Here is a 286,326-nt window from a genome sequence, read left to right as displayed (position 1 = left end):
GCTTTAGCCAACAGCTGTGTAGAGAGCAGCTGAAACCCTGGTGATTAGATGTAACAAGATTTAAAGCAACAACAACAACAACAAAAAGAGAAAGCAAAGCAGCTCATTAGATTTGCCAATTTTCGAAGAATTTACAGTTTATGGCATTTAATGAATTATCGATCGATGACTCGATATCTGCAGATTTCAATTCTCAAGCGATTAAACCAGCAATTGGGGATAAAAAAGACATCCTGATTCACATATCGCTGATTTTTTATTTTTTTATTTTATTTTTTTTTATGCTTCCATGAGAAACGTGCAAGTATTTAACTAAAAACAACAAACATACACTGACAACATCTAGTTTGTTATTTTGTTATGTTTGAGTTTTTAAAAGTTGTTCATTCTCCTGAGAGGAAAGTGCTTTGTGTTGTTTATACAGTTACCCTTGCTAAACAATTCTAAAATAGAAAAATGAAAAAAGAAAAAATGTTAGCAGAAATGTGCATCTTGTCTATTTGAAGCAGCTTTAGAAATGCAGATGGTCTTGCCTCTACTGTAACCACACTCTGACAGTGTTTGATTGCTAGTTCTCTTTTGTGGCCTTCAAAAACGCTGAAATTGGACATTCAGCAGTGATGTACTCAACACAAGGTTAGCAATTTTATAGTAAAGCATTTCTCTCTGCTCACTAGAGAAATTTTAGATGGCACTAGTAAAACTGACAGTTCTATTACAGGTGCAGCTTTGAAATACCAAATGCTAGAGTATTTCTAAATTAAGCGACCATTTTTTTTTTTTAGGGGGAAAGAAAGATGGAGAAGGATGAGCTTTAGTTTCACAAAAGCCAATATTTCCAAAATGGATCGGTTAACCTACTACATAATATATATATATATATATATATATATATATATATATATATATATATATATATATATATATATATATATATATATATATATATATATATATATATATATATATATATATATATATATATATATATATATATATATATATATATATATATATATATATATATATATATATATATAGTCTTTTTTGTACATTTATTTGGTGAAATTTGCTGTTTTAAAAGGAGTTTATGGAAACTGAAGAACATTTTCTCTTTTTTTTGCAATACAGTTTTTGACTGTGTGTTCAGGAGTTATTCAATGGCTTGATGGGTTTTCAGTATTTTGTCCTTGCATTTGAGAACTTATTTAGTTGATGCAACTCGCAACACATTTGAAAATGAAAGAAATACACCTTATTGGTTACTGTTCCAGCAGACGTTTGTAAAATAACGGGTCGCTCAGGAGCTAGTTGATGCCACTGCGATTGGGTCCCACTGCTCCTATATGGGCAGTTGTGAAAGTTCAGCACCACTAAATATTCCAGAATTAACTACAGGTGGGTTTTATATGGTTGGGAATGTTAATATAGTTTGGTGCGGTGTACAGCTTGCCACCACTTGACTTTTGACTTCTCTAAGGTGATGAATCTTGCCTCTTTGTTTTGAACCCAATGGAGGATATACGTCAGGGTTTTCTAGTTAACAAAAAAGCAGCATTTGTGTGACTATACTACAACCTGTGTACAATTTAGACCTGTTTCATGCTCCTCACCGTGGAACAGTTTGGAGATGTAACCTTCAGGTCCAAAATGAGCAAAAACCATGGGTCCATAAACAGATGGATGAACCTAAGCATGCCCATATTTATATTAGAAGCATAAATTCATATAATCTACCGATAATTTCCTGTTTGAGAACTCTACCAAATGTTTTGTGTGAGCTACTGCAGTAGAAGCTTCACCATAAATGCCGGTAATGCAATGTATTTTCACATGCATAAGGAGAAATAAACGACGTGAAGAGTTTGCCTTCATCCTTAATCTCTATTATGCCTTTATTTTCCTTTCCACATTTGTCCCTTCCTGTGTGGGTGCAAGCACTTGTTTTTTTTCACGCTGTTTGCATACGTGTAGGTTTTCCCCTTGTTGATGAGGATGTGGGCTTGTCACTTGCTGAACGTGCACGTGTACACATACTCCACAGCTTAAACAAGGGAAACAGACGCATTTGTCAAGAATTTGCAAAAAAAAAAAAAAAAGATTAGTCATGCTGCAGGCCAGGCCACTCTTAGGTGACTCTTTGTTGTGCCGCCCAAGTGGTAACACGTTACAGCATCTTCTCCTCTGAACACCAGAGTGAAACATCAACAAGGTGTGACTCAACAGCACAGCAAAGTAAAGTCCAGCTCAGTGGCGCTGTAGCTCAGCAAGCCTTTTTCACTCCCAACTCCCTCTGGCAAGTTGCTATTTTGAGACTCCGAATGCCTTGTTCTGCCGTCTCCCTCTGGGCTTTGTGAGAAATGCTGAAGCGATCACAACACAATAGGCTTGGTTCAGAACATTTCAATACAGATCATTCAGATTGGCACCGAGGGTAAACAGGACAGTGTTTTTGATATCAAGAAAGTGACAGCTTGTCTTGCCGCTGTTCTTTTTTTTTTTTTTTTTTTTTAATGTCAAAATAAAGTCCAGGGAGAACATTTGAGATTCGCAAGTTATGTTGCTACAAATTTTCACACCATGAAGGCTACAGCTTGTTGGTTTGCATCAGCATATCTCAGAGTAAACTTTGAATTTGAAGGTGTCTCTGCCAAAAAAAAAAGTGTCAAAAATCACACTGCAAAGAACAGACTGAGGATAGTGTACAAAAAAATGGAAATGAAGGTAAATAAATTAAATTTAACACTTGAGTGATAAACTGACTGACATGTTCTCTCAGACTGATTGTGGACAGAAACTGGTAGCTTCAGGCTGAATGTGTTTTTCTTGTTTGTTGTTTTTTTTTTTTTTTTGTGGTTAATACGCAAAAATTTTCTGTGGCTGGTAGCAGATTGTGTTTACCCCTGCAGAATCTGCTCTTGCAAAATTGTTGCAAGAAAGGAAAGTAACAGTTTCACACCGTCTGTTTTGATTGAGACCAAACCGGATACCAGTTTTTCTCTCATTCACAGTCAGTGATCTCACATTTACTGAGAAATTAAAAAGTTAATAGTTGCACTCTGCCAAAGATTTCAAATTTTTATATTTTTGGTATAATGAATGCAAACTTAGGGAGAAGTAAAGTAGACAATGAGGTGGCAGGGATGTGTTTTTCCTGAGCATCGAGTCAGCTCCTTCAAAAACTGAAACACATTCATCCAGAATTTTTAAAATCAGCTGACTTTATTCAGAATGTCTTTTAGTTTTGTGAGCTTAAGACGAGAGATTCTGAAATTCTCTCAGCACCTTCTGCTGCGATGGTTTTAGAACTGGAAAATCATTCATGCGATAATTGCACCGACAGGTTCCCCTTGTTTTAAGGCAACACCTCCTAATGCCTTTTTTAGCATGTTTTCTTTATTCAGCAGATTGACTTCTTGTTGACGCTCATCATTATCGTGACCATGTCCATTGCAAACTAATAAGGAAACTATAGAACAACAAGTAATGTTTCCACCAGCAAAGTATAAAATGTACAAATAAAAATATAAAGAGGATTTTTTTTTTTTTTGAGTTTGGAAATTGGGACCCTGAGCCCACCCAAGGGGCATACGCCATACCTTCAGAATCAAACTTCACGCAATGCTATATCAGTGACCTCAAACAGCAGTGAAGACAATAGCTTCATATTTAAGATGACAACTTGAGATAGACTTGATGAATGTTCAACTTGTATAGTAATGTGCTTACAGACACAAATGACAGAGCCAAGGAAATCCAAACCTTAGATACCGGAATCACTTCTTTGAAACTTTTTTTGTGTGTGTGTAGAAAAAAAGTCACCGGTCGTTTAATGAGCCAACAGACTTTCATTTTGGTTATTTTCTCACAACCAATAGCTTGTAGCAGCTTCTTTCCAAACATATTGTTCGCTAATATTAGCATCCTAAGGGAACATTATTATTAGCTATATAGGACAAAATTTGTATAAGATATTAAAATAAATTGTTATGGATATTGAGTAGCCTGTCCCTTGTTCTACACTTTGCTTCACACAGAGCGTCTAGATCTGTGGCAACTGAGAATACATCACTTGCTGGAGGCATGAACCCTTGAAACTTAAAATTTCACCCTATTCCTCTGTTTTGCTGTGATGTAATGCCTAAAACAATCTCTAACAAAATTTAAAAAAAATAGAAAGAAAGATCAGGTGACCCACAGATGATCAAAAAATATTACATTCACATAGGGTACAACATCCTTTTCACTTTCTGGCATTTGTGATTTGGTTAGCTCTTCCTTATTACTTTAGTTTTCGCTGAGATGTTTCCCATTGTTTCCTAACTCTTCAAAGGTCTGAGCTCTGACGAGTCCTGGCACCACTTCAGTCCAGTCAGTAGAAGGGGGGCAGATACATTGTGTAGGCATTACTCACCCCCACAGAGACAGTCAGTCACAACTTAATCACTGACACCACTGACACAAGGGACACATTGCTTTACCAAGGCCCCTCAAACTTCAAAAGGGGATTTTCTCAAAGCAGCCATTCACAGCCCTTCTTTCAGCGACACGAAGGTCGATGCGGCAGCTGTGGACGGATTGATTAGAAGAAAATTTGTTTTGAGGCAACTCATATTTTCATAATTCCAGTGTCTGCCCTCTATAGTGCTCATTTCAATGGACTCTGCACTTGTCAAAAGAGAAGAAGCCTTGTAAATCTGGTGCTAAGATGGAAAGTTGAGCACAATAGCCCTTCTAATTCTGAGCCACTGAAACAGACTCTTCATAACTAAAGGGAAGAAGAAAAAAAATATCTAGAGCACGCAACAGTAGCCACGCTATTAAAATGTGGTGAGGAAATAATAGGGATGAATTACTCCTCCCTTTTCTGCGACCTAAAATTGCACAGCATACTAAATCTTCCCCCTGTGTCAGTGGCAGTCTGCTATTTGCATGAATTAAAGTGAAAATAGAGGCTCTGTTTAGTGACACTCATTCTGTGTGAGACTGGTTAGCCACAGATTGTGTCCCCGCCGACCCTCAGCAAATCTTCACATAAACCCGGGCACATCATTCTCACGTTGACATATGGTGCTGGAAGGATCATGATCTGGGTCTGGATTTCTTTAGAGGGTAGACTTAAAATTTATTAGTTGGAAAAAACAAAAAAACATGCCCTCTTTATTCAGCAAACAGACTTCTTGTTGACACTCATCATTATCGTACCCATGTTCCCAATGGAACATCGTACCATTGGAAACGATGTTCCCATTGGAAACGATGTTCCCATTGGTACGATGATCCAATTGTACCAATGATTGTAACTAAGGGCATCTGCACAACTCTTACCAAACAACATAGCAGATATAGCATCTGATTGCTCCCTCGTTAGCCTTGCTATGATTTTGCAAGAGTTTCCAAAGGCCTAATTCATCTAAAATATGGGAAGTAAGTCAAGCTAGGCAACAATAAAAATAAGTTGGAAAGCTATATAGACCCAGCAGTCCAAGTGTGAATGAAGAGCAGCTGAGGAGACCAAAGCAAGGATTTCTGTGAAATTTAATTTTGCTTTTGCAATCTGAAGATAGAAAAGTTTTCTGTCTGCTACTTTTTTTCTGTTTTCTCTCCCATGCATTAACTGAAAAGTTAATTTAAAGAAATAGTCAAATTTTAAAAAATAATGGCAACCCAACAACACTGTTAAATTTGGGCATCTCTTCAGTCGCACTTGTTTCTTTTGTCTCACTAGTGTCCCTCTCACCCCTTCTTGACATCCTGAACGCTTCATCCCCTCAATAAAACACGGTGGTGTCAGCAGCCTAATGTGTCGATGAGTTTCTTCAGCAGAGAGAGTGTGAGTTGGTCAGTCAATGAGGGGACGAATGGAGCCAAAAACAGGGGCAGTCCTAGAAGAAAACATCTTAAAATAAAACTTCACTTGCCATTCTGGTATGGTAAATCTTGCTCCTGTGCCAGTGGCAGCTTGCTATTTGCATGTATTAAAGTAAAAATAGAGGCTCTGTTTAGGGACACTCTTTCTGTGTCAGACCGGATAGTCAAAGATTGCGTCCCCCAACAACCACCACGCTCACGCCTTCCCTCAGCCTCAGTGGCCTTGTGGAAAAAGTGACGCGAGGAGCCAGTCATTTCCAATGCATGGTTACTTCTTGTTTATATGTATGTGCGAGTGAGAGTGCCGCTGTTTGCCTGTCTGTCTGGTCCGCCTGTGTGTTTATCTGTTTATGAACAGCGTCTGAGTGCCTGTGTGCACTGTCCCACTGTTTCAGCAGAAAAAAAAAAAAAAAAAGATAAGACACCTGCTTGCTGATTCGGAGTTGGCTGTCAAAAACAGGAATGAAGCTGGTGGTGGGAGGGAGAAGAAGGGAAGGAGGAAAAAAAAACACCACAGCAGCCCTGAGATATATCTATTCTAGCTCCCTGTTTCCCTCAAGCTGCTGGTAGGAGACTTCAAAATGGCTCCTCTCCCTGCCACAGAGTGGGCTCTGCCCTGTCAAAATGTCTTTGAATGGAAAACACAGACTGAAAAGTTTCCTCCCTACTCTCTTCCCCATTGTTTTTTTCCCTCTGCCTCCTTCGCTCTTACTCCGCTTCCCCTCCTTTCCTCTTCCTCTCCATCCATCCCTCAATGCTCCCAGAAAGGGCATCTCACCCTCACTTGCGAGGCTCTCAATGAATGCTGCCTTCACTGTGAGGAAAACTCTCTCTTCCTCTCGCTCTCTGACTGGAGCTCTGCCAGAGCTCTTTGTCTCAGTGAGGTATCTGCCAGTCACTCAGAAGTCCATTCTTCACTAAAACATGATGTCTACCTCTTGGGTCCTGTCTGTCGAACAATTCCAGTGTTGGTACCATTGTCAGGATCGATCTTGATCCGTGCAGAGGAACACAAAGGGAGTTACGCTAATCAATGGAGGTCGTTAAAGAAGGGGGGATTATAGTGTTTTACAGCCTCAATCAATGGTCAAAAGCTCTGGGAAATCTAAATATTTCAGCAAATAATTGTGGAAGTTATCAAGCTGACGTTATGTTTCCATAGAGGAGTAAAGCCTTGCCCCTCCCTAACTTCTTGCTGTGCAGCTGAATGAGAAGTGGCTGAATGAAAGCTCCTAAACTTAATTGAATGCACTGGCTCTGTGTTTGCAAATTAATTGATTTTAAAATATTGCCATTGCTCTGCAAAACACTGAATGGTCTTTGGCCAAAATGTATTTCTGAGTTGCTTGTCAAATTTCCAGATCACGGACGTAACCAGTACGCCACAGACCAGAACTAAAGCAGGGGAGGTAGTATTTAGTTTTTATGTTCATTAGCTGTAGGACAGACTGAAAATGGAAAAACCTGAGACGGGCAGAAGCTATTGGCTTCGACAAATCGGAGCTGAAAACGTTATTGTTTACTCAAGTTCTAGATCAAAGAGTTTTGGTAATAAACTGTTCACCTCACTCATCACTGATGAATGGTTGAACTGAGATTGAAGATGAAATATGAAACTAGTTGCTTTTTATGCATTGCTTTCAAAGCTTGAAGGTCTTTTTTTTCTTCTTATATCTTTGATCTTTTATTAAGCATTTCAGATTGCCTTGAGTATGAAGGGGCGGGTATATAAATAAACTTGACATATCTATAGTTTTTCACTACTTTCAAGAAAGACCAAAAGAAAAAATGTATTGGTAACCAAAAAACTGGACAGTCGTGGAGGAGACCACCCATCACTTTTTATAGAAAACAGTTCTGAAGTCAGAGTTGGTAAGCAACTCTGCAGGGTTGCTACTCAACCAGCTGTGATAGCAGCTTTTTATACTTGTGTATTTTATAAGATGCAAAATATCAGAAATAGGGGACAGTATTTTATGTTATCTTGTCTATTGTCTATTGTACAGTGTATCATTGTTCCCCACTGTGGGACAGTAAAGGATATTTCTATACTATTCTATGTGTGCAATGCACATAGTCAGATGAAGGAGCCTGGTTGGGAACATAAGAAATGAGAATAAATAGTTTTAGGGGGAATGCCAATTCAGCAACAATTAGTCCAGTTCATTATGACCAACATGATAAAAGCCAATTATAATGTCACAAAACAGCAGGGGATCATATGATAGCAATTGATGCAAGTCCTAAAGAATATGCAATTTGTTGGAAGAAATAAGAAACTAATACTATGATGATCAGAAAGGACTACCTGTGGAGGTTTAACTGACTCACTTTGATCTGGTCAGAGAAACACACCAAAGCAATTCAAAAAAACAAAAAAACAAAAAAAACAGTAATAAGCTCCTTTTAATTACAAAACAAAAATTTGATTATATGAATCAATTTGCATTAAACAAATACAGCATATTAAAGCAGCACAAACATAAATGTTATTTTAACAGCACTATAGCTTTATAAGATGAGTCCCCTATGTTACATTTCATTCATTTAACTTTGTCTGGTAATTTTAATTCCCCCTAATTTTTGTTGTCTGTACAATCTCCATTTTCAACCACCAGTTAAGTGGAATTGCACTCTCAAATTCACAATTATTTTCAATTTCAAAGATGGGGATACCACAAAGTAAAGGCTCACAGGAAGGGGTTGAATGAACAATACTCATTTCATGTTTGATGAGACGGCAGCTGTTTAACCGTGCTTCGTAAGGCTGAGTGAAGAGTGTTTTTATCAAAGGACAAGCACAGTGGGATTCCCACTACCAGAGCAGGTTCTGCATTTTTTGACTCTCCTGCTCAATGCTTCCGCCGTCTCCTGCTCTCAGCCACCGGACACAACTCGCGTTACAATGCCTGCCTCCATACAAATCGGATGTGAAGGATGCCACAAACATCATCTGTCAATGTTGGCCTCTCGAACGAATACATCAAGAACTCACCTCCTTGTTAGCAGTGATGGCTGTAATTGCACGATCTACCAACCCACATCGGTTTGTTTTGCTGCTCCTGGAGCAGAAGGCACGCTGTGATTTTGACTTGCGGACAGGTCACGCTATTTTTTTTTATTTTTATTTTTTTACTTCAGGTGTAATATTAGGGGCAGGCCTGTATGACGGTTTTGGGGTGTTAGTCAAATAAATCAATATTTTCCATTTCTGAGGATACAGAGTGAATTATTACCGAGATGAGCATTGTGGAGAGATTGAAGGCTTAGTGTGAGGGTTCACTGAAGACTCTCACAAGGACACTTACTTCTTTTATATCTTTGGAGTTAACTCGGCAAATACTGATCTACTTTTTTCTCACCAGTGTCAGGCCACACATCACCAGGTGTCCTTTAGGTTGTGTCTAATGGCCGCGAGATGAGAAGCAGATTTCCTGAATTTGTTTTTTGGTTTTATTGCAAATGCACATATCTCTCCATTTTTATTTACCAGTTTGCTTTCTGTGGCGAGTCGTCACAGTTAAGCTACTGAGATGATGCTAGCTCTGTAAGGCAGAACTGACATTTTTTTAATGAACACGTCTTAAAAAGAATGCCAACTGTGTAATTTTCCGGTGACCCGAAATCCTTCCTGGGAATGATGAGCTCAGCACAGGCTTGCTCTAATTAAAAAGCCACTCACAATAGAGACGAACAAATTATGGAGCCGGTTTGAAATGTCAAGATAACCAATTATCTAACAAAAATCGCCATTAGGCCAGTTCCTTTTGGCCACAGGTGATGGAGCTTCTCGAAATAATGGGCTGAGCACGGGCAGGATGGCTTTGCAGATGGTGTCACGGGAGAATTATGATACAAGCCTTAAATGTGAGATGCCACGGGGAGCAAATTTAGTCAGATAGATTTAATGTCCATCTTATGAAATGAATGATCATTATTTCCAACTGAAGGATCTGCTGCAATTGAAGTTAAATACGGTGCAGTTCATATTTGTAATGAGATTGGACTAACACAGTCACCGCCGACTCCGCTTTAATGTCTGACATGTTGATATGATAGCTAAGAGAAAATAATATATTAAAACACATTCCACAAAAAATAAAAAATAAAATGTGATCTTTGATCATCAAAGTGATTTGCTTCTTCTTTTGGAAATGTCAAGAATGTTAGTAATTGTAATACATTTAAATAATCAAGCAAAAAGAAAAAAAATCTATAATCCCGTTGACTAGCTTACAGTTGATCTGTTAATGGGATCTACTGTTACCTTTTACTCAATGGACCTGTAGTGATGACTGATGGCCAGTGACCTCAACTGCTATTGATCATCATTTTATAGTCCCACAATCTTGACTTGGCTTCAACCAGAAGTTTGGAGCATTTTTTAAGACGGTTAAAGTCTAACAAAAATTAGGTAAATCATATTTTGTTTATTAAATTGAATCCTCCATCAGTACCTCTTCCTGATTCTCCAAAGGTTGCTATGACAGTTACCAATCTCTTCTCAGAGCTGCTGCATACAACCCCTGTAGAAACAACAACAAAAAAAGAAAATCAGAATTATTCCTTTGATGAATTTTACTGTAACACCTCTGAGTCCTCAAATCCAGGCTTCAATGACCGGTGTCCTGCCATTTTTAGATGCATCTCTGACTCAGCACTCCTGAATCAAATTGCTGAATTACCTCCTCAGTAGGCAGTGAAGTTCTCCAGAGTCTTGGTAATCACCTCCTTATTTGTGTTGAGTAATGGACACACCTAAACGTTGCAGGACACCAACCCTCGAGGCCTGGCTCTAAGGGCCACTGATTTAAGGTGTTCTTCTCCACAATTCAGTATTTGAATCATTACAAATGTAAATGTTGGACTACTTGTCAATATCTGTCAATTGGATGTATATACTGCTTTTATACTTATTTTTCATTCTGTCAAAAAAGTTTTTTATCGCTTTACTAGTGAATGCACGATTATGTTTCACAGCATTTCTTGTCTAACAGTAAAATAATTTAGATTTCTTTCCCTCTCTATGGTAACATTTGTCCCACAAACCAAAGTGTGCACTCATCAATTCAAGACTGATCTGCGCACATATACCTTAGTGAACGAACAATTATTTCTGGCGCGTGCATTTAAATCTCACACACGAGCTCTCTCACTAGTATTCTGGCATGCGCTCAACTCTCACAGCTCTTGCTTCACCAGACACCTGTCAAACCTGATATGTCTACTCTCGGCATACTGTGCGCTGCTTTTGAGAGCACAGAAACAACGCTCCCCGCTCTGAGCGCTCTCAGACAGAGCTCAGAGCGGGAAGCTCAGCTCTGGCTAAACTTGAGATTGAGGCATAATCGAACAAGCCCCTGGGGGGTGTGGGCACCATGGGGAGACTGTTTACGGGGCCACACAGAAGAGTCATATCTTCCTGAAGCAGAAATTATATTTTTGTATTGAATCTATCAACATGCTTTAGTTTACCAAGAAAAGCATGTTGATAGTGTCAAGCGAATGGCGGAACAACGGGACTGTGATAGGGGGATAAACATATAAAGTCCATCTCAGTCCATCTGCAGCACGTTTCTCCTGCTCTCTCTACATAGGAGCAGTGGCGTATATTTGTCACATCGCTAATATTAACTTTTTCTGGTGGTGTGAAATGTGAAGATCCTTTTTATGTCATTAATAAATAGCGTTCCTTTTAGTGTTTCCTCGAGGCTTAAAAGTGAGAAATATTAGAATGAAACTTCTCTAGCTTACTTTGAGTGATGATTTTTTTTCTGTCGTGGCCAATTACCAGTTTTGCGTATAATTCAGAGTTATTGGTATACTGCTGTCTGCACCGACATACTGCTGTACAGTAACTACTGAGTAAAAAGTCATTTTCCAGTCCTTTGTTCAGCTGTACAGCAGTTTGCATCTAATGAGCCAGCAATACAGTGATGTGAACAACATGTGCACCATTAAATGTTACATTTTTGCTTTTATGTGGCAGAAAAGAAGTGAATGCAAATTTCAGATTTTCAAATAATGCTTTTTTTTCTTCTTTTTTTTTTCTTTTTTAAGGAAAATCGTATCCAAATCAACCTAGCAGCCAACAAAGAAATTGCCTCCCTTGTCAAATCATGAACAAACTAGTTAACCACATTTGTTAAATTTCACTAACCACACCTGATTACTGCTCGATCTCTAGAGTGAAGAAATCCCTTACATAGAACCTGTGTGACTTGAAGATATTTAAAAGTAACAAATCAGAAGTTATATTTCTTTTAAGTCATGGTTCAGATATACAGCGTTATGATGACAATCGAATGTAACATAGTTACTTAGTCACGCTATAAAATGACACTACAACCTGTTTGTCACAACTTCTGATAAGTAAGCATTACATGTTACAATTTAAAGAAATTATAAACAGAGACTGCTTCACTGGTAGTCAGAACAGGGTCATCAAAACCGTAAGAGAACAGCGAAACACAATGGAAGTTGATATTCATAAATAGAAAACTCATGAAACAGTTGCAACCTTCCCGGTAGTTGCCGGCCTACCAAAATTACTCCAATGGCACATCGAGAATTCATTAAAAAACTCCGAAAAAAATTGTACAGATATCTGCCGGCCGCAGTTAATGGAAGTGTTCAAACAAGTGCATCAATAATAAGCTTTTCATCTTAAGAAACAAAAATAGAACTTTGGAAAAAAAACCACCTTGGAATGAGGCTTTTGCATAAAAATGTGGAAGAGGTGAAGCGCTGTGAATACTTTCCTGTTGCACTGTGTACTTAAGAGCAATTTAGAAATAATAATTAGCCTAGCAGTCATGTTAAGACTGTGGAAGAAAGTCCATGCATGCATGCAAAGTGTCTGCTAACTCCATACAGAAACACCCAGAGTAAGATTCAAAACCACGGCACTAAGTGCTAATTATATCTCTGTTTAGTATCATTTGTCAAAGGTAAATGTTGTGAAAAGACTCTGAAGAAGTTTTTGGTTTGAAGTGATAGGAGTTTGTCAGTGATTCAGATTTTTAAGGAACACATTACAGACCTCTGGCAAGTATCTGTAAAGCACAACGCTATTTCTGAGACTGGAGTTAATAATAGAAGGTGATGGGAATTTGGTTTTGCCTCTGCCCTTTTCTAATGAGGCATTGGAAAGCTGATCTTTGTTTCATCAAAGTCAAGACACTAACAGCATAATCTACTGCAGGTTAAAGACTGACAGCGCAAAACCTCTCGACAGAACCCTACTAAAAAAGGCAACCCTGTATGGATTTGTATCCCTCTCTCTCTCTGTCAAACTGTCTCTCTCTCTCTTTCTCTCTCTCTCCCTCTCCCTCATAGCATAGCAGTTTCTCACTTTTTACCCACTCAAATCACTCAACTTCTCTGAGGTTACTGCATCATCCACAAGCCTCCACACTCTCTTTTATCTGTCCCCTGCTCCCTGGCCTTTGATACCCCCTCTAACATCTAGCAGTTCCCCAGGAGTGCAATCTGTTGTCCAGTGGTATTGATCAGGCACACAAGGTTTTGATTAGCACACTTGGCTGGATAACGGGAGCCTCAACTACATGATTGTACCCCACCATTGCAGAGACTTGTTCCTCGATTGGTCTGGGAGTACTTCACTTTATTGGGAGTTTGATTGGATGTATCATGGACCACCCACCCACCGAGACGATGGTGTTTTCTTAGTTTGACTGAGTTTCTTTTTTCTTGGTCGTGTCAGATGAAAATAAGACGAATGTGCAACCACGAATTGGGTATCGAGGAGTCAGTTGTGGAGCACAGCCGCATCCGCGGATCTGAACTTTCCTCCACAACAATTGCTTTTCTCTAGATCACTTCAAACTGCCTTTGCTAGAAACTTTGTAGCTAATCGAAACGACTTCTTTCCCACACAGGTGACATCCCAGAATATTCATAATAAAGACGACACATCGATTTCCTTGGTGTTATTTCACATCCTGTTTATATTGAAATTACAAACAAATATGACAAGTTCCTCCAAAAATTAGATACATTTTAAAAATTCTCACTAATATATGTAATTATATTTTTACTAATGTAAAAGCTTTAAACTGAATGGTTATGTATTATTATTATTATTATTATTATAATGCAAAGTCGGTTGTTTTTTTTTAGCTTTATATCATGTTAGTCCCTAATCAAAACACACCTGGAGTGTTACTTTAATTCTTCTATGTCTGAGGAATCCTTAAATATCCCCTGGCAGCCATTTGGGAGTGACTCTCACAAAACACCACCTATTTTCCTCTTTAGTTCCTCTTTAGATCTGCAGTCTCAGGCCGAGAATCTTCCTCACAGAGCACCTCTATCCCTCGCCTTCCCCAAGCAGCTCCTCTAGAATAGCGCCAGTGGCAACTAGCAAACACCTGGTGGAAGTGGGAATCTGTTGCGCTCATCATACAAACTACTTCTCATTCCAATGGACCTAAGAATGGTTGTAAGTTGTTGTAATGAGGTTCTGGGGGTGGAGGGTCAGAAAAGGCAGGAGCTTCTTAAAGGGACAAAAGCCAATTTCAAGACATCATTGCAAAGTTATATTTCTTTTAAGTTATGATTCATATATACAGCGTTATGACAACAATCAAATATAACATAGTTACTTGGTCACGCTATAAAATGAAAGTTTAAGTATTACATTTTACGTTTAAACTTTATAAATTAGTTAGTAATTAGTAGTTTTAATGAAGTGAACAATTTCTGTTGTTTCTACAAAAAAAACTATAATAGTTGTGAGATGTAAATAATTATTTTTCTTTGTGGTGCAGATAGCTCAGTAGGAAAGAGCACTATGCTACCTAATCTTTAATAGCAAGCACACATATCTGTGAAAAAACATCACAGTGGTTCCCATTGAACAAGAAAAAATTCAAGTCAAGCCTTTCAAGTTCAATGATGAATTTCAGTAAAGGAAATCCTCTAAACACATGAGCACGACCTGAAGGTGAAGTGGATGTTCAATCAAGAGCAACGTCCAACTTTTTTCCATTTGTGGAAGAATGGAGGAGACAAGGGCACACCAATGGGCGCTCAGGCATTCTGACATTGCGGCCAAAGAGCAAGGCCACACGTTGGCCTATTGAATCGCCAAGCAATTAGGTCTTGGCTGTCAAGGTTTAATACCTACAGTTAAGGCTACTATTGTGTGCCGGTTAATGCTATTTCAGGCTTTCACTCACTTTGGAGCTTTCATTAAATCCTAAAGAATGCTGAGGCTATTCTCACAGAAGCTTAAGTTAAAAGCACCTTTTAAAAAATATATTTCCTTAACTCTCAGAGCCGACTCCCTGCGTTTCGCCATCTGCATACTCATGCCAGGACACAATACCTTGAATAAAGCAATTTGCAAAGCAAAAGGAAAAAAAAAAAAGAAATGATTTTTAACATATGACTTCTGCTGTTTTTGACCTTTCTGAATTCCTACCAGTCAGGTGATTTAGTAGGTCACTAGTTTCTCACCGTTTTAAAGTTTAACCAGGGCCCGCATCTTTGAGAAAGCCTTCGACTTGGGTTCTCCATGTGACTTGCCGACTTTCTCCCAGAGAAGTCATAAGAGAGTTGGTGTTGTGATCCATGTTTCATTTGAAAGGTTTCCACAGACATTTTACGGTCATCTGACTCCATACTTCCCTCTTTGTGTTCCGGTCGGGATCATTGTAAACAGTTCCCCTATTGTGAGAGGGGGAAACTTATCAAACAAAAAGGCAGGGGATGAACGTGGGCACATTCCTTTAGTCGTGTTCATTAGGCGCACACTCGCTGCGATGCATGCTGGGGGGGATGTTGGCACGGTTTGGCCAACCACTCAAGCACTGAGCGCGTCAACAGATGTAGTGTAGCCTCTCCAAACAGAGGGGATCTGACATGCTCAAACTTGGCCAGGAGTCTGGGGAGCTGTTGATGGAGTTGGAGGGAAATACAAGGATAGAAAAAAAAAACAAAAAAAACGTAAGCGACCAAGAGCCTGAGAGGAAGAGTACGGCTGGAAGATAAAGAGAGACAAACAAAAGAGCGGCTGGGGTAGGAGGTTGGTAAAGAAGAGTTGTTCCCCAGAGGGATCACTCTTGGTGTCTCACTCCACTGGTCCTTCTAATGTGTGACGCTCAGGAGATTGACAGACTGTGTAAAACTCAGCCCACAGGAGAAAACAACAACACAAGTCAGACACATGAAAACGGGGCGAGTCGACTGGGCGATGCTGAAAAGAGACTGCTGCGGGGGAGCTGAATGGACAGCAGCAGTGGTTAATGTAACCTTCACACATCTCGGGAAGGTTTGCCGAGCATATTAGCTCATGCTTTAAACTCATGCCATTTCATTCTTCTGGGTCTGGCTGTGCCACTCAGCTCCTCTTCTTTTTCTCAGGGTCACAAAATGTTCCCTTTTTAGGGTCTTCAAAATAAAATAATAATAACAAAAAAACAAAAAAAAAAAAAAACTGATGGTAAGACGCAAAACACACTGCTCACAGAAGGAACTTTTTTTTTGCATTTTGAAAAAATATATATATTCCTGCTTCTTTTATAAACTGAAAGGTATAAGAAACACGCCTGTAGCGAGACTTTATTGTGCATTACATTCTCCTCTGTATTCAACACCGCACAGTTTACAATATAGCTCTGCATCCTATGTGTCATTCTCCATACCAAAATGTCTCATATACACAAAAGCCCTTTGTCACATTAAAAGGTAACACATTGACAATTAGAGCTTGAACCAGACATCTATCTCTGCCAAAATTAGTGGCAATTTTAGAAAAAAAAAAATCCTAATTACCAATACATGTACTAAATTACAAAAAGGCTGTTTGCTATCTAAAAAAACACAAATTTGTGTTTTGCAAAATCTTGCTTCAACACATGTAATTCTCTGTCTTGAAAAGGAGAGGTACATGGAAGTTTCTGTGAGGTGCTTTAACAAATCAAAGATGGCAAACTAAAAGTTTGGGTCACTTAGGATAACAAAGGAACTGAAATGTGAATGATTGGCCGTGAGCTTTCAGAATTCAATTTGCAACACTTTAGGGAGCCCAAATGAAAGTGTCACTTGTCCGGTCGTTGTAAAGGCCTCTGCTTGAAGCCATTTATTAAAAGTGAGGAGAAATGCTGGTGTTTGTGTCTTTTTTTTGTCAGTACACCACTGTATAAAACCATAAGGCTAAGGTCTTTGAATAATTGATTTAGAATCAATACCCCTGGGCTAAACAGTGAAGAAGCATGCACATAAGTATGCACCCCTACTAAAGATGTTTTGATTTATTTTTTTGTAGAAGAGAAATTAGCTTAAAATTGAATTCTTTTGTTATTGTTGTTGCACAGTCTCTCACTAATGAGTTAAAAAAAAAACAAAAAAAAACTTGCCTTTCATCAAAGTGCATTTAAACAAATATCAGAAAATAATTTCTCATTATTGGCTTTTCTTCCCTGCCATGTGCCAATAGCACCCTGATCTTTGCCTTTCCTGCGTCATTCTAATCTCCCTTCCCTGCTCTGTCTGCTTTTTCTCCCATTCAGCCAGATTTCTCTGGAAGAACAATCAGCGAAGAGAAGGAGATGTTGGGAAGGAATGGATGACATAAATTTTCTGCAGTTTTAGAATTGTACCCTGCCTGTAGTTTTAGCAATGGCAATGGACGAAGTCAACCAAACCATTTGCCACTCTTCCAGATATTGAATTAACAGCCATCTCATTTGACTCATTGCTTCTCTCTTCACAGTGGAGGATGGTTGTTTACAGAGCAGGGAATTACCTGTAAGCTTCATAACATTGGACTAGGGCATTACATACGTCACGGGCAAACATTAGTCATTGGGTAAAATTTAAAACCCCAACAAAATCCTTTGCCTCCAGGAAGCAATTGTTTCTCAATATCCATATCATATTCTATTTAATGTCATGTATCTCTATCTTTGCTTCCTTTCTTTTTCTCTGTCAGTCCTTCAAATTATTTTTGCAAACGATTCAGTGCCTCATCACCAGTTTGCAGTGGCAGTCAGCTTGTGTGTGTGTAACACGTTCATGTACGTGTGACAAATCCTTCGTCAGCGATCGCAGAGACAACAGCGCCGCCTTAGAAAGAAAACGGGCAGATCTACGTGGTGTCACTCATGCTGCCCACATGCAGAAAGTGACACACGAGAGAAATTTGACCACATGTCACGAGGAGCCTGACTGTTTTCTATTTCTCGTGACATGCACTAACCGCAGCTGCTGATGTGCCAGATGGCGAACAAAGGACGAGTTGTTTCATCACTGCTTCTTTTGCTCGAAGAGTCCAGAAAGAGCGGGCTGCGACAGAAACAGTCGAGCGTGTTGCCGCGCTGTATCAGCTGGCTTTATTTGCTGATACACGATAGCTCTGCAACATTGCTAAATGTGTGTTTGTCTGAGGAGTTAAGCCTGCCTAAACACAAGAGAGTAGGCCAATTACACAGCCTCGATTAAACGGCAAATCCCAGCTAAAACGAGACAATATTATGACCGTGGGGTATCCTAGCAACCTTCAGCTCTCGGATGCTTGTTTTGGGCACTGCGCGGATTATTATTGTTGCTGTTGTTTGTTATTATGATGGAAGTATGGACAGGGGAAAAAAGGAATAAATAGAGAGGAGAATAAGGTGTGCGTGTTGGTGTTTGTGTGTGCGAAGGGTGGGGGACACATCATCACAATATGTGCCGAGGAGACAGAGAGAAGGCCTCAGTAGATGGGAAACAGTGTGAAGGCAGAAAACAAAGACAATATTATGAAGAGGGTGAACTAACTGCGATGTGAAAAGAAACAGAGAAAAACAGTGAAGACGAGGTTCACTGTGAGTCAGAGAGAGGAAAAGTGTGAAACAGACCGAAATAAGAGAGAGGAGAAAACATTGAGGGCTCTAGAAGGAATTAGACAGCTTAGGGAGTATTATGTCAGTGTACACAGGGTTTAGTGTATAAGTCTGGATTATGGCCCTTTGCTTTGATAGAAAATGCCACCTTATTGGCGAGGGAGCTCTGTTTTGTTCTTTGGGCAGATATCAAAGAGGGCAACCTGCTGCTATTTGGAATGTACGGTCAGAAGGTGGGCACTTTATCTCTTTTTCTGAGGAATTCAGCTGGGATTTGTAACGCCAACCACTCTGTTTCCTACTGTGTCGGGCCAAACTGTATACACCAAAAAGGCTCGCAAGTACAGAGACAAATAAATACAAACACAGCTCAGTGGATTTCTTAAAGTGTATGCTGTAGCTTTGTTTAATGGATTGAAAAAAAAAATAGATTACATGATCAAAAACTGAGTTCTGAAAGGAGTGTAAATAACAAAAAAGTCAACAAGAGTAAAGTTTTGTGTTTATAAAACAAAGTCGCCTTAAATATTCAGTTAATCATTTTTCTTTCAATGCATCCATGTAATTTTTCTGTTTCTTTTTCTAATTTTACTTTGAAATGTCTCTTTAGCTAATCTCATCTCTCATTATTTATTGAGGGGGCTCAAGGTTTCTGTCAACAGGTGAGGAGTGGGTGGGGGGTGCCATCAGTCCATTACAGAGGCAACGCACGGCACACACAAAATAGTTGCTGTGCCTTGCTGAAATATCACAAACTGACATGTTGTTTTGAATAATAAATCAGTACACAGTATTACATCACCATGAAGTGAATCAAAAAAAAAAATGCTGGTTTGAAAAATACAAGTCTTAAAATTGACACATGCATTAATGTTCTCTGCTCTTAACTTTGATAGCCTTTAAAAAAATCCACTATTTCCCTTCATAGTCACTTAAATCCTGTGGCATTCGTGTTATAAATCAATATCGTACACTTTGGACATTTCTCAGAGCATTCTTCAGTACAGCATCTCAAAATGGAGTTGTGCACAACTGTAAACCCATCAAGACATCAGGGACAAATGCTAAAACGAAACCTAAAAAAATGCAGGTTTGGCATGACAAAATGTGAGGAAGTTCAATGAATGAACGCATGGATGCTTCTGCAATCATTACCATAAACCTCCTGGCATATAAAGAATATTTTTGGACTGGGGTTGTGGGAGAAACTGAGGTACCAGTGTAAAGCCTACGTAGATTTTTGATTTTTTATTTACACCGAAACAATGCAAGAAATGCATACATAAATATGTATGCACCTTTACATCTGCAAATGCACCTCTACACAAACAGTGTTTTGTCTGCATGAAAAAAAAAAGTTTCCTTTTATCAACACACGCCTACACACACCCACACACACACACATAGTAGACTTGGCACGATCCACTCCCTTCACGTTTATTGTCGGCTGCATGAAGGATTCCGAATGATTGGTTTGAAATCCCACGCAGTCCTCCTACACGGTAATGTGCTGTTTTGCACCATGAAGCTCTCATTCAGGTGCCTCGGTAAATAGGGCCATTGTGAAGAGTGCATTACCCAAAGGTTTTTCTCCCATCTCTAGTGGTTTGTGGCTAGTTTTGCTTGGGCTTCACTTTCTACCGCTCAAGTCAAAAGCAACATGGGATCAGCGCTGAGCTAAGCCTTGGTGTGCTGAAAACATTGTCTAAAAAAAAAAAAAAAAAAAAATCGCATTGAATTTGCAAAGTCCTCACTTTTCTTTGTAACTTGACTAATAGTACAAACATGAAATAAATTATGTGATCAGGACCTAATTAACAGGCAAGCTTTTGCATGTTTAGGCTAATTAACAGGCTCTCATGTATGCTCCCATGTACTTGAGTTGTGTTTTATACAAATAACCAATGATTTAAAGCAATTTTCTTCAATCAAACAATCTACTGAAATTAAATTTGGATGTGTGGCTATTAAGTAACAAGTGGCTAAAGGCCACTCATAATTAATTGGGCTTAATCATGGATAATAATAAAGTGTCATATTTTACAAGCACATATGGAGAGAATAACCATGCATGCTGTATGTCATAGTACCCTACTATATTAAATATTTATGATTACATTTGTCAAAAAATATTTAAGTAGTATGGTAAATCTGCACCACATCAATTATATTTTTTTAAACAATGAATAAGTGGCTAACACTTGAGTGCAATGAAAACAAGCCTCAACTGTGCAGTAATGAACGAAGATGTATTCCATGCACATCTGAATATTTAATTTTTAGTTAATTAATTTGTTTATTTTAACTCAAATGTTTTGAAAAAAATTCAGAATAATCTATTTAAGTCGGGTCAAGTTTATTTACAAATCTCATTTGAAAAACAACATTAGTTCTCCAAAGTGATGAAAGAATAGGACAATAATTTGACATCATAGAAAACTAATGGACACTAATTACCAAGTTTGATAACAGCTGGTGCAGCTAGCTCAGTTTAATGTGGTTTAATATTCCCATGTTCCCAGCCTCAGATAAACGACTTCCTCTTGGAAGTTTTGCATTTTCCAAGGGAGATGCAATTTACGGTCAGAAACTGCGAGACATCACCTTGTTCCCCTACCATCTAATCTCAGTTTCCCAATTCCGTATTTTTATCTCAGTTCTTTTTTTTTTGCCACTCAGAGAAGAGTGGGAGCGAGGAAGCTGTGTGAACTCCCTAAACGAAATGAAAGTTATAAGGGTGATGCTACCCCGAACAAGTCGTCCCATCATGGCATGACTCACATTTACACAACCCCTGCAGGCATAAGAGCTGTGATGTCTCCTTCCCTGTGTCTCTGTCTCTGCCTCATTCTGACTCTCTCAATGCAGAATCTTGATGTCAAATAGAGTCAGTGCCCACACCACAGGCCTGAGGGAACACAGAGACAAGTCTGCCATTCAGCATGAGACTCTTCATCTTTTCTTTGCGCTTTTTGCATTCCAAATATTACCGAGGAGCTCCCATTTTTAATAATCCTTTTGACCACTTGAGAAGAAATGATTAAAACTACATGATTCAACCAAGAGAATACAGGCTTAAATAAACATGGCAGATATGAACACATATTCTTTGCTTTGTTTTAATGTCTGTGACTCACAGCCTGGTGAATGATCAAGCATTGTTAGAGCTTGTTTGCTTATTTAATTATAACAGCCATCTGTTGTTGTGCATACCGTAATAAACATTTCACTGGTGGCATGAGTTTTAGAAATAAAAAAAACATCCATCCATCCATCCAGGCAGGGAACACCCTGGACAGGTTGCCAGTGTGAGAGTGCACACACACTCTCACACCTAGGGAGAATTTAGACAGACCAATTAACGTAGCTGTCATGTTTTTGGACTGTGGGAGGAAGCCGGAATACCTGGAGAGAACCCACGTATGCACCGGGAGAACATGCAAACTCCATGCAGAAAGACCCCGGGCCGGGAATCGAACCCAGGATCTTCTGGCTGGGTTTGATTCCTGGCAAGGCAACAGCTCTACCAACTGTGCCACTGTGCAGCCCCTTAAAAAATAAAATAAAATAAAACAATAAACGGTTTGGAGTAATAACCTCATGTTTTAAAGAAATTTATCCAACAGCAGGAGCACATTGAAGGAGATCAGGAGAATACCACAGCAAGGGTTTGTCGGGAGACAGCAATGGATGGGAGAAGAAAAAGCTGAGAAGAGGACAATTAGGAACAGGAAGTGTTGAAAGAATCGCACTGAGACCCACCAAGGATTGAGAAGTGGAGAGAGAGAGACGGTGGCTTGTGATTTATATGGTTATTATCTCTTGCACTTCTGAGTGTGAACTGGGACTGTCATGCAACATGCCCTGGCAGGTTGTGTTTTCATGAGCAGGGACAGGGACGGTCCCCAGGGGCCCAAAGTTTGGCATTAGCATTCCGTGCCGTAATAGGTCACCATTTGCCGCTTGTCACCAAAACATAGGTGGCTTCGTCCTCGCCAGAGTCCCTCCAGCTGAGTAGAGTCACGCGCTCCCCATTGTGGGCAGTGACCCCGCTCGCTCTGATGCCGTTCCCTTCCCTCCCTCCCGTGTGTTGTTCTCCTTATTTCATTTATTCTCCTTTCTTCAAGCCGAAAAGCATTAGCAAAAGCGACAGAGTACAACCCGATCCGAAATGAGTCCTTTGCTTATTTTCTTTTGCGATTAGAAAGAAAGATATTCCCCTAATGACTGGGAGCTTGAGTGGTGCCGCAGGGTCGGCGAACTTTGGCTGCTGCTGATCTAATCCCCCGCGATCCGGCAAGAGCACTTATTTCTCAATTTTTATGCAGTCACATTAGGGTTCGTGATGGAACAGCTGCCAGCGCGCACGCAGGCTAATGAGGTGGCAGCGTAAGGCTCAGAGTTCACCCCTGTGCTCTCCACCGTGGAGACCTGAGTTTGTTTGGAGCTATGCTATCAGCGCTCCATCACCCTGAGCATAGGAGTCAGATAATCTCGCAGGTCTCGGCCATTCTGCAGCAGGGAATAATAATAAGAGATTGGTGCTGAGACTTGCTTTTTTTTTTTTTCCCCCAGCTGTGAAGAATATTTTATGTAGATGTAGAATGCTGTGAAAGAAGAAGGTTTGCTCCCTTAGAAATTTCTACTTTTATGTTAGATCTTTATCATGTTTCAGATATCCGAACTAATTTCGAAATCAGACAAAGGTAGTCTGCAATCTGATTTCATGTGACAAAAAAAAAAAAATCCCCTCATAAACTTATTAATTGTGGCACTTTTGCAACATCGAGTGCGATCAAGAACTTGTAAAACCTGAAATACTTTTTTTTATGTTGCTTTGGGTGAATTTGACCCGCTTCTCTTTGCGGAATTGGTCAAATTCATCCATATTGGAAGGTTTTTGAGTATGAGTGACCTGTTGGATTTAAATCCAGATTTTTAGAAGATCACCAAATCCATTTGGTCAGTAAATAGAATCCACTGCATGTTGTGTTGCCTTATTTCAGCAGGGACAAAGAAGCTGGTCAGAGTGGATAGCAAGAAGGAAGGAGCTAAACCTGCTAAAGGCTACAAAATAACATTTGGGAGTACACACTGCAGTTTAATGCGGATTTAAAACATACCCACAAAGCTACAAAGGAATGGCTATGATCAAATTATACTTATGTGTTTGTATGTAAGATCAGACATGAACACATGTGCAAATAAGCTGGAACATCCTCATCATAATTTTTTACACTTCACAATTACGCTCTTCTTTGAAACGGCTCATCAAATCTACGGCCAAGAAATACTTGTCACAATGAGACAAGACAGAGCATGGCCTCATAAAGTAAAAACAACAAGACAACGATGGATTGCATGTCATCTAACAGATTAATCCCAATTCCTATTTAAACTTTTTTTTTTTTTTTTTTTTTTTTTTGCTTCTCTGCAAGCAAGAAAAGCAGAGGGATGGAGGAAGAGAACCATTTCATCATCCTTTTCAGCAGATTTTGAATTAAGACCACATTTCATGCCCGGAAATCCAATGAACATCAAAGATCAATGGCCGCTCAATTTTGCATGGCCGATCATTAGTGGGTGCTCCATAATAGCCCACCAGCTGCTCCGTGAAAGGCAGATTCCTCTTAAATAGCTGATTCCTTTTATTTGCTGGCATGTCACGCTCATTTTGTTCAAAATTACAGTCCCCCCCCCCACAAATATGTTGTGTTCAACAAAACGCCGAGTGCTTAAAACACGTTCTCAGTCATCTGCTTTATTTATTTTTTATTTTAATTACTTTTATTTCCACACTTAGGCTCGCCGCACTCTACAACTGAAGCACAAGTGGGTCACATGAAGAAGGGAGGGGGTGAAAATCCTGGGTCATGTCAGTCTCACGTCGGCCTCATATTACAGAGTTTTTAAGATTACTTGCTGATTGATGCACTGGCAGCTCTGTGAAGGTGAGAGGAGCTACAGCCTGGGATCTGCTGGAGCATAATGCCAGGCGACAGCCATGCTGGTGTTGGTAGCGCAAGCCAAGTGGGATTATGGGTAGTAGGCTTCAATATCTGATTTTAATTAGCAGTTTAACACAGTAATCACGCCTCATTAGGGAACTGGGGATACTGAGACTTTGCTCAAATCTTCTGGTGAGTTCCAAGAAATGGTGTTGTAGAATAGAGTGAGGAATGCAGACGTCTGAGAGGGAGATGAGTCTGTCTGTTTGGTTAAAGAGCAATAACTTAGTTTTATTTGCATATAATCTCTCGTGCACTCGCTCGCTACACCGTGTTCACTTACGAAGGGAACTTAGTAACATATGTAAGTAGCTGTCTGATCCTTTCAAATACTATTCTCAAATTTTTCAAGTCAAGACTCATGAGAACTTGAGCAGCTTAAAAGTTCTCCTCATTTGCAAAAAAGTCTGCAAGTCATAATGTTTTGTATGCTAACATAGGTATTAGTATTTTTAGGTGATTTTTTGCTGTTATCACTTCAGTTAACATTTGCTCTAGCGAACAATATTGGTTCATGAAAGACCAACCTCGGCCTAACGATAGGTATCTTAGAGTAAGAGTCCTATTTTATTTTCTGGATAATCTCAATCCTTTTTGCCCTCTTTGTTGGTCATTGTTCCCAAATTTGGACAGAACCTGAAGTGTTTGCCATTCATTACACATACAGATAAGCTTGATATGAAATTTCATTCCAAAACAATGTCTATATTGTTAAATTGACTCCATTCCCTTAGATAATACAACTGATCAACTACTTTATCTTAAAAAAAAGCTGTTTTCTTCTGAACTACTCAAAGTTTTTAAGTAGCAGCAATGAAACATCTTGCCCTGCATCTCAAGGCAGTATAAGTCAAACGATTCCCCAACATGGGCTGCCTGAGTTCTTAAGTCGATAAAGAATTATGGTTAACATGTACAGTGAATAAAATACTGTTTGACACTTAGACCACCCTACGATTGCTTTCACGTCAAACCAAGATACTGATCCAGAGACGCCACACAAACATCCTGGCACAATGAAAAAGTGATCCAAGCTGTAATCCAAACTTTTTTTACATTCACTGCTTCATACTTTCTTCATCCTGAGCTGCCTGCGGGTGTTTGTCTGTTTGTTGGGAATTTCCCTCAGCTTGGCCCTCCCATGCCACTTAAGGATTTAGGGTGAGTGTATCAAATCTGTGAATAGTCCTCTCTAGCAGAGGATAAAAAGATTAAGGCATTTTAACCCCTGGGAACCCACTGCCCTTTTACTCCCGTCATCCAGGAATTAGTCTGGCTCTTTCAATTGTGTCCATTTCCTGGTGATGATGGTGGGACGCTCAGCAGAGCGGCCAGCAGGCTTGGCACTGTGCCAAAATCCCCCCCCCAAAAAACACACACACACACAGCTGGGTGTAAGCAGGACCCCCTGTCTCTGTAATGGTATAATAGAACAGGGTTGCAAAGCTTGACTGGTCAGCTAGTAACACACCGCTGCCCTTTTTCTCTCTTCTTGCTGCTCCTTTTTTCTTCATCCTCGTTGCACTCGTTGACTGATTCCAAGCTCCCGCTGACTCCCACCCTCGCTATCGTTGTCCCTGCTGCGCCCGCAGCCGTCTCTGTATGGTGAGATGAATTCAATCCACTTTCAATCCCCTGGGTTTAGTTCAGGGGCTGCGCTCATTTTGTTGGAGGGAGCTTTGACCACCTCTCTAACTCCTCGTATTGCTCCCCACCTTCTCCTCTCATCTTTTACCGTTTTGAAAGGGTGCCATATAATATACTTTATACATCTGCGGAGGTATTGTGCAGAATAGTAAACATCCTACGCAATCCTGAGCATTTAACATCCCCTTAAATACATTTCTCTACCCGTTTGGTTAATGGTGGTGCCTTGAAAAAAATATTCATATTTTGTTCATCGAGAAACATAAATAATTTTATTTATTCTAAATAAATAATTTTTATATTTAAGTTATTTTTAGACCAGATGTCAAACTCAAAGGCCCAGGCGCCAAATTTGGCCTGCCATTGATATTTATGTGGCCCACAAGACTGTATAGATAGATAGATAGATAGATAGATAGATAGATAGATAGATAGATAGATAGATAGATAGATAGATAGATAGATAGATAGATAGATAGATAGATAGATAGATAGATAGATAGATAGATAGATAGATAGATAGATAGATAGATAGATAGATAGATAGATAGATAGATAGATAGATAGATAGATAGATAGATAGATAGATAGATAGATAGATAGATAGATAGATAGATAGATAGATAGATAGATAGATAGATAGATAGATAGATAGATAGATAGATAGATAGATAGATAGATAGATAGATAGATAGATAGATAGATAGAAGTATCCACTAAATGCACAAGAAAACTATAACATTTTAACAGTTTAACGTATAGTTTTAGTAATATATTCCCCCACAGGGGACATTCATCTTAGTGGCACCAAAATAAAAATCACAGAGGATTTGCAATAGCAGGAATCTTTAAAATAAAAAATAAAAAAAATCCATCTGCAGGGTGATGGCAGCATTATGGTGTAGTGTGGCCTTTCTGTAGCAGGAAAAAGTTTTTTGCAGTTTTTTTGTTGTTTTTTTTGTTTGTTTTTTTTTCAATATGAAAGACCATTGTAGAACATTTTAGGAAGAATTAGTACGTGTGTCAGTCTGTAGATGAGAGTTTGTGGAGACATATCCCAAAAGACTTCCGGGTGTAATTGCAGCAAAAGTTGTTTCAAAAACTGTTAAGTCAGAGATAACAACACTTTTCAGATTTTAAGTTGGAGGGAAATTTGAAACCTTTTGGTTCCATTTCTCAACAATCACAGACACAGAACACCCACATATATATATATATATATATATATATATATATATATATATATATATATATATATATATATATATATATATATATATATATATGTATTTGAAATGTGACAGAATGTAAACAAAGTTCAAGAGGTTGCAAGACACTGTAGATTTGATGCCTAAATTTATCCAAGATTCTCCCTCATGTCCCATTCAACTAATGGTTTATTCTGAGCTAAATGGGCAATAACAAATTTCTGAGGGACTGGCTTGGCAAAAGAGAAACATGAAAAGTATATTTGGAACAAATTGTAAAAGTAACAAATGTAATGCTCTAAAGAGACCATTAAGCCGGGGGATACATGGGAATTAGGGCCAAGATTATAGAGCAAATAGTGCTTCTGCATATGAACTAAAAGATCAGAGGATAAGTTCTATTGCACCAGATGTTGCTCATCTTTCACAACATGTTTGTGTCACTCTGGCTGTCTCCCTAATGCCTTCATCTGATACCCACATATCCGTTGTTCTGCCTTTTTCAAAGGGCCCTCTGGTGTCTTCCAGATATAGCCCGGCTCCATCACCATGATCATTTGGATGGTGTGATGGATATCTGTCTCCTTCTGTCTCACACAGAGATCTGAGAGGCTGAAATAAAACGAACCAGGATGTTGCATCACTGTCATTCCTCTTCCTCCTGAATGAAAATCAATTGGCATTGATTAGAGGCAACATGCATGACCATCTCCCACTCAAATAGTTCTCATTCCAAAATCTGTACCTTTCTATTTTTGAGGACGTAATGTTTTGACGTGAGTGGTGGAATAAAAATATCTATTTTCAAGTACCAGGATGACAACGCAGTTCGGTGTTGGTGGGAGGGGTAAAGAGGGGGTGAGTGGATCTTCAAATCAAAGAAGAAAAAGGCATTATTTGGTTCTCTGCTGGCCTGCAGAGTGTGTCAAAAGGTGCTGAAAATCTGGCCGTCTTTTCCGTGCCTCATTGAGCCTCCTTTTTAACACCGCTGTAATTAGTTTTTACCCAGCCCGCAGCACCCGGCTGTCTGGTTCTGTGGGCCGTGTCTCTGCAAGAATCGAACCTGTCTGGCAAACAGAAACAAACTGCCCCACACGACTCCGCTTGTTTGTACGCCTCCGCCGCCAGATTGCTTATTGAATAGCGGGGTGTGACAGCTTAAGGAGCTGCAGAGGGCAGCGAGGAGGCAAGTGGATTCCCACCAAACTCAACATTTCGGGACACCTTTAATTTTTTTCCATCATTTAGGACGCTCTGTAATCAATCTGTCTGTAGGTTTAATTAAAAAGAAAAGTTAAGGATGTAATTGAAAGAAATGCCCGCCTTACGTGTCCACCTAGAGAGCAATGTGAAAGGTAATGTGTCTTGGCAGCAGGGATGCATCACTTAAGTTAATCTGATGTTGACCTCAGAGCAACTTAAAGGAAAGGAGGCAACAGAGACTTCACCACCACACATCTTTGACACCATGGCCACAAACCTGGTTTATTACACTCATACAAACCTTGTCTATACAGTATGAGAAGATAGTTGCTTGGTAATATGTTTTTTTTCTGGGGCACCGTATTGCAATATCAAACAAGCCTACAACTATAAGGAGTTAGTATCTTGAGAAAATGTGGTTGTCTCAGCAGGTATTATGTCTAGTTTGATTTTATTCTAAGGGGTTATGTTAGGTTGATCTTTTAAAATGAAAAACGACATTACATCAAAGCATGCACCAAGCTTAATAATATCATTTCATAGCTCATTTTATCATTTTGTCTCATTACAATCATGAACTTTGATGTATTGCATTGGAATTTCATGTGACAGAGAAATCTAAATTAAGGGAACAATCATAATGTGCCACATCCTTTTCAAAATGCTTTTCAAATAAAATAAAAAGCAGGTCAATTAAGTTTATGTTCATGGCTAGATCAACCTTCCCATCAACTCTGTTAAGTACTTTGACTTCACCAATTATGGCAAGTTTTCTAGGACCTGAAGCATCAAACTGTGCTAATTTTCACCAGATGTTTCTGGATGTACACCTGACTTTGTTTCTTGCCTCGTCAAAGAATATTTGTTTGTGAGACCATCAATGGGCACTTTTGCCCATTTTTCTCCAGTATCTTTCTTATTAATACAAAAGAACTAAACCACAGTGCTGTGGATATTGCTCTGGGTTGTTTTATGATCCCCTATAACTCATCTGTTGCAAGAAATTTCATCTGCTGGCCACTCCAAGGAAGGATCACCACTACTCATTTGTTGTCATTTCAGATAGGTTGTCATACAGGTCCTGTTCAAATTAATTCTTCATTCTACAAGTCAGACAGTAATTAGCGTCTCCAAAGAAAAACGTGATTGAGCACATTTAATTCAATAATAAACAATAGAGGCAATTACTTTATTGCATAGAGCCAGGTTGTTTTGGATGCATTTTCTCCCCTTGCTAATCATTTAAACTTTTTCTTATTTTTGTTGGCAATAGTAAGATTTGTTTGATTATCTTCAACCAAGACAAAAAACAAAACAAAACAAAAAAGAGCAAAAATGGAAGAAATCCATTAGGGGAAAAACACTTTTTACAATTACATCAATATGTTTAGAAACAAATGAACTTCTTACAGAGTTTTGAAAAAGTTGATTTCATGAATACCTGACCTGTGTGACTGATCGACAACCTGTCGAAATGACAGCTAGAAGGAAATTTTTTGTCAGATCTGTTTAAAACCAGAATAGATAAAAATGATGACTGAGGTACTAATAATGGAGCCCTTGCAACCTGGTAATAAAGATGCTGTATGGACTTCACGTTACCTTGCAACTTTGGGTTGCGCCCCTCACCCACAACACTTTGTCTCACTTGCAATAAGGGGAACACTTAGGCCACGATTTCAGTCTATTGCAACTTTAAGACCTGCTACTGTAATCACCTTATTAGACTATTGGCTGCTGGCCTACATTATTTTTCCAGTGCTGCTTCAATGTACATTTGCTAAAAGCCCAAAGGCTCTTTGTGTTTGCACTGAATCAAACTAAGACACCTCACTGCGTGACATCGTGTGTGCAAGTTCAGAGTAAGCCTGATGAAGTCAGCTGCAACAATCTTCTCAGCCCTACAGTATTTTGTCCCCTCCTACTGAAATGAATGATGTAAGAAAGACTTATGCCATGCACAGTCAGCTCAATTGCTAGTAGCGCGTCACGTTCAGTCTTGGCACGCTGCCCCACTCAGCCAAACAACATCTGTGACACGTGTACGAGAGTGGGGTGGGGTTGGTGGAGGACAAAGCAATTTCAGAAGTCATTTGAGTCGAGTCAGTAATGGTCCACTGACTGTGTTTGTGCTTATTGTTAAAAAAAACAAACAAAAAAAAAAAACAGCAGCAGGAGTAAATGAGAACAGAAGAATGACAAGTAGTAGACGAAACAAACAAGAGTGTTTAGATTTTAGTGCCTTAGTGAGCAAAATGTTGGCACTTTTCTATTTTACAAACTACAGCATATGCTGTTGTGTGTCTTTGTTCTTGACCCTCAAACATGTTTTTACAACATATTAAAAATCAGGTTTAATTCATAATCGCTGCTTTCGTTTCATTTAACTTCAGGAAGCAGCATTTTCTATAACGAGAATCACGTTTGTTTAAATCTACTTATATTTTACATTGAATTTTTTGGGGGTTGGATATGTGCTATTTCACAATGGATCCTTTATTAAATTGAAATGAAGCTTGACAAGAGGGGAAATAATTGTAGGAAACAAGGACAGAGAAAAAAATTTCTAAACTGAATCAACAGTAACAAAATTTAAATGAAACTTCCGTGTTTCTAAGATATGTTTTGTGAGGAAAGATATTGAAGTAAAACTAAAAAGTAGTTACAGTTCTTGAGATTAAAATTTTAGGGTTGAATGTGTTTGTTAATCCACATTTTATTTATTTTTTACGCTTTTGTGGAAACAACACTGTTGTTAAGTGAGTACAGCTGCAGAAATGCTTGAAAAAAAAAATATAACATGGCATGACTGAATATATAAACAGATTTGTTTGAAAAAAACCATCCATTCAAGAAGTGACTGTTTGGAAATATTTTCATTCACAAAAGAAAAAAAAAAGTCATATCATGACAGGAAACTAAAAACGTTCCACCCATCTCTGGTGCTAAGGTAATGGAGTAAGAATCTTTCACCAGTTGATACCTACGAACAACCTGAATACAAAACATAACCCATATGAGGTTATTTGTTTTTGTTTTTAGACACATAATTAAAATCTTTCCAATTACTGTTTGCTTTGAACTACAGAAAACTATAGATGTCAAACAGACAAGCAAATCCTTTAGCTCGATGTATTTCCTCCTAAGTGCCCCTGGTGTCCTTGATATTCACTCCATTCATCCTTATAGAAATCACATTAATTTGTTTTGTGTGAGTTTCACAGCTTTTAGCTGAGGCTGCTTTCTTCTTACCCGTGCTCTCATCTGCAGAGCGATATGTTGTCTTTATTTACCATTGTCTAATCAAGATGGTGCACGGGTCAAACTTAATTAAACCAAGATGGCAACTGATGTAAATGCCAAACGTCTGCCAGAGATACAGTGTAAAAGCTTTTACAAGGTGGAGACCCTGCCTTTTATGGTCATAAAGCAGCTCCTTGCTGACCATTTAATTCTGGACTGGCCCAAGCTGGAACATGAACACTGTTATGAGACAGAGAAAGCAGCTGAGGCTTTGCATACAAGTAGTATAATTCATTGCTGCACTTATATATATAGGTGAAATTATTGAATTCCTACGAAATAGGTGAAATTATCTCCGGGTCCACATAGAAAACAGAGTGTTTGTGAGACGTTGATACTTATTAAATGATCTGCTGTATTCATTTTCATCTTTAAAATGTTTTCTTTTAGGACCAATTGTCCATTTGCTGTCATTTGATTGCCGTTGTGCTGAATTGTGCTAATTTCTCAAACCTTTAACAAGTAAGGAGATGTTGATGGGTCCTGCACTTTATTTTCTTCTTTGACATGATGACAAAAGAAAATATTTGACAGTTTTGAACTTCTGCAATGTAATTAAATGTAATTGTGATTAAAAAAAAAATCAACATAGTCTAATCTAAATCTCTGTGGGGGCAAAATGTAAAATTAAGGGAAGGCTCCTCACACAGTACAGGCAACAATTAATGTCATTAACATAATTTGTTTTGAATTTATCTTCCTCCTGAGTAGGTATTCAGGCTCAAGTGTCAGTCTGCCTCTTTGAATGTCACCAAAGAGACCAAGAATCTTTAGAGTTACTGAAAGAAAAAAAGAGTTACTGTAAAAAAAAGAAAACCATTTAATTACCTTCTTTATTTTCTTCTTATTTAGAAAACAATATCTTTCCTTACTAAACCAGCACTGAAAAATTTCTTGACATGGTCACTAGCTGTGACTAAGTCTTACTGCCCATTGTAATTGAAATCCGATCTCTGCAGTGTTGTTGTCCATCAGATTATATCTGTGCAATGTTAAAACATAATGTCTTCGCCTAATAGCACTTTTGCAAACACAAATATGTTTGTGTTTTGGGGTTGTTGTTTTTTTTTAAGCCCACTAACATGCAAAAATGTTCTGTAGATAACTAAAGAAGTCAAACTCACCACCTCCATCCTATTACCAGTGACTCACTATTACCTGCCTGAATATAATTTCAAAAACTTCTAGCATTGTTGCAGCGCATAACATCTCAGTATTTTATGGATCATTTATAACCCTCGAACAAGCTTTAGACGATGTGCTGTAGAGCAGCTTCATGAGCTTGTGCAGCCTTCTTGTTACAAGTGTTGCGTACATTGTCAAGATTACAGATCATCCTGTTGTCACGCATGTCTTCACCGCAAAAGTTAATGGGACCTTTAAAGGGAATATATTTTCAAAAAGCACAAGCAAACTGCAGAATATGCAAAGCAGACCGTGTTGGAAGAAAAGAAAATAGGGAGTGATGGAGAGTAAAGACGATTCTTTCTGGGGAACAAGAGACTTCTATCATTGAATAACTCATTGACGGCAACATTGGTTGTCCGGAAGAGCAACAGAGCAGCAGATGTGGAAACAAGCACTTCATTATAGGCTGGAGGGATCACAGTTCACTTCTTCTCTTAAGGTGAAACTGTCCCAAAATAATCTTGGGTGAACCTGAAGTGAAGTGAAGTGAACCTTGATTCATGTCAGTTGTCTCTGTTATCCAATGCACTTCTTAACATATTTCAGTTTTATTGTTTTTTTTTTTTTCCCACAGGACAGTTGCCTATTTACCAACAATAAACTAGCAAATAAGATGAAACTATTAATACTATAAGACTTCTAAAGGCAATTTATTAAAATTGTTTTTATTTAGAATCGTATTAGAACTGAGAGGGGGGAATACAAATAAGCACCAGACGTTTCAGGATCTAATGTGTAAATAAAACGTTGAAAACTCTGCATTATTTTAAGTCCTCTTTCTGATTATGCACCATTTTTGTTTGGTCTAATACATAAAACCTCACAATTTCCATAAGATCAAAATGATTTTCTCTTTTGCCTCTTCCTGCTCATTCATTCACTCCCACTGACTCCCAACCCACGCACACAAATACTGTACATGCGACTCAGCAGTGCGAAAGAATTATGGAAATTGTGGGTTCCCATCACGTAAAGCCCTTGCCGATCTTGACCTCCTGCAAAAACAACTTGGGTCCTGGCAGTTTTGTTCTTCTTCCAATCAACTCGTTCTGAGCAAGGATGTCCATCAGTTTCCAATACACACGCGTTCCCTGTGTTTCCAGGAACCACACAAAGCTGGTCTAGGGCTTCTGCAGAAAATTTGAAAGAAAAATGATTTCTAATTATATAAAAAAAATAATAATCAGGGATATGGGGATAAAACAAAATAAATCAAGCATCACACATTTGCTCCAAATGTCCTTTACGGACACAGGTAATGCTCATTATAAGCAGTAAAATCCATTAATTTCCAGCCTGCTCATTTCTGTAATTGAATATCATTCCTAATAGAGTGGTTTGGAAAACAAACACTTGAAAAATGCTCTAAAGGGTTTCAAGGACCAAGGCTAATTAATTAGTGGGAAAGTGTCATCTATTAAATTTTGTACTCAAAGGGAATTGCATTCATTTGTTACCAGAAATGTTTGAAACATACCAGAAAAAGACATATTTGAAGTGAAGAAAAAAACATGATGTCACCATGAAATACATTCTCTTACATCTCACCCATGTCCAACCAACACTTGTTCTTGTCAGATTCTCAATTTTCCAAGCATTGCCTTCAGATTTGGAGGAAGTTGGACATTTTAGCTGTTGTTCAGCTCAAACAGTCATTGCACTGTGTATTGCTGTACCGTCAGGTACATTACTGGCACAAGTGCTAGCACCAAGAACCACAGAGTGCTGCCATCTTGCTTAAATAATAAAGGACACCACGGAAGGAAGAAACAGTGGAAGAAGTCAGAGAGGGAAAGAAGGAAGGACACAAGCAAGAACATTAGACATTAGACCTAGACTCAAGGAAGGAAAGAGTGAAGTAGAACTCGAAGAAAGAAGGAATCAAGAAGACATAAGGAAAATAGAAGAAGGTAAGACCAGAATCAGTGACGCCAACATGCAAGGAGTCTAAGAAGTAGCACATGAAGGATACATGACAGAAGAAGAAATAAATGAAGGAAAGATAATTGGATAGGGATTAAATCTGGAAATACAACTACTTCTTTTTCCAGACCAGAATAATACTGAAATCCAGTTCCATATGTTTTTATGAAAAATATATAGGAACCCTTTATTTATTTTTGGTTATTTTCTGTTTTTATATTCACCCACTGATGTCCACATTTATTGCATTCAATCAAGTCCATTACTTTGAGCACTACGTTCACTTTGTTTAATTACGTTTTTGATTTTGGTTTAGTTATTTAACTTGCGAGCCAGCTATTGTAAATACAAATAAGCAGAATCAGTATTTTTAATCTTGCCATAATGTAAGAGTAGAAACCCCATGAACTGTGTAAATAGCTGAGAATGTTTGCTTAAAGTATAATGCTTTTTCATATTTTATCACCACATCCTCTCAGCTGCCTCCTTTAAAGCGGCTTAACGACTCTCGGGGCCATTTTCACACCTACACTTGCTGCTGTGCCTAAAATCAGTTTGGGGACTTTCAGCCAGTTAACTTACCTGAGGCCATTACAGCTATTTTTTTACTTGCCAAGTGCTTGCCACTGTTACACAGTCTCATCTGCAATTTCCCTCTCCCCTGACGCCTCCCCCGGTGGTGCTATTTGATCAAGGCTTTGTCCGTCACATTTTTATTGGTTCATACTGATGCAATGGGAATGAATGAGAGACAGGTCTGTGAAAAAGGTCAACAGTCAATGATGAAATATGAATACCTCCCTCCTCTATTTGCTAGAATGATATTACGTGATATTTGGACTGCGCTTTGAATAATTCATGGGTGACCGGTGCCAGTCAAATGGATGGTCCAGACTTAACTGTCAAAATGTTACATTACTCCAACAAAAACTGAAATCTCAAGGTGTACTGTATAGAAAACACAAAAATTTATCAAGATTGAGAAATTTGTGAAAAATGTTCTATTACATCTTGTCAGGACAAGTCATGGACTGGTAGGAGATTGTAACAGTGTGATGATTAAGTCTTAAGGTGTTACAGTTTTAAGGGAAGAGTATAAAGATGTATGATGATCCATTACTTTTAGCATTTGTCACATTCCTTGCTATGTAGCTACACTGGCTCATCTAAAATTTCCCCTGTTTGTGCAGGACCAAAATGTGAAGAAATGCCGCACATTTTGTGGAAGATTAAACTGTGTGTTGTCTGTCAAGAGTCAGCATTGGCAGATTGTAAATTTCCCCTCTTCCTTCTACATCTGAATGGGTTATGTTACATTTGCTGTATTGTCATCCTGAAAGTTAAATACCTCTTCCACAGTCTAGGATTATAAAACAGTAATTACTAATGGAACTAATCAAAATGCAGATTGGGCATCCTTCAGTTGAAGCCACTCCAAGGATTGTAAGAAGAGTGAAACTTCATGTATGTAGATAGAGAGTCTGCATACTATAGGACAGCGATCTTAAACACCACCCTTCAAGAGTTGGTCTTCTGCACATTTTAGATGCGTCTCTCCTATTCTTGCTCCACTATTACCTTATGAGCAGAGCTCTGACGAGCTTAACTGAATTATGGTGAAGCGGTTTCACAGGACAAGGGACACACCTATAAGTTGCAGGACTCTGGCCTTTGAGAACTTTGCAACCCAATCCATGCTTAGTCAAGACACCAAAGCGACAAGCCAAATTGGTTCCCCTCTGAGATCATTCTGCACACCAGTAACAAATTTGATCTGTCTGCGTCCTGCAGCCATCCTAGAGTAAATGCTCACTTTATTCTCTTTCCACTAAAGCAAATTAAACCAAGAAAGCTGTACTCAGTTCTGGCTCCCTCACATCTTGGAAATTGCTTAGGAAAATAAATTTGATCAGCGGTACATGAGTTGGTAATAAATTTGGTCTGGGATGTGACTGTGAAAGAGTGCGAGTTAGTTTGAGGAGTTTGTCACATTTGTTACTCACAAATACCTTTCCTCCCCTGTCTAGTTGCATTTTTTTTATCCTTCTCCTCTCTCCTTACTCTTGGATATGATAACCATCTGAAACACTATTTCAGACATCCTAGATGTCTTTTAACAAACGCATAAGCGGACCTATGACTGTGCTTTCCAAATAAGACAAGACCACTTTGGCTGGCTCGAGGGGTCAATCTCAGGGGGGATCTGATTGGGCCATGATTGAATTTAAGAGGTCAGATCAAACGAGCAGTTCTTCCCCTCAACAGCTACGATAACCTCTGGAGAGGAGGAGAGAGCAAAGGAGTAAGAAGCAATCTCCAAATCGAGTTTGATTGATTAAATGTAGCAGGTTTAATATGGGCAGAGAAATTTTGTGAATGTGTTGGGTTGTGCTTACCTCAGTACAAAAAAATGATGTTAAACGAAGCTGATAGTATTAATAAAGCTAGCAAGACTAACATATGAAAGTAACATTAGGAATGTCATATTTCTGAATGCATCAGGACATTTAGCTTTTAGGGACAGTGTTAGCCAAAGGCAGGACAGTACCTTAATTTCAAGACTTTAAGTTGCTCTAGAGCAGGGGTGTCAAACTCCAGTCCTCAAGGGCCGCTGTCCTGCAGTTTTTAAATGTGCCACAGGTACAAAACGCTGGAATGAAATGTCTTAATTACCTCCTTCCTGAGTAGATCAGTTCTCCAGAGCCTTGCTAATGACCTAATTATTCTTTTCAGGTGTGTTGCAGAAGAGGCACATCTAAACGTTTCAGGGCAGTGGCCTTCCAGGACTGGAGTTTGACACCTGTGCTCTAGAGCAGTGGTCTCCAACCTTTTTAGTACAGCGGACCGGGCCAAGCCTTCGTAAATTTCCTGCGGACCGAGGGGTGGGGTTCGTGCGTGCGTTGTGAACATCGAATGGGGGGGGGGGTTGGGTGCGCGCGTTGTGAGCTGGCGCATGACTCAAACCTCGGCATCCGGTGTACGATTTTCAAAATAAAAGCTCCTCCATACTCAATACATAGAACGGACATATTTAATTATTTCTTGCGCGGCCCGGTACCAATTGGTCCACGGACCGGTACCGGTCCGCGGCCCGGTGGTTGGGGACCACTGCTCTAGAGTATAAGTGACATCGGTCGGATCAGTCGAAAAATGCATCACAAAGAGGAGAAAAACATAAGTTGCATTTATTTGGAAACTGTCAAATATGAGGGGGAACTCATCTATCTTAATGACATGATCTAGAGACACTTTGTGTTCATTTGCTTTTCAACAAACTCATGGAAACTGCTGGCAGTTCCAGATACACCAAAGCTTATGCTCTAAACCAAAGTGCACAGCAGAGACGCATGCTGTATAAATCAAAGACGATAGAGAGGCATTTGTGCATGAAGACAGGACGCCGCATACAATAACATTTAGATTCATCTCCTTGGCAACTGTAAGAGTGTGGAGATGTAACTACATGTGCCCAACTGTGGAATCCTCAAACTGGGGCCATCTTTCTTCAACCATCAATTAGCTTTCTTCAGGTTTGCCGATACTAATGTTTAATTCTTGGTTCGTGTTCACCAGTATGAATTAACATCAGTCAGAAAATGTGTCGCAGGACCAGCCAAACGATAAAAAAATAATGTAATCTCTTCTTAAAACTCCTCCTAAATCCTACAGAATTTTCTTGCTTTTATTTAATGTCGATCATTAATTCATTAGCATCACTAATTTATAAGACGTTTTTCCAAGTAATTTGCTGGCTTGTTCAAAACTGTTGGATTGATGGCTGGTTTTACCATTGCCAGACAACAAGAATTTGGAATTAAATTAGTTTAGAGTAGAATTCGGACATATTCATGGTCCTCTTGGTTTAAAAATAAGAGCATCTCAAACATCACGTTTTAAGCAGTAGCTTGAGTATGGTACCATTGACTTATGCCTCTCAGAAGCCTTCCCTCCTGCATTAATGCACGTGTAACTTTAAAAGCATTTCAATCAATAAGGCCGAGTCTCCTAATGGGGCCTTCTTTCAGGAAAGGGAGCTGGAATATACTTTTTCATTACAAGGACCAGATTGCAGTGTTCACTCAGTGCACTCAGCTCAGTATTGAAATGAGAGGTGTGCATGATTACTGGAGAGAGTAAAAAGCTTCTGAGAGATGGGGGATAGTGAAGATGGATATATAATGTTTTTTTTTCCTCTTCATCTTAGCTTCCTTTTAATAGCAAAAGGAAGAAAGTTAAAGGAATTTGGTAATGCTGAATTATAGGATGCTGTACAAAATGGTTTTACTGGATATTGCAGTAAAAACAAAGTGAGCATTCAGTTCTGAAAAGCTGTCCACAGCTATATCTAGATGAAGAAATAAATCCCAGTTGAATCATTTTGTAATGCAGCACAAATAAATCTTTTTTTCTACTGCATTTGTCCTGAGTTATTCCTTGTTGTCTCTTCAAGTTACACCTTCGTAGCAAGCCAGATATTTATGAACATCTATGGACATGCTGATGGGCAAGCTAATGGTGGCTATCCAGGAATGGTGGAAGTATTGGCCGCTTACAGATTCCATCCGTTTTTGCTTCTCTGTCAAAACTAAATGTTTCAGATCACCAAGCACATTTTAACAAGCGAGCCGGAGTAAAAGCACAAAGCACTTTACAAACTCAGATATTATAAGTGAACACATACTTTTTCATTGGCTTTGCTATTCAACTTTGTAACAATGATCAGAATGAGTGTAAAATTATTCCCTCACAGTTTTTATCTTGATTTTCTACAGGGAACCTTGGAAGACACTAAACTGTTCAGTTGTTTAAAGATACAAAGCCAAGAGAAAGTACGCAAAAAACTTGACTGCTTGCTCACTTACCTTCCTTTGGCAATATTATCTGCTTTATCTTTATGTTTTGGTCTTTCTCATATGCAAGATACGAGTTTATTCGCAGGCAACAGGTTGGAGGTAAAAACTCACAACTCTTTCCCAATTATCTTGTCAGCTGACTCCAGGGCTTTCCAAGGATATATGGGGTATAGAGGACTTACAAGACATTCTGTTCCTGCTCTAAGATTTTATTCCAGGGAAACATGACCAGAAACACTCCACAGAAAGGCTTCCAGTAGACGCACTGAACAGATGGTTTAACAGCCTTAACTGACTCCTTCCAATGCGGAAGAGTAGAAGCCCTACTCTACTCCCCGTTGGTTTGTGGACCTCTTTAAAATCTCTAAGGCTCACCCAAGCACTCCAAGGAAAAAGTTTCTTTTAGTGACTCAAATCTGGCATCTCCATTTATTTTTTTGCTCACAATCCACCTCTTTACTGTTTCCACATCAGCTTTCTCTTATCTATTTAAATTACAAACTGACGTTTACTGCATTGTGTGAAAACCTGGATAAAATCTGAATGTATGCAATTAACTTGAAATCCGTGTGCATGATTGGACTAAATTAACTTTCAGTCATAAATTTTATGTGAAGTGCCTTGAGATAACTTTTGTTAGAAGTTGACTTAAATTAAGTAGTTATTACAGCCAAACTCTTCAATTTTAGTTTAATCAAGCCACAACAGGAGATGTCTCCAAGTAAATAAATAAATAAATAAATAAATAAATAAATAAATAAATAAATAAATAAATAAATAAATAAATAAATAAAGATAAGGTCTTGATGCATTTGCAAATTAATCAAGGTTTTTTTATGAGGCTTTTGGAGTAATGGAGCTTAGGCAAAAATTCAAGCTGGGAGACAACACACATCTGATCCGTATCATCTACTCACAACGCCCTTGCCGCAGCCAATCGGGACCGGTGCACCTCACCAGCCAATCATCGTTCACGGATCCCTTCAAAAGCACAAGCTACCTTGGATCGACTGTTCATCAGCCGCGCTTCGACCCTCCTCCTCCCCATTTCCACCTTCATCCCGACGGAAACCTTCCTGGCTCCCTCTGCGTTCCTTCTCAAGGCTTCACTCCACCACCAGTGTCGGACCCGGGGGAAGACTACCTTGAGCTTCGCCAGAACTGATCACGTGCCCTTGGTGGTCCTCAGCTCACAAGTCTTCTGCTGGGTTCGAGTGCCAAAGAATTTGTACCATTAAATCTTCTAACTGCTATTTTTCTCTGTGTGAGTCTATCCAGATTGAAATGGCTTTTTCCTCTCTAAGTGACATAATAGACCAATGGTACAAAACTTAAGAGACCGTGAATAAAGACCCACTTACCAACTTTAGGCAGCGCCTTCACAAGGTGTTTTACTTTTTTCTGGGGTTAAGATGGTCACTCGATACGAAAACATTTTTTATCTCAGAGACAAAACTCATCTTCTTCCTGAACCCTACGGTGGCTGGGCATTCCAATGCGGTTCTACTACTACTGTGCTGCTCATAGATAGTAGTTTGACCACAGGGACATTGCACATTCTGGCATTTAAAAGTTGTAGTGAAGGTTGAGCGAGACTTGTGTCGGTCTTATTTTTCTATGGTTTCATCCAAGGAAACCGTGTTTGTGGCGTTCCCTATAAAATACATCCGTAATCGTACCTCCAGTTAACTTAAATGTTGTGAATTATCAGTCACCAACATCTGGGTTTTTCCAAATTGTTAAGGCGTAGTATTCTTAAAGTTTAGAAATTACCATACGTCAACCACTTAAAAAGAAATTCTTTAAAACTTCTGAATTTGTCATTCTGACATTTTTACAAATAGAAATTCTGAATTAACAACAAGGACAAAAAAAACCCCAACAACTTCATTCTGATTTATTATGAGAGGGAGAAAAAAATGTTTTAGGAATTGCATCAAATGTGTTAATGCCCAACAGCAGATCAATTATAATTAGGTGTAGGCTTTTGTGTAATGTAAGCAAAGCTGTAAAATCATAAAGATTATGACTCTTAGGGCAAAGACAGAGCAGTCACATATTGATCAATATATTATACTGCACAGCCCAAGACTTAAAACTGATGCTTTCACACTATGTGTATTTAAGTGATTTCTACTTGGAGGAGAAGACTCTGAGGTAGAAATGACCACCTTTACATCCTGCTGCACCCAACTGGGCCATGCAGCTGTGCCAATGAGCTTCATGTTAGATGCAAGGCTAGGCAGTTTCTCTGATAGCACACACAATTTCACTGTGAAGGAGAGCCCATTCGCATGCAGGGATGTTTTGACCTCCAGTGCAATGCTTTGAGCAAAAGTTCTGTAACTGAGTTCAAAAACAATAAAGGCTCGACTGAAATTGAAAAGGAGACAGTAATTATTAAAGGGCGGATTTGAAGCCAGAAAAGTTGAAAAATAATGAATGTGTTCAATAGATAAATTGCCATCTGTCTAGCCATCGGTTTTCAAAGCATGTAAGGAGCTTTAATACAGTCATTTTTCAAGAAAGAGAAGCTTTTCAAAATACATCCACTGAAATTAGAAAGCATTGTCATACATTACAATATTTTCTTGACCCAAAAGAAAATCCTTTACTGGATATGTGGCCTACACTCCGTTAATTCTTTTTTTCTTTTTTTTACTTATTGGATGCTAGGATGTTCCCTCATGTGCTTCAGAATAACAATGTTGGTCAGAGGAGGAGTAGAGATTGCATCTATTATTGCAAATTACAGGCAGACTGGGTTCAGTACAAAGCCGTTTTTAAATCCCAACATGGTGTGTTGGATTACCACACTGCTGCATTCCCGACTTTTTCCCCGTTTCTGGTTGAGCCATCATACTTGTTCACTGTATGAATGGAAATTTGAGCGGGAGACATTGCTGTTGCTTCTTCTGTCATTGCATTGCGCTGTGCAACGTTTGGTCGTGTTCTTGACAGCGCTTGCATTCCCGCCCCCCCACTCCCCCTTGTTTCAATTTTTTCTCTATGACTTGATTTTCAACATGGAAGTTAGTGGGACTGTTGTGAGCTACAAGCCTGAACATATAGTTAAAATTGACAAATTGTATGAATGATTCTATTTCTTCTTTTAAATCTGGTAATATTTCTCTTTAACTTGTGAAACTGATGTTAAGAGCATTTAAATAAATAAATGTCTTGTTTGCTCTAAATCTATTGAATTTCATTTACATATTTTTATTTACTACCCGTAAAGCCAGTGTTCTGTGGTGTTGTTTATTTTCAACATTATTACTATAATTTATCACTTGAACTTCTTGATTAACTAGCTGTGTCTAGCATATTTCCATTCAATTTAGAGCCTGGTTGGACCAAAAACAAAGGGCCATGTTATTATTTTTTACTCCATAACTCATGTTCAAACAGTAATTTTAGTTTTTTGGCAAAAAAAAAACAACAACAAAAAAAACATTTAATGACAAAACCTTGGAAAGGTCTATTTATAACCTGCTGTGGCTTGATAAAAATGTGCTTTCAAGACCTTGCTTCAGGTTTGTTGTTTGTTTTCATAAATTAGGAACCTATTTATCAGTCAAGAGATCAAGACTCACTGAAATGGACATGAAATGATCCATTAAGATTTGCTCAACCAATCAGTCAGCCAGAGGCAGAATGAACCAACCTTAAAGGGAAATCAAACTTTTTTCTTTGTAATTCCAGAGCAAAATTTTTCAGATGTGTAATGAAAGCATGCTGAGAGAACAAAATTGAGAAATTGACTGTAAGAGCACTAGCAACTTAAATGGTGACAATCATCTAAAAAAATAGAATTTGAATACTGTTTACTACAGATTCAGCAAAAAGGACAAAAGAGGTCAATCAGTCAATGAGTTGATTGGTTGACTGATTGATTCCAAAGAAGAGGAACATCATCTGTCGAGCTTCAAAAGGAAGCTTTCAGAAGGTATTAATAAAATGAAGCGACTGGTTTTAAAGAATCAGCGCAACTCCTGTTTTGTGTCAATGGCTTGTGGATGTACAAAGTTACCATGTAGGAATGTTGGAAGTGACTTCTGTTCACATTTCACAGTATGCGTTTGAAAGGTAAGCTTGAATTTGAACTAATAAATGTTAGTTTTCTCATATTAAAAAAAAAATAATATTAGAAAAAAATCTCCACTTAGCATAATTAAGAGTGCGTAAGGTTTAATTTTCCCAACTTTAATCAAAACATAGTAATTAATCAAGCTGATTTGTGTCATGTTTAATAAACATGATGTTGCCTTTAGTAATGAATCACATTTACGGAAAAAAAAAATTAATTACGCGTTTCTATTGTAGTGTGCAAATTTGGAAATAATTTAATTAGACCTTGGGACTTGTTGGCAAGTCTTTCTTGGGAAAGTGTACTTGTTAGTGAGGTGCAATGAAAATGTAAGTGTTATATTTGGGTTTTTCTGAAACAAAATGGGGATTACTCAACTTAAGAATGATATATTTAAGGAAATGTACAATGTTTCTTCCTGCCTTTGATAGCATTACACTTATACCAGACCAGATGTGGTCATACTGAGAATGAATTACACACTGTTTGGTCAACAGGTACCTTCTGAAAGCAGATGCTTGTATTGGATTTTCAGAGAACTTTTCTGATGTTTACTTGTAAAAAAAATTATATAAAAATACATCTATTCTCTTTCCTACTCTCTGATTTACATGCTATTTTTTGTTGGTGTGTCATAAATTCCAAATTCAAAGTTCTAGTTGTAAAAATGTTAAAAAAAAAAAGAAAGAGAGAAAGAAAGAAAGAAAAACGTTTTTATGGAATACTGCATGAACAGTTTTGCAAGGCACAGTATATGATTTTAATTCCCTATTTAAATCAGAGCCCTGAAGGTATTTTAAATATATATATATATATATATATATATATATATATATATATATATATATATATATATATATATATATATATATATATATATATATATATATATATATATATATATATATATATATATTTCCATGAAACACCATCCATCTCATTACCATCATTGTGTGCTTCTGATGTTTCATCTTCATTCTGCTGCTCTGTGATATTTGACTCGGCTTTTGCTCTTAATGATGGCGAGCGGCTGGTGATAAAAGTCAACAGGCACACCAAAGGCACTGCAAGATACTTAACACATGTGCATTTTACAGTTTGAAACCTGGGAGCTCATTTGCACAGCCATAATACCGTCAGGCAACACGGCTGCATCTGCACACGTGTGTTTGCTGGAATATGATAATGTAATTTTCACTCTAAAAGTGATGTAGATCCTAGGACCTTATCTGAATCACGTAGCAGCGATTCGTACAATTATTGTGATGAATATGTAGTATGTGTATGTGTTATACGGCTCTTGGTGGAACCACTTTTAATGAGACTCTGACTCAGACTTAATTTTCACATGAGTCTAACAGTAGCATTTATTTCCGGTGTTTCTGACAAGTTTTCTTATGAATACCGTTTTAATGATTTCACACAATATATTCAACTGCGATTGCTGCACCAAAAATTATTACAGAAAACTCGTTCTATATTTAAACTGCTAAAGTATGCATGTGTTACTACCGTAACCAGAGTGTTGATGTTAGTCATGCGCAGACATTTATTCATTATTTATAGGTTTTGTCTGTGTATTGCATGTACATATATGTTTTCAATATTATGTTCCATAAATAGTGGTACCCAAGATAAAAAAAATAAGCATAAAGCCTAAAAATATATATAATATGTATCCCATTGTTCAAGTTTAAAGCAAGGACAAAGATTTTTCTTACCTTACTGTCAAATATACAACCATGTGGAGTTTGCTAAAAACCAAGCAGAACTCAAGCTGTGACTATGTGCTTTGGATGGGTAGGACTAATATTAAGCTTTTTAGCATGAAGCAATGCAGGTGGATTACAGAATGCATAGGTTAGAAGGCATAAAAGAGAGGGAACAAATGTGGAAAAGCAGCTTACGTACTTTGTTAATCATGGCGTCAGATCAGTCAAAAAATGGGCCTATTATTCCAACAATGACCTTGGAAACTATGACAGTGAACTCTTTAAAGTGAGGGAGTCTGCAAAAAAGGATAGGAAATGTCAGTAAGTCTTTCAGTGGAAACATAGGCAACAAAAAGTAATTATCCCATTACAATGACAATGTGTACTGTAGATGTATTTTTGGGGAGATATTTTCTTTTGTGAAGGCGAGCCAAACAAACATGACAAGGTTATGCGGCGAAACATTTCTCAGCCAGTGAGTCACAACAGAGTCAACGCTGGAGAGTCAGCAGTCCTTTATCTGTCCTACAGAGACCATATATTACAGTAACTTCCTGTGCTTTCAGAACACGGAGTCGTGTTTCATGTTTTCGACAGCAGGGAATTAATCTCTTACAAATCTTATTGCATGGACAAACATGGCAGATTAGCAAACGCAAGTCGTTTGTTTGTCACTGATGCATTTGCATGTGCGAGAGAGATGCAGAGAAATAGAGACAGATAGAGAAAGCGGGGCGGAGGGAGGCGAAAGGTTTCAACTCTGTGTGTGAGCGTGTGGAGTGCACACATCCCCTGGGCCTCGCACAGAGGGGTTCTATTATGCCTCGCAACCTCACTAGCACCCCCTACTGCAATCCCACTTCAGCTTAGAAACATGATGATTTCACAGCTCTTCAGGTCCATGTAGATTCCTACTCAGTGTTTATATATGTGTGCGTGTGTGCGTGTGTGTGTGTCTTTGCACTTAAGACTCTTGCAGAGAGAGATAGGCAGGTGGTGCAGACATGGGCTCCAAAATGCTTGTCCCGTGTAAATTGTTTTCCCTTCAAGCCCCTAAGCAGCATCTGTCTCTCTGCTTTGACCTCCTTTCTGTGACGTTCAACCAGTTTTAGCATTCACCTCCTCTTCACAAAAAAAACCAAAAAAAAACAACAATTTGATATAAAGCCAGTCATGCATACACTGCATGACTGGCTGCACATTATTAGGCACATTTTAGCCCATTGACTGAATTGGTTGAGGTCAATATTGCCCTGTAAGTCCTGTGGCTTTTGTGTTTTGGACGGTACCATCCAGATGGGGGTCCGGGGGGGAGACCGTTCCTGGAGCGCTACACATGATTAATGGAATGTAAATATTGATGGATTATTGAACTGACAGACTGGGCACTTCGAGTCACTAAAAGAGTGTGAAAGTGAGCATGTGTTTAAGAGTCATAGAGCATAGAGTGTGTAAAGGGAGAGACCTAAAAGGCTGAAGTTTTAAGAGGGATGACACTTTAACCCGGTTTTTAAATTGTTTTACAGGCAGGAAGGAGCTTCACGCTGCTACCTGGTAAAGACTGAAGACGAAATCAATTTGATTTTAACATAGTCTGAGGATGAACAATTACCCTGATGCCATGTAGTTAAAAAACACTCTTGGGTAATCATAGTAAATGATGGTGTTTGCAAGCTTTTCTTGCTTAAATTCACTTATGGGATCATATCAAGTCAAAAACAGAGTGAGTGGATAAACCTGCACTCTTTGTCTCACTCAGTGGGTCCACATTAAATCTGATCCACTGATTCATTTTAGGTAAAATGAATACAGTAATGGACTTACTGTGAAAAGAGGAAGAATTATATGTGGGATATTATACGACATCATATGCATGTGTATCTCATTTTTCCTACACTGCTGTGTAGAAGTTCATATTGACTCAGCAAGGGCATAAATGTCATATTATTGTCGGTGTTGGCACACAGAAAAACACAGCAAACATCACAGTCAGTTATCTTCAGCTCTTTTTGAATTGACTGTTTGGAAGGCTGTGAACAATTTTGTAAGCAGCACTTACATAAACTTGATTGACAGCGGTAATTCGCTCATTCTGATCTGGGTTAGGTGCTTTGTGTTTTATCAGCTTTTACTACATGCAAAAATAAAATGAAACAGGTTCAGTTTCCGATGTACGTAAAATTCCTCTTCTGACACAGATGAGAAATTGTTTGGCAGGACTAAAACAAATCGGCTCTCCAGGCTGATCCGTGGCAGATGATGCAGACTCAGCTTCGCCTGTACGCACGGTGACAGGCACAGTCTTTTTGGATATCAAGCCAGTTGTGGAAAAGCACCATTGTGGCAGGAAGGCCTCTTCAGAGCTGTGCCATTACCCAAATCCCTGCAGGATGATGGGAGATCATCATTCTCACACAAAAACTGTAGATTATTATTTTTGCAGATAGTGTCCCTCGAGTGGAAAATTAGCTTCCGCCAACTGGGCGTCGATCCGCCCCCCTCATTCACCAGCTACAATGTAGGAAATGGGGATCCCTGGCTTTTTGGGGGTAGGGGGTGTAGGAGGGAAGGCAATCAACCAGCTCAGAGACCTCTTACCGTTTCCTCTTGAGAGGTTAGGAACAGAGCCGATAAATTTGCTGCGTGGGGTGCAATTTACCAGTATTTGTGTCCAGTTCAGCTCGATGCAGAAATGATGGCATTCATTACAGGGATGATTTTTTTTTTTTCTTTTACTCAGCCTCACCCACTGGTGTTGCATGTAATTATCTGCAGAAATAGCTGTTGTTGAGAAATGGTACTATAAATATTTTTCAGGTATGGAGAAATATGTAAAGTTACAACAAAGTTTTCTCTGAAATGATGCCATGTTCATCAAGTATCCTCAATAGGTTACATCCATCCATCCATTTTCTGTTCACCATTGTCCCTAATGGGGTCAGGAGGGTTGCTGGTGTCTATCTCCAGCTGCGTTCCAGGCGAGAGGTGGGGTTCACCCTGGACAGGTCGCCAGTCTGTCGCAGGGCAACACAGAGACATACAGGACACACAACCATGCACACACACACTCACACCTAGGGAGACTTTAGAGCAGACCTGGGCATTTTAAGGCCCGCGGGCCAGATATGGCCCGTTGGGCATGCCTGTCCGGCCCGCGTCCCCCCAGTCAAAACAAAACACCGTATTTTCGTGTGCATGCGACACAGCTGTCTTTTATTTTGAAAGGGCTTGACGCACCGTTTATGAATGCACGTACGTAAATGCTAACGCACAGCAACAGGTGATGCTAGCAGCCGAATACACGATCCCCACAAAATGTCATCTCACGGTAAAAAAAGAAAAGTTGATTCCGAATTCTGCATTTTTAACAAGGCATGGACAGCGAAATATTTCTTTATTGAAGTCAAAGGCAAGTCCTTGTGTTTAGTTTGTGGTGCTCTGGTTGATGCGTAAAAGGAATATAATATCCACCGTCACTACGTGACCAAACACAGAAGAGATACAAGAACTTTTCAGAGAAAGAGCACGTCACTGAGTCGTCTGTACTCGTAGCCAAGTTGCAAGCTCAACAAACACTTTTTACAAAACGCCTGGCATCTAGAGGAGCTGCAGTCAAGGCAAGTTTTGTCATATCCCACAAGATTGCTAGGAAGAGCAAACCTTTCTCTGAGTATATTAAGCAGTGCTAATATGTCCTGAGAATAAAGACGCTTTTGAGAACATCTCCTCTCCGCCGCAAACGTAACGAGAAGGATTGAGGACATCGCGACGAACCTGGTGCTGCAACTGAAAGACAGCGTGAATGATTTTGAGTACCTATTTCCCCTGGCTTTGGATGAGAGCTGTGACATACGGGACACTGCCCAGCTGCTCATCTTCGCGCGGGATCAATGCAGAATTTAGCATCACGGAGGAGCTGGCAGGCATGCGGTCAATGAAAGGGACAACAACAGGGAGTGAGCTCTTAGTAGAGGTAAATGCGTGTCTGGAAAGCTTGGGTCTGAACTGGGACAAACTGGTGGGCGTGACAACAGATGGGTGTCCAAATCTCACAGGAAAAAAAAGTTGGTTTATTAAAGAGAATCCAGGACAAAGATACTTGAAGCTGTCTATTCCTTGTAGTATTTCAGTTTTGGTTCTTACAAGTTTTCAAGTCATTACAGTTTCATTTTGTAATTACATTTTGTAATGAGTTATTTTAATGTTACCTAAAGTGATATTAGTTTTGTGTGTGTACCTCTTTAAGTTTCTGCTGTATTTAAAGTACTTTGTGGTACTTGTTTTCCCATTCATTTGCATCTGATTGGAGGTACTTTTGTGTTAGTCCTTCAAGTTGCAGCACTGCAGGTTCGTCAGGCTTTTTCCAACACTTAAAACCATTTATTGCTCATATATGCAGTTGATCAGTTGATTAATATAACACACACCATTTCAATTGTGGAGAGATTAAAAAGTTAAAAATAAATTCACATGTGATATTTTTTTAAACTATTAATTTGATAGTATTAATTCTCACTTCAGCCAAACCACAAATTATTTTTTATTAATATTTACTGAATATTCTTCTTAACAAAAGAATATGATTTAAATATTTTATTACAACAAGAGGTATGAGAAAATGAATAATGAGTCAAGATTAAATTTGAGTCATTGCTGGATCGGCCCTCCAACATATTTCAGATTTTTCATGCGGCCCCCTGCAGAAATTAATTGCCCACCCCTGCTTTAGAGAGACCAATTAACCTGACAGTCATGTTTTCGGACTGTGGGAGGAAGCCGGAGAACCCGGAGAGAACCCACGCATGAACAGGGAGAACATGCAAACTCCATGCAGAAAGACCCCGGGCCGGGAATCGAACCCAGGACCTTCTTGCTGCAAGGCAGCAAGGACCTAGCAATACAGGACCTTCTTGCTGCAAGGCAACAGCTCTACCACTGTGCCACTGTGCAGCTCAATAGGTTACATGCAGCTTTAAATTTATTCCTTGTGGTCATGTAAATATATATGCTTAATCACTTCCTTGAACCCAGAATAGATATGCAAAACTCACCTTGAGCTCCCGCTGAGCGATCAATTTATCAGCCTGGCCATTCATTAGACAAATGATTTCGTTTGGCAACATGATGGATGGCTTGAGCAATTTGACATAGCTGTGTGAGACGAAGGAAAATGACAGGTCAAGCAATTTGAGGATACTTGAATGTCAAGAGACCATGGCTTGTGATGCTGCAGAGGGACAAAAAGAAAAACGCAACAGCCTGATCAGTGACCTCTACAGTCCAATGATGCAAATTGTCAAGGGGGTAATTCCATGAAAGTTAAGGTTCTCATTTCATTCTTTATTAATACATCAAAACATTATTTTCATTCCTTTGGTTACCTCCCCCCAGCACATCATTCTTAAAAATACGTGTTCTGACTTTGAAATAGTTTTCTGGCATTTAGAAACCACCCTCCCCCTATTCACCAGTCAAGAGGTTTTTTTTTTTATTTCACACACAAAAAATGGAAGTTTCATACATTTACATTTTTTAAAAATTATAAGGACAACTAAGCAAACAAAAATAGGTTTTTGCCTTTTTTATATAAAAAAATTCAGAAATAAAAGATGGAGATTTTGAGCATTGATGTCCAAGATTCTTAATTGAAAATAGGTCTGGATTTTGACTGGGCCATTGTAACACATTAATGGGTTAGGCGGGCCAAATGTTTAATGGGTTTTGCGATGGCAAGTGTTTAAGGTTCAAAGAAAAAAAAAAACTAACTGCAAGAAAACACACCCAAAGATTTTTGGTACAGAATGAAGTGTTCTGCCCAAACACATGGGCAGAACAAACAAAAGAGTATTTTCAACTCCTTCAGTTTCTGTCATCCATTGAGCTCAGTTATTTTATGGAATCAGGCCCGACCCAAACAGAAGTAGCAAATAAAATGCTTTGAGATCTCCAGTGAAATAATAATAATAATAAAGAAGTAAATCCTCTGAGGATTAACAAAAAAGAATAAAAATCCTTTCAGGTCCCACCGCCGTCCTGGGAACAGCCATGGCAAGTCCTGGGTAGATACCTCCAGAAGAGCCTTGGTGGCATTTAGACATCACTGGATCAACTATTTTGTTCCTGTGCTTACAAAATGATCACTGAATCACTCATATCTATAAGCTTCAAAGCCGAACTGCTCTCCCGACCGTGGGAAAATAGTTTCTTCCTTGTCGAACAATGATGCATTTACTGGGAAAAAATGTATACAATGATTTGAAAGCAAGTTGGGTTACATGCATGATGCGGTTTTTGTTCACTAATGTTCTCTAGGATACTTTGGATGACTTCACATGAGAGTTCTGTCTAGGTTGTCAGAGCAAAAGGACTGAACACAAATGCATGCCAAAATGAAACAAACAAAAACAAGATCTAAAGCAATATATCATTTCCTTTCACGTCACTATTTTTCTTTAGTTTTTTTTTTTTTAATGTATGACATAAAGAATCAATGAATACATTGCGGTTATTGTTGCTTTTAATGTGATGAAATGTGAAAAAGCCCTAAATATGATGTTTATTATTCAGTATGCTGCAGCTGCCAATTAGTCATGTGACTGAATATATCCACAGGCAATAGAATCAGAAATGTGTCACAACCGGTTCATATAATGTGGTCACATTATTTTATTTGTTCTTTTAATTCAATAAACACACTTGGAAAGCTCGTATGTGTAAAAGCATTTGATGATACATTTTAGGTTTTCTTCAGAATTTTGAACATTATGATCCATGATGTATGTTGTCAGTAGTTCAATACATAAAAACTGTTTCTTAGCACTAAAACCCTCATTGAGCTCTCTTCTGCCCCCTTAGGAAGTCTGGAATCACTGAAGTAGATGAAAAATATTTACTAAGATACATCTTAAAAAGAATGGTGGGAGCATTGTGAAGAATGCAATAATAGCAGTCATCGCAGCATTCACCAATAGTATTGCTGAATGGCTGCATTTAAAAAATAGATTGTGCAACCATTTTTATAACAGGTTTTCATCTATTTACGCTTCAGAACTTTTCTAAACCAGCACAACGGATTTCTCGAATCATAATCAATACTAAGTGAAACTGCTACATGAGGGCCTCCCGGTGAGGTTAAAAATGAAATGCTTTTAGAATACGTATGTTAATGTTAAATTGATTCCTCAACAAACCCAACTTTCCACAGGTCTTTCAGCATCATTGACTGAGCCTCTCTTGCTTAGCCACAGCTCACAGTGCCTGTAAATGTTATGTGTTAACTCAGAGCATGCATGCATGTTGTTGTCTAGCCCTGCAAGTCTCCTGAGACATGCTGTGATATCAGTATAAATATCCTTCCCCTTATCACTCCGTTTGTCCCCAGTGACTACATACAGTTTGCACAAATGTTTGAACAATGCTGCTCCTTCAGTCCATTTATTTTTTGAAGGTACGGTGCCTGAATAAATGCCTGACGTTAAACATTTTGTCACATTACAACCAAAACGTGTAATGTGAATGGTTTTCTTGCTGCACATATTTTTAAAATGAAATGTTTCTCATTTATTTATTTATTTATTTATTTTACAGCTGAGGCTCAATAAGTTCAAAACCATCAATTTTCAGGTTGACTTTAGTTTTCAACAAGATTTAGTTATTACATGAAGTGGTTGCTTACAAAAGGAGTTGGTTACACTGAGTTTCTTAAGGGATTTTACATTTCAACATTTACTATAAGACTTTTCAGACATTGCATTAAAATTAATTTTTAAACCATTTATAAGTTTTCTTCCATTAAGCAATTATGCATTACTTTGTGTGGAAATATCCCAAAAATCCCATTCAATTGTATTTAACCTGGTAGAAAAGTTTCAAGTGGTATAAAGACTCTAAAAGGCGCTATTCATGCCCAAGTTTTAATTATTCATAATACCCTGTTTATTGTTATTTCTATCAGAAAACAGCATATTTCACATTGCTTAGCTTGCAGTTGCCTTCATATCTGGTATTTTGGATCACTTTTAATAATTGACATGAGCTTATTTTTTCCATTTCAAGGTACAAAAAGACTGCTTGAATAACTGACCTCTTTGTGACCCTGCTGTTTTTGTCTATCGTACAGCACACAAATAATTGAGTTTTCAATGGCGATTGCTTTCATTGATTCTAACATACCTTCTTCTCCCAGCAGTCTTGCATTCGGCATCATCTTTACTCCCCATCACACAGTCCAGTGCTCTCTAATCATGTGACCTCCTTTCCTCTCTCCTCCCCCCTTCATTTTTGAGAGAATTGAGGGGTTATTCGAGTGGCCTGCTGGGATAAGACCAATTTAAGACATTCGCAGCGTGGGGGCTAACGTATTATTATACGTTAAACCGCTGGACGAGCCTCTCACTAATTAATTGAATCATAGCGGTAGATGGGTAGAGAGCCAGAGGCTACATTTGGAGGGAAGTGGGCCTTGTAGATGAGAGACAGGAAAATCGTGCACAACAGGAGATGAGGAGTGGGCAACAACCACATGGGGATTGTGGCTTACGGCAACAGTTCCTCCACGCATGTAATTAGACAGAGCGGGCTGGGGGTCTTGGCAGGATTTTTCATTTAATTTATTGCTGTGATGTCCTGCTATATGTGATCTATATACAGCGGAAGGAAAGGGTCGAAATAAATGATTACAGTGATTTAGAGATACAAATGCAATCAAATTCAAACGACAGGAAGACCTGAAACAGAGCACTGTATGGATATTTTTGATCCTTTTATGAGTAAAAGATAACACAGTTCATCATGTAAGCATCGGTTATAAGAGCAAACATCAGCACACCAGTATTTTGTATCACTTTGGTTGATTTTCATCAGAAATGCAGGGATTCTGTTGTGGTTGAGAGATATGATAAATCTTTAGCCTGATTATTCTACTCTTCTTACAAACTGAAGAGAAAGCACAGACATATTGAGATGGATGCTTTTCTGCTTCAGGCTCATCTGTGATGTCCTTTAATGTGTACTTGGTTAGTGGACTTGGGTGGAGCAGGAGCCAGAGAAGAGGATGTGGCTGAGAGCAGCAGCAGGGTGAACCATCGGTTCACAGTGGTGTATTCAAGCACATCAATGGAAAGTTGAGTGGAAGAAAAAACTGTTAGAAAAGGTGTATATGTTACTGGAAAGCATAGTACAGTAACATTTCCGCTGTTTGAGTGTGAGTTATAAAGTATGAACCACAGAGGTTTGAAGAGCCAGATAAATCAACGATATGGATCACAAGTGTCCTTTAACCTAGAATAATTGGGGTTTTTTTAAAGCCCTGGTAAAGACGCATAAAAAGTTCTAAAACAAATTGAGATTTTTATTTTTGAAAGAATCTTAGCAGTTTCCATAAGTGAACCTTGCATTTTTTCTTTAATTTCTCTACCACCCGCTACACATTCATAGTGTTCAGATAAACTTTAGTCCTCGTCCAGCCATGTTTATCAAAGCTGCTGTTGTTTTAAAAGGTAAACATTTCCCTAACCATACGCCAATTTAGATGAACAGCAGTTTCTTTCATCATGTACTGTAAAATAAAGATTAGCACACATCTGCCTCTTCCTATGATTTTTTATTTTAGTTTTTTCCCATTTTGAACAGTGACTAAGAGAAATGGGACTTTGTGCCATATGATATTCGTACAGGAGGTCATGGATTACTAAATAAATGACAATCTCATTTTCTAAGGTTAAGTATCTTTATTAGAATTGTTAGAGGTTTTTGTTATATATGTTTTAAAACAAAATCATTTGTAGTTTTTTTAATGATTAGATTTAAAAAGAAAAAGCAGTATACTACCATTTGCCATTTATTCAGTTTAAGCTTTTCATGCATCTCTGTTCAGGTACTATTAAATTTGGAGGAGAAACACCCAGCAGACTGTGAAGACAATTTTAGACTTCATGAAGCTTGCTATGGTGATGCTCTCAAACCTCACCGTACCAATCTGTGGTACGGCTCATGTGAAGTTCACCTGGGCGATTTAGCACCAACCTGACCCAAAATGTTTCAGATCAAGTTGCTAGTTTGCAAAAGAAATCTGCAGGCAGGTGAAGCGAGTCTGAGTGCAGGATCATAGACTCACATCTAGAACTTGTGCTGGTTTCCAAACAAGGAGAAAAAGTATTAAAGATTATTTACAACCATTTGGAGCTTAAATAGTTATAGAATATTAAAAACTGTTATTCGTCAGACTAGAATAATCCTTTGTACCTTGTAAGGCGTTAACTGCATTGCGAGTCCCATCAAGGACGCTTAAATAATTATTACATTTCATTTTACTATTCACATCATTTGTACATATTGTACTATTGTCATAAAAAAAAGATAATCAGCGGCATGTACATTTCTTTATATGTATTTAAATCTACTGTTCACTCCTCTTTCTTTGACTTCTTATAAATCCTATCAAAACCATCTACAGCAGATGTCACCTTGACATCCTTCCTAATCACCTACATGCCACACTGTAAGCAAAATGAATAAAGTTTTACTATGACTTATGTTAACTGTGTTCTGTAAATACATGAAAGAGCTGGAGACATCACACGAAAAGAAAACTTAACATTTTGCAAGCATGCACAAAGTGCCCCCCCATACTTACAGAATGACTGGTAAGGATGTGTGATGTACATGCAAGCAGATTTTTAAAAAAATATTTATTTTGATGAGTATGGCTCTTTATCCAGGGCACTATGATGTGAAGGGTAAACACAATCAATAAAAAAAGAGAGAAATAGTTTGCCACTAATGGCAAGCCATGCTACAAGTTCAGTTTTTTTTTCCCTGCAAGTAGTCTAGTCTGATTTTGAAAGATTCAATCTCAAAAAAAAAGAAGAGGTGGACCTTTAAAGTGGTATTTTAACATATCTTTACAAGGCATGAATCAGTGCATGAATCAGAGCAGAGAAACCTGATTCCAATACAGCATAGTCCTGCTTTGACAGTCTTTTTAACTAGAGCAGCTTAAAATGCCAGAATGATGGGAGTAGGTGAGTTTTAAACACAGGCGGAGCACAGAAAGAAATTGCACAAGTTTGAATTGGACGCCGGCAACAATACCCTTTCAAACAATTATCCAATTCCAAGAAGAAATGTGACTACAATGAATCTGAATGACTACTGAACTTACTAAAATCTCTATCTAAACCCAAACCTTAACATCCAGCACAAAGGATACGTCTCCGCTCTCCCTGCCTCATCCTCCTTTCTTCTCCCTAATTCCTTGCTTGCTTATCTTTCTTGTGTGACGTCTCAAGTTCAAAGCACACACGGCACATGGCCGAGGGGAAAGGGAGGGGTGTGTGGGGGACCTTATTCTGCCAAGCACGCTACAAAGGCGACCTTGAGGGGAGGTTTGATTGAGGTGTTCAAAACCCGGGTGAAAAAGAGGATTGATGGAAGCAAGCGGGCAAGATTACTTCGGATTCTGCACCACACCCAGCCTGCCAAGCACGGGATAAGGTTGCAAGTGAGGGGAATGAAGCGATGCCAGAAGTTTGCGGGGCAGTGGGAGTGATCGGGTGGGGCGGACTACGAGACGAGAAATGGGAAGTGGAGAAAAGGAGAACAAAGGTCGGGAGAAATAAGATGAGAGAAGCGGAAAGCATAATAACAGAAAATTGTTTGTTTTAAAGTGAACTGAAAAACTACAAGTGGTTTCTTTGGTTGGGTATGGCATGTAGGTGTGCATGTGTGAACATGACTCAATTTATCATCTGAGATTGGTGCAAAAACATTTCCTAAATGTATATATTTGAGACAAATAAAGGTATTTGCACCCTAAACACACCATCGCCATGGTGAGACAACCCAGAAGAGACAAACATCTGAGAGGCTTGTGCAGCCAGACCTTCACTGGAATGGTTTAAAACAAAGCATATTCATGTGTTAATATGGTCCAGTCAAAGTCCAAATCTTCCCTTAATCCAGTGATTATGGGGATTGCCCTTAAAGTCCAAGCATCCAATCTGACTAAGCTTGCGCTATTTTACAAAAAAATGATGGGAAAATTAGATGAGCAAAGCTCATAGAGACATACCCAGAAAGATTTGCATCTGCAACAACAGCAAAAACATTTTAAATATAAATGCAGGCCTCAATTTCCAATTTTCCATATTTTTTTTTAAACAATATATCTCTCTCATTCTACTTCACATTTATTCACTACTTTACGCCGGTCAGTAAAACACCAAGAAAACAAGTTTGTTGTAAAACCCTGGCAAAATGTCGTATATGAATACCTTACGTTCTCCCAGCTCTTGTGATATTCTCGTAAATTCTCCCTGACGACAAACTGGGTAAATACATTTGGTGCTCTCCAAATGCTGAAAAGGTGTTTGAGTCTGTGGAGACACGCCACTGAAAACCCTCGCGTGTTTGTTTGCTCGCTGCCTCCGTCTCTCAAGAGGCCAAAATTGCAGGTGTCTACTGATTCCTCCTACCCCGGCTGCGGAGCCATGCTAAGTGGAGCACGGCTTTATTTGATACGTACCTGCACACTTGTGTTGTTACATAAATGCCCCTTTGTGCAAATTCTCCCTTTTCATCTTCCACCGCTCCTCAGAGAAGGGGGGAGTTGGGATGTGCTTTCGGCGTTACAGTCGCGACTGCATTCATCAGTTTTTACGGGAGCTTCGCAATTATTTCTCCCTTCTTCAGTCAGAAAAGTCAACCCTGCCAGTACCGGTACCAGATGAATGACTGTTGTCTCCTCTGTCGGATTATACGCCAGGAGATGTGTCTCTCCCCTCCTTTCAATATGTTCCTCTTTGTGTTCCCGTCAGGCAAACAAAATGCTGTTATGAGGGAAGGGGGAAAGGCGGCAGTCTGGAGTGCAAAAGCTTGATGAGAGGCTTGATGATGACAAGCGTGAGGGATCTGATATGGGTGCCCCCTTCAAGGCTTTTTTGTAGCGGCTGATAAGATGAAGGAAAAGTACTTTGCGACTTTTTGCCCCCAGGTTGAGAAAGTTGACAAACCACGCAAGGAGTGAAATCATGTTGCACACGGTTCCACGGTTTATCACCCTCCAGCAAAGGTGGAGGTTCATTAAAGCAGGCCAAGTGAAAAAGCCGCATGTTCTTACTGACTGATGCATTTCATGCTGCCGAGTATAATTTGGTATGAAGAAATATCTTCTCATCTCACTGCAGCAGTCTGTCAATTCAGTTTTCCATAATGAAATACTAAGATGCGTGCTTCCAGTCACCATTTTACCGTTATCTCTCCAGACCGTTAAGTGGTCAGTCCATTCATTTTGGTTACAGTCTAGTCTGATGGCCGCACTATATCCAGCTAATTGTGTCAAATTTGTTGGAGGATGGCTTAAGCTATTGATGACTGAGGCAAAAATACAATAAGTGTCAAAAACTAGACAGATAAGAAATATGTCCTTACTTCAAGTAAAGAAATCTTTGCCCGTCTGTCTGTCTGTCTGTCTATCTGTCTGTCCGTCCCAAAGAATTTTTCTTTCCTTTTTATATATTTATGTATTAAACCCTTTAAATGAGAGCAAACCGCAGTCAAATTTCTTCTGTGCACAAACTTGGCAAATAAGACTGATTCTGATCGATTGTGGCTCACGCTGACGACTCAGAGCAGTGTTGTCCTGAAACACTCACACGACACCACGAACACAAAGCCAAGAGCAGCCTTCTTTTTCTTCTTCTGAAGACGACTTTAAGATGTTGTGCCCGGTGTATTTCATGCTACCTGTCACGCTCCAATCTTTCTGCTGTTCATTGCTCTGTTGCAAGCCACCATATCTCCTCATTCCTTTTATCTTCTGCTCGGGAGATGAATCCAAGCAACTCATCATTCCGCATGCGCTCAAATGACACTGAAACACAAACCTGACAGACACGCTGACTTGAACATAGATTCTCCTTTAACCTGTCTTCTGCCGCACGTTCATGCCTCCTCTTACCTGGAGGATGTGAAGCGGTTTCAGATCCGATTGTCACATCAGGTTATGCTGCTCAGAGGGGGGAGACAAAAAAAAAGAAAAGAAAGAAGGGAAGAAAAGCACAAAAATTGATGATTTCTCTTTCCTCCACTCGAGGCCTGTCGTGTGCAATCTTCTTTGACATTCCACCTCATCAGTTCCTCTATTTAACTATTTTATGCACAGGGGACATAAAAAGGCTGCAGACAGAGAATACGGTGGCAGGTGACTTTTCAAAAACTGAATATTAATGACAGGGGAGAGTAGGGAGGCCTTAGCACACGTACAGTCATTATTTCGTGCCCTTAGAAGCACGTAGCCATTAGTTGTCATCCAATTTTCATATTTTGCAAATATGTTTGCATCCCGCTTGCTCATCCCTCACGCTAAATTCTTCTGACACGTTGCCCACAGCCACAGACGGGGGAACGTGAGCATATGCAGACGTATGCACGCACAGACCTTGTCCACAAGGATCATGGGAGGCAGCAGTACGATGAATGGGGATTCACTGAATGAAGCCATGACTCATCCGAAGGCCGTCGCACTTTTTTTTAATCCGAGGGTCATGTTTGATTGCATCTTCAGTGTCTTGAGGTGGCTTTCAAGAGGCATGTTCAGCACAGGGTCAGCGATCAGAGAACAACTTTGTCCGTGTGATCTGACTCTTCTTCTTCTGCTGTTGCTGCAGCGGCGGCGGCAGCTGCTGGCTCTTTTTCTGACGGAAAGCAGGAGAGATCAAGAGAAGCCCAGACACAAAAACAGCATCTTCTGGTCAGAGAAATGGCACGAAGTGAAATTATTGCACCAGTAAGTCGTCAGGCGCTGGTCACTATAACAAGATGGATCTCTCTCTCAGAAGTAGCGCTCTGATTTAGGCACTTTTTTTTTTTTTGGAACTTGTACATTGTTGGAAAAAGTCTTCAGAAACTTTGTATGATGCACTTAGATTAAATACAATATATGCAGGTGTTAGAAGTATCGTTAACACCTTCTTATTTTTTTATTTATTATTTATTAAGTACAAATTGCAAAATATTTCATTGGAACTTGGGACTATTTTGCATTTGATTTTTAAGGTCTTACATTTCCTCCAAAAGAAATTTGAGAAATGTGCCATGCATTTATATTCAAATGCAAAACAATGTTTGTGTTTCCTGTTAATTCATGTAAAACCTTTTGAATTGCCTTGCTGCTGAAAATGCGCTATATAAAATAAAATAACTTTACCTTACCTTCCCTTCAGCTTCTTTTTTCTCTGATATAGCGTGATATCACCTGACAGTTTCCATGATCAGCTAGCGAATAAAGTCTGACTCTGTGCCATTGAATTTCAGTATAAATCGTCATATTTTGTAAATGACTCAGAGGTTTGTTAGAGATAAAGAGACAGCATCATAGGTTTTGCTTAAGTGTTGCAAAGTCATGTAAAAAATTGTAATTTTCAAATAAAGTTGCATATAACTCGACCCATACACTATGCATATAGTATTTTAGAATGGCCAGTCAAAGTCCAGATGCAAATCTATTTAACAGTTTGCTACAAGACTTTAAATTGATTTCCAGACACTCTCCATCAAATCTTATTGAACTTCATCCATTTGATAGATGAATTTTCCAGGTGTAACGGAGCTGTAAGAGACAAAACCTTCAGCTGTGACAGCGACATCAATGATGCATTGGTCTGCAAAGAAAGTTCTCTCTTAGTACTTAAAATGTTGCTCTTCACATACCAGATTGTTGACCCTCTCCACGCACCTTGGGAATAAGTGAAGTTGTGCCGAACAGTTTTTTGATCTCTCAAAAAAAAAAACAACAACAAAAAGAAAACTGAAAGCCATGTATAATTCTTGTTACCATATTATATCCACTTCTCAAATAAAATACATGTAAATTTCTGCTTATAAAATGTCTTAATTGTGAAAAATGGAAGTTGATACTTTTGCAAGGCAGACTGGCATTCATGAGAAGGTTTATGTGTTAGAATATGACTTTTCTGACCTCTTGCCTTTCCTTATCCTAATCCAAAATTCACTTGCATTCTAAAAACTAAAACACCCAGAACTTTGTGACAATGCTTTGTTTACGCTGTGCTTTATTATTTGTGGAATCAGGATTTGACTAATGCAGGGTGACGTAGGTCAAGGAGAGAATGATTCAAAATGGTCCACACAGTGTTTTCTTTTTTTCTTTTTCTTTTTTTCCCAGCTCATTTTGTGCAGGAGTTTGTATCCTGCTTCATTAGGATGAATGAGCAATGCACAGTTGCACTGTGGGTGAAGTGCCTCTTGTTAGTGATTGAGAACAAGGTGCTGGCGAGGCGGTGGGCGTCGACCAGAACATGGTTCCAGGCAGATGATGCAGTGTTTGTATGTGCAACAGCCAAGACAAAAGGCTGGTAGATGAGCTGTGAGGCAAATAAGAGTGGAAAGATGTGAAACATATTTTTAGCTCTTTGTATCATTACTGAAGTTGGAGGGAAAGTCTTCTCCTGCTGGCTTAAACTGAACTTTAGTATCTCGCGTGTTTTGCACACAGATCTATACAAACACACACACACGCATACGTGTATATATATATATATATATAGAGAGAGAGAGAGAGAGATTGTGAAAAACCAAAATGGCCTAAGTGGATCATAGCTCAAGACACATTTTGTTCCTATAAACATCGGCATTGTTCTTGTCCATTTTGAGAGTAATTGTTGTGCTTTCCTATTCAGAGATTTGCAAATCAGCTCAACCCGTCACCTTGAAACACAAAAAGCAATGCATTTTCTAAAGGTCAGGCTTAGACTCTTATGCCAACAGAAAGAGGGTTGATTATGTGTTTGGTGAACTATTTCTCTCTGTACTTTGAGTTACAAACGTTACCTGGACTCTCTGGCCCATTCTCCAGTCGGGGCGGTACTTGCCTCTCTCTGTCTTCATTCTTCTCACTGCTATTCGCTGCTTGTGTGTGAGCATCTGTCTCTGGTTTAGAACAACTCTACACTTCCTCAGTGCAATTCGCTTTGCTCCCTTAGCTCCTGGTCAGACAGAGACTGCTTAAGCCGTCTTTGTGGCGAATTAAAGTAAAGCACCACATTTTGTCATCAGTAACGCAAACAGTGTTGTAATCATGGAAAACAGTAACTTCATAGATTATTTGTTACTCGAAAAGGTAAGCAAAAAAGCAACGCTGTTTATTTCAGCACTGTTATTCTCATCACTGTTCATTGCCAGAGCAACTAGAAATGTTTTCAGTAGATGTTCAGCTCACTAGTGGGATTCTGTTTTCTGTCTCCTCTCGAGTATTAAAAGCAGTGGTGCGACTCAATTCAAATTTGAGTCCCACCACAAAAATTATTTGAACATTTTCAGTTCATGGACCCTTTTAGCTGCTTAATCAACAACAATGATTTGTTTTTAATCTGTTGTTTAGGTTATTCAACCATCGTATTGGTGCAAATGCTAGTGTACCTATTCGGCTTTCAAGTGTTTCAGAAACCCCTGGTCTGTGCTTGCTGCAACTTACACTGAGCAGGTATTTCAGGCTTTAGTATGGACAGGCGAGCTTCTTTTTGGACAGTGTGCGCACAATAACAGCATTTCCAGCATCCCATCGCATCAATATTTAAAGCAAAAATTTGGAGAAAAGAAATGTGACTTTTGTCATCCATTGATGTTGTTTGTGGCTGTCTCGTGGCTGCCAGATATATGGTTGTGCCAGAAATGCAGGAATACAAAGGTTCCAGCCAAAACCTTCTAAGTTAAACAACAAAAATAAACAAACAAACAAAAAAAAAAAACAATTAATTGTGATAAAAAATTTTTAACACAATTAATTAATTGACATAAAAGTTAAAGTCCCCTCCCCCATCAGAATAAAAGATGCAACAATTTGACATTGCATACATTTTCTGATGAAAGCATTAGAACTTCTGCTGCTTATATGTCGAATTAAGCAGGTATGTAAATGTCATAGTATCCCCTGTCAATACAGCTACACGCTCCCTTTGGTCCCACAGAACCAAGTTTAGCAGCTCCCCAGGCAAACATGTTCCTCTCTTTCCACTCTTCAACTTCATCTGTCACAGACACCGTAGCTGCACACACCTCCCCTCTGCTGCATGCCACCACCTGATGCACACTATACACACACACACACACACACCACCATGCACGCATATATACACAAGCAGATGTGTGCATACCTGTGCACACACCAACTGTCTAAATGGCAAACTCATTCGCATATTTGATCTGTCACACTTCTAAGCGCATGTACGCACACACACCTCTGTGAATATGTGAGTGACAAGTGTGGAAATATCAAACCAAAATGTTCGCGGCTGCCATGGAAAATGAGGAAAAATAAGGTTTCCTAAGGAAAAAGCGATTTTTTTTTTCCTCCCTTTACAGAGATAGAGAGAGACCAGCTTCAGAAAGAGGCTGGAAGAAGAATTGAATAAAACTGCTGGACAAAATATAAAATATATAGAGAGAATATGAAGTAAAATAGATGCCAGGAAGGTTTTGTTTCATGTAGTAACTGAAAAAAAACGATAGAGTTTATCCTCTTGAAGATGGCTCATACAATGGTACTTAAAGTACAGTTAAATTAGAATGTATTTGCAGATGAACAGCATATTAATATATATATATATTTTGCATATGAAATATCTATATGCATGTTAGAGTTTTTAAAATTTATTTTAAAAATAACATAAAAAATGTTCAAAATACTAACAAATCAATGATAAAATCTTTATTTGTAAAGAGCCAATGCAACACTTTAATATTGCTCCCCACCACTGGGACTTAGCACAATTTTGGGCTAAACTGTCGCTATAGGAGAGATTTGAATGAATAAATCTGCAGTTTGTCCAGTTGTATCTTGGCAACAAGCTAAGCTCACATTACCACATGTATCAGTGGCACATAATAAAGCTATATTTTGCTGATGTACAACATGAAATTGAGCCGTTAGCCTCAAAGTTCAGCATCTGAAGTCCACTTGAAGGCTGTTTTCATGTCGTAATTATGGGTTTACACCATCTGCTGTACACAAACATGACAAATCCTGCTGCTTTTAGTTTTTACTCCCCAACACATCTCTATGCCCATATTCGATGATAAGTATATCAGTGGGTGTGTTATTCTCTGTAGTGCAGGTTGGATAGTATTTCATGTAACCCGGAATCATATGAAAACCTTTTCAATCATATGGAGGTCAAGCTATTCTGCAAACAAGAGTATAAAAAAGTTTTGGTCTCAAAATATGCATATATGAATATCACAAAACACCTGCAGCTGCAAATGCAAAAAAAAAAAAGTGTTTTGAAAAAGTACTGACTCATGGTGGATGAATAGAAATGCTTGCCACTATTTCATTGATCTTTTTCAATTTATGTTCCTTTTTGTTAACACTGTGGTGTGTTGATCCATAAAAAAAAATCTCAATTAAACATATGCTTGTGTTTGTTACAAAAAGTGGAAAAGTCTAAGTGGTGTTTTATGCTTTTTGCCAATCTTGTAAACTGAGTAAGCTACTCCTGCACATAACCGACTACTCTTAACAAAAGGGATTTGCGTTAACACACAATAAAAGTGAGAAAAGCGCTGTTGTGGAACATTTCAGCCGAGCCAGGAAAGAAAAAAGAAATGCTCTTACGAGAAAGCCTTAAGAGGAAAAAAAACTTAACGTTACTAAAACTTCTGCAAAAGGCTGCAACTGAAGCATCACCACTCGAGAACAGCGAAAACACTATATGTCAAACCTTAAAGTAAATAAGCAGTGAGTCACAAAACAAGTGGTGCAACACACTTAGTGACGCAAACCTTTTCCATGTCTAATTGGTTAAGCGGTACTACATCAGTTTGTGAAATAATCATGGAATTGACAGCTGGAAACACGGCAGCACTTGTTAGGGAGGAACACTGTGGAGCCTGAGACACTCTGCAACATTCAGAGTTCTCTATCTTTTTGCTCATCAAAGTTTTTGTTTTTTTTGATAATCTTGCTGTTACTGATTGTTTACCAATTAATGCTACTACATTTATCTGCTATCGTTTGATCGGTAACATGGCTCTGATTAAAAGGTTTTCAGATAGTTTCTGCACAAGCCCACGACAGAAAAAAACAAAAAACAAACGATGAACAAAATGCCAATCAAAGCGTCTTTTGGTTTTTTCTTTACTTGCAAATTTCTTGTTAAAACGAATAGCCTGCAGCTACAGGTTAAAAATCATCAAGCAAGCTTCTAGCCTCGTTCCACCCTCCTGCTGGCTCACCTGCCAGTCAAGCGCGCCGAACGTCCCACGCCTGCACACTCTCAGATGCAAAGTGGGCATTCCTGCATCGTGAAAACACTTTTTTTGTGCTCTTTCAAATTAAATTGACATCATTAATAAAACATGTGAAAATCATTTTCATGTCACTCTGTAACTGCGGGGAAACCCGTGTACACCTCCTGTTTTCGCATGTAGACTTAAGCGGAGACATTTTGACATGCCTTTTGGGAAAGTTTGAAACTTCAGTTTCAGCGTTTGGAATTTCTCTGCAGAGTTCACCCCTGAAAAAGTAACTTTAACCACAGACAAGTATATAATATTTCCTAATCACGTCTTTTCACTGAATTTATTGTGTTGTTTTTGTCTTTGCCGAGTGCCCCAGAACTGAACATGTTAGACTCCCACATAATGGGATTAGCTAATGTGAGAAACACCTGATGATTAACAGGTTCCATTATGGATTGAAGATGTCGTCTCCGTGTCCCTGCTTGGCTCCCTGGAAAGTCCTTCACTCTCATTATTTCTGCTGCATGCTTCCAAAATAGTCAGAGCTAATTATTTGTTCATAGCTGTAGAGCAATGGGGTGTTTGAGCGAAAGCCAAACACACATATCATTCCATACTAAGAGTTTTCATTTGGAGAAAATATCCAACCTGTTTTCTTCATTAAAAAATGTACACATATAATCAATTTGTGTGCGAGAGGGTTCCAAACTCAATTCAAATTCCAGATCCCAGACTTAATAGTGATAAAAGGATGGTGAATGTTGGACACCAGTCAACCGGCACAATGGTTTTTATTTTTATGTAAGGAGACACAATGTAAGTCTCAGAATGCATTGTTGAAGGCTAGTTGACATTATTTACAATGTAGTTACAATTAAATGCACTCCCTGTGCTAAAAACAAGCAACAGCAAACTGTTTTTTTTTTGTTTTTGTTTTTTTACATTTGTAAAGAGGTTATCATGATGTTTTCATTCCCAAAGTAAAGCACACTGTCAAATTGTGGCAGCAATACTACACCTGTCATGAAATATTACATACTTCTGCATCCCGTCTCACTTCATGAGCCGTCTTCCAATCCGCTTCTTTGGAGCATTTCCAATTGCGAAAGTTCCTCCACGGCGGAGAACCTCCCGCTGCGTGGTAGATGTGTGAACGAGAAAATGCGGACACACCTAGTTCACACCTAATCCTGCAGAAATATTCGGCTGGCAATGTGTGAAGACAACTTTGATTTTATTTATTTTCGTCAGGCACAGGGGGGTTTTGTTCCTCTCGCAAAAAGTTTTCGCCGTAAGTTTGATGTATTGGAACATAAAAGTCAGCCATCAGTTCGGGCTTATGCTAAAACAGCTTTAGATTTCATACACTCTTTACATTTGCTTCTGTAAACAGACAGCTGAGACAGCCTTTCTTTGGACCATCTAATGCGTATTGTCAGGTATCACTGTCATTTTGAACTCAGATCTGTGTAATTCATCAGCGAGAAATGCAATGTTGCATCTGTTTGAAGATTCAACTTCTTTGTTCATCTGAGGTGACACCTCTGACAGTGAGCTACACATTCGGAGATAAGACTTGAAACAATTCTTTCACCGGGAACGTTAGAACTTGTTTTCGGGGGATCGGCACCCATACCTCCGATATCTCCCGGAAAGCGCGGCATCTTTCCATCAACAGCTTATGACCTTTAGAAATGCCAAAGCAAGGGTTCTTTGTTTGAAAGAGAGCAACGACAAGTGGCCCGTGCATTACACAGAACAGGGAGGCCTTATCGCTCTCAAGACAAATTTTGGAGCTAAAAGTTTAACCTCCAAGGTGCTGGGCTGTGGTTAACTCCGCTTATTTCTACAATATCAATTTCAAGTTTACAGTCTCTCATCATGGGCTTGAATACTCTACTAATTTTGGATTTTTATGATGCGTTTGGGGCATTTTCGTTCATTTAAAGTGGACTTAACCCACAACAAAAACCTTAGCAAAACATTTTTTTTATTTTTTTTTATTTGGGTGTGCACATTTGAATTGTTTCAGCTCAAATGTCGGCATACTATTTTATGGATAAATCACTGCAAGCAAGCTGAGCAAACCTCTATATATGAGCAAGGTGTTCTGGTTGGGAGACTCAGAACTTCTTTTTTCAAAAAAATGAAAGAGTTCATTTAAAATATTTTGTTTCTCTAGAAGTAATTTCAGTGTCAACGTGTGTGGCCTGTTTGAAATCTCGAGCAAAGACTGTGGCAACTCTGCCTACTTGAAGTGATTGAACTTGTATAAATTCGTTGGGTGTCTGACTTTTAACCAAATTCTCACTACTTGAAGTTGGACCCATCCTAGAAATGCATTGTTAGTCTTCTTAGAACATCCCAACACATGTTGTTTTGTTAAGACGAAGATGGAAATAATTGTTCAGAATGACATGACGCTTGTTGAGGTGAAGCGATAAAGCCTAAGAACATTGTACTAGTCATCAAGCATGGCGATTGCAGCGCCACAGAAAGCAAATGGAAATTGTTCAACCTTAACATAACCCAACTGAAACTGGATGTTCCAACAAGACAACGTTCCCAAAAACACCTCAAAACTGGTTTTTGGAAAGAATTGTGTATAGGCTGACATAAATTAAAGTGAGGTTGTGCCAAGAAATCAATTTAATATGACTTTACAATTTTGGGTTGAAAGAGGGCCCAAGTTACATGCCAGCAGCTGTGTATGGATTCAAGAAAATCCACAAGAAATGTAAGCTTGAGCGCAAATTTCTTGTTTTTGAAATTCAAGTCAATTTTTTGATCCATAATCCTTTCGTTTCATTAAAAGTTTGATTTTTGCCCATGATGGAAGTTCTTACCAGATCTGCATGAATTCAAGTATTTGATGAAGCTCGTGAAGCTTCATACGAAAATATAGAAAATCCCAATCGGTACAAGTAGGCTATTTGTGGCATTATTAAAATTCATACAGAATATTATGCTGTATTTTTCAGGGGGGTTTTTTAGCCGTAGTTCTGACTGTTAATCTTTTGCTGTTTCTTGTTTGTCGTTGCCTTTCCTTTTGTTAATCGGCTTGCCTTTTTCATCTCCTCTCACTGTCCCTCATTTTCTCCCAAAGATCCTTACTGTCTTTCTTTAGCTAGTTTCCTCCTATCTGTCACGTTCTGCTCAACTCATCCCGCCGTCACAAAGCTACCTACTTCTTCCCTTTTCTCTTGCTCCTTCTCTGCGTTTCAGTCTCCTTTGCCTCCTTTTTCTTGTTTCCTATCCAACCCACCTTTCTCTCCTTCTATCTTTCATAAACTCTTCACTGTCATCCGTGTGTGTGTGCGTGTGTGTGTGTGTGTGTGGCTCATTGCCATGCCTGGGAGCAGGTGTGAAGTCCAGAGAGAGGACTTTGGCTAGACGAAGCGCTCCCTGACAGAACAGGAACAGGATCGGTTGAGGAGAATTAACCCAGCAGGCCTCTCTTTATTCCCTCCCTTCTTTTTGACTGTCTCTCTCCCTCTCCTTCCTTTTCTCCATCTGTTAGGACGACGGTTCCAGAATGTGACTCACGCACGCACGCAGGTTGGTAGAGATTTGAGAGCAGTTCCAGTTGACAGCAAGAATATATTTCAGTGCAGGTGCAGGAGGAAAAAAGTTTGCTAAATGTTCCCTCATTTCTCTTTCTTGTTTCGGTCTTTTCTTGTCAAAGTTGGTACGTTTTAAGTTTCCAAAAAATCAAAGAGCTGTGCAACGAAAAAGTGAATCTGTTATTTGGATAAATAGTTGAGAAAAACACAAAGTACCCACAAATCTGCCTGAGCCTGGGCTGCGAAATCCAGAGCGAGTGGGTTCACTTCAGGTGTCTGTATCATAAAATATTAATTTGTCAAGCTGTCAGTGGAAACACACATATGTCTGTATTTATTTCGATGCCCTCTCAGGCTCCATTAGGGGGTCAGGTTATTGCTTTTTGATTGTATTTATTCCCTTCTGCCTTTCATTTCCGCTATCTTCACCAAGAAATATTACCAGAAAATCCACTTCTCCCTTTGCTGTTGTCAGAATTTGACTGATTAGTTTTGAAATAAATAAATAAGTCGCAGTTTATTGCTATGGTGTGATGAAATGCTTTCCTCGTACAGTATATTGAGAAGGAGAAAAAAACGCATCGTGCGTCACTCCTGATACTGTATATAACTCGCTGTTGAGGGAATTACTGAGGCTTATGTAGTTCTTCATATCGGCGTTTCACTTCATATCAGATAGCCATCACTCTTAAAACAAACTCAGTTGTCTTGAGTTTTGCAGAGATTTGTCCAAATCTTAGGCATGTATGGCCTCCTTCAGCTTGTCTCAATCGTACATTGTCTCACTGATTGCAAAAGTAAGATGCAGGTGAAAACAGCAGCATTTTTGCAGTACAACTATTTTGTATAAACATCATTATTTAAAATAAAATATATGACACACTGATTTCATGTTCGCTCAAAAAGCTTGTGTGTATTTCCAGGTCCCTTTACTCCCATAAGCCAAAATTAAATAAAATGCAACCAACCACCCTGTAAACATTGCCTCATCTGTGTTCAATTTGATCTTTGCTTAAATCCAGCTGTTCTTTGAAGGTATAAGAGGTTTTGTGGAGAACATTATTGAAGAAGCAGCATCATAAAGAGCAAAGAATGCAGCAGAGATATGCGGGGAGAATGTCGTGGAGAAGCGTAAAGCAGGGTTAGCTTAGAAAACTGTTATCCCATCCATCATTCGACATTACAAAGAGCGTGGCACAACTGCAAACCCACCAAGACATGGCTGAGTTGGAGCAATAATGAGGACAAATGAATAGTCCCACACTTCACAAAGTGTCAAGAGGAAAGTAATTAGTGAAAAAAAAAAAAACTATCGCTGCACATTTCCCTGAACACACCGTTCCCACCCTGACACGTCAATGTTTTTCTTCGCTGTACTGTACAGCAAATTTATTGACCAAGAACCAGTCCACCACGTAACAGCTGGGTGAAAGGTTTTAGTAGGTAAAGTACACAAGAAATGCCACAGCCAATCAGACAATGTGTGGTGGACAAAGCTGAAAAGAGTGCAAAAGTGAACAGCTCGAGAACTACTGAGAACTATCGGAGACAAAACAGATATATGACTCTGTGTTGTCAGTGGTCATTGTGTGACTTGTTTGAGCTCTAACCCTCAATCTGGGTGGGTGGCTAAAACAGATCTCAAGAGCAATCTCTAAACTCTACATGCAACAGAGTAAAAACAGAGTGCAGTTAAGGAACTATGTATAATCCTCGGGTTTCCAGGACTCCGACGGAGGATCCGAGCTTGAAATTGAACCGCCAGTATTGATAAAGAGCTATTGAAAGACCTGCGTGAGTTTTAAAAATTCCCTTTGTTGTGTGTTTTTGAATTCATTATTTATGCCTTGTCAAATTATAGGGAACTAATTTCCTTAGAGTTTCAAAAGAGAAACTTATTAATATGCCGTGCTTCCTGGAGACACACAAACTAGCGTGGCAATCCTTTGCCAAAACTTTAAATTTCAATGTTTTGCTTTCCTTAATGTTTATTCTGCCTTCATTATGATGAGATATAAAAATGTTAGACGACCATATTAAAATAAAAAAATAGAATATGCATTCTGATGAGATTAGTTTGTCAGAATAAAAGAATTAGATTTTTTTTAGCGATTTAATTTAATATTCTAATCCTAAACGTTGTGTTTTTATTAACTGTAATCAGAAAATAATCATAACATCAAAAACAGCCTGTGTGCAATTAATCTATGCTTATTCCACTTTGTGAATTGCGTTACTAACATAAATGACCTTTTTAATAATATTATAATTTAACTGGGTCTGTTCAGGTCAAACATCATTGTTCTTTGCCTCCAGAAGTACTTTTCCCCACTTTCACCAAATCCTGAACATTATTGCACTGCATTTATTTGAACTGAAAAAAATCTGAGTATACACTTAATAGTTAAGTATAACACATATATACAATATTTTCTGTGCTTCCAGATGACATGATGTGCTTTGCTCTTTCCTAGCAGCAGACACAGGACAGTGAATTTGTTTCTATAAATAAAAAGTGTACAGAGGAAAGCTTGTGTTCAACAGGGTACTTGCTAGGAAAACTCTTAAACTAGCAGGAGTTGAATGGAGGACTAAGGCGGACATCTCCAGCTTGTGGTTTGTCATGTGTCCATGTCTTATAGTAACATTGCCGATTTTACAAACTGGAAAGTCTTTGTCGGTTGTTCCTGAAAAAAAAAAAAAAACCTCAGTGTCACTAAAAAGCGATAAGAACAATTTTAACCCTCTATGGCATGAATTTTTATTTTATGAGGAAAAAAATATTTCACCCTAGTTTTGGGAGTTTGAGGGGGTCTTTATAAAATATCAATCAGAAAATGTGCTCCACCCTGCCCCCCCCACCAGATTTTGGTTTGTTGTCTCAGGGCAACAACATGCTATGAGGGTACTAAAACGCCAAGGTTTTCTTTAAGTGGAATGATGAACAAACAAGCAATAAACACATTAGAAGAAGTTTAATTTCAACAACAACAATTTCAACAAGTTTCCTTTCAACAAACAGCCCCAAATGGTTTATCAATTAGTGCATTAGAAATTAGCTGCAGTCTAATCTCTTATTAGAAATTAGAGTTTCTAAATACATGTTTCTAAACATGTGTGTTTCTAAATACATGTTCCTGTTGGGTACTGAATGGCTCCGTGTTTCTCTTTTTTACAAAGTACAGTTTGTATTATTCTGTATGGAACCTCATGAAGCAGTTGCTGGTGGATGTGAAACAAAGGTGGGCGTCACATTTTTGGCACTTGGCTTTAGGTGTACCTTTGCATCTTGGTACCTTGCATCTCCCTTTCTTTTCATCCATGACCATCCAGTGAGCTGTGGCATCCAGACGCACATCAGGGACCGGGATAGGTGTAGTAGGTCCTCTTCTCCTCTTCTCTTCGTACTCCCCAGCAATTGTGGAACTGGGACGACCTCTCTTACGCTCCAGATTCTTTCCACTTTTGCACAAGCTTTCTGCAATATATGACTTGAATGTATAAAGCCTCATCTGTTCCTCTTTTCTCATCCCAGTGCTGCTGCAGTCTCTCTTGTAGAGCAGCCAGGCAGTCACGATGGTCATGTCGATAAAGTGGAACATCAGCCGATGGTACCACTTTTTCGACCTGATTTTGTTGCGGTACAGTGCAATGAGGGAGTCCAGCAGATCCACTCCACCCATATTCTTATTGTACTCTCTCACCACAGCAGGACAGGGAACTTTGATGATTTTTTTTTGCTTGCCATCCCACCTATCAACGTCGGTGACTGGGTGTGCTCCAATGTAATTGCTGAGAAGACTGACTGAACGGTTATCATACCATTTCACAGCATGCAAGGTGGTTTCTCCAACCATGGCCATCTTCTGTTCAAAAGATCCACGCCCAGTTCTCTTCAACTCAACATCACACATCAAGTTGACACCTGGTAGTCTGTTGCTACGAACAGTACCAGTACAGTGAATTCCCTGCTGAGCAAGTGTGAGAATGAGAGGGACACTCGTGAACCAGTTGTCAAAGAACACCTTGTAGTTCTGCTGTCTGGGTATTGGCTGGGCCAGGCGGAGGACAACATTGCCACTTGCTCCTACATCTGGCAGCTCAGGTGGTTGCACAACTCTCCCTGTGTAAATCTCAAAATTGTGCGGGACACCATCATAGCCAGCCAAGATGAATATCTTATAGCCCCATTTCTTTGGCTTAGCTGGCAGGTATTGCTTGAGTCTATTTCTTCCCTTGAAAGGGACCATCTGCTCATCCACAGCCAACTTCTCACTCATTGGTATTGTCTGCAGCTTTGAGGTAAGATGAGTGACCAGTGGTCGGATTTTGTGGAGTGGATCAATATTTTCTCGTTGTCTCACTTCATTGTTGTTGAAGTGCAGGGATTTTTTAATGAACTCCCATCTGTTTAGTGCCATGGTGTCAGCTACCTGGGACACTCGGGTGGCTTTGTTCCAAAACATGCGGGTGCCTGGTAATCCAAACAATGACATGTATACTGCTGTACCCATAAATTGTTCCAGTTCTTTTTTAGTGAGGTTAAGGGGCTTGTTGGTGTCACACTGAATGGCATATAAATTTGACTGCTCTAGAACTACTTCCAGAATGTCTTCAGAAAAAAACATCTTGAAGTATTTGTAGGGGGAATTGATATGATCTGATTTTGGAAGACTGGCCTGCCATTCTGGGTAATCAGTGATATTGGCACTGTGGGGTGTTCTCCAACGAGGTAAGCGTGGAACAGCTTCCTGTGATACTTCATCCTCTTCATTTTCCTCTTCATCCACAGACTCATTGTCATCAGGCAGGTCATCTGTTTTCAAAAGAAACCAGTAAGCATAAAATTAGAATAGGTTATATATACCTCTCTTCACTCACTGATGTACAAACGCACATACATGCTCGTTTCATACAGTATGTTACTCTATTGACTGAACCCTGATCTCCTAACTCTCCCTCAAACCTGATTTTGGAGTCCACTCTTCCTCACTGTCACTCTCCTCAAGCTCACTGTCCTCACTGTCAGAAGGAATGAGCCTAACCGCTTGATCATGTTCCTTACGCCCATAAAATCTTTGTGCATCCATTTCCTATGAGTAATAGTAGATAGTACAGAAAAAAATTGATTATGTTGATAACTACATATCCCTACACATCTCCATCCATGAGCATGTTATAGTTCACACAAAAGTGGACTAACTGCACAATGTTGCCCTGAGGCAACGAATGAAAAACTGCCATTTTAGTATATAAATGAAGACAAAAGGTGTCTTTACTCAATCAAATATGCTTTTTCACTTATTCATGCACATCACAGATATTATTTATACAAAATTATTTAAATTTAAACATGTAAAAAAATGAAATTTATCTTACCTTCTGCTAGCGGTGTGTCCAAGTCAGCTGCGGTCCAAAAAAAGGATTGTTTCACCCCAAGACAAAGGTCAAAGCCACGCCCAGCTCAAATTTCATTGGTCACAGACATATCATCAGATTTTTTACGTGATGTTTTACTTAAAAAAACTTTAAAGGGGCGGTGTGTGGGCCAAAATAATGGTTTGTTGCCTGAGGGCAACACAATGCCATAGAGGGTTAACACATAAAGGAGGATAAACTGTCTCATCCAGAAATAAAAAAAAGTGGAAATCCTTATAGAAATCACAGGAAACCTTCAAATCACTGGTTACAAAGCAGCACCCACAAGTGCTAATTGCCTGATTACAAATGATGACCCAATTAGTAGTAATGAAACGCAAAGTCCTTGTAATTATTTACAAAGACAAGAATGAGGGGAAAAAAAGAAATAACATGTTACTTTCCATTAGGAAATGTTTGTTTTTAAAAGTTGCACTGTAATACTCAATAAAAAATGGTTATTTGAAATATCTTTTAAAGTTGTTTTGATGTAACGCAGAATATAACTCAATGTTGGCTTTAAAGGGGACCTTTAACACAATATTAACAATTAAATATTAATATTCAAGTTTCTTCAAAGAGTTGCTCTTTAATAGCAACGTTCCTTTTTCAGTTAAGTCATGCAGTTAAGCGTGAACTAATCATATGTAAAAGAGTGGGACTTTCAGCTGCTTCTGTTCACTGTTGCTCTGTTTATCAAAAGCTCAGTTTTACTGTGGTGACCCAATGGTTGGGAGAAAAAGTCAATTCTGCTCACGCTGAAGCATATCCCAGTAATGCAGTCTCATCACAAACCTGATATCAACCTGACAGAACCCAGTGGAGACTGAGAGCATCATCCAGCATCAGTGTTTGACCTCATGGATACTCTCCTGGAAGAATGATCAAGAATTTTCATAAACTGACTTCTGAACCTTGCAGGCAGCTTTCCGAAAAAGAAAGCTGATGATTGACCTTTGCTTTTAGAAATGGGAAGTCGTTTAAGTACACACATATAAGGAAGCTATTGATGAGAGCTGCTGAGATTCAGCACAAATCAATATGTCTAATATATAGATGGATGGAGGTTCTTTTGTGTTTTTGTCTTTCATATTCAAAAAATAAGTCTTTTTTTAATATTCAGTCAATAACACGACAATGGCATCTTCAGCAGATCATTTTTACAGTCATGACGTCGGGTTTATTTGATGTGAGCATCGCAAACAGACTTGGCACAAGCAGATGTTGGATGTTTCTGTAGATACTGATCATTAGAGCCCCCTCACCCCCACCTCCCGCCACTAGCCGTACCTTCTTATAAGCTTTCAGGATCTCACAAGAAAGGATCCCAGCAGACAGCGTGAGAGGCTCAGTGGAGGTGGAGGAGGAGGAAGAAGTCATAGGCGCAGTTAATAACAACTCTCGATATAATCCTGTCCCCCAACAGATACCTTTGGTGAGAAGCCAGATAAGAAGGGACGAGAGCTAAAACGGTGGGTGGTGGTGGGAAGGAAGGGGACGTGTTGATGTATCACGCCGTGCGGAGATAAATGTGAATGCCCGGAAGTACCGGCGAGTTAAACGGGTGGTGATGCCAGGGGGTGAGGGGGATTTGTTTGTCCCTAATGCTTTTACCAGCACGTGTGGTCACAATCACAAAAACAGTTGCGGAGGAAGCGATATGTCGTGATACAGCAGAGAATTCACAAAATGATTATTCCTACAACACCCCAAGAAAATCCTGTTGTTGCCTGTTTTTTTTTTTTGTTTGTTTGTTTTTTTTCCCCTACGTCACACATACGTCCAATTTACAAAGATATCCAGACCTACGGAGATGGGATAGTAATGCCTACCGACTGCATAAACTGACTTTGATTGACACCTTCAGCTTTACTCAAACCATAAATCCAGAACCTCTGGGAGGAATGCGCACCGTAAACAGCAGTAAATAAACACTGAAAGACTCATCCCTGCATCCATAACCCCGTCTTTGTACATTACTCCCTGACAAGTGAGATTATCCCCACAGACCTTTGTGAGACGGAACAACACTAACAAGCCAAAGCGTTGCCACGAGAACCCGTTTTAGCTTTCAGATTTTTAGCTATATACAGGGCGAGATTGGGTAATTGCTGAATTGATTGCACACTCGATAGCGGTATGCCAGGAAAGAGCATGCAATCATTTGTAATTTACTTAATTTACAGATGCCAGTTCGACACACGCAATCGAGACTTGCGTAGCTTCAAATGAAAGGATGGGGGTCATTAAATGTGGAGTGGGCTTGTGTGGAAAATGATTTGTCAGCTCGCATGCGGTGGGGCTGCCAAGCCAACACAGTTGCACTCCTTCCACTCCGTCTGCTGTGTTTTGATGTAAATGAACCAGGTCCTTGCAGGCTTACTGGCTTCTAAAGTCACCGACCATCCGGTCAGGTTCTGCGTTATTTTAATTGTGATGTCGGAAGAGTGCAACCTGCAACCGACGACCTTTTTCCCTAAGCCTTAGCAGACATAAACAGCCATAAACCACCGAGGTAACCATTTCTGCATATCTCAAATAAACATGTTTATGCACACCGGAGACTCATAAAGGAGCTTACTCAGAGTAAAATCAAACAAATGCGTGAGTGCTCCATTCTGCTGTTATTTGCTCCTGTGCTGTTTGCCACAAGCCACTGAGGTTGTCTGCGTATTTGCATTATTGACTTACATGTGAGTTCATCAATAATTAATTGCTGTAGCAGCTCCGCCACAGGCTGGGATCGGGGCCAGAAACACACTCACAATGAGGGAGTATTATGACCTCACACCCTGTCTGTGCATTGGCCAGATTATTAGCAGAAGAAGTCTGCTTTGACTCCGTAGCTGTTGCTCCATAACTCTCAATAAATTTGAATCTCATCAAAAGTTAATTCTGCTTGAAAAACGAAGCTCATACATTAGTTAGATTCATTACGTGGAGTTAAATATTTTGATGCTAATGATTATCGTCATCACCAACATTATCACGGCTTACAACCTATAAAAGCACTGACATCTTTTTCTTTTGTAAAATTAAAATATCCACCAGATGATTAAATGCTTAATACAGTACTGTGCATCAAATGAATGTTATGTGATGGCATTAATGGGGACGACAGCTAGCTTGACAGTTATCCTGTGGAGAATCGTCAACACTCTCCACACAGAGCCCCAGAAGCTCATTGCTTAAGAAGTCCAGTTGCTCACAGGGCAGCCTAGCCAAGTATTTAATTGGAAAGTTAAGTGGAAGAAAAAAAAGTGAGAAAGATCAACTTAAACTAAGGATAAGAGGGCCACACTGTCAGAAGTACCAATAATTGGTTTAATGACCATAATATGTCTTAACATCACTGGGAAGCACACCTGACCTGAACCCTATTTTAGAAAATTCAACAAATGCAGCATCTTCTTTTTTTTCATTTTTTCATTTTAGTGTTTCTTAATCTTAAGCAAAAATGATCTAAATCGATCCAAATTCACATACGTGGATCAAAGAGAACTGGGAACCGGTAGAGGCCAGTAAAGGCACCTCTTTGTGGTTAAATATACGAGTCTCACCTTATGAGCCGAATTACTGAAATGAATTTACCTCTCAGTGGTTTTCTAATTTACTGAGATGCACCAGTAACTTTCATCATTAAAGGGGAAAACCTGGGATTAATCCAAGGTTTGAGCCTCACAGAGCAATTTCTTAGGTTTTTAGTTCCATCCTGCAGTTGAGCGTTATTATTTTTCGATTAAAGTAAAGAGCATATCTGTCATCTTAATAATTCATGAATTTGCTCGGGTTCCATGGATCCTGTCAATAAATCCACAGCGGGCTTATGTAGCATTTACTATTGCCAGGTTTCTTTCCCACCTTTTACAAATGTTCAGTAAATCACAGGAGGGAAGTCGGAAACAGCAGATAGAGGCAGAATTGTAAACTGTGAGTCAGACTGTGGCAATTTTAAACTTGGTGAATGTAAAATGACTTTTTCTTCCTTAATAGTTGTCTGTAATTTTGCACAGTTGTGACAGGTATTAGGGGGATTTTATTTAACTGGACAATACTCCAGGCACTTTGAAGGTCAGCCGCGTTTGGCCGGATCATCACAGCAGCATTTTATTTTTAGAGATATAGCTGTAGACTTATTAAGTCTGGACCATTTGAAAATTTTTTCTCATTATATTTTAATCATGAAAAAAATAAAAATAACACACAAGATCAAAACCCCCACGATAAAGTTCAGTCTGTGTAGTTTACGACAATGAAATTTACATAAGTTTAAACAGCAGGTATATCAAACAAATTCAGTTTGAAATGAATAATGAATGATGTATAAATAAGTAAAGAAGCTGCAGCTAATCAAATAAAACATCAAGGCTACATATCTCAAGCAAGCTGCTTAGTGAAATGTCTTCTAGTTGGAGATACGCTAAACTAATTTCAGCCTATAGCTCTGGCAAGTCTAATCAGTGTTAAAAATCTGACAAAAATTTAATACATTCATAGAGAAACCCTTTTTTTTTTTTTGCTGCTGAATAATGATGAACAACAGTGCATCCTGAATTTATTTCCACCTCGTTTGGGTTTAGAGGGCTTACACTTTATTATTAGATTTGCGCTGTGCACATTTTCAACTGCTTGCTTTTAAATTCTTCTGAAAACAATATGACTTAATTTAAATTATTCAAATTAAAGAGGTTTAAAGAACACCTGGCAAATACCTTTTATTCTAACAATCTTCTGGACAACAGAAAAGTAAGAAGGCTGCATTTATAGAACATCCTTTGTTAAGTAACTTCTATGGTTACAGTCACAATATCTTATCCAATCCCACAATGACAAAAGTGAAGTCTACAACTCAAGAAGGGCTATCTGGCTGCTTACGGCTTTTGACTTGGTTTAGTGATTTTATATATATGCGATGAAGCACATCAAGAGAAGTGATTCAAGCTTGACACAATGTTCTTTGAGATTATTTGAAGTAAGAAAAGAAATAAGACAGTTACTAAAATAAATGAACTTTCAATAATATTATAATTTATTGAATATGACTGCATTCATACCTTTAAATCTAAATCTAGATGAATGAAATTTAGACAATAGATTCTGTTATCTAAATGTTCTCTTACTTCCTATCCTTATTCGGGCCTTTAGAGTTTTTCTTCTTGGGTTCTTTTGTCTTCTCCTTCATCAATTCTCATGCCCTTCATTCAATTCTTCCTATTCTCCTCATGTTGTTCCTTCTCTGCAGCCTTATGTCATAAAACTTGCCTTATTTCTTTTTTGCTTGGCTCCGAGCTTTTGTACTTTGTCTCTTACTTTCTTTGCTTCTTGCCTTGTTTTCCGTGACCTTCCTCTCTATCGTTACTTCTGCGTCCTTCCTGCCTTGTTTCCATCCCGTCTTTCTTGGGCTCTACCTCTTGTCCTTGTCCTCTTGTTCTTTCAAAGAGCTTCAGATTTATAATTTTTTCAGAACAAAACAGTTCATCTATATTTCTACTTTTGCTTTGAATTCACATAAGAATTTATAAAGCATGAACACAGCAATAACCCGGACTGTAATGGTCTACATGAATAGATCACATCATTTGTTTTTAAATGTTTTAAATAGTTTCAGTGTATGGATTACAGACTTTTGCTGAAGAAAGATTTTTATAAAGCAGGATTTGTCATGTTTTCAGCAAAAGGATTCTCAGAACTGGCTGTTTTATCGGTCATGAGCTATTTTATTAAGAGACTGTCAAAAGGTCAGGTAGAGGTCAGACAATAATGAGAGGTAGGTGTGCTACTTAAAACTAACCAAACAAACCCAAAAAACTTAATTATACTTAATTCATGGTTCAACAAAGACAGTAATTGCTTTATCACTTCGGCAAAGGCTGGTTTAGAAGCCGTTTTTCAGTAATACATTAAATTAGAATTTAAACGGCATTTTGCATTTACTTGGGTTGATATAAAAAAATTGCTGTCAATTTAAAGAATCACGAATGCAGCAAAAGGAATCTAGAATACACCAAATTCTGTTTCTGTCAAGAGTTAAGTTTTAGTAAAAGCTAAAAATAAAAATAAAGGATATTTGTCTTCAGAAAATTCTTTGTTTTCCTCACATGCTGTAAAGAAAAAAAACTGTATGTGGGTGGATATTTGTAATTGGCAGGAAAATGGTACACAAATGGAGTGAATTTAGTAATTAACCAAGGCTTAAATAAGGGTCTAATTTAATTGATAATGAGAAAAAATATCTCTCCAGTTGGATGCAGTGGCCTGCATGGAGAGTGGGAGTGTTTTGTGAAGTGCGTAGTACCAGCTAACACAACTTCTGGTCCCAACCTCCAGAAAAAAAATAAAAAAATCACTTGAGATGTCCTAATATTTGCTTTATTTAGAAAATGAATTTTAAAATGTTTCAGCTTGGCTCGGGTCATTAATGGCTAATGAGCTGCTTGTTTCAATAGTTGTTTGCTCCTGGTTCTTTTCTGCTATGCATCAGAAGGTCATCTGGATGTTAACACGCAACGTTTTGCACGTCTAATTAGATTCCGCCGAAACCATTAAGCAAACATGTTAGCCTGTCCATTAAAGTATCCAAACACTTTGTTCGATATCCTTTCTTTTCAAAGTTTGAGCAGAACTATTGTTGCAATGGTTTCTGCTATTAGCAATTTAGCACATTACCGCAAATGCTAACGGCTAACTTGTAAAGGCAGAGGTAAAAAACAAACAAACAAAAAACGAGGCAATATGAGGAGAGATGAAGACCAAAATTGAATCATAAAAGCTACTGAAGCGCTCACCAAATATTTGCAAGGATAAAAGGAATGCATAAGAAATTCTAAGGGCTCCACGCCTATTGGACCTAATAAACGGCCGGACAACTACTGTAAACATGGCCTGCATTCGTCCACTAATCAATGCCCTCCTCTCACCATATCGGAAGTGATCTGTGTCTGTGAAAGCGATCCTCTCCCTTAAATGGCACACCGACCACAAAGCCAAATGAGCTCGCCACCCTCGATACAGTCCTCCACCTCTCTCCCACTTCTTTCATCTCACCCTTTACCTTTGAACCCAGATCGATGGCTTCAAGAGGAGAACAATCAATATGTCGGGTATTAGCACCAACAATAGACGCAACTACAGAGTCCACAAGGGTCAGGTGCTCAGCGTTGTTTCTTCTGAAATGGTACGTATAAAACATGCAAAAAGATTACCTATGTAGCTAATGAGCATTATTGATTCTTGGATTTTTACTCCATTTTCATTCAGTGTTTGGCTTCCCCCTCCTCACTCTTCTTCGTCTTCTTTTGGTGACTCCAAACCACAGCTGATCGGTGTGATGGTTCATGTTGGAGTCCACTTGGAAAATCACATGGGTCAATATCTTTCCAAAGAGGATTGGACAGCAAATAAATGCTGAACAACCTGAAAAAGCTGCAATGGGAAAGGATGAGGAAAATGAAGTAAGACACACTTCATTTTTCTATTTTTGCTCTCTTTAATAGTTTACTACTAGTTTCCTGTATCTTTAAGCTTTGTATAAATACAAAAAGCATGGATGGAAAGGTCTACTTTGAACATTTTTAGAATATGAATTGACTCATGATGAAATTTGAAAGTGTGAGACAAAAGTTATCAGCATCAATATGTCATCAGAGGTGCTGAAATAAGAGCATCAGGGAACCTCTTGCTCATCATGATGTTCGCCTACTTCTGCCGGTGAATTACAAGGTGTGACACATTGTGGGTATCACTGTGTGCATTAGAGGGATAATTTTTGCATTTCACACATTACGACAATTTTTTCAATAACAAAGGGAACAAAATATTTAGCAAAAGTGTTTATGTGAACAAGCACAAAAAGCATAACACTAACTAAGCAACACATTTTATCTTTATAATTGAAGAAAAACATTTCCCTTCTAACATAAGAAGGGGTTGCTTGTTGAAGTCTGCAACTTGGCTGCTTTAACATTTCCTCTTAAACGATGGAAGTAGTTTAAGAGGAAATGTTGTTCTTCAGTGGTGGTGCCATGTCATATAAACATGCTGAGGGTGAGGATCATATTTTGTCGATATTAATAAATTGGCATTTGAGGTATTCTGTTTTGGTCATTTTCAAAACTTAATTATACTGCAATGGACTAAATTATGGTGTACTACACTGCACTACTGACCCATAATCAATGGAAATATCTTTATTGGCTTTATAGGAGTCGAACCCTTCTAATAATTGCTATCCAGCATTTTACATATTCCCACTGGTATTTTGGTCAGCTGTGTTTAGTAATGAGCACCAAATATTTGATATTTGAAATGCCTCATTGCCATGACCCTAATCTCTATCACTCCACAACGTCATTATCAAGACAGAAAAAAAGGATGAAATACTGCACAGACTTTGAACATAATCACTCTGCAGTTTTTAAAACTAATGTACTGTATGTTCGCTTTAGAAAAGCATTAAAACATAAAAGACTATTTGCAGTACTTCACTAAAAAAAACTGTGCAACAGGAGAGAAGTGTAGGGACCATAAATATGTTTTTTTGTTTTGTTTTGGTTTTTCTTTTTCTGAAATTTGCAGCCAATGTTTGGCAACTACTGATTTATCAAAGTTGAATTCTTCTCAAAGAGACCTTCCTGAAATAAATGTGCCGAATGCCAAATGTACCTCAAATTAAAGAATGGCCCATGTAACTACCAAGCGGTCATCTTAACTCACAGTGCAGTTGGGCTGAGGCTAGATATCAAAACTCTAATGTGGACCAAATCTCTGCAGAATGTTTCTTGTTTAATATAAGCCACAAAGAATTAAGGGGATTTTACCCGCTACAAACAAAACCTACCTAATATTGTGAAAACAGATGGTTCTACATTATTGGACAATAATTTGTACTTTCAGTTTTGTTGGTGGTAGCTTGAGTTCTGTCTGCTGTGTATATCATGATGAGCTCTGAGACTTGGCACATGCTTTAAAGGTTATTGATTTTTTTCTGTAAGTATTAAAAGAGGTTATAAAATGGGAATGAGGAGGGGTCAAGAGTGTCATTCCTCTACTGAACATTGTCTGTTTTCAAATTTACTGGTAATTATTTGCTCTAAAGATTAATGTATTGTTTCTATGTAGTATCACATTGCTAGCATTTCGTTAGTGTCACAGGAAATTGAGTTGTCTTGTAAAATAAAGGTTACATTCCTCATTATAAACCAATGATTTAAAGAAATATGCTGCATATGGGATTAATATGTCCTTGTTGTGTTTAGCAAAAAAACAAAAATAAAAAATTGGTGTGGAGGCCAGCCATTGCTTAACCCCAGGTAAGTATCTCTCCATCGACCACCAAAAAAAAAAAAAAGAAAAGAAAGAAAGAAGATTGGAGATAGTTGAAAATCATCAAGGGCAAAAGGGGTCCTTCTGAGCGGATAAATAATGTACCCGGGCGCTGGTTTTGGATTCACGGCACGCCACCAATGGATAAAATCATATCACTTTTACTCTGGTTGCAGCAGGAAGTTCATATCAGGTTCTGCGATCTCAAATATATTTGATTAGATTCCCTGAGCATGGCTGACAGAGGGGTTGGAGCTGTGTCAGAGGTTGGAGGAGCCAGAGGAGGAAGGCAGGCGGGTTTGGGAGGGAAGAGAGAGAGAGAACAGTTCAGGTAGCCTAAGCAGCCTCTCCACTAGCAGTGCCACTGAATAATGTAGCTGTTAGGAATACATTCCCAGAGATCTCTGGAGCATTCTTGGGACTTGTCGTCGTGTTTGGAGGGTCACAAGGTTGGGATAATTTACCGTAAAGTGACTGCTATTAAACATAGATTTAAGCAGTTCTGCTGAAATCTAAAATAAGTAGTGAGAATGAATTATGCATTCGCACTTCACATTAAAGATAATTAATAAGCGATTCTTCTATGTCGCGTGTGTTTTTAAGTTCCTTTTAAGATGTTTTCAATAATTTGTCTGCTTTAATGTTTTGTAAGTTAACGAGGCGTTGTTTGTGATTGAAAGGCCTTTTATTTAATTTCATGCACTTTAGTTTTAATGAGTAGCTTTGAGAAACTGTACAAACATGTGCTGTTACAAACATTAAAGCAGAAGCAGAACATATCATTAATCCTACAAATAACAAGAAAGGCTTAAAGTTTAAATACCACTTTGAATTTCATACATTTTATTATTTATAATTCATACAATCATGTTTAAAAATGGTAAAAAGGTTAATATGAAGATCCGTTAAGGTGCTACCAAGCAAGGAAGACGTATAATGAATTACAATATAATCCATTTAAAAACTCCAATTTAAATATCAAGGGCAGGAAAACATATATCCATCTCAATCAAGTGTTTCTCTGTTTTTTACATGTGATTTATTTGCACTGAAGTGTTATAGATTGCTGATTAACACAATGTTACATAGCATTTATGTTCATTTACTTCATTTATTATCAGTTCACTTGACGGGGAAATTGCAATTTAAACTATAACATATTCATTCAAAGTATCTTTTTGTATCTTTGTTGAAATAATGGGGAGTTAGGACCAATAACAGATGGTTTTACTGTTTGCATATGCTATATATATATGTTCAGGATTATATAAGTTGATATATATATTTATCCATATATATTAACATATAAAAATATTATATATATATATATATATCATATATATATATATATATATATATATATATATATATATATACATATATATATAAGCAAGGGCTGAGTATATATATTAACATTGAGCATATATATATAAAGCATATATATATATATATATATATATATATATATATATATATATATATATATATATATATATATATATATATATATATATATATATATATATATATATATATATATATATATATATATATATATATATATATATATCTGTTTTCTCTGTTCTGAAAACTCAGAACTTTACACAGAAATACAAATATTTGCACAAAAACAAGATAGTGGTTTAATAATCTTTTTATATAGCAAGAAAAAAAGCAAAAAGTTGATATGGGGATTATTTACACCATGAGCTTAAGTGGAAATTGTACTTCATTTATTCCATGATAGAATCCTGCAGCTGGTGTTTGATACAGTAATTCAAAAAAATCAATAAATAGAATTACCAAATAAGGCAGCTTTAATTCATGGCAAAGCAAAAAAAAAAAAAAAAAAAAAGCAAAAAAAAAAAAAAAAAAAGATTTTTAATGATTTGGAACAATAATTGCTTTTACGTAATATGCTTGATTTGGTAAAAGTCAAGAAAAAAGAGCTCAATATAAAGCAAACGGCGTTCCTTTTAATGTCGTCTATAAGCTGTTTGTTTTTGAGATCTCATACTGCTGGGCTATTGTGACTGAGGAGCGCCAGGGACTTGTTGTCCTTTCAGCATGCCTGACATCTGATTTCACTGTACACTTTATAAGTCAGTGGTGCCTGGTGATGAGGGCATACTAAATGTGACATTTGCGATTGCAAATGAGCTTGCAAATCAAGGCTTTACCGCCATCACCAACCGGCCCTGGCACATATTCATTTATTTATACTGCTAGATTGCTACTATCAATCAGAGCACTATAAATCTTCCGCCTCATCAATAGGCAATCTGCTAATGCAAGCGGCCGATCAATTCCTGACTTAGAAGAGCCAAGATGTGAAGCAGCTCATCTCTTCCCCCGGTTTTGTCGTCTCAGACACATGCACACGTTATTTCCGTTTACTACAAACAACCACATTCGTACAAGTTGTGCAAACACATGTTGTGTTTAAGGGTTCGTGTCATTTCAGGTCTTTCAGTATCGGTGGAAAATGGGCGTGGGAATGGGTCCATCAATGCTGTATAATAATGACATGATTAGTATTTATGCCAGCCAATAAAAGAAAGGCAGTTTAGATACCAAGGGGGCCAGTGAAAATCTGACCATAACTGAAAATTTGTGCTCCAGAATAGCTCCCCATTGTGTAGTTTAAAACAAATAAATAAATTATTTGGCAGAAGATTGCAGAGAAACCATAAGATAAAGGTTTAAAAGGCAGCTATATATATATATTTTTATTTTTTATTTTTCATTTTAGGACTATCTGTCATATGTTAATACTTTCGATCTCTGCTTGCATCAGAGATCCCCTTCTCAATGCACACGTTAACAGGTGCAGGACGTATTGATTATAAGCGTCAATAATAATTAAAAATCTTGTCAACTCTTCCAGTCATGCATTTCTAAGCAAGTTAGATCAGAACAATGAGTGATTAAAATGATTCTTGTGGAACGTGTTTTCCATCCATATATCTAGAGGCTAACATCTTTTGTTGCATAATTATAAATGGGAGCAATTTATGAAATCATTGAGTGGAGGATTTCCTATGAGAAAGGCTAATCCAAAGGAAAATGAAAGCAAGTGTAACTCACTACGATATGCAGCCCTGTGCTTAATTCTGAGTAGTTCTCAGTAGTTTTGGTGAAGATAGCAGCTCAGTGAAACTGTTACAGAGTTAGCCAAACACAAGCTGATGGTTACTGAAGACTGATGGAGTTGCGTCAGGGTTTCAGTCTCAGGGGGAAAACACTACTGCCAAACGGCTTCCTGCAACAAAGATGGTTATGTTCTAACCAGAGATTGTTTTTGGATGGCTAGTAGCATTTTTTGTTTTCTTTCTAAGGAACTATGAAGGAGGGGGGAAAAAGTGCTGCAGGTGATCACATAAAGGTGATCATTTGAAATGCAACAGAGAATGGATCAAATCATATTCACGCGCCATGGTGAAACATTTCTGTGCTCAAAAGAGACAATTAGTTTTTTGAAACATCTATTGCCATGTACTCTTGATTCCGTCTACAGAACTGTACCACATAAGAAATAAAACAATTCATCATGAAAATGAACTGCGGGCCCCATGCAGTCTGGTTTTGATTAGTACACTTTATTTATTTAGATATTTCTGTGTTTCACAGAATAAAAATGACTCTTTCTGCTCAAATTATGAAAACATGTGGCAAAAAAACCTTTTTGCTATAATATTTAATTTAACAATTAAATTTTTTTTTAATTATTATTTTTATAAAGTTCCAAAAAGATAATTGTGAAATATCACATTAAAGTCAAATGACATTAAAGAATAAGAGTATAAACTTCAACTTCACAAATGTTATTTCTCATTTTTATACACAGTTAATAAATATTTATTCCCCAGGAGCTTCTGGGAAGCCTTCTGTGTCCCAACACATGCTAAGCTGGGTTTTAAAGAGAGCTGCTTTTAAAAAGCTGCACTTTTTTACGTAGTAAATAACAACCAATTTACAATTGGGAATGAATTTAATCAGAGGAACCAATTTATGCTATTTATTACGCCCAAATGTCTAAGGAAAAAGAACAAAAACTGAGCAGTCATGCAAGAGACTCTGTGACATGAATACAAACCACTCACAAAAACTCTGGAGTTGTGCTAAATTGTGACTCTGCTGGGACTGAATCCATTATGTTCTCTGCAAGGTCCTGAGGTATGAACTGCTACTAACGTGCCAGACTGTATCTGAGCTACATACCGAAGAGGGTGCTTGAAGGTGACAAACGCGAAGATCCAAATCCTTCCTGCTGTGGGGAAGACTAACAAAAAAAAAGAAAAAACCTCAGTTTAAGACAGATTTAATTATCTACACAAAAACAATAAAGATGCTTTTACCAGTTAACATTTCTTCAGTTATTTTTTAGAAGAGTATCAAATGTATCACATTCCATTTGTTTGTTTTTTTAAAATAAATGGACACCACTATTAATTAGTTTTATTGCATTTTGAAAGATCAGAAACAAAATTCCTGATTACACAATAATCTTAAATCTAAATCTGCCTGTTGGATGGTTAATTTGGGGCTGAATCCAGAGATAATGACCTTGATACTGATCAGGACATTCCTAAATTGGAGTACTAAGTTTAAGCTTTCATCAAAAAAACCTAACAATGTGTGATTTTTATGAACTTAAGAATTCAGTCGCTTAAGAGTCTAAGAAACACGGGGATTGTTTGATGATACCAACATTAAATTCTTATCAACTAAATAAATCAGCATTAGTCTCACATCCACAAAAATTTAGCTTCAAGTGAATTAAATGAAATTAATAAATTCCCTTGTTCGACAGCGTTTGGTTGCTTTCCAGAAAAAGAAAATTATCACTCACTGCCTCTTTTCACCGCTCAGCAATTGATAACGATCCAAAGACCCCAAGTCAACTGTTGCACGTCTTTTAATAGGAAAGGCTGAAATTATGTTTACAAGAAAAATGCATTTAGTTTATCTTGCAGATGAGATAACATGCCAAGGCCAGTGTTCTGTCCAAACACGACATATTGAGGGACAAAAATGTATCTGCAATGTCAAACGGGCGGCGACTGAAAACACAGGGCTCATCCGATCAATCAGGGAAGCCAAACACGGTACGTGTTCCCGAGCTCACCTTTACCTCGCAGAGACGCGGGCCAAGAGATTTACCGCTGTTAGCCTTGGCCTACCCTTGACTGCCCCTGCCCTTTCTCCCACGCAACATAAAGATAATTATCACTTGTCTCTCATCTAATAGGGTCCCCCTCTCATTGTGCCCTTGCCCACCTTCTGTATTACATCTCTGGACAGATTAATTGCCATAGCAACGGGCACAGCCGGTGCCATGCACCTCCTGGTGGACATGGGAGCGGGAGATGAGATCATGTCAAGTTATTAATGCTGACATTAGCGGAGGCATGACACCTCCAGCCGAGGACGAAGCCCGGGCCTTTGTAACGCAGCCAAAGATGGAGAAGGCGTCCCTTCAGAAGAGCGCGTGCTAATTATGCTATCTAAGTGATGGTTTTTATTCTTTAATACGCCGCGGATGGTGTCCAACAAAAGGTGTAATGAAAGATTCCCCCGTAATAAGGCGGCGGGTTCTGTTGGTGCGTGATGCGTGTGCCGTTATTAAACCCGCACAGGTGGGTAGTTTGTGGCGAAGAGCCGACAGACTGCAGCTCTGAAAACGTTGCGTACAGGAGTCACAAGTACATGAGTCATGTTGTGAGGTGGCTCCCCAATCCGCAGTATGTGGGTGGCATGTTTTTGATGTACTTGACTTTTGCCAACACACACCGATCGCCAAGGGGTGAAGCACATATTATTCATATACATTCTCTAACACTTTGTACATATGCCTAAATGGTCTGTCTTTTCAAACCCCCTGTCGGCTGTGGCAGATGGACGCTGAGCCAGTTCCAGCTGGAGATTTCTACTTGTTAAAGGAGTTTTTTTTTTTCTGCTGTCTGTTCATACATGCTCGGTATGAAGGGTTGGTGCAAAGTTGGTGACACAATTCAAGAAATTGTCTACTGTTGCTACATGCTCATGCAGAAGGAGTGAGTCAAAATCCCTAGAAAACTTTTTAACAAATGTGAAGAATAAACTGAATAAACTACTTTATTTGATAACTAGGATCAAGTCGGTATTGACTTAATTCATGTCTGTATGATTAGATTTATTTGAATTTTCAATTGCAAGGTGGCTTTAAGCACAAATGTTCTGGGATTGGGGACTATATAAATCAATTGAATCATTCCGAACAGTTTAGATTAGGTTTAGATTGAGTCATGTTTTTCCTGAAACCTAAACATCTGCATAGAAAACGCTGCATTATGTTGATTGTCAACATATCCTAATAAAATGCCTCTATGTTGGCATCTGAGGAGAAAAAGTTGTCAACAAGCAAGGCTCCAAAAGGGAGCCGGGACACGTAGAATACAAATGTAGATAAATTCTGTCACATTGAATGACTAGCAGTTCTCCCGCAGAAAACCTTGTGTGTATGTGTGGAATTTACGTCTAAACGGACAATCTTTTTTTTGTCCAGATGCTGCCACTGATATTTCAAGAACAGAAATTGGAAATGAAATTGGGTCCAACTAGGAGCAGAAGAAAAAAGCTATGTTTTGATATTGTTCTTCTTTACTTTTTACCTTGTTTTTTTGCTTGTTTGTCTTAATTCCCTATATAGGCCTTTGCCTATGTTGATTTAGAATTTAATCACCCAATGTTACACGACTTGTTGTTGATGCTGAGGTTCTGAAAAGTACAATGTTTGTTTATATCTAGTAGATTTTCCAAATATGGAGTTTATATTTTGGATCAAAAATGGAGGACTGGAAGCTTTTCCTACTGCAATTTTTTTTTTCATACAGCTCCTCTCAAACACTCTCTCTCATTTCAACATAAGTGAGGCAACTACTACATCTCCAATTTATCTAAGGGACAGTATGCTGATAGACAGAATAAAATGAAGAATTTACAAAAAGTTAACATCTAATATCACCTCTTTGTTAATTAAGCAAATTATTTGCTCAAGTTCAAAACATAGAGAATTGTGCAATGACTGAAGGTAACCAGAGTGTTTAAGCTCTGGAGGGAGTGAATGATGAATTAAGAAAAAAAAGGTAAGTGATTATTGCATGTGTCACTGAGAGAAAGTGACTGAATAAGCAAACAGAAGAAACACAAGGATGAGAAAATAATAACTCTTCCTGCTAAGGTTATGCAAACGTGGTTAAAAGAAACGTTTTGTACCGAACAGAAAAAATAAGGGTATTTGTTTGGTCTTTCTTTGTTGTAAAATTGCTTCTAGAAAATGTCGTACCAAGGTGAAGTCTGTTTATTCTCCCTTAAATTTTGCCACATTTGTAAGGGAAATAAAATTGTGGTTGAAAAGTAGAGATGAGTATGCAATTTATTTTATTTTATTTTCACTTACTCTCAATGGCAAATATCCTTTTGCAGAGACAGTATTAAGGGGATCGGGGACAATTTCCCTCATGAAAACAAACCTTGTCATTGTTGGAGGCAATCTAATTTCACAAGATGAGATTCTGCAACCAGTAGCAATCCCATATTCCACTTTTAGGAACCCAGTTCTATGCTCAAAGCAGTCAATGCTTGCCCCTCTGAGTGAGATTTCTCCCATTAAACACTTTGGTGCATGGGTCCATCCCCCAGCAGTGTGTGACCAAGCTAGTCACACACTGCTAGTTTGTGTGTGACTAGCAGTTTGTTGTTGCTCTCATGTTCATTTGAAATTCATGCAACATCTTGAACGGCTGGAAAATGAGCTAAGTAGAGCTGTATGAGGGCATAGTTGCAAAATGTTACAATTTGTATCCGGTGATGTTAAAATTCTAAAAATTCAAGACAAAATAATTCAGTAAACATCAGAAAACAGAAAATAATAAAATAAAATTCAATCGATGAAAAAAGGTTTGCGGATCACCTGATTTATCATATGCAGCTTAAATACTTAGATGATTTTGACTAAAACATGAGGTTTAATAAAACATATCACTGTCTATATGGACAAGAACCCCACAGTTAATTTAATGGAGCGAGTACAACAGCACCACCAGTAATGAAACACGTCAAGAAAAAGACAAAAAGATACAAATTTCGAACCTCAAAACAGTGACTCCCACTCAATTAAACAAAGAGTTCACCTTTTGTACAGACCAAACTCCAGTTTGTGTAATAAATGCGAAAACTTTTTAAATACACAGCAGCAGAAACCTTTCATTCCCAGAAGTCAAGCATAATGAAATGCATGTGTCAAGCCTGCAGTCAGCTCCATGAATCACAAATAAAGTATTAATACAAGAGTAATTAACTTACTAATTACAGCTTTTGCTGGCGTTGGAGTGTCCTGCGCAACAACCCCTCCCTCTTTTGACTCATTGCGGTGAAAGATCTTTTCCTTTTTGGCCTTGATGTTGTTCATTGTGTTTATGCCTGAAAGTCGATGCACTTTATTCTCAAACTTCCTTCAAAATGTCTGATCTTTTCTGAACCACATCAAATGTTGTTTATTTGAACAGGCGCTTCGCAAATGTAAATGCAAATCAGAGTTCTTCCGGTCAACCGCGAGACAAGTGTCAGGCACAGCCAAGATTCTTCAAAAAAAAAAAGAATAAAAAAATATATCAGAGCGTAGTGCCAGCAGAGAACTGCCACAACAGTTTGACATTTTCTGGATGGGACGCAGTTTTTCTGTGCCTCGTGGACTCATGTTTGACAGGATGTAAACCAGCCAACCGAATCGGGCCACATGGGCTCTTTCTGAAAGGTTAGGAACTTCTCAAAGCGTCCACCCAATCAGAGCTGAGACACAGCTGTCACGACGGGAGGAAACGGAGGAGTCGAAGAGAAGAGCCTCGGGGCAACACTTCCTGAAGCATTGCAATCACAGAGGCAAGTTTGAAGCAAATTCAACACGTGGACTATTGTGGGGATTGGGATTCTGCTTTCAGATAGCTGATTGTCTTTACGGTATTTGGAGCAAACTGGGAAAGCGATCACAACGAAAGGAAGCAGAAGTCTGCTGTGACCCAGACATTTGTGGGTTTCGTTGTGTATTTCAACCCCAGCACAGAGAAGTCCCTATGGTGGGCATAGTGGGTGTTTTTCTGTGGGAGGGACTGGTGCACTGCTTGAAACTGGTGGCATCTCAACAAAAACCTCTGCAAAGATGGGCCTAGCATAATGGATAATATCTCTAAGCAACTTATATGGAACGCTACTTAAGGATAACAACATCAATTGTTTTGGAGAAGCCGTCACAAAGCCAAGAACTCAATCTTACTAAAAAAAAAAAATTAAAAAAAAAAAACAGTTGCTGGCAGAGATGAAAAGGTTTGTGAAAGGTGACTCAACAGAACAAGTTCTGTGAGGAAAGTGCATGAGTCAGCAGAGTTTAAAATGTGATTTTATCAAAACATTTGATCTAAATCTGCACACATATGTACATTAATGTTGAGCACTGTCCCCTTGATAAGTGACAAAACCACATAATGTTACTGCTGTGACAGTAAAAAAAAAATGTTACTTACATGCAGTTGTAATGCTGAGATCCCTCAGTTCATAGAAAATTTAATAATCCACTGTAAACCTTTTATGGATGCAAACTCGACTAAAAACCCACCTCTTTAGGATTGTATTTAAAACATAATCAATTACAAATTTATTAATGGAACTTGACTTATTGCCGTGTTTTGATTGTTGATTCTATGTTGCATTGTGTTCCTGTGTCTGATTTGATGAAAAGCACTTTGAAATGCCTTGCTGCTGAAATGTGCTATACAAATACAATTTGATTGATTGATTGATTGATTGATCGTTTCTAGTTTTCTGAATAAATACAACAGTTTTTCCAAAAAGCTTCTTCTATTTAATCCTGTCATTTTCACTGAGGGTGTGCCATCATAGCAGAACAACACCATTAAGGGTCACTTCTCATTAGTGGGTATCTGACGGGGGACATGGATTCGCACACTGTTTGGTTATTAGTGAAAATCCATATTCATGTTTTGTCAGACTTTGTTGCAATAACACCTGCATCTCTAAATGTGTCATTTAAGAGTAATTTGTCTAGGTTTTGCAGTCAGTAACAAATACTTTCCATGAATTTCCAAAAGAGCTTAGCTTACATTGAACAATTTTCTTCAGTAAACGTAACAGTCATGGTTTTTTAATGCATAATCAGTGAAATGAGTGAAATGATTGTTCTGGGCAGACACTCATTTCTGTGATTTAGAGTAAAATCATAAGAGAAAAACCTCCAGTCGTTTCGTAAGGGATGACTTATCTGAAAGAAAATTACTCTTTGTTGAGAAACATAGGCATAGTATGCTGCTTTTTCATAGTCGACATATCTCACTAAAGGGAATAGTGAAATGCAAAGTGTTGCTAAGCTACAGTTTAGTTTTATTGAACTGTAGCTTAACAAAGCTACAGTTTTTCAGATGCTTTTCCAAGATGCATCTTTGGAAAAACATCTTTATGCAGAATCATTACAAAATAATCTTTCTAAATCAGTAATCTATTTAATTTTATATATTTCTCTTTTTTGTCAAAGCATGCTAAGAAAGCTAATACTAAACAAGGTGTATATTATTGAAATTACATTCACCCTGTTGGATGTTTTACCCTTATTATTGGTTTTACAGTTCAACCATGAGGAACAAAATTTAGATCTTTATCAAAACAAAATCCATAAAGCAACATCTAATATTGCCACTAAAGCTAAAATTAATTTCTACAAAATAATGACAATAAATTTTGCTTAAAATAAAATAATAAGTGATTGCATAATTATTAACCCCTTCAACTTAGTATTTTACAGATCCACCTTTGGCTCAAATCACATCATGAAGTCTGTGTGACTAGGACTAGACGGGGAGAGGGACAGTTCCTCTAAGGCAGGGGTCTCAAACTCCAGTCCTCGAGGGCCGCAGTCCTGAAACTTTTAGATGTGCCTCTGCTGCACCTCACCTGAATAGAATAATTAAGGCTCTGGAGAACTGGTCTACACAAGGTGGACGTAATTAAGCCATTTCATTCCAGTGTTTTGTACCTGTGGCACATCTAAAAACTGCAGGACTGCGGCCCTCGAGGCCTGGAGTTTGAGACCCCTGCTTTAAGGAATGGAAGCAATACAGTATTCGGTGTCCATCTTGTCTGGATTGATAAGGTGATCTTAGAAAGATGAAGAAACTCTGTTGTTGATTGTTTTGAGATTACACTGTGGGATACAATGTGAAAACACACACCATGTTTCCCTGACAAACCGTATAACGTGGTAGAGATTTCTCTAGGTCCATTCAACTAAGCATAAACTGAGAGCTGCTGGACCGATTTGTTGGCAAGATGTAAATGGACTGAACTTATATAGCGCTTTTCCAGTCATTTTGACCACTCAAAGCACTTTACACCCATTCGCACTCACAAACATAAGCAGATTGGTAGGCAATTTGGGGTTAAGTGCACAGAGGCACATCAACATGTGGCAGGAGGAAGCTGGAATCGACCCTACAACCTTCCGATTGCAAGACAACTACTCTACCATACAGCCACAGTCTCCCACATCATGAAGATGTGTAAGCAATCATCTCATCTTCAGTGCAAAAAAAACCAAAAAAAAAAACCAAGATGATTGTAGATTTCAGGAGAAAAGTGAATATGTAAAATATTACTTCCATTAAGCTGGTTCTGCCGTCATCTGCTGGAGCAGCAAGTGACGTAAGAAGCATAAAAAGCCGAAAGAAGGCTCTGTTCTGGAGTCTGCTGTGGATCATGTGGAGATAATTTTTCATAAAAAAAAAAAAAAGAAAGAAAGAAACAAGAACTTGATTGAGAACCCTGGGCACTCTTTTCTCAAGATTGCAATACAGCAACAGGCTGTCATCATTCAGAGGCCTCTTTTATGCCGCTGTAATGTAGAGCTCTACAGGACATCCGTCTTGCCCACAGCCATCACCGTCTACAATGACTTTAAAGAAACGTATCTGACTGTTACTACAAAATGTGTTCTTCTTCGGGATAAACGAGACATTTTTGATTGATGGAAGGTGTCAGCATGAGTTAAACAAATAATATCAGCGTCAGCTGGATGATTATAATTGAAAGGTGAACTTAGAACTACAGAAAGTGACAGAGTGACATTGAGGAATGTTTGTCCTTTTGCCACCAACCCTTGTAGGTGTACACAAATTTAATGATTCTACATCCAGCTTGATTATATTTAGTGAATTATGAATATAGAAATTGATCACAATGAATTAGATTTCATAAATTCAACGGACTTTGCTTCAAAATCCTCTCAATGTTGCGATTATCCCGGTTGCATGAGAACCTTGTTCTGCTGCACTTTGTCCTTCTGCAAGGAGGACTTCTACAAAGTGTTCCAAAATTATGGTTAGATAAAACTATCTGAAGAGTCCAGTTCTTAGCATTGTAGTCTTATCACTTATCCTTCTGGCTCAGAGTTTGAATGATGCTGCATTTATTGATCTTGTAGCCCGTAATAACCTTAACATACCAACACATTGCTGTAATAAATGCAATAATATAGTGTACCTGAAATAAAATCCACAGAAAAACATAAATGATAAACAAACTGACACAGATTGACTCAGTTATTTTCTAAATTTATTGAGATGTACCTGTGCAGTCAAGATAAAAAGAAAGTACACCCTTTGCCTAGCGAAGTGTTTTTTTAAGTGCAAACAAAACGCCCTTTACACAATTTTGAAAATTGTGTAAACTTGTCACTTATACCTAGCTCTAAATGTACAAAGTTGCAACCCACATAATTATTTAAAAGAATGAAGCCAATATATATAAAAAATAGCTGAAAAAAGGCATCAAATAAAATTTTAAGAGGGGATTCTTTCTTTTCACGGCGCCTGCACCGTCGGTGGTGGACATCATTTTATTTCTACAGAGTCCCCCAAAATATTTCAAGCTATTAAAAATCCACACATTGAGTAGGGAAAAAAAATATTCTACCCAACAACTATATTAGAATGAACTTTCAGGGCTTTTTCCTCATGGGGCCTACAAACTTGAGATGACAAAACTTTTTCAGCATATTTGGTTCTGGGTCAGAAAACTGTCTCCGAACAGAGCACTACTCTCCTGAGCCATCAAACTTACGGTATGTGAACTGGCCTACGAGAAAATGTTTAGATGTCAACCGATGGTGAAATGAGGCAAAAACAAAGACAATTTATTTTTAAAGCACGTTCTGCCTGGTTTTCCCAGTACAACTCCAGACCTAATCAAGCCTGTTTATTTTATTTTTTCTTTCAAAGCAAGATGCTTGAATCTCTCTAATCTTTGTCTTCACTCATTTTAAATTTCATTAATGAGCTGCTGTTTTTACTTTTAAAATGAATTTAACAGTTTGGATTTTAGTTGCATCAAATGTGGGGATTACTTTGGCCTTGGACCCATATTTTCCTCCAGCAGTGGTGAACTGTATTAATGGATTGATAAAGATCCAAATTTGTGCACATAGAGTTATGTCTCTGTGTGAATATATTTTCGGTTGTTTCTTTGATATACATTAGAAATGTTTAGTCAAGGTTACTGTTTCCAGAGCACTACTGTATTTGACTTTGTTAGAAGACATAAAGCAAATCAGACAAAAATATTCAGGAAAAGTGAATATCCTTCAAAATATTATTTACTTCAGCAATTGAATTCACAAAAAATCTCCCAGAAAGTCATGTACCTTTACTTAGAATTCTGTGTTTTGTAAAAAAAAAAAAAAAATGTTCTATTTAAAAATACAAGAAATCGCACTATGATGTTTGAACATGGGATTTTCATGGTGAATTAGGGGGCAAGGGGAAGTCAACCTGAAACATTGGAAAGACGCTCTAGAGAATGGAGAAATATAAGTTCTTAGACACAATGCAAAATAAATGAATGACACAGGGGTAACATTGAGTCTACAAGGAACAGGTATAGAATATGGATGAGTTTAAGTACCTGGGGTCAACTTTCTGAGGTAATGTGCAGTGCACAAGAGAGGTGAAAAAGAGAGTGCAGGGAGAGAGGAGCTTGCAAGGCTGAGATGGTTTGGACATGAGTAGATAGAGGATTGTAGTAAAATTGAACATAGGATATAGGATAAGGAGTTGATGGGCAGAAGCAGACTATAGAAAAGGTTCATAGCAGTAGTATATGAACATACATAGAGAGTTTGTCACAGAGGAAAACTAGAAATGGGTTGAGTGAAGGTTGGTGAATCCCTGTGTTAATCCCTAAAGTGATAATTCATTATTAGGTAAAATGAATAGATTTTTGATGAGAGCCCTAATGGTGCGTTCACACCAAACGCGTTTCGAGCGTCTGGTTTACATTCAGTCTATGTGGAGGCGCGTGGGAGACTTGTCGAGGCGCTTTTTGTGCGCCTAGCCGATCTGAAGAGTTTGCCGCGTCAAGTTCGCGACAAATGGACCGGGATCGATAAACAACGGTAGAGTGATGTTGACGCGTCTGGCGCGCCCTCGACGCGACTCCACGTAGACTTTGAATGTGAACCAGATGCGCTAGGTGTAGACCAAAATGTCAAGCGCTTGCATTGAAAGAGCGCACGCGTGGAACCTGAAGCATCAAATGTGATTTTTACGCTCATAACGCATTTGGTGTCACCATAACTCGTCAAAAACTGAGGCCTTAGTCTACATGCGAAAAAGTAGACTAATCCAAATATTACTAATCTTACTCCAGTTTAATTAGTTTGGTTCAAGTATTTTTTTTTCCCAGTGCCACCACCAGGCTGAGGCATTTGTAGAAAGCATTTCCTCAACAGTTGACGCCCTATAGAGTGTAGTCAAGTGATCAAATGCTTACGGTACTTAATTTAGGCCTATTTGTTTCCTCCCACTTCAAACCTGACTGCACTTCCTTTGGTTGCACTTAATCCTTAAAGATATTTCTTAAAGGCTAAAGTTATAACCCATAAAACTCTTATATTATACTGTGAGCTTTTTATGTGGCCTGATTGTGTTTTTTTTATATAGTTTAAGTAACAGAAGGATCAAAAGTGTTCAGTGAACTTGTTCTAGCAATACTAGCTACAGTATCAGATGTGTAGGAATGCTGGAGCAATATTTACTTAAAGCAGAATATATTCATATACCATTGAAATGTAACAGTATGGTCAAATTACTTGTATTTGTATTATTTGTGTTAGTTATAAGTTTTTAGCCTTTCTCTTCACCTGGTGATGATGGGTGTGTAGAAGACAAAAGCAAATTTATAATTAATTGTTTCATTTTAAGTTAAGGCCTGAAGCTATATGCCACTCTTGAAAATTATTTAACACCCTACATTTACATTTTTACTTGGTAGGTGTGCCTGATTACAAAGTAAGGATTTTGCGCAAAATAGGTTTCAAAATAAAGAGACTAAATGTGACACATTAATTAATTTAACACTCTGAAAGTGACTATAGTTGCTGAACAGTTATATCACTTCTGCAAGAGCTTTCATTTCCCTAACTTCCTTTTCCATCTCCCTGGGGGCAAATTTGCAAAAGCGGGTCATCTCAGCCTTCCTTCCCTCCCAGTGGAAGAGCACTCTTATTCATCTATCATAAAGCTTGCCAGAGGATATCCCTAGCAATGTAAATTGGTTTTGTTCAAGCAGACCAGAGTTTAGAAAGAAAATGAAATGTATCTCATTGCAAGCTACTCTTCTTCTTCTTTTTTTTTTTTTTTTTTTTGCAATTTTACTCTGTTTGGTCCTTCTCTGGCCCCTTCTTCCTTATCTGTCTGCTGTTTTATCTGCTCTCCAAGGTCAGACAAGCTTGAGGCGATCAGCGGAGATAAAGACAGAATGCGAAGATGAGGATATTGGTGAGAAGGCATCAGCGGCATGGTCAAATGAGTTCTCTCTGGCTCTCCTAAGTCACATCCTAGCACCTTAAAAAAAAGTAAAAATAAATAAAATAGAAAACCTCTTAAAGGTCCAAATGACCTGATATGATGTTTCCAGACAGTGAGGAATGTCAAAGACAGACAAAGAACCAGAAAGCAGGTCTGTCGAAGAAAGCTAAATAAGGTGGGGGAGCTACAAACCAAGAGCAATTTGCCACATGATGCTCTGGAGAGAGACGGATACACCAGAGGAACAAACTCATCACTTTTGGTTCCTCGCCTTCTCCTTTTTTCCTCCGTACGGATCAGGCCGGCGCAAGCCTGAGGGTCGGATTCTTTCAATATCCTCTTTGTGTCCTGCGCTGGGATTTCAGATAAGACCGATTCACCTCTGCTGCACCTGTTGGATAAAAGATTGAGAGTGGCAACGTTTGATTAACTTTACTTTTAATCTGTAACTATAAGGCCCTTGTATTACCTCTTAGCCAACCGTGTTGGTCGAGTCGAGTTAAGCCTGGGAGGAAGCAGAAAGACAAAGAGAATAAGGAGCGAGGCGCCACAGAAAGAGCCAATAACACAAACACGCAAACACAAACATATTTCTTTTTCTTTCTCCACTAAGGGAACGGGAGCCCTGTTAAATAATTCAAATGGCTGTCCTAGGATGCCAATCAGAAATACTACAGCCATAAAAGCCGCGTCTATGCACAGCGCGGAGTGGAAGCCCCTGCAGCAAATGAAGGCATTATTCTTGCTATCCTCCGGAGGATGAAACCACACTAGTATTTCTTCTTTTTATGCATGTCGTCGATTTCTTTTTCTTTATTTATTCTCTGGATGCGGCGAGGGAGAGATGTTTAGGTTTTGAAGCAGGACATATCTGCAGGGGAAAAGCAACTGTCAGCCTACTTTATCCCCATTTGAATAGTGCCTCTCTGCTCGCTCCAAGGTGGAACACGCTCTGTTAGAAACTGGGTTAGAAGAAAAACCGCCACGGCAGACTTGCAACAACACCGTGAGTAAAAAGCACGACAAGCCTCTTCCCTGGAACCCATCCCTCCTCCTCCTCCTCCGCCTCCCCCCGCACCTCCCATCCCCAAACCCCACACGCACTGCATCTGACCGTTGCAAGTTATCCATGTTGTTAAGGGATGCATTATTAATTACAGATCCGGCCCGGGCTTTGCCTTGACTGTTCAGTTGTTTCTGTGTGAGGTCGTAAACCATTAAGGGTGTAGTAAACTATGCAAATAAAAATATCTGTGCAAATGTTAGTAAAAATGGGTGTGTGTGTGTGATTTTTTTTTTTACACCAGTGATTTTTGATTGACTTTTTTCAAAGCCAATTGTTGTTTTTGTTGCCAACACTGTGGCTTGGAAATAATCCTGGCGGGTCCATCAGGAGCTGTACAGTGTTGCTTTAACAGCTCTTCATTTAAACTCACACAAATGTACTTTGTCACCATAGGGGAAGTGAACATTCCCTTTACTTTGAATCTGTTTACTGTTATTGATATTTTGGAGTTGAACTGGGAAATAGAAAGTCGTGGAACATCAGAAAACATTCTTTTCTTCAAAGAAAAATTACCATAAAGGTTGGACACTGATTGCAAAGAATGACACACGCAAAAAAATATATATAAAATAAAATAAATAGTTAAAAACGGTTTGCCTTCCTCTGAAGATGCAATTACTTCTTGAATCCGTAAGTGTGCATGTTTTGTATGCACCATGGTGAAACACATGACTGTTGCTGGTCTGAATATCTAAGACTATCATGATTTTATTGGATATTGACAAGCTTCCTCCTGAAACAAAGGTGCATGGTTGATGTCGGCTTACAGGAAATCAGGGCTTGTATGGCAGAAACATAAGAGACATTATTGATGAGAAGCGTGACAGTGACACAGCAGACAAACAGAAACTGTTTAAACTAATTTATTGCATTAAATATTAGCATGCAAGTTTAATCTCCGCACGGACCATTAGTGAAATGAAACGCAGCTGCACAAAGTGTTGCATAACTAAACTAGAAAAAAAACAACAACAAAAAAAAACAACTCAGCCATGTTAATTTATATTTATTTTCCTGCTTTAAAGTTTCAAGATACAAGATTTAAACTCATTAAAGCTAACATCGCGTCTCAGTGGACGCCGCATATTATTGGCAGCCAGCACAACAGAAAAGTCAACAGACAGCGCAATGTTTTTCCAGACAGTATCTCTCATTTGCCGAGTTTGCTCATGCAGTTAGAGCGCTGTACTGTTAATCACAGAGAAAATGGAGGGAAGCAGGACAGATGGTGTAAAATGCCTCAACTGGAAGTTATTATTGTATACTGTCATCTATATGCAGATGAAACGAAATTACACCGTGGGCTGTATTGACTTGAGAAACCCTTGATTTTCTGTGGTGTTGCTTTTTGTTTCCTTCTTCAATGATTTTTTTTCTAGACACTCATTTATCACTTCAAACATAGAGTTCACTACAAATATGTTTATACCTGTTGGAGTTGTTTACATTTTGTCATGTTACCGTCACAATCTTCAACATAGCTTCTTGGAATTTTATGATCGGACAGACGTCACAAATGTGCCTAACTGTGAGGTGGAAGGGGAATAATACACTGTTAGCTGTATGTTTCACTGTTGCAAATCCAAAATTTGTGTTTAGTTACGTTGGATGGAAAATGTTTTTTTAACATCAAATTTGCATATTGTTTACTATGTTTTGTAATATATTTTATGAGCTAACTCCGCTGTCCATGTCTCCACATCTTTAAGTGCATATTTAAATGAATGATAGATAGGTCTTTTTAGTAGACAGGACCGATCTACTAATGCGTAGTAAACTAGTAGCTCTACTACGCCTGACTGCATTCAGAAGCAGTACAAGTGGGTTTTTTTGGAGTATCTTAGTCAATGGGGTTTATTACAATTGTGTGCCACACTTCTCAGACTGCTATTAGCTAAGAGATCCTAAGATTTTGTGTCATCTCCTTTTTGCCTCTTTGATTTGCTCTGTGCTGGTTTATCACATAAAACTCATAATAGTTTATGGTTGCAACACAGACAACCAGCCACAAACAAAACAAAATGCTAAGGGGCTTTTAGTAAAAATGTTTTCTCCTGCTTTAAAAGGGGAGATATTCTTTTACCTCCACTGAGGAAGATCCACAAAGCCCAGGAGCCCATCTTCAGACAGAGCTAATGGACAATTTAACCACCACTCTGCTCCGAAAAAAAAAAAAAAAAAAAAAAAAAGAAAGAAAAAAAATGGAACCATTCCCCTTTACCAACAAACCCACTCGCACTTATCTCTTTGGTTGCCTTGATATGCTGTCACTCTCTCTGCTCTCTGTGCTCGGGGAGCCTGCGCAGAGTTATGCATCTCCTGTGTGAGAGCATGTGCAAAAGGAGACAGCCAAGGTCATCGCTCATTGATAAGACCCCGGTGGAGCGCTCATGTTATCTCTCCTGCCTTGGGACTCCCCGCAGCAACATCCACAATTAACTATCTCACCATTAGTGTTTGCTCCAGCGATAAGCGTCCCCTCCAACCCAACTACTTACTTTAGCTGAGAAGGGCTGGGACAGAGAAGACTCCCCTCACCCACAAACACACTCACACACACAACCAAGAAAGTACCTTGTAAAAGTCTACCAAGTCAACTCACACTGTAGTAAACGTTAGCTAAAAGAAAAAATGAAAAAAAAAATGAAGCTGAAACATTTGTGCACTTGAATGTGTTAAAAACAGCATAATTCAAAATTGAAACCGAGGAAGACACAAGAAATGCATTTTACCTCGGGGACACCAAATGGGTGTTTTTTTTTTTGTTTTTGTTTTTTCTCTGGTCAATCCACACTTCAACAGTGGTACTGAGCTGGAAGCGGGTGGTTAGGCGTCTCAGGCACAGCACCCACACACGAAAGAGAAAGAGAAAAACAGAAGTGATGAACAGAACAGTGGCTACCTGTCAGGTAGTCGGTTAAGTTACCACAAGGAGTGGCTTTAAAAGGATGTTCCACATACCTGCCTTCCATTTAGGTATTTTTCCTTAATGTCACAATCTCAGTAATTGTCTGTCTGCTAGCTAATAAGGTGCTATAAGTCTCTTTTCTCTCTCATCCCTGCCATTTCCCTGGTCCTTCGTAACACCATTCCTTTTCCTAGAACATTGATTTCTTTAGGACCTCAGTATTCACTGTGTTTTCTGTTAGCAGACAACCCAAAAAGTAAGGTTTGTGTAGAACATGGTGACTGTTCTCTCTCTCTCTCTCTCTCTCTCGCTCTCCCTTTCTCTCTCTCTCTCTTATTGTACTTTCTTTCCTTAATCAGAGTAAAATGTCTCCTTTCTTTATTATTTCAAGACACGCACTGAGCCAATTATCTAATCATTACGGCAAAGCAGGTGGTGCACTAATACAAGATAATAACACACCTTGGGCATTCGGAGCCATCGCGCTGCTCAGGGCTTGCACTGCTCTGAACAAGCCTAATTGGGCTGTGGTACATGGGAAGATATGTGCGAGAGAGAAAATCATCATACTTAGGAGAAACTGGAAGAGTGGAACTTTTGTGCTTTTTTTTTTATCAAAGTAGCAAAAAGGACATAAGCTGTAATTCCATGCTCTGCATGAAAACATCTTACATTTTTGAGCATAAATGTTGAATTGACTTCAGACTGGGACTCAAACTCTACAAATGTCTCTTCTTGAACATTCTGACGAGAATTTAAAATCAGTTAAACTTATGTTACATGTACTTTGTCCTCTGTAAAACAATTTTTTTCAGTTGTTCTGTTAGTTAGTTGCTAATCCTCTTTTAATCCTAATAAGTAAACATATATCAGCATATCAGCATCCTCTAATGCTTGTTGGTTTTCAGTCCTATTCTCCCAAGTAACTTCGACATGGTATGTATTACCTTGCTTATATACTGGTGCACCCAAGGTTTATTCCCCAAGAAAAATTCAGTAAGTCGAGGTGGAAAAGCTTCAGAATCAATGTTTTTAAATCCTCCAACATTTACCAAAGCCTCCAAATGAGACTTAATTCTCTTCTTTCCATCTGTCCTATTTGTTTACTGTTATTTGCAGGCTTTAAAACTTTCTCTTCACTTGAATTAGAGCTCGATTACGTGTTTTAGAAAGTCTCCGTCCCTCCTTTTCACTAAAGCCTTCTTGATGTATGCTATAGAACTTCACTTAAATGAAATGCAAACGTAATTAAGCCCTTTGATTTTAAATGAAAATGTCTGTTGTGATTTAGGTGTAATTGATTGTGTTTCAGTCTTTGACCATACTGCCGGATAAAAAAAAAAAAAAAGCTTTTCACTCATTAGGCACTTGTTACTAAATTCCTAAACTGATTTGAACTTGAAACGGAATGGGAAGATTTTTCATATGAAGCAAAAGTTAATCCAGCCTTCCAAAACCAATTCCCTTTTGGGTGGTGTTGCAGTGTTGAATGTGTTGCATAAGTGCGGTGGAATCTGCATTTGAAATGCACTTATGTACTTATATTGTCGTCAATAAGATAAAGGATGAAAGACATAGACCTAAAGTCAGCGGAACAAGGCGGATGGCACTCTTCTGCGATAAATTTGGAGATGAACACTGCTTCAAAACTTTAATTGATTTCCTTTATGTCCTGACATTAAGCCAATAAGAATATCCATTTTGATGGGTACATTCCAGTGTTCCTTTGTTAGCAATTTGCAATAAAACTTTGACTTTGAATGAAGCGAGACTGGTGTATGCATCCATGATGGGAACTTGTGATTCAAAGGAATTGATAACAGAACTGAGAGGATGTACATAGAAAAAAAATATAAGAACTAAAACATAGTTTAAGAAGCTTATAAACTAGTTTGTGACCGGTACCTTGATTAACGGTGCTTTGTAGGGTCTTCGGGCCTGTTGAAGTTTTCCACATTTCCATAAGCGGTGCATCTGCTGAGCTCATTATATGAGCTACTTCTCAGCGCAGCAATGGTAAAAAATGTTGTTTAAAGCCTCAGTAGAGGAGAGATGTTGTGACGACTTCCTGAAGACAGGAGCAGGATCTTCTTAAAGAGACAGAGGCCCAATTTCAAGGAGTTAAATTACAATGTCAAATTTATTTTAAAACCCTGTAGGTTATGGTCCGATGACCATAACCTTTGGTGTAAGCTTTGGCTTACACCAAAGGAGAAATGCACATCATCACATAGTTCAATGTTAACTTTAGCCACATAGCTCAGGGTAACCTGAAGGTGCCAGCCAGAAAGCTTGGTGAGTCCAGTATACATCAACTTAACAGAACAATCTAACAATTTGAGATTTGGAACGGGCTAGCCAAGGTTTTGCATCTTGTTTTTGTTTTTCTTACAAGAGATGTTCTGAGAATCTGGGGAGGTTTGGCCAGTGAGTGTGGACAAATATTACTAAGTCAAAATGTATGTTTTTTTGGATTGCTGTCTTGAGAAGACAAAAAAAATTCTCCTGTTTATAATCTTTAGTAAAGGAGAATTTTTTTGTTATTGTTTTGCAATGAAATCATAGAAAAAGAGAAAAAAAGTCTGCATGTTATGAGAGAAACTCAGAATTATTCACAGATACACCAGTAGTTGCAGCTAAACATAGGCTGAGTAAACTGAGGTGGTTAAAAATAATAGGTGGTTTTCCTGTTTCGGTTCCTATGAATTGGGGGGGAAAATGAATTAATAGAAGTTTTCCCTTTCCAGTAGATCAAACATGAACCACCTGCAGGGAAGTCGATCTATAAATTACAGGCTTCTCACAGTTATTTTGCATTCTAAAGATCAGATGCCATAAATATAACATCTTTAAGATTTGATGGGGTATTTATACATAAAACTGTTAAAAAATGCTGTTTTATCTGATCAAAACAAACATAAAGCTGTTCCTAGCATCACTGTGCATTCATCCATCCATCCATCTTCTTCCGCTTATCCGGAGTCGAGTCGCCGGGGTAGCAGCTTCAGGGGGTAGCATCACTGTATTGACACAAATATTTGAGGCCAGTTGTGAATTCCCAGTGTAAATCACTGAGTTGATTTCACTGTATAACTTTAACCCATTAAGTAAACACATAACATAGCATATTATGCAGATTTCAATTAGACAGGCAGATTTAGTTTTTATACAACTTATTTGTGCTCACACTTCATCTCACCTATAACTGAACTCTTTCAGACGTCCTAAATGCAGATGTGCGCACTGGAAGCCAAAGGGAAGGACTGTAGCTTGAGGGCACATGTTTTCTTGCACAACCGTTTTGTAATTTTCTCTCTAGCCTCATAAAACTCAAATGTTTCTACCCTTTGGTACGTCATCTCATCTTCTTTGATCCAGGAACTGAACATAATTAATAACCGGATGATGCAAAAGTGAAAAGCAACGGACCCCTTTCAGACGGCATTTGGTTTATTGAGAAAAGATAAGCCTGGTTTAAACCAATTGTATGAAGCGTGTGATCAATGCCTTGCTCTGATTGTGAAGTGTTCGTCAGGAAGGCAGCCTGGGAGGAGAAACCGTCTCTCTGGACGCTGTTGTCTTGCAAATAGTTGCTCGCTATGCCTGAGCTGAAGGTAAACGTCTAAGCAGGTTCTGTCGAGAGTGACTGGAGACTTTACTTGCCCTTTTTCACTGACCCTTGACCTATACAAGTCCAGGAGGAAGGGAAGGCCATCAGTGAACTTTAGAAGTTTCTCATGCTGGTTCACTGAGATGCAGTTATTTGTGTGCCAGGAGAAGCGGAGTTTATTAAAAACATTACTTTTTTAAATTTTAATCGTACGTACATATATATGTATTGCATGGACACTATAATAAAACAAAATACATATTACAAATAATAATCTAATGACAAAAATAACCCCAAAACACACTGATTCTAGTATATGTATACTTTTTTACCCACTTAAGAAAGAGAATCTAATCCTGTCACTGATGTGCCTAAGAGTTAATGTGTCACCGGAAAATGAAGAGCAGGACATAATCAATAGCAACTATTGGAATCTGGTACTTTCAAACGCTGCTCATCCAAGGACCAGTGGTTTAGTTTTATTTTCCCCACGTTAGGCTAAGACTATAACAAATACTGAAGAAAAAAACAACAACTACATTGGACTTAATTGAGAAAACAGACCAGGGGCCACTATCAAGACAACATCAGATCAAGACCGAATAATTCAGCCTTGGCTCAGACTGAGTCCAGCTGCTGGGCTGCCTGTGCTGGAGGGTTTGGCTTTTCACCAGTGACATTTTCCTAAACAACTGCAAACTACTGTCGGACAGGATGTTGGAACATTTTTCAGTTCATTTAAAACTCTAATGTCCTTCTTTTAAAAGCCAAACTGAGGGTGCGTAACGGGCAAACCCAATTTGACAACCTCGCGTCCACCGTCGACACGGCAGCCGTCAACGACCCGACTGCGCGAACGTTCAAACCTAAACACTGAGAATTATGTGGCAAGTGTTGTGCATCAATCACATGGATTTTTCCAGAGCTCGTCATTCTATATAAAATCCTTAGTATAACAATGGTGTCAGTGGGTTTGGTGCGAAGAGCCTGTGTCAGTTCATTTAGACGCTCCCTCTGAGTCCTGCCAGCTATCGTTGCTCATAACCGCCATGTCAGTCAAAGGAAGAAAAAAAAAACAAAAAACACGGGCAGCAACACAGCATCATGCGCTTCGGAGGTGCTAATATAATGAAAGAAAGATGCAATGGCAGCCTGAGAGGGGGGCATTAAAAGCTGTTTCCATGAATACCAGACGTGTGACTCGTGCTCTATTGGAAGCAAACTACTTTTGACACTCATGGCTGTCAGTTTGCTTTCATGGTTTACCTATAGACACCAGCGCAACCTTGCTGTCAGGCATTGCTCGCCCCTGGTACCTTCAGCTGTCAGGTGTTGTTTCAAAATGAGCATGTGGGATTTGAGTTTTGATAACGGACTCTCGAACATCAGCTCGCGTCTATTGACACAGGACAACCGGAAACCTCTCAGAATAACAATAGCAAGAAAGTGAGCCTCTTGAAACTGAAAGCAATGCGCTTAAATCTGGGAGACCTTGTGGGGGTGGGGGCGGATGTGCATATTGCCATGTGACTGGCTGGGTTTTGTGTCATTTTGTTCAGTTCCAGTACGTCTTTCTTTTGTGTTTGTAGAACGGTCTCATAACTTGTTCTTGGAGTTTTGGGCATTTTTTTTTTAAATCTCCTTTTCTCCATTTTCACCACCTTTACAATTGCATCCATGCTTTTATCTACACCCCTTGGCTTGCAGGGCCGGTTGTTCTGTGGTGACACTTTGAAAAAAGTATTTCACTTTTCCACCTTTTATCATTGTACAACCACAATGTTCAATGTATTTTATCGACTTTCTATGTGACCAACACCAAACAGTGGATTTTTGTTAAACATTTTTTCCCCCAGCTATTTCATGGCACAATCAAAGAAATATGTTACTTTCAGTTGTCATAAGAATGCTGTATATATCAAATATGGCTAAAAATATTTTAGGCTGGACTGAATTCTTTCTTTAAATGAAAATAATTATGTTTTCAACCATTCTTCTCTGTCTGGACAAACAAAGAATACCATATATGAAGAGTGCATGAGAGAAATTCCTTCAGCTCCTTCTGAGTTGCTGTCAGGCTCTCCATAATGTTGCTGACCAGTTTCTGTCTTTCTATTGTTTGTTTGTTTTTTTCTTCTAATTATAGATGGCTGTTTTCACTGTTCAACAATACCTGCAGCACTATGGAGCTTATGTTTTCATCTACCGACAAATAACTTTGTATGACATCCTTTTAATCATGTGTTACGTCTCCAGGAGAAGTAATTATCAGAAAAATCAGTGTAAGATTGAACTTCCTTTCAGTTTAATCAGAGTCACCACAATTGATGTTGGTGGTAACCCACAGTAGTGCCTGCTTAAAATGGATCAAAAAGTGCATAAAGCAAATTTTATTGTTTATTAATCTCACCCAATACTTAACCCTATATCTCTCTAAGGAATGTAGTCTTGTGTAACGTAGCCATAATAACAATGGATGTTGGTCAAAGTTAATGTTTACAACACCCGGTCAGTTAATTTTTATCTCGTTTTGGGGAGCCGAAGCATATCCCAGCAGCCAGCAGGAAAAAGGCAGAGCATATTCTGGACAGGAAATATCTGAGACAGGCTTCCCCTAATTCACACAATGTCACTTGTGGAAATTTTAAATTTGCTAATGGCCACTCAATTCTACATAAATAATAAAACAGCCATAATTCTTGTACACTTATCAAGATACTGTAATTGTAAAAATATTGTGACCACGAGCTTCAAAGTGGCCAATATTCTGCAAAATTATTTTTGCTTACTTGCTTTATGTACAGCACTTTGCATGGTGAAGATGACTTAATACAATAAGAAGTGTCTCAGCAGTCATGAAAAACAAGACAAAATCCTTCAAAGTGAGCACAAAATGAGCCTGTTAAGGAGCCATGTGGGTGTTAAGTCCTCTCTCCATCATGCACCAAAGACACTGGAGCGAGGATAAAATTATGTGCCCACAAGGCTTGGGGTACTTAAGAAGGTGCACCGAGAGAAACCAAATCCCCTACCTTTATGGGGAGGTTGAGATTGCTTTGATGGCTCCCTGAAGTACCTTAGCTGAATCGTGTCAAGAGCAATTGCAACATAAGTGAACAAAAACAGTGACATTGTGACCTGTAATGTCCCCAACTGAATTTGGACATAAAGTAGTCTAATAGAGCGGAAGAAATGTGCCCTGTGGCCAATGTCCTTTATACACATTTCATTTAAGGGCTAATATCACCTTGTCCTTGCAGACTGTTGTTTTCTGGTGTCCTATGTGTTTTTGTTTTTTTTATTATTATTTTATTTCTGTGACCTATAAAAAAAAATCTTTTCAAATTGTTATGTGGTAAAGGACTTTTTTTCCTCAATAAAGATTGACCTTTTGCTCTTAATCTTCACAAAGACATTTTTTTTTCTTTTCATTGCCAAGTCATACTGTGTGAAATGCTCGTTATATTTTCAATATTTTTGTCATCGCATGGCAATTACATCCAACATCTTCAGGAAACAAAAGCTAAAACTAAGCATTATTCCGAGCTGAAAGGTAACAAAAAAGAAAGATGCTGGTTTCATAATTTCAAAGGAATCAATTTATCTTTAGGTGTTAACCCTGCTGTTATGTTTGTTTCTGAGCTACAGCAATAATGCTCGTGGCAAATATGTAAAATGAATACATTTTCAATTTATATGTAGAGTGCACCTATTAAGACAAGTAGAGAAAGTTTCATACAAAAAAGATACTTCCAACTTTAACAAAAAAAAACAACTTTAAAGTGGATCTGCAATGGAGCTTACAACATTTACCAGAACTCCAATGCAGGTTTTACATGCAGTTATGAATTCCCAACTGTTAGTCTTTTGAGTTGTACGCCTTTCTCCATCGAGGCGGTTTCCTTTTTATTGAGACAGTTATGACCGTGAAGTCTGGCAAAACTGGGTGAAACTACAGAGAAACAAAAATGGGCTCGACAACATCAGCACATTCTTCCGCTGTGCTGCTATCTCATATCAACCTTCCATCTTGTGATTCTGTTATTTTGTTTCTTTATGAAATAAACATATTGGGAGTGAGGGGGAGGAGAAGAAGAATATTCCAGGAGCAGACACAGATCTGATCATGCACGCGACGAAAACCAAAAGAAAGCGAAGCGGATTGGACAGCTGCGACAAAAACTGGAGATGTGTTGGCAAACTTTGAGGAGACAGACTCATTTATCTCCTTTTCTGAAGCAGGCGACCCAAACACTCTCAGTGATAAAGGTCACTGGATGAACTATCGGAGAAAGTATATTATTTGTTTATGTATCCATGCAGGGTTCTATTCCTAACCACGGTACCTTTGTTGCCTGTTTATGGGTCAAACTCTATGAATCAAAGGCTACCAGTGCTACAAAATCAATTTTAAAAAATGGTTTTATTTTATTTTTTTTACTGTTTGTAATGGTTCAGGTCTGACTGCATGACAGGTTACAGACAAAAAGAAAGAGCAAACTCTACATTTGTTAATAATTAATAAACATTTATTCTGCACCTCTGTCTCACAATAAGCTTTATTTATTTGCAAATGCAACAAAAGCGCATCCCTGAAGTCTGAATTTCAGCTTGAAAAGCTCAGTGCACATTTGGTGAAAATGTGTATGTTTTTTGCCTAAACTGACATTGTGTAACACTCACTCAGTTTCACACATACCACTTAGCAGTACTAATTAGCATATTCCTCAAGTGTTTGAATGCATATGAAGAGGAAAAGAAATATGTGTTATTGGCTTGTATTGCCACTAGTAGTTAACACCAGCTTACACTTGAGGTGACCTGCTGTGGTCACCTCAAGTGTGAAGCAATTCCTAGATCCAAATACAAAAATCCATTCCAAAAGAAATGCGGCATTATATTTAAGAAAATCATCACTTTATCAAAATTAAACATGACTATTCCAGGTTGGCTATTCACTAATTAAAAATAATCTACACACAATCCATTGGCTCAAACCGATATTGGCAGGTGAAACCATTCAACTACTGGGCAACTGTGTTTTTCTCTTAATGCCATTAGATAGGAAAATAACTCTCTCTTTTTAAATTACTTTTTTTAACTGAAGCATCCACAGTTTGGGTGAGGAACTGCCACACATTGACATAAATATTGCAGCAATGACCAAATAATATTAATTAATTTCAGATGGAATTTTGCAGACACCTTTCTGACCTCGGTATGCTGGTTGCTTCTAACTAAAAGTGTGATTTATTGGTGTGACCCGATTTCTGATACATTTCATTACTGATAAGGCCTCCAAAGTACCTTCTAGTCAGTTGATCCTTAAACATGTAAAGTAATAAAACAACAACATACCTCATCCTGATGCAGCAGACAATAGTGAATACCCGAACTTTGATCCCAACACACCTACACCATCTGAATCCCTCAAAAGAGGCGATTACTTCAAAGACATGATGGGGCTTCATGTTACACAAAGCCTTGTTAATCATCTCATATTTAGTTGAACATAAAATGCTTTTTTTTCCCAATATGGAGGCATAAATGGGAAGAACGTCTCAAATCCACATCGGCCAGAAAAAGCCTGAAGTGTGCATCTCTTCCAAAGACTGTTGAGTCTCCTTATTGGCTGCAAAACAGGGTCAATACAGGATGGCAGGCCTAAAGACATTGTCCCTGTGGGCTCAAATGCAATTCTCTCTGCACATTAATCCTTTAGGCTCTTGTTTTGATGTGGCTCATATTTTTGTGTTGGTTGGTCCAATGTCCTTGTTGAAACAGCCTTGGAGAAAAAAAGAGAGGGGTAAAAATAATAGTCGTCTGGTAAATAACTCGATCTACAATGTTCCACATACACATTTATGTCCTGTAAAGAAAGATTGCCCAAAACTCCAAGTTGCATGGCAGCTCATCAAAAGATGGACAGCTTGGGGGAGAAAAACCCCAAAGGAAGATAAAGACAAGCCAAGAGAATCAGACAAAGACGGAAGGCAAAAAGAGAGAGATGGGAGGTGGGGTGGGGGGGGGCGGGGGGGAGACACTGTACATGAAGCATCAGGCATGAAACATCGCTTCCCTCGTAAGATGATTATGTTGTTAAATGAGATATGGCAATAGTCTTGTAAGCACTTAATCCAAGGATCTCCAGCTGCCATGCAAATGTAACACATGTCAGCAGGATGACACAAAGCCGAGGAATGAGAGACCAAAATTCCGCTCATCCTCCATTTCACCCCCTCTTCCTCTTTCTTGGAGCCTCTGAATTATTTTTACTGGGGAGCCTCTGGTTGCCGAGGCGCACTGTACTAATTCAGCCTCCATTATCTGTGGGAGGTGTGGTAAAGTAACCGTTGCTCGCAAAATATTTTTTTTCCCTTGTATGAGCAAGATCTTAAAAAGCTTTTTTTTTCTTTCTTTTTTTTTTTTGTGGCTGCCTAAACTTGGGAAAAACTTGGATATTCAGAGCAACTTCTGAGAATCACTTTCAAGTTTCTTCACATTTTGCTGTGCTTTCATGCAGATCTCTGGGCATTCCCAGCTGGGATGTTAGGGGTGGGTGGACCGAATCTTGCTGGATATCCTCTTGGGGAACATTAAAATAAAATGTTTGACTCGGGCTTTTGGGATTCGTTTTGATGACATCATGACTGTGTGAGTGCAAATGAGCCCCACTCCAGGCCCATTAAATCAGATGGCGTGATCATCTTCTCTAATTTCCCATCAGTCGGACTAATTGTATTTGACTGTCGGCTCCAGAGAGAGCAGCGTAATTCTCTTGAATTGGTTAAAGTGATTGTGACGAGCCATAAAATAACTCCAGTGCGTTTTTGAATCTTTTTTATTATTATTATTAAAAGCCCTATTTACAGTGAATCACAAATGTATTCATATGACTTTTTTTTTCCTTTTCAACATTTTGCTACATTACAACAACAAGCTTCGGTTTGCATTATTGGGATTTTACATGCTTAAAATCCCCGAAAGTGCAACATAAAGCTTTGACCTTTGTCAAAACCTTCTTGCACATTTGGTCTTGGACTGACTGAAAAATCTTTTTGTCACTCTTCCATAAAGGCACATTTTATGACATGAAACTAAGTGCTTCCTGTCAAGAAATTCTCCCACTTCTTACAGGTACAACCTGCCTATTTGAATCACGTCTTCTTTTCTCGGCCTGTTATTTTAATGTTAGTGCCATGCCAAACACTGCATGTAAACCCTACTTTTAGATGACAACTTTAATTGTCTTTTTGGTGAGATGTTCAGAAATTTGGATACTATTTTGAGTTAATTTTATAATATCTACTGCATTATTTATCATCAAACTGAAGCGGGCCACACTTTCCACACACTTCTCAATGGAACACATTGAAGTTTTCCATTGTTTATCTAACAAAATTAAAACAACTGAAAGGTATGTGAATATGGGTGTAAGATGCTTTAAGTGCCTAGTCTACAAATGTAAACCAAATATTTAAAAATAAAAGGCAAATGACCACATTGTGCATTAAAATCAAGCTTGTCATATGTGACTTATCGGAAGCATTTATTCGTCAGCCGACTGTGGTACGCTTTTCCTGTGCAAAAAATCATGTCTCAAACTGCCCCTTTCTCTTTTCTTTTCCTTTTTCTTTCATCTCTTTTTTTTCCTCCCTAGTCCCTTCTGCGACTCTTGGAGCTTTGTGCTCATGTTTGAGTTCTTGCTGGCTGACAGGTTGTCACAGATAATAACTTTTAATTCCCTGTGTGGGACCAAAACTCACTTGCCTTGTAATTTCCTCATAATTTTATTCCCTTTTGAAGCCCTCCAATGTAGATTGGTGAGATGTCAGCTATAAGTGCAATAAGATGAGATCGTAATCTTCCGCATTAAGGCCGGACCGTGTCAAATTAATGAAAATAAGATAGCTCTGTTACACTTTTATGACTTAGATATTTCTACATCACCGGCGTGTGTGCAGTCTTGGAAATTGTGGTATATATTAGGAGTTTCCAATGTTTGTCACTCTGAGGGGCTTCAAGTTTATGACGAAGCCATCTGTAAAATAAAACGGGTGGCGTGGACTTGGGTGAGTCGTCTGATTTTACTCCAACCCCCTGATCCCCATTTGTCCCAGTGGTGATGTGTCTAAACGCACCACAGCAGCTCTGATGGACACTTTGCCTCGAGCTCCTGTTCACCCCTTCTACCCCTCAATGCCACTTTCTTCCCAATCCAGAATAATGAGCCTTTCAGAAATTCAGCTCAGGGATCCTGGCCCAGCAGTGTGCTTGGCAGTCTAGATTCCTTGCCTTTTCCTTTTGCTAAAGCTTCCACTTTTGGTTCAGAGCTTCCCAGTCACTGGAAATTTAAAGAGGCAGTATTACGCATTTTCCAGGCACATAGTGCCATTGTATAGCACAACTGAATAACTATGCTGTATATATCAAACAACACTTAAATAAAATTCGACTTTACATTTTAATGACTTGAAATTAGGTCTCTGTTTCTTTTAGAAGCTCCTGCTTTTTCTGGCACTACTCCAGTATTTCATCACAATAAAACTCCTCCATTAACATACAACACTCGTTTTCTGCACCCAGAAAGGCTGAAAAAGGATTTCTCAAACATGCATGAAAGAATGAAAGCTACACTTTAGGTATGTTTTCCATGAGGGAACAACACTATAACACAATGTACAGCTCAAAAATTTTAATTTTGGATAACACCGCCCCTTTAAAAAAAAAAAAAATACAGCTCTATCGACCAAGTGTGACCACTGTTTTCAGCCAGATAAGTTGGAATATTTTTGCCTAGGTTCCACTCGATATAAACGAATATTTTTTTTCCTCTCACCCGTGATGCCTTTTGCTGTGGAAGCCTGATTCAGCATTCACTATTTCATAATGTAAGCAGCTATGCAGGTCTAGAAGCGAAAATCTTTGTCACCTAATGCAAATTTGTGTTCATGTCTTCTTCTTTCAAGCACAGAATTGCCACAGAAAGATTTAAAAAGTCTGCTAACTCTGTGCTATGTTTTACAGTCAATTAAAAATAAAAAATATATACATATATATATATATATATATATATATATATATATATATATATATATATATATATATATATATTGGGAAATCAGGATTTCATTGAAATCTAATGTGCGTTTCTGATTCACTATCGTCTGTGCTCAGTGGTGATTCTCCATGGATCACATATGATGGAACTAGGACTGCACATTTCTTTGAATGACTGAGATGTCTGATGTTGTTGAAGCCTGGGATCTGTTGTAGCCACTGTTCCAGTTTGGGGGTGACTGCCCTGGTCCCGATGACCACAGGCACCACTGTGGTCTTCACCTTCCTTGCATTAGGTGACAAAGATATATATATATATATATATATATAAATATCTATATATATATATATATATATATATATATATATATATATATATATATATATATATATATATATATATATATATAAATATATATATGGTGATTCTCCATGGATCACATATGATGGAGATGCCATGTTTACACATGTTTACTGTGATGAGCAACCATTATAGTCGGGGAAGTGGTGTGAGTAGGAAAGTACTTGACCAAATTAAGAGTTAGCTATAAAACTACAAATGCACATGACCTGGTTCAGAAGGTTAACTGTGTTTAGAAACATGCCTAAAAATTGTCAATATTGTTGGATTTTCTAGATTTTCCTAACAAATTAAGTTGGTTTGTCATTTTTATCCATATTACTCAGCCTGCTAATCTGCTGTGTTGAGTTATCCTTTTTAAACTGGGTCAAGCTAGATTCAATTTAATGACCTGAAGGGTGTTGTTCTCTGGTAGTTGAAGTCAGCAAAGACCTGAACATTTTTTAGTCTCCCAAGACATTACAGAACTAATACCCACATTTCATTGGATCTCTCTCTCTCTCTCTCTATTTCTTTTTTTCAAGATTTAATGTGCATTTATTAAATGCCCTAGTGACCTTGTGATGTATTATTATGAGAGACGCAAGTCTCATCACTACACTGTTGTTGCCTCCAATCATAGAGAAGACAACTGCTGTCATTGCAACATACGTCATGGTGTCATTGCATTTTTTTGTTGAACTTGATGTCGCAGTGGTCCCTGTCCTGTCTCCCAACAACTCATGCCACATTCTGCCTCAACTGTTCTCAACACCGCTTTCAAAGCACATGTTCTGTGTTTTCTTAAGCCATGAGCATAACATAAGAAGGTGCAACACAGTTTTAAAAGGTCATGATTTAACCACAAAGACTACCAAAAACTAAAAACTGGTCGGAATGTGGTGTTGCTGTCGATTGGCATGGACTGTGACAGAGTCAAACAACAAAAACACCATCAAGATTGATGAAAATTTGCAACTGCTCATGTGAACAAGCCAACAAGCCTCCAGAGTAATTTCCAACCAGTATGTGGAGGAGGATAACACTTTAAAATCCAAGAACATAATGCCAATAGCATGGTGGTGGAACCATCATGCTATTAGGCTGCTTCACAGCCTAATAGCTGTCTTGGTGCTGTCCATGCTTAGCTTAAGCAAATATTGTGAAAGCCAAGCTTGATAAGTCCATTTGACAACTACACATATCCGAATGAATAGACGTCAGCTCACTTTTCAATCACATTTCACATTGTTTAGGCAGATGCCAATGATGCCTTGAATAACTATCTCCTTGGTGGGAGTGGCAGTACAGATACTTAAAACAAAAAAATACAAATAATTGGGTTTGGGGTTTTTTCCCATGGTCTCTTCACAACAGAGACCATGGGGGAAATGCCTAATGGATGTTATGTTAAACATAGTTGGCAGCAGGTGTCAGTCCTACTTATGTCTGACCTTGCAGAAAGGCTGCATATTTTAGTTTCTCCTTCAGTAGTTTCGGAGTGGTTTCCAAAGAGAGTTGGGAAGAGGGGGTGTCCATGCATAAGGATCCTCAGTAGCTGTCTATGCAGGCCAGTAGAGCAGCCGGGATGGCCTTAGGCTGGAACTAAGCCCCATGTTTGCCTCGCTGACACTGATCCTCCCTTGCCTCACTGCACACCCTAAATAAAGCAACCACGGTCAACATTGGGGAACAAAGGTTAAAGAAAAGGGAGGTTTTCACTTTGTGGTATTAAAAAGTTGATATTGAAGTGCCCTTGAAGAATGACGCCTCCGCTCTTTAATACAAGTTTCTCGGCAGCACTGGCATGTAGCACGGCTCCAATACATCTCTGATATTGCAGGAATTTCTTTTGCACTTGTTTTGCAGAGGAAAGGCAATATGCACAGAGCAGTCATCCTCTTGGTTAATACTCAATAAAACATTTGGTGAAGAAATAACCCGAGTTTATTTTAATGTCCCACAATGGGGGCTGACTGACAGTAATGGGTGGGCTCGTAAAAAATGGTGTCAATCTTGGCACTGTGATGGTTCACTGAACAGCACATTACTGTTAAAAGTATTTCACGTCTCTAAGTACGCCTTGCTCTCTCGGGTCTATACGAGAGGGGCCGAGACAATTGAAAATGCAGTTTCGGTATTCATCATCATAGGAGAAAGCTGAGCGCACATGCTGTGAAACAGACAACCTGCAGTACAGCCTGGGAATGTCTCAATCCCCTCTGTTGATCCTCAACCTCAAAGATGCATTAACGGGAGTGCTGAATGGATTTTTTTTTTTCTTTTTTCTTCTGTCCGAATACCCAGAGTCAGCAAGGAAGAATTGAAAACAGATGACCGTCATTCGATCAAAGGAAGTACTCATAGGACGCCAGCACAGCAGAATGTTATTGTAGAGCAGAAATGCTGGCTATTGCAGCAAAGATTAATGAGCAATTTGCTGTGTAATTATTTACAACCCTGGTCATTAAAGCGCTGCAGTGTGATTTAATGGTAAATAGTGCTGGACTGAACTGTTAGCGGAACCGTGCCTCTGCGGGGCGAGGCGGAGGCATTAGCAGTGGCCGTAAACCGCCTTAGAGGATTTAATATGAGTCTTCGACTCCCTTGCAGCAAAACCAACTCTGCCATTAAGAGATACGGGCCATAGATAGAGTGGGAAAAGAAGAGATGGACTGCCTTCTTTCACAGAACATGTAATAACTAGGAGGGAAAAGGGGTCAAGTGCCTTCACTCTGTCCACAGCTGAGACTATATGATACAAAAGAAAGGTGGTGAGTCATTTTACCACTTGACTTTATTGCAAAATAGTGATGTTCACAGCTCAGGCAGTGATAAGTCATTCGTCAGAGGTCAGGCTTCCCAAGGAATGGGAAAGGAAAAAACAGGACAACAGGCTAGACTTTTGTGCTTATCAACCAATCAGCATCAAATTTATTCATGAGAATGTTTCATTTTTTGGAAAACAGTAAGATATAAAAGCCAAACTGGATCTAAACCAAAAAAGTGTTTAGTTTATTTGAATAATGAGATACGATTTGTAAAAACCTTTGAAATGATTGTTTTCTGTTTTGTTGTCTAGAAAAAAACAAATTCTGTGTTATAATCAGCAGAAATATTGATATACAAGAGATTTCATATTTCATATTCTTCACTTTGTAGCTTTATAACCGTACACAATGATTTAAGAACATGCCTAAAAAAATTAAAGTAGGAAGGGCCAGAAAGGCAAAAATAGGGGTACGAATCTAATGAGAACTTTTACATTAGATGTTCACCAACATCTAAGGTAATCTAATGTAATCTGGCTAGGTATGAAGCGCAAATCAATTCAAATTTTATAGCAATAAACAGCAAGGAGATGCAGAACTGCAAGGTCAAATATACCTGTAGATATTAAATTAGAAATAAAATTATCTTGGAAAAGAATGAGAGATCCTACAAACAATTTGATAAAAGTGACAAGCCATACAAATTGAACGAAGAGAGGAAATTAATAATTCAAACTGACAGAGCCCTTCCTGAGACGGAGAAAAAAAGGAATCTGAATCCCCTTGTGTGCACTCGGCTTCCCTTTCCTTACAGGATTTATGAAATCTGGGACAGAAACATATATATATATATATATGTGTGTGTGTGTGTGTGTGTTTTAAATTCCATGCAGTGCTGCTAAAATGTTCTTATAACATGATTGCTGAACTTCATCTTCAGACTGGAAAAAAAAGAACTTTGCAAAGCAAAGGGTAACTGTTAATATGCAAAGGTTCAAGCTGAGGTCAAGAGGGATATGCTCTTTAATTGTTGAGTGTGTATTCCACTAAACATGGCATGCTGTGTCAATTTGCATAGCTGTGATGTTCCTATTGATGTGTTGCCAGTAAGCTTCCATGGAGGTTAATAACCCAATCTCCAGCTGTAGTCGTCTCCTAAGCGATTCAGCAGAGGTGAAGTGACCTTAGCTATCTCCTCGAGGAACGCAACAGCATGGAGTTGTTTATTGTTTTCTCTCCTTCCTGCTCTTTTCTCGTCATCCACACTTGTTTGTGATTCGCTTGGCTTCTGGTATGCTTCACTGTGATGCCCTTTTCATTCTCTGCCCTGGGTTCTGCCGATGGTCTGGGACTTCAGAGGCGCCTGCGTCTAGGGTAAGAAAGCCCTGTGGTCTTGGCGATGCCAGGGCATTCGCAGGATTAGTTCGTATTTTCCTCTTCACCCTCTCATCTTTCTTTCACTTCCACCCATGCACCGATGTAAACTCTTGGTGCGATAAAGCTCATGCACAACTTTGCATCCATAACCCACCCTCCCTCGGGAACAGCTGTTGGGGATGCCCAATTTCCACAGCGGAGACGCGAGGACACACGCATGCACGACTATTTGCCCGCCAAGTAGGATTTGTAGTATTTTTCCCTCAAGAATCTCATGGCACTCACCCGATAAGCTTCCTCCTGCCAGTTTTCCCTCTGCCTGGCACCGCTAAGGCACGTGAAACCTCCGAGACCACCGGCATCATTATTCATGAACATCATTATTTTTGCAAGCGTCTGCATTCTTTCAATAGATTTTTCCCGGAATCCAGACTGCAGGCAGCCACCAATATCAGTGTGCAGCACTCTTTGCGTTTTTTTTTTTCATTCCAGAGAATTAGGAACGTGTGAACCATCCCTGAAAACATGTAACTGACAAGTATTTGGCAAAATCTTTCCAACACTTAATCACATCCTCTTCCCCACCCCTCCGTAATTGGTTTAATGTACAGTGAAATAAGGTCGGCTGTTTTCCTTTAAACCTACACTGTGGACAGGTCTTGCCTTTCTTGCCAAATGTCTGTCAGGTTCAGTTAGCAGCTTAGCTAGACTGAACAAAAAGGATACTTTAAGCTGAAAATCCAATCTGAAGTGGGCTGGTCGTAAAGTATTCTTTAATAACTAAATGATGCATGAACTCCTACTGTAATATAAGTCAAAAGCAAAGGTCAAAGCAAGGGCAGGGTACCTCTCTTATGCTGTTAGTCTCGCACATAACGTTTAATGAACTCAGAGCATACACCTTGAGCAGACATTAATTCTTGCTGAATCCTTTTTTAAACCGCACGACGACAGCATTTTTCCACCGGGTGAGCTGCTGTTCGAGCTCTGGAACAAGCAAAGAGGCTGACATTGTCTGGGGGCTGGGAAACAGCTTTCTAAAGTAAAGTTGAACCTGCATATCTCGGCGCCAGGGGATCTTGCTAATTTGGCTAAGTGTGCATCAGTGAGGAGGATAAGTGTGTCAACAAAAGACACGTGTGCACTGCATGTCAATCTATACCAGTTGTTAATGCCTGGGTATTGAAAACAGCAACACAAAGCTTTCATTCAAATACTATACTATTATTTTTCATCACATACAAATGCCAAAGTACTATGAATTAGTGGCTGTACAATTGTAGAAATGAAAAAAAAAAAGTCAGTTAGCGGTGCATCAATAAGTATTTTATGATTTGTTTTGTGAAGACTTTCCCTGCCAATGCCAATTTTGGAAAATCCTGATTTCCCTTTAAGACCAATATTATAAAGCCATAAAGACATAAGCATTTTCTTATTCTCTACAAGCAATCATCAGGTACATTTGAGGAATCTTTGTGTACTGTGGTTTGTGTGGCTAGCGTTACTAAGGCAGAGTTCTCAGTGTGCATTCCCTAAAGACTGTACATCTTTGTCTTAATTCTGATATTTTCAAAATGCTGCTATTTCCAAATCCCGCTTGTTCCTCCTCCGTTGCCATGATTGCTGTTGTCTAAAACGTACCTCTCTCAGTTCGGAAATTAACTCAGGTGTTTATAACTCAGTGGGCATATTGCATAACAGGCAAACCAACTTAATGAACTCACTGAAAACATGAGGTCAGTGATGGTTGATAACATTAGAACAAGCGGACAGTTTTACGTCCATAAATTGTCTTTCTGTCAATTATTAGTATTACTCTGCTTTGGCTGTAAATTTTGGCTTAACAGGAAAATGTTAACTCTCTGCTGAACTGTTGGGAAGATAATAAAAAGATTGAAAAATTTCTGTCCTTTTTCTGACTTAATTTGTTTGTTCTTTGTTCTTTTCAGCTCTAATGCCCTGCATTTGTTAGTGAATTGGTAAGAAATTGGGTTATGAGTGAGAGGGAAAACATTCTACAAAGGTGAATGAACCAGGAGTCAGACAAATGCCCCGCCGCACATTGGCCACGTGATTTCCCTCAACATCACATTATTGCCACTGAAAATAGCCACATTTGAGTCTTCTCCTCGCAATATATTTTCCATGCTAAAAAGTGCTGTGGTCTAACCCTAACCCTAACCTATTTGCACTTAGCATGACGCGTTCACTGATCAGAAAAGGATCTGATTTATGAGCTTCCAATCCAAAGGCCAGCCACTCCTTGGTGTACAGTAATATAAGAACCTCTAGTCACTTTGCACTTTTACCAATTTTAAAGGAAATCAACATTCCTCCTCTTGTTTGTTTGCAAACTTTAGATTGGCAAGACTTTTCTAAGCAGCCTAACGTGCATGACTTTGCACCTGGAAAAAATAAAAATAAAAAATCAACCTATGCATAGGAATATCTAGCAAACTTTATATGTTCACAAGAATTCAATATTAAAAGTGAAAGAGTTTCTATTGTTTTCAATTAAAATAATAATAATTGCCATGCACCATTTTATGGCTGTACAAGCTAACATTTATTAACTAAGTAAACCCTTGAGATTATATACATCACTGGAGGCTACCTAGATTATATAGGTAGCCTTCTTCTAGCCTACTAATTTTAGTGTGGCCTCTGTGATATATAATGAAGGAAGTAATAACAAGTGCTAATGGCTATTTGATGGACTATTAATATCTAAAGTAGGAGTGGAAGAGTTTCCAAAGGATCTCAGCCAGCAGAAACTTAATTTAGTGAAGTGAAAGGTCACTGGGCCTGGTTATAAGTAGATGTTTTATCCAAACAGATACTTTTAAGTGTAATCCTAAAGACAGTTTGTGACTCCCTATATCAGACTGTGAATAAGACAGGTTCAGTCGTCATTTCTGCGTGTTAAAAATAGTGGACTCGCAAGTAAGCAGGCATTACAGTGGAAGTGGTCTAATCAGGTCTTTAGGATACGATGGATCGAGTGATTAATGGCTTTGTAGGACGGAGGATTTCCAATTCCATTCTGGATTTTGGAGCAAGCCAGTGAAGCGAAGCTAATGCGGTAGAAATATGATCTCCTCCACCAGTCTCTGTCAGTACTCTGGTTGTAGCATTTTGGATAAGCTAGCAGCTTTTCAGATAATTATTACAACCCCCTGATAAGGCATTACACAAGTCGAGCCTAAACGTGAAGAACTGCAAAGGGTTTTCCAGTCTTTTACAGTACAGAACTGTAAAAGACTGTTCTTTTACAGGGAGAGAAGGGAATTCTATACTCCTGATATACTCCTGATATGACCTTTGTGGTGAGGTTTTAATACCATTTACTTTAGAAAGCTGTTTCCCAGCCCCCTCAAATTTTCTGTCTGGCATTTCGGATGACATCCAGAATGTAGCCAAAACAATGTCGTGTTTTTTAATGTGTAAATCGAGGACAAATAAAGAAAAAATAGAGAAGAGAAGAAAAGAAGAGCAGCTATCACTCCATTGAACTGAGGCTCACATTTTAGGTTGCATTTTACGACGTCTCTTTAATGTTTTTTTGTTTCAGCAGAGATCGTTCTTATGCCCTCGAATCATTTAGCTCATCATCAGATATTACAGTGCTGGTTCATGTTGTTTTCTACTTGACATATTTTGTGTCCAATCTCTACTTTTAATGGATCATCTTGAATTTATTGGATCAAGAATTTGAATTTCGAACACCATTACAACAGCTTTTGCATTCCACTGTCTCCTTTGTTTTCTTGGAAACTTGAAGTTTCAACCCAGCCTGAGACAAACAATATGCATATTTAAATATACTGAATCTATCCCAAGACTTTTTAGCTCAAAAGTGTTTTGTGGGTTTTTTTTTTCTGTAATATTATTAATATTACTGTCTGTAACTCAAACATTTATACCCATGTTGTTCGTTTGGTCTATTTATTTTATATGGCACGCAAAACCCAGTATTTTTCATCGGTTGCATAATTTCATTCCTCTGGGGCAATTCAAAATGTTTCATCTTAGACATAACATAAAAGTTATCCGGTGGTTATGCACTGGACATCACGCGCAGTCCATTCTCCAGACGTCAGCAAAAGCCCGAGTCACATGTGAAACTCTCTCCTAAGTCGTGCCTCAGGCTATACCTCTCATCCACATGTACTCTGCACACACAGCTGAGGGCCAGACTGCTTCCTGGGCTGTCCACTCTGATTGGAAGGGGATCGGGAGGGACTGAGACGGGCTGGCCTACATAACCGTAACGAGGGGCACACTCATACGAAGAGCTAACATGGTGAGACATTTGGCGAGGTTAATAGGGAAGACAGTGCAAGTTGCCACAAAGTTATGCATGTGGGAGCGGCTTGTTATAGAGTATTGACAGGCATTTTGGTAATGGGCTTTGAGAGCTCTGACAGTGAAAGAATTTGTGGAGTTTAAGGCCCCTCAGGCATATTTAAGGGCAGTAATGAAGATCTACGTGGTTTAATGACTACCTCATGATTTTTTTTCCTCACCATTAGCAAATGCGTAGTACTTAGGAAGGTTAAAATAGAAGTTCTAATTCAGACAATTTTTAAAGATTTTGTATTTGCCCTTAAATTCACCAAACTATTTAATTTGGGTAACTTTCCTCCAACCTCGTGTTGTGAATAAACCAAGTCTGATGTATGAAGTGAATAAGAACCTGCTAATTGGTATGCGTTTATGTCTGCAGTTGGGCCTAGTATTTCTGTGTGTGACTCATTTCAATGAAGTGCTACAAATATTTTAATAACAGCTATATCTAAGTGAAAACTATATATACTGGATTTTCATAATTCTTGAGCCAACACATTCAGCGTAGTGACTAAACCTTTTAACTCCTACTACTTTTAAGCTTTCATAGAATCACTTATAAAAAAATGGAAAATAACCAAAAAAACTACTTGTTAAATAGGAACAACCTTCCTCATTTATTGATTCACAAAATGAATCATTTATTGATGCACAAAAGAAATAGAAAACTTCTAGCTTTATTTTCCTTAGTGAGACGATCAAAAAGAATTAAATCTTTCCTGCTTAATTAACAGTCTGACAGTCGGACCCTGAGGCAGCAAATGTGAAGACCCGTCTTTCTACATTTCTTTAGCAAAAGACATTCTTTGCACTGCACAGGTGAAAAACAAAGATCTGTGAAACTGTCCAATGTCAAATCTAACAAAAAAAAAAGTCTTATGGAAACAAGTTGTCAGTATCCTTTGTTATATTAATAAAATGGTGATTGATAATTCAAATTCAGCAAATTGATATAAAATTAGACGACATGTTTGTTGCTGCCGTCTTAAAGATTTTTATACATTTCTAAGTAACGTAAAACTTTAAGGTGGTAGTGAATATTCTCCACTGATAAGAGTCTGGTTGACCATTTCCCAAGCACAGCAGAGAGAACTAATTCAGAGCTTAAAGCTAATTTCATCCACTTTTATCTTCTCATGTAATTTTCTTCATCTGAAAACTTGTCCTAAGCAAGTTTAAGCATAAAGAAACTACATCCTGCTCCGTCTCTGACATACGGGTGTGTGTGTGTGACCTTAATGTAGATATACATCCTTGAAAACCTTCCTTATTGGTTGATTTAAGACAAATCTAACATAAAAAAAGACTGGGTCAAAAGTCCACCTCAGTGGAAGCGTTAAGCTTCAGAACCCCTCTGGTGCAGTAAAACAAATTCAAACACAGGAACGCCAGTGTTAATGTAAGAGCTGGAAAAGGTCCATTAGCTGTTTTGCAGCAGTAAAAAAAAAAAAATATTTTACATAATTCATAGCCCCTGTGCTTTCATCAGCTGTCTTGCTGTAAAGGTAAAGGAGCTTGAAGTTAACTGGATATCAAATGTAAAATAAGCCATTAAAGCAAGAATAAGGTAAAGACTGATTTACTCGTCTTTGAGCCCCATGTCTCTAACAAGCGAAATGAAAAAGCATCAAAGAAGGAAAAAAAATACTTAATTATTCAGAATTTCACCAGGAAAAAAAAATCTTGAATGATTAAACATATTTTTCCTTTCTATCCAATTAGCACCATCACACCTCTGCAAGGATGTTTCTTTTTTTCTGTCCTTTTAATTGTTGTGTTTTACAGTCTATTTCTGGCGACTGTATCTTTCTCTGCCTTCCTCTTCCTCCCCCCCCCATCTGTTCTTTTTTTGTTGTTGTTGTTTCTTGAAGGTTCCGTACAGTTTTATGTAAATTGCATTGTGATGAAAAGACAAAATCTTTCCCTCTGAAATGACAAAACTGCCACGATTCCACCCTTTTGTCTGCGGATTTGCTTTATTCTCAGGGATGCTCTGCAATCCTCTAAAGGTGGCACAGGCATCCTGCGTGAACCAAATTGAACCTGACAACTGCCTCATTCATTTGCAGCCCGTCTTTGTTCCAGAAGTTAGACACACCAGCCGCTCGCGTCCTCGCATCTGCCGCAAGAACTGTAAATGCTTGCAAAAAAAAAAATAAAAAAAAATCAAAAATAAATAAAGTACAGCGTCACCCAGAGGCTTCTCTCTTTTCTTTCTGATGCACACGGCAGACAACACCATACATAAAGAGCCCTTCTTATCTTATTTGAGCAGTTGCTTAAGGTATTTCTGCAAACTCCAAGGGGCTGGAATTATAAATCACCATGAAGCAAGATTGCAATCAGCAAGTATTGTTGCAAAGAAGACTAATGAAACCACCCACACTGGTAAATGACCTGCAGATTAGGTAAGATACAGGCTTCCCACAGTCGCACGGATGTGATACACCGGATCTCTCTCTCATGCAGACTCCCATGTTGCGCGGTGCACTGGCCCAAGCCAGATAAGGCCACAAAGGCAAACGAATGGGACTCTTTGTCTGTTTGTTCCATTATGGCGACACGAGGCTTATTCCAGATTCGGAGCTCTGTTTAACTGCCACGACGAAAACCTCAGCATTATCGAGGAGACGAATTGAACTGTGAGCTGAAGGAAGCCGGCGTTCCCTGCGGTAAAACGCATTTAATTGTAGATAGACGCTTCAACCTTTCTTTAGAATAAATTAGCATGTTTTCTATTGTTGCTTTGTACTCGCAAGGACCTCAAAATGATCAAAGAGGGCAAGTTTGTTTGAAGAATAAGGCTCTCCGCATATTTTAGGTTAACAAGAGCAGAGTTTTTTTTCCCTTCTGCACGTGGCTAACGTCATATCCGCGCCCACACACACTCACGCCCCTCATCTATTTTTGTGGCCGTTTTATTACCGTATGCCTAACATATGTAGATAAGAACATTCTTCCAAACCATCTTCATTACATCGGGCTAAAAATCACCTCATTTATCTCTCGCCAACATACCAGCAGTCAAAAAGCCCTAAAAATAGGAGGCAGACAACAAAAGGTTCAGCAAAACGGAGATTTACATAAAGAATCACACTTCTGTTATCTGCCAACGAAAAGGGTTTTTGCATTCTGTTTACAGCGCCCGGACCACATAAGGCTTCATCCACTACATGGAAACCAGTGGACTGTTTCCCATTAAAAGGCTATTGTCTGTGTAACAACTGACAGGTACTTTATAAACCAACCAGTCTCATTGGTTCTCAAGAACTGACTGGGTTTCACAGCAATTTATCAATACTACTGAACCCATCAGAAACACTGTATTAGACTCAGATTTTAACCTTTTAATCTTTGAGTAAAAATAGCAGCACACATTTCACTGCTGTGGAATAGATTACCTCAGATAAAGTCTATTTAAGGATCTGTAAATCTTCGTTAAGAATGGAACATCCTCTACCTGATAGAGATTAAATAAAATGAAGTTTGTGGACTAAATATTATCCTGGCTACTTCCTTCTTGTCTCTGCGACACAAATTTCAAATGACCAGATTGTGAAGTTGTTTCACAAAATTTCTCTTCTGTATTTTTCCCTTGCATAACTGTTTCTTTGTAAATAAGTCTAAAGGTTACACCGCCTTATTTTTGGTGAAGATTAAAAAATAGGGGGAGCATACACCAGCTCATGTCAAAGCAGCATCTATCCTCTTCTGGCATTGATTTCAGTTTTCAGTCAGAGACGTGGCATAAGTCCAAGAGCATATTTTCAATCCATCCCTTTATCTTTGCACCAAGCATTCGTTAGGAAACGTTTGGTGCTAAGTCCCAGTTTTGTGGCCTATAATAGTGACAATGCAATCCATCATATGTCCAGACAAGAGCATTAGCGTTCTCTTAACTGCTCAAAGTCTGTCTGAAAAGAAAGGTAATTGCTGTATGCTGGCTGTGGCTCAGTGGTGAAAGTAGTGGTCTTGCAATTGAAAGAGTGTCAGTTCAACTCTGGTTGCATATTGATATTCCTATGGCCAAAGTCCTTAACTCTCATGAACTATGTATTAGTATATAAATATGTGTGTTTAGACTTGAATGTGGCACTTGTGAAAAATCTTTAAGTACGTTACTATGAAATTTCAAAAATCACACAGAGCAGTTGTGAATACAAGTACAACGACATAATGCTCCAGGAAATAATATAAGCCTATAACACAACTGTTTAAAATAGATTACGGGATAGCAACAAGAATCTAAAAGGTTTGAGCCACTGGTCTTTATCAACTTCCTTTTTTTTTCCTCATAGTGATTACAAAAATCTGATCTTTGAAGTTGTTGTTTTTTATAAGCAACACAAATAAAAATAAATAATTATTCTCACTTATACTCTGAATTGCTAGTGAAAAGCTAATCAGAAACAACCAGGCAATCATTTTGTCTGTCAAGAAGGACAGTGACCTTCTTCAATTTAATAGGTTGTTTTAGTGATGACTTACTAAATAAATTGTCTTCCCCTAGCTTTCCCAATGAGATGGTCTTAAAGGGATACCCCAGAATTGTGAAGTGGGGGATTTGTAAGAAATTATGACCACTAAATTTGCTCTTCTAGATACATTGCTTAACATCTACAGTTTAATGTAAAGAGGAAAAAGCCAGCAGAGATGCATCATAGCTCTAGCTTGTAATGCAGAGCCAGCCCAAAGCAGTAAAGGGACTTGAGAGTGATATAATTTAGGGGCCCTGCTTCCTGCAAAACTATCACCATTACCAGCAGTGCTCCAAATCAAATTTGGTAAAATCTGGAGGAGGGGTCAACATGTCATTTTTTTGAGCTTAAACACTTGGTTATTATTTGGTGAGATATAATTAGGAAAAGATAAGACTCATAGCATCAAACTATCTATATATTAAGACGACAATCAAATTATACAGATTATTCGCTGCACTTTTAGAAAGTAAACTTTCCAATTAAGTCTTGCATTTAAATGTAAAGCAATTCTATGCCAAACCGTTACATCAAATTTAACATTAACCTTATTCTCAATGTTTTACCGTATATTAAACATTTTTGTGGAGGGATGAGGGGGATGCGAAGGTCTTGGGGTCCTAAACAGCTGCTTAGTTTGCTTTGCCGTGGGCCGGCTTTATCGTCCTGTCATTTTCCCACAGAACATTACTGATGCTATAAGCAAAGCTAAAAAGGTCTGCATTAGAAGTAATAATAGATTTGATACATGATTGGTGTAAACGTCTAAGCACAAGGTGGTGATAACTAGAAAAATATGCCTTTGAAAATCAAAAAATAAAGATTCTCCAGTGTGATATGCAGCTAGCTGGAGTTGCTTCTTTTAGGCATTCCTCTGAAGAGACAGACGTACTACAGTGTAAACATTGAAAAATCACTGAGCTAGCCAACAATGTCAGGACAGACTACGTCGGACCATCTGTGGTTGAGCCCAGATACTTTGCATGATTAATGGCCTGTGCACATTACAAAACACTTAGTAGCACTATATTGCTTATTAGCTTGATTATAGGGAGATGATGGATCTTAGGTTAATTACTGATAAAGACTCTAATGAGGGTGCCTCCTCAATGCCTCTACAGGGCACCTGTAAGTGTACTTCAGAGTAGTTGGGAAAGTATACTGCAGACAACACTAAATTAGCTGCACTCATCTATGGGATATTTGAGTACACATGGTGCATTCCAAATAAGCTTGCATCACCTCGCTTATGGCGTTTTAAATGAGTGTCATGCAAATGAATTCGAAGTGGTTTCCACGAAAACTAAGAGACAGGGGTAAAGACAATTAGAAGCACAAGACATGCACTAAAATGATAATGCAATTTTCAATCACTAAAGCACCTGATGGAAAGAGAAAATCTCGTAATGCAAAATTAAGTTTAAGTTTCAAGGCACGATTAATACGTTTTAATCAACTGTACCGTTTCATTCCTGATTCAACTGTTTACTGCCTGAATTTATTTGCAGCTACATGTTCTTTCTTTCTGGTAAGCTAACTGAAGTTTGAGTAAGAATTGTTATAACAACAGTGCATGCAATTTCTCTACATTTGGGCTTTAGCATGAAAATTTGCTAAATGGGACATAAAGTGGCCTAAGGCTGTTAATGCCAAATATTAGCAAAGTGCATTCCAACATGATCACATGAAATGTTTCCTGGTTTTGTTTAGGACTTTGACAGCAGCATACTGAAAGTACAGGTGCAGTTGTATGACTGATGTAGCTTAGATCACAGCCGTAATCTAAGCAATTCTAAATTAAAACATGCACCAGTTTTTCTGACCTGCTTTAATAGGAAGCCAATCATTAGTTACTTTTAATATGACTACATGGCTGATTTAGAAATAGACTTTAAATAGATGTTAGAATTTAACACTGAATTCATAGCAATGCATTGATTTCCTCGATACTTTGGAGTCTTTGAGCCTCATCGAGTACACCTTTGTGCTGATCTCTAACTTTGCAAAAAAATAATTTCAGGCTGTTTTGAATTAGGATGGAAGAAATTTTGATCCATCCACTTGCAGCTACTATCGTTCAGCAAATAGTGTAAGACAAACATGTCATCGGTGTATGTATGTTAAAAGATATGGCAGGTTTCCATAATCCAACAAAAAAGAGAAAAGAGACTGATATTGAGTAAAAGAGGGCTGTGAATGGAGTCTTCAGAAACCCAAAATGTGATCTTTGTTTATTCAGATTTATAATGGCCAGATGATGCAAAGCGCTCTCCATCTGCCAAGAAAGATAACACAGAACCATACATTCCCTCTTACTGTTCTTTTATATCAATAAGCATGTCATGATAAGCTGTGCCAAGCACAACATGAATATCCAGTAATACTAAAACAGAAGCTTTAGATGCATAGTAGTTAGAACATTTGTCATTTTCAATTTGTCCCATTGCTCCTTTGGTGGAAGCTTCTGTCTGTTAAGCTGAAAACACAGTATGGTCTTGTTCAGTCCATTTATGTTTGTAGACTTATCCTTTTGACTCGTTTCACTTCCACTAGTCCTAAACTAGGTGGAGCATGCTAACAGTAGTTGACTTCCAAACTCAATAAAATAGCTGAATGTTGGGAATATCAAACCTTAAAACAAGTTATGATTTGCTTGAGAAATGGAATCAGTAGAGAGCTTGAAACTCTGCCCCACACTGAGGCTTCCTGAGTCTGATGCAATGTACTTCATTTGCAGGGGTAATTTTTAGTATAGTTCAAAGTATCTTGTTTTTATTTTATTTCAGACCTTCCAACTTTGCAGTAAACTCATTTACAACAGCTACCGATGCTCACTGGGTTTTGTGTTTGGAATGCCAAGGCTTCCGGCTGTTTCATTGCTCTGCATGGGGGCAGAGATCGCTGGATGCAAATTTCCGCTACAACGTTGAGGTCGTCCATCTTCATGATTGCAATTGTTTTGACTGCTGATTATTTTTTAAAATTAATTTGTGAAATATAGGCTGGACTAATTACTTTATATGCTGTGTCATGACCTTTAACAAGACTGTTCATGCTTCAAAAACCTTCATCGTGTCTGAATTAAAACAGTTCTGCTAAGAACAATGGGCTGACATTCCTCCACAGTGACATCCAGGAGTTACTTATCCCAAGTGTTTGATGGCAGTTGGCCAGAAAGGCAAAACTAATTAATAGGTTTTGGAGAATATTACTCATTCTTATCATAAAGGTCCAGGTTGGTTCACAGAACTGCTTCTATGACTCAAACCAGCTTTGGACTTTTCAATGGCAGCATCCACAGAATGATGCTGCCAACATCATATTCCATGGTGGGGAGAGGTGTGTTCACCACAAAGCCAGACAAATATTTTGTCTTTGAACTGTGCATTACGTTTGTTAACATAGCACATAAAATCTGTCTAAAAAAACAAAAACAAAAAAACTATGTTTTTGGTTGTGGAAAGGTTAAGAGTGTATTAGTACTTTCACAAGGCACCACAAGTATTCATATTTATTTTGAACACATTTCTGCATGAAAAACTGCCTGTACCGGCTGAAGCTTTTCCCTTGCCTAAGTTTCACATAAGTTTTTTTTTTTTTTTTCTATTTTTTATATTTTCATCCTTGCGGCTTCTTTTTTAACACGCACTGGGGGAAAAAAATAGAGGCACAGTCCAGCCTTGTTCACATTCCTATTATTTTTCAACTTGTGTTCATTTGAAGCGCAGAGCAAAAAACCCCTAGTCAATACAGCATATAAATAACCACCTCTCAACTACCAGAGACGGATCGCCCCCATAAATGTGGTTTATGGTGTTAAATTATGCAGCGTGAAAGATGAGTGAAATGTGTTCTGTTATAGTGGGATAATAGTAACAAAGTTGTGTCTTCTCATCTGGGAAGAACTGCACTGAAGAAAGCAATATTTTATTACAGTCTATCAGAAAAACCCCCTTCAGGGATAGATGAGGGTTTTTTTTCTTCCCATTTAAGAAAACTATGTCTTGAAAACTCTGGGCCATACGCTTAGTTTATGCATGAGCTCGTCCTCAGAGTCTAATTCAAAAGGCAAACTACCAAATTGGAGGAATTCAGTTTGCTCCTGTGAACACAGACAGAGTAATTCTTCTTTTTTTTTTTCCTTCAAACTATGCACATTTGAACTCTCAATAACCTCCAGGAGCACAAAAAATGCTAAAAACTAACGTGTGCAGATTTCAGGAAGAGTATCGTTCCAAAATTAGGTGGGACACACATGACAGAGCTCAGCACTTTTGCTTATGCAGAATCCCCTTTTTTTTTTATTGGATTATTTTCACACCCTAGGTAAATTTTCTCCTTTTTACTGCATGTGCCATGGCCTTCCATCTGTGTTTATTACCTGATTTGATTTATTTAACAAAGTATCGTAATTATTTTATTTATTTTTTTTAAGTCACTGGGTTATGATATATGTTCTAACAGTGACATGATCAGAATCAACCAGTTTGGAGCACAAAACATTTTTAATAAACAGGGTTGAGCATCTGCTCTGTTAGCAATACGACATCTCTCAACATAAATCCCACTGAGAATAGTTGAGCACTTCACAGTGTTTGTTTACTGTTTGAATCAGCACTCATACAAAATTCAAACCGGTTCAAAGTGTTGAGAATTTGATTGAATTCAATGGGAACTGAAACATTTGGGTGAATTAAGAGATGGATGCAATCAGTGTAAAAATGTGCGTTGTTGCTTCCTCAACATCTTCTTAATAAAATCTTTAAAGAAAATTTCATACTCACAACTTATACTTATTATGCAGCAAGACCAGATTTCTAACTTCAATCTGTTTGAGGACATGATGTTTGCGATTCTGAAAATACAGGTGGCCAAAGTTCCTCCATGGTAATTGTTCTCATTACCACCAGTGGTGACACGAATAGTTTTTATGTTTTGGGGACATTTACTTTACATTCACATGGAACCAGATTTTGAAACCTTTTATTTATTCTTCTTTTTTTTCCCCTCAAAATCAATTAAAAAACTATATTTTCTATTTAATCAAGTCTAAGTAAAACGCTTTTTGATGTTGTGATACATGTAAGTGTGAAAAATTTGAAGTAAAGAAAATCTCAGTTTCGATTGTCTTGATCTTAAAGTCTAAATAATATAATATAATCCAGTACTGCGTACAAAATCTGACTTTTTTTGTATTTTCTTTTTCGTCTCAAGTTTCATATCAGCTCTGAGATTAAATAAATAAATAAATCTTCTGGCTGAGTAAAATCTTTAATTAATTTTCTTTTTTTGATCACACACATACTGAGCAAAATTTCTTGCTCTGGTTTGTGATGGGAGTTGGTAAACAATGAAAGCTGATATCTTTGTCCCAGATTTCCCTCATCTTACAATAGCGCCGAATTTACCTGGTGCATCCAGCAACGACGGCTGGTTATCGTTCTGTTGTACGTCCGCAAACATGCTGGAGTGCGGTTCCCGATGTCACCTGGTAGTCAGAAATGCGCCGTCTCTCCACAATGCAGAGAGAATCCTAAGTGTAGAACCACAAAGGTTTCACTCAAACAGCATCAAAATGTTTCATTTAGACTAAATGTAACAGTAAATATTTAACAAGGGTCTTTTTATTATTATTATTCTTATCCTGATCTTTCATTCTGGAATGAAAATGCCTATATCTTTTCTGTGTACGTCAGCACAAAAATAACTGCATAAACAAATAAAATTTCACAAAAATGTCTTTGTTTTAAAGCTCAAGAGATTTAGAGGTGAAGTTGCCCCTACTGGTAGCCAAGCAATCTGAGTTTCATCAGCCATCTGTCCCAGCAATTTTAACGTACCTACTGTAAGTCTGTTATCAGTTTCTCCTTTTTTTTTTGCATAGTTTACTTAGATTTATGAATTCAAATACATTCCATTGGGGGTTAGGAGAAGGCTAATCCTTGAAACTAACTTTCTAAATATATTCCCAACATGAAACTTTAGACTTTTTGATCATCACGTTAAAGCATGATCGAAATAAAACAAAGCAAAATTACTTTGGAGCGTTTTAACTACTTTTAAAGTCAAGACGTATTCACCAGATTTAAATGTTCACCAGATTTAAACTGACATCTGATCATTTGACCCGATAGTTGACCCTAATCTAATAGTTAATATGTATTTTACTGTACTTTGAACTTATTGTTACCCTTTCACTGATATCAGATTCATGCTAATAAGCATGAAAAAATAGGTAGAAGAAAATGACTGCAAACGCAGAATGTTTTTGAAGTTCAGAATATTTAAATTACATTACACAAACCATTCGGTCATTCAAGTGAGAGATTGTCTATGTGACTGTGGCTTTGCAAAAAATGCAACCATGTTTGCTCTGCGCGTTGAGAACATTGTAATAGTGAGTGCAACTTCAAAAAGCTTAATGGCTCTTTCATATTGGTGATCAATCGAAATGTTCGATCAATTACCCAAGCTTGTAGGACAGCTGACAAGCAGCATTTTACATTTGCCCAAAACAACGCCGTGCTGGATTTTATCGCACCACCAATGAGCTTCCACTGACCCCACTTTCCAAAGTGCAGCTCATCTTAATTGCCTGGAAAATTATCATCTGTGCCGAGAAACACGAGGCTCGGAGATTGTCCTAATTCATTCTGTCCCAGCTCTGTGACAACTCTGTCCAAGGCAAAAAGTGCCAAGCGAGAGTAAATGTTTGCTAATTAGTGCACTGCGCTACAGTCTTCTTAGAGTTGTCGTTGGCAACATTTCCTCTCTTGAAATTGCCCAAAACATTAGGAGAAATGATCTTACTCTGTGTCTCTTTAAAAACTCAAATAAACGGCAAGTATTTTCAGATAAGGCAACAGAAGATGTGTCTTAACTATATGTAATTTTTCTTCTAATTTCTGAATTGTTAAAGGTCATTTCAGACATCTTCTCAACTGAGGTAAAACAAAAGATATGCTCTCTTTTTCTAATCATCTTACTGCACGTCTTATATTAAGTTGACAATTCCATCATAAAAATAAAAAAAGGTAAAGAAAGCTTTAACAAGGAAAAAGAGTCATTATTTTTCACCTTCTCGGGAGCCTTTGCAAACATTCACCTTCTTCATTTTGATTTGATTTAATTTATTTCAAACAGGTTTTTAAAAACAAGGAAAACAAACCAATCAGTTTCAGTTTGCTCAATGGTTAATAATGCAATCATTTGCCGAGAACCACTGATACCATTACGTCCATGGAAAATTGGCATCGACTACATCAGTAAGAAAATCACTTCTGTGTCCAGATATGAAATTAATCATCATTTAAAGACATCAAATCATTTGTCATGGATTCCACATCATTATATCTCATTAGAGAAAGACAACATGCTTCCGATTTGAAGATTTTTTTTTTTTTTTAAATGGGAGTTATTTGTGTAGCGTTAATGAGATTAGCTCACACCAACGTCCTAATTTAATGAGCTTTACAGATTAACATTACTGTTGGATGAAAAAATTCCTTCAGCAATTAGCTTAATACCATGTATTTGAAACTCTTTTTAGAGTTCTGTATTCAAACTTTATAATGAAATCAAAGGAAGGTCAGAATACGATGCACTGATAATATGTCAGCACATTTCGAAATTGCTAACACAGTAATTCGCAGGTCATTGGCGGGACCAACTATTGCTTCACTGCACACGCCTATAATCTACTCACCTTCAGAGAAAGACTCTTGTTAGGAGCCTTTCAGCAACTTTGACTCTACGTCGGATCGTTCTGTGCTTCATGGGACGTGAGTTCAAGGCATTTCCTCTGGACAGAGTAAAAATCTCTGAATTAAATAACTGCTGAGACACAGGCAGGTGAAATACATTTTATAGAATTTTCACAACTTTTGGATCTCCACAAAGAGCTTTCTTGATAAGATTGTATATATACATTTTTTATTTATCTATTTTTCAACAAAACCTGAAGTTTTTTATGTTTTGCTGACTGGCATACCCTCCTAATTATTAAATAAGTATTTTAAAAGCCCTCCAGATGTATCAGGTATCATGTCAATTTTGGTCACAGATAACATAAAGTACAGTATGTGCTACTACTGCTACCACTTGCCATACACCTTGGCACCAGGAACACCTAATTACTACTGCACTGCTTTACAACTAGTTGCCTAAGGTTCTCAAATATTAACTTGACACTATGCAACAAACTGGAGAACAGATTGTAAGATACTTCCAATGTCTGTCACTGGTGCCACAAAAAAAATAAAAAAAACTAGCATGGCCCATCCTATTGTCAATATATTTGTCATTACAAATAATCTTGGATGCTAATTTTCAAGCAGCTCAAAGTCAATCACTGACATCTGCTCCTCAATGAGCTGGAGACCACCAACAATCCTCCTGCAAACGCCAAATGTAGCATTGGCCAACTGGTGGCCACCTGCCCAACAAGTGGTTGCTCAACTCATTTCAATCAAATTGCCAGCCATCTTATTAAAGACATGCTGCATTTCCATTGCATAATAATAACTGGGATATGATGATTTAAAAATCTTAACAAAATGATGCATCTGCTTGCTTAATGGTCAGAAAACTGTACGCTATGGATTAGAGTTTCACTAGTAAACATCTTACTGCTAAGAATGAGTTCTAATCATTATACCAGCACTTTAAATCTGAATGATTAAATCCACCAGATTAAGAATGGACAAGTGGTTAATGAGGGACATAAACACTGTGCAGTTGGAGGTTCATGAGTAAGAATTGACCAGTCCCCACCCAAATCTAATTGAGAATCTGTGGCAAAACATGAAATCTGATCTTCTCAATTCATTTAAGAGCTTAAGCTGCTTTGCAAAAAGGAATGGGCCAAACATTCAGTTTCACTATCCGGATGTGGAAAGTTTGGAGTTACATACCCTGAAAAGATTTGCAGCTGTAACTGAAGCGAAAGTCCGTTTGACAAAGTATCGTCTCAGGGTATTGACTATGTATGCTGATGATGATTGAGATTTATGAAAGACAAGTATTCCTTCCATACTCAAAGTTAGAAAAGGTTTAGATTAATAACTAACTTGTTTGCCCACATTTATAATTTGAAGTATAGCACTTTTAAAGGGAAAACATGATGTATTGGTTCAACTTGGTATAAACATATGACTGGTCATTCCCTATTTCTGCCTTTTAACAAGGTAGGCATAAATAAATGCTCAATGTTTTTTATGTGTCTGTATACTCACCGTTACTCAGTTTTAATTCACTTCCATTTACCTCATGTGGAGCTCAGCTCAATAAAGCTTGTAATTTCCCAACTGCCCACTGTCTCACGCCCCCCCCTCCCCTCTCCTCCACCCCCCACCCCCCACCACTCAGCGACAATAACCATCCACCAGGGGAGTGACGTCGGGGCGACTGATTGCAGGTCTGCTCAATAGGTCTGCCAGCAAATAGCTTTTTAATGTTTTGTACAATAGCCCAAAACAAAGCGGATTGTTGTCCATAGGCCATCTGAGGCCATTTAAGTGAATTTGATACATGGCTCACAGAGGTATCCAGGTGTCAAAGTCACAGAGGGAAGAAAAGAGGAACAGAGTTATGGTGGAGCAGAGCTTGTTTTAAGTAGACGTGGTCTGTGGCTTGAATTGGCTTATCCAAGGGTAAGTGCACAGGGAGTATTAATGCTGATGCAAAACCCTTCAACATTAGCTCGGCTAACACAGTTGAACCTTAATTAGCTTCATTGTCCAATTTTACTAGACAAGACAAAGCATTCTTTCAGCATGTATGAGATGCATGGGTAATAATTTGGTCTATCCGGAGAGAACGGTTTTGTTCTCGGCATGAAACTTGCTTGTCAATTTGAAAGCAACCAAAATAAAAATTGACTGTTGTATTATGAAGGTCTGTTGTGAATAAACTTTGTTGAAAGATATCACTAGGGAGTGTCAACCCTCCGTAGGATATGAATACTGTAAAACATAATAAATAGAGCTGAGTGTGGAAAAACTCCTGGAAATACAGCACACTGAGAAAATTTGTAGTTTAGCTTCTTTGTCACATCAAAATGTTTGAGATTAACCAACACATTTTCAATGAATAGTAATTACTTCTTCAATTAGGGCCAGTTTCCAACTAATTCAGATTACTCAATTAATTTTCATACAGCAACACCAAAAATTATGTTGCTTATTTGTTTCTTGCTAACAAATGAACCTGCATCTAATAAATGCAAACACTCTTTCCATCACTGGTTCAATCACTTCATGGCTATTTGACGGCTGCAAAGTTTTATTGTGTTAAACAATCACTTTTAATCCCAAAGCAACATAAATAATAACAGTTACTGTTTGTGACCCACAAACGGTTTGCTGCAGCTGATCACGCGAGTTCTGGAAAGCTAAGTTCTGGGAAGCTAATTTAGCTAGCATGTAGCTTTTATAAAAATGACAAATTATAAACAGTAAGTTCAGGTTAACATGCTGAAAGGCAGGCAGCCCAAGCTATCAGAACATTATTACATATGACAATAACACCGTATCAATGGTCAGGTCAACTTTATCGATTTTCAGCCATGAATTGTGGCTTGACCATTGGACCAGACCCACCAACATCTGTTGCGCCTGTACAAACCGAGAGCCAGCCCTCATGTAGGGTGCATCCAGGACTCCGCTCGAATATTAATTAAACCTTCCTAACTAATTGTGTGTTACTTTTTGCTGTCAACCAATTATGTTTTACACTCTTGGGGAGAAGCAAGAGCCCCCTGCTCACTGTGAAATTCCAGCTGTCACTGAATTTCAATAAGCATGTATTTAATTAACATACCAGGCCACTCGAGCGTATCGGTATTTATTCCTCTTACAGACGAGACAGCAGTGGGTTCGTTCTCTGCACAGCTAAAGATGCCTGGGACGCGTTTGATTGAGGATCTGTAAAACTGTTTGTCTTTCAACTGCAGCAGTGAGCAGTGTGCTTAAAGCAACAGATCGCTTTAAAGTATCTGGCATGGTGACATTCTAAATAAACTTCCTCTTATAAGGAGCAGTGGTGCCCTATACTGCGAGCACCAATTCAAATAGGATCAGTTGGTTAGAAGCGGATATTGATGGGAGTTTTGCTTTCTCCCCACCGTTCGTTTGTTTCGGCATCAGTCGTGTGTTGTCCTTTTATCAAGCCCTAGTTCTGACTGCACAACAGAAATCATCCATCAACTAGATTTACCCCCGCTACTCTAATATCTAGCAGACAGTCTAATGCCATAACTCCACAGGCGACAAATGCATTTTAGAGAGAAGGGTGTGTGTGTGTGTGAGATTGGGTGTACGCACAGATTTTCTTTTTTTTCCTTTTGTGAGAGTGCTCACAGTAGCAAGGAGCATAAAGATGGGAGCGAGAGAAGGGGGGATTTAATAGTGACAGAGCAAGCTAAACTCAAACTCTAGCTGTCATGCCACAGGCAACTGGCCGAATATTTTTTTTTTTTCCTCCCCATCTTGTCGGGTCAGCAGAAAAAGTGCACAAAGCAGCATCAATTGATTCATCCATGATATCAGGAGAAGGAGAAGGCCTATGTCTGTTCAGCAAGCCCTCCTCCCTTCTCTCCTTTTATTCCACCTGCCTCCTCAAAGCGCTGTCACACATAATGAGGCCAGAGCTGCAGAGACGGCGCGCGTCCCGAAGAAACCAAGACAGGCTCTGCGGCACGAAAACCAGCCGCTCTGGCACAGTGGACCACAATGGAAAGGGGTACATATTTTAGCATAATGCTCCTCCATGTCTCCACCCTCCCCGCCGCTTTCGCGGAGCAAAAGTGGTGCGTATTATTCAATGATGTGTCTACCGAGCCGGAGGTCCCCCGTGGCCTGCAAGGTCGCCGATCCAAATGATGTCACACGTGTCCCGGCTAATGGTTACCCACAGGGAGAGGCTTTAGGATAGTTAGGGAGTTGTCTTCCTACATAGGGCACAGCGGGTCTTGCTCAGAACAAAATTCAAGGACTTTTTGTATGTCAGCAGGTAATATTTTCAAAATAGATTCCCCTCAAACATCTGAGGGGCAACAAAAATCTGGAAACTGGAATCGTTTTCCTCTGTCTCACTAAAAGACAGAGTGAGACAGATTCACACCGTTTCAGTCTGGTGTGAATATGGAGACATGCTTGAATCCGTTTGCAAGATGAGACGGGATGTAAATGGGTTTTCCGGGCACTGTGTTCAGGAACCAAGTTTACTGTCAGACAGCTGTTTAACAATTGCCCTTTTTTTTTAATTCCACATATAACCAGTTCAGTTGGTAGAGGTTTGTGAAGGCATCAACTGAGGCCAGCAGAAAGATGTTCAGAGTGATAAGCACTCACTTGCCAGTGCCAACAACTCTTTTAGACCCCCCACCCCCAGAATTATTCTTCTATGGCAAAGGTATTCATATTAATTGAATGTCTCCACATTTTGCCATGTTAAATTTATTAATTAAGTTTATTTCACTTGTTTATTGAACAACCCAATGTCCTTCTGGTAAGAAAATGATATTATACAAATAAAAATCCAAAGACTTGGTGTATGATTGTATTTATCCCCCATGAGTAAATATCTTATAGAACCTTTCACTGGATATATGGCTGTAAGTCTTTTGGTATATATCTCCACATAATGTTTTGCTACTATTTCTAATTTAGATCTGGGTATGGATGTTGACTAGTTTATTGTATCTCACGAATACACTTTGATCTCAAACATTGCGTTATTGCTCTGCCTGTATGGTTAGGGTAATTGTCCTGTTAGAGTTTCTTCCCGATACTCTTCCACAACGTTGAAATTTGTGGTGTTATTCCTAACATAACCTCGCTTTAAACTTCTCCACAATCTTATCCGGGACCTTTCTGATTCGTTCCTTCATCTTCATGTTTGTGTTTGTTCACATGAGTTATTTTTAAAAAAAAAACAACTATTTGAGACCTTTACGGGGCAGCTGGATTCACAAACACACGGACTCCGTGCTCTAATGAAATTACGTCATTTTTGCACTAGATTTTATTTAAGTGGAGTCTCATGCGTTCCCGTCTCCCGACCTCTTTTCCGGCTTTATCCAGCGAGCTCAACGTAGATCTAAAAGGTTCATTTTAGTGACAAGTGTTATCATGTCAACCTAAGATAAGTAGGGAGATTGTAAAAGTGAAGTAATTACCAGAAACACGTGATTAGAATGTCATCTGGATGACAAGGGCTAATTAGCGCCGTCTCTTCTTGTCATCCCTGCACCGATGACAGTCCATAATGGCAGGGGACCAAAACCCTGTTGTGAACTATGCCTACAATGGCGCACACAGATGAGATGGCCCTCTTACTAATTTGTGTCACTTCCCTCATAATAAGTTTTCAACAGACCTTATATTAAGCTCCATTCCCACAACGGATCGCCTTTCCCTTGACCTCCACTCTCTTTTTTTTTTTTTTGTCAAACTTGCTTCAGTGAGCAATGAATCCGCGGCTCGGCGACAGCAGTGACAAAGTCACTTTATGTGTCTGCCAAAGAGAGCTGAAACTTTGCTTCTTAAGATGCCTGAGTTCAGACAAACCGCACAATGCAGTGATGAGCCACGAAGCACAGCCAGAGACACAGCAGGATGCTCGCTTTTTGTACACATGGAAAACTTCTCAAATTACGCTCAACTCGGTAGCAAAGGAAACAATGTAAAAAAACTGTGATTTGAGACAGCGAGGTCTGCAATCACTAGAGCTTTCTACATATTTCTTGTTTTACTTATGTTTGCTAAAGTCTCTGTTAATTATATAGCTTATTCTTCAGCGGGGTTCTTTTGTTAGCTTCCTGTCTGTCGGTCCCTATCTGTCCATTTACAATCAAGGCCACAATCTAACCTAGCACAAATTGTATTTGGAATTGTGCAAATGTTTATAATTTGATTAAAATTACACAGCCTGTATGTACGGTAATTCCAGGTGAAATTATAGTTGAACACTGAATACTGAAATTGAAGCAAAAACGTGGTTAAACAGAGCATGTTAGGATGTGAACCATACTGAAGAGTTTGCATTTTTGTATTTATTTATTTATTTATTTCAAATTGACTTAAAAAATCAACAAGAGAACAAGCAAACAGGAAGACGCAGAAAAACACGTGCATACATAACCAAGAACAAAATAATTTGTTTACTACTGCTTTTCTGTTTTAAAAGGAGTGGGAAAAAGTGAACACTTGAGACTTTGGTCACATAAATTGTACAATATATGTCACATTAGAGGTGAGAAAAAGTTTTTTTTTACTACACCAAACGACTTTTATGACCTGAGGATGCACACAAGAATAAGCATTTCAACGTAACAGAGAAAAGTGAGACGTTGAACGGAACAGCGCAGCGCTCATAACTCAACAAATCCCACAAAGAAAAGCGACGGTCTTGGGGTCTGTTTACCTGCAACAAGGAGATGTGTTTCTGCTGCGAAGCACTGCCACTCCACAAACCAGCAAGCTGTTTAGAAAAGGAGCTTCAAATAGAGCTGTGAAGTATGAAGGACATTGCAAGTGTATTCAATACAGAAGCCATATATGACGTGCTAAAACTGCCTGAACACAGCAGTCAAGGTGAAGCTTCCACCTGTTTCCAATTAAACTGAACTCCAAATGGATTTTTTTGGATAACTTTCACACCAACTACGTCAAACGTGATGTAAGTGTATGGCAACACTGAGAGGTTAAGTTCTAAAAAGTATCCACGTCCCTTGAACGTTCCAACAATGTTTTTCAGGTTACCGCCGTAAACTTGTTTTGAGATTTTACATGATAGATCAAACGCAAAGCAGTGCATGAATGTGAATTGGAAGAAAAATGTTACCTGGGAGACTTTCAGATCTCTGTTTAAATACACCTGAAGAAAATATTTAGGTAATCTGCAAGGATCTCTAGAATTTGAATATTTGATGAGGGGTTAATTCTTGGTCATACCAACAGAAGCCAGGGCACGACTAAATTGGTGCCACAGGACCTTCTGACTACCATTTCAGGTGAAAACACCACCTACAGGCATGGAGGGTTAAGTGTCTTGCCCAAGGAGACAACAGAGTGACAGTGATGGGTGAAGTGGGGTTTTTGAACTGGCAACTCACTAGTTGCAAGAAGAACCCCTCTACATCGTGAGTCACTGCTGCACCCAAAAAGCTTCTGAAGATGGTTTGTACTGAACTTTAGTTGAGATCAATGTAGAAGATGGCAAATAAAAATAAATTTTGTAAAAGTCTGTCAGAAAAACAATAAATAAATCACAAGATACTGCAAGACTGCAATGCAAAAACAATGCGAAAAAGTTTCAATTGTATAAAAAGTTTGCTTCTTTGTGTCTGAGAAGATTTCAAAGATCTTAAGGTCACATTAGATGGAAAAACAAACACTGTCTCTCCTTACATGTCTGCCTTAACACAACAGGAGCACAAACATTCCACTAACGAGAGCCGCTGTCAGAAAGAGTTGCAGTGCATTGCAACAGGCGTTCTGTTTGTTAATTCCAGGAATCCTTCTTTTATTTATTTTTTTTTTCCAGGAGTGATCTGTGTGGTCATGTCAGATGACAGCAACATCTGTTCAGAATTTCGGCATGGCACCCGCACATCACGGAACAGCAGCGGCCCCCGAAAGTCACACAAAGGAGTCAGTGAACTATTGTACGCCGAGCAGCAAAACAATTAATTACAGCTGCTGTGGTGTGATGTGTAAACGCAATAAATTCTCCCATCAAATTATCTTGGGATATTTTGGGCGACTGAACTGTGGAGAGGAGCGCCGAGCACCAGTAAGCAGGCAAGGAGGGGGCCGGGGGGTTGGTTGGAGGGGATGCATTGATTAATTGCACTGATGTTGGCGGCATTTAAAAGAGAACGCAAACACATAAATAAAGAGCAATGTAAAAGTTTCATTGACGATACTCTGATCATTTTTTTAGTAGGAATTGTATAAAGGATCTGAAAAATCAGTTTGTGGAGATAAAATAAGTCCACAACAGAAGCTGCCGAGACAAATCAAGACCCTAGAAAATCATTGCTGAACCCTGCAGTTTCCCCATACCTCTCGGTGAAGCTTTACAGCGTCTTTTCCCACTTATTGCGTTTGTTTTCAAGCCTGCTTTTCTGTTTTAGTGCACACAACTGCTTTCACTGAGCTGTTTTAAGCTGCAACAGGCAGCTGTTTTCAGCTAAGAAACTCTGAAAAAACACACAGAGCAACACCTGTTTAGCACAGAACAGGAAAATAAATAAATAAGGGACAAGTTTGTCAGAGTTCTGAAAGAGACGACTTATAAAAGGTATTTTCAAGTGAAAGTTTTGCAACCTGGTTTAGGGTTTGGAAGTTTGAAAACTTAAGTTAGATCTAAAAGGTGACAGAATATTGAGCTGGAATGCGCAAGTGTGCACATAAGTGTAAATATAACAGAGTGAAAATGGAATTTGTTACAAAAAAAGGGTTCAGCAGAGAAGCAAAGAAAGAAAACATATTTCACAAGGAGCAAACATTTTGGGTTTTTTTTTCATTTGAAAAGAACTCTGTCAAATTCTTTACTGCATGTCGACAAACCATATGTCTCAAAATATTAATTAACTTCTGTCTTTCAGCACTTTTTAGTCATCTGGACATCCCTACCGAAGTCAAAGGGGCAGCATCCACTCCAGGGTTCAACTCAGTTCCTGGAACAGTCAGCAGGCCCAGAACATCACTAAGAACTAAAGGGCGTATGATCACAAAATAAATAAATAAATAAAATATATCTGTGTGCTTGGAAAATAACGTAAGATTCAGGTTGTCATTTTTCTTTCTCATACATAGATGCAGTCAAACAATGAAAAACTGAATGTTTCTTCCCACAGATGGGGCCCCTCACAGGCTCACATCCCAGAGGCCCACTGCAAGTAGCGTTTTGAGACGAGAAAGGCTGGAATTTGTCCCCAGAGAAAAGGTAGCTGGCAGCCCAGAGGACTAGCCGTACAGCACAAGCACAATCCCTGGAGTCGAGGAAGTAATTGAAGAAACTATGTAATAGGTGTAACTTAATAAAGAGCATATTTACAACAAGTTGCTAAAAAAAGAAAAGGGACTAAAGGGACGGCTTGTCATTTATCATTCGGATGTGGTGCAATTTGTGGAAGCTAGCAAATTTGCCAAATCTCATAGGATCCTACCAGGCTCCTATGAGAAACAAGTTTCATTTCCGTCATTGATATCTTTAGATGTCAGGTCAAGAACTAGTTTTGCTTGAAGCCTCATGTCAGGTTGATGAATCTTAAAGCAGTCAAATAAAATCCATAAAGTTCTATGACCTACCTAGATGTAGTTTTCCACTGGCTTGTATCCTAGAGGGGGGAAAAAAAAAAAAAAAAAAACACCCCAGGTACTTTAATCACATGCAGAATGCTGCTGAGTACTGGCAAAAAAATACTCACTTGAAGAAAAGAGTTTTGGGCGCTAAAATAAAGATACAAAACAGAACATTCTACAAGAATTTAAAGGTAACCGGACCGACAGAAAAAAACAAAAAGAAAATTCTTGCATTTGGCAAATGACGGGGTCAGTTATATAAAAAGTTTTTATGTCAGGAGTTTTTGTACATAGTTTTTGGTAATATTCTACCAATTACGGTTACAAAGAAAAGTTTTGTGGAAAACGTGCTGCAACCTTTTCACAAAAGTCTGCTGGAATTTTGGCACATTTCTTCTGACTGGACGGTTGTAACTCAGCCAACTTTTTAAGTAGTTCGTAAACAACTTTTCAGCTCCACATGCAAATGTTGTAAGGGACTGATATTAAAGCTGCAGTATTCGACCTTTATAAAGAATCTTTTTTTTGTTGTTCAAATTTGTTGACACTGTCACTATGTTGGGACAGCATAGCATGAGACAGATAATCTGTGAATCAGTAGTTGTGGGTTAAATTTGAACCTTTTCTGCTAAAGTAACTTGTAATACAACCAGAAGCTCGTGTAGAAAATGCATTTTTGTTCTAGTTCATTTCTCCAAAATGTTAGCAAGAAAATCTGAACGCCGACTGAAATACATTTGTCACGAGATCTCAAATCTAGTTCTACAATTTGCAGTCATCTTTTTCGAATCCTCTCTGAGTTTTAGCCTTCATGCCCAAGGCTAAATAGTAATGAAAAATAGTTTATTATCATAATAAAGGACGGAAATCACTTTTATGTTGAGGATTTTGCACTGTCTGACCTCATCAGCCACGGAAATAAAGTAAAAGCTTGATAAGTTGCTTTTCATCTCTCTAGCCACCTTTTTCAGTTGAATTCAAGGCCAATAATATATGTGAATAAGCTGAGCAGCAACTTCTCTCCAATTACAGAGGCTTACAACAAAGGTTTTAACAGGACAAGAAATGTCCATTCAATCCCAATTTCCTATTATTTTAACTTAACATTACACATACTATATATATGTGTGTGTGTGTGTTACGCCCCCAAGGTCTGGGGGTTGAGGGGTGGTAACCTAAAAAAAGTGTCCAGAGAAAGAAGTGGAGTGTAAAATTATTTATTACAAAAAGATGGTATCTCAAACCCAAAACACAATACAATTTAACCCAATTGAAACAAAAGAAAATGACTAACAAATTCAAGAATTTAAGTGCAAATTCAATTACAAAATGTTCAAACAAGTCAGTCTAAAGACAACCCAAAAGAAAGGACGAAAGGGAGCACCAAACACAAGCTTCTAGCTTGTAGAAAGTCAGTCTAAAGCAGGTCCAAACTACTTAGCAAAAGAATCAAGGGCTGTTCAAACTGCCTGAAGCATGTGTGTGTATATATGCTTTTTTTTATTTAAATGAAGCAATAGACTTAACTAATATACCCCTGCAAAGTAATGCACTTTGAATTCCTTGTTGCTGAAAATTTGCTCTAAAGATAAACTTGCCTTGCCTATCAGAAGTGGAAGCAGGTGCTTTACTCAGTTGAGATCCAATGTAATTTTCTGGGCCAGAATCCAAAATGATGCATGGACACAATCCACATGGTGAAGCAGCATTATGCTGTGGGAACCAAGGAAGTTGGTCAGTCATTTTTGAATTAGGATGGACATGCAAAATGTCTCCATCTAATCTGATGGTGCCTGAACTATTTGCAGAGAAGACTGATTAAAAATGTTTGCCTCCAGAAGCACAAAACTGGTAGAAAAATACCCAGAGAGTCTGCTGATACTAGAGGGGGAAGGGTGGAGACTGTTTCTAAAAATGTATCCAGCTCATGCACCACTCATGGCAGCAGCTTGTAGGAGACATTCTGTTATGCTAATTCTGATTTGTTCATTTTGTAGACCTTTGTTCACATTTTTTTTTTAGTTGAGGCTTTGCCTTTTTGGACAATTATTCCCTTTTGAATGCTGTGCAGCATGAAGTATTTCTGCTCTAACTTTTTTTTAACTTTTACACAGTTTCTGTGATGCATAACCATGGCAACAAGGCATTTATTTATTTATTTATTCATTTATTTACAACCAGGAGCAGGTGATTAGCATCTCAAAAGCTCAAGTAATACCTGAACTATGACCCCAGATCCCAGAGACATTGAAAAGGAGGCTTCCTGGTGCAGAGCCGGAGCAAAGAGAGGAGAGAGAGAGAAGGATGAAGTTCAAACCATGTCCTCAATCGATCACAACGGCCAACGCTCCCAGGCAGACCGAGGTGATGTAAAGTGAACAGCAAAAGCAAAAGGAGTGAATACACAGTGCTTGCCAACAACTGATGATGTCACCCAGGACATGTGACCACAGAATAATGTCTTTGCTACCCAGATACAAACCATCACTGCTCCCAACAAACTCAACAAGTATTTACGGTACGAGCTGGCGTTTGTTCAATCACCTGCTCTGCTTATGCCCATTCTTTTCAAAATAAAATTTCCACTGTTATTGCACATTTGTTTTTCTGCGCTTATATACTGTATTGTAAGTAGCCTGTCTTTTTGAAAGTTCAGCATACATGCACATTATGGCCATCTTTGAAAAAGCGATCCAACTCGGTTGTACATGCCTGTTTCAAATAACTGCACAGTATTTTCTGTTGTAATCTTGTACGGGATATTATTAGTTATTAGTTAGATATTGTTTTTAACACTTTCAGAACTTTTTTGTGTAAATCTACATATTTATTTCTCCTTGCAGGACGATATAGGTTGTTTCTATTTTATTCTGTTCTGTACTGAGCTGCTAGCATATGCCAGCAGACAGCAACATTGTCTTTACTCAGAGGCCTCTTCAAATTTGTTGCAACACTGACTGCTACCTGAGATTCCTCCTGGCCACAACGCCACCATCCATCCATTGTGCTTGGATAAAATTAATAAATACATTTATTGTCCCTTCGGTATAAATAAAGAATTTTCAAATTGTATCAAAATTAACTTTGTCAATTAACTTCTCTTCGGTGTTCTTTAGCATCTTATCAGAATAGCTCGATTTAGAATGAGACTGAATTACACACAAAGATTACTACTTTTTACAAGTGAGTATCAGAGTGAAGCTAAAGAGTGCATGCCTACTTTCCAGACTGTTGTCTTTTTCCTTTTGTAGAACATTTGCAAAGCCATGTATAGCTCCCTTACTTCCTGTGTATAATTATGTGCTACTTAGTGCTGACCTATCGCATAAAATCCTTGCACAAATCTATGAAATTTCTGATTGGGACATGACAAATCGTATAAGAAACTCCAGGAATGGGGGATACTATAACAAAGCATAGTGTGCTATTGTCAGTCCCAGTGAATATTCTGTGGTTGACATTCAAATTCCATGATGATTCTTGGGTAGGGATGAGCTGCTTATTCTCTGAGCTCGACAGCATAACGCCCGGAGCCATTCGCTATGCAAACAAACTGTTGACATGGCCGCTCGACAAGGTGCCATTGGGAATTCCCCCTCAGCAAGCGCAGTGAGAGCCGGTATGATGGCAGCTTCGCCCCGTACCTTTAAAAATACACCCGGGCAGATAGACATCACAAAAAAAAATAAAAATAAAATGATTTCCCTGCAGGCCTGTCACAAGGCACCAACTCTGAATTTAAATAAAATAAAGTAAAATACAATAGAAAAAAAAAAGAAAAACTGTTGTATGTGTGTTGACAGTGCTTTAACAGATATCGAAGAAAGGAGTGGATAATACCAAATGATACTTGCTTGACATGCTGTTGTCTGTCTGTCGTTGATAAAAGTTGCAAGCGCAGATATTTAAATACAGACCTGGGATGTTTGTTTCCTCCTATCGAGATAGCTGTCTGATCGGGATTTGCTGCTTGGAATCACATAAAAAAATAAATAAAATAAAAAATCCGAGGGGGATTTCAGTTCCTCGTGAATTACAGCGCCACTTGCAGAGACGCAACAGATCACACGCTAATCCCCTTGCGCCGTCTATGCAAATTGCATGTCGCCGGGTTGATATCCATTATCCTGCTCGGCTCTGGCTGGACATGAAGCTGTCTTGTTGTTTACATCAACTCTGACTCAGAGGACTATCGGCTTTATGCAGCAACGCTGTGTGGGAGTGAAGGAGATACAGTAACAAAGCCATGCAACTAAACCGGGCCTCAGTCAGACGTACTCTATGTCCTCGGCGATGCAGACGCTCGTATTGCACCGTCGCATTAATCGAAGCTCGGAAATCACTCGCACGCTCATCTGCTAAACTCTCGCCAAACTGTACCGTTGAGCGGTCTTCATCCTCACAGGGTTGTCAGTTCAAATATGTACATATGAGCTGCCGAGGTTTGAAAGGAACACGTCAACAAATAGCACTCAACGAGTTTTGTTCTCGGCCCCGCAGGGACTCGGAGGATACTTTTAAAAGAGAAATGAAATGGATCAAATGCAGATGTTCATCTCCTCCGAGGCGTTACGGCTCAGAACTTTCTTCTCTCATGTCAAACACAATTTATTTCCACTTTGATGTGATTCACTCTCAGGAATGCAAGCAAGCTGACCGCATATTAGCTATACAGAACTGTTTCTGTCTGTTTTTAAGTAAGTTTTTTATTTTTATTTTTCAATTTTGCACTAATGACATTGTTTACATATATAGCTGTAAAATACAGTGTTTTGTTTTTGATGAGAGTTTCGTACCTACAATGAAAACACACAAACTGATTTTATTTGAAACATAAAACACAGCCATTATTAAATTACTGCTGCATAAATAAGACGATAGAAAGATTTTTAAAGCAGGAATAATGACTACGACATGTATTAATTGTGTTTTGACTGAGATACATAAACATATGAGTGAAAGAGATCACAGGTGGAGAGTCTGGACACACCATTTAAAATCTGTCATCTGCTGAATGTTGCTTGGCTTCTTTTTGGAATGATTCATAACATATGAGCAAGTCAACACATAAATAGTTAACTAAACTATTTCATACAACAAAAATCTGTGTTTTTCTCTCTTTGTTTTTACATATTTCAAAACTTTAAACACACAATCTTTAGAAATACCCATAGCAGAATTATTTCTTTTTTTAAAGCATATACTTAATCTTAGTAAAAACAGCTTTTTATTGTGCAAGAGTGTCATGGCACACAGCAAGGTAAGCAAACAGAAAAACACATTTTGCCACCAACACTGCAGTATCCTGTTCTACAGTAGTGTCAAGGCTCTACCCAGGCATAAACGAAACCGTTCTTGCGTGAAAAGCGGTTTCTCTGAGCCACACAGTAACCTCTGATACCGAGCAGGCGCCGAATTGCTTCACTGAATGCCAACTCATTCCTGCAGTTACTGCAAGAGAAACAACTGCAATCAATTAGCTCACCGCGAAAGGAGAAATAAGAAAAAGATAAAGAACAAAGCTTTTTATTTATGACATGCTTACAAAATCATGACTTACTAATGAGAGATAATGCAAGAAATAGCAACAAGCTTGTATACCAAGAGAGGAATTGCTCATTGAATGTTATTTAAATGCAAGGGATTTCACTCTGAGCTTTTTATTCGGTCGGTGTTTAGATGTTTCAGTAAAATGGAGATAAAAGTACTCTCAGTTTGTCTCACTTATGTTTTTGCTTTGTTGTATTCTCGTTTGGTAAGCAATAAAAGCTTGTAATAATTTATTATATCCGAGTATGGATTTATACCAAATTTAAGCTGAGTAAAAAAAAAAAAAGTAAAAAAAGCAATTGTTTTTAAATTATAATCACAGCTGTTAAAGGAAATGTAAGCAACTTTGCCCCTGGTAAAAAGTAATTTCCTCTTCACCCTCATAACTAGTTTAGCTATTCTTGATAGCAACAGCTGTGACTAAATACTGGATGAATGGTTATCATTTTACATCATTACAGCGGAATTGACCAGCTCTTTATTGCAGAGTAAGTTTTATTTTAGCAACAGTGGAAGGGATTCAAGAAGAAATGGTGTGAAAAACTTGTCGTGACCCTATTAGCACTATGCTAACATCTAGCATTTATGAGGAACAAATACAGAGAACACATATTTGTTATGATTTATAGTACTGGTTGGACTTCAAATGCAGACTGGTTGAAGTGGGAAGTAGTTGATGAAATGTTTAATGAAAACCTAGGGGAATGATTAACATTCAAACCAAAACTAAGGTTTGTCACAGATGAACAAGGAAGTAAAAATACAGACCAAAACAACACAAACGCCCCCAGGATCTGACAGTATTAGCATCTATTGCCGCCTCCGGAATCATCGCTCCATGTGTGCAATTTGTCAGAGAGCCATTATGTTTTAATCATATTTATGTGCTTATCTATTTGTTTATTAAAATGATATGACCTCGTAGCAGGAAACAAACTACATCTGAATTTAATTTTCACTTGTCCTTTGCTGCTGTGAAATGGCCAATCAGTTTTGGTGTGACTTAGTGGCGTCAAACTATGTGAGGGCCAATCCAGCTATCGACTGGGATCTGCATTGTAGAACTCAACAAAAATACTGGAAAACCCCACTTTGGCACTATATGTTGAAAATGAATAAATGCTACAATCCTGGAGGTCTTCGTTATTGCAACGTTCTGCAGCTGTCAAGCCTTCGTCAGCCTTCAGAGAGCGACCTGTTATTAATCGTTAATGGATCAGTCTTATCCTGCCAGTGAATTATGATGATTGTGTAAAAAAAGTGGCAGATCGATCAAACTGGCACCTCAATTACACGTTTGAGAAGTGTGATTTTACAACACGATTGTCTTGCTCAATGTACAGCAGTTGTAGCTGCAAATGAACGCGTTTTCCTTTGTGGAGAACCTCTGGTTCGCCTTAAATGCAACTGATGTTTATTTCGTTTCTAGATGAGTTATTGGCATATTCGCAAATCCGAGCTTTCTCGGGCCTCATTTCCACAGCTCAGCTGTGCAGCTCGGCGATCAATCACTGGCAGCTCTTCTCCTTCCTTCTGCCGCTCGATGTTTATAGCGTGTGTGAGTCAGCCCACATTTTGAGGAATTAGGAACTCATATTATCTGGCCTGTCAACACATAGAAAATGTTTACTTGGCTTCTGCTTCAACACCTTGAGAAAGTGGTCAGCTCTATTAGAGCAGATCGCTAAATCCTGCGTCTGCAGTTTGGAAGTTTCTCTCGGAATGATAATTAGTAATGTGGAGGAATCTGCATGCTGATGGGAGAATCTTCATTGGGCTGTTTATTATCTCAGATGCATGGCTGAAAAAAAAAAAAAAAAAAAAAAAATCAGCGCTGGATGTCTGCTTTAAGTGAAAAGTGATGAAAAATGATGCAAGGATTTGGATTACTTTGCCTGATTCCGGAGACCGTTGGGGATTTCTCTGGGGAGGCTGATGAGAAGCTTTGCTAAAATCTAATATAAAAACCCTCCAGTCTAACACCCATTTGCTCTGAAATTGCTGAATATGAATGAAAATAATTTGTAAGATTGCGTATCCCTCGGTCCCTTCCCACTTCTCTTCCTTCCAAATGGTCAGCATTTTTTCTTTAAGCATGTAAAATCTGAATAAGGACATCATTTGTCCTTCTGAGTCTGTACTTTCTTTCCAAAGGCGGCAGAAGGAGTTTTAATGCCTGGTTAGGCAGTGGAATTTCTCAAAAGATACCCATCATATCTGCTTGTTGCCATAGAAGTGTGTCTTTTGTGGGAGCCATCTTTTGAACAGTTATTAATCTCCCTGGTCAATGGTAATATATTCTGTTATAATGAAGAAAAAAGGAAATATGTTTTCTGTTTAGAGAAACCGGCCAATCATGAATTAACACAGGTAACAGAAACAAGACCCATCTGATCCAATAACTATACCAGACCAGATAGTGATGCCATTTTTTTATTATTAGATGTCAGAGTGAAGCTATTGATCCTTCCACCATTCCAGACCATGTGGTTCCTGCACTCCTAAAGGCCATACGTTGGCTGGTTTTACTCTGGAAGTAGTTAAACGTTTCAGGTAATCAAGCTAGTTGTTTTATTTTGTTTTTTCCGAATATTTGCCTTTCTTTACTGTATTTCAGACAGGGATGGGCTGAGAGACAAGTGGGAAATAGAGCAAAAGTTCAAAATGTTTGGAATTGAATCTCGGACATCTTCAACAAGAAAAGACAGCGTCTGTACGGGTGGCCCCCGTTGTACCGCTACGCCTCGCACCACCCCAATAAAACAAATTTCAATATCAGAGGTAATCTGAGTAAATATAAAATGGAGTTTTCAAATTATGACTTTTTCCTGAGAAAAAGAAAAGAGTTTTGACTTGAAAGAATTCCAGAGTGAAGATCTGCCAGAGCATCTCTGAAGGGCACACCAAGGACAGAGAAGCAGGCGCCGGCGGTGAGGGCGATCCTCAAACAAGTGCCTTCACCAGTGAGGGAAATAAGCCTCAGGCTCTGAGAATAAGAGTGGGAATGGAATTTTGTAGAACTTTTGAAAATTCAGTGAGGCCCTCTTTCCTTTTTTTGTTTGTTCCCAGTGCCTCAAATTGGACTGGGTGTATGCAGGAGGGGAAAAAAACAAAGGCTATCTGTGAAGAAGCTGTTTGCATGTAACCTGCCCTCCATCCACTGAGGTGCAAATACTTGTATCAAGGGGTCTGAGGGTAGTCCTTAAGGGTTTTTATTGATCTCAGTGGTTGCAGCACATACCTGAAAGCAAGAGAATCCCATAAGCAGAAGTGTAAAATCATCATATGTGAGTAACGAAGAAACTCGGGGGGGGGAAAACGTTCCGTTCCCTTTGAACAGATCATCTGTAAAGATGGTGGATACCGAATCACCTTATTTTCAAGAAACAAATCTCACCACAGAAACAGATTAACAGCAGTATATATATATTTTCTCCCCCACTTGTTTCTGCCGTGAAACAGCGTAATGTTCCAGGGAAAACCAAATGAACAGCTTGCCCTGGGAGACTTATAATATCATGGATCCTGAGTGCCTGCTCTCTGTGATGAGCCCTGAGAGAAGGCTTGACAAGAGAAAATGATGTGTTGTTCTCTGCTGGGATAACAGTCCGGGTCCCCCCGCAGACGATCGCGTGGCGGAGATACGGAGTGCAACACAAACCACAGGTTCTTTTAGCTACTCTAGAGTCCACGAGGGAAGAGAAACTCCTAAAGCAAAGGAAATGAGTGACAGCGAGAGGCGAAAGCTGCTGTTGAGAGACCCTCAAGTGCTGCGCGTGTGCATGTGTGTGTGTGTGTGTGAGCTCCATCACTCCATCTACACATAAAAACTGTGGAGAAAGAAAAAAAAAAAACTTGACAGTTTCAATACCTACTTGAAATGAAGTACAAAAAATTTGCTCCTAAGTTGATTTTTTTGCCATATTTATATGAATATTTTGTTGGGGAGAAAAGTTTTTCTCGCCAGGAATGTTGGAGTTAAGGGTTGCTGACATGCTGTAATGATATACACCCCTCAGTCACAACTTAAATGGTGATCTTGTGATGCCAATTCCTCACTAAAGGTGTCTAACGAACCTCTGAGGCCTTCACAGAACAATTGGATCACTCTGGGATTAAAAGTGATCACAAGTTACTGAGACCAGTTACTGGCTCTGTTCGGAAATTAACTGATATCTAAAGGCAGGTTTTTGGGGGAGATTTTATAGAGGTTTTTTTTGGGGGGGTGGGGGTTGGATTTCCATTTGTAGAAAACGTTGAAAGTTTTGTATTTTCTGTAAACTTTAAAATTCTACCCCACTCTATGTTGTTTATGACATAAAATCCAAGAATAATACAATAAAGTAGAAGGTTGTACATCTAACACAAATAAACAGAGAAGAGGTATTTTTCAGTAAATGTAATTTCAGTAATTCTAGTCAAATTTACCCAATTTTAGTAATTGGTTCATTGACTGAGGCATTACTACAGACATCCCGTGATGGACTGGCGTACCCCGACTCTTGGAGGTAGGCACCGATCACCCCACTCATTATTCTGAAAGGACAAGCAGGTGTAGGATGCTGGAAGTCATCAGTGTGTTGACTGGTTCTGGTGCATATAAAAATACTATCCTTGCCCAAAGGTAAAATAGACAAATGCGGGTCAACCACATCGACCTGAATAGTATAAAATGGAGATATAGTCCATTAAAACAAAAATACAATCTGGATTATGCACGAAGTTTGCACAATTAGAGACCAAAATGTACAAGAGGAAGAAGCCTTTGAATGAGAAAACAATCTTTGGCCATTTATTTATTTTTTCTAAATTGTTCAACAACCAAGGGACAGATTTACTGCACAGGCAATTTAGCACCTGCTTGTAGAAAACAGTGCTTGTGGGAGAGTCAGATTCTGTGAGTTCAGTTCCAGACTCGGGCTTAAAGCTCCAATCACAGGTGCAACCAGCTCGTTTCAGTAATGACCAAAGGGTTCTCTCAGGAGCGGCGCAAATTAGTGCAGAGTTGGAAGCAAACAGACCTGTTGATATCAGGAGCCCGGTAATTTCCGACAAAACACTTGTTTGTTATAGCCACTAAACAAGCCATGCGGAGCAATGTTTCCATTGGTTAAAACAGAAAAACAGGCAAAAATGCATTGTAACTACACCTGTCAACCGAATGCTCACAGTATTTGAGCAACTAAGAGGCTTACAAAACGTACCAACATTGCACAAAATCAAGAAAAACTGTTAATTTAAAGAAAACTGACTCTACCCCAGATAGACTACATAAATTGTTTCAAGTCCAATTGGTCCATTATCGCAGTTTAATTGTTGAAAATATGTCTGATATCTTCTTATTTTAGCTTATTTGTACTGCTACTGTGAATAAGTCACTTAAAGTCATGAATAACTGCAGCAGATGCACGCACAGAATAAATGAGAACGAAATGAAGCACCGCAGATGCTTATTTTCTTACTCATAAGAATTCTGTCAATAAAACAGGCCCTGAAGCTCATTCCTGTGCGCTTCACGCGGCTCTTAACTGAAAGCGTGGTGGGTGGGATCATGATGGGTCTCCCAGATCATCTAGTAAAAATAGGAAAGAGTTACAGCTGCCGCGGCTACCGACCCAGAAGTGAAGAAACAAGCAGCCGAGCATCGCCATCAGACTTTGAGCTACTCAGAGACGATTCAAAGGAGAAGAGATTAGGAGAGAAATATCCTTTATGGCCCATCAGTGGGGAAATTCAGGTGCTGCAGCAACAAAGTGACAGGGAAGTGCAAGCACGCAAATTCACAAAAAGAAAAAAGTTAGACTAAAAAAAAATTGACTTTACAGTGAACATCTAAAGCTCACTGATGTTCTTTCATCATCAGTGATGAAAATAGCACTTTTTGACCAGGGAACGCCCATTTGTACAAAGAAAGAAAAAATAATCTGACAATTTGCAAGAGCAGTAAATAGTCTACAATATTTGTCGGGAGCAAAGATGTTACAGCTATAGAAGCAAAAGCGCCATACTTTGGGTGGGATACGTCGTCTTAGGATGATGTTATTTTTGCAAACGTTTATCCATCATGGATCAAGGGTTCACCGTGGGGTAAAGCTGGAAGGAAAACGTTCTCAAATTCATTTTGGCAAAAGTAAGACAAGTTTGTAGTTTGTGCTGCTCTTTTTCGTTTGTGATATCTTGTAAATCCTAACCTTTACCAGATAGGTCAAGGTGAGGTGCTACTTTGTTTTTGACTTCTGGTCCATAGTAGCCAAAGGTTATGTAAAAAGACGTTAGTAGGAGCTCTTTCTTTCTGAAAAGTGTGAGTTGTTTAAAAAAAATAAAAAAAAGTCTGTGGTTCCAACTTAATTTCAATTTAAAATAATACTTCTGAAGAACGAATGAGTTGTTGAGTTTCTCTTCTTGTTATTGTAGAAGGTGCAGTTCAGTTCTATTTATAAAAGGATAAATTATAGTCCCTGAAGTGAAAGTTGGAGGGAGTAATTAACCCCCTACTGCCAGATTGTGTGTATAATTCCATCTAAAATTGTGTTTTGGCTGTCAAGACAATGATAAACTGAGTACCCTGAATCTGGCACACATCATATAGATAAATGTAGGTATTTAGTAAGAAATTTTGTGAAAATGCATAGAATCTGGAATTGCTTTGAACACCAGAAGGTGGCAAAGTACCCAATAAAACCCCATTATGTGTAGAGAATGCATCTAGTGGCTTTGTTGAGTATTGAGATGTGAACCATTTCACAGTGTGTTTGTGACAATTAATTTTAAATTAATCACAGCAATTTTAAATGACCCTGCACCAAAAAGAAATGTTCACAATTTTTAACAATATATTGTATATGTCCTCACAATGTGTTAGATTTCTATTTACACAAGAGAACCTTGAGAAAGATTTTTTGTCGTCGTTTTACAAACTATAATATCTGGACATGAATTTACTTAAAATAATCCGCATTTCAAAAAAATAATCTCTAGTGTGAAAGTAGAAAGTATAAACTGCTTGGATTTTTGACAACGTGATAGCAGCTTCGTTAGGAGGCATTCAGGGTTCAATTTTCCATTCTGTGCTAAATAACGTCTGTTAAAGAGCTCGACATGGAGAACGAAACCAAAGAACGTCCCCTTGGGGAAACACTCGGGGCCAGATTTGAACTCCAGTCGTGTTCGAGAATCCGGCTGCTGGTGGGTGGCTGTCTGTCTCAACGGGGCAAAACGAGAGAAGAAAAGAGGTAGAAAAGATGTTGGTGGGTTTTCGCATTGTACCATAAATACAGTGAATGTGTTCGTACATAAGCCAATTACACATCCATGACAGATTAGCAAACATTTGCATCACACAGAAGCTCGCGTTTAAAGACTGCATTTGCAGTCGGTCTTGTTCTATTAAGGCCCATTTTAGGAAGCGAGAGAGCTAAAAGGAGAGAGAAAAGTTTTAGCTTGGCGTTATTGGCATATACAAATCTCCCAACTTGTAAATTGGGCGACATGGGAGAACCCTTGGCAATACATTAGAAGGATGTTCAAAGCCAAAGCATCCCATCGATTTGACCCGTGTGGGCCTTGCAAGGATGAGCCATTAGTATATTCTCAGATGCTGTTTTCAGATTTGTTTGTGTAAACGAGCTCCCATGATGATAGCGTGGTAAACAGAACCAGGAATTTACAGCTATCAATCTTCCAGACAGCATGGAAGTGATAACCTGTCCTTGGGCATTTAGACTCGAGCTTTATGCTTTTAACTTTTGCAGCATTTCTGATGTCCAGATACAGCATCTGAAATATGTTCCACGGGTCTAAATGGAAAAGAAATGAAAATAAAAGACAACATGCTTTTATATCGGTACTTGAAAAATATGTGGCATTTTGTTTCTGAAAAGTGCGCCGAATTGAACAGAATCAAATTGAAAAATAAGTATTAATTAAAAAGAAGCCTGGTTTTTAACTCAAAAAGCTTCGAGGCTGTTTAGTTTTGATTTCAGGGAATTTGTTTCTATAGTTATCACCTTCGAAAAAGTCATTATAACTTTTCAAGAGCTCTGAAAACAACTTTAATAGCTGTCAGATTTTGGTATTTATATTGCTATATGTGCTGGAACATATTCCAATAACAGGGTAAACAAAAGGTGCTGAGAGATTTGTTTAAATGTCTTAAATGGTATATATTAAGTTTAAAAGAAGTGAATGTTACACAAAGAGGCTGTGAGATCATGTTGGTGTAGACGTTGCAGACTTACTGAGAGAAAAGCCGAATGTTTGTTTTTCAGATCCTTTTTCATGAATATTGCAATTAAAGTTATTTGCTTCCTCCTAGATTTCTGTGGATTTTGCTTTTTCTGTCACACGTAAGATATTTCAGATAATGTCTTTTTTTTGTATGTCATAGATGACAGCAGTAAGCACAAAATGCAGTTTTTGAGTGGTGATTTTATTTGTATAGATCTGCACATTTTCACTCAAGATTTTCTTGAGATAAAGATTTCTGGTTTTTATGAAGCAGCAGCAAAAAAATGGTTTTCTTTTTCTGAAATCCCGTGTTAGATCCATACCAGGTGTACTTGAGAGGCACATCTTGTAATAAGTTCCCATTTTGTCGGTCGACAGGTTCTGTTTAACCAAATTCTGGATTCTACTGCAGATGTGGCAGATATCAGTCCAGCTGTGGACCCAAATAAGAAAAAAAAAAAAACATAGTTTTTTTAATCACATCTTAATCATAGTTCGCTGATTACTTAGCAAGGGTTGATAACTTTTTTGTTGATCCATATTTGTTTGGATAGGTTATTTCTATTACTAAATAAAATTAAATAGGGACAAATACTGTTTTCAGCTCTGTACTCATATTGTAGGCAAAGCTTTCAATTCCATTCAGTTGAGTGAATTTAGTATATTTTTAAGGCTAGATTCATTGCCAAAAAATTTGCAATCAATTGCTATGTATCTGATCGTAATGTACACCACAAACATGTTTTGTTTTTTTTGTTGTTCCCTACAAAAGCCTGTAAATTCGATTCTCTTCATCGCTAAAGCTTGAATTTTATTAGTTCCACACCACAAATCTATGGAGTTTCATGGTTCTATAACATTAGGATACAGATTTAGAGAAACCAAGTCGAGCACCTCCCTACGCACTGCCTCAAAATATAAACCCTTTTAATTTCACTCACTGTAGAAAACCTGTTTATTTGTATGCATCTCTTCACGGTCTGCTAGATTTTGAAACTGAAGGCTGGATAACAAGGTGAAGCAACACCAACTGGATTGCGACGTGGTACCTAACAAACCTGTGAAAAACACAAGTCAAGAGATTACGTTTTAATTTCCATTTTGTTCTCATTACACTTACTTGGTGTGTCTTTGATATGCAGACAGACTTGTTATATACACAGCTTCAGATGTTTGCCTAAGTCATTTCCAAGCCAATTTTCAAAAACAGTTGGCATCCATCAGCTTTCTAACAATGTTCCTTGGCATCGTAAAGTCATTTAGAACTATCTGGGAGCTGGAAAAAAACAGAGACAACAAAAAAAAAACAAATATGTGTGTGCGTTTCATTCTGTACTCAGATGGAGCATCTGGAGTTCCTTTTAGGCATCCAAAAACAAAATATTAGGACCATTCCAGAAATTGTGCAAGTTTCACAGAGCCAATTTAGATTTTCTCTCTGCAGTTCTGGTTGAAAATTATGCTGAATGTGACATACATTCAGCATAACGGTTAGCATTGCTAAAAGGTCTTTACTCTTAAAAAAAAACAAAAAAAACCTTTACGTAGAGCGTTTAATTTTGCTGAAGTTTTCATACCCAATAAATTTTTACACATTTTCTCATATCGTAATAAAAACTTTCCCTTTATTGCTCAAGATTTTATGTGATAAACCCACAGTAAATAGAATAAATGGCTTTCAATATGTTTTTGAAATAAAAATCCATCTGCATTCAAGATGTAGAAAAGAAATGTAATCAATCCCTGAATGGAAAACAAGAGAAACACACTGAGCTCACATTTACAGAATGCATTAAAAGAATTAAAAATAGCCCAGACTGCAAAGGGACAGGAAAGACTACAGACTTGGGTGGAAGTTCATATTCCAGAAAAGACAGCAACCTTGAACACAGACATTTTTTGTTTACTTGAAGCCGAGTAATGCATCAAAAAGGCTAAAACCTACAGCGGAAACAGAGAAGTAAGTCACCGGGATATAGTCTTGCAATACAGCTCAACCTATTAGCAATGCAAATGAGGCCCCGAGCGACGTCTGAGAGAAAAACTTTCACTTGAAATTTACACTCCTGCTCCCATTCGCCCACCTAATCCTCTGTGAATTTTCATAAAGAGAGCACTAGTACAGAAATTTACCCCCAAGAGAGGGAGTTGCCGGTACGACGACACACCTGTGAAACCTGGAAGTCTTGATCTTCAGCAGCCTTATCGGCAAAGAGATTTACATAAGAGAGTGCAAACTTCACAGTTAAGTTTATAAAAAATTATTGATCTCAGTTTTTAAAAAATAAAAAATAAAAAGTTCCTCATACATGCGAGGGAAAAAAACACTTGCCAACGAGAGACAACATTTGCAGAGTTTAATGGAGATGCATGCAAGGCTCCTAAAAGGATGAGGTGCTGGTTGCTGTTCCTTTTAGGAAAGGAACATTTTTAAAGTCTCACTTTGACTCCCAAATAAGAAAACACACACACAAAAAGGTTTTCTCCTAATTCTCAACAACATGATTGCTTATTTTTGTTTTTAGTTCCACATTTTTGGGGGAGTTTAGGGGACTGACTCAACTCCTCGCTTTATCGCCCAAGACTGGAAAAATAAAACTTCTGAAATGCCTTATGATGGCTGTTTTTAGGAGAGAAAGAAAACACGTTGTCTGCTTTCTTTCTCTGTGACTTAAGTGTGTCACATGTCACTAAAGATGGTTTTCAGCTAACCAGGTAAGAAAGGCTTTTAGCCTTTTCTGTTGATGCTTTATTTATGGATGTTAATGTAATCCAGCAACATTAATGGTGTGGAGGATATTTTCTTGCCACACCTTTGGTCCTCGGTAGCAAATGGGCACCGTTTCAACAGCACATCCTATCTGCATTTGGTTGCTAAGCATGTCCATCCCTTTATAAACGTCTCCCATCTTGTTATTGTTACTTTTAGGAGGATCATGTACCATTAACGTTGCAAAGCTTGCGCCATCTCAAGCTGGGTTTTGAACATGCCCATAAATCCACTGTACTCCAAAAACCTCCACAGTCACCAGATGGTTCGCCATCTTACATTTTTTCTAGAATTATGCACTTCTAATGCATAACACTGCTTCACTTCAGAATCATGCACTCCTTTGACTTCATTTCAGATTAATAGAATTAAGTTTGTCAGAGCAATGCGACACATTTCAAAAAGTTCAAGAGTTATGAATCATTTATGAGGCTCCATAAATAAAAATATCCCCTCTCTTTGACATTTATGGGTTTCTATCATGCTATGAAAGCTAACCCCTTGAATCAGGGGCTAAAGAAGACCTTATAAATCCCCTGCAGGGCTTGTGAACCACTACAATTCATGCATTATGAAAACAATAAACAACCGGATTTAAAAAAACAAAACAAAAAAACACTGAAATTACTTGGAGTTGTAGAAAGTGTGGAACATTCATTGTAGGATTGAACTTTATTTTCCTGAAGCTATTGATAGCTAAACTAATTCTTAATTCTTGGTTTCTTAACAACTCTAAAGAAAACATTACAGGTTGGAGGTTGCTTCAAGGAGCTTACTTTCTCATTAGTAAAAGAAAATCAATAATCAACAGGTCAAATTATTCTCATTCTAGGTCATTGTAATATGCTTTCCTTGTTCACCGTGTAGCAGTCTTAGCGTGTGAACAATAAGCATAAGCCAAAAAGTTACTGGGGCTAATTTGCTGACTCCCAACTTCATTTTGCTAACTAGAAAGGCAGCCTGAGCGCACAGTCTCTGCCAAGACCAATGCCCTACTCTGCAGTTTGTGTAGAACTAGACCTGCCAGGATCTAATTGGTTTTTCTTTTGCCTCCGCTCCACTTCTGCACCAAGTTTCATTAGATTTGACTGGTACTTTCACATGGGTCTCGAACACACAGACATATAAATGAAAATGGTCAGCCACCTCTCGTTCAAGGCAAGACCTGTATAATTTGTCTCTCAAGGCAGATTTTGTTTATTAGGCTTTCTTGTAATTTGCCAGGTTTTTTTTTTTTGTTTATTTGTTTTTTATTGCTGCCATATTGCTTTTATTTAAATAAAAAGAAAAATGTTACCCTCATACTGGGACTTCTACATAGTGCAAAGGAAGCAGTCATTGGCTCCAGGCGGACTTCCTTACTTATTGCATTTTAATCAGACTTGGCATTTACTTGTAAACCTAAACTAATGATTTTACGAACTGTTCATTTCCGACGTAACTGTAGGTACCATTATAGTTAGACACTAAGGTTGGCTAGATGGACAGCTCGTTTCTCTAAATTAAAGAAGCAATATTTTTAAAACTGCAACTTCTGTTCACTCTGGTTATCGTTGATATTATAATAAACCAAAGACACAAGAAATGCACAAGGAGACAAATACTACCTCATGGTGCCAATTTAAATGTAGAATTGAGTTTTTCACATTGCAGAACAAAAAAAAAAAAAAAAAAAATCCCTTTGAGGCTTTAACTGCTCCTCCGAACAACTCGACCTTATGAATAAATCACATCCATAGTTTTATGTATGGAAATACGTGCACACAGGGTGGCTATGGCTCACTGCCAAGTGAAATAGGCCATACAGTCCTTAAGCATGATCGATGTGTAGCACTAGCTTGGCATAATGTCCGGTCCCTGAAGTAAGCCGGACCCCTATGCATCGAACAAGCTTATACATCATGCTACTGCAGGCATCTGCAGGCACTGCACTCCCTCCCTGCTGCAGAACAACCGGTTCCCACATCCACAAACTTGATGGATTAAGAGAAACAGGTTATTTATGGACCAAGCAAAGCGTCAGGAGCTTGTTTGCGCCTTGCCCACACATCTGTTAGCTGGAGGGGAAAAAAAAAAAAAAAAAAAAAGGCTGGACACTGAGCACCTCTGAATCCAACATTACTCAAAAAAAGGGGGGCTGGCACGAAATGAATCCAAATCAAACAGCAAACCAGAGTTATGTAAAGTGAGTTGATGTGGAGCAGCAGGTTCTCTGTTCTGATTTCTTTGTTTTCTAAACTTGAGAAGATCTTTGTCTTCAGAGAGAATGTGTAGGTTGGATGAGAGTCGTTATTAGTGAACTTGTTTCAGCACTGAGAGTTAAAGGGGAAACAAATATGTGTGTTCTCTCTTATTTCAAAAAAGGTTAATATTGTGAACAATGCACCGATCGATGTACTCTTCCTTTAAAGGTAAAACAATCAATCTTTTCTAACTCCAGCTAGTTTTGCACATGGAGACAAGAAAAGAGCACCCTAAATACATCCTAACACCATAGATGTTTATGGATTTGGCAATGTTTGTTTAGAAAATGAGAACTTCTTCATTTGATCCTCTCTTTGTTTTTGATCTGCAGTTTTTACTTTAAGCATGCTAAACTGACAGATCGATGTTTACTGTGGGAACCGGTTAGCCATCTGTCGAGCTAAAAGCCACAGACCGCACTAGCATCGGCGCAATATCTCTTTGAGGAATTTAATTACTACTTCTTTATTTTTTGCTGTCTGTCAGTGCTTTTGATGTGTGAAAAGTTTCATGAGGGAAAAAAAAAGAGTAGCTGTTTCAGCAATTTAAAGCTACAATGGAGCATCTGGCAGAAAGAATATGAGGAGAAAACATGTAGAAATAGAAAAACTTTCCTAGGTACTGTATTGGAACACCCTCCCTTTTTGGGCTTTGTCAGCTGGAATTCTAACGTTCTGCGCTGCACTATATCTTTATTTGAGTTGGCAATGAACAAGACGCAGACATTCCATTTTTCAGTCGTTCTTTGCACTGCAATGATATTGTCAAATTAATAATGTGCACTCCCCAAACACTTCAGATGTGTCGTATGTGCTTAGAAAAATTGCATCGATCAAATTAAGGTAGCCTGCTGCTATGCCGGGGATGCTCACATTGCATGTGCGAAGGAAGTTAGTCAATGTAATAGGAGAAAAAGGCAAATGATGAATTTCACTTTTGACAATGTATAAATTGCATTTAAAGCTGGTGCAAATCTTCAAAACGGTAAACAGATATTTATACATAAAACAATTTTTAAACAAATTTCAGCAGATGAGATTACTTCAGCTTTAGAGGCTTGAATAACAACACTTGGACTTTGCATCAGTTCTTTCAGCTAAATCTTTAAGCTATATGAGAGTTATGATTGTAAATTTACTGGATGCAATCCTCAGGCACAGATCTGTCGCATTTAGAGCACAATCACTTTTAGTCCTTTGATTAGATGGGGTGAGGTTGCCTCGGTAAACATCCTAAACACCTTTTAATGATGTTCTTAACGTTGATTGTTTCTGTCAAATTATCCAAGGCTCCAAATCCCATAAACCCATAACGCTAAACTGTCAAAACTAATGCGGAGGTAGACTGAACTGGTAATATTTTTGGATGTGCTTGATTTCTTCTCCCAAAAATTGCTCTGCAAAATGATTAGAAATTACACAGCGTCACAAATTTCAGTGGCATTTTGATTAAAGTGAGAAGGAAAATCTTCAGTTCAGGTTAAACCTCATTTTTAGCTAAACCCTTTGTTTCCTAATAATTTCCAGAACAAAGTAGGTGGGTTGGATACTTTAATCTCATAAGCTGCTTAATTCAGATGCTGTGACTTCATTACATTCGGTGTTGTTTGTGAACTATTTCTGTGATAACTGGAAGCTGCTGGAGTTGACTGGAGGGTCAGATGCATAAGAAAAACTTGTGAAAAAGCCTTTTGTTTCTTTGACAATGCAGGGTGTGTGGGAGCACAGTTCTCCAGAGACCCAAGGTATATTAAAAGTTTGACCAGGGCAGTAATAAAAAAAAAGAAAAAAAACCCTTTGGCTCCCGATGTGCAATTAAGCAGCAGTTGAAACTATTGATTTGATCTTTTGTTTTGTCTATCCACCCACCTGTTACATTACTCATGGGAGAACCATCACCAGCCACAAACAAAGAGGCTCAAAGAGAACCTCTGTGGATTAAAAAAAGCATGTTCATAGTTTTATACTTTTAGCCTCGCTCAAGTTGTTCTGTACTCTCTTTTTCTTCCTCAAGCCAATTTTTTTTTATGCTTCGGTGCAATATACAATCATACAAAAATGTGTCCATCAGTACAGTAATATGATAAACTGCCTACACATTTACGGATTTTGAGTTAAAAGAAAAATAGAAGCCAGGTGCTATTAATGAAGTGCAGTTCATTAATAAAAGATCAATTTGACTGTTTGCTTGTCTGAAGCTTAGGAGGTGATTTTTAGGGATGTTATTGAGACTGTTCCTCAATTGGGGAAGATTAAAAGGCCCTCTTCCAGACAATCTCATTTGTGATAGCATAAGATTAATCACAAGGGAGAAACATTTAGGACTGTTCTCAGAAGTGGACGTTCCAGCTGTGTAACGGTTTTTGGCAGTACAACTAGAAAAACACTTGGTAGGTATTGTTTTGGACAATTACCAAGTAAATACATCCTCTCTCTAAAGAGCATATAGAAGCAAAAGTGATTTTTGTAACACTGCTGTTGTCTGAACGACACTGTTTTTGGAAGCATGTCTTTCAGGTACATGATGTCATGTGGGCCAAACCAAATACGACCAATCAGCTTAATCACCATGTGCCTGATTATTAGGCTGATTAGGGTTTGTTTCAAACCAAAGGATTAGGACGTGAACTCTTCCGAATTGAGAGACCGTGGCAACAGGGCAGTTACTCCAACTCTGAGTGTAAGTTTGGCTCTTGGTCAAACCTTAGTGTGTAGAAAAGATTTCATGTTTTCAAAGCTGATTCAGTTGTGTCAAGTAAAGAGCTGAAACGGGACGCGAAATCTAACAGCAGCTGGGTTATTAAAATAAGAAATTAGTTCTGAATACAGTTCACTGTTTTTACATCAAATAGAACTTAAACATGAAAGAGCAAAGTACACACCAAACTGCGATGAAAGGATTTTCTCTAAAGATTTAAGAGATCTTAAAAAATGCATATGCAACATACCATAGATTTTGAACAAATCTGTGGTATATTTCATAGACTAAAATGACCTGGGGACATCTAATTATTCTTGGGTAAAACTTTAAAAAAAGGACAAAACTGTAATGTCCCGTCAAAGTCAACATACACAATGTGCTACATTTGTATAGAACATAGCAAAATAGAACATGGAAATTATATTTGTATGCAGCACAGATCTGTGCAAATACATAACATGAAAAAAAAAAACAATTAGTGTAGTGGAGGAAAAAAAAAATACAGGCAGGAAATAAGAATATTCAAAACACACACAAACGCACAAAATAGGACAGTGATTAATAAAACAGCAGAAAAAAACATATTAAAAAAGCAGAAAATTCAACATTAAACCCCTGATCTTGCAGATGATTTTGCATGTGACAGAAGCAGGTGCTTAGGCTGATAAAACAGAAGCAGAGCTGTGATGCTGCTCTTTGTTGTTTTCGTTTGAAGCCTAATGTTCAGAAGTGCTGAATAAGAACTTCACAGCCCCGTGTTTACAAGGCGCATAATAATCCTAACTTTCACCCACCGAGATGTAAATGTTTTGTTTCTCAAAGCCTTTTTATCTGCCAGGAATTACATCAGATAAAAGAGATTTCTATCCAATCGACACTGTACTCCTGTATGGGGAAAAAAAACAACAAAAAAAAACAAATATGAAAGTGTCTGCAAAAGGCAACCAAACAATCATAAGGCAGTCTCCGAGCAGATGTGCCTGATGAGGACAGATGTCTGCGTTGGGTTGTAAAAAGGCTTCCTTAGTGTTTACAGCGTGAGCCTGCTGCCTTCCTCGCTCTCTCCCCAGCCATGCATTTTGATTAACTCTGAATGCGAAGTGAGCCCTGCCAGGACGGTTGTGACAACCCTAGCGGAGACCTCATGAAGAAGCCACGCTGACAGTACTCTTCCAATCACTCCACTTTAATTTGTCATGTGGCAAAGGTCATCGCTTCAACAAATACGCCTCACGCTATGGAGGCTTGCCTCTGGCTAGATCTCCCACACACACACACAGACACAGACAGGCCCCACTGAGCTACCAAGGCTACTAAAACATGATATAAGGAGATTCCAAGATGCATAATTGAACAGTTTGCACCCAGCTTGATAGCTGGAAATCTGCTTCATTAATCAACTCCCACAGAGTTATGAAGGCATGAGGAGGAGAGGGGTTTTTTTTGCTGGCACAGAGCAAAATAATGGGATGGTACTGGATAAGCTTAAGCTCTCTGAAAAGGTTAAAAGTATGCTGTGCATGTTTTATGTTCACATACAGCTCAGCGAGAAATGCCATGCACATGATTACATCTCCTCCGACTTGGTGTCACTCGCGATATTCGTTTCATCAGTAAACTTTGATTTCTGAGCTACATTCTCTAAATATGTGGTGCCCCAGAAATATTGATCTGTGGACTCTGATTGCTAATTAGGGGTTCAATTATTGTCAACATCAATAAACATTTTATAAGTTTTTCTTCATTTCAAGAATGTGACAGAAGCTCCTGCTCTTTCTGACGCTCTGATTTCAGCACGTGATCACAACAACGTTTCTCCCAGTATGTTTTTGATGAGGGAATTTACATTATATCATAATTTAAAACTGTTCATCTGCATCAATCACGGGCTGCACAGTGGCGCAGTTGGTAGAGCTGTTGCCTTGCAGCAAGAAGGTCCTGGGATCAATTCCCGGCCCGGGGTCTTTCTGCATGGAGTTTGCATGTTCTCCCTGTGCATGCGTGGGTTCTCTCCGGGTTCTCCGGCTTCCTCCCACAGTCCAAAAACATGACTGTCAGGTTAATTGGACTCTCTAAATTCTCCCTAGGTGTGAGTGTGTGTGTCAATGATTGTTTGTCTTGTAAGTCTTTGTGTTGCCCTGCGACAGACTGGCGACCTGTCCAGGGTGAACCCCGCCTCTTGCCCGGAACGCAGCTGGAGATAGGCACCAGCAACCCTCCTGACCCCATTAGGGAAGAAGGGTGTAAGAAAATGGATGGATGGATGGATGGATGCATCAATCACTTGTGCTGTGTGGCCACGTTTGTACCACTGATTTAACTGTACAAATTAAAGAGACAAAATCAGTCTGAAAATCACCAATGGCCTGTGGGTCCCATTTCATACGCTCATAATCTGTGGTAGGAATGACCAATTACTAAACTAATGCGTTGAATGGAATCAGACATTTGTGGGAAAGTTAAAGAGCTATGAATACTTATGTCAGGCATTAAAATGCTTGATTTTACTTTGGAATAACTGATCCTGTCTGTAATTAAAAAGTTTCTGGTATTCTAAATGTCTCCTTAAATTAGTCATATTGAAGTATGTATGCAAAAAAAAAAAAAAAAAAAAAAAAACCTCCTATGGTCTCCGATGAAACCAATTAAGACAGGTCATCTGCTACATGTCTGCATATGTGCCAGGAATGGACTTTTAAAGGAAAGAAAGTTTGGATCCACTTCTGCTCCATAAGGGTTTCTGATACCACTGCGATGACATTTGGATATTTTCTTTTCCTTAGTTCTTGGCACTTATGGATAGATATGAAGTCCGCAAATTGTTTGACCTGGCTGCCGAAGCCGGAGCATATATTTCAGCTGGCTGCTGGTAGCCATGGACAGGCATCGTGAAAAATGAAAGTGTTCCTGTTGCCAAGTGGTAATAGAGGTCAGCAAGGAAACAAACAAGCAGGAACAGATTTTTGAGCAAGAGTTGAGATTTCATGGGAAGAATATTAAACATTGGGTAATGCCAACCGAGGCTGGACATGACGCTCTTATAATGGAAGGGAAGGGCCAAAGAAATTCTGGATCACTGTGTTCAGTCAAGGCTGAAGGTAGATTTTAGCTGTACGTTTGAGCAAAGTTAGGTAAACAAAAGCCACCGTGCTAAGTGAAAGGCAGACACAAAAACACACAACAGCAGAGCCTGCTGTGTAAGAGCAAGCTAGTAAGTATAGCCACCGATAATGGGGGGTAAATGGATTACCTGTATCAGTTGTTTCTATGCCATTAGCACATGCAGAAAACTAGCAATTTGAGCAGCGTGAACATGAACAACAAGGCTTCTGACTGGTTGTTTCTGACCAGGAGAGTTTTTTTTTTTTTTTTCAGATGACAGCAAGGACCACAGGAACAAGACAGAGGAGCTCAGATTTATTTTCCACAAAGTATCTGTATACAGCCTCGACATACTGACATTTTTAACAAATATGTAAAAAAACAGATTTTTACAAAAGTTACATCTCAGTTGCATCTCAACTGTCTTGTTTCCTGTCGGCAACAAACTTCTCGGTTGATTAAAAATTATTTTCAAATGTAAACCTGTCAAGGATATGATTCATCTTGGGGTGGATTTCACTTCTGTTAAGGCTCAAGGATTTGTTCGCACATGATGACACATCGGCCTCTCATACAGGTGTCATATTTTAAAGTGATGTATATTTATCCGCCCGAATCCATCCATTTACTGGTTGTAGTAGCAAGTATTGTTCCCTTCATGGCGATGCTGTTAATGGGACCATGCCTCAGCTGCTGTGAGTCGATTCTTATTCCTGTGGAAGCCTGCGAGGGCTGCAGAGCAATCGCCCTGCCGAAATTAGGAGGAGCAATTAATAGGTAGACTTGGCACATTTTTTGAGTTTGTGTATTTTCTTTGGATAAAGAAGTTCACTAATTGCCTTTTGCTATAAAAAGAGCAGGCAGTGAAATATGAGTTATTCAGAGAGTGGGATGTTCTTTAACAATCAAACTCTGCTTGAAACCTCACCACATCCTTGGTTCTGTTGGATTTTATTTAGAGGTACCAGAGTAGAGGGGCGGGGGGTAGATATGAATGATTTTTACTTTTGAGATGTGTAGCTTCTTTCTAAATTTTAAAATGATTAATGTTTCCAATGTGCAGGCATGTTTTGCTTTGATTAGAATAAAATACATTGAAGTATGTAGATGTAATGTGGCCAAATCCCAGATAATTCAAGTGACGTATTTTTCCAAGCTACTTCACACATTCAACAAATTAGAATGTAAAATAAAGATTCATTTATGTCTCTCTCACTTAATAAAGTACGTTACAAAGACCAATTACACACAGACCACTTTTTTCAAGTTTTCAACTTGCCATCTTAGGTTTCATATTTGAACATTCTTTAGTTTTTCAAGCTCCTTTTTGCAGCTGCAGCTCACTGGGGCAACAGCAAAAATTTAGGCGGCTTTGAAATGCTTTCTGCTGCATCTATGGCGCAAAAGTTAAGACGTTTAAGTCTGCGATCCAGTTTGGTGGCTAGATGCAGCTCTAATAGCATATACCGCCCTCTTCTTTACATAAAAGCTGTTTTCCTGGGGGAACTTTTATCTTTCACCCTCCAGTTGAGATTTATAATTTGGATCAGAGAACAGGAGATGTCGAGAACTGAGGAGAGAAACAGAAAGGAGTGTGGGTGTTTAAAGACAGATAATCCATTTCAAGGCTTCCCCACAGGGAGGTTGTGAAGTGTTGTGCAGCTTATTTGTTTTTGAGAAAGAAGTTGCTTTGCATCTCATGTGGTTTCCTGCAACAGGCTTGGAGTGAAAATGACACCGGCAGCCTCGGATTTTGATTTGTGAGAGGACTGAGGGTGTTAATTCTGCTGGAGAAGTGGAGAAGTTACCAGGCAGATGTTCTGTTGTTATTAGGAACGGCTTTTTGGTGAAAATGGCCATGCTGCTTACACTAATACCTGTGCCACAAAATACATGTCTGATGACTTGAGTGCAATGTTGAAAATTTGATTCAACAGACAAGCCTGAAACTATACCATCCCTATGACATAATTTCAAAAACATTGATAATTTGAAATTTGTTGTTTTTCCTCTGGGTGTCCATCATACTAATGTATTATAGTGTGTAAGTTTATTCAGTTTAGATGTTCATGTCTAGCTCTCCTGGTTCTGTTAGAATTTCCTTGACAATTTGTTGGTTTTTTTTTTCATGGTTGTCGTGTTCGTGGTCCCTCCATGGAAACGGCTCCTCAGCATGAATTTGCCTCGGTTTTCTTTAAGGCCTATCACATTAGGTTATAAAGAGTATATGTGTGTGCTTGTAGGTGACGTTTTCTCAGATGGTCAGTTTTGTCATTCCTCCTTTGTATGAATGGATTCTGGCTGGATACTTCAGTTATTGGAAGTGACGCCCCACCAATGCTCTTGTGTTTTCCCCAGTTGCCTAATGATCTTCTGTTGAAATTTCTCACATAAATTATCTATACCAGCGAAAATTTAGGCAGCATTTCAACTACCAAGTAATCTTGACACTGGCAACACTAAAGGTGTTGTCTGCTGCAGGCCAGATTTTCACTACGTGAAACTTTCTAACCTTCACGACCAACGGAAGCACTCAGGCTCTTATCAGCAATTTTGGGTTCTACTACAGTTGGTGTGGTGAAGTTTCTCTTCTCAGAGATTAAAATTCTTTCCTCCCTTAAAACATACATCTTTTAATCTGTTTTATAGCTATTTTCAATTATCTATAGCAATTAAGCAAATCTATAAAATTAACATCTGAAGAAATTAAGACCTGCGACAGACTGGCGACCTGTCTAGGGTGAACCCCGCCTCTCGCCCGGATTGTTAGATGGGGATAGGCACCAGCAACCCTCCCGACCCCATCAGGGACAAAGGGTGTATAGAAAATGGATGGATGGATGGATGGATGGATGGAGAAATTAAGATTTAGAAATATAAAATTGGAAAAGATCAAACAGACGAGCTCTGCCTTCACTCACTGAAATCACCCTGAAGATCATATTTTAGATACGTAAGGTCAGTTAAGTATCTAACGCCATAAAAAATATGAACATAACATTTATGTTTTTAAGGCATAAACATTTATCTGCAAAGTTAAACAGGTGTATGAGTTTGATTGTTTTTTTTTTTATTCTATATAGTGGCAGTTTCTTTTTTCTGCTGCAGTTAATAAACATGCTCAGTTTATTCAGTGAAGTTTCTGTGAAGTTCTGTGTTGTTGTTGGACGAGTCTTCCCTACAGTGGATGGCTCTGCTGCACACAATGGACTCGCACAGAATAACCGAGAAAAAAAAAAAAAAGGTTGGAATTCATTCACACTGACTGGCAAATCCACACATTGCATGTAATTTATCCTCATGTGCATACTTAATAATGTACAGCCTTTCCAAATGAGCAGAACAGTCGGTGCTGGACCTCAAAAATTTGTATTCATGGCTGGCTAAATTTCTACTGGCTCCCCGCATACATGAATGTGATAAAATGATTTAATCATATTGCTCATCTCCATGTTCCAAAAGGCGGTTTTTGCCAAATGAATCAAATTCTGCTTTATCTGTCACTCACAGCCTTTCCTATTCTATGATTGTGTATTTGTCCAGGGAAGAAATGCTGTTTGTTCATTTAGTTCAATTCAACAGAGAAATCGTTCATGCCACAAATACCAAGCTGGAATTAAAATAGCCCATTTAAACTTGCAGTGCCAGCCACACTTATTGGTAGAGATATGTAAAACACCCTAAAATAAATCCATCTGTTTTGGTAGAAGCATAATCGTACCGTGGAAATCTTCAGAAAAAAATCAAGTTTAATTTTTACTGCATTCATTCAATGTGGAAAAAGAAGAAGGAGAAGCAGAAAAAAAAATACAAATTATCCAGTGTTTACACTTATAGGTTAGGTTTAGGTTTGATCGCAAATTTTCCACTAAGCTTTTTTTTTTTTTTGCCAAAACAACACAACATTTAAACATCTCAAAAACATCTTAAGTCAATTCTACAGATCAAAAAAAAACAATAACGATTCTTAATGAGAATTGCACAATGAAAGAGGCAGCATGAATCTCAGCTAAAGTTCTTCTGGAACTTGTTTTTTTTTTTTTTTTCCTTAGTATGCCTTTTAACATTAACATTTCAATTTAATTAAAATTTCAAGGAACTTTCTCAACTCCGATCACAAAGCAAGCTATTGTCTATGATCTCTTGTTAATAATAGCTTGTTATGTGTAAAGGTGTCTGTCAATGGGCTCCTAAATTACACATGGGTTTTTGTTTGTTTTTGCCGTCTGGGATTTTTGTTTTTGTGCAACAGCGGTCAGGGCGGGCGGCGCCCATGAATGGCTGCAAACGAGTCGAGAGTGGAATGATTGCAGAGCTGTCACTTGGTTTCGATTTGTAAATGGTCTACGCGCACCTGTCACTTCAGGTTCTGTCGCTTGTTAAAAAACCCAATCAGCTGTTTTGACTAAACAGTAATTTGTCAGCAATAAGGACACAGCACTTTTGTTTGTCACCACGAGCCATTCTAATTGTTCGGCTTGACCGAAACCGGCAATTTTGCAGAACAAACACTTACAAAGTGCGCTTCTCAGCGGGGACGTGACTATTTCTCAATTGCCTTCTGCTTTTTGTTTTGTTTGAGTTATCAGAAAAAGAGGGTGTTTAAATAAACGATAAAAAATGATTGACGAATACAAAAAAGAAAAACGCATAAATGACCCTTAAAAATACAACTGTACCAGCCTTGCAAAGCTTTACCCCAGCTTAAAGGAAAACCGACAACCTCTCCTCGGTGTGTCACCCAGATGGCACATTTACACAATGAATTTGGTGACGGTTGCAAGGACAAGTGCAGCGAAAATGAAAGGGACACACATACAGCCTCGTTCCAGCGGAGTTGTCATAATCCACCACCAGAGGTTTTCTTTTTCATAAGTCTCCCTGAGATAAAGTTATTACTTTCGGTAACAACAAACCAACGCGGGGGCCCTCAGGCAGTTAAAGGCTGTTTGTCTCATCTGTGATTTGTCTAAATTCCTTTTATTTGTTTCGTCTAAAAGTGGCCCTGACCGTGAGGAGATGATGACGCGAGCTGTGCACACAGATTTATCTGAAAGGCTGGAGAAGGGAAAGGGAGAGGGAGAAGTACCACAGGGGTGATCTTGGGAGTGCTTGCAATCACACAGCCGACCAAGGTAAAATTGTTTCACAAGATAATAAGCAACAGACTGGTGGGGATTAGGAAATCTTTCACCACCAAACCACATTTCCCAATTAGGAATCTAACAGCAGTTTTCCGTAAGGCCTCTATGTTCAACTTTTTGATCTCGTTTCCAGTCTTATCTACAAGTCGTCTGGTTTTACATGCCATTACTGCATGGCTGAAGTCTCACATCCGAAGTTGAAATTTCAGCTATCTCATACAGCACATATTCAAAATAGGAATTGTGGATAACAACGATGGTAATAGCTCGTAGCAAAATCGAGAGACTCAATCTTAAATTAAAGGTCTGATTGCTTGATATGCTCCAAATATGGACCAATGCTCTCAGAGATTTTAAATGTAAAATAGGTGGTTTATGTTTTGTAGGTGCTGTTTTTGGGTTAGAAACCAAGCTCTACTGTTCAATGGAAAGCTCATTGCTACATTCTTGGATTTCACAACCGCCGTGGTCCAGGCTAGAGAAGCCTTTACAGTCTGGAAACTTCTCTGCAACCAGGAAAGTATCAGCTTTGGGATTATGTTTCCCATGTGATTTTTCATCACGCACAGCAGGGAGGAGAAGGAATTTCTGGATGCTGTAAAAGCAATGGAGAACATAAAAAAGAAAAGAAAAGAAAACCTCAACACTTAAATATGCTGCGCTTGATGCTGGACATAGCAAATATATTTGAATTGTTTAAAATGTAAATGTCTGTTTTCTTTTAAAACTGCAACTAAAGCATCCACTGCCTCTTCAGAGAGAACAGCTAAATCCTTAAGACTCCTTTATATAAAAGTATCGTTAGGCAGATTTTTGTTCTGAATAAAAGCAGATGGAAGGAACGTGTTAAGAGGGAAGCAGTTTCTCGATCGTTTTCAAGGGAGCCACGCTGAAACAATTTAAAACAAGACGAACCTTCTCTCAGGTTTCCCCTGATAAGTTCGGATCCTGCTTCAAACAGAAACGTGATTGAAAACTTTTCTCCATCCGTTAACTTCCCAGGAGAGCTTAGCACTCAGACTGTGAGGAAAGCCGGCTCCGCAGGCCCCGCAGGCTCACACCACCTGGTAGCTAATGAAAATGAAACATTGGTTCTTGAGGGCACCTTACAGGCCCATGGCTCAGCCTGCTGTTTTGACTCGCACTGAACACTGCACACCCTTTTGATAGATTGGCGGGACGGGGCTAGAGCTAACTTTAGCCCTTAATGGTTTGAGATATGCTTGCACTACAGTTTTGTTTTTTTTCTTGGTGAGGCCAAATGATATTCCCTCGTGATGATTTATTAAGCCCATTTCGAGGATTCTCGTCAGGGATAAATTGGCTACTGCCTCTTGTAATGCCCTTGATGGATAATCGACTCATTTTTCTTGATTTTTCTATCTATATGGCTGTTGCCTAAAATCAAAATGAATATCACAAACATAATGCCCTGGCCATTCCTGCCTCATACATCTTAGCTTAGGTGATAAAGTTAATAATGGTTAGTGATAACGACGTTTCGCATTTTAAATTAAGTGGCAGCTTAGAGAGGCTGTGGGATCATTTGGCTTTTAACTGCAGCGGATTTCACAGAAATGTGACGAGAACTCAAATTTGACTACAGTCAGCTTTGGTACTGGAATCTGCTGCTTAATTAAAGAGGATATGCGCTCGGTGAACCCAAAACAAAAGCTGGTTCCATCTCTGAGTCCATTTGGTTAAGGTGTATTGGAGAAGGAATGCAAAACTTGCAGGACAGTGGCTCCCAAAAACTGGACTTTGGCACCTCTGTCTTAAGGTACCTTCAGCATTTATACAGTATCTTGCAATTAAAGAATAAAATCTGATGTTTGCAAATTACCCGAAGCTCACCTGCACTGGAGAGCGTCGTAGAAATCAGTTTTCCGAGTCATAACTGGATTTTGACTGCCTCTGTCTTGTTCGTTTTCCTTCTCTCATAACATTTTGCATTCTAGCCAAAAAGTTGCTTTTCGGTCTCATCTGAACAGAACGCCTTCTTCATCATGTTTTTTGAGTCCCATGGCAACGGCGAGCTTCAAACGTGACTTCTTTTCCCTTTTCTAAAAAAAGCGTTTAGTTTTTGTTTAAGCCGTAGTCCTTGATTTGAACTCGCTCAAAATGAATTTCAGTGAGTGAAAGTGAGTGAGTGTTAATGAACCAGAAAAAGACTCATAGTATAAATAGCTCAACTTTAAATAATACACCACCATATTTATATGCAACAACATTTTGACTGTTCTATTGATTTTTCTTTTTCTTCTATCTGCTGCTGGAATGCGTCTTGAACTTGAATTGTATCCATCTGGCAAACGGAATTGACTGGAGACAGATGAGAAGGACGCACACCTCTGAATATCTTCTATTCAAACTGTATATCAAGGCCAAAAACAAGACAAGGAACACAATTCAATGATCTGTCTCTGTGCATATCAGCACTAAATATATGGTGAGGAATAAATAAGGACAGGGCTAAGAATCACTTTTAAAACTGCTCTTGCTCTTGGGACTCTCAGGGAAACCTGTGGACCAAGAGGGATCTTAACAGATTATACTGAATAAATAAAAACACCAAAAAAACAATCAGTTTATTACTCAAGTGTTAGTTTCATTAACACTTGAGTTAATGAAACCCAAGTTTTAGTTTCATTAACACTTGAGTAATGAAACTACTCAAGTGTAGATTGAGTACACTACAAACTACACTTGAGTAGTTTGTACTCAAACTACACTACTTAAAGTTATTCTGTTTTTGTGTCATGTTGTTATTGGGTTATTCTTGAACAAACCAAGTTGAAAACGCAGTGAGCTAGGTAGTGCATAAAACTAAATGAGAGTAAGTAAAAAAAAAATAATAAACTCAGTCTCACAATAGTGATGAATCACATACACAAACACAGGCCCACACACCCTCAATCACGCTCCGAACAACAAAATTAGCTAGCTGGTGATGATCTTTCATTCAGAAATGTTGAGATTAATCTCTGAAATTTTCTAGGAAACAAATTGGAAAATTATGCTTACCAAGTCAAAAATTTACAACTTTTTGACTTAGAGATGAGAAATTCAGTGTTTTTCTAGACAATTCCTGAGATTATTCTCAAATATTCTGAGTTTTTTTTTGGCATAAATTTACCCTTTACTTTTAATTTCTATCTAATACACTGTGGTTTTAAATCATATTTTTGGTAATTGCAATATATTTGCCATTAAAGGTTAGATTAGAGGAGAACCATGTCAGTCGACATTAAACACTGTCATTGCAACTTAAATTGGCAGATGGAGAAATGAGAAGAAAATAAATTAGATGAAAGAATAATGTTCATTACTCTCAGCACAATACTTGATGTGCTGAGAGTCTATCACTGGGCAGTAAAGCTGAGAGGTTTAAAGCTAACTCAAAATGAACATCTATACGTTTTCCTTTCTTTCGTCTCTCCAATAACTAATTACCCTAGCATACGCAGCACAAAGGAAGAGATTTAGTTTGATTGTTTTGACATAAACATGCCTTTACATTAATGTCTCTGACTTCTGAACATGATTGTCCTGGATCTGCAGCACATCTAAACAATAAAATGGTGATAGGAGGTGTGAGAAGAGGTCAGAAGCAAACAGACGATAGCATTGCTAAACAAAGCAAGTTCCCCTGCTTGGGTTTCAAGACATACGATGAATGTCTCTCCCCTTCCAAGTGTTTTTAATCTCCTGACTCGTGATGGAAGATAATTACTTCATCAACTTGTCTGGGCAAATGCAACATCATCTTGCTTTGTTATATATTTAATGAAATGACAAATAAAATTACTCGGTCCTTAATGCTTCAATCAACTGGAATAAGCCTTCTTGATTCTTGAGGATCCATTCAGCATAATGATTTTTCTACTGTGCATAGCTGTAGCAAGTCCACGAGCTTTACCAAGTGTTCACCTGAAATGGTTGCTTGAAGACTTTGTTATTAGCAATAATGGAAAACATATTAAGCTGTGTCAGTCTTTTCTGATGACAGGTGTCCAGACCACTGTCTAATTCGGTCTGTCATAAAATCCAGACCCACATCCGTCCTAAGCTAACCAGAGATCTACCCTGAGTCTGAATGCAAACATACATCAGCTCTCTCTAGCTGTTACTGTGAGGTTTTAAGTATAACTGGTTACTTCAATTTTATTTTAATTGATACATTTTCCCATGTCATCAAGGGGAATATGAAATTGTATGACGTAGTCCGAGTATAAAATGACTGATTATTAAAGTTGCCATGTTAAAGGAGCTGTTGGAGGAAGTTCCTGGAGAAAACTGACAAGATGCTTTCAGTATATTGTAACTTTAATATTTGTGGGTGTTTTCTGCGATTCCTCTGATGTTTATGCACAACTCACTCTGTAAATGATTTAGCTGTATTACCACTAACTTTGTGAGTGTACCCCGGAGAAAGTTCCTCGTATCACGGATTTCTGTTCTTTGGATCAACAAAACATAATGATGGTTATTGAATAGAAAAATGGAGGTTATGACCTTTCTCTTATGTTACATCATAGTGCTCTCCTCAGGCTTTCTGCACAATATTTAAAGCCAATATCACACAAAACTACATTAGAACAGTTTACCAGTAAGAAAAGCAGGTTGTTTCTATAAAGAGGCATGAAGTACCATTGAATGTCCATGTCACTGAATTTTGAAGTATTTTTAATTGTAATGATTTAAAAAAATATATTTTTCTTAAAATAGTATCTCAAATAGCTAAAATACATAGTAGCTAAATATTTGCAATAGACACTACTTACCTATATATGTTAAAATGGGTCAATTTTGGGAAGTGTACTACAGAGCTGTATATCATAAAACTTTCTGACGTTTTGTCAAGGACTAATATGACTTTAATTCCTCAGCTAGAACAGAAAATTTAACAATTTACAGTATTTCTCCACAAAGTTGAAAAAGGAAGTTAATGAAAAAACTAACAAATTAATAAATAAACAAATCAGCTGTTTTTAAAAGACCTTTTAAGGCCAAAAAATTAAGTAACAAAATGTAAACACTGTGCACAACCCTGTGAGAACCAAAGGGTATTCTCCAAATAATAAAATATTCCAATTTCATAAGCATTAACATTGGTGATAGTCATGTTTTTTTTCCCCACCAACACATCAGTTTCTGACAGAACTCTTTCAAGATAACACTGTGACCTCTATGAATAAAGAACATTATTATGGACGCCACCCAGGAAAGGAACAATCAACAATAACTGCATTTATATTAAAAGCTGATGAAACTGACATGAGTTTACTCGATTTGCAAAATCACATTGCGGTGTCTTTCAATTTACATTCACATTAATATCTTATTTCATGCTTTCTCTGTCTGTTCCACTGGGCTGCTTTGTCCTTCCATATGTTTGTGTTTTTGTCCTGGGCATATTCCTATTCATAATAGGCAATTATATTTTGACAGCTATTTCTATGTAAAGTGTGTTGGAAGGGGGTGACTTGTCAAGGCCTCTGTACTTTGCTGTTTGCTGAAGCAGCTTTTTCCTCCCTTCACAGTAGTCCAAGACATCCTCTCAGTGGATTAAATGTTCTACCTTGCAATACATTCTCAGCATGGCAATGTCAGGAAACAGAAAACAGCCGAGAAGACAACATTCTGGCCGCTGACTCGCTTTTGAAATTTATTTTGTGTCATTGCTGCTTTTCCTTCTTTATTATTATGCATGTAGCTTGATGCAAACCACATCTACATTTACTCTTGCTGTTTATCATTTTCACAAGAGATATTTACGATGGCATTACACCGACAAGTACAAGCTACTCTGCTTAGTGTTTGGCTTGCATCACATTCCGTGGCCGGAAGCTTTTACCACGGTTGCAAAATGCTCCAATTCAGGGAATAATCTAGCCCTGCAGTGCAGAAGCCTGCCTGTCAGTGGGTCTGAGTCAATCAGCTGCTGAATGAGGAGTTATATTAGACAGCTGACAGGGTAGATGGAGACAAAAAGTAGGAAAAGATTGACTGGGAAACCCTGGGCTGTATGCTCCGGTATGCAGCTTGGTTATATTAGCATCCTTACTTAACAGAAAAGTTTTAAAGAGCAAAGGAACCATCATTTTAACTAATTTTATTAGGAATACATACAATTCCTTGGTTCCATTTTTAACCTGCATTCATACATTTGTTTTCCCTCTTGTAAGCAAAAAGGGAAAAAAAAAACAAAAAAAAAACTATTGAGATACCTTAAATTGAGTGTTTAATGTGAGAATGAAACCCTCTGAAAGCTGGAGTCACCTCCTCTGGCAGACATGTTTTTTTGTAGCCACCTACAATTCTCTGCTATAGGTGTGAAGAAAGAATGGGATTAGTGTCTGCTGTGAAATGTGTGAAAGATTTCTTGAACATTCAAGTAACCTTATAGTTACACAAAATCTTTGCTTTGATACTCTGATGCACGATGACATTCATTATTTCACATGATGGTGCTTCAGGAGAAATTATCAATGTCTCAAAAAAATTAAGAGGGATCTGCGAAAATTTGGAGCCATGAATACCTGACCTGACTTAGGTAAACTGATCTTGTTGCGAGACCTCTTAATGAACTTGAATGGACCTGCGGCTCTTAGTGTTTTGACTGCTATGATAATCTGTATCCTTGCCTGGAGGGAGTTTGTGCTCAAGGTCTAAGACGTGCACAAAAGTATTTTAATCAGAAAACCCAAGAGTGCATTCATTCCAAATGCTCGGAGAGTTCTAAACTAGCAGGAAAAGATCACTCCCTTTAACAAATACTTGGATTTGAGCTCAGAAGCATCTCAAAAAAAAAAAAAAAAAACACGTTTTGATCGTAACACTTCAAAATGTTTTGTGGTTTCAGCAATCTCAGGTACACAATCTGTGAATAAATCCTTGTTTCTGTTAAATTTAATGAAACAATGAATGTTGTAAACACTGTAACCAACACAAGGGAAACACGGGAAAGAAAACAAACTGCACAACTGAACAGAACAGGACTAAAAACTAAAGTAACATGTGAATTCACCGAAAATGAAAATATGAAAACTAAGCAAACAATAAATAAAGGAAGAAAACATCAAGGTTACAACAAAACTTAAGTCTTACAGATTAGAACAATAAGAATCTGGCCCCAGTGTGAGAATATAGTGTTGCAATAAAAGATTAATTCATTTGAAGACCTTTTACTTGTCTTCACCGGGGGTGCCAAAAAGTGTGTGCCATCTTGTAATTAATTAAAAAGGATCATCTCCTGTACTCACATTCAGAGCTGCTGTTTCTTCCCTGCCACTCTAAAAACACTGACATCACTTGTTCCCTGCGGCACTTTAAATTGGCCTTAAATCTCAAGTAAACCCCATCCTCTACACATGGCAGTGCATTGATATACACCAAGATGGAGAGGCAGCGGTGATTTGTACACAAAGCTATAGGAAATGTTTTGCTGTGTGTTTTGTTTTAAAAATAATTACAAAAATGCTTTGAAAAAGGAACAAATTATATAACAAAATACTTTGCTGGTAAAAAAGGAGATACTGAGAATCTTCCTCTGGTGCTTGATCATTTCATTGATCACGCATAAAAAGAATGCCTAAGTGTTTAAAAAGGAAATGCAACTAGATCAACACAGCGGTTGGTCTACCAAATTCAAAATAATTTCCTTGTAGTTCTTCCCAGTAATGTCTGCAGACAATGCTAGTGCTGCACCAAGGTTAGAAGTGGAAAATGCAGCTATAATGAAAAGAACCGAGGGATGTCTATATTTTCCTTTTGCACCTGTCGCCCACACAGATCTGGGAACAACGGTCAGAATTTCATTGATCAAAAGTAGCAAAACTCAACCTTGAAATTTAGTAATATATTGTCTCTCTATGTTCACTGTTTGACCACTTATTTGAACAGCGTGAATCTTGAACATAAGTAGCTTCTTAGATAAATGGCTACTGAAATCTTAAGTTAAACTAGCATTCTAAAACACACTGGCATTAAAATTATTATGCAGTTCAAGTTTACTTCTTACAGTTTCTCTTTTCATGGAAGAAATTCTGTGGCGTATAGTCAAGTCACTGTACCCTATATTTTAAATGTTGGGCTGCACAAATTGACGAGGCACCTCTTGGACCCAACAAACTGTGTGATTGTTTTTGATCCGGCAACTAACTAAAATCAAATTCAAAAGTACTTTATTAATTCCAAAGTGAAACTAAATGTTGCTGTAAATCATATTAATTCAAATTATTCAAAGAGAGCAATGTCTATATCCACATGTAGAGCACAAACACAATTTGAGCAACGCCAAGTACATGGACCACAATAACAAATCGAAAAGCATCCCCAAAAATCGTTTGACTTTTTTCTAAGTAGGTTAAAGCGTCAAGTGTTCTCCAGTTATACAACTTTAATCAGCCAATCCGTCATTATTGTGCCTGCTATGCTGGTGATCAGATGGATGCCCTTGGTGGTTGCTGAGCAGATGGCATCCGTCTCTCGGTGCAAACAACATTCTACTTTTATTTTAAGAAGGCAAATCCACCAGAGAGAAGGAAAAAAATAAACTGGGGGACAGTCTAGATAGGATTGTGTAATCACTGGCACATGCTTTATTGGGCCTGCAATATTTAAGCAGCAACAACATGTCATTAATATTGCAGAAGAACAAACAGTGAGTCAGATGTGGATTCAGCCTGTGTGGCATCATAACTTTTGTTTGTTTATCACCATTTGTTGGTGCTGCAGTTGTTGAATTCACAATGGCAAAAATAAAGACTAACATTTTGACAGCTATGTATAGTGGTTATCTTTACAGGAGTTACTTGAGTCTCAGTCTGTACACAGGAGCTGCCTTAAAACTGAAACCAGGCAAAGATTCTTCCAAGACTTTTTCCTTTCTTAAATCTCTGCATTTAAAACTGAACTAATAATTCAGTAAACATACTGTACCTCAGGAAATACCAAACAAGCTGAGAAGACTAAAATATTATCCAATATATAGTTTGGAACTAAGTCCACGAAAGCATTAATTTATATAGTATATAATAAATATGCAATATGTCAATTTACCCATTTTAGGGAAGTAACAGATGGCATCTTTATCACTTTTGAACACAACAATCTTCAGGTAGCAAATTACTGATGCATGCTGTGAGATGCACTGTGAGGGTTACTTCATCTGCCTATTAAAGCAGCCCTAGCAATGTTTGTCCATTTCTAATCAAGACACATCTGCGAGGAAAGCAATTACCATGGAATCAGTTTGCTGGAATACGTTTCATACCGAGGTTCCTTTGGTGATCAGATCGACACATGCTTTATCACTGGCGAGGTTGATGCACCGATATTATAATCCTCATCAAACTTGGAAGGTAGCCATAAACTCATAGCTACCATGAGCTGTAAGGGGTAATATAGTACTGTGGAATGCATGTGATGTAGTAAAATAACACTGACAACAGCTGCAACCTCATAGTCTACAATGCGCAGAGTGAAGACATCGTATAACCCTCCAGTAAGAAATATGCTGAGCAGCAGATAATGTTAGCATGGTGAGGATAGCAAACAATAACATGGTGTCATATGTAGAGTAGCAGAGGTTGTGAATATACGGTGGAATTTTAATAAACACTACAATAAGAGAAAGAGAAAGAAACAGGTTGCTAGATTACAGTCCAAATAAAACACTTAGAACCTGAACTGAATTATTTTATGCCACAACTTGAGATTAGGGTGTGTGAAACCGTTATATTAGTAAAAATCACGCATAGGGCATTTGAAAAACCAGACAAAGAAAAAAAAAGCTATTTCTTTGGTTTGTGATCTGATAAAATTCAATTGGTTTGTCCATTGTCTTTTGCTTACAAGAGATTGATGTGCCAGGATAGCAGGTTTCCGAGCACAATACAGAGATTTCTTTCCCTGGTGATCCTCTGCAGTTCATTTTGAATATTCCAAGATATTCCCCGATCTAAAGGGATTTAATAAGTAAATTGTCATGTTCTGTGTTCTTTTTTTTATTTTTAAGTGGATCCAAATGCAGAGAGGTGGAGGCAGCAGGTGGTTTAATAAAAAAAATAAAATGATGAAACTTCCAAAAGCCAGAGTCGAACAAAAGACACAGGGAGAATAATGGGGAAGACACTAGCAAGGAGTGACTGTGAAAATGGTGCTAAAGAACTGGGAGGTTGAAAGCCGAAACAATGGACCTGGGCAGAATGCAGGTGTGAGGTGAAAGAGAAATGCTGTCTGCATCTGGATCTATCGCCCAGATATTCCGGGAAAACGTCCTAAAGAAGAGGCCAAAGACGGCAAGCAAAAATCTGCGATTTAGCGTATCATATTGCAAACAAGTGAAAGACTACATATGTTAATATAGAATTATCAAATCATAATAATTGTGTTTTGCTGATTTCTTTGGACTCAATTAGTATGCATAGTTACTTTGGTTTGCTGTTAATTTTAACATGCTTTGCTCTCAGCAGGCCTGTGTTTTCAGCAAAAAACACACAAGTGGTGATACCAATACAGATATACACACTGCCTTGGTTTAATGATGTCATTGCTTCTCAGCTGTCTGAGGTGTAAGTAGACTAGTGCACAGCATTAAGGTGTAACATAATCACAGTCTTTGTCACAGTTTTGTTTGCAGCTCCTTGCAGGTTGGGGAATTACAAATCACCTGATTCATGGGTGTTAGAGGTTGGATACAAATTAGTAAGCTCATAACACAATGTGAATTAATCAAAGTATCATATAAAGTTTTCTGCCTTGTTTACATTGAAATACTGTTATATGTTTGTGTAATTTTCTCCGCTCTACTTACTATGTTTGCACTTTCTATTAAATTAGCATTTTGCTGATATTTTTGTTTACTTTTTGTTTTATGTTCAGTGTCTTTGAGACTCAAAAAAAAAAAACTGAGAAGCAGTCCAGCCTACTTCCAACGAAGTGAATGTGCAACCAGAAAAGGAGAAAAATATATATATATTTTTTGTGCACTCATTCAGCGAGGCAAAACGGTATCTGCTGATTAATTTTTTATACCAGGCTTTTCCGGGTTCTCACTTTGTTCATTTTGTTGTTTATTTTTGAGACAGGAAAAGGAAGTGCCTAGACCTAGCCGTGTTAATATGTTATTTTTTTTTTGTTTTTTTTGTCCTTCTGCCTGTTCACTGTGGTAGTTTCAATTATGCATGTGGTTCTTATCAGTGAATGTTTGACTGTGCAGAAAGCACTCATCGACTGTGGAGACATGGTTCGAGGTTTGGGAGCACACAGCTGCTGACTGTGTGTAACATGTTCACGGTACGGTCCACAAGTTGGAAAGTAAAAACTGTTTGCGTTCGCATCCGAGATTTATTAATCATCCTATCAGGATACTATAAACGTTTGAGGAGAATATTAAAGTGTTCGACTAATGCAGCAGAACTCTCAGCATTTGGGATCTGAAGTTTGCTTTTGTTGGTCTTGAAGGCATGGATGTAAATGTACTAGTATGTGAATATCGTGGGGAAGTCATGAGCTGGTGCTTTAAAATATGATTATTGTCACAGTTGAAGATGTGCAAAGTTAGAAGGTCCAATTCATATAGTGGCCATGTTTATCAGTCAACATGAAGTGGTGACACCATGGCCTTAGTATTCATGAATAGTTCACTGTAAAAACAAAGGTCCTTTCCTTCTATAGCACTTCAGTGTACTATGCAACAAGGAGGATGGACAAAGCAAGTCATGCTGGAGTATTTATGTTCAATTAGTTTGGATGTTAGGCACCAGCAACTTTATTTTTTAAATAAATAAAAAATCAACTCCACTGAGGGGACCCCTTGGTGGCTTTGGGGCCCTAAGTGGCTGCTTAGTTTGCTTATGCCTTGGGCCGGCCCTGGTGATGTGGGGGAAAAAGTTCCAGAGAAGAGGGGCCTGTTGACTGAAAACTCAAAAGCCCATGTTAGCCAGGCGCACAGATGGCGAGAGGAGGGGTGGTCATTCTTAGAGTGTGTGAGGGAATGTCCATGCACTGAAGATCAGAGAGATATGGAGGTACAAGGTTATGGAAATTTTACAAATTAAGCAGAAGAATCTTGAAATCAAATCAGAATTTTGCCAGCGAAGTTGCTCGAGTACCGGCGTAATATAATCAACAAAATCAGTGCTGGTAATTACCTGGACTGCTGTGAGGCTGTGATCTTCTTTTTACAATAGTAGATGGTTTAGAAAGTGACCTAAACTTGTAGTTTGGGGAAAAAAATGAGAGATTAGAAAATTGACACCACAGAGAGAATTTATTGCCCCCGAATTACACTGTTTTCGTCTCTGTTCCGCTGCGCTCTGCTCAATCACTGAATGGACTCTGCAGTAAACAAGCACTCAAGAGTCAATGAGAGCATTTACACTTCCTCTGCAGGATACGGAACAGCTTTGCATCGGCATCCATCAAAACTAGAACCAATTCTATTTTTTGCCAGATGTCCGATACGCAAGTGTGAAATCGACTTTCAAAGAACACACCGCTCCAACAGGAAAAGCATTATCCAGCGCAACATCCATATTTTCAAAGTAATTCACCAAGATTCACTACATTTGCTAAAAAAAAAAAAAAAAAAAGAAAAAAATAGCTATAAAGACTGCATCTGTCAGTCAAGGCAGTCAAGGCAGACGCAGTGAGAAAGCAATGGGCAGAAAAAAATATTTTGGAAGTTGAAAACTACAGCTTTTTATATAAAACCACTTATTCTTTTCCATAACTAATTGATCTTATATTTGGCTCTAGTTTGACACTGTTGAACTTCAGAAAATTAACAAACAACCTGAACTTAGTTTTTTACCTTGGACACCCAGCAGTACTTTTTACATAAGTAGTGCTGGGTGTCGTCCTCCATGTTTAACGTATGATGCATTTTTTTTTTTTTTTTTTTACTGGCCAAGGTGTACAACACAGAAAGCAAACAGAGGCCCTGAGGAACACCAATGACAGCTGATTGAGTTATCATTGTGTTTTTACAGTACATTCACTTGTACTGTACAGTACCATCTGAGGGGTTCCATTTAATCCAGGCATGTCAAAAAGCCTATTAGTACCAATTGATTGTAATTTCCTTAGAGGAATATAATCATATATTGTATCAAAGGCAAAATTCTGGTCAAGAGGCACATTATTAAAAATACAAAGTTTAGACTCAAGTGCTCTCAGCAAACAATTTCTGACTTGTAAACTGTGTAGAGGCAACAAAAAAAATCTGTGTTCGACAACCAGATTTCTTCGTGTTGAAATCATAAAAACACTTGAGATGATCAAGATCCCGATTAGAAGGTTTATATGTCTTAGAAAACCCAAGATATTTCTGTTATTGTATTGAATTGTCCTTCACAAAAACACATCATGCTCCCCAGAAGCAAATCTATAAATGTTTGAGATTATTCAAACATCAAAGCTCAGTATGCACCAATACTATCACTCCTGTGGATCTTAGCTTTGCTTTTAAAGACACTGTGTAAATGAATGTGGATTGTAACAAAATATGCAACGCTGTGTGACGCATAATGGTGGGGAGATCACAAGTTGGTGTTTTAGAATAAATCTCAATATTTTCAGAGAGAACTCGGGTTACAAAAACTTGTTGGGGAGGGGGGCATGTTTATGTGTGAGCACATGATGTCGAAGTGGTGTACATGATGTTGTTATCGCAAGTTTGATGCAGAAAGGAGGGCCCTTTTCCTCCCGAAGCGTTGCGATGTTTTATTTAGCAAGGGTGCCACAGACGTGTTTAACTTAACAACGGCATCAAAAATCTCTGCTTCTTTTCTTTCTTTTTTTTATGTTGCCTCCCCGGTGACAGAGGTGCTGGGAAAATGACTGTCATGTGATTTGTTTTTCTCAATAAGCCGCTAACAGCTTAGCGGTGCCTGTTGTGCTGAGCACTCCACCTGAGAGCAAACTCAAAGGAAGGGACAATGTTTTAGAAAATGCAATGTCCCTTGACATAATCCAAGGTAACAGATGATTGATTTAGGTTTAATCATGCTAACACTTTGGTATAATTGTTAAGAAGATTGCAGAGGACGCTGCACAACGTAATTATGTTTCTGTGCTATAATTCAATTTCTGAAAACTTATTGGGATCTAATGAGAATTACAGCACTGAATGTGATCATTAACCCCAACATCCAGTATATTATCTGATCTGCTTTTGATAGCCCCCTCAAAACAGATAATCCAACGTTGATAGCTGAAACAAGCCATTTATTCCATGATTAAAGACAATTAGGCAATCTGTTATAGCTTGATCAAACCTGATGGAAGAGAAAACAAACGAGCCCGAGTCGCGAGTGACTATGTTTGCAGATACAGTCCTGACCAAACGCAAAATCCCCGTAATTGAACCTGGGGTTAAAGAAAAAGGAATCAATTTCTAATCATGAATTGCCGTATCCCCTGTGTTCGAGCCGGCATCAGACTTATTTATCAAAATTTACCCCCGCCATGGAGGGCACGGCTCCGTCTTAAATTAAACTTGTAAATATTTGTCACTCTCAGCCCTTTGAACGTCGTGGCAGTGCTGCCAAGAAAGATGTATGACATCCAATAGATATGAGCCCATTTTTCTAGGATCCATTACAAATACACCCAATTGTGAAAAATAACATAAAACCCCTTAAGTATTTGGTATGTTGATGCATGACCTTTACTTCAAAGCTACACCAGCTCCCTTCTTCTTCTATTCAATCAGAATAATTTTCTGATTAAATGAATTTGATCCCTTGTGGCATATGCCATTTTAATTATGTGTCTTTTTAATGCCTTTAAAACTTGTTCACTTCTTTTAATGCAAATTTTCCCTTTTGATAGGAGTGTCATTAAAAGTAAGCGTAAATATACCTTCTAATCTGACCAATTTTCTTCAATGCAAGCTAATTAAAAGTCAACCTACTCTTTCTACTCTGACTCAGTGCCTTAATGTGTTTTAAATATGATAAATTCAATAACAGATCCACTTCATGCCTAATTATATAGAAAGGCATTCATAACCAGACATTTACATAAACTGTTTAAAGAGGCACCCAATTCTTACATTTACATTCAGTAAACGTAGGGTTACCAATATATGTGCGTTTGCCTAGTGTCAAATAGTTCTGCTCACATTCATTTTCTTAGCATTTTTAAGATTTGCCTTCTAAACTGCATGAAGTGGATCATTGAGGTATCATTCAATGGTTGTCTCACAACAGATCCCCCAAAATTTAGCCCATTCCTTCTGATAGAACAGGGGTGTCAAAGTCAAATGGACGGAGGGCCAAATAAAAAATTTAGCTACAAGCCGAGGGCCTGACTGATCGAATGTTCATTGAGATTTTTTTAAATGACGCATTTGGTCTAGTGCAGCGGACCGGCCCAAGCCTTCGTAAATTTCCTGCGGACGAAGTGCGCAGCGTTGTGAGGATCGAGCGGGGGTGGGGGGGTGCGCGTTGTGAGGATCGACCGGGTGCATCTCGCATTTTTTCAGACGGGGTGCCGGCTTGCTGCGGGCCGGTTCTAATAATAAATCAAGATCATCCCAGGGGCCGTAGAAAATCTTCTCGCGGGCCGGATGTGGCCCGCGGGCCTTGACTCTGACATATGTGTGATAGAATGAGCTAAATTCCATCAGAATTTAGATTTAGATCTATCAGAAAACACTTTTTGGCTGCATTCAATCTGTAACAGTAACCACTAGCAATCTATCAGGCTACTCCTGCAAAAGTGCCGTTGATGAAGGGGTAACAAATGGAAGTGGGAAGGAACAAGAGTTAGTTCAGCCCTGATTAGCAGAAAAAGGCGTCCTATCTTACTCTTATCAGTATCAACAGAAAACTTGTAAAGATCCATGAAAGCTGCACAGGTATGGGTTGAGAGAAATTGTCTGAAGTGCAATAACCAGGCTATATTTTGTAAATTCCCATTTTTCAGAGCAAATGCATTGCCCTCTAACATCTACAGTACCATTGTTCTTTTTTTTTCTGCAGGACTCATCTATTTAGCACTACTTTAGTAACTGCAGTGTGAAGGTTCCCTAACAGCAGCAGCACTTTCAGATAAACTTGTCATTTCAATCAACCCCACAGCTGTGGTTTTCAAACTTTATCCCAGTAACGAAGTGAAATAGGTCAGCTGGTATTTTAAGATTAATTCAATTTTCTAATCTCACCCTTTTATTTTAAAAATGGAAGTTTATTCCCTTTATTTGCTCTATTTCCTGAAATTGACTATTTTTCAAAACTAATTAATCAACTTCTCTGAATTTCAGTTATTTAAAGTGAGACGAAAACTTCAGAAACTAACATTCCACAATAAAACTTCAATAAAAACAACCCGTGTTCCTTTCAGTACACTTGACATTTAAGTACCAAGGCCAATATTAGCACTTCCTACATAATGTCAGTTGCACAGTAATGTCTGTCTCTGATATGACTTTTAAATGTTTGTGCTTCTTACCATGAGTGACGAGGCAGAGACCCAGAAGCGGAAGATACATAAATACTCCCAAAGATGGGGTTAATTAAACAATTCTGAGGTCACAAGCGGGTAATCAGTCAGCCGTGGAAACTTACAGACAGGGAGGATCCAGAAATACTTCAGACTGTCAATATCTCCAAACTAATAAGGTTGGCAGTGCTAGGACCAAGAGATTTCTTTCTTGTAGATGAATAGAGAGGAAGTTGAGATGTGGATGTCTAAGAAATGCTACAGAATATGACTTCCCTTCATTAAACCCACATGCCACCAATTATAATCTCTTTTTTTTAAGTGACTTGTTTAAGCTTTTTTGATCGACAGTGGTTTTAGCCTTTGAAATCTCCTATTGATGTGATTGTTTACGTTAGCCCAGTGAAGTTTGCTGTTCTATAGATGCTCTTGCTTCTTTTGTGACCTCCTAGCTTACTGGAAAAAATTCAGTAATCCAGCCACTCCATGGAAGGCGTAATCACTTCCATGTTTTCTTTACTCTGTACATTGGACCCCAAAAGTCCTTCGAATAGCCCTGTATCCCCTGTTATGTTTTCTTTTTCTTTTCTTCTTATATTCCTTTAGTTCAGGGCATGATGCTTGCTTTCTGACATTATCAGAAAGGCCCTATTTAAGATATTTCAATCAGTTTTGTTGTCTGGGAAATATTTTCCCAAATGTCTGGTTAAGTTATTTGCTCATTTCAGAAGCAGGTAGTTTTATTTTCACATGTTGTTCTGAAATGCTTTTTCACTAATAACTCAAATCAGGATGCATAAAAACTGCATAAAGTTCTTAGTCATATAGGCCATTTATAATTTGGCCAATCTCACTTCAGATTTTTGACGACTTAAGACCAAGCCAAGATTTATATGGAGTTTCCGATTGGTTGTACTGATCCACGTCGCATTTAATCAACCTGAGTGAATTCCACATGAAAAGCCCTTTGTGAGTCCAGACCAGCTTAGCATTGCTTTGAAGCAAAATCCATATGTAGCCCACATATGTTGTCTGGGACCAAATATCTATCCATTTATACATTTTCTACAGCCTCCAGGAGCCTGCACTGACACCAGGGGCTGATGTGTCTCTCCACGAGTAAATCACCAAGAGGCAGAATACACTCTGGACTAGTCAGCAGTCCTTCAGGTTCCCACAATCACAAAGAACAAACAACCCTGCTCACATACAGCTAAGATAAATTAAAAGTGACAAAATATTATAGTTATTTGTGCATCAAGCTAGATGTTAGAATGGTTGCTGTGACACAAAATAGTTTTTAAAAATGGAGCAGACACGTTTGTGACTTTCTTCTGAGACTTTCTTCATTTGAAAACCCAATTAGCCTAGTTACATCACTCTGTCCCTATGTCACAAAAAAAAACAAAAAACATTGAATTGGCCCGATTAGCTGGCATGAATATGCAATTTACAGGTTAGGGATCATTAGCCCGAAAAAAGAAGGGTTCTATGCAGCTCTTATCGGAAATGTTTATGATCCAGTTACAAGGTTTTTCCCCTGACAACCTTTCAGTCATATAATTGCCTATAGTGCAGAGTGTTTTTAGTGGCTTTCAACACTGTTGAGGATGTTGCTTTTATATAAAAGACTGGAATGCTAATGTCGCTATTATTTCTAGCGACATTAGCATTGTCGATCACAAATGTGTGGAGAAAAAAGAAACAGACCTACAATGTTTAAAAGAAAACAGATATCTGCCTTTCTGTTAAAAAGTTTTTAAGAGCCCGTGCTAAAATCCACAACACTGAAAGTATATATTTTTAAAAGTTTTCTTTTCTCATCTGTCTCGGTTTGCCATGGCTCTTTTTTCCCCATTCAGGTTCAAATGTAACCTGATGAAGTGAACAATTGAGGTAACCTGTAATCAGAAAACACCAGCTGTAACCGTTTTGGGAGAATCGTGACCTGCTTTGGTCATGCACAGAATATTCTTTGCAATTTTAGTGTTGTTTATATCGCAGTATGAGTAATTTAGTTTTCTCCAATAACAAAGGGAAAAAATATCAGGTCAAAAAATATCCAAAGTAATTCTGATGAGGCCTAAAATTAGGGGGTTGAGAGGCTCAGAAGAAAGTTTAGACCAATTTCATTTGATGTGTTATGTATAATTTGTAAGATAACTAAAGGTTTTTTTTTAATATGTATTTTATAGTTTTTAGGAACTGTAAATGTTCTAGACAAAGTGCATTCACACCAATCCTGGTTAATCCACTTTAATCAAAGTCTAGTCCGTTAACCTAGAACTTCCGGTTTGTTTGTGGAGGTGTGAATATGTCATCAAACTCTGAGGGGGAACAAAACAGCAAACTCTGGTCTGACTAAAAACCTTAGGTCTCTGTTTGGTTAAAGTGATCTCCGATACAGTTTGAATAGACAGTGCCAACCCGGCCCGGAGACTGTTCTAAAAGCAGGAAGTGGACTATAACGCAGGGAATTTTGGGTAAATACATCCAAAACAAATGTGAGTATCTAGTGATAGTGGGAGAAAAAAAAAAAAAAAAGAAATCCTACAACCGCTAAAATCTTACAGCATGAAGGAAGTTTTGCTCAACGTCTTCTTCAGAGGTTTGCCGTTTGATGTTTCAGACATCTTCCAGACATTTTCTATTAACGTTTGTCACTACAAAAACTGCAATTATTATTAAGTTGGTTTCCATTTCCATCATGTAAAAGACATAAATGAAAGGCATCTGTTACAGTAAACAGGTTTCTATTTTACTAAATAGTGTGCCACCATTTCTCTGCCGCAAAAGCATCAATAGCCAGGATGCATCATTAATTGTTGCTTGATAAGATTCTAGCTCTGCAGCAGATGTCTTCTCATTAGTTACCAATAGTGCCCGTCTCTTGTTTTTTTGGCTGACATGAATTTATTCATATTACTAAAGTCCAGATATCAATGGCTTTTTGAAGGTCCTTGTGAAGCCAACATCCTCAGACAGTTTCACGCTATAGGAAACAACCTGCTTAAAGTTGAGCTGAGTGGAACTCAACCATTAGCTTATGAAAACAGCTTGTGCTGACATGCCAAAAATTTGTATTTTTTTTAATGGTGCTTTAAACTAAAACATACAAACAGCGTCTGTGGCCACTGGCTTCCATATGCTGCCTAGCTGAGTTCAATGTTCTCTGCCTTTGCACTCGGTCTCTGATGATTCACGTTGCAAAGTACAACGGCTTCTCAAGAGCTCTTTATAATTTCTGTAATTTACAGTGCAGGTCCGATGCAGGTTCACACACTTGGTGTCTCTCTTTTCCTGCAGGAGTATTACAGCGGATGATTCGGGGAATAAAGGGAATACTAACAGTGTGCTCAGGTCAGAAAGAAGCCAGAGAGTGCTTTTGTGGGTTTCCTCATAATTATTTCTTCACCTTGTTAGCTTTAACACGTGGACGAAGCTCTGTTAGCAAGACTGCTCTGCTCTGATCAATGTATACGGATAGCTGAGGAGGAAGCCAAGCATGGCGGCTGGAGCGAAACAGGGAGAAAGAGTGAGTGCCGAGTTACTTTTTGGGTATTTCACCCATCATAGGAATGTGAAATAATTGGCATGGGGTACGATGGACGCTACAATTTCAGCTGCTCAACACCCCACCTTGCTAGATTTCTCACAGCATCTGAGAGGGATAAGGATCACTTTGTCACTAAGCAATTGTGACAACTGTTTCTATTTACAATCATCAATTAGACTCAGATGTAACATTGAAATTTGGGATTTCATTGCATTTTTATAGCAAATGAAGATGGCATCGTTACCTGATTTTGCCGCAAACAAATGGCACTAAACTTTTTCTGACTCGCCACATTATAAAGAAAAAAAAAATGAGTTTCTTATGTTGTATTTAGAAAAATAAGTGTAATTTCTTGGATGGCTATGTTTGGGTGGGATCTCAATAGAATATCAAGTTTAATCAAGACCTTTTGATGATTATTTCAGACTTTATACCATCTGGAATTATGTTTTATTTATCTACATCGCACCACAAATTCACAAGAAATTTATTTAAGAAAATGAACTTTACACGTTATAGAAATAAAAAATAAATCAGAGTTACTTGGTAAAATCAGAGGCAGATTGGGATTTGTGAAGCAAATTCCTGAAAGTACAGTTGAATTCAATTCATAGTGCAGGTGGGTCCAAGGGGAAGCCCAGACATTCCTTCAGGCACAGCTTTCTAAGGTCTTTTCCATGAGCAAATTCTTTGAAAACATAAACACTAAACAGTAATGGTTTACACAAATATAAAGAGTTGTGTGGAAAAGTTAGAATGACTAATATAATCAATACTACTGACATAACTGTGATACGGGAAACATGTCAGGAGTATTAAATAAACACAGTGATGAAAAAGTAAAATGAGACCAAGAAGTAGCTACAAACTACTTAAAGGAAATCATGCACATATATCCACAGGCAAAAACAAATACAGAAATTAATGAGCTATCCTAGCACGTCTCAGGCTCAGTTGAAGAGCGCCTAGCTGCTGTCAGAGATTCATTAATGGAAGGTGTCAACTTCATGGAAGGCTTTCTGACACAGGTGTAATGGTTACTGAGTGCGCTGCGTGCACGGCTCGTAAAACACATCAAATCCGTGCAGCACACCTTTCCACTCGCTGCTCATGTGAAAACGCCATAAATCTGAGCGGTAAAGGTCATGGTTCATCACATAGCCCACCCACCTTTCCCCTGCTCCGCTACAAACACTCCCCACCACGATTCTTTATTGTCTTTTCTCTTTGACTGCCTGCTGCATCTCATTAGAGCTTCTTCTAGATGATCATGTGCAGCGTCACACACCTAACCTTTAAGGTTTGTTTCGTCTCTTTTTTTCCCTCCCCACACAAACTATTCATTCCTCATCATGTTTGGGCCGTGAAACATCATTAATTTGACTACAATCCCATGAATGTGGCATTTTCAGCCTGGTTTTAATTCACGGCTGCTTCCTCCTTTCTCCCACGTGGATCCGAGGCCCCCGAGGTGTGGAGGGAGCGATGCTAATCACGATAAGTGATTTGAGCCCACTCATGCATTTCCTCGAGGTAAGCCTCTTTGATGTCCTTTGCTTCGGCTGCCTCCCTACTTATGTTCTGCTACGCTTGCATTCTCATAAAGACACCACTTACTGGTCTAATAATGCTGCTTTCACTTTCAGGGGGATCGGAGACTCTTTTTTTTTTCTGCAGTAATTGGTATTTTACGGAGAATTGGATTGTATTAGGGAAAAGCCACTTGATCTAAACTCGAGATGTGGGTTTAAACTTGGGGTTTTAGACGGCCCCAGAGTAGCTGTGGGAACAGAAGAGGATGGGGACGAATGAGAGCATCAGCCACCAGGTGGCCATGCTAATGGTTACTTAGTTTCCTCTTCCTAAAGTCCCCTGTTCCCTTCGTTTATGAAGCTCAGTTTCAAGAAGACGCTGGAGGGCATCCGTTTGATGTGTTAAAGGTGGATGGTTGGAGACTGCTGACTTTGCACAGTACTCTAAAGACGGAGTATGTGTGAAAGAGGAAAGGATGGTGAGGAGTGAAAGCACTACCTCTCTCTTTCTTGGAAACTGGCCAAGTCGAGGCCTTAAATGATGCAGCTGTGCTAGGTGCCAGAGTTTTTAAGCCTACTTGCTCTACATTTACAGTCCCAGTGAAAAGTTTCCATACATGCTTCATGGGTATGCATGTCACATTAATTTGGGGCTCTGAGTAATGCACTTGAACCATTTTCTTTTGATGGTGAAATGATAAAAGACAGATATTTGATTTTAAAACCAAGAATTAGTTACACAAGCTGAATTTACGGTACATTTTCTGTAACTCATACAGGATCAGAATTACACCAACATTATTAATATCACTAAATTTTTTTTTGGAACCGCATATACTTGCAGGATTTTGGACGGCTTTTGCCTCACGTCAGCAATCTGGGCAGACTGGGCGAGAAGCCAGGTACAGCCTAGAAAGGTTGTGAGTCCATCACAGGGCAACACAACAAAAAAATATATATAAATATATATATGTTTGTACTAATACATTCCTAATGGAAATTTAAAGTAACTACTAAATATGAAAGTCATCTTTATGGACACTGAAGGAAGCCCAGGCACCTTCACAGAACTAAGGCATTCAAGATGAAAAGGAAGCAAGCTTCACTCAGTAAGAGCCCAGGCTACATGTTTAAAGCAGAACCTATGTCCTTCAAGAGAACAGTGAGAACTGTTCCATTGTACATGGATGGAATGAGATGCAAGGCAGGCGGTCAGACAGACAGACTAATGGATACATAGTTATGTGCTTATTTTTCTTGGTTTTTCTTTCACTCCATAGCAACATTAGTTTAAGTCAGATCATAAATATCTGGACACAATTATGTGCTCCACTGGGTCAATGAACCAAACTATCCCTCAAAAGTGGTTTTGTAAAACCACTATGAAAACATGAAAATCCCATTTTTCTTTTAAACCATGAAATGTTGTTGTTTTCACATGTGAACAATTATCAGGTTTCAGATGTATTTATGTTTCATAACACAGGATGAATATGTGGTCATGCGTGCACATGCTTTAGCTTTTACCAGCACAATGTCTCTGGATTAGTTTTGGTTTGAAGGACACGGCTCCATATTAAAATAAACTTGCAGCTATGAATCAAGACATCCAAGATGAATATATTTGACAGAAGAGGGAGGATTTATTTATTCCTGTATGAAACTATTCACAACCAGAAATAAATGTAAACAGAGCAGGGCAACGATATATAGGCCTGAGCAAAATGCATATTTGTCTCCAACCAGGCCCGGACACAGTGGCGGTTTCTGATACGGGCAACCGCCCTGGGCATGAGACCCACCTGAGACTCAGTTATTTTTGCCCTCAGTTTCCATGGTGGGCCCCATGAATGCAGTCTTCAGAAATCCATCATTTATGTCCATGATATGTGTAGACATACTTTTACTTTCACCAGCACTGTGTGTATCTGGCTATCCTGTCGGAGGGAGGAGCCCCTCGGCCCTTCTGTGTCACCGCAGGCACTGACAGGTATCATGTGGAGCAAAGCGAGCCTGCCTCAAATTGGCCTCCCCTCACCAGGCACCACACATAGCAGAAGCCAAGTTTTCCGCATATTTTTATACATATAAAACCACGAGATAGCGCTGGAACAGTATGCGGCATTTGTCTGCTGGTCCTCTAATAATGGACGGATCCTGATACGTCCCTCACTTTTTGCTACATTTTCAACTTTTGTTCTGTTGTCAGCGGTGCGGTGTGTGTTGGAACGCACTAAAGCGTGTTTGTCAGTATATGAGCGGGGGATGTCTGGTATACTGTGTGTGCGTGCGCGTTTGTCTGAAAAGAGCCCGAGGCACGATGAGCCATCAAGTTAAGAGTACAGCGCAACTCTGGGCAGTCAAATCAGTCAATATTTTAGCTGCCAGTAGGAGTGACTCACACAGGTTTTACTTTCTAGACATTATATTTTAAGGAGGAGAAAGAGCTGCTGTATTCAATCAATAAGGTGCCATGATTATTTTGCAAGCACTGCTGCGAAAGCTCATTTTTGAATGATAGGGTTGAGATTTATTTTACTGAGCAAATAAGAGAAAGCTCCCTATTAGCGACTCTTGAAATATATTAAAATGTAAAGTAACAATTAAGTAAATAAGACAACGACCTTCGGGAAAGAAAAAACTGCAATCTCCGGACTTTTGAGCATACCTGAGTTTAAGCCGAAAGAAAAAACAAGTGCACAAATATTGTATGCAAGCAGCAGGTGTCCCTAATATAACTGGATATTTATACAAACTTTTTAAATAAATATGCACCGCTAACATACAAATGCATGTGTATATGCTTTTTTAGAGGTTTTTTGTTTTTTTTTCATTTACAAATCTGCTGGTTATTGGTGTTGACAACAGCCTCTCCATGTGAGAAAATAGCCTCGCTGAAGTGGAACGTTAATGGCTGTGTTTAGTGCTAAGGAAATAATTGCACGGCCTTGAAATTTAAGTGTTTTTCTCGTCCTCTGAATGTATTGTTACAAAAAGTTCCTGCTTTGACATTTCCGCAATCATGAAATGGAAATTCCAAAAATAAACATTGTTATTATGAAAGACAGCTATGTCAGATGAAAGACATCCTTTCACATTTCTCCTATAAATAATAGCTACATTTACTGTCAGATTTAGACTCTTACAATGGAAGTAATTCGTCTTTTGAGGTGAGAGGCAGCTTGGTTCTGACAGGATATCAAACTATGCACCTGAGGCTAATACCCAACTGTTTTTTAACCTTTCAGCGAGCTGAACAGAGATGGGTTTGATTTTAGATTCGACAGCCGCCATTCACACAATGATTTTGTTTCCCTTAAAATGTCGACTCGTATATTGGTATCCTCGTTTTTTTGAAAGTATTTTCTCACCAAAAGAAGGGAGAAGAAACCAAGAAGTTATTCAATGGTTTCTTCTTTTTATTCTACAGACTTTAAAGAGAGCTTGATTTTTTTTAAACTGACTCTGTCGGATGTTGCCTGGTGATTGAACAATTTATATTTTCTTGTGAGAGACTTGCAGTCTTGAATCGTTTCACTGTAATTCACCACATGTATTTTTACCATAGCTCTTTTATATGAAGTAAATATATGATGAGATAATGCTTGTTTTTTTTTTTTCTTTAAGATTTTACGTTTACTTGTTTAACGTTATATAAATAACTAAGCTAATAAGGATAGGGAATAAATAAAGGAAGTATGAGCAGCCCAAAAAAGCTGAAGTTGTTTAATTCTTTAAATAACCATTGTGGGGGTAGCAGTTGTTTATACTTTCCGCATCAAACTGTATTAACTATTGCATAATATTCTGAGTTTTAATTTAACAATTTAATTTACTGCCGTGACCTTTAAACCAGTTTGACCTATTTTAAATACAAATTTGCATAAAATTCTTTCTGTGGCCCCGGCCGCCCTCCAGACTGTGGAACCAGCTTCCTCAATAACAGACCTTGGGGTATTTTAAAATCCAACCCTAACAACTTTTTACTCAGGAAGGCTTTTAATACGCACTTGCACTGTGACATTTTATTTCAGATCCCTAGTGATATGTTGATGCATATCCTAAAGAGATATGCACACAAAATATTGTGCAGAATGACACACCTAACATGCAGTGAAGCTCTGTAAAGAAAACCCCTCACCTGCATTTTTTCTATGTGCTAATAAACCAGAGGGTGCACACTGCACCAAGAATCCAGTTCGTCTTTTAAAATGTGACTTTTATACTTGGATCGGATGAGTTTGACTTGACTATCCTAGAGGTGGAAGAGGGGGGTTGGACTAAACTTGAGTGGTCATCTCACTTTTTTTATTTTTACTCTGCTAGTTTAAAAACTAAACAAAGTATATATATATTTTTTATGCAATTGCCAAATGTACGTTTGCAGCCCGTCTTTTTGAAAATGGGGAAGTAGTTCCACTTGTTCCATTGTCCAGGCACTTATTTAGATGGACGAATTGCAAAAAGGTAATCTATTTAGATGTTATATCAACTATGACTAATGTACCAATGCACAAAAGTAGTTGAAGTTTCTACTTTTATGCTTCATACTTCAAAAATAATTATAGGTTAAGTCTCTTTAAGAACTCCCTCAAATACATTTGAGGTAGTATTAAGGAAAAAAAAAATAAAATAAAATGTTTACCTTCTGATCCACAGCCGCACACTCTGAAAGTGGGAAAGTGCACACACGTATAAAAAGTTTTTGCGTGGGTCTTCACACGGCATGCTCCTGAGGAATGGGATCACTCTTTAGCCTCTCTCTCGCTTTTCACTCGCGGTAATGCAGGGAAGAGCCCCGAGATCTTTTATGTGCAGACACCAGCAAAAAGCTGCATTAAGAGGACAGAGAGGAGATTTTATTGGAGCTGATGAGGAAAACCAGGGCAGAGGAAAAACTGGGGAGGGAGTGAATCAGGGGAGAAGGGCGGAGGTGGGGAATAATGTCTCCACTTTACCTCCGGAAAGTGGATTTGCGAGCGCAGCGTGTTGACTGATGCTGGCTCACCTAAATTTACACTTTTTAAACACCAATTTACCTGTATTAGAGTTGTTTAGTGTGGAAGGAAATTTTATGCCCAGCAGAAGTATAAAAATTTCTAAAAGTGAAAGCATATACAGGATGGTAATAATCTTGGCGTCCCTGTGGGGCGCTTGTCTATGAATATATAAGCTTGGGCAGATATACAGTGAGCACATAGGTGCCCTGGTATTTCTGAGTTACTTGTATTGTTCAGGGGAAGGCGTGGGAGTGATTCACCATTGTGCCTCCATATCTCTGTTGCCAGCTTGGCTGTCCCTTCACTGCTGATCTGTGAGATTTAGAATTGCTCCCAGAGTGCTTTTCTAATCTTTTCTCTCTCTCTTTTCAGGGGAAATGTATCCCGCAGACGAAAATATTTCCCTTTGGTGCCTTCAGTGCATTTACTGTTTCTTTTATCTCAGTGATTTAAAAAAAGAAATAAAAAATAGTCACAGAAGCTTGTCCAGAGCACAATTTCTTACAGAATGTATTAAAAAAAAGAGAAAGGAAAGTGTCTGTTTCTTTTATTAAGTTTTGAAGAGACTTCCAGCAACTCAGTGAAAAGTTTATTTAAGACTTATAGCCTACTGCTGTGTCAGATGTCAGCGCGATGGATTTTTTAATAGGCTTGTTAATTTCATTAAAACAGAGCTTGAGGGATTTCTGTGGAGAGGTGCTTGACACCTCGCGAGTATCACAACCCTGGGCTTCAGTCTGCTCTGCGAGGGGTCTGCCAGCTAGGAGGAATTACATCCGACAATGGACAGTCTGCTGATGAGCTGCGCTTTCTTCTCTCTGTGTTGGCCTGACGTCCAATTAGCACTGAGAATCAAGCTAACCCATAGCTGCCATTTAGTCTAAACCACCAACAGCGCCTCCAAGATATCGGGACATGACTTAATGAACGCAATCAACAATAATTAGGGGGAATGATAGGCTCTGACTCTAAGGCGTCGTTAAGAAGGAAAGGCTGCCGTTGCACTGCTGGTGACCTCTTTTGTTTGAAACAATCCCTCCCTTCAGGAAGACAGACTTCTCACTGTGCCATAGTCATTCAGATAAGACATTTCATGGACCTAAAAAACATCTAAATAGGCTTTAAAAAAAACAAAACCTTTTTTGTTTGCTTTGGTTGGATGTATCACTATTCTCTACTCTCACAAAGATCTGTTTTTTTTTTAAATATCAGGCTAAAGGACTGTTTTACTTCTCTAATCCCACATAATCTGTTAATTATTCAAATTAAATAAAATGTTGATTGTTTACATTTCGCATTTTGTCACTGTCAGCCACTCACTTCATTGTGTTTTTGTGTTGTTGGAATTTTTAGGCACATCCCAATCGAAGAAAGTGCAGCACTAAGATTTTTCATTGAATAATATCTGAAAAGTGCGGCATGCATTTGTTAATTTGCACTATCCCATGACTTGTTAGCAGTAATTACAACTTCCAGTGTTTTGCAGTATGTCCAGCTTTGTTCATCTGAAGAATAATATTTTTGCAACGTGTTTGTTGCAAAGTTGCTCAAGCTCTGTCAGATTAGAAGACGGAGCTTAAACTCTTTCATCTACTTGAAAATACAAGTTTTCAAGTTTTGATGTAGATTCTTGATTGTTTTTTTGTGTGGACTTTGACTCGACTATTCTGACCCATGACCATGCTTTGCTCTACTGTGGATTTAGCTGTATTTTTATGGATTTTGTCTTGCAAAATAGCTGACCTCTGAATCCGTCATAAACTGCTTGTGTATCCTCTAACAGTTTTTGTTCAGAAATGTTACGTGCTGCTGGTGATTACTGTTTTTTTGACTAGTTTTCCTGACACAGCTACACAGTAGCAAATCCACAGCATGATGCTATCACAAAACTGCAATGTGTTTTGAATTTAGGTCAAACAGTTCACTTTTGTTTGTGGGTGACCAGAGTGCCTTCATCCATGATTGATGTTTCTCCTACTCTGGCTTTTTGGCAATCTGGATTTTATATAGAACTTTCTTACAACAACCTTTTTCCTTCACTCTTTCACAAGATTTGTAGAGCGTACAACTAATAGCTGTCCTCTCCACAGATTGTGCCACCTGAAATGAACCCTGCATCGCAGGTCTTCTAAAGTTACCATGGGTCTTTTGGCTGCCTCTCTGATTAATGCTCTCCTTGCTCGTCCTGAAAATCTGTGCGGTTGACCATGTCTTGATAGGATTGTACTTGTGCCCCATGAAATGGTTGAAGAGTAGAATATTCTGAAAATAGTTTTTTGTTTTTTTTTGCTATGGAATTTGTCTTTAGGGATATTTGAATAGAGGGAGCTAAATAATTACAGACCACATATTTTTGTCAGGTTTTTATCTGTAAAATATGTTGACAGCCATGTAAAGTTTGCTTTTTCAGTTTATGCACCACTTTGTCTTGGTTTCTTACATACAAATCAAAGTGTGTAACTAGAACATGACAAAATGTGAGAAAACTATGAACACGTTTCCAAAGATCTGCATATGTAAGGGATCTTTGAAGGCTTGAAGTTCAAACCTCATAAGAATTAATTTAAAGTTAAGCTCACCACAAATTAAAACTAAATCCATTGATGTTTATAGGTCCTAACCTGAAAATTGTGTGAACAAATTTTAAAATTCCAAACATGAAATAATTCCCGGTCATATTTAATTTTTTCAAAGGAAGGCATTTAGTGTCGGAGAATATTTTACATATTCACAGAGCAGATTAATTCTGTTCTTTTCTAGTTTACTATGTGAAATTCTCCACATAGAAGTAATACATATTACAAACATAAACCACTGCACCAAATAAGTGATGCTCAATTAAAACGTTAACCTGATAAAGTTTTTTTTTTTTTTTCCATCATCTATGTACTATGCAGACACTCTTCCTGCACTGATGAAAATATATTCGTCTTAGAATGTTGTACACTTGAAGTGGTTGCAGAGGAGTTGGAACTAGATTGAATACCATTCTGACTGAATATCCCGCAACCACTCTGCAGCCCTATCAGATTATTATTAACATTGAGCATTTAGTCCAAGACAGACAGGCAACCAAAGTATTTTAAATAATATAGTAAGAAAAAAATGAGAGGTGATGGCACTGCAAAGCATAAAGTCAGTTTTACCTCATGGAGTAGAGCAATGTAAAGTTTACACCATACACACACAATAAATGTTATGTTGGCACCTTATAAATGACACATATAGAGGTACATGTGTCATAAAATGCTATAAAATATACATCATTAAAATGCTACCCTTCTTTATGCGTCACAAGACCTTCATTCTTGTTCTAAGACCCAGGTGAAATGGCTTTCTACAGTCTATGAACATACACTTTTGCCCAAAGTCATGTTCAACTTATGTAGGATTAAATACATTTTTTTAACAGCATATATCATACATAAATCTTCCAAATGAAGAAATTTGACAAAAAGCATAAGAATACCCTTCCCAAATGGCGAGCTTTAAGTTTACCGTAGAGAACAATGCCAGGTTAAAACCAGTTTGTTTGTTTTTTGTTTGTTTGTTTTTTTTTAGAAAACATCGTTTTGTATTTTTTTTGTGTCAGGTATGGTGGTTATTATTGTCAAACAGTGCTTTTTGTGTCTTTCTAATGTTTACTTTTAGCTTATTTATGGTGGTGAAAGTCGTTTTGTTTATTCATTCAAATCCTTTGGCAAAACTGTGCAAAGTTAGCAGTAAATCTATCATGCCGACTGGACCTTTCCCAAACATGATATCAGCAGGCACAAGAAGTAGCTTAAATAAGCTGAACAAGAGGTGAGCGAGGCCAGAGCAAATATACAACAAAAATATAAACTACATGGCCTGAACCGTGGATGAATAGGAAAAAAGATATTTGAAGAGATGTATGCTTTTCTACATTATATCTAAATTTAAAGAGATCCTGGAAAAAGTCATTTAAAAGGTGAGAAAAAGTTTGGAAGCTGATGGCCCTTCTTTGTCATTTTTATCTAGTAACCAAAGATACTCAATCTACCACAATATGTAATTTTTTGGGGCGGGGGGGTTGTGCTGATGAAGTTCTGAATTAAATCTCGCAGAAAATTTCTTCGGTGATGCATCTGATCCAACATGCAGCCTCAACTGGTGTCAAGACAAGTGACATTTGGAAAAACACAGGCGTGGAGCAGAGATGTGGAGAAACGAGCTCTGATTAAAGGGCTGTGGGTGGATTCTCATGAGCCCTGAATATGAAAGATGTGCGAGACTGCAACTGTTGAGAAAGAGAGAAAAGTTATTACTCGCTGTCTGAAGTAATTTGTATTAAAAGCAGTTTCCATCGGAGTGTCTGGGTATGTGAATGCAATTAATGCCAGTGGGTGTGATATGAAATATGAACTGGATGGCAGAAACCATTTCCACTGAGAATTTCTCCGCAGAGATTCTGTCTAATTTAAGCTGAGGTAAATTTATAGGTTGCTAATGCGACAAATAGTCAAATGTGACATGCAGAGGCTGAGTGAAAGCCACTCAAATGACTTCCTGGCACTTTTAAAAACATATATTTAATGTTAATTCATACTGAGACTTGCGTGCTATTTTTCAGATGTAACCACTTAAGAGCGCTCTGCTTTTGCATGACATCTTAAATATGAGGAACTGATTCCTGCAGACATTTGTGCTTTGATTAAACAATTAACAGCCAGGGATCTTTTATATTAATTAATTAAAGGAGCATGTTTTGTGCTTTTTAAATGAATAACTCATTCAGCCAAGCGTTTAAGGGTATAAATAATAAGGCGATTGCACAAAGGAAATTAAATGTTTGTTCCAGACTCCCACTTAAAGTTGGATTAGAAATCTTTTCAGTAATAATAGAGGCATTTTCTTTGTTTTCAAGCATTTCCCTAATTTGGTTGTGACTTTTCAGACACAATAAAGAATGGAAGGAACTTTTAGAATGATTCTTTTTAACCTGATTAGTATATTAATCAGATATTTATATCCCCTTTTATCACTTCTTTGATGGCTATGTGGTAAAATTGAAGATAATTGGCCAGTTTGCTCTAGTTCAGACTTTTACAGTTTATTTGTTGACAGAAAAGTTAAAAGTGTTTCCTTTTTAAAGTGACTCAGAGTCGTCAATCAGGCACACAATGTAATGATGATTAAAATAATGGGAGATTTATTTGCAGTTACCCCTGTACAAACAAGCATGGTAGTTACACCATCGATCACCATTACATACAGCTATTCATGAGGTCAGACACATTCATTTCTCCATCTTTTACACCATTTAAATTTTTTTAATGGATTAAACTGTATTCCACCCTCTAAAGGCTTTAGGTAATGTGTGTCAGAATTGTATGTTACCCACTGACAGATTTAACCTCCCCCCGACCCCCCGATTACTTTTCAGCAAGTCTCTGTGACAGCAAGATTATAATGATAAACCCTGACAACGTTGGGAATGTTTAGTTCGTCAAGGTAATAGGCGTTTCAATTCAGAACAAATTGACACCGCTGATTGGCCAGTCACTGACAAACCCAGTGGATTGATTAAGTGGCGGCGTAGTGTCAATTACCTTAACTTGGCCTCCAAACGTTTTCAGGTTTAAGAGACTAATCTTCTGAATAAGACTCACATTTAAACGTAGCCTTATATGCAAATAAGAAGGATTTTGCTTTTTTAGTGAAAGTCTTTCTCAATCTGGTGTTAGGAGACGAGCGCATTATACTTTCGTGTTAAATGTCTATTTTATAATACATTTACCAACAATGACAGATAAACATTTTCGCTTTTCTGCAAAATTCACCATCTGCTCAAATGTTGTTCAGCTGTAAGTAAAAGATTTTAAGTAGTACTTCTGAAGAACAGAAGAAATCTTAAGTTTTATGAAAAATACTATTTGTTGTTAACTGGTTGCTAAGCGACAAGCGCGTTGTCTGGTAACGAAGTGCCACAAGGTATTCGTCTGATTTTGCTAAATTTAACAAATGTAAATTTTGTGTGTATTTATAAGCAGATTATGCATTATTTCAAAATAGCTTTTGTTTTCTAAACAATAACATTATGTGTTGTTAATTTGGTGTTAAGCGATGACAGCATTTTCTGATAACAAACTGCCATAAAGAAAAAAATCAGATTTTTTTTTGTGTTGAAGGTCTGTTTTATAATACATTTACCACCAATAAATAGTATTTCAAAAGAGCAGAAGAAATCTTATGTTTTATGAACAATAACAATATCTGTTAAGTGGTTGCTAAGAGACAAGCCCATGTTCTGGTAACGAAGTGCCCATCACATTTTTACTTTCACGTTGAATGTCTGTTTTATGATATATTTACCACCAACGCCAAAGAAAACCTATGCACTTTTCTACAAAATTCACTAACTGCACAATTATTGTTAAATCTTAAGTATTAATATTTCAAAACAGCAGAAGAAAACTTATGTTTTATGAACAACAATATTTGTTGTTATATGGTTGCTAAGAGACGAAACAAAGTGCCACTAAGTATTCGTCATATTTTCACTACCATGTTGAATGTCTGTTTTATATTTACCACCAATGATAGAGAACATTATCATTTTATGCAAATTTCACCAACTGTGCAATTTTTGTCAAGTCGTGAGTTAAATACAATAAGTAGTACTTCAAAATAGCAGAAGAAATCTTATGTTTTATGAACAACAACGTTTTTTCTTAACTGGTTGCTAAGAGACGAGCACGTTTACTATCTGTAAATTTCTGTCCAAGCAGAGAAGCAGCATTTCAAAAGAGCTTATGTTTTCTTAAACATTACATGTTATTAATTTGATTAGCAGTTTTTATTTTTGTTAAAAAAAACTGTTTGGTGGATTTTACCATACATTTTGTACTAGCAGGCTACAGAAGGTCTTATTCTACCTTCTCTTTACTGAGATAAAACAAGAAATGTGCAACTCTGAATTCAGTTGTTCACACAGATGGCACAATTCCATTTTCCATTTTCATCATTTCAAATTCCTTAAATCTGCCTTTGATGTATTTCAGTTCAATTTTGAACAACTAAAGTTGGAGAAAAATTCTGAAAAAAGAAAAAAATAACTGTTCATTGACTCTGACTCTCAGTTTGTAAATTTAAGCCGTCCCCTTGAGGTGGTTTAGAGTTACTCTGGCCGGAGCTTGTAGCTTGAACAGTAGCCTCTTTGGGCTACAGGGCCTGAAGAGGCCTGCAACTTTAACTACCAGGTCTTTTCAGTGTGTGTACATAGAGTACAACATGCTACATCACAAAGAATCTGTTGTCCGAGTCTTGGAGCAGAACCAACAGTGAGTTTGAATAAAGTTGCCCATCTTAGCAGTTTTATGCTAAGGGTAGCTTATAAAACTGTGCAAACGATACTAAAGTTAATTGGTAACACAAGGCTAGTCAGAATTCTGGGGCTTTTTATGTATTGGTGAAAGTGCATTTTATAATATGAATATTTCCCGTGCATGCATTCATATAACGGTGGTGAGTTTTTACTGGAATGTGTTTATCCAGAATGTAAAATGTACATTTCATTTCTTTTGTAGTTTTACAACAAATAACTGAGAAGATTCAGTACCTTAATCTTATCTACTGGGTCTTCCATTTTGTTCGCTATCTGTTTGCATAACAGAATAGTCATGTTATTATCACCATCTTTAGTTACCAGCTGATAATTATGTTGCTTACTTAATAGAGTCCAGTTGCAGTCAGAAATTCTCACCTCCCAGGCAAGAAGTAAAAAAGTAAAAAAAATTAAAGCTGCGGAGCAGCGTCGTGCGGCCCTCGCAGCAAGCGCCGCTCCGGCTCACTGGCCACCGCGGAGTTCCAGCCGCGCCAGCTCTCACCGGCGCCCGCCGCCCGCAGGAGCTGTCACGAACCTTCCCGCCCACACATGTCACAAAAATCTGGCGCAGATCGGTCCATTTGGCGGAGATATAGCTGATGGATTAACCTAGGGGGCGCAGTGGAGTCAAATTACATTTCAAAACTTTTGAGCTCTTTAAAGGTTACCACAGGTCTTACATTTCAAGTTTGGTTCCAATCGGCTCATCCATGTGTGATTTAAAGACAATCGTATGAATATGGCGAGGGTCTGATATTCGCCATTTGGCCACGCCAACACTGTTCAACCAGCATTGACAGATGTCATCACCTTATCATTTTAAGTGAGTTTGCACTGGATTAAATCCATATGCTCGGGTCTGATATTGTATTTTATCAGACCCGGCGTAGAGGTCACTTGACATGCCGCCACGCCCACCTGCTCCATCAAAGCCGGTCGGGGCTGGAATCCAAAATACACCAGAAAGTCTTCTGTGTCTGGAAAAACTTTCAAGTTGATTAGGTCAAAGGTGTAAGATAGCGACCGTTCCCAGTAAAACATGACACTTCCTGTTCTCAGGGGGCGTGGCCTGAGTGATGTCATCATTTGACCACAGGGTCTTTTGGGTCAACACATGATGATCAATCACTGAAAGTTTGGTTCCTCTGAGAGTTTTACTGTAGGAGTTATAAGAGTTTTATGTTTCATGGCGAATAGTCAAAGTTTGACACATAGCCACGCCCACATACTTTGAAGTACGACAATTCCTTTGATAACTTTTCACCTTTCATGCCTCAAGTGTGTGCTGAGCGATTTTGAAGTCTGTATCTGAAAAACTGTAGGAGGAGTTCGATCAAATACGAAGGCTGTAAACATCAAAAATGGGGTCAATTTTGGAACTTCATTCCAAAATGGCCGACTTCCTGTTGGGTTGAGACCATGGCTCCAAGAGACTTTTTTGTACATCAGGACAATATACAGATGTATAAGAAGTTTCGTAATTATAGGTTATAGCATGGCTCAGGGCTGATCATTTTAAATATTCTAGGGGGCGCCATAAAGAACTTAGGCCACGCCCACCAAATTTTATGGATTCCTGTCTTGGGGTGGATAAAGATCCATCCTAGTGAGTTTGGAGAAGTTTGGCCCAAAACTGTGGAATTCAGAGCCAAGCAGTATGACAGCGGCGTTAGAGGTCACCATGCGCCGCCACGCCCACCTGCTCCATCAAAGCCGGTCGGGGCTGGAATCTTCAATACAGCAACATGTTTCCTGTCTGTTAACACAGTTTCATGTTGATTAGGTCAAAGGTGTAATATAGGGACCGTTCCCAGTAAAATATGACACTTCCTGTTCTCAGGGGGCGTGGCCTTAGTGATGTCATCATTTGACCCCAGGGTATTTTAGGTCAACCCATGATGCTCAATCACTGAAAGTTTGGTTCCTCTGAGAGTTTTAGTGTAGGAGTTATAACTGTTTTGAATTTCGTGGCGAGTAGGTGAACTTTGACCCCTCCTAACCCCCCTTCAGCATACTCAAAAACTCACCGTTTTGATAACTTTTAATCGGCCATGCCTTCTGATCAGACTCACCAAGTTTGAAGCCAATCAATCAAAATCCCTAGGAGGAGTTCGATCAAATACCAATGCTGTAAACGGCCAAAATGGGGTCAAAATGTGACCTTCGATCCAAAATGGCCGACTTCCTGTGATACTTGCACTATGACAATAATTGTAAATTCTGAGCGTCTTGGGGAGCTCTACAACTGTACCAAATTTCAAGTCTCTACGACAAAGTAAGTGAATAGAAAAGGGTCTTTTGAAAATTGCTAGGTGGCGCTCTTGAGCCATTTTTTTTGCGATTTTTGCAACGACCTTAAAATTCAAAATTTTTCACCAGTCTCTATGCTTCCGCCAAGTTTGGTGAGTTTTTGAATATGATAAATCCCCCAAAAAGGCCCTCTTTGGGGGGCAGAATAATAAGAAGAATTAAAGCTGCGGAGCAGCGTCAGGCGCTCCTCGCAGCAAGCGCGCTCGGCTCACTGGCCACCGGAGTTCCAGCAGCAAAGCTCTCGCACCGGCGCCGCCGCAGCAGGAGCTGTCACGAACCTTCCTCACGATCGCCGCCAGACACACATGAAAGCGTTGCAGCGCTCCCGACAACTCACAAAAATCTGGCGAGATCGGTCCATTTTACGGCGGAGATATAGCTGATGGATTAACCTAGGGGGCACAGTGGAGTCAAATTACATTTCAAAACTTTTGAGCTCTTTAAAGGTTACCACAGGTCTTACATTTCAAGTTTGGTTCCAATCGGCTCATCCATGTGTGATTTAAAGACAATCGTATGAATATGGCGAGGGTCTGATATTCGCCATTTGGCCACGCCAACACTGTTCAACCAGCATTGACAGATGTCATCACCTTATCATTTTAAGTGAGTTTGCACTGGATTAAATCCATATGCTCGGGTCTGATATTGTATTTTATCAGACCCGAGCGGCGTTAGAGGTCACCATGCCGCCACGCCCACCTGCTCCATCAAAGCCGGTCGGGCTGGAATCCAAAATACACCAGAAAGTCTTCTGTGTCTGGAAAAACTTTCAAGTTGATTAGGTCAAAGGTGTAAGATAGCGACCGTTCCCAGTAAAACATGACACTTCCTGTTCTCAGGGGGCGTGGCCTGAGTGATGTCATCATTTGACCACAGGGTCTTTTGGGTCAACCCATGATGATCAATCACTGAAAGTTTGGTTCCTCTGAGAGTTTTACTGTAGGAGTTATAAGAGTTTTATGTTTCATGGCGAATAGTCAAAGTTTGACACATAGCCACGCCCACATACTTTGAAGTACGACAATTCCTTTGATAACTTTTCACCTTTGATGCCTCAAGTGTGTGCTGAGCGATTTTGAAGTCTGTATCAGAAAAACTGTAGGAGGAGTTCGATCAAATACAAAGGCTGTAAACATCAAAATGGGGTCAATTTTGGAACTTAATACCAAAATGGCCGACTTCCTGTTGGGTTGAGACCATTGATCCAATAGACAATTTTGAACATCAGGACAATATACGGATGTGTAACAAGATTTGTAATAATAGGTTAAAGCATGGCTTGGGCGGTCATTTAAAATTTTCTAGGGGCGCTATAGAGAAATTAGGCCACGCCCACCAAATTTTATTATGGATTCCTGTCTTGGGGTGGATAAAGATCCATCCTAGTGAGTTTGGAGAAGTTTGGCCCAAAACTGTGGAATTCAGAGCCAAACGTATGACAGCGGCGTTAGAGGTCACTTCGCCACGCCGCCACGCCCACCTGCTCCATCAAAGCCGGTCGGGGCTGGAATCCCTTATAGAGCCACATGTTTCCTGTCTGTTAACACAGTTTCATGTTGATTAGTTCAAAGGTGTAATATAGGGACCGTTCCCAGTAAAACATGACACTTCCTGTTCTCAGGGGGCGTGGCCTTAGTGATGTCATCATTTGACCCCAGGGTATTTTAGGTCAACCCATGATGCTCAATCACTGAAAGTTTGGTTCCTCTGAGAGTTTTAGTGTAGGAGTTATAACTGTTTAGAGTTTCGTGGCGAGTTGGTGAACTTTGACCCCCGCTAGCCCCCCTTCAGCATACTCAAAAAGTCACCGTTTTGATAACTTTTAATCGGCCATGCCTTATGATCAGACTGACCGAGTTTGAAGCCGATCAATCGAAATCCCTAGGAGGAGTTCGATCAAATACGAAGGGTGTAAACGGCAAAAATCGGGTCAAAATGTGACCTTCGATCCAAAATGGCCGACTTCCTGTGATACTTGGACTATGACAATAATTGTAAATTCTGAGCGTCTTGGGGAGCTCTACAACTGTACCAAATTTCAAGTCTCTACGATAAAGTAAAGTGATTGGTTTGGGTCTTTTGAAAATTTCTAGGTGGCGCCGTTGAGCGGTTTTTTTGGCGATTTTTGCGACGACCTTAAAATACGTAAATTTTAAACAGTCTCTATGTGTCCGCCAAGTTTGGTGAGTTTTTGAATATGATAAAGCCTCCAAAAAGGCCCCTCTTTGGGGGGGCAGAAAAATAAAAAAAATTAAAGCTGCAAGCAGCCTCGTGCGGCCCTCGCAGCAAGCGCTGCTCCGGCTCACTGGCCACCGCGGAGTTCCAGCCGCCGCGGAAGCTCTCGCGCCGTTTCCAGAGCCGGCGCCCGCTCGCCGCAGCGGGAGCCGTCGCGAACCTTCCCCGCCCGATCGCCCGCCAGACGACACACGCGGATGCGTTCGGCAGCGCTTCCCGACGACTCGCAAAAAATCTGGCGCAGATCGGTCCATTTACGGCGGAGATATAGCTGATGGATTAACCTAGGGGGCGCAGTGGAGTCAAATTACATTTCAAAACATTTGAGCTCTTTAAAGGTTACCACAGGTCTTACATTTCAAGTTTGGTGCCAATCGGATCATCCATGTGTGATTTAAAGACAATCGTATGAATATGGCGAGGGTCTGATATTCGCCATTTGGCTACGCCCACACTGTTCAGTCAGCATGGACAGATTTCATCACCTTATCATTGTAAGTGAGTTTGCACTGGATTAAATCCATATAAAAAACAGAGAAAAAGTAAGAAAAAAAGGTGACTTCCTGTCGGAAGTGGGTGGGGCTAATGACCTAATCATTCTATCCAGGTGCTGCAGCAGGGGCACATCTAAAAGTTGCAGGACAGCGGCCCTTGAGGACTGGAGTTTGACACCCCTGCTGTAAGAAGATGGTTGGATAAATAATTTTAATATTAAATAATATGATTTCTTCAATAGCTTCCAAATCGTGTGGCCCATTAACTCAAAATCAAGGTGAAATTGTTCTACTAGAGAGTATAGATGAAGCACATTCATCTTTATTACATTTGACCCCTTTTTTATTTAACTAATTTTATATTTAAAAAATATACTGTATATAAGAAAATTTTCATAAAATGTATTACCTCACATGATCATCACATTTGTTAGCTGTAATGTTCAATTACATAAAATTGGAGGACAGAATCTATTTCATCACATGCTCACTTCTTACATGAAACATGTTAAATACAACAAATATTTACTTTAAGTGTGACAGTTGTGACAGTTTAACCTTAGTGATGTCATCATTTGACCACATGACGATTAATCACTGAAAGTTTGGTTCCTCTGAGCTCCGTCTACTGTGAAAATCACATTGATCTTTGCCAATTCTTAATTGTAAGCTATTTTATAATGGTAACATCAACAATGTGTATCCACTGATAAGGTTGAACTGAAGAGGAGATTGTCCAAAAAATAAAAACGTGAGTAATTTATGTGGTCCACTGCTGTGTGGAAAACTCTAAGAATTACTTTAAAGCCCCACACCCCACCCCCCGCCTCCAGGTTCTGCGTTACGGCCCTGCGTTTAATATCAAAGCTCAGCGCTCCTCCTGCTCATATTTGTGACACTTATCTCAATATTAATAATTATAGTGCCGTTAAGTTTCCATTATAATTCTTAGCAACTACGGACACGTTCATTCGTGGCTGTTTTCACCTTTTTTGGACCAGTTTATTTTATTGTCTAATAAATAAAATTCACTTCCTGTCAACACCTTTGAGGTAATATCGTTTAATAGGTTTGCCAGGCAAACTTTTAACTGTAAGGATATTTTGAAAGTACTAAACTCCACAGCTTTGAGTGTGCAGCCCATGTACGGTTCAAACAAAATAATGTGGCTTCCATTAAATGAGCAAGAAATTGTTTAGCATATCAGACTCACCAGAATCCACATCTCTGCAGCAAACACGTTGATAAGTTGGAATGCAACAACAGGACATCTCACCGCTAATACCCATGACATCTGTCTCCTATTCGTTAGGTCCGACAGCTTAGCTACGTTAGCTTGACTGTCAACCGTCATATTCACCCCTTGGGCGGGGGGGATTCGTGCGTCGTTATAAAGATCGAACTGCACACATATCATGGCTTGATTGATCGTGAATGTTATCCGTGGAGGCTATTTTTATCCCAACGAGCCAGCCATTGCTACGAGTATGTGGATGGGGCGGGAGGAGGAGTGAGGCGTTCGAAAATCGAACTGAGAAATAAGATTTAAGCTTTGGCATGCGCTACGTACAAGATGTTTTGAAACAATGTTTCCACAATTTTCTTAATTATAAAGATGATTCAAAAATAAAAATATCAGAAATTCTTCTTTTCTTTTTTTACTTCAGGAAAATTAATAAGCAGCCAGCTGCAGGCGCTGCTCTCTCCGTTAAATCATGCATGCTTGTGCACTTGATAGCTTAGCTGCGTTAGCTTGACTGTCAACCGTCATATTCAGTTCTCTAGTGCTAATAAGTGATATAAGCAAATATAGGAGATGGAAATGTATACTTACATAATAAAACGCACATGCAGGCGGGATTAAGGAAGGCTTGATCGTTAATGTTATCCGTGGAGCGCTATTTTTATCCCAACGAGCCAGCAGAAGTATCGAAAACAACGTAACTGTGGAACTACAAAATACACAGATGCATCTTTGGGAATTGCAGTGGTAAAAATGTACACATAGTCATGTATGGCGTGATAGTGACACCAAGTGGTTAATATCGCCATTACAGCACCTCTCTCATACTGTGTAATTCTCGCCTTATTCATGTGTGGAGTAACAGTGACACCAAGAGGACTTAATGGGAATAACATATTTTTTTCTAAAAATCTAAAATTACAGAAAATCCGTTGAATTTAGAATATGGCTCCAAGAGACTTTTTGTTCGTCCTGAAAAGATACACATATGTACCAAGTTTGGTAATTCTAGGTTAAAGCATGTCTTGGGGTTGATCATTTAAAATTTTCTAGCCAGCGCCATAAATACATTAGGCCACGCCCACCAAATTTTATTATGGATTTCTTTCAGGGGGTGGATAAGGATCCATCCTAGTGAGTTTGGAACAGCCAAAACTGTGGAATTCAGAGCCAAAGCGAATGACAGCGGCGTTAGAGGTCACTTGACGCCGCCACGCCCACCTGCTCCATCTAAGCCGGTCGGGCTGGAATCCAAAATACACCAGCATGTCTTCTGTTTCTGGAAAAACTTTCAAGTTGATTAGGTCAAAGGTGTAAGATAGCCACTGCCCAGTAAAACATGACACTTCCTGTTCTCAGGGGGCGTGGCTTGAGTGATGTCATCATTTGACCACAGGGTCTTTTATGTCAAACTATGATGATCAATCACTGAAAGTTTGGTTCCTCTGAGAGTTTTACTTTAGGAGTTATAAGAGTTTTATGTTTCATGGCGAATAGTCAAAGTTTGACACATAGCCACGCCCACATACTTTGAAGTACGAAAATTCCTTTGATAACTTTTCACCTTTGATGCCTCAAGTGTGTGCTGAGTGATTTTGAAGTCTGTATCTGAAAAACTGTAGGAGGAGTTCGATCAAATACGAAGGCTGTAAACATCAAAAATGGGGTCAATTTTGGAACTTCATTCCAAAATGGCCGACTTCCTGTTGGGTTGAGACCATGGCTCCAAGAGACTTTTTTGTACATCAGGAGAATATACAGATGTGTAAGAAGTTTCGTAATTATAGGTTAGAGTATGGCTTGGGGCTGATAATTTAAAATCTTCTAGGGGGCGCTATAGAAAAATTAGGCCACGCCCACCAAATTTTATTATGGATTCCTGTCTTGGGGTGGATAAAGATCCATCCTAGTGAGTTTGGAGAAGTTTGGCCCAAAACTGTGGAATTCAGAGCCAAACGTATGACAGCGGTGTGTTAGAGGTCACTCACGCCGCCACGCCCACCTGCTCCATCAAAGCCGTCGGGCTGGAATCTTCAATACAGCAACATGTTTCCTGTCTGTTAACACAGTTTCATGTTGATTAGGTCAAAAGTGTAATATAGGGACCGTTCCCAGTAAAATATGACACTTCCTGTTCTCAGGGGGCGTGGCCTTAGTGATGTCATCATTTGACCACAGGGTATTTTAGGTCAACCCATGATGCTCAATCACTGAAAGTTTGGTTCCTCTGAGAGTTTTAGTGTAGGAGTTATAACTGTTTAGAGTTTCGTGGCGAGTTGGTGAACTTTGACCCCTGCTAGCCCCCCTTCAGCATACTCAAAAAGTCACCGTTTTGATAACTTTTAATCGGCCATGCCTTATGATCAGACTGACCGAGTTTGAAGCCGATCAATCAAATCCCTAGGAGGAGTTCGTACAAATCAGAAGGCTGTAAACGGCAAAAATCGGGTCAAAATGTGACCTTCGATCCAAAATGGCCGACTTCCTGTGATACTTGGACTATGACAATAATTGTAAATTCTGAGCGTCTTGGGGAGCTCTACAACTGTACCAAATTTCAAGTCTCTACGACAAAGTAAGTGAATAGCAAAGGGTCTTTTGAAAATTGCTAGGTGGCGCTGTTGAGCCATTTTTTGTGCGATTTTTGCGACGACCTTAAAATTCAAAATTTTTCACCAGTCTCTATGCTTCCGCCAAGTTTGGTGAGTTTTTGAATATGATAAATCCCCCAAAAAGGCCCCTCTTTTGGGGGGCAGAATAATAAGAAGAAGAATAATAAACAGTACAAAAACAATAGGCCTTCGCAGCGCTTTGCTGCTCGGGCCTAATAAACAGTACAAAAACAATAGGCCTTCGCAGCGCTTTGCTGCTCGGGCCTAATAATAAACAGTACAAAAACAATAGGCCTTCGCAGCGCTTTGCTGCTCGGGCCTAATAATACCTGGAACATCCTCCGGAGTTTCCATTGGGAACCTGAGAGACACTTGCCTAACCTCAGTTACAGAATGTGCAGCCGACAAAATGGGCACTCCCTGCATCAACAGTAGGTAGATATAGTGGAAACATGATTAAATTACAAGACGCACATGTAAGAAGGGGTCTAAAGTCAATACATGTAGCACTTGGCTCTATAAACTGAACAAATTGAAAGTGCTTTTGAAAAGTAAAACTTAAAATGATGTTTGCAAGAGGTACTGCAAACAATGACTTTGAGTGTCGCCATGTTGAAATGTCGACTGGGCTTGAACAGCGTCACCTCGGTCTGACATCAAACCCAGCTCTGAGTTTTGACAGCTTAGGTAACTGAAACACAGATCAAGTCTACATCTCAAGTTCTACAATTTTTTTACTCTAATGAACCTATTGGAGTTCAATGGGTAGATCAGGCTTGAACCTGATCTGTGGTACAAGCCTCACCAGAAACATATTCCAATTTTAAAAAGGCTTGGCGTCTGTGATGGTTCTAAGCGTTCAGTAGGGTGAGCCTGAAACTGTTTCCCACAGAAATCAATTAAGGATGTCAATAGCCATTAATCTGCAAGCCCAGGATTGACCCATTTGTTGAAGGTTTAGACGTATTGTGGGAATGTGGGGCAGTGTGGTGAGAGGGGTTCAGCATTTTAGAGTTGATTTTACGGTAACCTGACCTAACTATACAACATCTACAATCCACTTCTTGGAATAAGATGTGTATCGCCTCCTGCAGTCTCCAGGAAGCAGAATGTGCTGTAATTAAATAACAATGAGGCGGCTACATCAGCAAGGCTCAAGAGAGGTGTTCTCTCCTCTGTCAATTCAGTTAGATGATAAATGATTCCCCCAAAATGTTTTCAGAGAGTGGAGCTGTAAGGTGCTGCAGATGGTGACCTATGAGAAGAAACACCCAGCTTGTAAGACGAGATTTGTGCTAAAGCTTATATGACAAGAAAAAATTGGATAAAACATATATGAACCTAATTCCACATTGCTTACCTCAAGGTTTATGTGTCACTGCAGTAACAATGTAGCATTCTGAAAAGAGGCTACACAGAACCTTTCCCAATCTATTCACACTGCAGTGGAATGTGTGCTTCACAGAGGTGCAATGGTTAGCACTGTTACCTCGCAGCACAAAGGTCTGAAGTTCACATTCTTAGAACCTTACGGTCGTTTTGCATGAAGTTTGCATGAGTCAAGTTTGTGCACTCACATAAGAAATTTGACTTTGGTTCAGATTGAATATAAATATTTATATATATAAAAAAAAACAACTAGGCTTTTTTTTCTTTTAAATATGTATCTATACAGTGTTTACAAAAGAAGAAGACGAGTTTGAATTAGTGTGATGATTCCCCTTTGGTACTTTAGCCTCCTCCAACAGTAAAAAAAAAAAATGCAATTTATTTTTATTTATTTCTATAAACATCCCTTGTGTCCATGTGCATGTTTATCGTTCCATTTGTCTCCTTCATCTTGTCCAGGATATACCCCACTTTTTGTCCAAAGACCGTTGGAGACAGGCGCCAGCAGCCCTGTGGTATACTGTCTTTTGCCAAGTCCATTAATTTAAATTAAAGTGGCAAACTTTATGTTTTTTCTCCTGTTTTTCTTCTTGGGCACTCTTCTTTGAAGCCAACCTCTATGGAGTGCACAACCAGCAGTTGCGTGGTCACCAAGCTGCCCCACCTGAGTCAGGGATCCATGCAGCTCATTCAGAGATACCATGGGCCTCTTAAGGACTTCTATGACTTAGCATTTTTTAAATTGTTCAAAAGTTGGGGTACCGTTTCACAATCAAGACCCTTTTGAAACTTGTGCAACTTTTCTTGTACATGTCTGCTGTGGCCCTCAGTCTTCATGATGCCATTTGTTCCCTGACAAACATCTGAGTCTCTCGCAAAACAGTTGGATTTCTTTACACACTGATGGACCAGATAGATTTTGCCATGTATATACAAAGAGCAGAGAGCCAAAGAATCAAGACAATAATGAATATATATATATATATATATATATATATATATATATATATATATATATATATATATATACATACATATATATAAAAATTCAAAGCTTGATCAAAACAGAAAGTCTGCAGGAACAACAGTAGAATTTAACAATGTGTGAATAAAGCAGAGAAGCTCTTATACTGGGAGCTTGATTATTGGATACAACACAGGTAAGTAAATGCAGATGGAAAACAGATGTACAGTTGCAAGACACGTAGGCAGTCAGAGAAAATTAACGCTCAAGATCAGGATCACAGAATTAAATGAAAGACAAGATGAAACAAAATAGTCAAAACAAGCAAACTAAACCCAAAATCCAACAGATTTGACAGATTTACAAATCAGTCCACTTGTGAATGTTGAAGTGATTGCTCTGGATTTTATTTATGGCCTCAGAGGACTGACTTTTGTTGGTCTATTCAATAAAATCCTGCTAAAATACAATAAAATCTTTGGTTCCAACAAAAAAAAAAAAAAAAAAGGTGTGATTCTAGAAAACTTTAAGGCTTTCCTAAATTCAGTAACATAATCACAGGAAGTAAATGATTGTGACAAAATATCGCCAGACCTGAATTAATAACCGTGCGCTCATGCATGTCGAAATGTAATGCTTCAGGTTCACTGACGGATGAGATACATTACTCTTAAAATTAAGTCAAACGTTGCTTTGAGCAGCAGGTGATTTGAACCATCAGTACATACGCCTCACTAGCTCTGCAACAGAAACCATCAGACTGACGTAAGCGAGAACAAGCATGCCTGCGTGTGTTCGTGCATGCGTGCACGGGTGTGCGAGACCAAACCTTTCTGGAAAGGTTTGGCCACTGTTACGACTGTCAGGGGCGGCGGTAGTGTTTATGAGAAATAAAGGCGAGGAGAAATCCCAGCAGGGTTTAGCAGGAGCATTAATGGAGGCTGAGACATTGAACTGAAATATATTATTCAGCACTTAAAAGCATGGGGGCATCTGTACAAAGCAGTTTAAAGCGCCTAACCAATTTTGGTACTGCTTAATATTTTACATGCTTATTGATGGGTGAGTATGCCTCTTTGAAAGCTAATGGGGAAACACCCAGTTATGATGTGCACGTTGATAAGCTGAAGGAAGAGACCAAGGGAAGGTGAGGTTGTGATGGTGTGTGGTGTCAGGAGGAGAGGGAAAAGTTAATAAAATGTTTGCTGTGTTCAGAAGTTTACATACACTCATCAACAACAGCACAAATCTCTTGCTTAAATTCGGCTTTTAACTTCTCTTGTTCTATCGATGGAGTCATAGAAAATTTATAAGTCTACAGTTTGATGTAAATAAATCTAACATGCCAAAATTTATTTGGAACTATTCATAAATGAATTTCTCTTTTTGATATGGTATTGCAATTGAGATTAACTGACATTTTTATCTGGATTTTTTCTTTTTTAAAAGAGACAGTGGCGATAATCAACTATTATTAAAAAAATGATCAATTAATATAGCATCACTACTGCTAAAATAAACTGTTTTGTTGTCTCTGTTGGCCATAAGTATTTTTAACTGAACATCAAGGTGAGCTTCGTTAACTCCCTCTCAGTTTTTCTTAATGTTAAATTGGCTTTACTATGAACAGACCCCTCTGGATCCCCCACCCAAAAAAACTGTGTTCCTGTCATAATTTGAGCTTTGTCGGATTGAGACATCTGTTTCATAGAGGATCGTTCCTGGAGAGTGTTGGCAGCCTGGACATCTGATGTTCATCAGCCTCATCAGCGGACTGGGAATTTGAGGAGCTACAGAACTTTCTCTCTCTACTGGCTGATTTACCTTACTGGTAGTTTCTACTTGTTCTTGGTAAGATTTTATTTTTAATGGCACACGGCAAAATACTGTGCGCCATTTCTCTAATTATTCCCCAACAGACACATTTTACAATTTCTCTTCTGGTTTGATTTTGGAGGATGTTTCTGGAATTCATTGGATATCTTCAGGAATCTTTATTTTTCCTGCCACATTTTAGACAGAACCATCCAACTTTCCACGTCCTTGCATCAGCTCTGATGCCTGCCGGAAAAAAATTGGCTTTCAGAAGTGCTGCTGCCAGATTGCAGGAAAACTGGTTAGAGAAACCTAATTCCCTAATACCACTTGATGGTGTTGACCAATTTTTATGCCCTCTAGGATATTGTCCATTTCCAGCTGTTTTTATGTCCATGTTGCCTGGGGCAGACATGTATGTCTCAATGCCCTGCAACATCACACCACGAAAACAAACCAAAATCCAACATGGAGCGCGTTTAATTTAAAGGACAGTAACTTTAGGCAGTGTGAAGGATAAAGATGAAAAGCTAAACTTGCAGTATATATTTTTTTTTTTTTATGGATTTATCTCACTTAGAGGAGTCTTACAACATTAAATATTCAAAGTGAAATCAGAAGCAAATTCAATATGTTCAGGAACCGACTGGCACAGCACAGTCACTTTCCAGTTGAAACCAAAAGTTTACATACATTAAAAAGAAAAAAGCTTAATCATACCAAACGTCTCCTGTTTTAAGTCAGTTAGAATTGCCAAAATCATTTTCATTCACTAAACATCACAGTGACTGGAAACTATCGGATTTATTTATTAATATATTCAAAATCATAAGTTTACATACAGAAATTTTACTATGTCTTAATCAACAATGAAAAGCACAGATAAGCAACGTAACGATAGCAAAAGATTGCTATTCGAAAATGCAACAGGGTCAAAGCCCTTAATTTTTGGAGACCTCCCTCTATATTGCCCTCAGACAGGTGTGGGTGTGTGTGCATGGTTGTATGTCTTATGTGTCTCTATCTGTGTTGGTCTGACAGACTGGCGACTCCCACCCATTGAGTACTGGAGACAGACACCGACTCCCCATTGATCCAGCCAGGATGAACTGGAATAGACAATGGATGTTCACTGTTAAATGTGATTAAAATGAGCTGTTTCTTTTCTTTGAAACAATGACTGTAAAAATGATATCCATTCTGAACAATGATTATATTTGTATCACTGCAATATGACTAATGCAAAAACATTTGGCACAAAATACCAACAACCTTCTTTATTCAGAGTAGCAATGTCAGCATAGCCTGGCATCTACTTGCGGTCAAAAACCCACACAATTTGTGTCATATGTACCGGCAATAAAATCTTGCTGTAAAAGGTTAATCAGGAATATGCCAAAGTATGACATATCCACATTCATAACAAGATAGATGGCATACACAGATCCAAATATGAACACATAAAAAATTGATTTGATGTTTGTTCTCATGGATCATTTTATTCAACATAAATATTGTTAAAAGTTTTATTTCAACTACTAGCTACTGAAATGAACTACTAAATGAAGCACCAACACTTCTTAATTCTGACATGATAAGTGGGACTCAAATAAAATATGAGTAATGTAATCGACTCATTCCACTGTTCCTCTTTAAAAAAAAAATTAAAAAAATAAAAATCTTGTTTTTCGAACCTAATATGCAGCTACCAACAAAAAGTAAATACTAAGCAAGCTTCAAAATAAAATTATTGTAAAAGCCTTTTGTTTTAATTTATGCATGCAAATTGTGATGAATGACAGCCGTTATTTCTGTCTGATTCTGTGAAAGTAAAAAGGAGACGAAGAAAAAAAGTAATGGGTAATAACACTTCTGGCTTTCAAACACAGAGCAAAACTTTCTGATTAGTTTCTAAAAATCAGCCAAATATCTGACATAGCAGTAAGAAATGAATCTTTTGTCCATATCAGTATTAATGCAGGGTGGATATTTTAGCTATAGAACGGCCTCATCAACAGTTTTTTGGAGATTACACCATCAGCTCTGATCAAATATTAAACGGCACCAGGAGGACTGAAAATGAAGCCTGGAATTTTCGACGGGGCAGTTTTGTGAGTTTCATCTACAACCTCGGGCAGAAAACTGTGGAATCTCCACCCTTGAGAGAGGTTCTGTCGTTTGTTTTTCAGTGTTGTAACAGCAAAACAATTTAACTTTGTCAATTATACAGTGAAACACAATGTGATGGTGATGTAATTAGTTCCAAATTTTGTCTTCAGATCATGTGCTTGAGAAAAACACTCAATTCATTGATGTGAAAGAAAAAATATGGATTTTTTATTTATATCCATGTAGGCTTTTACAACTTTTATAGGCTCTGAAGAGCTGTTGCACTTTGTTGAATGAAACACTTCAGACTGAGTCTTTTCTTTTCAGTTATTTATACATTGCCATGTCGTTTTCAAGATATAAGAACCAATTTAAAAATCTGTGTATACCTCTTTTGTTTTTCAATCCCAAATTCTTATGCAATCTTTACTTTCTGCCACAAATTTAAGGAACTAGATAATAGACTTGGGTGTGGTATTGAATGAACATATCATCAGTGACAATGAAGATTGATTATTGGAACATTTTATAGAAAAGAAATTAATATTCAGAGGGATGTCCTAATTTTTTACATGACTGTTTATAATAGAGAAATATAACAAACGGTAAATGAACATTTTTTGGCCACAAAAATCTTTAGCTTGTTGTAACATATTTAAACCAAAAAGTGTGCATTGGATAAAAAATATGAAGTACATGGAGTAACTGTCAATCCTCCAAAACCTCATCTAATCCCCAAACTCACATTTGTAAATTTTACTTTAGGTAATTACTTTTGTGTTTGCACATATAAAACAGAGAAAGTTCTGTCCAAGAACTTCAATCAATATAGTCATCATAAACTTAAAGTACCATAATACAAAGTAATATCAAGCATCTATACAACCGCAAACTTCTGAGATCAATATTTATCATTTTCCTCCTAGAAATAGCATATTCAGCCGAAAAGCATGAAAACCACCAGCACGTATGTCTGTCTGCTGGGACGCAAAGTCGCAGGTGTTCAAACTTCACCTAAATGCTTGGCATTTCACTTTGATTTGTTTTCCTCCTCTTTCTTCAGCTGTGCACCAATTCAACAGTAATTCAGAAACGAGAAAGAGGCCTGTGCAGAGTAATTTAGTAGACTGATGCATCTGTCGTCCCCACTCCGTCAGGCATTGTTGGGGTCAACGTAACTTTTCCTCCCTTTGACTGGTGAGTTATGTTGCATCTTACAGCTGGAGTGATGAAAGAATATGGGTTTTAATGGGTTCCATGTGTTAAAGACATTAATAAGACATAGCAAATTTTGTCAAATTAGAAACACCAATTTTTCTGTTTTCTTTAGCACTTATTGTGACCGGCCAATGAATCAAATGGAGGGAACATTTTCACTGCAGAACATGACGGCAAACTTAAATTTTGACTTGACGATCATGCAAAAATCTGAAATAAATTGAAGCCTGCGGTTGTAACAGGACAATTTGTGTGACACTAAAAAGAGTGTGAATACTTCTCTGAGGCGCTGTAAGTGATCTGGAACGGGAAACTGGTTTCACCCACCTTCGAATGCGATGCATGGAGTCGACAAATTGATTTACCTGTCTAAAATTGTCCAGCAGTGAAGCCATCTTGCTCATCATTTCTGTCATGTCACGATGAATCAAATCACTCGCAATCAAAGGGGGAAGTTTCTTAGGTGATTCAGATTTTTTTGTCCTCGGCGGCTCATTGATCTGAAAATCTCTGTCTACTCTCAGCTGGAACCCAGCGCCAGTTGTCACCTTCACTGTCTGTTTCATTCCTTCTAATCAACCACACCTGGCGATACACCTGGCACTATCGTCATTAGCCGAATTCTCTGATTGCGTTGAGCCGCTGGCCTCCCCGTGTCTGATCCAGATCTTTTGTTTAGTCTGAAACACACTGGGAAAGACACATTTAGTACTACAAGTTGAATCCAGCCATGTTGCCTTTTTGTTTTCTTTTTTTTCCCCTCTCTTTATCTGAAGCCCTCGGAATGGTCAAAATTAAATTTCTTTCTTTCAATTTTAATTTAAATGTAAATTGCATGATATGTGCCGTGTGGTTAGGGGAGAAATGACTTCCGATCTTACGGATCCCATTAAGACTGAGCTGCCAGAGAAATCTGGTGTTTTTCCAGTTCCATCCATGCTACTTCCCCCCAACCCCCATCGCCCAGGCGAGACGTCTTTAGACCTGGGGAATAAGGTGTCTTCAGTTGAGAAATGCAAGGAGAGACGCTAAAGCAGGCCTTAAGGGAGGAGAAGGGAGAGGAGAGTGGGAATAATAATCATGAGAGGCTGCTGTGTCTAAAAGGGCTTCCCACTGAGAAAAGAGTGAAAGAAAAAGACCCCGTTCTCTTCTACCTTGCAGCCTTTTGACATCCATGAGTTGATGAAGTACGAGCGGGGGGGACCGAGGCCAAGAGGAGGGCAAAAAGGAGGAGGAAGCCAGAGGCTTAGGTGTTTGGGGAGGAGGATTTTGTGCCCTGTGCCCTCATCAACAGGACTCCTTACCAACCGGGGTCCGATGAATCCACCCTGACAAATGAATAATTCCCACTGTCCTCTGGCCCTGCTGTTGACCTGGCAAAGAGCATATAATTAATGCATAGGCTTAGTTCCTGACAGCCACACATCAGAAAGACTTAATTCCAATTTGAATCATTAGATATGATTGTCAAGAAGGGCACAAAAAGTTCTGGCTGATATTTGTCTCAGTTGTAATGCACTTTTAGACAAAGGAGCCATTGTTTGCATCACACACCAGTCGCCGCTCGTGCCACACTGCGACAGCGGGTTTAACGTCGGCCAATGTCATACAGATATCCAGCAATGTCAAGATTTGTGTTCCTCTGTTTCTAATTTCATGAGACAGTGATGCGTGACAGAGCTGACAAAAACTCCAAGGCTCCACACTGCCCAGGTATTCACACAACTATGCTGACATAGCTGTTGGGTTTCGCTTTACCCCCGCCTTTTTCCCTTTTCTTCACTTTGTTCGAAACAGCTGTCACAAATTAGATTCCAGCTGTCATCCGCGTCCGGCAGCTAAAAAAAAAAATAAGAATTTACACGGGTCATTTTTGTGGAGGAGAGGAAGTTCTCAAAGTTTAGAAGGAGAATCAAGGAGACTGGTGTTACAGCTAACAAGCCGTAGATTCATCCATTTATTATTTACTGTAACATAATCTTCTTATTATCAAATGCAAACACCTGGCGGTTTTTCCCATTAACTACTCATACTTCAGCTCCTAATGTCAAATATTTGTCAATAGTTAGTGGAACAGAAAGGCCTGCCTTAGATTTCCTTTTCACATTGCAGGACTTTACAGCCACTGAACTTTCTCACATTGTCTCACACCACAACCGCAGAGTTCAATGTATTTTACAGATATGTGTTTATACTTACAGATGAGTATAAACACAAAGTAGCTTATACTTCTAAAATACAAGGGGAGTGATTTTTAAAAAAAATAATAATGTAGCATTCATTCGTACTCTGAATAAGGAACTCCAGCAGTTTTAAACAATCCTCAATCAAATGGTCCATAATCCTGCTAATGACCAGATTATTTGATTCAGGTGTGTTGAAGCGGAGACACATCTAAATCCTGCAGGATTCTGGCCCTTGAGGCCTGGATTTGAGGATTCCTACTCTACAGTTAGACCTTACGTACTTCTCTAGATAATGTTCTCCTTATCTGCCATTTTAAGTTAACCTAAATTTAATGTTTAGTTTAACAGATGTGCTATATACCATTTTTAAATGGTGGATTGAACAGAGCTCTGTGTGGTGGGAAATTGTATAATAAAAGGGACAATAATTGTATTCAGATCCTAAGAGTAATAGGATCTGAATAGAAGTTTCCATATTGTTATTACAAAAAAAGTGGAAATCTGTTTCCTTCTTCAAAACTAGACATTACTTTGGATTGGTCTATCACAGAAATCGTAACATGACAAAAGCTGGTAAGTATACCAATGCATGACACTGTAGTCTACAACGCTAAATTTCGACTGCGACAAGTTGAAACAATTTATATTCTCTCCTTACTCCCTTTCAGAAGCTTTCATTTTAATTAAATTCCCTGGCAAAGTCTTCTCTGCTATCCCCAGAAGTGAACGCCAGACGAGCAGCACAAGGAACCATCCACAATTCAGCTTTTGCCCCGTTCGCACACTTGCCCTTGCACGTGTCCTCGAATGATAAAATCTTATTGATTTCTGAAATACAGCTGACCCACATTTTGTGAAGCGAGATCAGGGTTATAGTTTTCATTGAGCATTTTCCTTTTAACCCTCATGCATACAAATTATGACCCATTTGATGCACACTGGGAAAGAGAAAGACCAGCTCTCACTTATATGCTCATTTAACTGCTGAATTTTGAAAGTGCACATGGCTTGCCCATGGGAGTCGAAGTCCTTCTAATTTTACTCGAAAACTCCAGCTGTCTACAAATTTTTGATATCCACTTAATCCTGTTACGGGTCGTGGGGCGCTGATGCCTATTTTCAGTATACAATGGGCAAAAAGCACAGTATAACTTTCAACAGAGACACAAATAGCCTGTTGCCCGAGGGAAATTTACTGGAGAAGAACCAAATAAGCCGGCATGTATATTTTGGACCGCGCTGAAGGAAACTAGAGTACCAGGTGTCTCCAAACCCCGTTTTGCTGCAACAATGATAATCAAAACTTCACTATGGTGCCTAGTATTTTTAGACTCTGACATTCAAGTGGTTAGAAACATCTTTTTAAAAAGATGGTAAAAATGTATTTAAGGAGAGGGTATTATGTAAAATTGACCTTTATATCATGTTACAATTTTATTTCTTTATGCTTATGCATGCAGCTGTTGGGAAATGTCTAAACACTTCCTCCCAATCTCTCATCTCCCCCAGACTAGCGGCAGCAACAATTGGCAAACAGATGCTGGAACTTCTGAGCTCATCATAGGTACTACTTCTATTCCCCCAAGCTCCTATGGTTAACAGCATAATGGGAATCATTGTTGTGATGACATAATGAATGCAAAGTGATCGGAAACAGACAGAGCTTCTTAAAGAGACATAGGCCCGATTTTAAGGCGTCAAACCACAAAATCAAATTTCTTCCAAGTCATGCCTAATATATATAGTATTTCTATAACACCTGAAGGTAACAGTTACTTTATTGTGCATTAAAATGGCACTATGTCCCTGGCAAAAACATACTCAACTTTAACCATGAACATACTTTAACATACTTTCTAAACCATGAAAGAAAGTGATCAGTCAGAAAGTCCATATACTTTGCTGAGGTCATTTTCACACCTTCATGGACTCTGAAGGGGCCAACCAATGATTCCACCACCTCCTTGCTGACGTCACAGCCGTGTTGGGACGTGGTGGATATCCACCGCCAATCCACTGCTGCGTCCATCTGGACCATCCTGGGTTGCACAGCAGTCATCAGTGAACAAGTCTGTTTGAAAATTAATCTCCATGTACGGCTGAGCCCACTGCAACCGTTTCTGCTTGTGAGCTCTGGTTAGGGGCCCAATAGTAGGTTGATGCACCACAAGCCTCTAGAGGATCCTCCACCTTGAGGTTCCAGAGGCACCAGCAGCTTCAAATAACTGTTTGCTGCTTTGTAAGGGTATTTTAACAGCTGCTCTCTCAATCCAATGAATTTGTCCAACAGAAACCTTCCTCATTATGCCTTTATCTGCACAAACCCATCTTTGTTCTGAATCAGCCACAAATCTCTTCACAGTACAATAACGCTTCAGTTTTCGTTAAATATTAATGTTTTCATACCTTGTCATACGGCACTACACTACACGATAATTTCTGTCAGCAGAGAGATCCATTTACTTTCCCATATTGCTTGAAACCTGTGGCCTGCTTAATAATGTGGAACATCCTTCTTAAGTTGATTTCCTTTAATTTAGCTCACCAGACAAACTAATCAACCCAGCTCTCTGAAATTAGTTATAGTGATTCAAAGAGCCCTGACACACAATACCATCTATAAATTTAAAAGCACAGCGAAAAAATTAAATCTTTATGACACTTAAATCCAATATGCATAATAATTTGGAACACGGTGTAGTTGTCAACTTTTTCCACTCAGTGTCTCTCGACTTTCCTTCAACATTTTGCTGTATTATTAAAGCTTAAGATAATTTCTCTGGCATTGAGATAAATCTTAGAATGAACTGTTAGCTTTCATGTATCCTCTTTATACAGCAAAGACAGGCAAGTGTTTGACAATGGATGTACCTGCACCTCTTGCCAGAAGCCCAGATGCTCGTAAGCTGTCAAAACTGGCTTGATCCAGGTTTGGAGTTAATTAAACTTGCAAACCCTGCGGCGGGGACCGGCTTTCTGAGGCCAAGGCTGAAGAGGACACGAGCTTGAGGTCAGCAGGACCTTGTTAGGTGGAGCATGGACTTGACATAACAGCGATGGGAAATGGTTTGTAGGGTTCAGAGAAGGGGCAGAGTGAGTAGGCTGGTGCTGTTATACTCAGGGAAGGTGAAATATGAAAGTGCTTTACGGAAGGTGTGGGAGTGCAGCTGATGCAGCTGATGAGTGGCCAGTATTGCGAGACAGATGATTGCCAGCCATCCCCTTCCCTTTGGTGAGAAATGTCAGGGAGAGATTTTCTTTTTTTTTTTTCTTTTTGGATGAGCAGCTATAGGAGGGAGTGGGGGTTCTGCTTTCTGCCAGTTTGTTCACCAAGGTGACCTTGTACTAGTTTGGCGGTGGTCCCAAGGCACAAGCTGTGAATCTCCCAGGATACTTGGTGGCAACAGAAATCACTCTGACTATTGCCAGCAATTACAGGGGTCATATCAGTAAGCTCACACATTTCACTGACCATAGCCCCAGCAATGTAATGAAATTATACAACCACCAAGAAATCCTATATAAAGTGAAATATGTAATACAACATGACAATTTAAATATTTTGAACATTTGGTTTTTAAATGCAATGTATAAAGAATAGCCTACAGTGTTAACTATTTCAGTGCTTAAACTTTAAAAAAGCATTCCAAAAAATATCTGTATTGAATTAACATGCGTGCCAGTATTACGATGGTGTCATTTCCTCTCCTGCGGATCAAGAGGTGCTGGTCTCTCGAGTTGTCTCATTTGCACCCAGAACAGGAATATGAGTGTGAAGTGACATACTGTATAGTGGAAGACATTATCATAAGCTAATAGGTCTCTTCTGACATTTCCAAGTAACTTCATGCATAAAGTCATAACTACTGAGAAAGAAAGGACTTAAAAGTGAGCGCTTGGGACCTTTGGTTGAATTGATGCTTCTATACACTATGGATCAAGGACTAAAGTTTCTGGGATACATGATTTTTTTTCTTTCTATATTTTAACTCTTTTGCAATACACCAGAAATTTTTCTCCAGAAGCCTATGAAAATTATGGCAATTTTGATATAGCTTTTCTTAGGGTTGTTTAACAATGTGTTGGTAAGAAAACAAAAACCTAAGCTGCTGACATATTGGCCCCCATATTGCTATGAATACTGGCGTTATAAAAAGCATGGAATGTGTGTCTTATGAAGAAACAAAAGACATTTTGCGGAACACTTCACATCTTTGAAACAAGTCACATTTGATGAGATTTGACTAGCGTGTGTACACTGAGATCAGTGGTGTAAAACATACAATGTTAAGACTCTTTATAATTGGGCATGTTATATAGAGTGCCGTCTTATGTTTGTTTTTAGATTGTCATGATAATCAAATGTCTACCTGTGATTTCAATTTCAAAGCTCTAAGGGTGCCCCCATGTGTTTACACACAGTAATTATTAGCCAAATTAATCACACTCACTTCCAAGCATCGAGGACTCCATGACGAGTAAAATGTCTGCATAGCATGAGATTAAGTGATGTTAATCCATGGCTGTCTGGTTTATGTGGTAATCAAATTGTGTATGCTGCAGTGTCACGAGTAGAAAAAAAAAATCTAAAAAAATGGCATTGTCTTTCAGTGCCATTTTCTGTGGCACTGAAAGGGAGAACATTAAGAAAAGGTTTCAGGATAAAAACATAGATAAGGGTCAAAAGCACCATTTCCATGAAACTGTCACACCCCTTTGTAGGCTTGGAGCTTTTATTAAACATAGAGCTGCAGTTTTCTACTTTCTTATGCTCACAAGGCACACTAAAAAAAACAGGAAACCTACAATAAAATTTTAACAGTTTATTGTAAACTAATGAAGTATGGCAGGTCTTGAGTTTCAGAGTATATGACAATAGGCATTCTCTGGAAGATAGATCGAATTAGTGACACTCAAGTTGATGATAACCACGATTATTTCTCGAGTCCTATTTAGCTGTTGAAAATTATAGCGATGAACACTGACAGATTAATCTCAGGGTGTCAGTGGCCAAGGAGAGGATAGTGAGTATGGCTTCTGTTGTTTTCCTTGAAGAGTGGCAGTAAAGTGGACAAGACCAATGGAAGACAGGTAAGGTACAGCAGATAAGTATAGCCTGTAATGTCACTCAACTGCAACTTTGCAGCAACATTGAAGGGGTTACAAATATGTAGATAGTTCATATAAGTTAGGCCAACTGATCCACTCCTAAAGGAAATGTCCAGGAGTTTGTTATATATATATATATATATATATATATATATATATATATATATATATATATATATATCTGTGTGTGTGTGTGTGTGGTAGTAATTTCTGGCTGGAGAGCAGAGAGCAATGAGATCACACAAAAGGTAAATAAAGGAAAGTTCTAGCATTTTCACAGCCATAAGGCACAATTGGGCAACTTGAAATTGAGATACTCACAAACCCATAACCACTATGATCTTTTAGGGGGTAATACATGACTGTAAAAGGAGTGGATGCAAATAGAAAACAAAGCAAAAACTCTTGCACTAGCAGAGGTTTGCAAGTGGACGCTGATCAGAGACTTAGAGTGGGCTTCCAGTGTCCCTCTGATCTGAGAAATAATGTTGACCAGCAGAATCTATTGCTTATCAGTAGATCAGCAATAGATCATACTCAGTACTATCACTATTGAGGATGGTGCACACCAACTTTGGTGGAACTGAAAGCACTAAGCGCATTTGAACAGCTATATTCTATATATGGCTCAGGTGAAACCAGAACCCTGTAATGGTCTGAAAGAACGTGGTGGGGGGGGGGGGGGTTACTCTCCTTTGTTGTTGTGTGGGGCAACTATGATATGAAAGGGCTCAAGGCTTAAATCACAGACTTTTGTCCTAAGTTCTGGTTTGACAAATGTGGAAGCAATCATAATGAGACATTTTCACACTTATCGTACACAAAACCAAGTGCAAACCTAATGCTTTCTTATGGTGGATGAGATTATAAATTACAGCAACTTCTTAATTTTTTGCTTGTTTTTAAGAGCATGTTCTACTCATGCATTAATGTTTGCCTATTCCTGTTAGAGGTTAAGGTTAGGATATGGGGTTGTATTTGACTATGCTACTACAAAAAAGTTTACACTTTCCCAGAGCTCACTCTACTAAAAAAAAAAAAAAAAAAAAAAAAAAAAAAAAAAAAGAGTAGAATAACAGATGTGTGGAGCTGCATCTCTATATCTGTAATATGTATTCTGTGTATGAGGCGGTAGACTTTCCGGTTTTGGGGTTCTACAAAGGTGTGTAGGTGTACAGTTCGATATGGGCTTAAGTGTCAAGAGGGGAGGCTTGAACTGCGAGAGAAGGATTATCCTCTTCCACTCTGTTTGGCTTGCCATCCTAATGTGACCTTTAGGAGAATTCCCTGTAAGCCAAAAGGAGGTGCTGTGTGCGTGTTGCTCAAAGGCCACTATGAGGGAAATGTATCGCCTAAGGGGAGTAGAGGTCTGGAAAGAAAAAAAAAACAAAAAAAAGTCATACTCTCGCTACATCCTTTAAAACATTTGATTGTTTCTATTGATTGTTCCAGAAAACATCCTCAGCTTTTGTACCCTGTTTTTTGGCTGAATGTTGCAGTCGCTTTGTTGAAAATGTACTGTATTTTATATAGATTAAAAAAATGTAAATTTCAAAATTATGTTGCTTATGTTTTTTCACGAATCTCTGGCACAACTGAACATTTTCTTAAATGGATCCACAAAAGGTTTCATTTGAGAAACATGTATTTCAGATGTACAAACAGTAGCCAACAATAATAATACTATAACTGAAAAAAGAAACTGGACTGTTGCCCAATGGACCAGAGAGCTGTTTTCAGGTCAGTGTAAATTCTGCATTTCATTTGGAAACCAAGATTCCAGGATTAAGAAGTGTAGAAGCACAGAATCCATCTTATTTGAAGTCCAGATTGAAGTTTCCACCATCAAGTCCATGATGGTTTGGGGTGTCATGTCATCTGTTGGTGCTGGTCCACTGGGTTTTCTAAAGTGCAAGGTCAACATAGCCATCTAGCCAGAGATGCTGTTTTCATTTTCATTTTCACTGCCAACGGTTCCAAAAGCTAGTTCAGCAACCAGGCTGTTCTTGACTGGCCAGAAAACTCCCTTGACCTGAACTCCGTAGAAAATCTGTGGGCTGTTGTCAAGAGGAAGGTGAAAGACACCATATTCACTACACCTGGCACTACACCCATGTAGTGCCACAGGCTGATCACCTCTATGGCATGTCACATTGATGCAGGAATTCATGCAAGAGGAGCCCCAACCAATTATTCAGTGAATGTAGAAATGCACACACTTTTCAGAATCCTAAAAAGTGATTCTGAAATCACTTTCAGGATTAAGACGGATGTCTTAAGTCTTTGTACTTAAGACATCCGTTTTTGATTGGTCTAATGTTGTATTGTAAATTCCTGAGACATAATCATTAAAATTGCAAAAAATAAAAGCTTGAACTCGTTTACTGTTTGTGTAATGAATTTCTATAAAATTGCAATTTTACCATCTGCGATGATTGGCTTGAAATATTTCACCTATACGCAATATTCTAAATTTTTGAGACGTACTAGTATATGTACAAAATGAATGAATATATCTGTGTGTGCAGAAAAGAGAAAGTGGAACTGTATTCCTTTTATAGGTGCTGTATGTTCTAAATTTTCACCCCATTTTCCAGCTCAAACTTTCATCTCCCATTATGGCTGAATCGCCTTAATCAAAGGCTATTGTGAAATGCACAAAGGCAGCCACAGACATTCACACAAACACATCCTCACACCTGCTCATTATCATGTGGGCTTCATCTAAAATGGAACCACTTTAGCTGCATCAGGAACACGATGTTAAGCAGCAACATGAACATGCACCTGCCCTCACTTTTGTAAGGTGCTTGCCAAGGGCAGTGAGTGGAATAGGGATGTGACTGGACAGCGTGTCCCTGACGGGAAAGTTAACGGGAGGGAGGAACAAGAAAAAGTGTACTGCGTAGAGAAGAATCAAGGAAATATGACAGAAGAACAAAAATTAGGCCCATAATTGAGGGCACCTATATGTCTAAAGCTATGTGTTTAGTGTTGGTGGTGGTGTGCACCATGTTATGAAAAGAATTGATTGGTAATCGCATGGTAGCCTTCTGAAACATAATCAAATCGTGGGGTTCCTAAAGGCTCTCATCCTTTTGGCTGGTTAACAACCTGCAGTTGTTTTGCTTTAGTTTTCTCAAAGTCTCTGAAACATCTACTGAGGAAACTCAGCTCATTTCACTTAGGGCAAATCTCTGTTTTCTTCAATGTCACTGACATTCAGGCAAACATCCTTATCTTCAGTTCAACCCAAACTTGTGAATTTGAAACAAGTCGTTGCTTTGTGCAGACCTGCTTCCTGGCAGTGGCATGTGTTTTGAGTCATTGTTGTGTTATAGAAGACAAAGCTATCTTTCAAAGTCTTCACTTCTGCATGCTTTTTCATAATTACTTTTACCTGGACAAGATTCCAATATCCAGAAGATCTTTGAGGACACCACTATGTCTCACTGTTGGGAGCAATGTTCTTTGGGACATCGGCCTCTAACCTCCGTCTCCAAAAAACAAATAATGCCCCTGGGCCCTGACTCAGTGCTGGAACCGATTGGATGGAAAAAGCTCTCATGTGATACCCGTCGGCTTCATGAGACGACTCGAACTGCTACGCTGAACAGCACTGCGACTTAAAGCTTGAGACATGTCTTTAATCAATGTTAATATTAAAAGGCTGATAAATGCGAAAAAGGCTCTCAAATAGATTCAGCACTGATTAATACTGATTTATTCACAGCAGTCATGATATTGCATCTTAAATGTCGCCTCATACCAATCACAGGAGTGAAAGAAGCAAAGTGGGTGATGTATCACGCTCTGCTGTTTACATTTATGTTCACTTATTCTTTCGCCAGCCTCATTATCAGGTAAATAAAAGCCAACGGCAATACTCAATGCTTTTCACTGCGAACTGAACGCACACCGCTTGCATCTGATGTAGTGTGCAGAACCTTGAAAGGCGAGTGCATCTCGCGATCTGAAAACTGCCTCGACAAAAATGTCTGGGCAACGACGGACCTGCCTCTCCTCTGTTGTTCATCTCTCCTCAAACATATATTGCAGCCATCACAGGCTAATAATGTTTACCAGAGATGATATCACAGACCGGTCAGAGTAAACCTGCCTATGGTGGGTCAGGAAGTTGTGACTGTTGTTGGACTCCGAGTCAGTGTTCATACTTTTTTAATTAACTACTTATCAGTGTTTTTGTCTTCTGCTGATTAGGGAAAAAAAAAACCTTCTCAAGGGAGTTTAAAATGGCACTTGAAGCACTGGGGGTATAAAAGCTCCCTTTTTAGTCTTAATTCACATACACACACAAAAAAAAAACAGCATTAGCTATAACGGAGTGGCCCAACAGAAACAATTTTCAGCGCGAGGAAGAAGCCTCAGCTTTGATGGTACTGAAAGAATTTATCTTTTCCCAGCTTCTTTACTATCAACATCAATGTAAAGGGTAAACCAAGGTCACACATTGTTTTCTTTTTTCCTTTGACTTCCATAACAGTGGTACAGGACTGCTAAGAAGGCAGCCAGCTTTGTAAGGAAGCATGGAATGCTTGGAGGAGCAAAGCTGGTTGCTGGGCATGGCTTTTGTACGGAAATCCAACAGACACACAATATTTAGACGTGCATGTTAGAGATTGTGCGGGTTTTTGGGGGGGGGTTTTCCACTACCTACATAAAATAGGAATCCAACTGAACATAGTAGCTAGTTGGCAGATAACATTCTCCCTTGCCTGTGACATGCTTTAGATTTAAACAGATTTGACCATTAAGTAGACAATGGGTGATACACATAAATAAAGCAACTACTGGTGATTATTAATGAGATCAACTAAATTCTGTACTAAAAATAGTGGAAATTGTGAGAATAAAACAGATTAGAAAAGGGCTGATTGAGATATTATAAACAGCAACAAATAGTTTATCTGCAAAGTTTAACTTCTTCTGTCTCCATATGTCTTCAATCACAGCACATCATGCTGACAGCTCCGAATTTCACTTTCCATTGTTAGCAGACATCAGTCTGCTCTGCATTTTAAAACGCCATGTCTTCACACTCATTTACACCTGAACTGAGGTAGGGTTTATATATAAAATGTTTCAATGTGCCTTCCATTTTCATTGTCAACCGAGTCTCTGTGTTAATTTAAATGCTGTTAACTGAAGCTGTTATCTATTTCGGGCTTCCTCTCTTTCTGCCTACAGCTGCAGCAGCACTTTGTGCTAAGTGCTAATGTATAATATTGATTTGTATCATTTTTCCATTTCAGGTCTAGTGTTTTTGCAGTGGTCTTTAGCCACTGTTAAAGCAAGTCAAAGCATTGCAATGAGATTTGTAAAGGCAGACATATTAACCTTGGTGATATGCCCGGTGCATCCTAAAGCGGTTGTGGGACTTGTTCCTCTAAGAATCTGCTAAATGGCTTGATTCGGTTCTGAACAACTCAAAATAACTACACGCTCTGAAAAGCCAATTTATAAAAGGGATACATTTTAGAGACTGCTAATCAGACATGGTTCTTCCTTCACTTCACCAAGTTATCAGCAACAGGGATAAATGCATGAGGCGCATGCAAAGGTGAAAAGACCAATAGGGTTAACTGCAAACACTACATTAGCAATATAGCAGACATAAAGGCTGCTGATGTAGTTTACTCACCACCTCTCTTGGCTTAACAAGACACTTTCTAGCTCTACGTTAACAGGTAGAAATGGGAAATATGAACATATTCCCCCATTTTTGGTCAATTATTTTAATCGAACCGCTTCTCGACTCTGAGATTTCACAGGGGCTTATCAGGAGGCAGACTGGCTGGGAATCTGTCTAGCTTCGTGAGGTGTAGAGTCTCAGGGACACAACAGCTTTCTGACGGGCCAGACTAAAGCCCCACAGTGATGCTGAGAGTGGCAGATATCATTGCAGCCCTGCAGCGCTGCAACCACAAACACATCCATTTAGAAATGGGAACTTTGCCGTTGGGCAGATGATGGCACTGTGAAAATGCATGACTAAATGGGATGTAAATAGCCAATATATATATATATATATCTATATATATCTATATACACACCTTTCAACATGACTCAAGGCCCTTGAACTTTCACATTTTCTCATGCTGCAAGCACAAACTTTAATGTAATTTATTGCAATTTGATTTTGATATTTATAATTATGCAATTTATAGAAATGTTATGTTCTTCTCAAAAATTAAAAGGTATGGCATTTGTTTGTATTCAGCCTCTTTTACTCTTCATACCACTAAATACAATCAAAGTGCCCTAATTAGCTTGCCTGCGTGTAATTTAATACCAGTAAAAATCCTTCTATGAGGTATGAATTTTTTTACAAGTATTTCTTATTTCTCTTCAATTGCCTAATGAAATGAAAAGGTCTCATTTTATTTGCTTGCACACGCCGGTGTTACTGCTTCTCCAAAACCGCAGGAGTTATAAGCAGATTGATGAACTCTCAAAAGGCTACGATGCTCAGAGACAAGCAGCTACTGTTGGGCGTCTGCTGGCAGCCGACGGCAGGGTGAGAATCTTGCTGAAACAGTAAAGCAAAGCAGAGGACTTGGTGAGTAATTGAAAACATCCCAGACAGGATGTGGATGCAAGGGAGATAGATTACACCTTGTTGAAAGGGATGTGAGGAGAAACTAATGAGTCAGTATTTCAGTAATTGTCCATAGCTAAGAATAAGCATTGACCAAGACGAGTCTGAGACAGTCGGCCCGTCTTTAGACAACATTGAGATTCCATGTCACCAAACCCTAATTATAAGGTGACCAAGTATGTCTGTGAAATGAGACAGTGATATGCAAACTTTAATGAGCAGCGCCACTGTAAACATTCTTTCATGCTATTCTGAGGTACCTGCAAATAGCAACAAAGACAGTGAAGGGAAATGTTACTCTATTTTTTTTTTTTCCCACAGCTGTTATTTATTGTCTTTACCTTAACTTAAGCATGGTGTCAAACTGATAATTGGGAGTGTTATTAAGTTCACTCATGCCAAATCAACACTGACAACGATGTCACTGAAAAGATCAAATTTTACATTTAGACAAACGAATTAGTTGAACTCAGCTGCCTGGTTGCCCTGAATGAGGGATTGATATGCAAACTTTTCTGCATCTTTATTAAGTAGCAAGTGACAGGATAAAGGGTGTGAATAATGTTTGATGTGTGGCACCAGTAATGACAAGCTCTGGGTTACTCACACTGATGAATCAACACATGAATATTACATTCTTATTAGGCCCATATTCAGCAGAGCAATCAGCCAAGCTTTCAGTGAAACAGGAGTGGCAACAGTACAAGTTAGCAGCCAGAGAGGATTTTTTTTTTTCTTCTGGTGTTCCAGACCAAAGCAGAGCAAAAGAAAGAAGGATCTCATCAACGTCACTCAAGAGAAATTCAGATGAGGTAAAAGATTCGCTTCTCTGCTGACAATATATCAGTATTTGCCACTTTTAAAGCGAATGTCTACAATGCAACAACAGAAGCAACGAGGCAACTAGAGTCATTAGCAAGTAAAGGAGCTTTAAGCTACAGCGTCTTCATCTCGTAACCTCACCAAACAGCAACAGAGAATAGCGTATGTCTTCGGTGATGAAAATAATTTTTAAAAAGTTACTAAATTTAGCACTTTCATAAGCGAGACTAATATTAATGCAACAGCTAAAACCAAACTTCCCCTTGTTGGTTTTGTGCAAGATAACATTAGCATGTGGGTACAGTTAGCTGCTACAGGACATAAGAAAAGTATCACTTTCAAACTCGCATTAAATTACTCTTGTTTCAGTATTCGTGGTAGAGGTTAATTTAATGCATTCTGGAGTTAGCCAGCACAATCAAAGCATTGCTGAGAAAGCAAAGTGCTGAAAATACTTTCCAAATTGTGAATATAGGGCCTCAGTTGTCCTTAGCTACTGACATACTGGCAGGAGGTGTTAAATGTTGATAGCATTTAGTGTGAACGATGTTATTGCTAAATGTCACACAAAACTACAATCCCCAGCAATTTCTTACTGTGTTAGTCCTGAAATAAGACAATTCTACAATTTTAGCTTACTACATTACTAAAGCTTTATAAAAGCACTACACTGTCCCTAATTCTGAGTACAAATTACAGTCCAACACAAAAACCAGGCATATCAAGATGTCGCATAACTAGATGTCACACATTTATTGACAAGAGTGAAGCTAGGAAATGGTTATTATATTGGAAATGCAAAAAGGTCTCTAAGATATAGTGGTGAAAAATAGACTGTAGGCTTAGTGGCTCAGAGAGGAGGTAAAATGAGTGCAAAGTGAAAACTGAGGAACAAATTTATCTGATAGCAACGGAAATCGGTAAGTAAGGAGAGAAAATAAATAAAAGAGGCCATTTTCTTTATAGAGAAGTAAAATTGTAAATAAACATGTCTTCCAGGTCATTCAGTGAGAAGGGGTTGGGTACTCCATTTTAAAGGGTGACTAATTAATAAGGGATTTCATTTTGATAATCCACAATACACAGATCCCCGTTTATGCTGCACCGCACAACAGGTTTCTAGTTCACAAACCAGTAGATAAGAAATACTAGGAAATTTAAACAAGAAGTGTAATCTCACTGCAGTGCTGTGAAAAAGCATTTGCCCCTTAATCAGACAAAGACAACACAGGAAGTGCAACCTGCAGTTTTCAAATTGTGACTGAATTTATTAAAAGCAATCCAAATCAACTTGGGTGCAGCGTGAAAATGTTTTACACTCTAACTCTAACCGATACTGTAAAACAACAGTAGTGCGACAGTTTTGAAAACAGAGGGTGCCTCCTTCCAGTAGCTTTTTTCAATGGCCATTATAAGAAACCACATTGAGGGAAAATACAAAAGAAGCCATGGAGTTCACTGGCCAAATCAATTGATTTTTATGGTACCAGGGAGATAAATGAATGGCTATGTGTGCACAATGTAGATACTGATGAATTGCACAGCCAAGTGGATTCGCAACACCTGACAAGATCGCGTCTCAAGATTCACCACATTCAATCCCCTGCAGGAGAAGGAAATTGGTGAGGCTGCGGGGGGGGTGGGGGGGGGGGAATCCAATGGTCAAAATGAAGAGATAAATCAGACAGTGAAACAGCTCTAATAATGGGAGCTGGTTAAACATCAATGGCTTAGAGCAGTCCCCATTAAACTTCTGATATCCCTACATGACAGATGAAACTACATGAAATACAGCCACTGTCTTGCTGCTATGACACTGTTGGAACAATCTGTCAAGAGTTAGTCTCAGACAAATAACCGCTTTGAGAAGTCCATGCCCCCGGTAAAGTCCTCAAGAATTTATCATTCCCCATCTCCCAAACTACGTGTATTGTGTTGCTTGGTCAAGAGGAGTGCCTTGGTCTTGCAACAAAAGGTCAAGGACAGCTTCAGGATGTAATCATCAGTGTCAAGTAGGCAAAATTACCGCCATGAAAGAAGGCGAACTGGATTGGTTAGTACCACAAATGTGTTCTGTTGTAACCGGGTTGGAAAACTTGCTTATTACAGTGCATCATATGTCATCAGTGTATGTGCATGAACTTTAGCAACTCTTAAAACCTAACAAACGGCACCATGTTAGCACAGGTAATGCTTTGAAAGAAATTGCCAGGGAAACTATGCAAAGGTCAACATTTGTTAGAAGGAGGCTGGTCAGAGTGTGGCATGATTCATGACCATCATTTGTGTTTTAAGAAACTAATGGAGGTATAAATCATCACCCAGGCTATCCTTTGACAAAAATTACTGAACTATCCTCATGTTATAGAAGCATAGCTGAAAGCAAGGTTAAAATAGACAAGAGAAACTTCAAGATTCACCGACTATAAGGCAGGCTTTTAGAATAACCACGAGACAACACTCTCTAATCCAGATTACCATTTACTGATCTAAATAGATTATTTGTATCTCAAAGAATGATGTGGTTTTATCTTAACCACAATGAAAGAAAATCCCATTGCTAATCCTCTTTAATTTGAAGAGCAAATACATTTAAAAATGTGATTAATGACAGAATGAAATCCTAATCAGTCAAAACATCGCACAGCTATTCTATTGTTTTCAAACCTTTTAGATTAATTAACTTTGCTAATGAGAATTCTAAATACCTAAATATAAAGGCAGCATGTATGTTATACTCTGATTTCAAATTAACATACACAAAAAATGACTTCAAGCAGAAAGGGCTTTTGCTTTATTGTAATAGTGACTTTTTCTATTTGCTTTACCTTTAGCTACATGTTCACTAGTGTGATATTTTAAAAAAAAAATCATACAACTATTTTGTGTCACATCTGTATTTCAGTAAATATGTTTAAAATTACCACAAATACCAATTTCCTCTTGTCCTTAAGATTTTATTTGCCAGTTCTAATTTTGACCAATTACTATTTTAAATGGTCTACAATGCAAATATAGACCAGTATCTTTGAAATAGGTAGTGGTTTCAAAAACAGAATAAGAAATCACAACATCCTTTCCATTAGGAAACCAAAGCCTGTATCCCTAACCTAAACCTGATTTTCGCTAAACTCTAAAGAAAGCCAATCAAAATTCATGTTTATTAATGCATTTGAAGACTCAAAGTATTGATGGATTTAATCACTTGGTAAAACAAAATGAAATAAAAAAAAATATATGTTTCATTATGTGGTATAATGATCGTCAATCATACTTGATCAAGGAAGTAATGGTTTGTTGATTTTTCTTGCATCTTTAAGAAAAAAGAAAAAATCCATTAGAAGGCCTTAAAAAGACCCGAAGGTACATTCACTGATAATCCATTATTGCTGAAATTTACCAACTGTCAATAAAATAGTATTTGAGTTTTTGCAATCAAATTGAATTTGATTGTCAATTTGAAAATAGCACATACAATTGATGTACATTTAGATATTTACTGTGCAAAGTAGCTACATTACTCATTATTTGGCATGCTTCCAAAATGCTTCCAACATGGTCCTTGGTATTCGCTGTATGAGCATCAATACGTATTAATTTATATGCTACCTTGGATTAATCTTAGGTAAACTTGTAACAATGGTCTGTAAGAGACTATTACAACAGTAGAACCCTGAGACAGTAACTGTCCTAATAATGGTATAAAAACTCATTAAATTACAAAAAAAGGAAGGACAGTTTATCCATTATTCATCAATATAAATTCCTTAATATTTCATGCTAGCATACAATAGAAATAGTATTTCACCATTTCAAGTATTTTTCAGTTTAAATGCTTCAAAGTAACATATTCGGCTCAAGTCAGTTTGCACCGACAGAACCCAAACAATAACCAGGAGGCTAGCGTTTGCATGCTAGCGCCCAAACAAGCAAACACTCACCAGTTCCAAAGTTTTGATCCACGATCACACATCTAAAATTTGAGAAGCATATCAGTGAGAGACAGCAACATGAGCATATGATCGAGGCTTATGAACACATTGAATCCTACCTGAGGCAGCGACAGACATCGTCTCCCACCTAGCCCGGTGAGCAGCCGCCATAAGCGCAGCAGCTATGTATTAAGACACTGACGTACGGCTGGTCATTTTGACACTAAAACCACGTGAGAACAGACACACTAAAACTAAAACGTTCTTCCTCGCCGTGATTGGTTGTTTCTGGCCAGGCAGTGTATTTCTGCAGCTGGCAGCAGAAGTATAGGAAGGAGGCAGAGGAGTTTGATTCATTCCTAAAGATTATGTCTCATACTGACAGGAAATAGGGATAGTTTGAAAAAAATATACATGTTAAGTACGTTTTCTTTCTTTTTTTGTTATAAAAGTATCTGCAGCTTTAAGTAACTGTCAGTCATACATTCTAACCATAAACTAATGCAAATTAGGTAGTTAGATAATGTTTTGTTGTTGCATGAATAGAACACATTGCATTACAAAAACTATCTAGACATCTAGAGCTCAATAGCTTTTCCCTATTTGTGAAAAAAAAAAGATCTTGACACAGAGGCTTTTCTACAGTAGATTAAATGTTAACTGTGTTTATGCAAAACCTAGTCTCATTGTAATCTACTCAATACTGCATGAGGTTTGATTGTGGTTTAAAACGTCAAAATAGCTCAATGATACCAGAAGCTTCCCCCGACCCTTTGCTCAGCACCTGCAGTGTTGCTAACGTCGCTTGATGAAATAAGATAAATCAAGTTACTGTGAATTCTTGTTATAATTTAGTAAACAACAGCTTTTTGCAAATGTTTTTTTTTTTTTTTTTTTTTTTTTTTATCCAACACTCACAAAGCTACTCCAAAGGGCATGCCAACTAATTAATAATAAGCACAAAGACACATATGGTTTGAAGCTAATGTGCACCTGCAGCTTCTCCACACACGGCACACTCTTGCCCATGAAAATGTTCATATTTGTCTCGGTCTTCTCATCTCTTCCCGTTGCCCCTTCCTCACTTTCTAAAATGTGAATATCTGTGATGAGCTGTGCAGCTGGAGACAATAAACTGGTAGAAGAACCAATTACCAGCAGGTGACAAGCTGGTGGTTTAGAGCTTTCAGCATGTCATTATCTGCACATCGACATTTCCAAGAGCTCTGACAGGGCCATTTCTGAGACTGCCATTGCGATCCACCCTGATAAACCAGGATAAGTAAAAAAAAAAGAAAGAAAAAGCAAGTAATACTCATAAGTTTCCATAAGGTTTATGCTTCCTCACTTGCTTTCACTGCTCAGGAACATGGGCACGTTGTGAACAAATTTCTGTCTTCCTAGTTATTCTTGAACTTATGTGCACATGCAGATAAACACATAAATAACTCGCCTTCTCGTTCAGCTCCCCTGAGTTGATGAGATTCTCAGAGTGTTCTCTTTCTACGTGAAATGGTAATTGTATTTCTCTAATCTAATCCCATTAGAACCCTCCGTGCCTCCCCTGCAAACTGCCCCGAGGCAATTACACAAAATGTCAATGAATTAAGTAATAGCTTGGTGCCAAGCCAGGGGTGCTCACCGTTGATCACTGCTGTCAGTGGAAAAACACCCCTGTCAACAGCAAATCACACACACACACACAAGCATGCCAACTGTATAGTCATTGATGTTCTGAGAATCGTTTAACCTCTCTGTAGGACACACAGTGGCGCATTGCTGGCACTGAAGCACCTGTTTAACTCGCGTCCAGAAAGCACACGCACTCTCATAAAGAAGAAGAAGAAGAAGAAGGAGAAGCAGGTAAAAGTCAAGTGTGCTACCATTTGTGGTGAAATTATCCCAGAGTTACTGATGGCACTTGGGCAAAATATTCTGTGGATCTGTGCACAAGCATGTCGATTAGTACTTTCCCTCTTACAGATTTATTTTGCTTTCATCCGTTTTTTCTCGCACGCAACTGCTTCAGATCCACAGAGTTTTAATAGCTGGGCCAAAGAGACCAGAGCAAATACAAAAAGCAGTGTTCAAATTATGATATATTTATTTAAGGTAGAAAAAAAAAATCAATCCAAACCAACAGGTTATTTCTCCACTCTGCATGTGATCAATCCTGGGGATGGGTGAAACTGAACTGAAAAAAACCTAAGAAAGTCAATCTTAGATTTAATAGCAAAGGGGAAGGGGGACCTGGTGATGAGTGTGACAGAATATGTGCAGACTTTACATAACAGAAGGAAAGATTAATGGAGAAAGTACCAGAATCGGAAGATGAAATGAATTTCTGAAGGTAGTAGTCCTAATCACTGGTGGAGCAAAAGGTGGCTATGCAGTGTGTGCAACGCATATAGGGGCCCTGCACTAGAGGGGGCGCAAAAACGATGTGGGGAATTCTTTTCTAGTCAGCATTTTATGTACTTAACGGCTGTTGTTGTATGAAATGATCAATAACAGAGGAACAGCACTGATTAGACCAAAAAATAATATAGATGGCAATTTAAAGAACAAATCATACAAATAGATTAATAGTAAATAAATAAATATTATGAAGAGAACATTAAAAACGTTTGTTAGGATTGTGTAGGAAAAATGTTGATATCTTTTATAAATAGTGTTTTGTGGTCAAAATTATTTAACCATTTCATTAATGTGGGTTGCCAGTTTTGGTAAAGCTTCCTATCAAGCTATAAGAATGATAGAAAACATGCTAACAAAAAGCTTCAGACCTGCTGCTCATAGGAGGTTCGAGGCACTGGCTAACAGAAGCGGCTTTTTGGCTCACTTGTACAAGTTTATGTCGTGTGTGTGAGTGTGTGGGGGGGGAGGGTGTGGGGGGGGTGAGTAGCGCCCCTGTATGTAGTAGCGCCCCTGCTAAACACACAGACAAGAAAACTATCATGTTTGAGTTTATCCTTCTGACCCTCATGCAGCATCAAATGGGGGACACAAGATAAAGGCAAGCAGGTTTATTTACAACTTTAGGCAGCTACAGGCATCTGGAAGGAGAGAACGTTAGTTGGAAGTCTCGAAGAGGATAATAACAAGTCTTAGAAGTAGTAATATGATGGCGAGCTTAGAGGCAGTGAGGCTGAACGGAGGCGGTCAATCTGATCCTGGCGAGTCTTTGATTAGAGTGAGGATGGCAATAGAGAGTGAGGAGGCAGGTGGAGATCCAAGGGCGCTGGAGATGCAGAGGACAGATGTGGACGGTATGATTCTGGAATCGTCCTCGACGCTAAAGGTTTGTGAGGCTTTGAGACGAGGAGATGGAGTTCAATTCGGTTAGTCAGAGAGAGGTTTTCCTGCAGCTCCCTAAATTCTCTGGAGCCTGAGGAGGTAGAAGGTGTCAGGTGTGCCTCCTGCTCAGGGATGGCATGTTCAGCTACAGAAATCCTCAGAGAAGGTAAGACTTGCACTCTCACGGAAGAAAAAACCCAAACACCAAAATTATTTATTATTTGTTTTCAGAAAAGGAAATTAAAATTGCTAGAATAGACAGGTCAATAACCATATGTATGTCCAATTGAAAAAATTAACATCAGAATTCACATAAAGAACCTCCAAAATCTGAAATAATAGGTAAAAATTACACTTGAGCAATGCATGTGACTAGTTACAGGATTTTCTCTTTTTTTTCACAAAGTAGTTAATCCAATTCACATTGTTTCTGTGTAATTACCAACTTCATTTGTGGAGTACCTTTCCTTTATTTCTTAGTAAGTAATCATCATTCGGGTTTTTAATGATATGATAACAGAAATATATTAACAGAGAAAACTTTGTTGTGTTTATTGCTCCTCTTACCCACTGTAAATAGGTTGCATCATTGTTACGTTTATGTGTAACCGTGGCGGGTGTTAAATTAAGCACAGATTTATGTCTAACTGTTTGATGTAACTTTGACAAACGTGAGGGAGCCCCCAACTTTCACCATGTTCTCTCACAATAGTGCAGAAGCTGTGATGAGAAACTTAGTTTCATCTGAGCTGTTGTCAGTTTGTGGGTATGAAATCCAGTCAGTTGCTCTGTATTTGTTAAACTTAAAAGAAAGGTTTTCGAGAAAGCATTTGTAGCCAGCAGCATCTTTAGTCGAGCACAGACGCTATTTCGCTATTCAAGAAAGTCCAATTAAGTTGAGAAAAACAAAACAAAGCAACATAAAAAAAAAAAATTAACAATCAGCATGGCTTCAAATGACAAACTTTAAAAATTACTTTCATGTCTTTAGGTAAGAAAGAAAAGACTTGTTTATCTGTGATGTGAATCTACTTTCAGCACTGCTTGTAATTCTGTGCATACTCTTTTTTTCTTTATTATTTTCAATAAGAAAGCAGTTTTTATCTACTTCTTTATGAAATGCAAACTCGGATCTCATGGTTAAGTCCCATTTACTGTACAAAAGCATTTTTCCAAAGGTGCACAATAATGTGTTGCATATTGGCGCTGAAATTACAATACTCACACTTATGGCATTGTTTGTATCTTCCCTAAATCCTTAAAAATCTCTTAATTTTATGAGACTATCTTATTCTATGGGTTTGAATTTTCTAAGTATGGAGCTGAATTATGAATGTAAAGTGCATAGAGGCTGATTTCATAAAGGCACTGATGTTATGCCATAAAATAAAGGTTATGTAGAGCGAAACTGAACAAGCAACATGCAACTTGTATAGTCATGCATGTTAGACTACTATGCCAGACCACAATAGATGTTGATTTGAAGGCTACTACACAAGGTTGGTGTGACAGAAGGCTTGGTGCAACATGTTCTGTAACAGATTTGTCTACTTCCACATAAAAAGTATATATTTTTCCTTTTTTTTCTGTCTATTTTCGAGACTGGATTTAAAAATGTGGCTTTATGCCATGAAGGTGGTCTGAGCTTGGCATTCTCTCTATCTCAGGAACTCAAGGTCTTGACATGCTATGTGATATAAAATAATAACTGGACCTTTAGATTTTAGGATTTTCTTCTGGTGAATTCAGTAAAGTCCAAGATAAATTGTATGAGGAACTACAGTGATGAGCAAAAATGATTAGTTTGTGTGTCTTCAGTCTGGGTTGAGCATTTAGTGTGACTTCCTGACTCATTTGTTTCATTTCCTAGTTGTCAGCTAATTTTTCGGCGCTCGCTCCTGTCAGCAGAGGATTTGCTGTTAAGGTCCATCATTTTTCATCCCTCCATAAGCATTCTTCCCTTTCTTTCTCCCCTCCTCCCCCATTGTTTGTAATTACAGAAAACGTGCAGAGAAGCACATATGACACTATTTTATGTATTTATACTCCTGCATAAATGTGACTTTTTCACATTTTCTCATGTCATAAGTGCAATGTATTTTATGAAGTTTTGCAATAATAGGCTAACACATTTAAATATAATTGTAATATGGAAGGAGAAGGATATTTGGTAGTCCAAAATATAAAAAAACTGCAGATTGAATTTATATTCAGCTACATAAACAAACAGTGTAATTACTGCTGCAGGTTTTTGGGACATGTCCCAATTTTGACTGAAGTCTTGCTCAGTTTGCAGAATATCTCAACCTCAGTTTGATTGGATTGACAGCATGAACATAAAGTTTCTTTATGGTCTCCCTCTCACCAATTTTTTTTTATTTGATAGAAAAAACTGATTGCCTGCATGTTTTGATCTATAAGATCCATGTTTCAATTGTTTGGTCAATCCGTCAGTCAGACTTTACAAAGCTATTCAGATAAGACAGGAAAGCAGAACATGCCTAGATAAATAGACATTGGCTAGTGACCACAAAGAAAAACTTCTGGTTGGCTTATATTTTCGCTGAAACAAAATTCCTCCAACATGCAGATCTTGGACATCAACCTAACAATCCAGCACTGTCTGCGTTGGTATGATACAAGCAAGTTTTGCATTTTGTTGTTTAACTTAATTTGAACAAGTGATGTCAACAAAAAAATTACATTCATTCTTATTTTTACTATTAGTATTTTTGTTTCTGGACCTTGTCTGAATACTGGAGTCCAGACTGCTTGTCACTGTTGTTTATTAATTGGGGGACTTCTTCTCCTTCGTTATTTCCTTGACTTTTTCAACTTCTTGTCAGTGGCTCTTTCGCCTTTTCCCACTTTCTTCCACATACTATCACCACATGCCTCTACCAGAGTATTCCTGCTCCTCCTCCTCCCTCTGTTGTTCCCTCATCTCTCTTCCTGTCACTGACAGCTCTGCTCCTGGGGAGCATTGGGGAGGGGGGGGCGAGAGAAAACAAAGATTTGGTTCAGTGGCTCTTATCTTGATTTTCTGCAGATTGGATGGAAGATTAGGAGGAGCGTTTATTCATATGCCACACAATACCCTTTCCCTCCCAATCCTCTCCCCAGCAAAAGCAAAACCCTGACTGCAGACCACAGGGGTAGCAGCCATCAGCACAAATGTGCCATCTGTGACAAGGCTTCTCCATGCTTTGTACCTAAAACCATGACTTCTCTGGGAACACAACGTGCTAAACAAAGAATCTGGAGAAGCTGATGTAAGATGCAAGGCGGGAGGAAGAGGGAAACATATTGCACAATGAAATGTACGCAAACCTAAAGGTTTTTCCTCCACTGATCATATGTTATGTGTTGCATCTTTGTCACTAACATGATAGATGGATATCAAGCTCCACAGTTTTGACAAGTAAAGTTTTTCTCCACTCTTTCCACGTCTTAAAGGCATCTTAAACTCTCATCTAAAATGCAGCTAAAATGGGCACGGGCAGTTTAATAAATAGAATAAGCATTAAAGTGAATAAGAAGCAAAGTGCACCAGCCTTTTCAAGGCGGCTGCTCCCTACTGTGTTTTTGGGAAGCACACAGCATGGTGCTTCTCTTGAGAGCCTAAATCTGTCTCAAAACACATTGTTAAACTAGAGACTTGCCAATTGTGAGGTGAGGCGTACTAAGTATATTAATTCTAGAGTTGTTATTGAGAAAATACTGTTTTTCCTAATTCAAAATTTTATGCCTAGAGTCTCTTTCAAGCAAAAATTAAACAAATAAATGAAATACTTGTTTTTGGGTTTTTTTGGGGGGGGGTTAATCCTCCACCTCTAACATCTGGAGTTTTCATCATTTATAAATGATAGCACAGGCTCTCACTTTTAAATTAATTTCCAGGGTTTGCTGACTTCGCTGCAGCACTTTATGCACATAGAAATGCGCCCCAACTTGTAATCTCCTAAGAGCGCTGGGTAGTGACCTTAATAGCACACTATATTCCAGTTTGAAAAGCAGATTACACATGCTGTTCACGGAACTATATATATTCAAATCAGTGGCAGCTTGGAGGAAAACAAATGGGTCGTTTATATTTGCTGTATTGATTTCTCCAAAAGTGCTCTGGCGGCAAATCAACTTCCAGAGTTCTCCTTCTCTATTTCATCACTCCGAGGGAGAAATAAAAAATATGTTTTCCACTCTCGGTTTCATTTAATTTAGGATTCAGCATTTTTTTCTATTATGGAAAACAAAACAAACTGATCCAAAGGTCTTTCTGGGAAATCCGTGGTCTTCCTCAACTTTTTTTTTTTTTTTTATCTCTTTCTTATTTTATCTCTGATGCTGATTGTGTCTGACAAATTGGTGCTCACCAGCAGACATCAGTATTGTTTACGGATCATTTTCAAGAATACATTTTAGTGTTGTGGCCAACTTACATACATATCCATCTTGTTTTGAGTTTAGAAACTGTTTGAACACGCACATATAATCTTGGTATGTGAACCTTTATAGTCAGAGCAATTTCTTGGTGCAGAACAATTGTTGTGTTATTTCCATGTTGCTTGTATATACAGAGACCTAGATAGTATTAAGAATAGTTTCACCATCTCACTCAGGAAAATAGTCTGACGTTTTACAACTATTATTTTTTATGCTGCTACCACTTTGGATAATCATTTGGAATAAAAATCCTTTATGAAAAATGAGTTACTCCATTTGATGTGGAAAATATGAGACTTACAGAAAGTTATGAAATGCGACAAGCGAGATAAATTTAAATTGAGGCCAGAGGGAAGTAAAAATTGTATTCAAACAAGAAGTAGAGCAAAGCCGATAGACTGATATGTTTTCACATCATCTGTTATTTATTGCATCTCCTCAAGTAAAAGTAAAATGCACAGAAAAATAAAACTCTTCCTTTTTTTTTTATCAAAAAGCCTCATAACAACATGTGACTGAGTAAATATAATTAGCTACTCCCTCCCGTGGGTTGAATCTTGTAAACAATTAGAAAACAAAATCAATTAAAAAGTAACTTCCTTTAACTGTAATTTAAAATATGACTCCAACAGTTTACATTTAACTAATATTTTAAATGCAATTCAATGCAGACTTTTGCCAGATTTTGGGTTTTGACAGAAATGCGCCACACTTGTGGATTGAGTCTGGAAATCCCAATAGTTAGCTGCGAGTGGTATAGTGTTAGCATGCTAACATTAGTGTTACCTTTCTGGATTAGCACAGGATGGATTATATTTGGGTCTATTTTAACAGCTGTAGAGTACATTTTTTTTGCCAATTACCTCTAATGTGGTATTAGACAAAATCGCAACATATCTTGATGTTGATGTCTTTAACAGAAACTGCGAAAACATCCACACCTGCTGCGGAAACAGTACGTCTGTTTCTGGCTCCACCATCAGGCTTCTTCCCCGTCCCCCACATTTTTGATGCTGATACAGAAAAACTGAAAAAAGGGGGTTATTGTTGAAAAAGGAACAGCATGGCAAGCTGCTGAGGAGGCAGCCTGTTGACTAAGTTGACTGAGCGAGGACGAACAGAACGTGATGTGCTTAAAGACGGAAACGCGGCAGCAGATCCGTTAACTGAGAACAGTTGGTAGTTTACCTGCATGAAAGAACTCAACCACAACTATTTTTAGATGGCATCAATTATAGCTGCACATGCAATCGGCATGTACAATCACCAGTTCCAGTCTGCTGTGAGTTTCTTCTTTTGCCACACATACGTTGCCACTCCTTGGGATGCAACAATCAACTAGCAGGTAGCGCCCAACCACTCAGACAGCTAAGTACTGGGTCCAACATATGCTGTTGTTTCTATGTATCAGGAAAACACACTATGTGATCACAAAACAAGAAAAAAAAATAAAAATAAAATATATATATATATATATATTGTTGAGAGAAATATATAGTACATTAATTTGTTTATGTGAAAAGTTGTTCAATTGATCTGGATTTGGAGGTAATGTAACAGTCACATATTCATGCCAACCAGTCAGACAGAAACATTTTGCTACACAGAAAATAAATGAATATTACAATTGTGCAAAACTATTAAAGGTGCAGCCATCTTGGCATACAAGCTCACTGAGTGAATCCTTTTGCATTTGTCTTGGTCTTGTTTCCATTGACACCCGCAGCACTGTAAACTTTTTAATCTGGTGCTTCTTTGTCGGGCGTTTGTTTGGTGTGCCACATCTGACCTTGCAGTCCTCTCTGCTTGGCACCGAGACGGCAGCCCAGCCTAATCACACTGAGCAATGCTTACACCCCAGTAGGATTTGGCTCCACACTCCGCTGACAATTTTTGACTCTGCATGTTCTGCTTGTGGCCTGACAGACAAATTCCAGCACATGCTGTCGTCGATGGCATAAATGCCAATTACATGCTCTCCCCGAGACTTTACTGGCAATTAATGGCTCAGGCTAAAAGCTGCCCTGTTGCAACTTTAACTCATGTGAAGTGGAGTGTGCTGCAAAAGTGTTCACAGCCCTTGAACCTTACCACATTGGCACACACAACAATCAAAGTCTTCAATTGCAGAGCCATTTTATTTCAACTAAGAGTAAATGACAACATGGTGGTTATTTTGAAGGGAAATTGTCATGCTGGATTTTATTTACGAGTATCTAAGTAACAAGAGTTGAATACAAATCAATGCTAATTAAGTAATTAGTGGCACTATATTTCATTTAGAAATTGATTTTATGAATTTGTGTCAGCGTAAAGGAGATGATTTTTGTTTTAAAAATTATTTTTTAGAATTAAAAAACAAAATTCTTTCTTTTCCCTCCCTTTGTTAGAGTATCACATGAGCTTTCTGTCTGCGAAATGACAAAAATGTGGAGAAATGTAACTGTTGTGAACATTTGTATGTCTTGAGGTTGTGGCTGATTATGTAGCTACATTAATAAAAAGATGTTCTGTGAAAGCGTATGTCATTTAAAAATGTGGTTTCAGGATTAAGTTCTGGTGCAGTACTGTAAATTTACCCAAAACAGGCCCTAAATCAAATATTTTCATTCCAGAGGAGAGAGAGATAATATGCAGTAATACTCCAAATAGAAATCCTAAATTCTCAAAATCACTATGACTGTTTACATTCAAATAAAATGAAAAACAAAAAACAAAAAAAAACTGCTTTAACATCAGCCAGCCCCTCCACTGCTTCCAGCCGGGATAAAATGGAACAAGATGCATTTGTTTCAGTCTGGAAACAAAGCAATCATTCAGAGATTGATCCAGTACTTGAATCGCTGCTGGCACTGCAAATGTATGACAGCTTATTTCCTCACTTCATCACTCTTTATAGTCGGTAAAGATTGTATTGGGCTAAAAGCGTCCTCTTTAAGAGCACGCTGGTGTAATTGGCTGATTGCTTGCCTCTGCTGAATTCTTCGCCAGATGTTGGCCATGGTTTAAGATCGGGCTAATTTGAAAAGGAGATAAAGCAGTGGAGGAGAACTGGAACAGCTGGAACAGCAAAGCTAATACAGTGGTCAAAAACATCATGGCACACTGACTAGAGACACTGTGAAGCTGCCAATCCATTAATTCGTTCCTCGACAGCCAAGAAAGCACGGCATAAAGTTAAATTGAACAGTACAGGAAGGCAGTGACCAATGTGCAGATTTTTTTTTCTTTTTTAGCTAAACTAACACTCATTCTTGCATTATGTAAGAGTGAATTAATTCATTTTTGTCTTTTCTCTTTTCTATTTTTTCCGCCAAGCTGTCGGTAAGGCCAAATGAAGCTTAGATATGCCTCAGTGCAATGCAGGCATTCACTCATTCGATCACTAGATTCACACATTCACATAACAATGCTGCGGTGTAGTGAGAACGGGTTGGGGATGTGGGGGAGTTACGGATAGAAAGTGCCAGCTAGGAGATGGAGAGGCGATGAAAAACATGCGCAATAATACGCAACAATAACACATGCTGGAAGGTATTAGAGACTGGCAGCCAACTTCCATTTGCTTATGGGTCTGGGTGGTCTTCCTGCCAGCATTTTTTTTTCCTCTCTGTGTTTGAGGAAGAATATCTTATCAAACTTTCTGCCAGGTTTTGATGATTAAGCACGTCCCTGTTTATCTGCAAATATGGCGAGCTTGTGAAACAATTTGAGTTGTTTTACATTCGCCCAAATATGGATCAGCACACAGAAGGTGTTGGTGACACCTTACTTTTATCGTGCTGCAGCTCAAACTGTGTACAAACAAATCTGCTACCATGTTATCTCTGTAGCCTGCAAGTGTTCAAGGACAATTCTAATTAGTTTGTGCAGCGCTCCTCAGTGGTAACGCTACTAGAGTTTTGAAGGCGCGACATCCCGTTCCAGTCGGAAGAATACAGAATCTTTTATAAAATATTAAATGTTACTGCATCTCATTGGTCCATCTATTTGTTTTCAATGTGGATGAGTAATTTTAAAACACTTTTGGTAATACTAATACTCCTCCAAAATATCAAATCAAATCAAATCAAACTTTATTTGTATAGCACATTTCAGCATCAAGGCATTTCAAAGTGCTTTACATCAAATCAAACACAAAAATACATTGCAACATAGAATCAACAGTCAGATTCCGTCAATAAATTTGTAATTTATTACGTTTCAAATACAACTCTAAACAAGAGGGTTTTTAGTTGGGATTTAAAGGAAGCCAGTGTTTCAGCTGTTTTACAGTTTTCTGGAAGTTTGTTCCAGATTTTTGGTGCATAGATGCTAAATGCTGCTTCTCCTCATTTGGTTCTGGTTCTGGGGACGCAGAGCAGAACCAGAACCAGAAGACCTGAGAGGTTCTGGAAGGTTAATACAACAGCAGCAAATCTTTAATGTATTGTGGTGCTAAACCATTCAGTGATTTATAAACTAACAACAGTATTTTAAACTCTATTCTTTGAGCGACAGGGAGCAAGTGGAGGGACTTTAAAACCTCTGTTATGTGCTCTATCTTCCTGGTTTTAGTGAGAACGCGAGCAGCAGCATTCTGGATCAGCTGCAGCTGTTTGATTGATTTGTTGGACATAGAAAGGTGTGGCCATATAGAGCCTGTGATGTAGCTATAAATGTTGAGGTGTTTCATGCATGTTCATGCTAAATGTTCCGCAATACACATGAACTGAATAAAATAATTTTTATCATGGCTCTGAAGCTTGTCACAGCTTTAAACACAAACAAAATGGACCAGGGTGGAATTGTTGGCAGCAGCTATGCGTGGATCAAGAACAGATCACCTTGGAAAGTTGCTTTTCCGATGCTCTGGAGGGCAACCGGCTACAACATTGAGAAACCTGAAGTTGCAAGGCTCCTTCTGCCGAATTCTGAGTAAACCAGGATTGAGTTTTATTCTTTGGCCTAGGAAAGGTCCTGAATACACTAATAGAAACCCATGCAGCTTATTGGACCCAAAGCTCCTGCAGTTTCTCTCTGCCGTCAGGGTGGCTGATCAGAAGAGCCAGAGGTATCCATGACATCACAGAGTTTCCTTCCTCTTCCCGCTATTGGAACCAGAGTTAAAGGAGTATAGATTTTAAATCAATAGTTATTGTGCCAGCCCTTGTATTCAGCATTTCATGGTTGTATGTCCAATGCATGTACAGTATAAATTATCACGACATTACTGGAATTTAAAATTAAGAAACTGGTCAAATAAAATTTGTAAATCTAAAAATGTTTAAGTGAGTGGTCTGTTCTTTTGTTCAAGGATGTATGAGACTACAATTATCTGACAGAGGGGCAACTACTATTTATGATTTTAAGCATTTTATTGACAGGAACTTGATCGCCCACAGCCTGGCAGACACACAAGTACCAGCAGTACCAGAATCGAACAAGCTTCAGTAAAGCAATGTTCATTGTTAGAAACTCACAACAAGTGCAGATATGTCTTAAACAGCAAAAGGCTTTCCTTTATGCTGCTTTATCAATTTAATTTTTGTAATGAATGTACCAGAAAACATATGCAGAAAGCCACAGAGCCGGCGTGACCTTGGTACTTTTCTTGCAACATGTCGGAGGGCTGTCCTTTTTTATTTATTGCATTTTGTCTTATGGTATCTTGATGTAGTTTTCCAAAGTAAACACACCTGAGGTTCAAGACACCACCAGATTCAAAAATTCTTTTGTCCCTACGTCAGAGTAGACATATAGTGTTTTTGTCACACCTTTGATGCTCTGGTCTGATTTGTCAGTTCGTTTACTTGCTGGAATGTATGTGGAAATGTTCAACATGTGTTTTTATGGAACAATATGTATTTTTCTATTTTATTGTGGGATTCACGTTTCTTATAGGTTGTAGGGCATTTTATTGTGGAAGCATCTATCTATCTATCTATCTATCTATCTATCTATCTATCTATCTATCTATCTATCTATCTATCTATCTATCTATCTATCTATCTATCTATCTATCTATCTATCTATCTATCTATCTATCTATCTATCTATCTATCTATCTATCTATCTATCTATCTATGTGTTTTTTCTGAACTGATAAAAAATAGACAAATATACATGTTTCTAATTTAAAAACAAGAAATGTATATTCTTAAGTGGCTCACATGCGCTCATGGCTAACAGATAGCCTTTTATTTTTAACACCAGACACTTGCAAAAGTTTATACAAACCTTTGTGCTTTCATGAAGGATGGGGAATTTGTCTTTTACAACTAATTATGAAGGATTGCAACTTTAAAATCTGAGCAAAGAACAAGTATTATAGACACAAAGGACAACACATCCAAGACTGCGTGAATTTTAAGCTTTGAACCAAATAGGAGTTAAATCCAGGACATACTTTACAAGAGATCGCTTGAAGAACAAAATACTTTCTCACTAAGATATTTCATGCTGCACAAAAACTTAATTGTGCAATTTTTCATAGGTCTTTATTCCACTGCAGCAGAGCATCTTCAGATTTCTTGAACACCGACCAAGAAAAAAGTTCGGCACAGAATGTGCATTGAAAAAAAGTTGCCTCCCGAGTCAAGTCTAAAAGAACATCAATGATGTCATTTTGGGGTTTGTATTGGCCTTTAGACCAAAGAGAAGACACAACAGACTAGGTTTTAAGAATCTTTGTTCTGTATAACTGCAAACTTATTTCACAAAGTAAAACTGAGCTCTCCAAAACGGCAAAAAATATCAATGCACTAAAGGAAGGTAAACATCGAACCTGTTATTATCCTCCTGCCATACGTTGCCAATTATGCAAACCATGGCAGGAGAAGAAAAAGATTAACACAGCAGGCTTTTGGCCCAAATCTCTTCTCATCATAGAATTTATGGAAACCAAGTTGACACAGGCATTATCAGCAGACAAGTATACACAATTGGCCTGCGAGAAGTGACGAGCTTGAAGTACTTCATCCATTTTGCTAAAGATAGCTTCCGCAGAGGGACTGTCAGCCCATGTTGTCAGACACTCGTCAGGACATCTTTGGACTACACATTAAGAACATGAGTTTAGCATTGAGACGCTTCATCTTCCTACTGTGTAAAAACGCACATAAACCTGTGTGCTTTCTTTTTGAAGTGACTAAATCGGAAGACTTCGAATTATACAGATAATTGTTCTCTGGACTGGTCTGAAAAATGCTTCCTGTTTTGCTAATGCTAGTACCAGCTCCATTTTGCTGGAACCAGGAAAGTAAGTTATTTGTACAGAAAAATATTTACTATAATAGCGTCTCCTTTAGTTTAAGTTTAGTAATTTTTTTGGCTGGTATTTAAGTAGTAAATGAAGAGATATTAATTTACCATTTACTTATATTGACAAATATGCGTTAAACATATTTGCCAAAATGATGACTATGTTGTGGCAGTATATTAAGAGACAGATAATCTGTGAAAAGAATCGAGCTGCTATGCCTTCTTCCAATGGTCCAACTGCCATTTGCAGAAATACAGTAATGAGTCAGAAACAGCCAATCAGAGCCAGGAGGAGGGTCTTAGCACTGTCAGTCACCCTCCCCCTTTCTTTCTGCTGTGTAACATCTCCGTCCTCGCAGCATTTGTTTCTGCGAGGAAGGAATGTAAAGGATAGTTAGTGTAGCCACAGATGATGCTGGATACAGACTTCCTGTAACAGGAAGTTGTTTCTCCGCCATTAGCATAGTTGCAGCATATGCACGAGTGTGACTGGCAGCGCCTCCTCCTGGCTTTGTGTGGTTGTTTCTGAATGGGTGAGTTGCATTTCTGCAGATGGCTGTAGGACCACAAGCAGGAGGCAGCATTTTTCACAGCATAGTGACAGTTCTAAGAAATATGCAAAAGAGAAACTTTTTTTAAAAAAAAAAGAAAAGTTATATGCTGCAGCTTTAAGAATTAATGTGGGGGAAAAAAAATTCAAATATTTTTCTTTCGAGAGTTACACTAATTAGCATGAGATCATGGAATGTTTTTGTGCAGAGTGGGAGTGTGAAATAGAGGCTAAAACCTAGTGCTTGGCACCACAAACTAGCAAACTAGCAGTGACACAACAGGCATTGACTTTACAGGTGCTGTAAATTAATTGGTGCTTAAAAGTGAAATTTATATCTCCAAGACCAAAAGAAATCAAGTTCTTAAGGGTTTTATCGTCATTACTTGCCGTTGGTTTTTCTGTCACTGCATTAATTTGTGCTTGAGGGAACGTACTCTCTGTTAAGATCATGAACTATCAGAACATAACACTTGGTGTGTTGCATTTAAGTGCTGTTACGGGGAAATACAGAAACTCATTCGAAAACTCCATTTTATGAGTCAACAAGATTCCAGTTTCCTCCCACCACCACATGTCTGCGTGTCCTTGGCTAAGACTTTAAACACCACATTTCCCACAAATCTGTGGATTCCTCGTGTGCAAATAGGGGAATGTCACTCATGATGGTGGAGTCAATTTGGTTCACATACAGCTAGTGATAATTGAGCTCCCTCTGGCGTCAATACATTTTTACATGATTTAATTGCCCAGCTAACGGCTTCAAGGAGACAAACGTTTATTGATGCAATTTGCACTCACATGTATTGTGTGCTTGTAAATTAAGCTTCGCAACTTATTGAAATAAAATGTCTGATGACTTTTTAAGTCTGTGAAAAACCCTAATTTATACACACACAAGAATATCAAAATGTCAGGAAGAAATTGTTAATTTTTACCATTTCTGATGTCCTTAAGCTGCCAGGTACCACAGCCTGAGAAAATGACTGGTGTCTATTTATTACATAGCAATATTCATGTTTAATCTGAATAAATGGTCGACTGAGATAAAAATGCATCATGTTAACACACTGATTGGAATATTCTGATTGGATTCTGCTCCAACGGACTGAAATTCCAATTCACAGCATATAGACCCACAATTATAGAATTTATTTCTAGTTGTTATGGGCCTGTGGTGCCTATATGTGTTTTTTGGTTTTTGTTGGGGGCAGAAAGTAAATGTACTTATGCAGTCTAGGATTGTACTGAAGCTAAATGTAACTAAAAATCCTAATTTCTGTCCCCTTTTTCATCTTCACTGAATGTTTAAATTTCATAACATAAAAATCTCATTAAATCTGTTCATATTTGTGTCATTTAATTTGAACATTTTTACTTTGTTTTTGTATAAAATAACCTGAATGTTCCTCTTATGTTATGCCTGAAAGATCTTATGTGATAAACCAATAGGTTTTGTTTGTTTCTTCATTTGAAAATGTGGAAACGAAGATCTCTCAAAATAATACGGTAAAATGTGTCAGCTAAAGGAAGGAATTTCTGTATTTTGCTTGCATGGTATTTAGCAGCAGGGCTGACAATATTCACATATCCACTGCTTAAATTCAAGGTTTTATAGAATATCATATAGTCCGTGCTGTTCTTAAGCATCCTAATTACCCTGATTGATTGGGAACAGCTGCTTTCATCATCTTAATAGGTGAAAAACAGCAGCTCCATGCAGCTGTTTGTGTCATGGCAAAAAACAAAACAGCTTACTAAGGACCTCAGGAAAGGGCGATAAACCCATATTTAAACACCTTCATATGCCAGTCGTTACAGTGCAAAATACTTGAAAAAAAGATGCAAGAGGTTCCACACTGTGGAAAATCTCCGGACGTAGTAGGAAGTCAAAAGCGACACTGACGCAAACCTGAAAAGTCTGGCCAATAACAGAGGCAAATTCTGAGATAGTCCAAGAGCCGCTGCACTGGAATCAATGCATTTTGTGCAAAAGAGGAGAATTATTCCTTGACTCACTGATGTTTTGACTTTGCTCTCAACAGGGTTGAATTTACAGTTTCCATTTTCAGTTCACAAAGTGAAGATTCCAATGAGGGATCAACAATGCCACTGTCACGCTAGAAGCAGCTTCTCTGACACCACGTGTTACTTTTCTGACAAACCGATTGTCATAACCGGAACAATATGAAGCTCGGCTCTTACAGAAAGCGACGTGTTTCTCAACAGAGTGTAATCTGTGGGAGGTTGTGATTGCATGGAACTGCAGCTCCATTTTCATTGCAAGTCCCTCAGATATGTTGGCGTCATCTGTCTTATTAGCACATGTGTGTGTGAGCTGGGTGTGGATTCAGGAAAGAATTCACTCAGCAGGAAAATAATGGGGATCTCCAGCTGTCCTCTTCGAGTCGTTAAACAGGATGTAAAAATATGTAAATGCTGCGCAGTTACAGTGTGTCTTTCCTGAAAAGCTTAAAGTAGAAAAAAAAGAAAAGACATAAAAACCATCTACTATTAAAACAACCAAACAGATGACATTGACCTACAATGCAAATTTGCCAACTTCAAAACTAACCCGTTAAAAGCCCCAGGCTTGCAGACATAACTCATATTTGTTCTAAGGACAACAGTGACGTGAGGGGAACAAGATAAGGAGAGGGAGTTAGGAAGGCAAATCCGGATTGTGCTTTTCCACTCGGTGAGGGTAAATTATGGAAAATCAGCTTATAGTAATCCATCCACTCGTTGAAGGGGGGATCATCCCAGGCGACTTGACACCATTGTGCACTTTTTAAAATGATCTGCTTGTTAGTGAGGAGTCATAAAGCACACGCAGCTTATATTTGTACCGTCGTAATCATTAGTGGGACCTGTTTATTTCTTTCCTCCACACCAACGGGGTTTATTAGGAATGTCGCCTTTATAAACAGGGGGTTGTGTCAACTGAACGCCCAAATTCGCACACAGTCAATATGTACTAGAGATGTCAAAATAATAGATGTCTAAAAATGATTTAAAGACACTTATTTGCATCAAGGTTGATATAAATTAACTCAGTGTTAATTATAAACCACCACTATGACACAAATATTTGAGATGTCGCTCTGTATAATATCACAGTGCTGTATAAAAATCAAGTCATAGGAAGCATGGAGATAACTTCCTTCGCTAAAGGAAGAAAGCTGAAATGTTGTGCAATGATTAAGCTAAACTGGGTGCTATTTAGCGATTTACAGTCAGTTAGTTTTTCATTATTGTGTACATTCACAAAAATGACGTTATTTATCCATAAGTACCAATAACAACCCTGTAGGAACATTTCACAACATTTTAGTAGTCCATTCATCCAATCATTATCCAACACTCTTATCCCTAGTGGGGATGCGAGGGGTGCTGGTGGCTCTCTCCAGCGATCAAGGAGGGGTACACCCTGGACAGGTTGCCAGGTCAACATTTTAATAGTATAGTTGAAAAATTTAATATGTCTATATTTGTGATTATTAGTTTTTTTAATGCCGTGGGATTTTGCTCATTCCATCTGAATCTCACAAGAACTCATGCCTAATTTTAGCAGAAAATAAACCGGGTTGTTTAAAGACTCCCCTCAGAGGATAATGGGGATACTTTGAAAAACACCTAATTTAAAAAAATGATGTTTCTAAATATTGCTCTGTTGTTGATTTGAGCACTCCACCTACATAATGTTCCCAGACACTCAAATGGTGCTTTCTTTTCTGTCAGTAAAACCGCATAATTTAATTAAAAACAAGAATTACTGACTTAGAACGGGAAAAAAACCAAACCAAACAAAAAAAAACAAAACAACTACTGAATAATCTATTTTAAAATATAAAGTGAACTAAGTAGTTATAAATTTTAATTTTCTCTCTTTGCCTCTAAAAGGAAAGTTTAATCAAGAAAATGTCTTTCAATAATCATGCCAGAAGTACAACAGAGGAAAAACAAGGGAACTTTATGAGTGGGTTAATAAGAATCTGTGTCTGTCTGCTTAGAGGTGCAAAGTGTAGCTTGTCCAATTACAAAAGAAAAATGTCCCAGTAAAAATCACCTGACACATCTGTGCACTTAGAGGAAGAGCTTAAAAGGTGTAAAATAAAGCTAATTACATAGCGAGACAGATTTTTTTAGGTGAAAGTAATTATGTTGCTTTTTTTCTTTTCTTGAAAGGACAAACATGGCTGAAAAAATGTATCTTATGAGAAAAAAAAAAACAAAAAACAACTAAACGATACCTGAAGCTATTTTTTTTCCATGTTTTGTAACATTAATATTCTCCTGTTGAAAAGCTCTAATAGAACCCAATATGACCCTGTGTCGTCATGGTTGGTGGTTTTCCAAGTATCCTGAAATAGAATAAGATGCAGAACCTTCAGCTACTGGAGAATTTTCAAGTGACAGAGACAAAGTGTTTTGGACGACCTGGCCACCAATTTATCTGTTAGCCACTGCAGCTAATATATAAAGCTTTCTAATATAGAAAGCTGCATTAGCATTAACAGTGTTGCACATCAGCGACTTTCAGCAACACTGACGAGGGCAAAAGGTGGACATGATATTGTTCCAGAATTAATAACAGGCCAACGCTTATGATCATATGGAAATCCTGGCCTGACTCTCTCTACCATGCGTAAGTCATTTCAAAGTAAATTACTCCTGTGGTGGGATGCATATTTTTTGAAGCAAGCCTGAAGTGTGGATGTTCTGCATGTGCTTAGGTGGGTTCTCTCCAGGTGCTTTCTCTTCCAAAGTCCAAAAGCACAAAAGCATGAATTTTAGTTTCATTGGTTGTTCTAAGTTATGGAGGTATGAGGGCGTGTATGCGTGTGCGCGTGTGTGTGCGTGTGCGTGTGTGTGTGTGGGCGTGTTTTTGATTCATTGTTAGGACCATTTTCCAACACATCCTACATTGTGAAGACCGAATGCTCCTTATGGGTCCAAAGCCAGGCCTCACAAGAAGAAGAAGTGCTTTTGAAGGGATAAGGTTTGGGTTTGAGGTGTGAATTGAGTTTAGCCAATAGGTTCAGGGTTAGTCATGTACTGGTAATGGTTAAGTGTAGAATAAGGGTCACAGTTAGGCTATAGAAATGAATGGAAAAACAAATGGAAGTCTATGTAAACTCCTTGTGGAGATAGAGGATAGACACACTTGGTGTGTGGTTGTTGTTTTTGTTTTTTTGCCCTATGTTGCCTGGATGACCTGTCCAGTGTACCCTGCCTCTCATCCAAAGAACGCTGCAGATTGGCACAGGCCTTCTGCAAGAAGAAACAGGTTTAGCCAATGAATGGATGGCGTACTCGTCCCCTCCCATTACTCTCTTCTCTTTACTCTGTTTTTAGATTAACTATGTTTTCATTAATTTCTTTTTCTTTACCACAGCAGGGGTCCCTGGCCTGGTTATTTTTGTCTCCCTTTGTATCTTTTTCTAGTCCTCCCAGCCTCCCAATTTCACCCTATTTCTGAATGTGTTTCTGCCGGAGGTCTGTTCCTTACCCCCCGCTGCACTGTGCATACTCAGGACAGGGAATTTAACTAAGTGCCCATGCAAAGATTTTTACAGCAGGATTGTGTGAGCAGTTCTGTCTAAAGGCCTGAAAATCACTCGCAATGAGCACTGCTTTTACAGCCTCGTCCCCTGTGTCCAGAGATTACTCTGGATTTGCATAATCTTTTAATAATATCATGTACTGCAGAGTCGATCACAAAATAACTAAATTATATGAAGTTTTATGTTGATAAACTTTGTTTGCCAGCTCTCTGTGATCGTTTTTTTCAGCTACAACACACGAAAGAACAGAGTTCAACAAGCATTTTTCTAACATTAATGCAGAAGAAAAGTTGATCAACTGAATGTATGTAGTGCACAGTTGACAGGAAGTAGCAAGGAACATGTGTCTGAATGGAAATAACTGATTTTATTGTAAATTGTCTTTGAGGTTCCTGGGGAAAAAAAACAAAAAACGCTACATGAGTTTTCACAATAAAAATCAGGAGAACCCAAAATACATACAATTAGGAGTAGCCATAAGTACAAGTTGTTCATATGTGTCACCAATTTGCAGATGTTTGCAGCAAGATCTGACCTGTTTCCCTTTGGAAGAAAGAAAATTGGTTCCTGTGTCCAGAAAAAACAACTTAACCACCAAATGCAAAGGAAGAGGATTTATCTCGCCAGTGACTGGAGAGGATGAAGCCCCCTCTCTAAAATCACCACCTTAAAATTTAGCTGACATTTTCAACCCCTCACACGGACAAGCTGCATGTCCTCTGGATAAAGGTTATTATGGCGACCTTCAAAAAGGTCAGACCAGACAAAGATCTGTGGGCGACTTGTCCACAATTACAAGAACCATTACTTGAAAGAGTCGAGGTAAGGCTTCCAGATCAAAGACTGCTGTCCCCTTTGCTAAGTGGGATGGTGGCAGCGTTATGCTGTGGGATTGTTTTTCCTGTCAGATATACTGATGTGATGCACTTCTCTTTCCTTCGGCTTTGCCTCAAATTGCAGCTAAGGCAGCAATTTGAAAATTGAAAACAACTGGTTGATCAGACAGAAAAATGACTCCAAATACACCAAGTCATTTTCTTTTCCACTTTGCAGTTTTGGAACAACTGTAGCATCATTCACTGGCTAATTTTTCTGGGTTTCTTTCCACAGTCCGGATGAAAGTGCATGTTGTTTAATTGGAGGTTAAATTCTACATCTAAGTGAGCGGCTGTTTTTTTACATGTTTGTGTTCATTAACCCTGAGATCGAATGGTGGACTCTCCAGTGCGTATGCTGCCTCTCTGCCCGCTAACTATCAAAAGTAGATTCATGTCCAACACACATTTAATTACCAGCTTCCTTTCACTTCATGTCCTAATAGTTCTCAAATGCGCCAATGTAAGTAAATGGACGCTTCAGGGTTGTTGCACTCACATGCTCAGCTCGTCAGTATCAGAGAAATTACTGCAAATAATAATTCCTTGCACTGCACCCCAGTGCTTCCTCGCTTGTCTGGAGACCTCCAATGTATTAATGTTACAAAAACAAGCAGAGAATTTCTTGAGGTTTTAAAAAATTGGGTTTTCTTGGAGACATCTAATAAGCACTTGAAATAACAAAACAGCTCTGGAAAAAAATCGAGAGACCACTGTGAAATTTTCAGTTGTGTGATTTTACTCTTTATAGGTTTATGTTTAAGTGAAATGAAAATTGTACTTTTATTCTATGACCTACTGACAACGTGTCTCAGAAATTCCAAGCAAAAATGTTGTATTTATTTGCAGAAAATAAGAAATGGTCAAAATAACAAAAAAAGATGCAGTGTTTTCAGACCTCAAATGATGCAAAGAAAACAAGTTAATATTCCTTTAGAAGCAACAATACTAATGTTTGAACTCAGGAAGAGTTCAGAAATCAATACTTGATGGAAGAACCAGGAGGTTTTTGATGGCGTTCAGTGCAGTGGGCTCTTCAGTTTTTCCAGAGCTGTATATACTTTTGTACAGCTCAAAGTTCTTGTTACTTTCATGCCCAAGAGCAGTGGATGTAAATGTCTGACTGGACCAGCGGACTCAGTAAGTTATGTCTTATCCAGTTCCCCCACGCTCTCTTTCCCACTGATATAATTTACCTTCCTCTCCCCTCTCTGCCCTCAGCTCTCCTTTCTTTGATCTCCTGTCTTCCAGTCGTCCTCCTCCTCCCACAGGTTTACCCCTCAGCTCCAATTTCCAGAACCACATCTTTGTGTGAGTGGATCAAGAACGTAGGAATGGACGAAAAAAAAAACCAAACAAACAAAAAAAAACAATAGAAAACATGAGGGCAGGCAGCGTGGAAGCATGTTGTTTTGTTTCTGCTCCCGTATTGAGACAAATTTGCAGTAATAATTAATTCCACAAGGGGCAGGCTATGCAAAAAACAACAACAACAAAAAAAAACAGAGTGTGAATCCCACCCACCCACTCAACATTTTACTCATGGAAACAAGCTAAAAGTCCCACTTTCCGCCGCTCTCCTTCATTCCCATTTGCATTTTTCTGTGTTATCACACAACACCAAAGGTGCAATCTTTCGGCTCAGAAACACATTACCTGAAACTGCAAAAACATTTGTGTTTACTGATACAGTTTTCTCCCAGCATCTGCTCAGCGCAGCGCCGATGCACGCTGCCTTCTGTTTTTCCAATGACCATGCGTGGGAGGGAGGGCAAGCGCAAGCAATTAAGCCGCGTCTGTGAGACAAGATTCTTCCTCGTTTCCTTTACAGTCGAGGAACGCATTAAAAAACAAACACATTTCCAGATATTGTGCCTGAAAAACTCTTTAGCGTCTCTTTATTTCCACAAGAAAGTCACGGAAAGTTATCTGATCCGCGCGCCTCGCTTCCTGAGATGGACCTCCTACACCTCATGAATTGCTGATGCTTTTGGAGGTTTAACAGACCAGGCTCCAGGTTTCCTCTTATAATGCCTTTCAAATGCTGATCCGGGATGCCCTTGCCACAACACAACCTGCGAAAACAAAAAAGAAACTGGAAAAGGCCTCGGGACAGAGTGGGCTGCTAACAGCGAGCGGAATGAAGCTGCATTGGATAACTGCCTGGCTTTCTCTCCAGCGCTTCACCCTGGCACACACTCATCACCTCCTCACCTCCACCTCCCCCTCTCCTCCTTCACCTCCTTAGCACCGGCAAATGAAGTGTCCTCGCTCTCGGCTCTGATCCCGAGAACCTATGACAGCCAAAGTCCTCCTGCTCTCTGAAGTAAAGCCTGGCAGCAATAGGCTAGTTTACAATTCCCTTCTCGAGCTCGAGCTGCAAGGCATGGACATGGGAAAGAGGAAGACAATGTGACTGCGGTGGATGGAAAGTGCTGAGAAACAAGAGGAAAGCAAAAAGACTGCTTGACCTCACCTGCCTGCTCCTTTAAGAGTACTTAAGAGGGAGGGGGCTTTTTTTTTGGCTTTTTTTTTTTTCTCGCAGTGAGGCTTCGAAGCAGGAAAGGTAAAGTAAAAAGCCTTACCTTTCAAAAAAAAAAAAAAAAAAGAGTTCCTGTTGCTTCCAAGCAAATCCCATTTCTTAAAGAGCTTTTGGAAGAAGTTGGTGAATAATTTATTGCCGTATATAAAATGTCAAATCCTGGCCTATCTGTTGAAACCACATCTTTACATACAACGTTCCATGATATCCATAACTTTTACGTTTAGAAAACTTCTTTCCTGTGTAATATCATGGGGAAATTAAGAGGAGATATTCTTCTACCTGCTGTCAAATGACATGAACATGCCACAGTTTTCTGCTTAGGGAGATTATATGCAAGTAGCATATGTTAATGTCCAGCCATTTTCCTCTTGTACTCGCTACGCAGGAAGCCGTTACTCTAAAAGAAACGTAAATGTACCAGATTATCAATATTTTGACAAATGTAATTTGAGAACACCCTTCCCCTCTGGTGAAGTGCAGCAGGGGAAGGGTCATGCTGAGGGGCTTGTTTTGCTGCACTTCACAGAAGCAATGGTATCATGAGAAAATAACATTGAATAAAGGATGTGTTAAAGTGACCATCGCAAAGCTCTGACCTGTGGCTCACAAAAAAAAGCGTTCAATAAACGTGGCTAAAAACAGCAAATAAAGCTGTTTTTAGCTTTACTTGCTAACCTAACAATTGCTAACCTAACTTGCTAATCTAACAATTTTTTCATTAAAATATTGTCTCTTAAGGTTATCTCTATGAGGTCAAATGCATTTCTTTTGTCTATTTAAAATGAATAGGGTTTGGGTTTCTACCAGGCTATAAGAGCTGCAATGTGAACAATACTTTTGTCTGTAAAAGCATATTCACACAGAGCATTTACTCGATGGAAAATAGATTCTTTGGAAAATAAAATGACTGTAATATGGCAGTGTTATAGTGACCATAACATTTGATTTCTCCAAAAATCTGGACTATTCTGAGGTGTGCTCCGGTGGCGTAGAGGGTAGCGTGCCCCACGCTTGGAGGCCCTCAGTCCTCAACGTGGCCGTTGTGAATTCGATTCCCAGATCCGACAACATTTGCCGCATGTCTTCCCCCTTTCCTGTCAGCCCACTGTTGTATAAGGGACACTAGAGCCCCCAAAAAGACCCCCTGGTGGGGAAAATAAATAAATAAATAAAATAATCTGGACTATTCTTTAAAGATCGGAGGTGTCATTATCAAACATTCATTAAAGGTTAATCTTAACAAAAAAAATAAAATCCTATCAAATTTAAATATTGCCCACAAAAAGTATTAAAATTTAAGTGTTTCCAAACTAGTTTAATTGAGTAAAATTGGGTATAAATTTGATCCTATGGATAGAATGCACATCAACAGGTATTCAAGGTTTTGTCTCCAATGGGATGCAAACTATCACTCATCTATAACAAATATTAAACATCTGTTTGAGCATCTCATCATCTGCAACAGTTTGAATATATATATATATATATATATATATATATATATATATATATATATATATATATATATATATATATATATATATATATATGTATTTTAATCATAAGCCTTTTATAAAGTAGTCTTTTAACGCAAGAAACTCTTTTTCATAATACGGCTTAGAGGTGATCCATTCATCAGGCTGTTTTTGTCCAGGGCAAAGCGTTGAGTTTCCACCCATTAAAGCCTGTGCAGCCTTTATGAGGCCCCCTTACAAACAGATTATCATCAATCCACAGAGGTAGGGCAATCATGCCTCTCTAAGACAGATTGCTCTGTTAAGGTGCTCCATAATTTAATATCCCTCTCGTTCTTCATCTCCCTCCTTTCCCTCGCCCTCCCTCTATCAGCCCGGCAATGTCATGCTGAGTTCCTCAAAATGTATTAAATTATGATGCGTCATGAAAATAATTCCCCCTGCGGAGAATGAATCACACGACAGATCGCTGCCCGGCCTTACCTTTGACACGCTGTATGCACATTGCAGGCTAATACATTAAAATTAGCTTCAACTTCCTTAAATTATCGTACCTGGCCCCATTTTCCGCCTTCTACCCGCAATCAGTTTTTTTTTTTTTTTTTTGAGGAGACACGTGAAACACGAACGCTAAAAGGAGGCTCGGAGGGAGGAGTGGCGGCACTTCTTCTCACCTCGCCCGTTAGTCTGTCACTAAGACTTTTTGTTAAGCGTGTGAGAAACAAAGGGACGCTGGGCGGGACTTCAGAGTCGTTGTCATGGCGCTACATCACTAGAATAGCTTGTTGGTGCACTCTTAATAACGCACAATTAAAAATGCAGGGGCTGGATTTGAATTAATTACATTTTTAACCACCTGCATTTATTATTGAGCTTGCTCCGACAAATATTTCAGAGTCTGATCTTATTACTGCAAAGGTATCTGACGACTTTATTTGTTGCCCGACGTATTATATATATTTGTTATATATTTGTGTTTACCACAACGGACCAGTCAAAAAGGTAAGCATAGCATGGCTTATTATCAATGTGCTGTTTGTTTGACTGTACATTGTTTTATAGAAAATCCTGCTATTTGCAGTGTGCAATATCTGAGCTTATGTTTGACCTTTACTATAGCAAACATGCAATACTCCTCTTGTTTCTGTGTATTTTCCCTCCAATAGAGTTCCTATACAGTTAGAAAAAAAAAATTATCTGCCTATTTTTCAGGTCTGGATAAGTCTGAAAAAGGATAATACTATATGGAAAATTATTAGTACATTATCAATCTACCTATCCATTCTTTTTTCCTGGTCCTCGCGGTATATTTTCTTTAATTTTTCCTTTTCATTCAGGTTTCGTGTTCAGAGACTAGCCACCAATTGTGGTATCTGTACAGGCCAAAAATGAGATGGAGATTAAAAATAATTAACAGTGGTAACTCGTATCAGGAGTAGTGGGCATACCACAGTTACAGACAGAGGACATTTTCACTAAGGACTCATCCAAGAAGTCACTAAAAAAACCAACATGTAAAGGTCTGCAGGCCTCACTTGTCTCTGTTAAGGTCTGTGCTCATGATTTAACAATAGGAAACCTGGTGAAAGTGACATTGGAAAGTTTCAATGTAAAAATCCTTGCCGACCAATAATACATCATAGAGCACACAGCAGGACATCCACCTGAATGATTCCAGGAATGTCTCTGAAAGTGTGTGGCCTAGTCAAATTCCACATGGAGAATTGAGGAGAGTAGGATGATATAACTCCACACATAAGTAAAACGTGTGAAAGAGTTGCTGGTTATAGTGTCTGATATGAAGTATAGTATCACAAACACTTCATAGCAGTTGTTGCTCCCAAGTGAGTTGTTAGGTTTAGGCCTCAATTACTTTGTTCACATATTGCCAGACTGGTTTGAGTACCTTTTTCTGGTTGATAAATGATATAAGCATTTCAAAACTGATTTCATATTTTCTCATATAAATTAGTTTGGTCCTTGAGGAGGACTTCTTCTATTAGAGTAGAAGAAGTAGAGTAGTAAATATTTTTTTTTACTACTCTACGACTCTTGAATCAAATGTCTAGCTAGCTCCCAACGCACTCAGGACATTTTATGTGTCACTGCTAACTAGCACCCGAGCTCCATTTATAGTGTTTTATTAATTCCCCATAACCTGCAGCAGAAACAGAAACTGCTGTGCTTCCTCTCTCTCTTCAAGTTCCCACCGTGTGCCCTCTCTTTAAAGACCTTCCTCGTGCCACGGGCTTTTTTTCTCACGCCTCTTAGTGTTTTCACTCATTTTTCTCGCCTCCTTTCAAGTGACACAACATCTTTGTTTATGTGGCGATATCCTCCTGGAGGGTCAGATCACCTGCGTTTGTACACACAGGTCAGACCGGCGGGGAGTTGTCGCCGGCTCTCAGTGTCTCTAATGAACTCCCGCCGTTTGAGTGACGGATGGGGTGCGGGCCGGGTGTGAGCTGCCGAGCCACGTGCCGAGCCGCTGTGAGTGTGACTGATTGGATACATGCTTAATGAAGCAAAAGGCACACACACGGACACCCGCACAAACATTACGGAGTACCACAGTTATGTCTGAGGGCATGATGGGATTCCTGAGAGTGTGAACGCTCTAGTAAATGTTGGTTTGGTGGCTGTTGCAAACAGAGAGGAATTATTTTTCTTTTTTTTCCTGCAAGGCCTATAAGGTATTCAAAATCACTCTGCGACGTTCTGTGATGTTTAATCTTAGTTGTTGCCCCACTGATTGTGAAGCACTATCTATTACAGATTACAATTCAATTGAATAGAAAATAAACATTAGAACGCACAGACTTTACCTGTACGTATGTACAGTAGCTGGAAATTCTCTTTCTTTGTACTTTCTTTTGTGTATTGAAGTAAAAACTCATTGAGTCCATATGTAGGGAAACTTAAACATGGGAGAGTTTGAACTGGCCTAATGACTGTCGCAGCTCAGTGTTTGCGTCTGCTTGGTCTCGTTATAAAACGATGAGGGTTCAAAAAGTTCATACCAAAGGCTGGGATGATTATCCACTGGCTTGAGTTGAACAATAGCTCAGAATTGTTTTCCCCTCAGTCCACTGAGGGCTACTCTGAGTTTTATATCTGGTGCTGTTATGAATTTTCAAGCTGTTTACTGAAGGCTGTGTATGAAGAACATATTTGAAAAGACAGGCTTAACAGGAATACTGCTATGTGTTAAAAAAAAGTAAATAAATCAAAAGATTCCTGGAAGTTATGGTAGCAACTCAGGAAATCTAGCATGTGGGAAAGTGACTTTTTAATTAAATGTTTTTGTGTGAATTGTAAAAGTTGGGACAACTCAACTTTTTTAAAATGTTTCTTTTTTTTTATGTTTTATTTTTGTCATTTTACTTGGTAGAGGCATCACTGCTTCCTGAAGCAGCAAGGGTTTTGTGTCAGAAACTATTTCATGAAACTGCCAGAAAAACAAAACTATATCATGCTGCTTACTACCAAAAAAAATCCTTAAGAAAAACTTGTAAACAGAGGCTTCTCCAGCACAAATAGTGATCGGAAAAAAAAAATATTTTCACATATTGTCACTTTCCTAAAATGGCGATAGTCAATGGCCAAACAAATTTTGGTTAAAAATATTTAAAAAATAAAATAAAAAAGTCACTGTTGGCCAAAAAAGACTTAGGCTATTATTTTAGGAAGGTTACAACCAAATTATGTGTTTTAGAAGTACGTCGTGTCTAAACTGACCAACAATTTGTGAGGATGACAAAAGTAGTGTTAAATTGTTCAAGTTGAAACATTACTTTTAATCATAATGATCCAACTTACATTTGGGAAAGAAGGTGGAAAAGTTTTAGGCAAAAAAACACCTCCATCAAATATTGACCGTGGAACGCGGCGGATTGGTCATGCTGTGGGCTTTTTCTGAATGTTCAAAAGAGGATTTCTCCTCCAAACTGAATAAAAAGGCCAAAAACACTTCAAAGCCCACAGTGGTCTACCTCCAGGCGTGCAAGTTGAAATATTTAGAAAAGGCTCTGCTAATGTCCCAACCTTAGTCTTATCAAAGATCTTTTGATAAAAACTAAAAAAAAAAGAAGAAGAAGAAGAAGCAGCAATGATTGTGCAGTCATTCAAAACATTTGACTGAACTGAAAGCCTTTAGAAGAAAAAAAAAAAAAACTTCCTGAAACTCTTCAGCAAAATATGCACTCTTACTTTTTGGCTTATGCGTTCTTATAGATTTGTGGAAAAGGAAGGGCATTGTAACCAGAAATTAGCACCACATCAATCAATCAATCAAACTTTATTTGTATAGCACATTTCAGCAGCAAGGCATTTCAAAGTGCTTTACATCAAATCAAACACAAAAATACAATGCAACATAGAATCAACAATAAAAACACAATATCAAGTCAGATTCCGTCAATAAATTTGCAATTGATTACGTTTCGAATACAACTCCAAACAAGTGGGTTTTTAGTTGAGATTTAAAGGAAGCCAGTGTTTCAGCTGTTTTACTGTTTTCTGGAAGTTTGTTCCAGATTTTTGGTGCATAGATGCTGAATGCTGCTTCTCCTCGTTTGGTTCTGGTTCTGGGGATGCAGAACAGACCAGAACCTGAACCTGAGAGTTCTGGAAGGTTAATACAACAGCAGCAAATCTTTAATGTATTGTGGTGCTAAACCATTCAGTGATTTATAAACTAACACCAGTATTTTAAAGTCTATTCTTTGAGCTACAGGGAGCCAGTGGAGAGACTTTAAAACTGGTGTTATGTGCTCTATCTTCCTGGTTTTAGTGAGAATGCGAGCAGCAGCATTTTGGATCTGCTGCAGCTGTTTGATTGATTTGTTGGACAGACCTGTGAAGACGCCGTTACAATAATCAATACAACTGAAGATAAACGCATGGATGAGTTTCTCTAGATCTGGCTGAGACATTAGTCCTTTAATCCTGGAAATGTTCTTCAGGTGATAGAAGGTCGTCTTTTTGACTGTCTTTATGTGGCTGTGAATGTTCAGGTCAGAGTCCATCACTACTCCCAGGTTTCGGGCCTGATCACTGGTTTTTAGTTGTAATAACTGAAGCTGTGCACTGACTCTAGATCGCACATGCACTCCCTTGCAGCCAGTCATACATCTTTAAACGTTTTTCTATTTTATGACACTAAACCCACAAACTTTACTGTATCTTAGTGTCATTTAATGTGATATGCAAATATGAAGTGATGCACCACTGTGACATAATGTAATTGAAAAAAATTTGGCTCTTGGAAAACGTTGATGAACAAAATAGATCATGGAGACAAAAGGTAGGAGACGTTGTGGGGTCATACATGGACTATAAAGCATTATTCCACATTTTAAGCATCTCATTGAGCAACGCACAATCCATCATCCAAAAATGCAATGACTGTGTCAATGCTCCAAACCTACTATTACACGGAGGTCCTCCTTCACCGACAGGGTTGTTTTATTAACGGAAGCAGCAGCATTGTAACTCTTGAGGAGCTGCAGAGATTCATAGCTCAGGTGGGAGGATCTGGTAGCAGGACAACGGTTTGAAGCTGACACCACAAATTGTACATTTATGGTAGAGAGTGGCAAAAAGAAATTTAAGAGTCAGATGTAGAATTGAGGCAACACAACTTCACTGAAGACGCTGCATCAATCCGCCTGTTGATCTCCTGCTCCATTTTTCCCTCATTGGTGAACAAGATCCCGTGATACTTGAACTCCTCCACTTGGGGCAGGATATTCTCCCCAACCTGGAGAAGGCACTCTATTCTTTTCCAGCACATTCTTTAATGCATTTATTTATGTAGCTTTGAGTTTTTATTTTATTTATTGAGATGATAAAAGAAAGAACCTTGAATACATTGATCAACAGGTTTTGCATGTCATTCAACACATTCTCTCTCTTTTGGTTTTCTTATCCAGAGTGTCAGACACACAGAGACACACATGCACACGCAAATAATACACATGCACAATAAAGTAGGGGTGGTAATGTTGTTGGTTAGATAACTAGTATTGGCTAACTTTGAAGAACACAAATATGGTGATTTGTGACAATGACACTGTCACAGTACTCGTGATTGACACACACACATTTGTGAGGTAAAATTAAAAATAATTATATGTAAAAGTTCTTGCTGTGTAAAATATTATTACTCAGGGGTGACACTTAGGACTCAGTGTGTAAAGTTCACAAAAAAAAATTTTCTGACAGTCACAGTTGGTAAGAAACAAAGATTCCCATTAAATTCCATAGGAAATGAACGCGGAACATTTTTGACTCACTCACGGAAGACGGGGTAGTAATTGAAAACATGCTATTTCTTAAAATGTATAAAAGGTAAATTAAAAATTGTAATTATATATTAATAACACGTTTATTGAGGAATATCTGGAATATTAAGTGATGAAAAATGTTCATTAGAAAGAAATTGCAAAAAGATGACCTCACCAGGTCGAAAAGGACCCATTTACGCATCAGAGGGTTGAAAGACGTGTGTTTGAAATCTCCTGGCTATCTGGTCAAAAGTGCAAGGCTACAAAACAACCACTGGGCCCCCGAACTGCGGCTTCATACACTTCTATTTGCTTTTACAACGTGACCTTTGTTCCTGCAGCCTAAATGCAGGCTCAGCAGTGGATCCGACACAGAGGAGTGCCCTTGAAAAAGTATCACTCATATTCTTCATCAAAACAACTCTTTTGGCAGCTGACTCCAGGGAATCCGGGGCAATAACAGAAAACAGTCAACACATCATACTGTCGCTTTTCTTCAGCTCTGCCTCTTTTTTCCCCTTTTTTTCATCTCTCTCCTTTAATGATGAATACCCTAACCTCAGGTGTGTAGTACTCCGATCTGTGTGGCTTTGTTGCCTTGTCAGTGTCATGACTTTGAAGTCACAATGCTCATCTTCTGCTTTCTCCTTTTCATACTTATTAATTTATTTATTTGCCCGTGGCAGTCCGGTGTCAATATTTTCCCTGTAAATGTAAGAGAATGAAATGATGACGATAAAAGAAGCAAAGTTATATATCTATTTGGAAAAGAAACACTGCAAGGGTGAAACCCCTTCCTGTAATCCGTAATTCACCCCAAAGTCAGCTCCTCTTTCAATTATTCTGAACCACGCAAGAAAGATCTTTCCAAAAAACAAAAGGAAGTGACAACACTAACAAAGCTGCTCTAACATCTATCAGCTCCATGAAAAATAATTTGATGCCAGTCACTTTTTATCTGTTGCTTCTTGTGGCGTGATCGCATTGCTGGAATTGATTCACATAGACGTGATTTTGTGGGCCGTCAAATCATTAGCAGGGACGAAGTGTCCGCGACGTTGTTTCCTTTGAAATAACGGGCGACTTTGATCGCCTTCAGAGTGTTGTTTGGGATTTTCATGTGAAAAAAATATTTATATATTTTATTGAGGATCTCATTTGCGTCAGTGTGTTAAATGCAAACATAAATTCCTATTTATATTTGAATAAATGTTTTCCTTTGACATAAACATACATAAAATACGTACATAAAAAATGCCCCAAAATAGCATTTTGAGGCATAGGACAACCTGTGTCGTCCTGTATTAGTCTCCTTCAACAGAAAATATCTCCTTTAGTCAGTGACCTTTGCTTATATTATGAAGGACAGCCAAGAAACACAGAGAAAAGGGAGTATAATGATTTTCAGACAATTAAAAACACTAAATTTTCTGTAAAATTAAAATTGGGATTAAACAGCAGTATACAGTAGCATGCTTAACTGACATGTTTTCTTGTTTCTTAAAATAAGAAAGAATAAACATTTAGACATTCTTGGGTTGGAACAAAGTGTTGAAAAGTAACTTCTGCCCTTCATTTGTTTTTCACACTTTATAATTTTTCTGACAACACTCTTTGTTTTTTTGTTTTTTTTTTTTTGAGGAAGATCATTGTTCCTCTGTCTGGTCCAAACCCTCGCAGAAAAAAAACAACAAAAACAAACTCACTCCAGGATGAGAATCTGGCACCTAATAAAGTGACAACATGAAAGGCTGGATGCCCATCTGGACCTGGGAGATACCGCTACATGTTGTTCGATCGCTTTGCCTCGCACAACCTGATGTAACATGACAGCAAACGGCGGTATTTGTGCTGAATTCGGAAACATGGTTGTAATACAGATGAGCGGTCCTTTCTCCGAGAGCTCTCGAGGATAAAAGAAACGTCTGCGGTCTGTTACGGCGCATGTCCTGGACAATGGTTGTTTCATGATATCGCTTTGATCACAATCTAAGCCTCGCATTAACACGGAGCCTTCATACTTAACATGAATATTACTATTGGATCATATTGCCTTTATAAATGAAAAAGAGGATATTACATTCATCTCAAGCAGTACAGGACTAGTGTTATGAGGTTAATAGTAGATGGAAGGAGACTTATAATGGGGTCAAAAATGCAGGTTTTCCCCTTGAGTGAATCATCCTGTTGCTTTGCGGTAGGGTGGGGTTTATTTATCTATATGCTGCTATACTTTGCTAACAGATAGTTACTGTTTGGTACATTCTCAGCAGGTGTTTCACATAGAAGGATATTGGGTGTCCACTGCAAACAGAATAGCAGTCCATTGGTTTTTAAGAAAGCATTCAATTGCTTTTCCTAAATTTCGTAATCAATTGCAAATTTATTGACGGAATCTGACTTGGTGTTCCGTTTTGATTGTTGATTCCATGTTGCATTGTGTTTTTGTGTCTGATTTGATGTAAAGCACTTTGAAATGCCTTGCTGCTTAACTGTGCTATACAAATAAAATTTGATTGATTGATTGATTGATTGATTGATTGATTGATTGATTGATTGATTGATTGATTAATTGATTCAGATTACCGGTAACTTCCATAATAATTCCGAGTTCTTTAAAAACTCAGAACAGTTTGGTCTTTGCCTCTCTCTGTATAGCCATTAGCTTAATCTACTAAATCTTACTAAAATTGTTTTTGACAAATTGAAGATATCAAGAAAGTAGTATTTTTTTTTCCAACTCGTTAACATATCCTAATTTTAAAAAAATTATTTTAACAAGGCTTTGTCTTTGTTGGATATGTAATCTACCGGATCCCAAATCTACAGTTTTTGGGGTTCAGCCAATCAGCGCTATGGAAATAATGTTCCTGGATTGGCCAGTTTGAAAATGCCAGCCAATAGCGTTTTATGTAGTATTGCATCTCACCCTTACAGATTTCCAAGCTATGTTTTCTTTAGAACAGTTTAGATATGCTCTATGGAACTTCTACAAATTAGCAGGTTTTCAGTTTTCCATCAGTAAATGAATGGATGGACAGACGGAGATGGAGCCTGACTTGGTTCCTTCCAATTTTCCCTCCAGAAGAGACATCATCGTGCCTTAAAAACAAATCGAAACAGCTTAGGCTTTGTATACATTCTATTTGAAATAGCATCTGTTTGCATCTGACCAAATTCTGCTGCAGCAGACATTTGTCGTTATTTCTTTTTTTGCTGACAAGTGACAGCAGATGCACGACTTGTGCTTTTTGTCAAAATTTTTCCCACTCACTAGTAGCTCAGTGGTTGTTTTTCTCTGTCTTGTTATATCTTATCACCTCCGGTCTCTCCTTTCAGAATGTTGAGAAAACGCACTCCCCCTTGACAGAACCTCTAAACATCTTTGCCCCCTCTGTTAATATTAGGCTTTGTGTTATATTTAAATCTTGGAGGCAGCCGTGACAGAGCTGGAGGGCAAACAAGCAAACCTTGATTAACTTGTGTAGAATCTTTTTTTTTTTTTTTCCCCCCTCCCACAGCGATGCGTCTCAAACTGCAGAAGCTTCCCGTGCGTTTTACCTTGCATGTTTGGTTTGAGTGTTTGTGCTATATTATACCTCCTATTGCAGAAAAGTCTGGAAGGCGATAGCAAAGAGAAACGCCTGACAGGTGAGGTTGAGTAGCTATGTCAGTACCACTGACAGCTCCGATGACTGAAATCTTGTCTGGCCCTCGGCCAGGAAGCAGGTTTACTGCATTCTTATATACTGTTATATAACAAAAGATGATTTGAGAAGGTTTCACATGCATGCAAGTGTCATTCACGGTCGCTGTGTTGGGAAGTTATGAATGCGATTGGTGGGAAAATACGGTATCCAATATCTTGAGTCGGGTTGCAGAAAGCGTAAAATAAATCTTTAATCGCTGAAGAGTGAAGGCAGAGTCCACGAAGATGTTCAGCTGTCCATGCAGTAAAGCATTGTGAGTGTGTATGTTTGTAGCTCATTCAGTCTATAGTGTTCTGATCTTGCTTATTGTACTTATTTATTCTCTTTTATTCTGTTGGAATACACATTTACCCCTCTGTGTGTTGGTAACACTCTCCAATATATGTCTGTTTTCTGCTTCATTTTGATGGATGGATGGATGAAATTACAACAAAATCTCCATTACCACAAAGCTTACATGAAAGTAAGAGGGTGTTTTTTTTTTGTCTTTTTCTACATTTATTCTTAAAGTTTCTTTTAAGATTATTCACAGCTCTGCCTTCATTGTGGCAGAATCAATTACCATTAGTGATGCAACATGGTTCAGGTCTCAGACTATTGCCCCAAAAGCATAAACCACTGAATTCTGTATACCTTGGGCTGTCACCCTACATAATGGCACATTTTACTGGGTAAATATCAATATTTTAAGCTCTCCTCATACATTGCTTGCTAAAAAGTGAGTCATTATGAGCAGACTGTGCAGAGTAAGCTATTTTGGTGTGGGAAGAAATTATAATTTTTCATTTTTGTACAGAGAAACTTGTTGAGGAACTTTAATTGAGTTGTTTTTGTTTGGGTTTTTTTATCAGAATCAACCGTTCACCAACCTCACTGTCACACAGAGTGACAGAAAAAAAAAGAAAATCCAAATGAAAGGAATAAATATGTTAGTTTGACAGTTTCCATTAGATTTTGTGACTAGCTGATGTGAGATTGGGCTTTAATAAGAAATATTCACCAACATTAACTCTGTTTGTCATGTTAGTGCTTCTGACAAGATTTCTTACGAGATCAAATGCATCTTCAATTCGGGTTGATCTGGCTGGAAAAGTTAATAAAGTTCAGGACTTATGTCACCAATCATCTAAGTGTTTGTCCCAGTTGAACTCAAATTGAAGTCACCATTTCTATGTCCTGAACAGATGGCTCAATTTTCTGTACTTGGTGCTCTGCAAAGGTGTAAGTGGACATGATGATGCTGATGCTAAGAGCGTTTCTGTTCAGACAATGAGTCTGAAGGCGGTCACTACTTCACATGCTGTTGGCTAGCATTAGCAAAGTAGCCAATCAAAAGAAGTGCCATTAATTTCATCTGTGTTAAATAGCTCTACTTCCAAGGATGGAAATAAGGTATGCTGTAAATATTAGCTTCTGTGGTTGTGGTAACAATTAACAGACATAATTATGTTCAAAACAGACAAGTGGATATGATACAGCAAGTGTCATAATTTTACGCCAACAGCAAAGGTGTAGAATTAAACTTTCCAATAAACGATATTGTGGAGCCAGAAACAGTTCACAGATTATGTCTATTGTTTGGGAAGGTTTTTTTCATTAAGTGTGTGAGTAAATGAGAGTGAATTAAACATTTGGTGTTATTACGATACAGAACATAAAGCAGGTCATTGCCTACTGATATTTTCCTCTCGCCTCTGTGTGTGTGGCCTGTTGGACTTTGCAACTACTGCAAACTAATACACAGCAGATCTACTGCATCACACTCTACATTTCACCACATGACCAAATCAGTGCGGCATCCACAGAAAGGCTGTTTTCAAATATCTGCCCGACATTTCCTTTTACAATAAAGCTCTATAATGACTGAGGTGCTACAACTGAAACTCAGCATATTTTTATCCCCGGGGGAGGAAGTTTTATTATTAAAACTATTATTAATTGGAGTTTAATGCAAACACAACATCTCCCCAGGTGGTTTTTGACTGACAGGTAGTGCTTCAACAGAGGAAACTTATTCTACTCCGCCGTCACCTCCACCCAAATTCTTAAACGTATAAAGGTCTTGCAGTACAATGTCATCCTCTAATTGGCAATTCACCACCCACTCAATAGCCGTGTGTGCAGGCATGTGCAGCGGTGTTTCTCAATATCCAAGTTAATTTCTGAAAAGACGGCCTTTGACGAAAAGTGTAGGGGTTTGCAAACAGAAAGAGGCATATATGTTTAAAGGTGGAAAGTGTTTGAGACAGAGACGAAGGAAACAGACACCATTTCCAGTTTCTTGAGAGCCTTTTCGCATTACCATGATTCTTTCAGGGAGATGCAGAAGTTATAAGCAGCCACCAGCTTAAAACTGCAGCGTCTTCAAATATCTCTCTACAGATTTTATTTCTGGAACCTGATTGTCTGCCATTGATGGGTGTTCAGATGTTTTCAGGCCTTTGTTTAATGTTTCAGTTATTATGTCCCTGTAACACCAATACATGTAGGGTACATTGGAGCTTTGTGAGACCCTTACCCTTCCACACAGGGCTAAATTATTTCTGAAGTTTGGCTTCAGAAATGAGTCAAACTTCAAAAACTTGTAGATCATTACAGAGGATAAAACATCAACATTTTTGACAAATATGATTTTAAATCTAAATCTCCCAAGGTTTCTGAATACATCTGGGCTTAAAGCTGCACCACATTGTATTTGTAGTTCACAAATGTAGATTTGGCTAAAACAATGATGTCACAACCTCATTTTGCACTTATGGATTATAGCTTTGTGTGCTAAACACACGATGAACACCTCCAGTTTGTTGAATGTAATATTGTTTCTATGTGAGGGAAGAATTTCTTGATCCTCCCATTAAAAGTCAATGATGTGATGATAAAATGTCTCAAAAATGAAGAATAATAGTTGGTTTTTCTGCTTCTTCTCTTTTTTTTCCATATCACTAGGTCTGGTGGTTTTCAAATTGTTGTTTTGTTGTTGTTTTCTTGTTATTGTGGATGCTTTTACCACTTACTGGCCCAACACGAACATCTCTGTCACTTTGAAATTTCATGTGTTCTTGAGTACAAACCACAATTGTTCTCGACTTAGAAGGAAAATACCACACATACGTCCTATGGATGTATTTGTAGTCTAAATATTTTGAATTAAAAACAAAGTCCCATTTTGTTTCACCGTTACAGGGACAGGGAATGCAATAAATCATTCCCTGTCCCTCTCTGTTTGTCCGTTCGTCACTGCACAAAACTTTTTTGAGTTAGCGCTAATTAAAAACGGAGATGGTTTCCATGTGGTGAAGGGGAAATAGTACACTACAATATCCGCACTAAATTCCCTCTAATGGTGAGGTGAGTCAGTCTCCTTAATTAGTTTAGTCCTTCTTCCACCTCTCTCGTGGAGTCATTAATGTCGGCATGAACATTTTTCTCTCATTTGAATGAGTAAATAATGAAAGAGGAGTGACAGTCGGGTGGTGGGCTAGTCACAACTTCTTAAAGCACCAGGGAGGCAGCAATTAATAGAACCTGACAATCTGGAGGGACATAAAAACGCTCTCAGATGCTCGACGCGGACTCAGATATATTCCATACCAACAAACTTTGGACCCACAAATTAATTAGAGGTTATTTGCAAGGAGTGTGACAAAATTAACAAAATGTTTTTCAGTGGGGGGAAAAAAAGAAAGAAAAATATGCTCAGATCTCGTTCTGGTGATGTTTAAAATGTCATTAATACAAAAGGTGAGAAACCTCCCACCAGAACATCTACTCCATCAGAATGATGCATGGCTGTATCAACAAATGAAACCTATTATTGTTGAGTCGCTGTTCTGCTCAGAAGGTTTCGCAGTGATCATTAATTGTGGTGAAGCAGAAACTCTCATCAGGGAGATGAACCATCAAAGTTAGGTAAACAAACCTTTATCTTTTATGGTTGAGCAGCTGATGAGAATTGATGAGAAAAGTTTGATTTTCAAACAAGAACTTTTTTTTAAACTTTGTTCAGACAAGGAGTTTCTGCCACAAGGTTAAACTGTGCTTTATTGCTCAAATTAAATC

The 286,326-nt window shown here is 38.5% G+C and overlaps 1 protein-coding gene and 2 long non-coding RNA genes across 4 annotated transcripts; 1 reads left to right on the top strand and 2 right to left on the bottom strand.

Moving 5' to 3' along the window:
* Nucleotides 1–72,417: 72,417 nt before the first annotated feature.
* On the bottom strand, nucleotides 72,418–75,175 carry LOC122820113 (piggyBac transposable element-derived protein 3-like). The gene is made up of 2 exons (XM_044097289.1): nucleotides 75,053–75,175; nucleotides 72,418–74,489 (listed from the first exon to the last, which is right to left on the bottom strand). Exon 2 carries the CDS (start codon nucleotides 74,299–74,301, stop codon nucleotides 72,865–72,867), a length of 1,437 nt encoding a protein of 478 aa, XP_043953224.1. The 5' UTR covers nucleotides 74,302–74,489; nucleotides 75,053–75,175; the 3' UTR covers nucleotides 72,418–72,864.
* A 25,281-nt stretch (nucleotides 75,176–100,456) lies between these two features.
* On the bottom strand, nucleotides 100,457–246,530 carry LOC122820114. Of its 2 annotated transcripts, XR_006368732.1 has the most exons (7): nucleotides 246,396–246,530; nucleotides 246,286–246,317; nucleotides 203,514–203,700; nucleotides 137,983–138,078; nucleotides 135,686–135,810; nucleotides 100,790–100,825; nucleotides 100,457–100,711 (listed from the first exon to the last, which is right to left on the bottom strand). It is a non-coding gene; the product is annotated as an uncharacterized LOC122820114 (long non-coding RNA). The 2 variants fall into 2 exon arrangements; XR_006368731.1 differs by lacking the exons at nucleotides 100,457–100,711; nucleotides 100,790–100,825; nucleotides 135,686–135,810; nucleotides 137,983–138,078 and adding exons at nucleotides 189,160–189,337; nucleotides 189,484–189,542.
* Nucleotides 209,788–225,448, top strand: LOC122820115. Its single transcript, XR_006368733.1, has 3 exons — nucleotides 209,788–209,823; nucleotides 224,178–224,317; nucleotides 225,323–225,448. It is a non-coding gene; the product is annotated as an uncharacterized LOC122820115 (long non-coding RNA).
* Nucleotides 246,531–286,326: the final 39,796 nt, after the last annotated feature.

The sequence above is a fragment of the Gambusia affinis genome, linkage group LG18 (genome assembly GCF_019740435.1).
Source record: "Gambusia affinis linkage group LG18, SWU_Gaff_1.0, whole genome shotgun sequence".
In the NCBI taxonomy this organism is placed as follows: Eukaryota; Metazoa; Chordata; class Actinopteri; order Cyprinodontiformes; family Poeciliidae; genus Gambusia; species Gambusia affinis.
The sequence above is the reverse complement of the archived record's forward strand: the minus strand, read 5'-3'. Positions and strand labels throughout refer to the sequence as shown.

Bases quoted from the DNA above. Each gene is read 5' to 3' on its own strand.
- LOC122820113 (XM_044097289.1), bottom strand. From the start codon at position 74,301: ATGTTTTTTTCTGAAGACATTCTGGAAGTAGTTCTAGAGCAGTCAAAT.